This window comes from Odocoileus virginianus, chromosome 20 (genome assembly GCF_023699985.2).
Source record: "Odocoileus virginianus isolate 20LAN1187 ecotype Illinois chromosome 20, Ovbor_1.2, whole genome shotgun sequence".
Classification (NCBI taxonomy): Eukaryota; Metazoa; Chordata; class Mammalia; order Artiodactyla; family Cervidae; genus Odocoileus; species Odocoileus virginianus.
In genome coordinates, this window is record NC_069693.1 from 48,018 (window position 1) to 326,163 (window position 278,146).

Below are 278,146 nucleotides of genomic sequence, written 5' to 3' on the forward strand. Positions count from 1 at the left end.
CGAAGTTCAGACTCAGTCCCTGAGATCATAAAATGTAATCCCCAATTTCTACCTCCCAATTTTTACTTCCTATGAGCAAATTTTAGACATTTTAAGTGCATTTACCCCAACTCATCACTGCTAAAACCATTTAATATATCTATTAACTCACAGAAATATTTTTTACTGTTCTTTTATTTTGGACTGGAGTATAACCGATTAACAATGTTGTGGGCAGCAGAGGGACTCAGCCATCCATGTACATGTGTCCATTCTCCCCCAGATTCCCCTCCCATCCAGGCAGACACATAACACTGAGCAGAGTTCCCTCTGCAGTACAGTTGGAACTTGTTGGCTATCCATTTTAAATATAGTAGTGTGTACATGGTGATCCTTTATGGAGAATTGATATTTATTTTTCTTGAAAGGTTGCTGAAATTTTCCAGTTAATTCATCTACTCCAGGGATTTTTTAAATTACTTTTTTACTCTTTATTAATAGTTTTAGTTGTGTTATAATTTTTTAATTCACTCATGCTAACATCTAAGGTGTTCTGTGTTTCCAAGAATTGAATCTTTCTTTGAGGTATTCAACTCTTTGGTATAGTATCATTCATTGTAACCTGATAGAATTACTTTTTGTTCTATGTAACATGTACAGGGCTGTTGTTTTTACTTCTGATCTTACTTGCATCTCACGTCTTATTAATCTAGCTAAGGGTTTGTCAGTATTGCATACAACTGTAAAGCATATTCACTCAAAATACTAAGTAGGATCTCGGTTATTTGTTATCTTTCAGCGATATCTTCTCGTGACACCCAGGGTTTGTTCCCAAAGAAGCCGTGCATAGGAGATTCATGTGTGAGGTGCTGGGAAGTTCTGAGAGCTCTCAGCTTGGAAATCCGTACTTAATGAAAGACTGGGAAAGTCAGGGGGCCTGTGAAGGGCAAAAAGATGTTCTTTTAGATGTAACCAAATCGGGACAATTATCCATGATGAAAACATGATTGCCAAAAGAAATTGAGGATATGTGTCAAATTGGGAAAAATCCCATTTGAAGTCAATAAGTTCAGCAGAAAAATATGTTTTTGTAAGCAAGGACCCATATGATTTTAAAACAATACATATTCCGTGGTGTGAAATTTTGAAAACATGGAAAGTCATCTAGTGTATGCTACAAATAATCACTCAAATCAGCATGAATATAGGTTTGAATTAAACAGTCAGTCATACATGTCTGAAAGCCAGAGATTTGAAAATGAAGGAAGAAAATCTCACTATGATCAAGTTGAGAGATCCTTTAGAGAGGGCTCATTACTTTTCCACCAACAAACATTTTCTCCCTATTCCAATATCTGTAATGTCAATAATAATGAGAGAGTCTTTATCTGGCCACCATCATTCAATGGGTATCATAGTACAGATAATGCGGAACAACCTTCCATGTGTAATCCAACGAGTGAGGCCTTAAGCGAGAACTCCATCTTCAGTTATTACAACAGTATTTATGATGGAACCAGAATCTACCCATGCCTTGAACCTGGGAATCACTTTGACCAAGACTCAGGTCTCATGAATCATCAGAGAAATCAAGGTTCAGAGAACCATGATGAAAGGAATGAATGTAGAAATGTCTTTTATCAAAGCTCAAATCTTATTACAGATAGGAATATCCATACTGAAGAAAATAATTACAAATTTAGTGAATGTGGTCAAGTTTCCAACCAGTCATCACAACTTACTCAACATCCGAGTATTCATGCTAAGGGGGAACACTGCAAGTGGAATAAATGTGGGAAAGTCTTTCCTCAATTATCAAATCTAAATGGACACAGGAAAACCCATACTGAAGGGAAACCTAACCAATGCACAGAATGTGGCAAAACCTTTAGGAAGCCCTCAAACCTTACTCGACATCTCAGAACTCATACTGCAGAGAAGACTTACAAATGTACAGAATGTGGCAAAGCCTTTACTCGGAATTCAAACCTTAATCAACATAGGCGAATCCACACTGGGGAAAAACCATATAAATGTCAGAATTGTGGGAAAGCCTTTAACCAAAGTACGGCACTTACTCAACATCAGCGAATCCATACTGGGGAGAAGCCATATAAATGTCAGAATTGTGGGAAAGCTTTTAACCAAAGTACGGCACTTACTCGACATCAGCGAATCCATACTGGGGAGAAACCATACAAGTGTAAAGAATGTGGCAAAGCTTTTAGCAATTGCTCAAATCTTAATCGACACCAGAGAATTCATACTGGGGAGAAGCCTTATAAATGTACAGAATGTAACAAAGCCTTTAATCAGCGCTCAAACCTTATCCATCATCAGAGAATTCATACTGGGAAGAAATTATACAAATGTACAGAATGTGGCAAAGCCTTTAATCAGAGTTCAAACCTTAATACACATAGGCGAATCCATACTGGGGAGAAACCATACAAGTGTAAAGAATGTGGCAAAGCTTTTAGCAATTGCTCAAATCTTAATCGACATCAGAGAATTCATACTGGGGAGAAGCCTTATAAATGTACAGAATGTAACAAAGCCTTTAATCAGCGCTCAAACCTTATCCATCATCAGAGAATTCATACTGGGAAGAAATTATACAAATGTACAGAATGTGGCAAAGCCTTTAATCAGAGTTCAAACCTTAATAAACATAGGCGAATTCATACTGGGGAGAAACCATACAAATGTAAAGAATGAGGCAAAGCTTTTAACTGCCACTCAAACCTTACTTGCCATAAAATAATTCATAGTGCCAAGTAGTCTTACAAATATAAATAATGTGACAGAGCCTTGAAGTGAACCGTCACCTCACTCAGCATCAGAGATCGTGTGCTGGAGAGAGACCCTACAAATGTAATAAGTGATGAAAGAGGTTTGTCCTAAGTATACACATCAGAAAATGCCAGAGGGTTCATACTGGGAAGAATGTTTAATGCTGTGAGAAATGTACAAAATGAATTTAAAAACTCAGGTCTAAATAAATATCAGAGAATTCATCAAAGATAGCATTCAGTCAATAACCCTTTTCTGGTATTACTTTAAGCAGGATATTATAGGAAATAATCCATAGTTAAAACACTTAGAAAAATTATTTGTTACTTGGATCATAGGATCAAGGTGAGAGATGTTGGACAATATAATTATTATCATTGTATCCTTGTTCATATTGACATTATGTGAAAATAAAATTTAATATAACTCAACTTTCAAATTACTACAGGCTAGACCTTTGTTTCTAGTGTGTATGTGAACACACACAAAAAAGCACTAATATGCTTTTTTAAAAACTAATATTCTTGATCTTTGCTGCCTCAAAGTTAAACAAGACCCTTCTATATTAGGTGGAAACAATTTTTATCTACTTTTCTATGGACTATTAAGGATCTTGTAATGTGAAATGTATAGTGGAAGTCTAAATGAAGGTGATGACTGTCATTGTTTAAAACATCCCTCTATGTCACCATTAGGTAAGTGTTCAGAGAATAATTCTTTGTATTAAAGTAAGACAGTCTAAATTTTAAATAGGTGTGCCAATGTTTTTTTATGGATATAAAGATGGCAGTTCACTGAAATCTTGACGCATGTTTATAACTGCAATAACTAGAAGTCATGAATTTTAGTTGACATGGTAGCAATCAGGAAATCTTCACAGATACCCAAGAAAAACCTATGTAACCTTTTCCTGAAAGGTCATGTAATGAATGTACATCCTTGTTTACTAAATTACGGCTCTCTGTTTTGTAAACCATAAATATCACATTTCTCTGACCATTGTATCAGAAGAACAAGAATGTTTCCAAATGCTTGTAATCTGTATTTTGATCAAAGATTATAAACTTTGGAAAGTTTTATTTAGATTATGTGTGAACTTACTATATGTTAATTAATAAAAGTGAACGGCTTTTCATTTATTAAACTTGATGTATAATTGATGAAGTGTTCTTATCAGTAACAAGCTTCCAGGTGGTTCAGTGGTAAAGAACCTGCCTGCCAATGCAGGAGACACAGGAGATGTAGGTTTGATCCCTGGGTCAGGAAGATCCCCTGGAGAAGGAAATGGCAACCCACTCCAATATTTTTGCCATGGGAAATCCCATTGACAGAAGAGGCTGGTGGGCTCCAGTCCATGGGGTTGCAAAGAGTCAGACACAACTGAGCATGCACACATGTATTCCACCACCAATGTTAACATTGATACAAGCATTAGCATCCCCCTGGGTTTTTTTTAAGTCGTCACTAACTGATGGTGAATAGAAAGTATCTGTAACACAGTAGGAAGACATCTCATGGGGCCTCCCAGGTAGTGCTAGTGGTAAAGAATTTGTCTGCCAATGCCAGAAACATAAGAGACACTGGTTCGATCCCTGGGTCTGGAAGATCCCCTGGAAGAGGGCAGGGCAACCCATTCCAGTATTCTTGCCTGGAGAATCCCATGGACAGAGAAGTCTGGCAGGCTACAGTCCATGTGGTCACAAAGAGTTGGACACGTCTGAAGTGACTTAGGATGCATGCAGAATGACATCTCATAGTAACTCCTCTTTTTCTACTGGCCATAACCCTCAAATAACTTGAGACCATATTTTCCATAAATGGTACAGTGCATCATTTCCTCGTTTTTAACTACTGGGACATTATGATGGTTACAATATGGATTGCATAGGAGTATTGATGAGAGTTACTTACACTGACCATAATATTGCTGCCTTAGCATCATTTGTGTAGACTGGTGGCCTGCACGTGCCTTGCTTTGACACCAGTTATTCACATAAGCACACGTGCTAGATAACAGCCTGCAAATTCATAAGCAAATGTAAATTCCTCATAGGTCTTCCCTAGCAGCCCTTATAACCAGCCGTCCTCCTAAATCCCAGGTCCTTCTATTTTGATTTATTCATTCATTTATTTCCGGCTACGCTGGGTCTCTCTTGCTGTGCGGGCTTTCTCTAGGTGTGGTGCACGGGCTTCTCACTGCGGGGGCTTCTCTCGCAGTGCAGCACGGGCTCCAGGGCACACACTTCAGGGCTCCAGAGCGCAGGCTCAGTACTTGTGGGCAGGGGCTTAGCTGCTCCGCGGCCGTGGGATCTTAATGGCCGGGCATGGAACCCGTGTCCCCTGCGTTGGCAGGAGGATTCTTAGCCACAAGGAAAGTCATTAATTCTCGGTGAGAATGCTTCATGTTCTACAGGGAGCCTTGATGCTGACAGACACCTGAGAAAAGGCTCTGGGACATGAGGGAGAAATATTCTAAAGCTCTGATCTTGACCATCATCAGAATAAAAAGGGAGAAAATTTAGCAGTTGAAAACCACCTCAGTAGGCAACATCAGAAGTAGAGAATGAAAGGTTTATAAACTGTTAATGCAGGGCATTTCAGGAGGAAAAGCAGACGTAGCCTCTGACCCAGGACAGACGTTTACCCGAGAAGCGGCCATTTCCTCCTCTTTTCCTCCTGCCCTGGGTCGTTTTCTCCTCAAGGCCATGGGGAAGAATCACTCAGCGTGCTGAGATACACCTTCCAAGGCGTCAGCAGGGCGCCTTCGCCTGCTCCCCACACGCCCGCAGGCAGAAGGCGCTTGAAAAGCCGAGAAGGCCCACCTCTCCTGTCCTCGTCTCAGGAGGGACTCGGGACGATCAGCTCCTCCCGGAGACGCCCCGTCAAGCCCTCCTTTGCGTCCACACGGGTTCGCTCCCCGGATTCCGCCCGCGCGGGACCGGTGAGCGGCACCGGCGTCCGCCTCCCGACCCCGGCCCAGCAGACCCCGCCGCCCCTCCGGGCCTGGAGCTGGCGCGGAGCCCTCGCAGACGCGCCGAAGCCCCGCGTTCAGCCCGGGCCTCGCCGGGAGCCGGAAGACAGCAGCGCGGCTGCGCCCCCGGGACCAGGGGCCGGAGTTTGCGAGGAGGGGCCTCCTGGGCCCCCAGATGAGAACCGCCTCCCTGAAGATGTTCTCTGCGGCCTTAAAGTGGATACAACGCCTCCCCAGTCTAAGTTGTGAGTTGGCCGGTTTGAGGGGAAGCCGTGAGCCGGCACGCTGAACAAGCCCCTGTGGGCGCTGACGCGGCTCCTGTAACACCTGTCTTCCGTGGCTCTGAGCCGGAGCCATCGCACACGGCACCCCTGGGAGCCCTGAGCCGGTGAGGCCGCGGGGCTGGAACCTCTGAGAACGCCGGCTCCGTCCGCCTGACGCCCGGGAGGGGCTCCTCCTGGGGGCGGCCCTCCGTGGCCGCGAGCTGCGCTTGGGGAAGGGGAGGCGGAGGCGAGTGGAGGACAAAGTCACATGATGGCCTTGGCGGGGTGACGCTTGCTCTCCCAGATCTTCCAAAGTTACCCCGAGTCCTGGGTCCTGTCTCCCCCTCCCCTCCCTGGCGCCACGTGCTTTCCTTCTCAGTAGCTCAGCCGTGTCCCGCTCTTCTGCGACCCCGTGGACGAGAGCCCTCCGGGCTCCTCTGCCCTTGGGGTTTCCCAGGCAGGAATACTGGCGTGGGTTGCCATTCCCTTCTTCAGGGGATCTTCCTGACCCAGGGATCGATCCCGCGTCTCCTGGGTCTCCTACATGGCAGTCGGATTCTTTACCACTGAGCCACCTGGGAAGACCCGTGGGGCCAGAGGCATTCCCAAAATGATTTGCGTTGTGACCACCTATCCGTAGGTGAGGGGGCCTCCATCTTCAGAGACCCGGGGACGCCAAGGTATTTACATCACAGCTTTCTCTGAAAATGAACCAAAGGCAGTCACGGAGGATGGATTAAAATGGGAAGGGACCAAAGCCTTTGGACATGATGCCGTAAATGTGTATTTGATAATACACAAAGGAAGTAGTGATCAATATTAAGTGATAAGGCACATTGTAACTGAATTTGAAGATGAGAGTTTTTTTGGTGTTGCTGCCCTATTGTATGTGTGTTTCTATATTTTAAGAATTGTTTGGGGGATTTCCCTGGTGGGCGAAGGGTTAAGAATCTGCCTTGCAAAGCAGAGGAGGTGGGTTTCATCCCTGGTCAGGGAACTAGGATCCCACATGCCACAGGGCAACTAAGCCCATGCTCCCACAACTAGGACCTGACTCAATCAAATAAATAAATATTTTTTAAAAATAAAGGAATTATGTGGCTGTAGTTTGTTCTCTCCCTACTGTTTACCTGATATTTTATCACATGTATAAAGTGCATTAATTGAGGTAAAAATAAAACAAGGGAAACATATCCATTCTCTAAATATTATTTGAGAGCATTAAATCTTTTTAAAAAGATCCTATCAAGTGTGCATGCCCCAAGAACAATGTATTTTTTAAAGTTTAAAGATTTCTTTTAGAGAAGGTTTAGTTTCACAGCAAAATTCAGAGAAAGGTACAGAAATTTTCATATGCTTCTTATTCCCACATACATATAACCTCCTTCTTTATCATCCTCCTCCACCATAGGGGTACTTCTGTTACCACTGATGAATCTATAGTGACATCATAAGTATTTAGGGTCCATAGTTTACCTTATAGTTCACTTTCAGGGTTGTACCATTTGTGACACTGTAGAAACATATAGTGACATGTATCCATTGTTCATAAGCTTTGAATTTATTAATAATCAAACTTGATAAGTTTTCCATTTATTTTTGTTTACTTTTTTTTTTAAGGAAACTCCGTACTGTTCTCCACTGTGACTGTACCAGTGTACATTCTTTCTAACAGTGACATTCCCACCAAGGAGGGTTCTTTTTTCTTCAGACCCTCTTTAGCACTATTATTGGTAGACTTTTTTGATGATGGGCATTCTGTTGTAAGGTGATATCTCACTGCAGTTTCGATTTGTATTTCTCTAATAATTAGTGATCATCTAGTGAAAAGGGGGTGAGAGTCTCCAAGAGTTAAAACTAACTTTATCTGTAACAAAGATGTACATTTGGCTGTCAGGGAATTCTCCCCACCCTTGGAACCAGCATGGGAATACTAGCTCAAAAAGGAGTAATTGAAGTAGTTCTGGTTTTTTTAGGGTTTGTTTTTTTCTTTTTTCTCAGCTTGCTTCTAGGTTTAATTACCTTTGGTTACCTTTCAGACAATGGAGAAGGAAATGGCAACCCACTCCAGTATTCTTGCCTGGAGAATCCCGTGGACAGGGGAGTCTGGTGGGCTGCAGTCCATGGGGTCACACAGAGTCAGACATGACTGAAGTGACTTAGCATGCATGCATGCAATAATTCGTGATGTTGAGCATCTTTTCATGTGCCTCTTGGCCATCTGTATGTCTTCTTTGGAGAAATCTCTGTTTAGGTCTTCTGCCCATTTTTTTATTGTATTGTTTGTTTTTTTGGATACTCAGTTACATGAACTATCTGTAAATTTTGGAGACTAATTCCTTGTCAGTCACAAATATTTTCTCCCATTCTGTGGGCTTTTTGTTTTATTTGTGGTTTCCTTTGCTGTGCAAAAACTTTTGAGTTAAATTTGGTCTAACTTGTTTGTTTTTGCTTTTAGTTCCATTACTGTAGTAGATGGATTGAAAAAGATGTTGCTGAGATTTATGTCAAATAATGTTCTGCCTATGTTTTCCTCTAAGAATTTTATAGTATCCAGACTTAATAATAAGGAAACCAAAGACCCGTCTCAGTGTACCTGTCAATACTTCCAAGTTTAATGGCACACGGAGCTCAAGGGACTGAATATTTCTTGAGACACCTGGCACCCATTTTATTGACTGTTCTTTTAGAATTCAAATTCTTTGAATTAAAAAATTAACTGTTAAAAAAATAAAAGTTTTCCACAAATCGTTTTCACTGTCCAGAAAATCCTCTAGACACAGAATATTCATAGCCCCACCTCTGCCAATCCTTGGATAACACTGAAATTTTTAAAATTAATTTTTACTAGAGTATAGTTGCTTTATAAAGTTGTGTTAGACTCTACTGCACAGAAAAATAAATCAGTCATCCACATACATACACCCGCTCCGTTTTGGGCTTCGTTCTGACTCAGGTCAGCACAGAGCATTGAGTACTCTGTGCTATAGAGCACGCTCTCATCAGTTATCCATTTTATACATAGCATCAAGAGTGCATAGGTGTCAATCCCAATCTCCCAATTCATCCCCCTCACCCCCTTGATGTCCATACATTTCTTCTCTATGTCTTTGTGTCTGCTTCTACTTTGAAAATAGGATCATCTACACCTTTTTTCTAGATTCCACATACATGTATTTATACGATATCTTTTCTTTTTTTTTTAACTTACTTTAAACTCAACATTCAAAAAACTAAGATCATGACACACACTCCCATCACTTCACAGCAAATTGATGGGGGAAAAGCGGAAACGGTGATGACAGACTAGCTCGGAGAGGAGAGTGAACTGGGCAATCCGGCAGAGAAAGCTTTATTGCAGGAAGAGAGAAAGTATCTGGCTTTCAAGAGAAGCCAGTGTTCTCCCTTTACAGCCATCCCTTCTTATACCTTGTCGATGGGGAATTGCATCCCGAAGGGAGGGGGCCTTAGTGTATCTTTAGCCTGCAGCTCGGGTCTTGTTACTAGGGAGTCAAAGGGGTCTCATGGTCCGGGGATCACGTAGTCTTGAGAAACTGGTAAAACAGGACATCAGCAGGGAAAAACAGGATATCACCTTAAGAAAAGAACAGGATGCCCACGAGGGCAATTTGGTCACTGTGACTTCATCCCCTGTTTATCAGGTCACCAAAGTGGAGCATTTTTAAACTATACACTATGAGCCCCTTTTGAACCCTAGCAAGAGACAGACTTTACTTTCTTGGGCTCGAAAAACACTGTGGATGGTGACTGCAGCCACAAAATTAAAAGACGCTTGCTCTGTGGAAGAAAAGCTATGACCAACCTAGACAGCATATTAAAAAGCAGAGACATTACTTTGCCAACAAACGTCCATCTAGTCAAGGCTATGGTTTTTCCAGTAGTCATGTATGGATGTGAGAGTTGGACTATAAAGAAGGCTGAGCACTGAAGAACTGGTGCTTTCAAACTGTGGTGCTAGAGAGGACTCTTTTTTTTTTTTTTCTTTTAAAAAAAAAATTTTTTTTTCATTTATTTTTATTAGTTGGAGGCTAATTACTTCACAACATTGCAGTGGGTTTTTAGAGAGGACTCTTAACAGTCCCTTGGACAGCAAGGAGATCAAACCAGTCAATCCTAGAGGAAATCAACCCTGAATATTCACTGGAAGGACTGATGCTGAAGCTGAAGCTCCAATACTTAGGCCACCTGATATAAAGAGCTGACTCATTGGAAAAGACCCTGATGCTGGGAAAGACTGAGGGCAGGAGGAGAAGGGGGTGGCAGAGGATGACATGGTTAGATATCATCACCGATTCAATGGACATGAATTTGAGCAAACTTTTGGGGACAGTAAAGGACAGGGGAGCCTGGTGTGATGCAGTCCATGGGGTCGCAAAGAGTTGGACACAACTTAGTGACTGAACAACATGAGATTAGGTGATTATTTCATCTTTATCCAAGAAAAGGAGAGCCTGGGTACTCTGAAACCATGACTCATGAGAATGTAGGGGCTTACAGTTGGGAAGCATGCAGTAATGGGTGCAGCAGAAGTCACCAGCCACCAGCGGGGATTGTTAAAAAGAGCCAAACAAATGTGAAACATGGAGGAGACACTGTACAAAGACACAAAGATGCTCACCAGGACCAGGATGCTCTATGTAGCTCTAGATTCGGGGGAGGATCTTGAAGAGATGCTGGCCCTATGAATATATTGCATCCTTTGCTTGGGCCTGTACAAGATGAAAACCATGGAGCCACTGAACCAGATCGTGAGCACCAGACATGAAACAGCAGGAAGTAAAAACCATCCTACATTCAGTAAAACTTTGATTCTATTATGAATCACACCATAACACAATCCCAAATCTTTCTTCTTTGTGATGTTTCTGTTACTCCAATGATCTTTCACATACCTAGTAAATAGAATATTTATCAGCATGTGCACAACCCAGCAGAGGAAAATAGCAGATCCAGTGTACTTGGGAGCTTTCATTTTAAGCTGTCCCCACGTGGAGTTCCTGGGACTGATGGTGATGGCCTGGCAGACACTCAAGAGGCAGGTGCTACCAACGGACACTCCCCTGGCCTCTCTGTGGATATAACAATTTTGCATTCAGTATCACTGAGGAAATATTTCCACCCAAACACCTCCATTGTCCTTGGGGTTCCTGTAGAGAGCATGACCAAGGAGTGGTTCATAAGCAGATACTCAATGATCAGATCTGTGGATCTTAGCCTGCACCCAGCAAAGTGAAGAAAGAGATAATGGTAAAGAAGAGAGAAATTTCCCAGGATTCCAAATACATTCTGGGATAAGAAGATCAATTCTACTGCAAAATCTCTGGTGGCCATCCTTCCAGTTCTCTGTGAAGAATATTTGCCTTCTGAGCTAGAGTTTCCTGCACAGAAAAACGAGGCATTGGGCCACATGTGTTACACCAAGTGAAATTTAATCTTGTCCACTTATTATTCATTTCCACAGAGATATATTACCTTCTTGTTTTTATTTTACTAAAAGATTTCCAAGATTTTAATATATAAATTTTAAAGAGCTCTTATATATATCATATGATATCACTTATATGTGGAATCTAAAAAAAATTATACAAATGAACCTATATATGAAATAAAAATTGAATCACAGATGTAGAAAACAAACATAATTATTGAGGGGGAAGTTGGGGAGGGATAAATTGGAAAATTGGGATAGACATATACATGCTGAAGTAGTGAAAGTGTTAGTTGTTGGTCATGTCTGACACTTTGTGACCCCATGGACTGCACTCTGCCAGGCTCCTCTATCCATGGAACTCTCCAGGCAAGAGTTCTGGAGTGGGTTGCCATGCCCTTCCCCAGGAGATCTTCCTGACCCACTCTTTACCGTGTGACCACCAGGAACGTCCCACACACACACAGCTACATGTAGAACAGACAACCAGCAGGACCTCCCACACAGCACAGGAAATCTACTCAGCGCTCCATGATGGTCTGTATGGGAAAAGAGTCTGAAAGAGAGTGGAGAAATGCATTCGTATGCTGATTCACTTTGCTGTACTGCAGAAACGAATGCAACGTTATAAGTCAGTTATGCTCTGTAGAGCCTTGCCCCAAGGCCTCAGACATGGAGCCCAGAAACAAGGTCATCTCTGGAACTGTCTGAGCCCCTTGGTCATTGTTGTTCAGCCGCTCAGTTGTGTCTGACTCTTTGTGACTGCATGGACTGCAGCACACCAGCTTTCCCTGTCCTTCGGTATCTCCCAGAGTTTGCTCAACTCATATCCAGTGAGTTGGCGATGCCATCCAACCATCTCATTCTCTGTTGCCCCCTTCTCCTCCTACCCTCAATCTTTTCCAGCATCAGGGCCAGTGAATTAGCTGTTCACATCAGGTGGCCAAAGCATTGGAGCTTCAGCTTCAGAATCAGTCCTTCCAATGAATATTCAGGGTTGACTTCCTTTAGGCCTGACTGGTTTGATCTCCTTGCTATAAAGGGACTCTCAAGAGTCTTCTCTAGCCCCGGAGTTCGAAAGCATCAATTCTTCGGCACTCGGCCTTCTTTACAGTCTAACCCTCACATCCATATGTGACTGCTGGAAAAACATCACCAGCAGACTTAACCCCAAATTAGGCAAAAATGCCCATCCTGGTAGTCACTATAGTAGTGCCCTATCCAATAACCTAATGCTAGCCTTCCAGCAGGAATTTTCTTTGTCTTGAGGCTATAAAAATCAGCTACTAACCCACAAAACGCACAGTCTCTCTCCAGCCAGCTGCATTTGTAGCACCTTCATTATCTCTGCTCCCTGCTCTTAATAAATGCATCCCCTTCTGAAATACTCTGTGTCTGGAAATTCTTTTCCAACCCACGCTGAAACTGCCCTGACATACTCAAATAAAAAATTAACTTAAAATGAATAAAATAAAAGCATAAAAAAATCTGAAAAAAAGAGCTCTTATAAATGAGTGAATCACTGCTATGAAGGTCTAGACAGCATATTAAAAAGTGGAGACAACAGTTTGCTAACAAAGGCCCCTATAGTCAAAGCTATGGTTTTTCCAGTAACCATGTATGGATGTGAAAGTTGGACCCTGAAGAAGGCTGAGTGTCAAAGAATTGATGCTTTCAAACTGTGTGCTGTAGAAGACTCAGAAGAGTCCCTTGGACAGCAAGGAGATCAAAGCAGTCAATCTAAAGGAACTCAACCCTGAATAGTCATTGGAAGGACTGATGCTGAAGCTGAAGCTCCAATACTTTGGCCACCTCCTAACTGGAAAAGAACCTGATGCTGGGAAAGATTGAGGGCAGGAGGAAAAGGAGGTGACAGAGGATGAGATGGTTGGATGGCATCACTGACTCAATGAACATGAGTTGGAGCAAACTCAGGGAAACCTGAGATGACTTAGCAACTAAACCACCATAGGCAAGAAAGGACTTAAACCTGACTTGGCTGGTAACAAATCTAGCACATTTAATCACTGTGGTATCTGACAAATCCAGGTAGCTCTGTTCTCTCAGTAGTTTAAATAGATATTGAGCTCTCTTGGTAATGTGTCATTATATTTTGGGCTTCCCTGGTGGCTCAGTGGTAAAGAAACTGCCTGCCAATGCAGGAGACATGGGTTCAATCCCCAGGTCAGGAAGATCCCCTGGAGAAAGAAACGGCAACCCACTCCAGTATTCTTGCCTGGGAAATCCCAATGACAGAGGAAGCTGGTGGGCTATAGTCCATGGGGTCACAAAGAGTCAGACATGACTTACAACTAAACAACAACAACAATTGATAGTAGGATATTTTTAGATGAGTGAACGTATCATGGTATATTTGAGCCTGACTGGGGCTATCTGAAACTCATTATGTACACTTTTCTTATGTGCTGATTCCTTTTCTTCAATAGGGAAAACAGTCTCATCAATTTAACAGACCAAAGACATTTTCAGGAGGTAACAATGACTGTCTCCGTCAAGCACTTCGTATAATCAGAGCTAAAGCAAACAATTTTATACCAGGAACTGTCATCTGGGTTCACCATCTCTGCACAGGACTCAGTGACTTGTAGATTCATCTTACTCATTACTAGAAGCAGAAGGTGTCATAGGCACGCACACCTGCAATATCCCTGAAAATTTAATCTATGGTTTCAGTAAATGAGGCGGAACTTCAGACTGAGTTCAAAACTACAGTTCTTAAGGACTCCCCTGGTGGCACAGTGGATAAGAATCCACCTGCCGGTGTGGGCGACACGGGGTCAATCCTTGGTCCGGGAAGATTGCACACGTCCTCAAGCAGCTAAACCTGTGCGCCGGCAAATTTGAGCCTGCTCTCTAGAGCGGCACACCAAACTACTGAACCCACATGCTGCAGATACTGAAGGCTGAGCGCCTGGATCTGTGCTCTGCATCAAGAGAAGCCAGTGCAGTGAGAAGCCTGGGCACCACAGCAAGGAGCAGCCCCCGCTCACCCCAACTAGAGAAAGCCCACGCAGCAGTGAAGACTCAGTGCAACCAAAAATAAACAAGTAAAAGAAAAAACCCTACGGTTCTTAAGAACATTAAAAGTCTAAGCTGCATTGTCACTCGCAGTCAATGCCAGGAATCAAAGTCATTGTGGATTACACTAAATTATAAATTCAGAGCGGTCATGGATTGCTGTCGGATCTCTAGTCCTGGCCTCTCTTTACTAGTCCAGCTCAAGAGTCAGAATCCTTCTTTCCTTCTGTGTGGCTTTGGCAATGGACTAGATTGTTTCTTTTTTTCTGAAATAACCACTTACCCTGGTTCCTGATACTCTTGTCTGCAGACTCTTACTCTCAGATTGAAATAGAAAATCAGTATCTGACTCCTTTCTGTTGCCAGTACACTGTGGGAGGAGGTGTGCTGGTTTGAAAATCAGCACCTGTGTTAGATGAAGGCTGTCACACCCCTAGATATACATTTGTGATTCCGTGACCTCCCCTTCCCTCAGAATTGCGATTATCTTTTCACTTTTAGCTACAATGAGAAGGTAGGCTCATGGAACAAAAGCATACTTGTGTAAAACTTTTAATTAACTTTCTAAAAACTGTTAATTACCCTCCCCACAAAAAACTACAATCAACTTGTTATTCCCAAAGAGACCACTGCAGTGCCCTGAGAGGCTTCTTCTTTTATGCCATCTGGGGAGGCAGACAGTTTCTTATATGGAATGAGCAGGAAATGCTGAGCTGACAGCTGAGAGCCTGGCAATGAAACTCTTGTATTGTGCTGACTTCTCTGTTCCTCTGAGAAATTTTTCTACCTAACAGTGAGTTCTTTCCTGATCCCTGAGCTTCAGCATCACTTAAGTATGATCAGAGAAATAGAACCAAAGTGCCTGAGGATTTCTAAGCCCTATAATTAAAAGGAAGACCATGATAACAGAAATTTTTATGTTAAAAATTATTGTATATATTTGTCCACCTCAATGACAGTTAATTTGCAAGTCTGGGTGGTGATAAAGATGTTTTCCACTAAAATATATTTTACCAATATGGACCCATTCCCAAGTAGTTACAGAAAATCTAAATAGAAAAATACCCACAGAAAGATGGAAATTTATACATTTCTCCCTCTAAAAGTACCCCCAATAGTAAGTTTTAACAGATGCTGTCTTGTTCAGTTGCTCAGTTGTGTCTGACTCTTTGTGATACCATGGACTGCAGCACACCACGCTTCCCTGTCTATCATCAACGCCTGGAGCTTGCTTAAACTCATGTCCATCGAGTCAGTGATGCCATCCAACCATCTCATCCTCTGTCGTCCCCTTTCTCCTTTTGCCTTCAATCTTTCCCAGCATCAGGGTCTTTTCCAGTGAGTCAACTCTTTACATCAAGTAGCCAAAGTATTGGAGCTTCAGCTTCATCATCAGTCCTTTCAATGAATATTCAGGGCTGATTTCCTTTAGGACTGACTGATTTGATCTCTTTGCAGTCCAAGGGACTCTCAAGAGTCTTCTCTAGCACCACAGTTTGAAAGCATCAATTCTTTGGCACTCAGCCTTCTTTATAGTCCAACTCACATCTGTATATGACTACTGGAAAAACCATAGCTTCGACTACACAGACCTTTGTTGACAAAGTGATGCCTCCGCTTTTTAATATGCTATGTTTGTTTTGACTGTGTGGATCCCAACAAACTGTGGAAAATTCTTAAAGAGATGGGAATACCAGACCACTTTACCTGCCTCCTGAGAAATCTATATGCAGGTCAAGAGGCAACAGTTAGAACTGGACATGGAAAAACAGACTGGTTCCAAATTGGGAAAGGAGGACATTAAGGCTGTATATAGTCACCCTGTCTACTTAATTTATATGCGGAATACATCATGCAAAATGCAGGGCTGGATGAAGCACAAGCTGGAATCATGATTGCTGGGAGAAATAACAATGGTCTCAGATATGCAGATGACACCACCTTATGGCAGAAAGTGAAAAGGAACTGAAGAGCCTCTTGATGAAAGTGAAAGAGGAGAGTGAAAAAGCTGGCTTAAAACTCAACAATCAAAAAACTAAGATTGTGGCATTCAGTTCCATCACTTCATGGCAAATAGATGGGAAGCAATGGAAACAGTGACAGACTTTATTTTCTTGGACTCCAAAATCACTGCAGATGCTGACTGCAGTCATAAAATTAAAAGACGTTTGCTCCTTGGAAGAAAAACTGTGACCAATCTAGACAGCGTATTAAAAAGCAGAGACATTACTTTGCCAACAAAGGTCCGTCTAGTGAAAGCTATGGTTTTTCCAGTAGTCATGTATGGATGCGAGAGTTGGACCATAAGGAAAACTGAGTGCTGAAGAATTATTGCTTTTGAACTGTGGTGTTGGAGAGGACGCTTGAGAGTCCCTTGGACTGCAAGGAGATGCAACCAGTCCATCCTAAAGGAGATAGTCCTGGGTGTTCATTGGAAGGACTGATGCTGAAGCTGAAACTCCAATACTTTGGCCACCTGATGCAGAGATTTGACTCATTTGAAAAGACCCTGATGCTGGGAAAGACTGAAGGCAGGAGGAGAAGGGAACAACAGATGGTTGGATGGCATCACCAATTCGATGGACATGGGTTTGGGTGGACTCCAGGAGTTGGTGATGGACAGGGAGGCCTGGTGTGCTGCGGTTCATGGGGTCGCAAAGAGTCAGACACAATTGAGCGACTGAACTGAACTGATGAGGGATCTTCCCAGATCAGGGATCGAACCTGTGTATTTTGCCTTGTTTTTGTTGTTCAGTTGCTCAGTCATGTCCGACTCTTTACCACTGAGCCACCAGGGAAGCCCCTGAAGTATTTTTCTTTTAATTACAGATAATCTATCATGTACCCATCAGCTTCACTGTGTTTGTTCACTTCTTACAATTGCCTAAGCAACACGATCACTTATGAAGTTTCCAGATTTTCTCCTGATCAATTGTCACAATAAACTGTTTAACCCTGATGAAGTCAATTATAAGAAAAGAAAGAAACAATCAGAAAAAAAAGATTCTCTTAGTGTTCCTCTCAAATTAAGAAGGAAGGAATGGAATGTATTAAACAAAATCAAATTAATATGCTCATGGGGAAATTAATCTCATCTTGAAACTAATTTCTGACCTCCATGAAATTTAATAAAAGCTATTCTTAAAATCCTTCAGCAGATAAGTAAAGTTCATAAATTTTGAACTAAAAAACAAAAAAAACACCCACAAAATAGATTTTTCATAATTAACAGGCCAGCAAGCAAAACAGGATCTGCATGGAAAGAATCTCAAAACAAGGATTCATGAAATATGGGAGAAATGAATTCAATGAAAAGTAAACAAATTATATTTACTTTATGACTCTAAGGTTTTTAATTAGCAACTCATCAAAAGTTATGAAATAACCAGTTTTGATTTAACATTTCTGAATGCTGCAAAAGACATGTGTATAAACACATATACCCACACTGCTCTTCTTCTTAGGTTTCACACTCTTAAAATACACTTCATATATTTACATTTTGCATTCAGTATAGGTCAAAGCCATGAAATACTGTGTTCCATTAGTTGAGACAAAGAACATGTGCAAAGAAATATATAGCATAAAATAGTATAAATATGATTCCAGATTTTGATAAATATGGCTTTAATTATATTTTTGTGACTTTCTTAAATTTGTTAAATTCCAAATTAAATTTAACAAATTCCATTTGTTAAAAGGAATCTCCAGCAGGAATGGAGAGTCTCAGTTCAACAAAAAAGTACAATGGAAATTGATACAGATGAGTTTATTACTCAAGGTCTTGTGTGAATTAACAGCAAGCCTTGAGGGCCCCCTGAGGGAGGTCAAGGCTAGAACCAGGCAGAGAAAGCTCCAGTACTTGGGGTTCAGGCCTTTCTAAGTGACCCTGGGTGAAGTGCTGTGGGCTCCCCAGGCTGAGTGTGGATGGGTCCATTCAAACCAGAGGAGCAGGATTCTGGTGAGCTCATTGAAGGGAGGCCTGTGAAGTAGGCCCTGGGGTTCAGCAAGACTGCTGGTCTCAAGGAAGGGGGTCACCTAGAGCAGGTGCTCACAGGACTGGCTGCTGTGAGTTCAAGGACCTGCAGGCTGCCTGCTCCCCAGACAGATGCTGAGGCAGCAACAGCATGGAGCAGCTCAGGGGAGCTCTCAACAGTGCTCTGTGTGATCCTTCTTATTAGAACCGTCACAATATCCCAGCAGTTACTGAGGGTGGTGGGGAAGGTACACTGTAGAAATTATGGAAAATATGTGACATTATTTGAGGATTAAGGCCAGTAAGGAAACTAATTTCTATAGATGCCATCCCTCTGTGCTAGCAAATAGTTTATGCTCGATTTCTTCCCTGCAGCCTTAAACAAGGTGGGAGAGGTTAAAGTTGGTGGCGGGTTAACACTTCATTCCACATCAACTGTAACATTAAAAACCACTCAGTTTATTAATTAACGTATATTAATAGCACATACAATTCACATAAAACCTTTTACAGTTCACTGTGGGATCCTTGATCAAAATAATCAATTACAAGCATAGAGAAAGATATTCATTCCTTTGATAAAATGATCTGAGAAAAGTATTTCTATGGTGTACAGAACGGAGGCTAATTGTTTCATAAACAGGAACCTACATTAATCACATGACTTTTCCAGGAAGGGTGTCCAGTACTTTTCTAGGGTATCAGAGAAGATGTCATTATTTCAGCCATGTCAACTAATACTCTGTTGACATTATAAAGATGATATTACAAAGATATATCAAGATTTCAGTGAACTGTTATTGTTGATATATTTCTGTTGATATTATCGAGATACATCAAGATTTCAGTGATACTATAAAGATATACCAAGATTTCAGTGAACTGTCATTGTTTCATCCTTAAAAAACAAGTGACATAACTAGTGAAAACTTGGAAAAGACCTGTCTTACTTTAACACACAGAATCTTTCCCTGATCACTGACGTCATGGTGACCTCCAGGGATGTTTGACTTCATGACAGAACGCCTCCATTTAGATGTTCACTGTACATTTTGCATTACTGTGTCCTTAATCTTCTAATGAAGAATAAATATAAATCATACCCACCTAATACACAAGGGCTTCTCTTATCTTTGAGGCATCAACCATCAAAAACATAAGTTCATATACAGTGATTCTCCTTTAGAGTGAATGCAGAGAAGAGCAACTGATGAAATGCTTTCTAGTGCACATTCTCTGATACTTATTTAGATTTGATTACTGATTAAGAACTTTCCTACATCTGTTTTTACATCATTCACATATCTTTCTTGTATAAACACACGCTCATGTTTTCTAAAGTGTGTATTTAGGAAAAATCTCTTTTATCACTTATCACATTACTAGTGTTTCTCTCCAATTATGTGTTCTCTGATGTTGAGTGAGGTGACAGCTCTGATTAAAGCCTTTGCCACTTTCCTTATATTTAGGTTTTTAAGTTTCTCTGAAGGATGAATTCTCTGATGTTGACCAACACTTGAGCTTTGGGTAAAGGCTTTGCCACAATTTTTTTACATCTGGATGATTTCTGCAGAATGTGAATTCACTGATGTTGAGTAAGGCTTGAAATTTGGTTAGATTTTGCCACAATCCTTACATTTATGAGATTTCTCTCCAAGTATGAATTATCTGATGTCTAGAAAGACTTGACTTCTGATTAGAGGCTTTACCACATTCTGTACATTTATAAGCCTTCCTTGTAGGATGAATTTGCTCATGTTGAGTAAGGTGTGATTTACAATTAAAGGCTTTGCCACAATCTTTACATTTGTAAGGTTTCTCTCCAGTATGGATTTCGCTGATGTTGGGTAAGACTTGAGCTGTGTTTAAAAGCTTTGCCACAGTCTGTCCATTTATACTGCTTCTCCCCAGTATGAATTATCTGATGTTGAGTTAGGCTTCCATCCTGCTTAAAAGACTTGTCACATTCTGTACATTTATAAGGCTTCTTTTCAGTATAAAGTTGCTGATGTTGAATAAGATGTGAGCCACAGATAAAGGCTTTGCCACATTCTCTACATTTGTATAGAGTATCCTCAGTATGAACTCGCTGATGCATAGCGAGATATGAACACCTATTAAAGGCTTTGCCACATTCTCTACATTTGTGAGGCTTTGCTCCAGTATGAATTACCTGATGTTGAGTAAGATTTGAGCAACAGGTATAGCCTTTGCCACATTCCTTACATGTATAAGGTCTCTCCCCAGTATGGGTTTGTTGATGTTGAGTAAGACACAAGGGACAGATAGAGACTTTGCCACACTCTGTACATTTGAAAGGCTTCCTTTCTGTATGGATTTTCCTCTGGCTACTTAGATTTAATGATTTAGTGACTATTTTCCCACATGTGTTACACTTGTAATGTTTCTCCACATTCTGAATACTCTGCTGTTGAATAAGTTTACAAGACTGATAAGGAACTTTACTATATTTGCTACAATTATAAGCCTTCTTTCCAATAGCCACACTTTTATACAGAGAAACATCTGCTCTTTGATAAAAGATATTCCTACATTTATTACTTCCAGAATCATTGTCTAAAAATTGATTTCCCTGATGTTGCATGAGACTTGAGCCTTGGTCAACGTTATGTCCAGTTTCATTGAATAAATACTTTCTCACTGCATCATAAAGACTCTTGTAATTATTGCGGGTAGAGCTCTTGCGTAAAGCCTTAATCATTTTATGACACATGAAAAGTTGTCCCGCATTAACTACATCCCCATATGCATTGATCATTGATGTTTGAATAAAGTCTCTCCCATTATTATCAACATTGCAGATTTTGGAAAAGGGAAAAAATATCTGTTGTTTGAAGAATACTGAACCCTTGCTAAAGGATCCCTCAAGTTGATTACACTGGGAATCTTTTCCCTCATTTTTAAATTTCTGGTCTTCAGACATATTTGAATGTATGTTTAATTGAATACTGCATTCAGAGTGGCTTGAACGATTATCTGCAGTAGAGATTAGATGACTTTCCAGATTTTCCACAGTTCCTTTCATGGAACATGTATATGTCAAAAAATGATGTGGGTCTTTGCTGACAAACATACACTTCTCTGCAGATGTTAATGACTTAAATGGGTGTTTTTCCCAGTTTGATTCACATCCTTGATTTCTCTTGGCAGTAATGTTTACATTATGAGAAACTGTCCTAGTTTGGTTATGTTCATCATAACATCCTCTCTGCCCTTCACATGCCCTCGTATGTTCCCAGTCTTTCATTAAAGGTAAATTTACAAGGTGAAATATTTCATATAATTTTTGATTTTCTATTGGACATAAATCTTTGAAGCCTGGATTTCTTGGCATCACACACTGCGTGTGTAGAGAAGATGCAGCTGAAAGGGCAAATAACAAGTTATTCTACTTACTATTCTCAGTGAATATAGTTTACAATTTACATAAAACTGACACACCCTTAGCTAGATTAAGAATGAAACAGAGAAGAAAGGAGTCAAGATGACAGAGGATTCGGAAGACATGGAATTCATCTTTCTACACGAATGCATCAAGAATACGTCTAGAAATGGAATCATTCTCACAGAGCTCCTACTGAACACCAGCAGAGGACCATGACACCTAAAAGAACAAGGAAGATTCTGTTAGTCAGGTGGGACCAAAGAAAATGAAGGAAAGGGAAGAGGAGAGGAAGTGGGGTGGAGCCTGCAACTCTGGGGGGAGCTCACCGGGACGGAAGGGAGCCTCATTCTCTGATGGGAAGAGAAGGCAGCACCAGTCAGAGGCAGGCAGGACAGAGTGAGACCCCGGCAGACGGTCCTGACCCCAGCCCTGCTCCCCCAAGCCTGAGAGGGTGTCCACCATCGCACACAAGGGCTGGGTGCTCAAATGTGGGGTCTGGAGAGCAGACCCAGGCAGAGGACTGCGGTTGGCTGTGAGGAGACATCCTGAGGGGACGGGAGGGAGGGAGGAGCTCTGCAAATGGGATGCTTGTGGAGGAAGCCTGAACCACCAAAGAGCAGAGCAGCGTTGTTGAGTGATGCCCGAAGGGAAGAACCACCACTGCAGCCCGTCTCCTCCTAGCCAGCCCCTCCTGGCCAGGCACTAGCAGGCACTCCGACCGGGGTGGGTGATCTCACGACCCCAGCTGCCGCCTCCTCCCCATGGCCCTCCCCACCAGGGAGGACGCCTGTGCTCCACGGTAGCCCTAGGAACAGGCGCCTGTGGGGGGCCCAAGTGCACTGAGGGGCGGAAAGCACAGCTGAGCCCCAGGGTCACGCATCTAAGGAGGAAAAAGTGAAATCTCACAGCTGCACAGACCACGATTTTTCCCCCCACAATTGGCTTTGTCAACTCAGCACCTGCAGAAAGCCTGATCAGACAATAAGGACTCCCACAGTCCTGATAGGTGTAGCTGAGCAGCTGTCGGCTTTGTGAGCTTGTACTTGAGGGAGCTGGACCAGGCCAGAGTCTGAGCTGCCCCCACAGCTCCACAGCGGGTCCAGCTCCGTGAATGCAATCCTGGGCCCTGACTTCAGTGGATCTCTGCTGGTGAGCTGGTGAAAACAGCATCTGAGAGACACCAGGGCCATGTGCCAGCATGCCCATGGTTGAGGTGGGGCCAAGCGCAGTGCCAACCAGGGTCACATGAGAGCTCGCACAAGGCATGAAGGTGACGCACAGAGCACTCCCCGAGGGGAACGGCCCCAGAGCAGCAGTCCTCAGGGGCTTCTCTCCTGGGGGTGTGCTCCAATCCCACCTGCCTCCACCACAGATCAGAATCCCAGCGAAGAAACAGATCTGGGGGCTTCTACTCCACCAACCAGGGAGCAGACCCTCCACAGACAGGGCGGTGACAGCCGCAGAGCCAAGGGGAGGCTCCCCTCAATATCCAGGGCAGGCTCGGGTCACAGTAACAGCAACCCAAAGTCCATCAAGGGGGTAAGGGCGCAAGCCCCTGGACCAAACTCGCCCCTCAGGGGGCACACACCAGGAGCAAGAGGAACTATTAACACGATCCTGCAGGCTGCAGAAAGGAAACCACAAGCACAGAAAATTTCACAAAATGAGATGAAGAATGAAAAAGAAATCTGTTGTAGAGAAAGGACCCAGATAAAAAACCTACAAGAACAACTAAATTAAGAATAGATAGTTAATCTAATGATTACTTTCTGCTTTAAGTAATCTTAAATTGAGATACCAAACATTTTCACAAATACTAGGTGCCTATTAATTCTTTAACCCGAGCATATTCTATTAAATGTTTGAATCTAAAAATCATAAGCGATATTGGCATAGAAGTAATCAGAAAGTGAGGATGTATAGGATAAAGTCCTGGGATGCTTCATAACAAACAAGATAAACTTAATAGAAGTAGTAGTTCTTATGAAATTAAATAAGAAGTGAGACTTTAAAAATGTGGTAAGAATACAGCGAGCTCTATTCAGTGCTCTGTGGAGACCTAAGTGAGGAGGAAAGCTAAAGAAGTGTGTGTGTGTGTGTGTGTGTGTGTGTGTGTATTATATTTTTAAAGATTTCTTCACGTAATCTAAAAAGCTTAATAGTGAGAAACAACCAGAAAAAAATATGGTAGAAAATGTTCTAAGCTCTCCTGCCAATTTATTTTGACCTTCTTTGAGTTAAATGAATATATTAAAGTATTTTAACATTGAGGAATTGGGGCAAATACTCTTAAGATATTTAACATGAGTTCATATAAAGAAAAGAGAAACTTTGACATAAACCTGGGATTTGCATTTTCTCATTTTAGGGAGATTTGGCTTTATGCAGTGAAGAAATTATTTGTGTATGAAATTTATAAGGCCATATTTGTAGTTTCCAGTGGATTAGAAATTTTAAAGCAGAAAACAAATGTCTGTCCCCAGTATTTCTAGAACTTTAGCAGTTTGTCTACAACTCCACCCAAACACTTCTGTCTAGATGTAGAAACAAACTTTAAAAGCAGTGTGATAGAGTTACTCAGAAATGGACACAGTTTTCCTAAGATCCCCAAGAAATGAAAGAGCAGCAAGCTCATGAAGGTTGTCACAGGCCAAGGGGAGAATTTCAGTTCTCATTGAGTGAGAAAAGTAATCCCTAGAGATGAACTCAGTAATGATTAGAGAGACAGAATGGGGCAGGTGATAGCCATCTATGACAGCAACAGAAATAAACCCAGACTTCTCCAAAATCATTTCCACTGAAGCAGATCTTCCCAAACCACATGACAAAGGCTGACTTCCTCACTGATCCTTGGACCTCTCACCTGAGTCATAGGCTCCATCCATTCACACCTACCTGGGTATATGGCTGTTGTCTCCATTCTCCTTATATTCCTGGAATCCTTCATTTGCTCCAGAAAGGTGACCAGGTCTGGCTTAGAGACCACAAGACCTGTTCATCAGAGAAAGGAGATTCATCAGTTTACAACTCAATATGTACTCAGGTGAGAAGACAAGGTGTGGTAGAATATTAAGACAGCCTAGAAAAATGATTTCCCCAAATACTTTATTGAAAGCACCTATAAACACTAACAAAAACATAAAGAACAGATCCTGAGCTTCTGGTCTAGTACTATTAGGGAAAACTAAGTAGTGGAGACGAGGATACAACTATTTTATACCACTGAACTTATAAAATTCCTAGTAATATAGACAGAAGGAGGCAGATTATCTCAAGAAAGAGGAAGGTTGGAATAATAAAGAATCATCAGCAAGTCTTTCTAATCTCACAAACTCCCATTCTTTCCCTAGAAAGCAGGGATCTGAAACTCTTATTATAAGAAGCAGAAGATTCCAGGAGATATTCTAGAAATGAAGGAACCAAACCCAGTGGTGGAAAAGGGATTCTGGAAGGCAGTTATCCTCACCCAAGGAGGCCAGGTTCCCGTAGTTCTCTAACATCACATCCCTGTACAATTCCCGCTGACCGAGGTCCAGGCATTCCCACTCCTCTTGAGTGAAGTCTATGGCCACATCCTGGAATGTCAGCCGTCCCTGAAATACAAAGTACAGATGCCATGTGGCCGTGGGAAGACTTCCTTATGTGACCCAAGATGGAAACAGCAAGAGAAATGGTTTTGATTCAGGAGAATGTCTGGTGTTACACAAGAATAAAATTTTCTACACTAATATTCTCTACCATATTTCTAACTCCAGAAAAAAAGAAGATGGTGTATGATTCACAAAACCACTGTAGAGATCCTTTTCATCTGGGAGAAAAACCATGGTATGATGTGATCTATAGAGGCATGTTTACTTAGAATATTGTTCTTGTGTTATACAGGATAAATTGTCTATCAACCAAACTGGGAATAGTTTTCTCCAAACTGGGAATATTTTTAAAAAGGAGATTCTAATTCAGGAACTCTGGAGTGGGGCCAGAGTTGTTCTTCTGTAACAAGCTCATTTCTAACTAATCTCGGCTTCATGAATGCCATTGTGAGTAGCACAGAGGTAGAACAGCCAGGTAGGGCTTCCCTGGTGGCTCAGCTGGTAAAGAATCTGCCTGCAATGTGGGAGACCTGGATTCGACCCCTGGCTTGAGAAGATCCCCTGGAGCAGGGAACAGCTACCCACTTCAGTATCCTGGCCTGGAGAATTCCATGGACTGTATAGTCCATGGGATTGCAAAGACTTGAGCAGCCAGGTAAGAATTCATAGTTAATACTGAACTATACTTGTATTACAGATTTTACAGGTTTAATAGAATAGTAAACATAAAAACAGTCCTGTTGATATTTAGTGTATACCATATATCTTTCTAAAAGTTTTTACATAGTCTTGAATGAGCCACATAAATAATTTAGATCAATAATATTGCTATAACACTACAACACCAGGGCTTCCCTGGTGGCTCAGGCGGTAAAACGTCTGCCTGCAATACGGGAGACTTGGGTTCAGTCCCTGGGTCGGGAAGATCCCCTGGAGAAGGAAATGGCAACCCACTCCAGTACTCTTGCTTGGAAAATTTCATGCACTGAGAAGCCTGGTAGGCTAGAGTCCATGGGGTCGCAGAGAGTAGGACACGACTGAGTGACTTCACTTTCACTTTCACAACTTATTTTAGAATATTTTGTCAGGTATTCAGTAAATGGTAGAGCTTGGGTTTTCTTTAGTTGATGTGGACTAGAATTTATTTTAAAAAAACACATTTTTTTTTTTCTGTCTTCTAACTTTATTGAGGTTTTCAATGGCTAAGTCAAGGATCTCTCTTGGTAAATGTCACATTGCACTTGAAAACATCTTTTGATATTTGTTCTAAGACAATTCCACATTGATAAGAGAACAGACTCTATGATTTCAAAAACTTTAGACCGTGAAATTTTTGTACCTTGTTTTATGTACGGAGATATGTTCCAGTTGGAGAAGAAAATGGCAACCCACTCCAGTATTCTTGCATGCAGAATCCCACAGATAGAAGAGCTTGGTAGGCTAGAGTCCATGGGGTCACAAAGAGTCAGATACAACTGAAGTGACTTAGCACATATGTTCCAGTGTCTCCTAGTTTACAGGCTATTGGAAGTAAAATAGAATTTGTATCCTACTGTTGTGCCCAATTTATATAAATCTTAATTATGTTGAATTGGTTCATGGTGCTTTTCAGGTCTAACTGTATCCTTCTACTTTAGAAATTAAATTAAATAAGCTTTAATAAATCATAATCCATTCATTTTAGAATGAATATTCTATTAACTTTGGAGAGCTTGATATTGAAACTCCAACTAAAAATCTTAATTTATCTACTTAAAAAGACAAATGTATTATATAGTGGAACTATATGTAACTTTGTTCTGTGTTTTACATGTCTCCTGTAAATGTGTTATCACACTTTCATAGTACAAAAAAGAAAAAAATAAAAAGAACACAGAGAAATATACAGAGACAACTCTAATAAATGTGTACACAGTGTAGGTAATTGGGAAGAACATCAAGAATATACTCAAAAAATGAATCAAATAATGTTAACATTTTCAGGCACACACCTACACTAAAATGGAAACTATATACAATTTTATACATTTATATAATTGATAAAAAGTATTCAATAAAATCAAGATGATTTTTCACTGGTTAAATCTTACCATTTTTTTGTGGATGATAATCTGTATTTTTTAAATACACTAATGTGCAAACACACATACCAATATGAAATAAATTAGGACTCTAAATTAGAGTCCTTTATTTCTTTCAACATCTGTATCATTGTGTTGAGCTATATTTTAGCTCAATTTAACACAGTTGCACAAACATTAGGCATCTGATTATTGTAAGTGCTTTGGAAAATAAAAAGAGGTGATACGATTATGTCTGAGACATGAGGGTGGGGTGTGACGGAAATTAGCGGACCTGGGTAAGGAAACCTCCACTCCCAAAATCCAATATCCCTGCTAAACACAGGTGTGTTCATCAGTCAAAGCAAAGATAAACTAAGAAGGTATGGATGTCTACCATAACTGGTGGCTTACACATGTCCCTCACTAAATCATCCGAAATCTCTATTAAAGATAAAGAGAAAAAAAATGTGAACATCATAGTGCTGGAATCTCACAGTACCTGAGTGAGGTAACATGTAGTGTAATGGGATAAATGGTAGCAGTGACCTGAATTGACCCTGAAAAATGTCAGTTTCTAAAAATTTCACTTCATATATACCTCCCCTGTTCTGTATCCTATGAGTATATTTTAAGAGTGAGTCATTTTAATAATATAGACATTACACTATTATATGTTGTTTCAAAATTTTCTGAAAAATTCTAGATCACTGAGTTCACTCTACTTATAACTGCATTTTCTTTCTGTTCTGAAGAGCTGAAGTTGCATCCAGATGTAAACTCATCACTGCATTTCCTCTACTTCCCTAAGAGCCCAACACCAAACCACATCCCAGTGGGAATCTTGGATACCAGTGCCTCTCCGTGTTGATCTCTCACAAAGGGAATATATTCACCAGTTGAAAGTCACTAATTCACTTTGAGAATTCATTTTCTATAGAAAGCTGGGATACAGACAATGGAGAAAAGGCTCTGGGACATCAGGGAGAAGAGCTGGTCTTCACTATTGTAGGGAAAAGTAAATAGTTGAAAACAAACATCCCAGGCCAAAAAAATATGAGTAGAGAATTAAAGGTTTGTAGGTTCTCTCAGTCCAGGCATTTCAGGAGGAAAAGCAGACACAGCCCCAGACCTGGGACAGGACATGTACCTGAGAAGCTGAAATTTCCTCCTCTTCTTCCTCCTGCTCTGCATCTTCTCTGGGGATGTTACATAGCAAACACACCTCTGCATCTTGAGAAAATACCTTCAAAGGCATCCGCACAGCTCTTTAACCTGCAACCACCTCACCTACAGACAGAAAGGACCTTGAAAAGCTGAAAAGACCCACCTCTCCTGTCCTGTCTCAGGAGAGATTCAGGAACAATCACTTCCTACCTGGAGACCAGCCTGTGGACTTACTTCTTGATTGTTCTCTCCCCATAGAGAGCTCCTAACCCTCTGCTCACACAGACCATGTGAGCTGACTGACTTCCCTGGTCCAAATCCAGCTAGACCAATGCTGCTGCCTCTCCTCAGACTGAAGCCCGGCCTCATCTCTCAAAAATGGACCAGAAGCCACGTCCTTAACCCAGGCCTCCCCTTAGAAGTCCCTAGAGCACTTCCTACAAAACACACTGATGCTCCCACAGGACCAACAAAGAAATCCGTAGGGAGGGCACCAGGGAGGCTATCGCTTAACACTGGTCATGTGATCCTGATAGGAAACCAGGTGGAAACCACTTGGATAAAGATTCTTTCTGAGCCAGTTCAGTGTATATAATCCCTTGAGGTCAGGTCCCCACTCTAAGAAGTCATGAATTTGCAGGTCTGAAGTGGGGCCATGAAATCAGTCTTCAGCAAGTTCCCTGTTTGTTCTGATGTTTCTCCCTCACGACCCACATTCAGGAGCCCTGAGGTCGAGCCCTTAAACTCAGCACACCTGAGACTTCTCTGTGGGGTAGGATTTAGGGAAGGAATTTCTTAGGGAGGTCAAGGCAAGAGCCAGACACAGAAAGAGGCAGTAATTGGGCTTCAGACCTTTATAATTGACCCTGGGTGAAGTGCTGTGGGCTCCCCAGGCTGAGTGTGGATGGGTCCATTCAGACCAAAAGGACTAGGATTCTGTGGCTCTGTGAGGGTGGCATTGAAGGGGGCCTGTGAAGTAGACCCTGGGGTTCAGCAAGACTGCTGGTCTCAAGGAAGGGGGTCATCTAGTGCAGGTGCTCACAGGACTGGCTGGTGTGAGTTCAAGGACCTGCAGGCTGCCTGCTCCCCAGACAGATGCTGAGGCAGCAACAGCATGGAGCAGTTCAGGGGAGCTCTCAACAGTGCTCTGTATGATCCTTCTTATTAGAACCATCACAATGTCCCTGCAGCTACAGAGAGGGGGAAAAGTACAGTGTAGAAATGGTGGAAAATATATGACGTTATTAGAGATTTAAAGCCAGTAAGGAAACTAATTTCTACAGATGCCATCCCTCTGTGCTACCAAATAGTTTATTGTTATGATCGCCTCCCTGCAACCTTTAATAAGGTGGGAGAGGTTAATGTTGGTGGTGGGTTAACACTTCATTCATTAAAATCAATAATAAAAACCATTCACTTTTTATTAATTAGCATGTTAGCACACATAGTTGAAATAAAACATTTTACAATTCACTGTGTGAGCATTGATTAAAATACAAATTACAGGTGTAGAGAAAGCTATTTATTTTCCTGATATATCAGAGAATTGTGATTTCTGTGATTTACAAAACAGAAGCTAGTCAACAGACATGCACCACTTCTATGACTTCTTCGGGGTTACCCATACATTTCTAGGTTATCACAGAAGAAGTCTTTATTTCAACGTTGTCAACTAATGTTCATGACTTCTGATGATATTATCAACATAACATCAATATTTTAGTGAGCTGTCGTGTTCTCACAAATCAAGTGATACAACTATTGAAAATTTAGAACCAGTCTGTCTTACTTTAATACATGAAAAGATTCCATGATCACTCGCATCATGGTGACCTCCAAGGATATCTGACACGAATAACAAACACCTCCAGTTAGATGTTCGTTGTACATTTCACATCACGGTGTCCATCTTCTAATGGACAATAGATATAAATGGTTGCAACACAATATAGAAGGGTTTCTCTTCTCTTTGAAGCACAAACCATCAAAAACATACATTTTGTGCATACTCACTAGAAGCGAAGCATAGTATGGATTGTTTGAGTTGAATGGCATTCACTTGGTTTTCAAATAATTTCAAATTATGTCATTATAAACAAGGATACATCGCTAATCATTGTCACTTTCTAAGCATCCACTCTCCCTCTCAGGAGCCATACTAAGTCACTCAGTCACTGATTGGCTGGGAGGCAGGCCCGTGCAGTTGCTGATTGGCTGCCGGGTAGACGCTTACGTCACACGCTCAGGAGGCACGCAGCCACGATCTAGGGTGGTTTCCACACAGCCTTCCTTTTGTAGATACATAGGGCGTCGTGGGGCCTCACGGGGCCTCACGAGGCCTCACGCGGCTGCACTCGGGCTGTTGGCTCTCCTGTCAGTTGTTGAGTGGAGAACCTGCGCTGGCACTGGCCAGACTGGGCTTCCATGAGAGTCGGGCATCTCTGTCAGTCACTGTGACCTTGAGCAGTTAGGCAGCCGGAGGTGGGTGAGGCCTCCCAAGGTGGCTGTCCGGCCTGAGAGGCCCCCGAGGCCAATTCTGGATCAGGTTGGGAGGCTCCCTGAGAGCCAGCTCACCAGCTAGCCAGTCAGTTCACCGGGAGCCTGCCTCTGTATTCGTCAGCCTGCCACCAAGTGGGTCTCCCGCTCAGCCTGAAGAACAGCCAGGGGATCACCAATCACCAATAAGACCGTCAGTCTCTCTGTCAACGGAGGATCAGGCTAGTGCCCTGATGAGTCTGCAGTGAGTCCCCTCATAAATCATTTAATCGGATAATCCACCCCTTCACAGCCTACCCTGTTAATCAGTCCAATTAGGCTCCCTGTAAATCAGCTTCCTAATAAGCTAATCCCCCTACAAGGCACTCAGTCATTAGTCACACAGTTATCCTGCGTGTAAGCCAGCTAATCGGTTTTACTGTTAGTCCTTGATTTCTCTAGAAAATTCGCTTTCCAGGCTCCTAAGTAGGTCAGTCATCCAGAAGTCAGTCCCGTCCTTACCAAGTCTGGAAAGGTTGCTGCATCACTTGCACTCTGCTTTGGAAATATACAGACAGAGGTGTGCTGAGGTCAAAGAACTGCCTGGGGCCCTTGGAATGAGAGACAAAGGTAAAATTGAGAGGAGAGGTGATGGATGAGGGGAAATAGAAGGAGAGGGGGGAAAAAGAGGGTACATGAGGAGTCATTCAGCTCATCTCTAAAGACCGGCAGAGAGGAGCAAGAAGAAATCAGAGCTTGGCTGATCATTACATCTCAAACAGTCAAGCTCACTCATGTTATAGATGAAGAAATAAAAGGAGGGACTTCCCTTGTGGTTCAGTGGCTAAGACTCGTGCTCCCAATGAAGGGAGGCTCGGTTCGATCCCTGGTCAGGGAACTAGATCCCATGAGCCGCAACCAAGATGCCATGGAGTCAAATAGATAAATATAGATTTTTTAAAAAAATTTAAAAACCAGAAAGGGTAAAATAGTTGACTAAGGTTATTTAGTGATTTACTGGCCAAGCCTGGGCCAGGACCCAGACAGGGCTCATCCCAACACCCAAATGCAGTTTTAAATTGGAGAATGGAAAAAGGAATAAAAATGGCAGTGCAAAAAGGGAATGGTTGTAGGGTGTGAAGAAGAGAAAATGCTATAATTTCACCCCAGAATCTATCCTCAGTACAGTAAGGATCTCCACAGCTGCCACCCTCAGCTAAGCCATCATCACATTTTCTGGCTGGCTTCGTGGTCTCCCACTGGCCTCTGTGCTTTTGCTCTAGCCCCTGATGTGGTCCATTTTTCACACAGCAGCCAGAGGGAACACAAAACCAAATTAATCAGTTCATGGTCATGCCTCTTAATTCACTCCAATGGAATTGCATTCATATTCCTCCTTATGCCTTATAGGAGCTGAGCTCACCTGGTATCTGACCTTGTCTCATGCCAGTCTCCCCCCTCCCTCACTGACTTCAGCAGCTCACCTTATTCTCTCTTAAACATGCTAAACTCCTCAAGCATTGCAGTTGCTATTCCCTCAACCTGCAATTTTCTTCCCCCAGCTTGGCCTGGCTTTCCTTCCTCTAGGTTTCTGCGCAAATGTCACTTTCTCAAAGAAGGTTTCTTTGACCTCCCTATCTGAACTGTTTCCCCATTGTCCCCATCCCATAATTCTCTATCATGTTTTTCTGGGTTCTTTTTCTTCATTGTATTTACAGCTATCAAGTTATGCTCATGGTCAACTTCATTTTTGAGGACAGAGATTGTGTCATTCTTGCTTACTGCTAAAACCCTAAAGTAGTACCTGGCATAAAGGAGGTGCTCAAACATGCTGGTTGACTGAAAGAATGAATGAAGAGTGCCATCACAAAGGCATGTGCTTCTTGGGACTTCTCTGGTGGTCCAGTGGTTAAGACTCTGTGATTCCAATGTAGGGGACCCAGGTTTGATCCCTCCTGGGGGAACTAAGATCCCACATGCTGGCTGTGTGTCATGGCCAGAAACAAACACGGCACGTGCTTCTGGAGAAAGGTCCCTGAGAAGGGGCAGACTGCTCTTTGATGTAGAGTTTCTATAGAGTGGTAGGGGATGAGATCAGACAAGGAAAGGGAAAGGAGGGAATGGACCACATCGTGCACAACTTTGCCTTTTACTCTTGAGTGAGATGAGAACCGTTTGGGGAGTTTTGAGAAGAGAAGGGGGCAGAATGATACTGAGGTGTTGATGGAATCCCTCCAGCTGCCATGCGGGGAGTAGCGTGTATGGAACACAGATGAAGCAGCCAAGCCAATGAGAAGATCATGGCAGCCGTCTGGGGAGGAGGATGGTGGTTTGGGCCAGGGTGGCAGCAGTGCTGCTGATTAGAAGTGGCCAGACTTTGAATATATTTTGGAAAACAATACCAACAGTATTTTCTGCCATATAAAAGAGTAGTCAAAGTGGACTCTGAGGTCTTGATTCTTGATTTCTTCCTGAATGTGATTTTATTTGATTTAGAGACATTTTCCTAAATTTTAGGTGACTTTTTCCTTTTTCTGAGATGAGGGCTACATTGCTGCATGCATGCTCAGTCTTGTCCAACTCTTTTCGACCCCATGTACTGTAGCCCATCAGGCTCCTCTGTCCATGGCATTCTCTGGACAAGAATACTGAGTGGCTTGCCATTTTCTTCTCCAGTGGAGCTTCCCGATGCAAGGATCAAACCCGCATCTCCTGCATTGGCAGAAGGATTCTTTATCTCTGAGCACCTAGGAAGCCCTGAGAATAGGGCAAGGCTGTTTAAACATTTAATAGTAATTTGTACAGTACCCATGGTGCCTGTTGGACAGAGAATTTGGGGAGCTTATAATCTCTACACTCTTGAAAGTTGGTGTGGAAAAAGAGAAACAAGTTTTAAGTTCATCTCTAACTGTATTTGTTCAGTGACTCTGGGAAAGTCACTTATTTCTCTGAGTTTCCATTTTCTCCTCTATGAATGGGAAATCATAACACTTAATTCCATAGGACTTGTGGAAATAAATGAAAACCACCCATATGAGAACAAATATGCTGTTGATTCAGAGCTTGCTGTAGTGAGAGAGCCAGCCACCACCATTTGCATTCGGCAAAGACTACAAAGGCGGGCAAGGCAGTGGGAGTCCTTTAGAGTGGAAAAAAGTGAAGGAGTGTCAGCAGTGTTGGGAGATGATTTTAATCATGAGAAAGTTGGAGGGTTAGCACTTCTGTGGTTGGGTTGGAGAGCATATTTGGTTTTCTTTGGTTGGTTCTGAGCTGGAAACAGGGGTAAATGATAAGGAACCTGATACTTATGGACCAAACTCTGACTGTTCTAGGCTAACTGTCACTGCAGTAGTGGTTTGGTTTCTTGGACTAGTTGCCAGTAATTGAGGATCAGAGTCATATATGTCATACGGCTGAGACTTGAGGGTCATATATAGTCTGGCTATTGTTTCTGTGTATTCAATCTCTCCAGTTGTTGATGGGGATGTAAATGAGACTATGTGTATGTGAAATTGACAGATACATAGTAAACAATAAATACTAGTTTAAGTTAAAGGTTTTTAAAATCTCATTATGGCCTAATTAGGTGATTCTTTCTTTTTTTTTTTCCCCTGCTTACTAATCCATCTTTGCTTCCCAAGTGGCTCAGCCTGCAATGCAGGAGATGCCAGTTGGATCCCTGGTCAGGGAGCTAAGATTCTGCATGCCATGAGATGCAGCCAAAACAAAAATAAATAAATAAAACTTTTACATAAATGAAATGATCAATTTTTCATTTCTCCTCTGTCCATGGAATTCTCCAGGCAAGACTACTGGAGTGGGTTGCCATTCCCTTCTCCAGGGGATCTTCCTGACCCAGGGATCGAACCCGGTTCTCCTACATTGCTGGCAGATTCTTTACAGAACTGTATAAAAATGGTATACAAAAGAGTATGCACCTACCATTCAGCTTAAAATGTAAAACACTCACCCTTTGTACCCCTTCCCCAACCGTATCTACCACTAAAATCTGGCGATAACTGCTACCTTGAATTTAGCACACATCATTCTATGTAGTAAGGAAATTAATGGAGTTCAAAGAGAGGTCTGGCCTTTGCCCTTGGATTCCAGGAGGTATAATCTCTAAACCCTAGGAAGTCCTGCCTGATAGGAGTGTCTCTATTTGCCTGAGGTCCTGGCATCATACTGAAGAGTCTTCAACTGTGATTAAGGGCAGGAGCTGGCCACATAAGACAGTTTAACAACGTGATTTCCAGTGGGGTCTTTGGATCCTGTGGTATCAGTACCTTCAGAAGGAGCAGGAGAATAAAATCTGCCGTGAGGACAGATGCCCTCATGATGAAGGCCCAGAAAAAACTCTGGACACAGAGTTTGGGTGAGCTTCTCTGGTTGTCAGTCTTCCAGGCCTGTTGTCAGGCATTAACTCCAGAATGTTTACATTGCTTTGTCTCTGACTCCTCAGGGAGAGGAGAACAGGAAGCTGTCTGGTTGGAACTTTCCCAGACTCTGCCATCTGTGCTCCTTCTCTTGGCAGATTCTAATCTGTATCCTTTAGTTGCAAAAAAACAGTAACCTAAAACAGCTTTCAATGAATTCTGGAAGAGGATTCTTTTGTTTCCTATTTTTGGCTGAACCTTGCAGCACCTGGGATTTTAGTTCCCTGACAAGGGATCGAACCCATGCCCCCTGCATCAGAAGTGCTAAGTCTTAACCACTGGACCTCCAGGGAAGTTCCTTCTGTGAATTCTGGGAGTACTTCCAGTAAATTATCAAACTTGAAGGTAGTCCTGAGGGCCCCCAAACTTTCAAAAGATGTCAGAAATGAGGGGCTTTTAGGGACCCCTTCAATCTTCAGTTGCTTTCAGGAATGAGGCATCTTGCAGACTGTTCTCTAGTTTGCTGCTGGCATAGAAATGAAATCCACTAGAACAAATAGGACCCACTGAAGCACATCATATGGGAAAAGGAGGATATGAGGACAGGAGATGATGACTCTGATTCCTGGGTGGCCCAGGGTTACTCAAGAGTTCCTGAAATACAACTGTTCTGTAATTAGTTACAGGAGGTTAAAAGTTACCTTTTTTTTTAAATGATGGATACAACATCCAAGAAGTTGACTCACTGGATGCATAAGAAAATGCAACATAACAAGAACAAGCTAAATGCATGATCCTGGGTTATTTGTATCTTTAATAGCTAAGGTGAAAGAAAAGGAAAAGGCCAGGCTGGATCCTGACACAGAGCCCAGTTTGGGTTCTGTCCAGCCCAGGATAAAGCTGTTAGCCTCGGGCTGCTGCTACTAAAGGGAAGAGTTATGTTGAAACCACAGGGAGCACAAAACATTAAAGTGATTCACAAGAGAATGAAGAAAGATGAAGGGGAGAGTCAAAGTCCGACAGGGTGGAAATCTTTAAACAGTCCTTAAGAAATGGGATAAATAGGAACTTCCCTGGTAGTCCAATGGTTAAGAATCTGCCTGCCAGTTCAGGGGACACGGGTTCCATCCCTGGTCCAAGAAGATTCCACATGTCAGAGGGGCAACTCAGCCTGTGTGCTGTAACTACTGAAGCCCGTGGGCCTAGAGCCTGTGTTCCACGACAGAGAGAATCCACTGCAATGAGAATCCCGAGTGGTGCAACTAAAGCAAGCCCACATGCAGCAACAAGGACCCAGCCCAGCCAAAAATTAATTGATTAATTTTAAAAAAGAGTTGGGATAAAGTGGACATTGATGGGGTCAAAACGAAGGTCTCAGTGCAGCACTCTGGGAGACTGGGTAGACCAGTGGGAACCCTGGATCATCCCCCAGCACTGAAGGACCTCAGTCAAGTCTGCTCTATCTACCCTAGTTTGGGGGAATTTAAAAAGCCACAAGACAGATAAGACAATGAGGAATCTGACTGCAAATCACCTCATGGAGATGGTCCCATAACCTAATCAAGATAAAGATTGATTAAAGGGCCTGGGTTCCTTGGCCCCGCTTCCAGCGGGGCACTCAAAGCCATATGCACATTAGCAGTAAAACGGAGAAGACATGTTTCTGAGACTCCTTAACATGGGAGCCTCACACTCTGTGATTCTAAAACTTGTTTAGTCACTCAATCATGTCTGACTCTTTGTGACCCCCATGAACTGCAGCATGCCAGGCTCCCCTGTCTTTCACAATCTCTCAGAGTTTGCTCAGATTTATGACCATTGAGTCAATAATGCTATCTAACCATCTCATCCTCTGTCGTCCCCTTTCTCCTTTTGCCTTCAGTCTTTCCCAGCATCAGGGTCTTTTCCAAAGAGTCAGCTCTTTGCATCAGGTGGCCAAAGTATTGGAGTTTCAGCTTCAGTATTAGTCCTTCCAATGAATATTCAGGGTTGATTTCCTTTGGCCTTGACTAGTTTGATCTCCAAGGGACTCTCAAGAGTCCTCTCCAGCACCACAATTTGAAAGCATCAGTTCTTTGGTGCTCTGCCTTCTTTATGGTCCAACTCTCCCATCTGTACATGACTACTGGAAAAACCATAGCTTTGACTATACAGACTTTTGTCAGCAAAGTGATGTCTCTGCCTTTTTAATATGCTGTCTAGGTTTGTCATAACTTTCCTTCCAAGGGGCAAGCATCTTTTAATTTCATGACTGCAGTCACCATCTGCAATGATTTTGGAGCCCAAGAAAATAAAATCTGTCACTGCTTCCACTTTTTCTCATCCTATTTGCCATGAAATGATGGGACTGGATGCTAGTCAGTCCTAATAGGAGTTATAGTTGAATGGGGAAGCTATGGAAATTCAAGATTTGATGGGATTACTGTGGGAGTTTAGATGAAGATTGGAATGTTTAAACAGATTTCATGGAAAGTCATTGGATCTCCTCCTTTACCTCAGTGTATTAATAAATAGATACTCTGTATGACCAGGGAACATTTCCCCTTCCTAGTATTATTAAACAGGAGACTTATAAATCCTCCCTTCAACCAAAATTGATTGGACATAATAAATGGGAACCAATAAAACTGCCCAAACCCACACAGGGTTTGTTAATTTGAAAAGTACAGGGTATCTGGTGGAAAAAAGAAGTTAGAAGCCCAGTGTCTGATTGGCCTATTTGTATTTTGGAGGACACACACATATTCTACATCAGGGATTGTTGCTAGCCCCTGTCTATAAAATTACTGGAAAGAAGTCTCGTAATCCTTATGCAGGCCAGAGTTTATGGCAAAAGCCAATGAGCTCCACAGTGGCGGCTGCTGGAATATTTTACCAGAAATCAGTTGAGACCAACCCAATGTCTGAGGACATAAAATAATCCTGGAACCTGAAATACCCATGATGTCTTTGGTGATGCTTGATTAAAATGCTAATGAGGAAGGCCATGCCCAGACGTATTTCTTCATTCTGCCTCTTTCCCAGGAATTATTGCAGAATTATTGCAGAAATGGCCCAGAGAGGAAGAGGAGTTGTCTGTGTTTCCCCAATGAATCAGTGTCATAGCTGACGTAATCAGCACTCAAACCCAGGGCTCCTGCTCTGAAGTCGGTGCTTTTCAAAAAAAACAAGTGTGTGTGGGAGCAATAGTTTCAAGGAAGGTGAGATTGATGTGGACATTGTATCAGTGACTATCAAACAAGTTCATTTCTAAGCTCTGCAGAGGGCACAAAGGTCTATTTGATATAGGATTGTCAAGGTTGATATAGGCTGTCAAGAGGGAGCTGGGTGGGGGAGGGATGGATTGAGAGTACAGAATGGATAAACAACAAGGTCCTATATTCAATATCTTGTGATAAAACATAATGGAAAAGAATATACATATATATATATATATATATATATATATATATATATATATATACACACATACATATATAGGGATTCTCTCATAGCTCAGATGGTAACAAAATCTGCCTGCAATGCAGGAGACCTGGGTTCAATTCCTGGGTCAGGACGATCCCCTGGAGAAGGAAATGGCAACCATTCCAGTATTCTTGCCTGTCACAAGAGTCGGACACGACTTAGCAACTAAACCACCACCATATATATATATGTATATATATCATGTCCTTTGCTAAGTCGTGTCCAACTCTTGCGACCCCATGGACTGCAGCCTGCCAGGGTCCTCTGTCCATGGGATTCTCCAGGCAAGAATACTGGAGTGGGTTGCCATTTCCTTCTCCAGATATAAAACTGAATCTCTTTGCTGTATAGCAGAAATGAACATTAAATCAACTATACATCAATTAAAAAAAAAAAAAGATGTGCAGAGCTAGGCTGTTTAGCGTTGGCATAGCAGCTCTACAAGGCTGTCAGGGAGCTAGGCTTCTTGAATTGTTCTGCTAAAGCATCCTTAAATGAACATCACCATGAGTGGCTTTCTTCCTCATGGTTACCTCATGGTTGCCAAACTGCTGCTCCACCTTCAGTATCACATCCATATTCTAGGAGGAAGAAGAAGGAAGTGACAGGAAGGAAGAAAGGACAGTAGGAGGAAAGCAAAAACTTTCCCAAGAATCCCCAGCTCACTTCCACTAAAACAATGTCACACTGTCCCCTCTTAACTGCAAAGGAGGCCAGTAGTGCTTTAGCTGGCAATATTGCACCCCTAAACAGGTTGAATTTGTGAGTAATGAAAATAAGGGTAAGTTACTATCTGGCATCTACACAAAAACAAATCACTCTGTCATGAGGAAAAAAATCACTTCTCCAGGAAAGAACAAATAAAATTACTCGATAGGGGCTTCCCTGGTGGTCCAGTGGTTAAGGCTCTGCCTCCCAGTGCAGGCAGCACAGTTTCCATCCCTGGTCGGGAAACTAAGATCCCACCTGCTGTGGAGCAACTACATGCCCTGTAGCCAGCGTGCTGCAACTAAGACACAATGCAGCCAAATAAAAAAATTTTTTTAATCACTTGATAATTCTGGGAGGGGAGAGATTACCCACTTCTGACTGGGTGGGGCAATCAGGAAAAGCTGTGTGGAGGAAGCAGTGTTGAACTCAGCTGTGAAACTGAAGAAGGATTTGAATGTGGACAGAGGAGAGCTACAGGAGGAAAAGCTGGGAAACAGAGGAGTCCCTGATGACGGGAGAGCTATGTTTAGGGTGAAATTTGGAAAGGGGAATATCAGGGAAAAGTTGAGAAAGACACGGGGACATAAGACAAGGGCGAAGCAAACTTGTGGGGACCCTCAGTTACAACACAAGGAGGTTTGGAACTTTTCCCATCAGCAGTAGGAACCCCCATCCGGTTTTATTCCCCCCAAATGTTAAATTGGTCCCATCCTCTCCATCTCTTACAGCCTGTGCACCAGCTCCAGCCTGCCATTCTTCCCCAGTCACCAGCTCTCTCCCCTGACCACAGAGTCTGCGGTTACTCCCCCTCCAAGCCATTTTTCACCAGGGCCCCAGGGGGACATTCCGAACCCCCAGACCTGATCCTGTCTCCCTGTGGTACCCAGCTCCCTGTGCCACAACAGTTTATGTGGTACCCGTAAACTTTAGAGGAAGCCTGCAGACCTGGGACTACAGACCCTCCCAAGGGGGCTGTGGAGGGGAGTGACAGACTAGGGGGGAAGGAGATGTGACTTTGGGGCATCACAGAGGATCACGGTGGTGCTGTCCTGTCTGCAGGCCCTCAGGCATCACATCCCACAGAACTCCTGCTTCTCAGAGGGGACGCGCCTTCAGGGTGACTGAAGAGGCCGAAGTCCCCCGCTGGCTAAGAGTTCTTTCTGTTCTCCCCACTCCACAGCCTCTTCCAGTTATTCATCACATCACCCCTTCTGAACCACACAGCTCGGGTTTCGGGGCCAGCCGTGGTCAAGGCCGTGGGCCTCTCCTGTGCCGAGAACAACTGCTGCTGCTCATGGCGCCGCCAGGGCTCCACCTGGGTGAGTGGGAAGAGATGTAGCGCTGGAGGGGTCTGAGGAAGCCAAGGCTCCAGAGCCAGGCTGGGTCGGGCCGTGGTGACGTGAAACAAGAGGACTTAAGGGTTTAGGGTGGGCTTCCCTGATGGTTCAGCGGTAAAGCATCTGCCTGCAATGCAGGAGACGCAGGGTCGTTCCCTAGGTCAGGAAGACCCCCTGGAAGAGGAAATGGCAACCCACTCCAGTATTCTTGCCTAGAGAATCCTATGGACAGAGGAGCCTGGTGGGCTACAGTCCACAGGGTTGCAAAAAGTCGGACACAACCAAGTAGGCATGCAAGGGCATAGGGCACCAAGGAACCAATGTGGGTTAAGCATCTGAGGGCCAGATTCTGGCAGGAGTGGGGGGTTTGGGGAGGTGAGGGTGGGTCTGGGCCAGAGAGTAGAGTTGAGGGTGAGGGTGGGAGCTCATCAGGGGGATCTGAAGATATTTGAGCACAGGAGCCATCTGAATATTGCTAGCATGCTCCAAGTTCCAAAGTTAGTAAGTTTTTTTCAGCCTCTTTCGATAGCCCTCCATGGTCTGCTTCCCTGGATGGTAAAAATGAATAATGTGGAGGTCAGCAAGGGAAGTAGAGGAGAGGCCTGAAAATTCCTCATCCCCTCAAGTGACCCAAACAGAAAGCCCAAGATCAAGGGCAACTGTTCGGGGGGAAATGACCCCTTTCCTCCAGTAACCTCAAACAACTCCAATGACTAAGTACATGGAAATGCTAAGGACCAATTCCTCATTATTGGAGACCTTGAAGAGCATGATTATCCCTTATTAATCCACGATCCTACCGGATGGACCACGTGTCTGACCTGCTCTACGGAGAGTGAGGCAGTTTCATGGTGTTCTTACTCAGAAACCTGCATAGCAGTCTTTGCTTAAGATGAATGCTCAGTCCACGGCCACCAGGATGGGGAAGATAAAAATCTAGAGACGGGTTCTGTCACCTCAGTGAGTGGTGCTTGGCCATGCGCTGAGACAGGAACACAACAAATCTCAGGCATTCACTGTGTGCCTCTACTCTCCAGCAATGACAGTGAGATGGGCTCAGGGAGTCTCTCCGTTTTCCAGATTAGGAAAGAGCAGAGAGCGAGTGACTTGCCAGGAGCATCCAGACAGTGATGGAGGGAAAAATCTGACCACAGGTGGAGCTGGAAGGGCCAGAGCTGGGGGCGCAAGGAAGAGAGGAGCTGAGGGTGGGAAGTCTAGCCTGGGTGGGGGTGGATGAGGGATCGCAGGCAATGCAGAGCCTCAGGGGACTCCTCTACCATCGGTCTGGAAAGGTGAGTGTGCTGGTTCAGGCCAGAGGAGAAGAAAGGGTGGAGGGCAACTGGTCTGTGAGGCCTGACTCCTCCGGATGTCCAAAAAATATTTCTTTTTTTAATATAACTTTGTTCACTTATTTATCTTTGACTTTCTCTAGTTGCAGTGAGCCGGCTTCTCACTGCGGTGGCTCCTTTCAGAGCAGAGTGTCTAGGGTGCCTGGCCTTCAGTAGTTCTGGCTCATGGGCTCAGTCGCTGTGGTTCCCGGGCTCTAGAGCACAGGCCCAGTAGCTGTGGTTTAGTTCCTCCATGGCATGTGGGACCTTTCAGGACCAGCAATTGAACCTGTGTCTCCTGCACTGGCAGGCAGATTCTTTACCACTGAGCCACTGGGGAAGCCGCAGAAAGTCTCTCTGAAGTTCCTGGTTTATCACAAATAAGGGAAAGGCTGGGTCCTGGAGGAGGCAGACAGGGAGTCAGGATGCTTGCTGACTCCTGACCCTCCCTCCGCCACAGCGCCCACCAGGCTGCTTGATTCCTCCTGCTCCTTGAAGAAGACTCTGCAGTGCAGCTGTTCCTTCTGGGGGACCCCCACGCCCTCCGTGCGGTGGCGGGTGGGGGGCGCTCCCATGGTCATGAACCGCACAGGCCTTCGGGTGACTTCTGCCACACTTGGCCCCTGGGCCAACAGCACCATCCATCTGACTGAGCCGCCTGAAACAGGCATGAGCCTGCTCTGTGAGGGCAGGAACCCAGAGGGAACCCACACCCTGACCATCCTGCTGAAGTCAGGTGATGGTGGAGGGGCCCCGTGAGGGTGGGGAAGAGGGGGTGGGCCCTGGGGCCAGGGCAGGGAGCTGGGAGGTCCCTGGGGAGAACCCCATCTCACGAGCTCTCTACCTCCAGGAAGGAGTTCTTTGGTCGCCCAGACTTTCATGAAAGGGCTGGTTCGGGGTGTGTTCTACGGAGCCATCGGAGTTACACTGCTCTTCCTCTGCCTCATCCCACTCATGTGAGTACCGAGGTTAAGATTCACCGTAAGCTTAGTACAGCTTTAGGCAGCCTGTCTGTTGATGGGTGGGATGCGTTCCTGTCTTGCTCGTTGTTCGGCATGAGGTCAGGGTGGGACGGGTTGGGAGACTCGCACTGACATACGTACCCTACCGTGTGTAAAGTGTTTAGCTAATGGGAAGCTGCTGCATAGCACAGGGAGCTCAGGTCCGTGCTCTGTGATGACCTGGAGGGGTGGGATGGGGCAGGAAGGAGGGGGGCTCAAGACGGAGGGGATATAAGCATACACACAGCTGATTCACGTTGCTGTAAAGCAGAAACTATCACAACATCATAAAGCAATTATCCTCCAGTTAAAAACATTCGCCATTCAGCCTCTCCCAGAGCCTGCTACCCCCAGGCCTGTGGCTCTGGATGGACGACCCCCCCCCCACCCTTGACGAACTCAGGGTCTGGCAGCAAACAGGGGCCCCACGAGCCAGGGCCATCGGGACTATACAGAGCCACAAAACAGGCCCAAGGGACCGAGACTTTCAAAGAACTTCAAGAAAGAGAAAGTGGAGGAGGAAGTGAAACCAGCCGAGTCTCCGGGGAGCTGTCTCAAGTGGCAGCAGGGCTGAGCACTTGCTCACTTGGTGGAAAGTCATGTGCAGAGACCCCAGGAACACATCTGAGGGACTTCTGTTGTCTTTGTGCAACATCAGGTGCATTGAGAGTGACAACTAACAGTTAAAAACGAGGTTGATAAAGGTTCTTGGGGTTGGTTCATAAAGACTCCTGAGACTTGGCTAAACGTGCTGGCTGGAAGCCTGGAGTGAGAAGGGCAGAGAGGCCAGAGGCTGGGCAGAGAGCTGGGCAGAGAGCTGGGCAGGGGAGCCTCTGGTCAGTCGAGATGTCTTGGACTTAATCCTTAGTAGAGGACCATGGAGGAGTCAGCTGGGACGGAAGGTGTGAACTTGGGGGGCGGGGGGCACAGTCTGGAGAGGGAGAGGCAAGAGGCTGGTGTCGCCATCTAAGCCAGGCCTGAGCTGGGCAAGTGATGAGGGACAGAGAGACTTGGGAATAACTGTCCATCAGGGTGAGGAAGAAGAGGAGTGAGGTGGCAGGGTCAACTGGGTGGCTTTTTGGGGGGGCGGGGAGGGCATGCTGCATGGCATGTAGGATCTAGTGCCCCGACCAGGGATTGAACTGGTGACCCCTGCAGTGGGAGCGCTGAGTGTTAACCACTTGACCACCAGTGAAATCCCTGGGGGGTTATGTTTTAACCAAGTCAGCTGGACTTGAAGACCAATAAAAATCACTTAGAGTTTGCACAGCTCTTTCATAGCTGACCTCATCTGAGCCCCACAGCCTGACAAGCATGAGTCCCTGTTGTCCACAATAGGAAAGCAATCCCCAGAGAGGCTACATGGCTCACCCCCAGACAACCCAGGCTCTAAACTAGCACTTCCCAGCGAGATCAGAGCCCATATCGCGGGTGGAGAGACAGAACTGATCAAGAGCGTCTTTTCCTTAGAGTGAAACATATCAGAATGAAGCAGGCAAAGAAAATTGCAGCAATGAAGGCAGAAAAGAGTCCACCAAGGACTCAAGAAGTCTCTAAGGCCCAAGGAACCAGGAAAATCCAGAGTCACCCCGTCTCCTGAGCACTAGATATTGGTAGGTACCCCATGTGTCTGGAATCCAGCCTATCAGAGTAACAATCACAAGACCCATAAGGAGAGGCACACACAGTGTGTAAAGGCAGTATTAATACCATCCTCAATCTTATAGGACTTCTAGAATGCCAGAGCATGCTTACACATCATCTTATAGATGGTGACACTAAGACCCAGGGAGGGGAAGACAGATGAAAATTAAGAGGAGTAACTTAAAGGGTCATTAGAATCAGCAACTCATTCCCCCTACACACACATACATACATACACACACACACACACACACACACACACACACACACACACACACTGTGAGTCACCACTGAGAAGAGGATTGGGAGTACTCCTAACAGCAATTGTAGCATTGGAGTGGAAATCAAAGGGTTTGGTCTCTGAGCACTTGGCAGGCTGCAGTCAGCACAGCCTATAGGTGCCACAGGCCCAGGTCAGCCTGAAAGACTTGAAGACCAGGCCACGCCCAGGTTACCCCTTTGTTCCCCCTGTACCCCCATCCTCAGCAGGGCTTAGAGGGGTCAGCACCCGAGTAGCCGGTCTCACTGTTCTTTAGTCATTACGATTCTCTAGGGCCAGAAGTGCCCTGCTGCTCTCCTTACTCCCTGCACTGGGAGCTGGTGTCCCTTTGTGGGTAAACCAGACATCTGTTAAATTCCACCAGTATTTCCTGCAGTATCTCCTGTTCTCCATCCTGGGGTCTCAGAAATGGACCGGGCCCAGGCCCTGCCCTCAGAGCAGCCAGGCTTGTGGGGAAGGCAGCATCACAGTAACAAGGCTGGGCTGGGGTGATGGTTGCCCAGAGGGGTGAGAGACTGAACTTCCCTGGAGAACTCAGGCAGAACTTCCCAGGGGAGTCTGGGAACAGCTGGGTGACTCGTGGTGCTGAGAATACACAGGGTGGCAGGCTCCAACCATGGGGATTTTGATGAAAGGTGAAGCCAATCCCTGCTCCACACTGCCTTTAAATTCAGTGCTCAAAGAAAGGGACAGAATTCTGTCCTTTTCAGATTTGGGTACCTCACCTCTAGACCTGTTCCAACATCCTTCTTTCTTTGCCCTGCCCTGCAGGACCCATCACCCCAAACTTCCAGGAAGAGCAGGATAAACTGAAGCTGACAAAGCCTGTGAAAACAACATTCATACCTGAAGTCCCCATCACCCTTGGATTCACCAAAGTCCATAGAATCCTTAGAGACCCCAGGAACCCTGGAGTCTACAACAAACTCGGAGCCCCCAGAGCATCCTCAGCCCACGAAGCCCTCTCCAGTCCCACCTGCCCCCTCACTGGTTATCCATTGAATAGGGTTACCCGGGACCTGGTCTTTGAACCCCTGAAAGCAAACTCTGTGATATGTTGTTTGGATTAGCCAGAAGACAGGTGCTCCATCCTGGGAGCTCCTTCAAAAGAAGGAGAAATAAAGGTGAGATTGTGAAATATGTCCACCAAGAAATAGTTTTTGAGCCCGTATTATGCACCTAGTACCTGAAATATATACACAAGAGCCATCACACACAGATTGAATCCTTGCTTGAATGCTTAGTGGTTATGTCTTTGGATAAGATCTTTTGCCAACCCCACCCCCCTTCTCTTTGAACTTGAGTATCCTTACTTGAGGTGTGCCTGGGTAGAAAGTGAGTGAAAAGAGATATTGAGAGATGTAGGAAGAGAAATGACATAAAAGCCCTGAATGCCATCACAAGACATTGGGACCTTATCTGTGGGACCTTGTCCCAACTCCCTTAAATGTAAGTTCCATGAAAACAGGGATCTTGTCTGTCTTGCTTTCTACTTGTATCACCAGCACCAGAATGGTTCCTAAAATAGACTTTAAAACATGTTTGTTGAATAACTGAGTGAATGAATAAACTGTTAGAAGGTTTGAAACAAAGAAATAGAGTGACTAGATAGTGAAAGACGACCCCAGGAGTAGTTATTGAGGTGTACTTTTTTAAGCTTAATTAATTATTTTTGGCTGCACTGGGTCTTCATTGCTGCTTGAAGGCTTGTTCTAGTTGCAGTTAGTGGGGCTTCTCTTGTTGCGGAATACAGGCTCTGGAGCACAGGTTCAGTACTTGTAGTATGTGGGCTTAGTTGCTCCGAGGCATGTGGAATCTTCCGGACCAGTGCTTGAACCCATGTCCCCTGCACTGACAGGCAGAGTCTTAACCACTAGGCCACCAGGGAATGTACACCTGAGGTGTATGTAGAAGAGGTTAAGACTGGAGGCAAAGAGCCCAATTAAATGGAGGTTATTGCAATATTTCTTGACCACAAAGGAACACAAGGAATGAGAATAGGATTCTGGCATGAGAATGGACCCCAGCTGTGTGTTCCCTTCCGAATGAATGACAACTTTCTTTTTTGGAGCCAGATGCTGGTAATTTTTCAGAGGATAAGAAAAGTGCCGTCTCTTTACTGGGGCATTGTTTGTAAGTCTGAGGGTTCTCCCATCTGTCATCACCAGTGAGATGGTCATCTTGTGCTCAAGGCAGATTTGACATAAGCCACCCATGTATGCAAGCAGTTCACACATCCCACAGAAATACAGGCACCTACCACGTGCCGTACAATGAGGCAAAGAAACCAGACACTGGACCTCACGGTCTGCATAAAATTCTAGCTCAAAATGTTGACAATTGCCTGATGTCAAGCTGTTCTGGTGAAAAACTTACTTGAGCATTTAATTTACAAAAGAAGGATTGGACACACTGGCATATATAAGAAGCTATGTTTCAGGTTGAGGTCCCTTAAGCAGCATTCCAGAGGTTGTAAGAAAGAACAACTTTACACTTCTCCAGAAAGTCCTGTGACTGGATGGACTGAGATGTCCTCTGGGCCATCTTGGTGTTTACCAGAGTATGTTGCACTGTATCTATCAGAAAGTCAGCTTGTCCCCACTGTCACAGTTACCTGGGGTTCCTGGGACATCATCAGAGTCTTCTCTCTACCACATGAGAGGTTCCTGTCTGTCTTGCATTGTTTTCCTCTCTTCCGGTTACTCTGTCTCTGGGAATCCACTGCTGCAGCCAGGTAAGTGGCTTTCAGTCTTGCATCCTCTTGCTTCTTTCTCATTGTTCCCTGTTGTTTAACACTTTAAAAGCAACATCTAGTTACGAAGAGTTTATTCCAAATGCACCATTTAACTTTTGTGATTTGTTTCTTATATCTGAGGTGCTTGGCCTAATTAAGGTCTTGTTTACCATTCTCATATTTCAGGTGCTTCAGGGCCTGTATCAGTGTGGTTTCTCTTTCTAGAAATTCTGATGAATCATCATTGGGTTTTTGGTGTATATGCTAAATTTTATCTAAGCTCTTTTGGCTGGGTACTCCTTTTGAAAGACCTGCTAAGATACACTTCCTATAATGCTCTAGTCCCAGTCAGGCTCAGCAGTGGGAACTTCTACTAGATTTGCTCCTGGAGTTCCATCTGGATCCACCAGATGGAGCTGGTGCACTTCCTCTCTAGCCCTGTCAATGACCACCCTCCTTTCACTCCCTGAAAGACTCATATTCTGTCCAAGAGGCATGGTGAGTGGCAAAGACAGAAGTGAAAAGTTCAGTCATGCAGAGGGGGTCCTCTCGATAAACAGGGTTATGGTTTTTCCAATTAAACAAATATGAAGTTGAGAATAGAAACTCAGCTGGTTGACCATTTGCACTGAGACTTCCTACAGGATATCACAGCAAGGGAAACTGCCCTGCTCTAGAAGTGGCTCAGGTCCAAATGGGCTTCCTTGATGGCTCAGCAGGTAAAGAGTCTGTCTGCAATGCAGAAGATATGGGTTTGCTCCCTGGGTCGGGAAGATCCCCTGGAGAAGGGAATGCCTACCCACTCCAGTATTCTTGCCTAGGACAAGAGGAGTCTGTTGGGCTATAGTCCCTCTGGTTACAAAGAATCAGACATGACTGAATGAATGAGCATGCACACACGGAAGTGGCTCCCTATCCAAATGGGGTATGCTGTCCTGTCTTAGATGATGACACAGTACCAGGCCCCTGTGCCCCAGGGCTTAACAGAAACTTCTATCTGATCCCTATAAGTAGGAGAAACAGGAAGTTTTGACAGAAGTGAATATGTTGGCGACATGGGGGTGGTTGGGACAACTGTCAGTGCAGTCTATTCAGGCAGTGGAGGAGCCAAGTTGGCCAGAGGGGAGTTTAAGTTTTGAAAAAAATGTGTCCTCAGTCTCACTTTCTCCCTCTTTCTCTGGTAAAACAGATTTTCCCCTGGTTTTCCCTTCAGACCTCTGTACCATAAGGCAGCAGCTGTCTGACTTCTTTTCCTCCTGATACAATAGTGTAAATGCTTCTGCATATGGAATCTCATCATTTTCACTTGCTCTTTCACAAAACAATTCTAACTGCAATATCGTATAATAATGAAGTGACCCATTCAAGGACCATCACTCTCTTGATCCTAATGTATACTGGGGCCACACACTATTACAACAGAATGTCATCTCCTTCTTAGTCACAGACTCACAGCTATATTTTGTCCATTTTTAAAAAATATATGCCCCCAAAGGGCTTTCCTTAGGGACAGATGATATTTTCCCCACATTTATAAGTTAAGAAAACAACAGAACACAAAAAGCACAAGCAAATCTCAATACCAAAAGGGCAAGCAGATTCCATCATGAATGAATGCAAACAAAAGCAAACCAACCGTTCACGAGTCAAGCAGAGTTCAGCATTCCCATCTCCAGCAGAGCGCCCCAATCAAATGCAAAACCAATTGGCTTTTCCCTTAAGGAAAAGTCAGAATTGAGAAGGGAGAATGTTCCCGGCAGTACACACTGGAGCCACTTTCCCTAATGTATGGAGCCTGACGACTCTCACAGGTCCACTCCTTGCTTCAACTGTCAAGCTGGTGCTGCTTCAGGGAATTTTGAAAGGAAAATTCTCAGGCAAGTGTTCCTGGCAGCTGCTACGGTCTTACCTGAAAACTCCCCAACCAGGACCTCTGGTGACAAGCAGCAAGATACCTGGGTGGCTTGGTCAGAATTGTTGCCAAGCCCAAACTTGTTTTGCTCACCACACGGCAGGCCAACAAATCTGGAGTTGTTGGGGGAAGGGCTAAGACTTTAATTAGGAATCTATCAGACCAAGAAGATGGCAGACTAGTGCGGCAGATAAAAACATCTTCCCTCAGTCTGAATTTCAGGCTCCTTTTATAGAGGGAAAGGGGAGGGGAGGGTGCCACTGCAATTCCAACCGAAGACTGACAGGGACCCCCTAACTGGAGACTCACTAAGGTTAACGGTCGTTAACGATCGTTAGCTTGGGGGAGGAGCCCACTGCAGCGCCAACCAATGGCTGGGCGGACTACTAACGGTTGCTCACTTGGGGGGCGTGGCCTGTTGCAATGAGGACCAATGGCTGAGCAGGACCGCTACGGTCATAGTTAACGGCTGGCACTCCGGATGCGCCCCTATTACAGGAATAGGTCAGTGACGGGTTTGGGCATGAAACTGGAAAGCTGGGTCTTGCTTTGTTCACGATAGAGGCCTTGATTACAGGACAGGAAACAAGAGGGTACCAAGGTGACTTCTGATTGACCCTAAGGGGAGCACACTCTGCATTTTGATCCTTGATCAATGGCTTCCAATCTGCCCATCACCTCCTTGTCCCCATGTACCGGCTTGAAGGAAGAGTGTCCTTAAAGCTGATATTAGACCTGGTGTCTCAAGGTCTAGCAGGGGTCTACAACCCTTGCTTGAGAAAGAGGATTCTCCCAAGGGCTGCTGGAGCCCGAGGGGCCCAGTAGGGACGGTTGTTCAATTGTTTGGAGCTGGCTCAGACAGTGGAGACTCGCCTGGTTCCCCTTCGCCGCTCCTCAGGGTCCCAGCCGCTCCCACGAGCATCATCAGGCCCCAGTGGCTCGGGATGGACTTGCGCATGCTCCCTGGCACTCTTGCCGAGCAGGGCTTGGTGAGGATGGGGAGGTGGGGTGGGAATCCCTGGGGGACCTCCACAGTGATGGGGCATTGGTGAGGCTTGGGGACTTTCAGGCCGCCTGATGAGCTGGTTATAGAACAGCTAAGACTTCCTCCACGTTAGTAGTTTCTCCCAGAGTCAGTCTTTGGGTACAAGGATATCCCATTTGTCAGTTCATCTGGCTCCTTGTGGGGTGTTAAATCAACAAGTCGTCCCTCTGGAAACTAGGTCCTCCAGTCAGCGTTTCTGTAAGTCAGTCCTTCACTTGATGCTCTCAGCAAAGATCAAGGAGGCTGCTCAGTTTTCAAGGAAATAGCCAGATGGTGTTGTGCTGAGGAAGCTCCAGGCTGGAACTCTCCCAAACCCCTGACAAGGAAGTAAATTTAGAAAAGGAAATGATTGTCTAGAGGGAGGAGAAAGGTTGCTCATGGAGACAACCCATGGAAGCGTTAAAGTCCAAGGAAGGAAATGAGACTTGGACAAGATCAGAATTTTCAAGTCTGAAGGACCATTATGTGCTGGTCAATAAAACCCATGTTCACACAGTTCAGGAGGCTAGAAGTCCAAAATCAAGGTACTGGCAGGGTTGTTTCCTTCTGAGGGAGGATCTGTTCCCTGCTTCTCTTTTAGTTTATGGTGATGACTGGCAATCCTTGGAGTTCCTTGGCTTCTAGTTCCTTGGCCCTCATCTTCACATGGCCTTATCCATGTGTGTTGGATGAATGTGTCTGCATTGAAATTTCCCTCTTCTTATAAGGACACTAGTTGTGTTGGAGTGGGGCCCACCCTTAACCTGATTACACAGGTAATCTGCAAAGACCTTATTTCGAATTAGGTCACATTCACAGATATGTAGGGATAGGTCTTCAGCATATCTTCTTGGGGACATAATTCAATCCATGGCACAAGAGAAATTAGAAAGTATTTAGAATTGAATGTATTTTTAAAACATATCAAAAGCTATAAGATGCCACTAAAGCTGTGCTTAGACTAGAGAAAAAGAAACTCCTCAAATCCATGGTAACACCTGTAACTTTAAGAAAAGAAGGAGGAGGAAGGAGAGGGGGAAGGTGCAATGAGGACCTTTGCAATGAGGGAGAGGAGAAGGAGGGCAAATTAAACCTGAAACAAGCAAGAACACCGGAGTGGGTTGCCATTTCCTTTTCCAATGCATGAAAGTGAAAAGTGAAAGTGAAGTTGCTCAGTCGTGTCCGACTCTTAGCGACCCCATGGACTGCAGCCTACCAGGCTCCTCTGTCCATGGGATTTTCCAGACAAGAGTACTGGAGTGGGGTGCCATTGCCTTCTCCATCAAGGCTAATAAGGAATATATTTTTCAGAAGGGAACCTTTCTAAGCACTGGGAAAGACACAAAGATGTATCTGATGTAGAGTCTTACCTCAAGGAGCCCATTCTTAGATAGATTTCCTGGTAGGGTGTTTCATCAGTATGCCACTGAGAGGAGTAACCAAATGAAGAAGCATGTAGTAAACTATACAGGGTGGTGTAGTGGCTCCACAAGGCTGTCAGAGAACCAGGATCCCTATGCTATCATCAAGAATATCCTCAGTCTGTGGTTTTGATCTATAAGGGTTCCTCATGGTTACCAGGGGGCTGCTCCACCTCCAGCATCTCATCTATATTCCAGGGGAAAAGAGGAAAAGCAATGAGAAGAAAGTAGTGGCACTAATATAAAAAAACCAGAACTTCCCAAAAGTCTCCAGCAGATAGCCTCAGATGTTTGGTATTTCAAGCAGGCAACTCTCTCACAATATTTGCTTAACAATAAATATAACAACAGAGTCCATGGTTTTTATTTTGCATTGTCCACTTGGGAGAAGAGAGTACAATCCTACAGATAGGTATACAATCTGAGAAAACAGAGGTGTCAGTTACAACCTACTGTTACCAGAGCAAGAAATTATCAAGTAAGACAACTGGTCCAAATTCCATTTTATTTGGATATCATTTTCAGAAGTTATGTAATAATTTCTAATGTCTTTGGAGTCTCACAAGACCACTTTATTTAAATTGTTCTTCCAAGGGCGGATTTGTAACAGCCTAGAACAAGTCAGTAGCAGTCATGAATATTCATATGAAACTGTATATTGCAGAGGAGAAAAATTATGTTCTTATAAACATCCTCAGTTTTGCACAATATCAAATCAGACTCCTTGAACCCTCTTATAACACAAACAATATCTTTTGATTTATAGCTGCAGGGGCCCAGGACATCTTTAATTCTATCCTATGAATACTTATGTTTTCTTAAAACCAGGCTCTCAAATTTCATTAGTTAGTATTATGTGCAAAAAGCAGAACTTCAGAGCTCAACTATGATGGCAAAAAAAAAAAAAAATGGGGTAAATGCTGAATAGGCTTCTATTTGGTGATAATAATTCAATAGTGTTTTTCTTATACTTGGCTCATTGGCCAGAACTATATTACATGACCAGCCCTAGAAGGAGGAAGGGAAATAGGTGTTTTTATTTTTGACGTGTTAACTTCACCACCAAAACAAATTTGAAAGAGTAAGAACATATAGGACTTCCCTAGTAATCCTCTAGTTAAGAATCCACCTGCCAAGGTAGGGGACGCAGATTCGATCCCTGGTTCAGGAAGATCCCACATGCCACAGGCAACTAAGCCTGCACACCACAACTGCTGTGTGCCCTAGAGCCTCTGCTTTGCAACAAGAAAACCCACCGCAAGGGGAAGCCTGCACACCGTAACTAGAGAAAGCCCATGCTCAGCAGTGAAAATCCAACACAGCCAAAAATAAATAAAATTTAAAAATAAAACAAACACATACAGGAGGGTCAGTCAGTTCAGTTCAGTTCAGTCGCTCAGTCATGTCCAACTCTTCATGACCCCATGGACTCAGCACGCCAGGCCTCCCTGTTCATCACCAACTCCCAGAGTTTACTCAAACTCATATCCATTGAGTCGGTGATGCCATCCAACCATCTTATCCTCTGCTGTCCCCTTCTCCTCCTGCTTTCAATCTTTCCCAGCATCAGGGGCTTTTCCAATGAGTCAGTTCTTCACATCAGGTGGCCAAAGTATTGGAGTTTCAGCTTCAGCATCAGTCCTTCCAATGAATATTCAAGAGTGATTTCCTTTAGGATGGACTGGTTAGATCTCCTGCTGTCCAAGGGATGCTCAAGAGTCTTCTCCAACACCAATTCTACGGTGCTCAGCTTTCTTTATAGTCCAGCTCTCACATCCATACATGACTACTGGAAAAACCATAGCTTTGACTAGATGGACCTTTGTTGGTAAAGTAATGTCTCTGCTTGTTAATATGCTGTCTATGTTGGTCATAGTTTTTCTTCCATGGGGCAAGCGTTTTTCAATTTCATGGCTGCAATCACCATCTGCACTGATTCTGGAGCCCCCAAAAATAAAGTCAGCCACTGTTTCCACTGTTTCCGCATCTATTTGCCATGAAGTGATGGGACTGGATGCCATGATCTTAGTTTTCTGAATGTTGAGTTTTAAGCCAACTTCTTCACCCTCCTCTTTCACTTTCATCAAGAGGCTCTTTAGTTCCTCTTCATTTTCTGCCAGAAGGGTGGTGTCATCTGCATATCTGAGGTTATTGATATTTCTCCCAGCAATCTTGATTCCAGCTTGTGCTTCATCCAGCCCAGTATTTTGTTTGATGTATGCTGCTTATAAGTTAAATAAACAGGGTGACAACATACAGCCTTGACGTACTCCTTTCCCTATTTGGAACCAGTCTGTTGGTCCATGTCCAGTTATAACTGTTGCTTCTTGACCTGCATACAGATTTCTCAGGAGGCAGGTCAGGTGGTCTGGTATTCCCATCTCTTTCAGAATTTTCCACAGTTTGTTGTGATCCACACAGTCAAAGGCTTTGGCATAGTCAATAAAGCAAAAGTAGATGTTTTTCTGAAACTCTCTTGCTTTTTCTATGATCCAGCAGATGTTGGCAATTTGATCTCTGGTTCTTCTACCTTCTCGAAATCCAGCTTGAACATCTGGAGGTTCATGGTTCACGTACTGTTGAAGTCTGGCTTGGAGAATTTTGTGCATTACTTTACTAGTGTGTGAGATGAGTGCATTATGTTGTAGTTTGAACAGTCTTTGGCATTACCTTTGTGATTGGAAAGAAAACTGATCTTTTCCAGTCCTGTGGCCACTGCTGAGTTTTCCAAATTTGCTGGCATATTGAGTGCAACACTTTTACAGCATCACCTTTTAGGATTTGAAATAGCTCAGCTGGAATTCTATCACCTCCACTAGCTTTGTTCCTAGTGATGCATCCTAAGGTCCACTTGACTTCGCATTCCAGGATGTCTGGCTCTAGGTGAGTGATCACACCATCATGGTTATCTGGGTCATGAAGATTTTTTTTGTATAGTTCTTCTGTGTATTCTTGCCACCTCTTGCTAATATCTTCTGCTTCTGTTAGGTCCATGTAATTTTTGTCTTTTATTGTGCTCATATTTGCATGGAAAGTTCCCTTGGTATTTCTGGTCTTCTTGAAGAGATCTCTAGTCTTTCCCAGGAGGGTAGATAGCAGGCAACTCTGGGGTTCTGCCAGAGATGGTCCCCTAAAAGAGGTGAATATATAGAGGTGCTGAAGTCTGAAAAAGGAGACTTTTTGGGCTTGTGGGGATCCAGGAAGGCTCCCAGGAGGAAGTTACATGGGCAGAGAGGAGAGTTGCAGGAGGATGCCATGAGAAGGGAAGTGGCCCAAGGAAACATCCAGAGGTGGGACTGCATGGACTAGGTGTGCTGTATATAGATACGTAGCTGTTTCTCAAGTGTGACAGGAAGGTGGGGAGCAGAGATAGGGCAAGTGCAAGCTCAAGTCATGGACAGCCTGAATGCAAGGCAAGGGAGTTTGGAGCTTATCTTGCCAGTCATAGGAATGTCTTTTATGGCTCAAATATCTCTTAAATACACCCCATTCTCTCCATCCCCCATAGGCACAGGGCCAGCTGAGGTCACATCATCTTTCTCTTGAGTTATTACTTCCTCCTCAATGCAGACCAGAGATACTTTTTTTTTAATTGCCTGCTCCCAGGAGTTCCTTATTTACTTGTTTATTTTTGGCTGCCCTGAGTCTTTGTTGCTGTGAGCAAACTTTCTCTAGTTGCAGCGAGCAGGAGCTACTTTTTGCTGTGGTGCAAGGGTTTCTCATTGCAGTGACTTCTCTTGTTGTGGAGCACACGCTTTGGGCATGCAACTCTAGAATGCAGGCTCAGTAGTTGTGGCATACAGGCTTAGTTGCTATGAGGCATGTGGAATCTTCCCAGACCAGGAGTCGAACCCGTGTCCCCTGCATTGGCAGGCGAATTCCCCACCAGGGAAGTCCCCAGAGAGACCTTTATAGTAATAACTCCTATACCTGCCCCCTACTCCGTGGTTCAAAATCTTTCCATGATTTCCATGACTTCCCCATAGACTTGGGGAAAAGCCCAAGCTCTTCAGCCTGGCCTGTGAGACCCTTTAAAGGGCTAAGGGGCTGGGAGTGAAGACTAGAGGAAAGAAAAGAAAGCGGACGTGGTCTTGGGACTCCACAGAGAGTCATGGAGACCCTTCCCTGTCCCTTTCCTTGAAGCTGCCCAGCCTCTGGTTCCCTGAGGCCCCTAACACAATGGACAAACCTCAGGGATGATTGCAGATTCACGAGACCCTAGTAAACAGTGCATTTATACTGTGCCCCTCTCCTCATTCATTCCAGATCCTGCCCTCCAGGAGGTGTGGGTCTGAGGCCAACATTTGGCAGCATGCTAGGTCCTGATCCTCTGGTGTCTGTGTCATCCTGTTGGTGTTGATGGTACCACCACTGTTATGGCTGGGTAGGTGGAATCAGAGGCAGGGTGGGGGGTGTTTGAGAAAGCCCAGGAAGGGCTGGGGTGGGTGTGGGCGGGGGGTAGTGGAAGCTAGGCTGGACTGGGGTAAGGTGAAGAGGTGAGGACCTAAAGAATTAAGTGCATGATAAATCATACATAACAAACATCTTCCATGTGCATATTCTGGGGTTTCCACTGTGACTCACCACGTGTTCCATTTTCTCTACCCTGAGGAATTATAATCCCCATTTCACAGGTGAGGAAACAGGCTTTGGGAGACTAAGCAACTGGCCCCAAGTCACTAGAAATTTAACTAGTGGAGTATCCGCATTTTCTGACTCCTAGTTCCTTTTTTTTTTGGCCATGCAGCTTGTGGGATCTTAGTTCCCTGACCAGGGATTGAACCAGCACCCCCTGCACAGACTCTCAACCACTGGACCACCAGGGAAGTCCCACCTACTTCCATTTTAATGGTGTGCCCCAGTAACTCTAGAACCCAAATGATAAATGTATCTGTTCTCTCACCATCATCAGCTGTTCGGTGGGTGCCATTAAGTCTAATCTTAGAGGAGAGGAAAAGCGTGGCGGCCAAGTGGGTCAAGATCCCCTGAAATGGAGACTGGACTTTGCAAGTAGAAATCCTGGGTCCAGATCTGAGGCTTCTATTCTATAACTTCAGGCAGGGCCCTTACTCTCTCTGGAGCCTCAGTTTCCTCATATGTCTAGGGGAGTAGTAAAACTAATATAAGTGAAGTTGTTCAGTTGCGTCCGACTCCTTGCGACCCCACAGACTGTAGCCTACCAGGCTCCTTCATCCATGGGCTTTTCCCGGCAAGAATACTGGAGTGGGTGGCCATTTCATTCTCCAGGAGATCTTCCCAACCCAGGTCTCCTGCATTGTAGGCAGACGCTTTACCATCTGAGCCACCAGGGAAGTCTGCTACTGCTAAGTCACTTCAGTCGTGTCCGACTCTGTGCAACCCCATAGACGGCAGCCCACCAGGCTCCTCCGTCCTTGGGATTTTCCAGGCAAGAGTACTAGTGGGGTGCCATTGCCTTCTCCACTGGGGAAGTCTAGAATGGCTTAAACTGATTGCTGTGAAGGTGTTTGGAAATCTATAAAAACTTACACAGAGCGACTTGCCTGGCGGCCCAGTGGTTAGGACTTCAGGCTCCCACTGCAGGGGTCATGGGTTCTGTCCCTGTTCTAGGAACTAAGATCCCACAAGCCACACAGTGCAGCCAAAAAAAACCCAAAACAAAACAGAGAAACTTACACAGGTTGGCATCACTACCATCATTTTAGATGTCATTACTAGAAGTGGTCTCAAGAACCGTGATGTTTACCAGTCCATCCATTTTGTACATGACAGAGCAGTCACCTAGGAAACAGAGAAGGAAGGGGAAGAAATAATTGTTCAGAGAGTCAGTGGCTACGTTATAGCCTGCAATTATGACCACAGAGTTCCATGTGCCTCTGTAGCTAATATCTTTAATTCTCACAACGTTGCATTTGGTATTATTTTACCCTATTTTCTAATCAAGAAATCAAGATATAGAAATGATGCAATGTGACCAAAGATACGAGATACATTTGCTACCAAAAACAAGAGAAATTTTAAAACACAGCAGACTAGATTGGGATGGTATAGTTTGAGAATCCCCAAGACCAACCTCAGGCTCAATAACTCACAAGGTCTTACAGAATTCAGCATAACTGTTATAGTCATGGTTACAGCTTATTATAGCAAAAGGACACAGATTAAAATCAGCAGAGGTGGGGACTTCCCTAGCTAAGAGTGGTTGAGAGTCTGAGCTTCCTTTGCAGGGAGCGAGGGTTCGATCCCTGGTCAGGGAACTAGGATCCCACATGCCAAGCGGCCAAAAAAGAAAAAAAAAAAAAAGAATTTAAAAAATGTAAAAATCAGCAGAGGGCCGAGCATCTAAGGCAGGATGTAGGAGGGACCAGGAGCCAGCTTCCAGTTGTCTTCTCTGAGTGGACAGAGCTCCTCTTCTCCTTGTTGTTCAAAGTGTGGCAACAAGCAGGGTATTTCCAAGCGGGGAAACATTGAAACTTGGCATCCAGGGTTTTTACTGGGGCTCAGCATGTTAAGCATGGCTGACCATCCCCTTGGCTGACCTTCACCTCCAGCCCTGCCAGAGTTCAAGTGGATTCTGCATAGCTCAAGGCTCCCTTGTAAATCACTCTGTTAGCATAACTGTCTGGTGTGGCCCCAGGCCCCAAGTAAACCAAGACACTGGTCATCACCAGACAGAACATTATCAGGGCTCAGCGCTTTCCTTGCAGCAGCTGGGCAAGAGCCAAGTCTTCCTAGGATAAGATTGATCCTTTAATGCACAGGTAGGATACTAGAGGGGTTTCCCAGGTGGCGCTAGTGGTAAAGAATCTGCCTGCCGATGCAGGAGACATGGGTTTGATCCCTGGATGGAGGAGAGCCCCTGGAGGAGGGCATGGCAACCCTCTCCAGTATTCTTGCCTGGGAAAGCCCATGGACAGAGGAGACTGGTGGGCTACAGTCCATAGGGTCGCAAAGAACTGGACACAACTAAAGCAACTTAGCACGCACTGGAAACTAGTGGATGAGATGAGTCTACGCACTGGATACTAGTGGATGAGATGAGTCTATTTTTCAATTTGAATCTCTCCGCACAGGGTGAATTTCTCACATGTCATTGGAAGTCGAGAAGATACTGGTGGAAGAGAGCTGGTGCTCTGCCATCTCTTGCGTATTTGAATTTCGTGAAGAATCCCCAAGCAGCTCCATGACCCTGGGCACCCCACTCAGTAAAACTATCAGCTCCTCTGTAGCTACAAATCAACCCAGCGCTGCCCTCGATGGTAACACCCAGGACACACCTCACACTGTCTGGAGTTTTGAGGAGCCAGAATGTACCCATCTGACCCACAGCATATAGGACATATCCACTCTATACCAATCTAGGAGAATGCAGGAGTGCTTTCCTGAGGGACAGTATCGAGCTCCTAGTCTCAGGTGAAATTCAGTCTCATGCAGCGGATTGTTTAGAGAGAAGGAACTCCAGATCGCATCCTGGTTAGTGTGTGGTTTTTGTTTCACCTGGCGCTGGGCTTTACAAAACCTTAGGTATTTCATTCTTACAACCATCATACAACATGACAGACACAACTGATAAGACCCTCTGCTCCCCAAATAGGAATGGCAAAATGGGGGTTAGTGACTTGCCCATAGCATCCAGCCAGTAAGAGTTGGAGGCATAAATGATCATAGAGCATCATGGAAGGGGCAGAGCCTAAGGGGAGAGACGGATTGGCGGGGAGGAGACAGAGTAGGAGCTGGCCCAAAAAAGTCTAGGCTGGGAGACAGGTAAAGAATCATGTTGTTGTTGCTCAGTTGGTAAGTCGTGTCTGCGTCTTTGCAGCCCCATGGACTGCAGCATGCCGGGCTCTTCTCAGAGACAATGTAGATTCTCAGAAAATTTGCTGATCCTCAGTCTTGAAAAGTCAGGATTCTGGTTGAAAGTCTGCTACCTGAAGCAACTCTCTTCAGTTTGGTCACCTAGATACAGGTGTGCCTGCTCCGTGTGGAGAAGGGAGATACACTTATGAAAAGCCACCCAGTAATCACAATCCCAGCTTCGAGGAGGTGGTCAGATTAGGGGAGTGGAACCAAATCAGCTTCCCTGGAGGCCCAGATGGTAAAGAATCTGCCCGAAATGCAGGAGACCTGGGTTGGACCCCTAGTTTGGGAAGATCCTGGGGAGGAGGGAGTGGCTACCCATTCCAGTATTCTTGCCTGGGAAATCCCAGAGGAGCCTGGCAGGCTACAGTCCATGGGGGGGTGGCAAGGAATCAGACCCGACTGGGCAACTTGCACTTTTCACCAAATCGGCTAATGGGTGGGAAAGCGCTTTGCCAGCTGAAACACTGCATATCACTGAGGTGTCCACGAGGGCCCCTTGTCTCCAAGTCTTGGGTCTCTCTCTTCCAGACCTGACCCAGAAAGCAGAGCTCCACGTCCCAGGAACTCTGGCAGCCGGGGGACCTGCGTCCTTGGCCTGTAGCTTCAGAGGCACCTGCAAAGAAACCAAAGCCCTCTTCCTGTGCTGGAAAGGGCCCAATGTGTCCACCGGCACAGACGGCTCCAGCAACTCCTCCCCTCCCCTCTTGTGCTGCGCTTCACCCTGAAACCCAAGGACCGCCGCGCCACCCTCGGGTGCCGTCTGAACTTCCCCTCGGCTCACCTGCCCGGAAGTAGCATGGTCAGGCTCCAGGTGGCCTGTGAGTGCTGGTGGGCGAGGGACGATTCAGAGTCTGGGAGGGACGGGGACCTAAGAGAAAGACCCGCGTCCTGGGCTGGGGGACAGGAGCGGTCTGGGGAGCAATCAACCTCCCCCTAGCTCTGGAGCTGTGAGGCCAGAAGTAAGCGCTGAGCCCGAGTGTGAAGGGGATGAGAAGAGAGGATGAAAGGGGAGCTAGTCTGAGTTGCAGCCTCTCGGGGCTTCCTGGGCTCCCAGAAAGCCTTTCTGGAGCCCCATGCAAGTCACAGACAAGGAGAGGACTGTGGCCTGGAGGAGGCGGACACGGAGTCAGGATGCTCGCTGACTCCCGGCCCTCCTTCCCCGCAGCCCCGGCCAGGCTGCTCTACTTTTCCTGTTCCTGGAAGAAGACTCTGCAGTGCAGCTGCTCCTTCCGTGGGGTCCCCACGCCCTCTGTGCAATGGCTGATGGGAGGTGAGCCTGTGGATCTGAACAGCATGAATGAGAACTTCCAGGTGACTTCCAACATAGCTGCCCCTTGGGTCAACAGCACCATCAGCCTCCCCAGGGAGCCAGAAATAGTCACGGGCCTCCACTGTGAAGGGAGGAACCAATACGGAATCCATACCTCAAGCATCTTCCTGATACCCCCAGGTAAGTGTGCAGGGGTCTGGTGACTGGGCTAGAGCGACAACACCCAGGGACCAGAATGAGGCTGGGTACAGGGCTTCCCTGGTGGCCCAGATGGTAAAGAAGCTGCCCAGGTTCGATCCCTGGGTCAGGAAGATCCCCTGGAGAGGGAAGTGGCAACCCACTCCAGTATTCTTGCCTGGAGAATCCCATGGACAGAGGAGCCTGGCGGGCTACAGTCCACAGGGTTGCAAAGAGTCGGACACAACTGAACCTTTCTCACAGAGCCAGCGGAAAGAGTAGAGGCTCAGACTTTATAGCCGTAGGAGAAAACTTGCTCTCTCTTCTCTTTGATTGCAGATAAGAATTCACTTTCTAATGTGCTGACGAAAGGGCTGATCCAGGGCGTTGTGTACGGATCCATTGCAACAGCGCTATTCTTCTTCTTCCTTGTCCTCCTTGTGTGAGTATCAAATTAAAATCCACCAGCAAGCTTTCCCTAAAGTCTACTACATTTACTCACATAAATGTACTTTACAGTAAAGTACTTCCCTGGTGGCTCAGAGGTTAAAACGTCTGCCTCCAATGCGGGAGACCCAGGTTTGATCCCTGGGTCCGGAAGATCCCCTGGAGAAGGAAATGGCAACCCACTGCAGTATTCTTGCCTGGAGAATCCCATGGATGGAGGAGCCTGGTAGGCTAGAGTCCATGGGGTCGCAGAGTCGGACACACCTGAGCGACTTCACTTTCACTACATTGTAGTGCTTGCAGTACATGAAGTACCTGTAATACTATTTCACTACATTGCTACATGTAAAGTGCTACATTTACTTTATTTCCTTCCTTATGATTCTTTCAGCTTTGTCTTCCCTCTTGATACAGACCCTTACATCAGCCATCTTCTTTTCCAGTTTTCCATTTGAAGGCTCTAAACTTCCCTCTATGCATGACTTTAGCTGCATCTCACAAATTTTAATATAAAGTCTTCTATTATAATATAGTCAAATACCTCTAATTTCGGTTAAGATTTTTTTCCATCCATGAGGGTTTTTTTTAAAGACACATCAATATTTTCTAATAATCCTCTTTTCCTTATTTCTACTTAAATCCAGTAAGTTCAAAGAATATGCTATGCATGATTTCAGTTCTTTATTTCCTTGTGGCAGAATTTTTGCTTAGTATTTATAAATAAATATTCCATGTGGACTTGAATAGAATACGCATTCTACACTTGTTGAATGTAGCGTTTATATAAATACAATATTTGTACAGGTATATATATAGATGGGCTTCCCAGGTAGCTCAGTGGTAAAGAATCTGCCTGCAATGCAGGAGACGTGGGTTTGATCCCTGGGTTGGGAAGATCCTCTGGAGAGGGAAATGGCAACCACTCCAGTATTCTTGCCTGGGAAATCCTATGGACGGAGGAGCCTGGTGGGCTACAGTCCATGGGGTCACAAAACAGTCAGACCCGACTAAGCGACTAAACAATAACTATGTGTGTGTGTGTGTGTGTGTGTGAATTCTGATGGTCATAAGGCAACCAAACATGTTAAATATAAAATGCTGATGCTGAATATAAAAGTTAGTCTTGGGGAACTCTGGAGTCTTCATGTTGTTGTTTAGTGTCCAGCTCTTTTTGATGCTATCTAACCATCGCATCCTCTGCTGTCCCTTTCTCCTTTTGCTCTCAGTTTTTCCCAGCATCAGAGTCTTTTCCAGTGAGTTGGCTCTTCTCATCAGGCGGCCAAAGTATTGAAGCCTCAGCTTCAGCATTTCAGTCCTTCCAAGGAATAGTCAGGGTTGATTACCCTTAGGATTGACTGGTTCGATCTCCTTGCAGTCCAAGTTTGCTTTGGTGTCTTTTATCAATTCTATAAAAATTCTCAAACATCTTTCACAGATTGCCTCTGCCATTTCCTTTCAGATAGGGGTTCTCATTTTGTTTTGGGGTTTTAAATATATACGTATTTATTTATTTATTTGGCTGTGTTGGATCTTCGTTGCAGCATGCAGGGTTTTTCACTGAGGCATACAAACTCTCTGCCAAAACTACTGGCAGGGGCTCGACAGTTGCAGGATACGGGCTAAATTTCTCTGCGGCAAGTGGGATCTTATGTTCCCACACCAAGGATTGAATCTGCGTCCCCTGCATTGCAGAGTAAATTCCTAACCACTGGACCACCAGGGCAGTCCCAGAGTTCTCATTTGATAGTGTTAAACCTTCTTTCTCTTTCTCTCTTCCCCCCGCCCTTACCCTGTCTCTCCTGTATTCTGTAAGTAAAGTAAACAAGTGCTAGGTTAGAGAGACCTGCACAAGTAAGATACTAAGGGAACCCTGCCCCTTCAGTATCTCCTTATCCATCGGGAGGGAGCATCCACACGGCCCAGGATTCCCTCAGCTTACCCCGAGTCAGCCCTTTGTCGGTACTACAAACGATTCCCTTCCCCGTCCTAAGTTTCTTATCTCCTCCCTTCTCACTCTGAGCAGTAAGGTTTCCCTAACTTCACAGGAAAAAAGCAACTCCCCAAACCCACGACGTTATTACCATCGGCACTGATGATTTACTCCTCGCCTGTTTCAGAGAAAGGCATCTTTCTTCGTGTCCAAGGTTAGCCCTCCCTCCTCTGCCTTGGGAATCCATCTCCGGCACACTCCACTGATCATGCCTTCTGTCTCTCAAGCGCTCAGTCACTCTTCCTTCATTGGCTCTTTCTCTTAATTATGTAAGCATGTCCAAATCTCTCCCAGCTCAGCCCCACAAACTCCTTCTATGGACCATCCAGTGTTTTTCTTTTTTTTGAGAGAGAGAGACTAGCTACACCCACTTCCTGATTCTCATCACTCCCACATTCATCAGTCCACTTCAATCTGCTCTTCAGCACCACGCCACTAAAATGACATTGTCTAAGCCAACCAGTTATCCTTAGTTTCGTGACCCGAGAGCAGCTCTTCTTTTTCTTGTTCATCTTGAGGTGACATTTTGATTGGGTAGCCATTTGTGGTTGGCTTCTACCCAGCAGCTCCTTGTTAGAGAGAAGGAATACGGCAAAGCCATCTGCTGGAAATGATGTGGGTGGAAGCAGGAACCGAGGGTAGAGAATTGAGAGGAGTGATGGTGTTAGGTGTGGTTAGAACAGCCACTGAGAAGAATACTTGGGGTCTGTACAAGGACAAGGACAGCCCTTGGTAAGCAGCTGCAAAGGCCCAGAGACGACTGGAGACTATTCACTGTTATTGGCACCAGGCGCCCATTGCCCTGTGATATTTCCTCCCAGCAGTGGTCACAGGAAATAAAAAGGAGACGGCGGCATCAGTCTAGGTTTCGGTCTTTGCAGGCAGGGTGCTGTGGAGGGGAGATGGAGGGGAGAGGCCGGGGAGGCAGGGGGGCTGGAGGGAAAGAGCCCATCAAGAAGGCTGGTAAGAGGGTCCAGGCTGAGAGAATAGGAACTTGTATCCCCATGTGATGAGGGGAGGAGAGTGCCAGTTACAGAACCAGCAAACAGAGGGAAACATGGTCCTCTAAGCCCAGCCCAGGCCTCCTTCTGGGAACCAGAGGGTACTGAGCACAGCATTAACCCCAGGGCTCACTGCTCTAGAATGAAGATGCTTAAGTGGTGGGAGAAGAGTCACATTCCCAAGGCCAGTGCGGCCCTGATCCCCAAGAGACCAGAGCTGCTGGAGGAGCCAAAAACACCCCAGGAGTCTGCAGCTGAACCCTCGCCAGCTTCTGTAGCCGGTAAGACCCTGGGCTGGGCCGCTGCATTCGGAGACCTCCAGAGGGCGCTGGTTAGAAAGGAGGCCTTCCAGGACTCCCGGAGTTGGAAACCGCATCACTAGCGCTGGAGCCCAGAGGGTCTTCACTCCGGGAGCACAGGCCGGCTCATCCTGATGTGTGGCCACCAGCAAGGAGGACCAGGGCTCAGCCTTGTCTGAGCATCGGTCTGCTTCTTCAAGCCGAGGTCCCCTTCCAGCAGCTGAGCCCCCCTGTGCCACAGACAGTGATGACCCTGGAGGGTGCCAGCCCCAGCCCCGTGGAGGAGTTAGGCTCACCCCCTTGCAGCCACCGCCCTGCCAGGAAAGGACAGTACATTCTAGAAGGGGAGTGTGAGGCTGCTTGCAGTGCCAGAACAAAGCACCACAACCTGGTGAGCTTAAACAACAGGAATATTTTTTTCACCGTCTTGGAAGCTACGAGTCCAAGATCAAGGTGTGGGCAGAGCTGAGTTCTCCTGAGGCCTCTCTCCTGGCTTGCAGACAGCTATCTTCCCCCTGTGTCCTCACATGGCCGTCCCTCTGTGTATGTCGGTGTCCTAATCTCCTCTTAATGAGGACACCAGTCCTACTGGACCAGGGCCCACCCATGTGGCCTCATTTTACCTTAATTATCTCTTTAAAGGCCCTGTCTCCAAAAGCAACTCTGAGGCGCTGAGGGTTAGTGCTTCAACATACTGATCGGGGTGGAGAGAAGGAGTTCAGCCCGTGAAGGAGGCTTCAAGGAGCCACTTGGGTCCCTTTGTTTGTGGGAGGTGCTCGAGGGGGGAAGGGGCTTGCCCACAGCAGAGGGACCCCAGGATCTGGTTCTCGCACAGTCTAGGGCTCGTGAGAGAGAAAGAAGAAGACCGAGGACGCACAAACTCCAGGGCAGATGAAGACCCTGGCTCACAGCAGCTGAGGCAGCAGACCCACGGGGCGGGAGCAGCAGCTGCATCTCAGGTCCTGTGAGCAGAGGCCCCACTCTGCACTTGTGTTGACTGGACAGACATGCCCGAGGCCTCCCGTCAGGCCCTGGGGATAAGCCTTCTCCCTGCCCTGGAGGAGCGAGATCTGGGCCGGCCTCTGCCACCCAGGGGGCACCCAGGAGCACAGGTGAAACACTGGAGCCCTGGACCGTTACTGTGGCAGCAACCACAGGCCGCCCTGTGAACCGGACGGACAGTGGCCACTGCAGCCAAGTCCAGCCCCAGCTTTCTGCAGAGAAACAGAGACCCACAGAAGTGGGACCTTAAAAGTCTGTCTCTGCAGGGACACTGGGGATCCTCCCCACCCCCTACATGGCAAACAGGGAAACCGAGACTCACAGCTCCCCAGGCCACACAGCAAGACCATGCCCTGATCAGGACGCCTGGGTCCCAGGGCCCTGGGGCTCCGGAGCGGCTGTCCAAGTCACTCGTCACTTTCCCCTGAGCTAATGAGGCTCCATTGCAGAGGTGGCAAAGTCAAGGCCGCAGGAATCGGACAGGTAACAAAACAAACAGAACAAGTGCCTGGGGCCCCATGGGGCAGTGGGGGGGGGCACGTGGTGGGCAGGCAGGGGGTGACTTCGGCTAAAAGGGGCGCCTTGCAGCAGACATCTCCGCTCCATGCCTCCCCCCATCCTCCCACACAGCGAGAATGAGATCTCTATTGCCAGATCTTCTGATCGCCGCCCCCCCAAACCAAAGGAATCCCAGAGATCCAGGTTTCAGAGGGACATTTCTGGATTCTGGATCCAAACACGTTAGTAATCAAAAAAGCAGCTTGGGGACTTCCCTGGCTGTTCAGTGGTTAAGATTCTGGGCTTCCACTGCCTGAGGCACTGGTTTGATCTCTCCTTGGTGAACTAAGATCTCACATGCTACATGACCAAATAATAATCATTAATAAAATTAAATATAAGTAAATAGATTAAAAAAAAACAATGCGGGTCCAAGAGAAGCCATATGTGGGCCTCTCATTTGTCAATTTGATTAGAAGCACAGACGTGGAGTGGTGGGACTCCCTTTCTTTAAACCCACCGCCTGCCCCCAGAATGCCAACGCCTGCCAAGTGCAAACAGAAGCCCCAGGGGCCAGGAAGAGGCTCGGGGCTGGCGGGATGAGGATGGGCTTCCAGTGGAGATCCAGGAGGTCATTCACTCATGCTTCCGCAAAAGTTCCCCCCCCCCCCCGCCCCCCAGAGGCCTCCCGTGTGCCAGGCCTTGGAGTGGGGACACGGAGATGGGTCAGATTCAGGTCCTGCCACCTGACCCGGGAGAGGTGATGGCCGTCCAGGCACGGGAAGCCACAGGATCGTCATAAACGGGGCGCTGGGGGCTGGTGCGCTCCAGCAGGGGCAAGGCAAGCGGTGTGTCTTGGCAGGGGGCAGTTGACAGGGAGAAACGAGCCAGGCAAAGTGCCACCGCCTGGGCATAGGTGAGGCTCCCTGCACATAGGCCTCCACCTTCACCCAACCCACTCTTGGGAGAATCCAGAGGGGCTGACGCCTGGCTGACTCCGCCCACCCTCCAGGACCAACGAGAAGCCAGAGCTGGGGTATTGCGCTGAGCATATGCAGCTTCTGACCTGCTGAATGAGGAGGCAGAAGCTACAGACACACGGGGCTGACTGGCGGCTCGCTCAGCATCCAGCTCCCACTTTAGGGAAGGGGAGGTTTCAACATCACCCGCACCCAACGAGTAGCGGCTCAGGATTTATGGTAACTTACAGATCCCAGCCCTGAGGGGGCGCCGTTGAGCCGGGAGGGGCAGTCCCTGTCCCAGGACACCTGCAAGCCCCAGACGGCAAGGTAGGAGCGCCCATTACTCCCAAGGCGACTGGGGCCAGGTCACTAGGTCACTAACTGGTTCTGGTCCGACTCTATGTGGTTATTTTAAAAGGTGTCTGGGGAAAAACAAAGCGTGAACTTACAGCAAGCAGCCTACACTCAAGTCCTTATCTAATGTTCAGACTCCGGATGTGAGCAGGGTTATCGTACTGTAAAATGGCCAGGCGGCAGCTGGGGAAAACAAAATTGTTTTCCTCAAAAGTTGTTTTTCTCACCGTAAGAACACACGTGGCAACACCCTTGAGTTGGACCTCACAGACCCCGTACCCCACCGGTGAGGGCATCGTGGAGACACGGAGATCAAGTTCAGGAAAAGTGGGATGTCCCCATGGGTGGGCGGCATGGTGAGGAGGGCCGTAGCAGCTCCATGAATCAAGACAAGGTTGGAAAGTGGATCATCTTCCAAGAAGAGGTTACGAGGCAGACTTCTTCCTCCAGAGTCAAGGGAGAGACACGAGAGGGTGCTAAGGGGTCAGACAGACAGGGCTTCAATCCCACGCTGTGTGCCACGGGGCCAGGCACAGCCTCTCTGAACCAGGATAAGAATCAAGTGCTTCAACTTCCCTGGTGGTCCAGTGGCTAGGAATCCATACTCCCAATGCAGGGGGGACCAGGTTCAGTCCCCGGTCAGGGAACTAGATCCCACATGCTGCAACTAAAACCCTGAGCAGCCAAATAAATGTTAAAAAAAAAAAAAAAATCAGAAGCTTGAAGTGTAGTCATGAAGTTCATGGGGGGGGGGGGGGCGGCAGTGCCCACGAAGAGGGCCCCCAGGAGCCTACAGCTCACCTCTTTCTGAGCAGACATTTGCTGATGTTCACTGGGTTTCGAGATTCACTGAAAGGATTTTGCAAAGCTGTTATGGTTTATTGCAGCCAAAAGATTAAAACTAACCACAGGATAAAAGCACACAGGAAGAGTCCCAAAGAGGCAGGAGCCCCCAGTGGTCCTGTCCCAGCAGAGTCAGGAGTCTGCATGATCTCCCAGCAGCAATATGTGACAACACGCACAGAGTGTCATCAACCAGGGGCTCACCTGAGTCTTGATATCCAAGGTTTTTTTTATTGGAGGTTGGTTATGTAGCCCTTAGTTTTCAGCATCACCACCCTTCCCAGGAGGTCAAGCTGATAGCACATGACCCAAGGCATCCTCCATAAATCACACTGTTAGCATAGATTATCTGGTGTGACCTGAGGCCCCCAGATAAACAAAGACACTCCTAGCTGGACATTCCAAGGGCTTAGAGGTTCCCTCCCAGGAGCCTATAAAGAGCCAGTCCTCTGTTTGGGGTGGGCAGGGTTTGGACAACTCAGGCCTACTGAGTTAACCCTTCACTGCACACCTGTCCAGAGGCCAGCTGGGAGTGCGGGAGATGCAGGTGAGTCCAGACGGGGACTAGAGCATCTTCCTCCGAGGGATGATGGGTCTCGGTGGTTTAAGCTGTTCAGTACCCACCTCTGAGCCCTGGCCTGCCCCCACCCCAAGCCCCGGGTTAATTTGGGTCCCCGTCTGGACTGGGAGAGGCCTGTCTCATCTCCAGGTCCCTGCAGTGCTCAGCACGGAGTGTGGCACCCAGGGGGCTTGGGAAAACATTCGCTAGATGAGTGACAGAAGGAAGGACTGAGAAACAGTGAGGGAGAGACAGAAAGGGAGGAGGAGAGAGAGAGCCGGATGGTGACTGTGGTGGAGGATGACAAGGAGGCGGAGACAAGGACATAAACCAGAGACAGGAGGATGAAGGGGAGATGCCCAGAGGGAGAGGAAGAGGAGAACATGGTGAGGCAGGTTTGCATGCACTTCCTCTGTCTCTTCAGGAGGTGATGGCAGCAACTGTGACAATGACGCCAGCCAGGATGGAGTGCCTTCCACACCCTCAGCCGTCCTTCATTCAGCCCAGCAGCCCTGTGCCCCAGTCACTGCGCCCCTTTGCCAGAGGAGTGAACTGAGGATCAGAGAGGTTCAGAAGCCTCCCTGCCATCACACAGCAATCTTGTGAGATGGGAGCTGGTCCCCCACCCTTACCCTTGAGGATGAGGATGCTCAGGTTCAGAAAAGGGGAGGGTCCTTCCCAGGGGGTCACAGCCCGAGGGGCATCTGCCCTCTCCTGCCTGCCCTGGGAGTGGACCCAATCAGGATCCCTCTCTTCATCTGGAGTGCAGCCCCGCGCCCAACCCCCTCCAGCCCCACCCCCACCCCCACCCCCGCCTTAGACAAACGCTGTTCTGGTGTCTGGTGTTTCCTCCCAGAAGGATGGATCTCAACTGGGAGCCAGGTTACCCTTCTCTGGGTTGTCATGACTTCGGCAGAAGGCGTGTTACCCACATCTAGAGGGTGGGGTCCACACATGCTGCTCACCACCCTGAAACACACAGGGGGGCCCCCACCATGAAGACTCACCCAGCCCCCAAATATCAGTGATACCAAGATTAAGAGAGCCTGTATTCTAGGGACTTCCTCCTTGGTATACCAGTGGTTAAGACTTCTCCTTCCCACGCAGGGGACTCAGGTTTGATCCCTGGTCAGGGAGCTAAAATCCCACATGCCTCATGGCCCCCAAAAAAACAAAACATAAAAAAAAAAAAAGAAGCAACATTGTAACAAATTCCATGAAGACTTTTAAAAAAATGATCCACATCAAAAAAAAAAAAAAAAAACCAACTTAAAAAAAAAGCCTATTCTAGAGGAATAGGATGGACATATAAACTTGGGTGTTACATTTTTGCATTATGTACTCTGTTTCCCTTCCAGAATGCCACACAGTCTGTGTCATCAATGTCAGTCTTTTAACAGCTGCCCATCAATGCAGTAATGTATTGAACCAGCCCCTTGTGGAGTATTTAGTTTGTCCTCTGAGCACTGCAGCCAACATTACACTGATGATCCAGTCCCTTAGCTGTTGGGCGTGTACAATAATACTTTTGCAGGAGAAAATTCTGGATGTGTACTTTCAAGGTCAAGGGTCATGTACATAGTTTTCAGGGGTAATGCCACCTTGTCCTCCATAGAAAGGGGACTGATTTTACTCTGTCAACAACTGTCATTGCCAACCTGGTGCATTCCTGGGTCCTTTGAACTTTGCCCATTTGATGGATGAAAAGATGATACCTGTGGCCATCAGAATTTTTATTTCACTTGTCAGGGCTGAAATGGAGCATCTTCCATACCCCTGAGACTTCTAACCAGCATCTTCAGGGAGTTTCAGGTCTTGACTGTGAACCCCCTAGCACAACAGTGACACTCCGTGAATAATAATAAAAATCAGTAGTCAGAATGACCATCATTAAAAAAAAAAACTACAAATAATAAATGTTGAAGAGGGTGTGGAGAAAAGAGAACCCTTTCACGCTATTGGGGGGAATGTAAACTGGGGCAGCCACCATGGAAAACAGTCTGGAGTTTCCTCAAAAGAATAAAGAACAACCATGTGATCCAGCAATTCCACTCCTCAGGAAATAGCCAAAGAAAACAAAAAACACTAATCCGAAAAGATATGTGCACACAATATGGATAGTACCATATTTACAATAGTCAAGATATGGTAGCAACCTAAGAGTCCATCAACACATGAATGGATAAAGAAGATGAAGATATATATAGATTCGTGTATATGTATGTGTGCTTAATCACTCAGTCGTGTCCGACTCTTTGGATTTGCAGCCCCCCAGGATCCTCTGCCCATGGGAATTTTCAGGCAAGAATACTGGAGTGGGTTGCTGTTTCCTTCTCCAGGGCATCTTCCCGACCCAGGGATCGAACCTGAGTCTCCTGTGTCTCCTGAATTGGCAGGCAGATTCTTTACCCATTGAGCCATTGGGGAAACATATATATATATATATGACTACTACTCAGTCATAAAAAAAGAATGAAATTTTGCCTATTGCAACAACATGGATGGACCTAGAGGGTATTGCACTTAGTGAAATAAGTCAGACAGAGAAAGACAAATACTTTATGTTATCACTTATATGTGAAGCCTAAAAAATAAAACAAACAGATGAGTATAACGAAAGAGAAACAGACTCAGATACAGAGAACAAGTAGTTCTCTAGTGGTTTCTTGTGGGAAGCAGGGGAGGGAAAAGGGGAGCGGCAAGATAGGGGTGGAGGATTAAGAGACATAAACTACTATGTATAAAAGAAATAAGCTGCGAGATTATATTGTTCAGCCAGCGCAGGGAGTATAACCAATATTTTATAACTTTAAATGGAGTATAATCTATAAAAACTTTGAATCACTATGTTGTACACTTGAAACTAATATAATATTGTAAATCAACTATACCTCAATGAAACAAACAAAACCACAAAACTCTGCCTTAGCAAAGCTTACATTCTGGAAGTGGGAGACGGGAGTGGGGAGGGGAAATGACTGGAAACAAACAAATGAACACACGACATAAAGGAATGGCAAAGGCCAGGGAGAAAAACCAAACCGGTGTGGCAGAGAGCGGGTGCATTGGGAGCAGGGGTTACTTTGGATAGCAGGATCAACCAAGGCTGCTTAAGGGTGAGACCTGAATGCTAAGAAAGAGTCTTAGGCCAGTTTGATGAGAAGAGCCTTCCAGCAGAGGAAACAGCAAGTGCAAAGGCCCTGGGGTTGGAACAAGATGGGCTTGTTCAAGCAGCAGAGTGAACGGCAGAGCAGCTGGAGCTGAGCGAGCGAGTGAGGCAGGGCGGTAGCATCAGGCGGTTTGCGTGTTCCATGCTTGTTGATCTGAGGTTGGAGACAGAGGTGCAGGCCAGGAGACCGGGGCATTGGCTGCTGCCGTCAGAGCGGCCATCCAGGGGAGAGGTGACAGCCCAGAGCAGGGCAGAGTGGGGAGAAGAGGACACAGCAGAGATCCGTTCTGGAGGTCAAGCCAGCTGCTCCTGCAGACAGATTGGATGTGGGGGGGATCAGGGAGGAATAGAGGATTGGAAGGTTCCCCAGAGAAGGGAATGGCAACCCACTCCAATATTCTTGCCTGGAGAACTCCATATGTGGAGGAGCCTGGTGGGCTATAATCCATGGCGTCGCAAGGGGTTGGACACGACTGAGCGGCTTACACTTTCGCTTTTCCTGCTTTTGCGGTAAAACAGCCCCTGAGGGTGACTTCAATAACTCCTGCCTCCAAGTTCCCCAGACAGACAGTAGGCTCAGGGGAGGTTCTCTTGCCTCAGAGCCTGTAGGGGGTACAGGGACCGGAACACCTCATCTGGTGGACAGGAGAGAGGACTGCGCCTAGTAAATGGATGCATAGTGGAACCAGGAGGAAAGAACTAACTACAGGTTTTGGGGGCGCCAGGGAGAGCCGGCACCTCCCAGGATCTCTCTTGTTCTTCTCAGTAACCTTGAGATGTAGAGATGACTCCATCTCACAGGGAAGACACCGAGATTCTGGGAAAAGAAGGGACTGGTCCAAGGTCATACAGCCAAGGAAGTGAAAAAATGAGCAGTGAGGCTTTTTCATCCCTAAACCTTGAGTCACCACCTCCCAAGGTCAGGTCCCCCAGTCCCTCCCCATTCCCTTGTTATCCTGGGGATGAGGGATGGGGGGGTGTCACCGGGAACCAAAGGAAATTTCACCCCAGAGTCACTGTTATTCACGAAAGTAGACAGAGAAGCAGAACACTTTCCCACAAGAAGACGGGCATAGGGGGCTCCAATTCCTGGGTCTGGGGGCCCTGACGACTAGTGGACCAGATTCCAGGGTCTGGAGGGCCTGGGAGCCCAGACTCCTGAGGGGCTAGGGGAGAAGGGGGCTGGGGACCAGGATTCCTGGGTCTGGGTAGGGGAGGGCACTGGGGACTCCGGTTCCTGGGCCTGGGGGAGGGGAGACTGGGGCAGCAGACTCCTGGGTCTGGAGGGGTTGGGTGCCGGCACTCCTGGGGCTGGGGCCAGGATTTCTGGGTCTGGGTTGGGGGGCTCTGGTTCCTGGCCTGGGGGAGCAGTGAGGACTAAGGGACCAGATTCCAGGGTCTGGGGGGGCTGGGAGTCAGAACTCCTGGGGCTAGGGGAGAAGGGGGCTGAGGACCAGGACTCCTGGGGTGTGGGTTGGGGAAGGGACTAGGGGCTCTGGTTCCTGGGTCTGGGGGCAGCGAGGACCGGGGGAACAGTCCCCAGGGTCTGGGGGGCCGGGATTTCTGGGTCTGCGGGAGGAGGAGGCTGGGGCCTGAAGCAGGAGGAAGGTGGGCTCCAGGGAGTGTCCCGGCCCGGGGTCCTAGGGATCCGAGGCGGGGAAGCCGCGGGGACGGCCGGGGCGGGAGGGGGTAGGGGCCGGGCCGCAGTAACAAAGGCCTCTCCCTCCAACAAGCGCCCCCCCTCGGCCCCGCCTCCCCGGCCCCCCGCCTGCTCTGATTGGTCGGCCTTCCTGCCCGTCAGCGCCGCCCCCTCCCCGGGTCTGCAGCAGCTCCGGCCGCCTCGTCGCGCCCCCCCAGCCCCCTCCCCCCGCCCCCGCCGCCCCCCGGGCCGGTGCAGCCGCAGGCGGGGTCCCCCTCCCCCTCCCCCCTCTCCCCCCAGGCCTCGCGCGCCCCGGACCGGCCCCCCCTTTCCCCTCCCCCTTCGCGCCGCCGCTGCCGCGATGCCCCCCCCTGCGCCCGGGGCCCGGCTCCGGCTTCTCGCCGCCGCCGCCCTGGCCGGCCTGGCCGTCATCAGCCGAGGTACCGCAGCGCCGGGGGCGGGGGGCTCGGCCGGGACTCCAGGGTCCCGGGCGGGGATTGGGGGCGGGGGACAGAGCATCCCCGGGCGGGGAGGAGGAGGCCCCCGGACGCCGAGGTCTGGGCCCGGGGTGGGGGGTGGGGGCAGCATCCTCTGGCTGGGAGAGGGGTCCTCGGACGTCTGGCTCCATGCCCGGGGGCAGGGGTCCGCGTCCTGGGGCCCGAGCCTGGGCCTAGGGGCGGAGGTCTGCTTCTCCGGGTCGGCGAGAGGGTCGCGGACACCTGGTCCCGGCCTGGGGGCGGGAGTCTGCGGCTCGGGATCGTGGTGGGGGGGGAGGGGGGAGGAGATCAGACGCTAAGTAAGGGTCCCCGGGCAGGATCTTTGAACTGAGTTGGTGGGGGGTAGGCAGAGGGATGCCCCGTCGGGGGTCTTCATCTCTGCCTGGGAAGGTCCCCTGGGGGTCCCGGCCTGCGGGCTGGGGTCGGCGTTTCTGGGGTAAGGTTGGGGGGATGATATCTTCCCAGGTTCCCAGGGTCAGTAAGAGGTGGGGGCAGGGGTGTCCAGAGACCTCCGTCCCAGGCCGGCAAAAGAAGGGGGTGGGGCTGGTCTCTCAGCTGGGAAGGGACTGAAATTCCCCAGCTGGGTCGTCTAGGTTGGGAGAAAGTGTTAGTATTTGGAGGGTTGCATTTATGTGTAGGGGAAGATGGGGCTGAAGATCCAAGAAGTTGGGGTGCTGGGCTGGGGACTCCAGATGTGGAAAGCCTTGGCTGAATATTTGGGTTCCAGGCAGGACAGAGGTTGACTGAGGACTGCGGGAGGGGAAGGGTTAACCCAGGGTCAAAGGGTTAATGTCAGTCTTCCTAGTTGAGGAGGGGGGCTGGGGGCTGGTCTTTTGTGAAGCTGGAAGGGAAGAATGGAAGGGGAGAGGCTGGGAGGGGGGTGGTGAACTTGGCAGTCTCTGCTTCGAAAATGTGTAGCTGGACCTTGTATCTCCCAGCAGACAGGCGACCTGGGGGTGGTCCAGGAGATGACCCCCTAAGGAGGGGAGGGGAGAGCTAGGAGGCTGGAGGCAGGGGCCGGGGTTCATTAAGTGCTTCTGGAGAATCACCCCAAGGCCCTGCCCTGACCCAGAATCACAGAGGCTGGGACACACAGTCGGGAACATCCTAGAACCGCCGACAGTCTCAGCGAGACAGCGGCTCTCAGCCTCCCACCCACAGCCACATAAACACCCGTCACCCGGTCCGACCCGGAGCCACACCTGCAGACAGCCAGAGTCACACTGGAAGCTGGCGGCGAGGGCGGGGGGAGGGGATCACTCCCTTCCACCTGGCCCGTCTGAATCCCTGTCTGACTTTCTGCCTGCCTGTCTGTGTCTCTCTGTCTCTGTCGCCTGTCTCTCTCGGGCTCTCTCACGTCTCGGCCATTTCCAGAGGCTCCCTGGCTTGGGGTGACATCCCGTTGGTCTCCGTGGCTGGGTCGCCGGCTCTCCATTGCTGCTGGGCTCAGCACAATTCCACAGCTGGCCCGCTCGGCCTCTGGAACTGCTTGTCCCCGTCACACCCCGTGTGTCTCTGTCTCTTTCCAGCCCCTCACACAGTGCCTTGATCCTCACCCGCTTCTGGGAACTCACGTCCCATCCCAGGTTACTCATTCTCCTCCTTGTCCTTTGAAATGTCTCTGGCCTTCTCCTTTCCCCTCTCCATTGTCCTCTCTCTCTTCCTTTACTCTCAAGATCACTTCCCACTTGCCTTCTACTTTGACTCTTCAGAACCCTGGAAATCACTGTTGTTCACACATGTGGGGCTGGGAGCTCGGTGTTACCAGGAGGTGGTCTGTGACCTAGGTCAAGTCCATTCCCACCTCTGGGCCTTTTGTCCCCATCAGAGAACTGCGACCAGAGGGACAGAGAGCAGAGTGGCTGGCCGCTGAGCTGAGACAGGATTAGAGGGTTGGAAAGACAGCCCATCTACCCACCACCGCTTGCTTGACGGCTGAGGCTGAGAAAAAGCCAGTGGAAGTCACACCAGATTGCATCTCCTCCTCTCTTTCATTCATTTGATGGTTTCCAGATTACGGGAGGAGAGCATACCAGTGAACCATCCACTACAAGAATGCATAAAAGCAAACCCCGCCACGTCCCGCCCCCACCTTCCAGTCTCCAGAGAGAGCCAGAGTCCTCAGCCTCCCCAGTCGCCTCTCACTTGCACAGTCAGATGCCCAGAGTTCAGCGTCTGTAAAGGATTGGTTAGTCTGTTGATGTTTCTCCCAAGATAGAAACAAAGTAAAGCCATTTCTCTGCAACTGGCTTTCTTCCACTTAACTCTACTTCCCTGGCATCTGTAGATATTGCTCTGTCTTTACTTTTTTTCCTCCTAAATTCTTTATGCCAACACACACACACACATCCACACATCCACTTAGAAAAGTAGCTGCAGCTGGTGATTTGGGGGTGGTTCCTTTGCCGTATTAGATGAAGCAGGGGCAGGGTGAACACAGGCATGGGGACCCTTCTCTAGGGGGTCCCTCAAGCACCCAGTTTGTCTAGACTGTGGGCGCTGCCTTGTTAGCTCACCTAACACGTATTTACTGGGTACACAGTCGCTGTTCTAAACACTGGGAATCTATAAACACAGCAGTGGAGTCCCTGCCCTCCTGGAGCTTACATCCTAGTGGGATGGAGAGAGATCCACCAACTAAAACAAAACCTAAAAAGTAAACAGGTGATTTTAGAGAGTGATGAGCACAGAAGAAACAAGAATGACTCGGCAGGCAGACGACTTGGCCTTGGGAGCTCAGGTAACATCTGAGCCGCTGAGTGGAGTTCAGACTGAAAGGAGGGGAGGAGTCAGCCTTGGAAAGATCCCCCTGGGAACAGCAGAAGCAAAGGCCCTGCAGTGGGAAAGTGAAAGTGAAAGTCACTCAGTTGTGTCCAACTCTTTGCAACCCCATGGACTGTACAGTCCATGGAATTCTCCAGGCCAGAATACTGGACTGGGTAGCCTTTCCCTTCTCCAGGGGATCTTCCCAACCCAGAGTTTGAACCCAGGCCTCCCACATTGCAGGTGGATTCTTTACCAGCTGAGCCACAAGGGACCAGTGGAAACGAACAGCCAGCACATGGAAAGTTTCAGGGCTCTAGGCTCAGCATACAGACACTGGACATCAGTGATAAGGATTTGGAAGGTCAGCCAAGAGGGATGGGGGTCTGGGGGCTCTGCAGTGGCTGTTAGACTAGCCCTTTCTTGGGCTTCCCAGGTGGCTCAGTGGGTAAAGAGCCCACCTGCCAATGAGGGAGACTTCAGAGACACTGGTTTGATCCCTGGTTCAGGAACATTCCCTGGAGGAAGTCATTGCTGTCCATTCCAGTATTCTTGCCTGGAGAATCCCATGGACAGAGAAGCCTGGCAGGCTACAGTCCATAGGGTTGCAAAGAGTTGGACATGACTGAAGCGACCTAGCACAGCACAGCACATGAGGGTCACCCATCTGGAATGGCAGAGACCCACATAGTCCCTCCCATCACCCTGGATTCACCTCCAGGCTGGTCCCTGCACCATAACCATCCCACCAGCCAACACAAGTAGAGTTGTTTGCAGGCGCTTGACTAGCAGGAGCCATATAGAGCCTGCTTGCTTGGGAGCCTTCTTTCATCCTCTCTCCCTCAAGCCAGTGAGTGAGGCATGATGACGGTCCCCGATGGGCCCCATTTAGAGGTGGGGAAACTGAGTCCCAGGTATAGGAAGTAACTCGTGCAGCTCGGTGGCACAGCTGGGATTTGAACCTAGGCAGCCAGGCTCCCCAGTCCATTCATTTAGCAGCCTGGTTATGCTGGCTTAGTAGTAGCAGAACAGATGCTGAGTCCCGGACTCAGGGGTGGGTGCTGGGCATAGAGCAACCTACAACCCAGACCTGCCCTGCCCTTCCCCCACCCTGACCGTCACCGAACCTGGGATAACAATAGATGTTTCTTTAAAAAGAAGGTGCTGTTAAGAGCAGCAGGCATTTCTGGCTGCTAAGCGCTGAGTTAAACATTTTGCTTGCATGTCCTCATGGAATCCCTGACAAAAAACCTGCTGAGGAAAGAAATACCATTTTTCTCCTTTCTACAGTTGAGGAAACTGAGACTCAGACTGGCCAGGAGTCACCCAGTCAGGAAATGATGGGACAGACATTTGATCTATCAGTTCAGGCTCCTTAGGGCTTTCTTATCCAATCTCTAGACATATCAAGCTCCCCCACCAGCAGTTCTCTGCACTAAGTCCAACTCTGGGGGACACAACCAAGATTCAGGCCTTCGGAGAACTCCTGGTCAGGAAGGGGAGACACACCTGGATGCTGTCACAGCTGAGTCAGAGGGTACCCAGTAGAGACAGTGGGAACTGTCCACCTTGACCAGTCAGGGAAGTACTTCTGGAGGAGGGGGCATTTGAGCTGGGGTTTTGAAGAATGCATAGGAGTTCAAGAGTTGGCAAAGCATGTTGCAGGCATCTATTTACATTCACTCATTCAACAAATATTTGAATATTTGTTGGGCACTCCAGGCCCAGTGCTGGGAGATGCTGGGGACACAAACCTGAGTCAGACTCAGGCTCTGCCCTCAAGAAACTTATAGTCTGATAGGGGAGAGAGACACAGTCACCATAGTGTGATCTGAGCCCTAAGGGAGGTAGTGCAGGCATTGTGGGAAAACAAAAGAGGACTAGGAAGAGTAGGGATTCAGCGTTTTCCAAGCAGAATTCCTACAGAGGGGACCTCATGTGCACTAGCTTGTTTATTTAGGTATTAAACATGTCTTGAGGCTGCCTATGGGTCAGACTATGGATGGGGTGATGCTGCAGGTGAGGAGACCCAGGCCCCACCCTGAGAGGCTCCCATCTGGTGAGGAAGGCAGACCGAGACACAGTCCAGGTGATCGCGACTAAGAGAGAGGGGCGGTGACTGGGACTGAGACAGAGGGAGAGGGAGAGGGAGAGGCCCAGCGACAGACAGGGTGGTGGGATGGCTAACCTGACCCTCTCCTCCATTTACTGACACCCAGAGAGGGGAAGGGACTTACCAAGATCACACAGCACACAGGGTCCTCCTGAGCCTGGAGTCTGGGAAGTGCAAGAGACAGACAGGCAGACATCCAAATTTATAGACACACACACCAGGCATCCAAGACCCCCTGGAGATAACTTCATCACTCATCTCCCGAGACCGCCCTTAGCCAGGGCTCAGCTGGGCGTGCTGGGGACGCAGATGGTCTGAGCCGGGCCCTGCCCTGGAGGAGCAGGTGGGGGAGGCAGACGCCTCTGATCCATGGATCCCTGGGAAAAGAGCGAGAGAGTGTGTTGGCTTGGATGGGCCATCTCTCCTTCGAGAGGCCCCATATACCAGGTGCCTGGAGAAGGAGAAGCATTTTGATGGGGAATAGTTCGAGGGAGAGAGGGGGAAGAAAAATGGAAAATGCGGGGCTGGGTCGCACTAGGGGAGAGGAGGCAGGAGACAGCGATGTCAGGGCCCTGGATGCCAGGCTGAGGGGCGGGGACTTCGTTCTGGAGGCCGCTCTAAGTGTTGGAAAGATCCCTCTAGCAAACAGCATGTGTCTGTCTGTCCATCTGTTTCTCTGTCTCCTGGGATATGTGATTAAGATCTTGCCCTCTTTTGTGAGGTCCACACCGTACCCCAGGGCCCGAGGCTGAGCTCAGGCTCTACCCTGAGGCTTTGGGGGCACCTTGGACAGCTCCCTCTTCAAAGCCCTGCCTAGGGCAGGCCTCCTTGAACCTGGGACAGTTGCTATCAGAGGGCTGGGGAGGTGTGGGGTGTGGGGGAAGGGTGATTTTGGCTCCCAGGAGGCATCTGGCGACACCGGCATTTTTGGTTGGGGTGGGGGAGCTCCTGGCATCTGGGGGGTCAAAGCCACGGTGCTCTCAAACACTCTACACTGCACAGGACGGCCCCACGATGAAGAATCATCTGGCCCCCCGACGTCAATGGTGCCGAGATGGAGAAAGCTTGGTCTGGGATGTGTGTGACCAGGAGTGTCACAGATCTATGGGGTGTGCGTGTGCGTGTGTGTGTGTGTGCATGGCTGTGTGTGATCTGATTGTAGGTGACAGCGTGGCTGCGTGTGCCCGACTCTTGGTCCAGGGCGGTCACTTTGTATTGGAGAGCCTGTGTCGCTGTTTCAGGCTGTAGCTTCATGCACGACTCTCCGGGGTGGGGGGGGGTGGGGATGAGCATAGCCCTCCGGCTGGGAGGTCACTGTGACCGATGAAGCCTCTATGTGTGTGTGTGTATGAGAGAGTCCTCGGGCAGGGCTGTAACTGTGTGTAGACTTTGCACCTGAGTGTGTGTAACCGTGTGCATCCGTTTATGTCTGGGGGGCTGGTGGCCAACCCGCGTGCTTCTGGGAAAGAGCTCTCTCTTCTAACTGACCTTCTCCCGGGGGTGTGTCCCAGGCCGTGTGCCTCAGTCTAAGTGTGTATGCCTCTGTCCCTTAGCAGGACCTGCTTGTCCTGGGTGGGACTATTTCCTGTCCCCGGGGCTGACTCTGTGCATCTTCCCGGGCCCTGGTGACTGTGTGCGTCTGTCTGTCCATCCCCTGGCTGCCCCCTCCTCTTCCTAGGGCTGTCCTGGCGCATCCTCTCCGCCAGGCTCAGGGCAGGCGAGTCCCTTCGCACCCTCCAGGGCTCATCAAATGACCAGAGTGACTCCCGCGCGGGTGAGCCGGGGGTGAGGGCTGCGGGGCCTAGGCCCCAAACCCCAGGGCCTGGCGAGCCCACCACCCTGGCTCTGCCCCAGCCGCGTCCAGAGGGGCTGCTGATGGAGAGGGCCTCCGGGAGTCATCGGGGCGGCACGGGCAATTAATTCATCAGATTAATCAGTTCCTCATCCCGGGGCGGGGGCCAGGGCAGCCCTGCGCGGGGCCGAGCCTCCCCAGGCATCCAAGGTCACCCGGCCTCTTCCTCTCCCCCGCCCGGTGCTGTCTGCATCCGCCGCCTCCGCGGGCCCAGCCCCCACTCCCTGGCCCCGGTCCAGCCTCTGGCCATGGTCCACGGAGAGATGAATGGGTGGGGGCGGGGGTTCTGCCAGGCGCCAGGGCACTGGAGCGGGCAGGCAGGAGTGGGCATGCGCCCGCCAGAGTGTGCCCCGCTGGGCCCGGGCACATGGGGCAGTCTGTGTGCACATGGGGGTCTCTACACCACGCCAGAGGGCGTCCTGGGCGTCTGTGATAGATGTGTGTCCACGTGAATATTCGTGCACATCCATGTTTGTGTACGTGCTTGCATTTGTGTGTCTGGGTGTCTGTGTGCACACATGTGGGTGTTGAGTATCTGCCTGCAGCCTGTCTTTCCATGTATTTCTGAATTAATGTGTACATGTGTGTACCTGTCTGTTACATCTGAACATACATCTGTGTATATGAGTGTGTACTCGTAGGGCTGTGAATATGTGTATGTGCCCCCATGTATGTTTTGCATGGGTGTGTATTCTTGAATCTGTGTGTGTGCGTTCACTGTGAAGATGTATGTGTGTGCCGTGTTTACACGTTTGCGTGTGTGTGTGTGCACAGCTTTGTGTCTGTATCTGCACATGTGCACTTCTGTGTTTGAGTCTGTGCGTGTGTCTCTGTGTGTGCATGCATCTGTACACAGCATCTGTGAGTATGTATACTTGAGCTTTGATGTACGCGTGTCTGTGTGCACATACGTGTGTTTATGTGCTGTGATTGTGTTGTCTCAGTATCTCGGGAGGTGTGTAGGTTTGTGTGACCCAGCCTGTCTGGGTCAGCATGGGCTTGTGGCAAGGGACATTGCGTTTTTCTGCGGTGAGTGTCTCTGGAAACATCAATGAATGCGTGTGCCAGCGGGTGTGGGAAGTGTGTATCTGCCGTGTGTGTGTGTGTGTGTGTGTGTGTGTGTGCACATTGCACAGTCCTGCCCAGCTGAGCTGCCCTCCGTCCCACAGGGCTACTGTCTCAGAGCCTGGAGTTCGGCTCTCCTGCCGACAACTACACGGTGTGTGAAGGCGACAACGCCACGCTCAGGTAGGGGGACGCAGAAGTGCTGCCCCTTCGCCTTCCGTAGGGGGGACTGTCCTGACCCGAAGGCCCCACCCGTCCTTCCCCCCATCAGGACAGAAGCCATCAGGGCCCAGACTCTGGGCCCAGCTCCACCCTGGGCCTCAGTGTGCCCATCTGTCAAATGGGTGGAGGGACGGTGACCACCACCTGGGCTGTTGGAGGATGCAAGAGTCTGTACATACACCCCGGGGGCTTCCCTGGTGGCTTAGTGGTAAAGAACCCACCTGCCAATGCAGGAGACCTGGGTTCAATCCCTGGGCCTGGAAGATCCCCTGGAGAAGGGAATGGCAACCTGCTCCAGTATTCCTGCCTGGGAAATCCCATGGACGGAAGAGCCTGGCAGGCTGCAGTCCACGAGGTCACAAAAGAGTCGGACACAACTTAGGAACACAACCAAGCTGAGCTTAGAGAGCTTAGCACACTGTTTAATGAGAACCGGTGTTACCCTCCCCCAGCTCTCTGCTCTCCTCGTTGTGGGTCTGTCCCCCCATCTCTGCACCTCTGTCCCTCTCTCTGTGTGTCCCCCTCTTTTTGGGTCTATGACACACAGCAGTCACTCAGTAACCATCAGCTGTCATCCCATTGTGCACTTGGGCTCACAACTATCCCTCAGGCTCAGTTTACCCACCTTTAAAGTGGGCGCAGTCACACCTGCCTCCGAGGACTGCCCTGGGAACTGGAGATGCAGCGAGCCTTCCTCTCCCCACCTCCAAGCCCCCTCGATGGGGGGTGACCCTGGAGGGCCAGGCGGGGGTGGGGGAGAGAACTGCCCTCCCCTCGTCCTCCCCTCCAGCTGCTTCATTGACGAGCATGTGACCCGAGTGGCCTGGCTGAACCGCTCCAACATCCTGTACGCGGGCAACGACCGCTGGACCAGTGACCCAAGGGTGCGGCTGCTCACCAACACGCCCGAGGAGTTCTCCATCCTCATCACCCAGGTGGGGCTGGGCGACGAGGGCCTCTACACCTGCTCCTTCCAGACCCGCCACCAGCCGTACACCACTCAGGTCTACCTCATCGTCCACGGTGAGCCCTCTTTCGGGGCCCTGGCGGGGGAGGGGGGAGCCGGGGGATGGGCGCTGGGGAGAGGGGACACTCGTGTCCTCATCGATCCCAGGGACACCCGTGGGAAGACAGACCCCCTCCCTGCCCTCACGGACTCCAGCCAGGCTGAGGGAGAGAAAGTCAGAGACAACCTCCAGGGCAGGAGAGATACGGGGGGGCCAGGGGACACTTGGAGGAAGACCCCCCGTTCGTTGGCTCAGCCCTGTTTCTTGAGTTCCTGCTGCGTGCGGGCACTGCTCCACAGGCCAGGGACAGAAAGGAGCCAGGCAGGCTGGCCCTGCCTCTCTGGAGGTGTCTTTCCGAGGAGAGGCAGTTTCCCAGACATCACGTCTGAGCCGAGACCTTCAGGAAAAAGAACAGCACGTGTGGAGGCTGGATGCGCAGAGCGAGAGAGGTGGCGCTGGAGAGACCCACGGCGGGGGGCGGGAGGCTGGCATCAGAGGTGGTCTGGAGGGCAGCGAGCACGTGGAGAGACAGGAAGCCAGGGACGGCCCTTGACAAGCCCCGACCTGGGAGCCAAACCCTCCGGTTCCAACCTTGCCGCCGCCACCCAGGGGCTGAGGCACCCAAAGCGAGCCGGACGATCAGACTCCTCATCTGCAAAACGGAGATGACGCTGTCATATATCAAATTCAAGACATCATCAGTTGGAAGGGACACCTTTACTTTATTCTGTGTTGCTAGAAACCAGGTGGGAGGGTAACCTGCCAGTTAAACACTGGCGTCCTTCATAAGGCCACCCTGGTTGGAGAAATGCTCGGGGGGCGGGGTCGAGGTGGGGGACGCCCCCATGGGTTAGAATTGATTAACAGAGTAACAAATCACTTCCCCCGGTGGCTCAGTCGGTAAAGAATCCGCCTGCGATGAGGGGGACAAGAGTTCGATCTCTGGGTTGGGAAGATTCCCTGGAGGAGGGCATGGCAACCCACTCCAGTATTCTTGCCTGGACAATCCCATGGATAGAGGAGCCTGGCGGGCTACAGTCCACAGGGTCACAAAGAGTCAGACACGACTGAAATGACTGAGTGAGGATGCACGCACCCCAGAGGGGAGTAGTGAGGGTTTCATGGGTTCATTTTTGTGAAATACTTAAAACAGGGTAAGCTTACACTCAGGAAGCACCATACAAGCATTAGCTAAGCAAATTAATTTTCAAAATAATAGTACTAATCAGTAAAAATAGAGATGGGGAGGGAGGAATTCAGACCCAAAGATAGAAAATAGAAACCAAGTGAGAAGGAAGGTGGAGAGAGACCGAGGAAGAGTGAGGAAGACACAAGACCAGCAACTGGAGAAGAAGCCAGATCCAGAGGGAAAGGGAAACAGAGGAATTCTTACAGAGAGATAGGAATGTCAGCTGAACCCCTGGGTCTGAGGGGGGAGGGGCTGGGGGTCTGGACCCCTGGGTCTGAGGGAGGAGGGTCTGGGGGTCTGGACTCCTGGTCTCAGGGAGGAGGGGCTGGGGGTCTGGACTCCTGGTCTCAGGGAGGAGGGGCTGGGGGTCTGGACTCCTGGGTCTGAGGGAGGAGGGGCTGGGGGTCTGGACTCCTGGTCTCAGGGAGGAGGGACCAGGCCTAGATCCAGGGTCCTGGGAACCCACAGCGCCTCTCACTGACCTTCCCTCTGGCCTGCAGTCCCTGCCCGCATCGTGAATATCTCTTCGCCTGTGACAGTGAATGAGGGGAGCAATGTGAACCTGCTTTGCCTGGCTGTGGGGAGGCCAGAGCCCACGGTCACCTGGAGGCAGCTCCGAGGTGAGGACCCCACCCCTGGCTCAAAGCCCCTTCCCCCACTCCACAGGCTGGGCCCAAATCTCCCCATGTTCCTAGCTAGATACCCAGAATCTCCCACTCCCGCCTGTTTTGATCCTTGCCCCCCACCAAAGCCTTGTCATGACCGTATTTCCCCTTCCTACCTGGTCCTGTTATTTCACCAACGGACGCCAGAGGCTTAGAGCCTACCCACGTGCCCTCCCAGGCTGGGGCTGTTTCCTCCATCTGCCTGCTAGATCCCAGCTTGCCCCCCATCCCTAACTCCAGCAGCCCCAGTCTCTTCCCACCAGCTCACAGGATTCTCCTGGACTCAGACCCCCACCCACTAGATGGCCGGAGCCAGGTTAGACCCACAGCCCCTGCCCACGTTCCGTCTCCTGTTCACATTACTGCATCTCTGCCGGATGCCTCAGGCCAGCGGTTCTCTTAGTTTGGTCCACAGACTCACAGCAGTAGCATCACCTGGAGACTTGCCAGAAACACATGAGTCAGAACCACCCTTCCCCCCATCACCACCACAGCCTGTCCTATGTCCTAACAAGCCCTTCAAGTGATCCCGAGGTAGAGCTGAGAACTACGGCGGCCCCCAAACAGAGGGACCTGACTGGGAAATCCCATATCCTAGACATGGCGCACTGCCCCCTTTACCTGGATCTCCACCACCATTTCCCAGACCCCTAGATCCTCACTCAGTGGCTCTTGGGAGACCAAATGTGCCAATCCCTAGATCTCTTGGGACCCCAGAACACAATAACTAGGTCTCGGATCCCTGGATCCATCCCTACGGCTTCATCTGAGCCCCACAGTCCTGGTCTTGAGTTCCTGGATCCCCGAATGCTGTGAGTCCCAAAGGGTCTTCTGAGCGGGCGTACTGTTCTAAGACCCCCGATACCTGGATTGCTGATGCCAGTCACCAGATCCTGATTCCCTGGGCCCCAAGGGCTAGATCCCAGAATCCTGGATCCTCCCTCGCTGGGTCTGTGTTTTTTGGATCTTTCTGAGCCTCAGGAGCTCCTGGCACCCTCCCCACTGGGTTCTAGTTACTAAGTCCCTGCTAGCTCCCCACTCCCGGGCCCAGCCCAGCACCCCCGCCCCCACTGACCCCGGCGCCCCAGGCCCCGCGCCTGTCCGCCCCGCTGATGTCTGTCCGTGTTGTGCCCGTGTTGTCCCGTGTTAAGTGTTTGCGTCCGGCCCCGCCCCCTCCCCTCCCCTCCCCCCACAGACGGCTTCACGTCCGAAGGCGAGATCCTGGAGATTTCCGACATCCAGCGGGGCCAGGCCGGGGAATACGAGTGCGTGACTCACAACGGGGTTAACTCTGCACCGGACAGCCGCCGCGTGCTGGTCACAGTCAACTGTGAGCCCCCCACCCCCACCCCCGGGCACGGTGCACGAAAGCGGGGCGGGCCCTGGGACCCCGGGGATGAAGAGTGTTCGAGAGGAGGAAGGGGGTGGGTCTGCGGGAGGAAGGGGTCTAAGAGGAGGGCGCCAGAGGACCTGGACTCTAGGAAGAAGGAGGGGCTGGGGGTGAGACCCCTTCGTCCGCACTGGGCAAGGAAAATTCGCTGACCCTGTCCCTTGCCAGATCCTCCGACCATCACCGACGTGACCAGCGCCCGCACGGCTGTGGGCCGGGCAGCCCTCCTGCGCTGCGAAGCCATGGCGGTGCCCCCCGCGGATTTCCAGTGGTACAAGGATGACAGACTGTGAGGATGGCACTGGGGCGGGCCGTGGTGGTGGTGGTGGGGGGTGGTCTTCCGTCCTTTGCGACTCGGGGAGGGGGCAGAGGGAGCAGAGCTCCGGGTCCTGGAAACGGAGGGGGGGGCGGAGTCCGGGTTCTAGGTGTTGGGGTCCACTGGGCCCCAGGGGAACTGTGGTGGCTTACTGGAAATTTGGGTCCTGGGATAATGAATGCTGGAGCCTGGCCTCCTCCGACTATTCAGGAAGAAGGTCTGGGGTGGGGGACGATGCTGAGATTTGTCAGAGAAGCTTTAGGGTTAGGGGACCACTGGATCTGAGGTTTAGCAGGGCCTGGGAATCCCTAGAGGTTGGAGGTGAGGGTCTGGGTTGCCTGGAGAGGGGCGTCGGTGGGAGTGGTCCGGGATCTATGGGGAGTTAGAACCAGAGGCTGCGGGTCGCTGGGATGGGGGACAGAAGGTAGGGTCTCCACAGGCAGTCTTAACAGTCGGGGGGCTGGGCTTTTTTCCGGAGGGGGTCACGGGCCAGGGTCCTGCGGTCTGGTTCCTGACCCGGATCCCCGGCAGGCTGAGCAGTGGCACGGCCGAGGGCCTGAAGGTGCAGACGGAGCGCACCCGCTCGATGCTTCTCTTCGCCAACGTGAGCGCCCGGCATTACGGCAACTACACGTGCCGCGCAGCCAACCGGCTGGGAACGTCCAGCGCCTCCATGCGGCTCCTGCGTGCGTCCCCCGAGCAGCGGAAGGGGCGGGGCCGGGGCCGGGGCGGGGGCGGGGCCGAGGCCGAAGCTTAGGAAAGAGCCCAAGACCGGTGTTCACTGAGCGCCCACTAAGGGAGCGAATTGGATGCTGGGGACACGGCAAGGCACGAAAGAGGCAAGGTCAGGTGGCTCAGGCGATAAAGAATCTGCCAGCCATGCAGGAGACCTGGGTTCGATCCCTGTGTTGGGAAGATCCCCTGGAGAAGGGAATGGCTATCCACTCCAGTATTCTTGACTAAGAAATTCCAGGTACAGAGGAGCCTGGCGGGCTGCAGTCCATGGGGTCGCAAAGAGTTGGACACGACTGAACGACTAACACTTTTACTTTGTCTAGGCACTCATACAGCTAGTAGCAGTGGTAGAAAAGCAATAAAGGAAAGGAGACAAATAAAATGAAAAGTCAACAAATACATAAGCAAAAAACAATTTTGCATATCGATAAGGACTATCAAGAAAATAAACAATAGAATTGGGGATGGTAGCAGTAGACAAGCGCATCAGAGAAGGCTTCCTCGAGGAAGCAACGTTTGAAGTGGGACCTGAATGGTCAAGAGAATCCAGCCCTGTCAAGATCGACCAAAGAGCTTTGAAGCGGGGCGGGGCAGGGACAGAGATGAGCCAGATGCTTAGGTTAAAACAGAGTAGGGGAGAGCGGGGTCCCTGAGTGAAAACCCGGAAAGATCCTTAGGAGGCGGCCTCAGACAAGACCCTCAGAAACAAGACACCAGGGAGAGACACGCATGGGGTCTCCCCACTCCGGGCCTCCTCCCTTGACCCTCTCTCTTTCCCCAGGCCCAGGATCCCTGGAAAACTCGGCCCCGAGGCCCCCAGGGCCCCTGACCCTCCTCTCCGCCCTGGGCTGGCTGTGGTGGAGGATGTAGGAAGAACCCAGTGCCGCTGGAGTCCCCCTGCAAGGGGGGCCTGAGGCCGAGAGCGAGAGGAGCAGGGGGAGCAAGCGCCGTGGGTCTCGAGGGGCGGAGGAGCTCTCGGCCGCTGAGGAAGAAAAGGAAAAGGAAGAGGAGGAGGGAAGATCTATAGAGAACCCATCACTGTGAGGGATAACGCAAAATTATGCATCTTTCTACAGCCATTCTCGCCACCGTTCACCTTTCCGATTGTGACCCACCCCTGGCCACCCCCACACCCCTCTCTTAGCTCAGGCTGTCAACTGGATCGCGCGCGTGTGGTGGGTGTGAGCGTGAGCGCGTGCGTGTGTGTGCATGTGTGTGTGTGTGTATGGATGGGTGGGTGGGTGGGTGGGTGGGGAAAGGGGCTCAGCACTTTTCCCTCCTGGACACCCCCCCAACATCCACTGCCCCCATCCCCACTGTCTCTCACCTCTGGCTGGAGGTAGGTATGGGGTCTTGCTGGAAGTTGTGAGGGGAGGTTTTCCAGGCTCCCGCTTTCCCAGTGTATGCACGCACCCCGCCCCCTCCCCTCCCTGCTGAAAGGCTGTCTCCCGGGCAGGTTGGAAGTGGGAGGGGCATCAGACTTGCCTGGCAAGCTGTCACTCAACCTCTGCGAGCAGGTGCGGGATCTCCACCTTGGCTCTGGGCCTCCCTGCTGTCAACCAACCACCTGCCTGGAGCCAGAGGCCCCATCACCGGCTCAGCGGCCTGAGACCTTCCCGCTTTCCCTGTCCCTCCCCGCCCTGGACTTTCTGGCCCTCTCCCGGGCCGATCGGTGCTTCCATCCAACTGTCAGGCCGGTGCCTGCTGTCACCTGTCTGCCTCAGTGCTTTGCCCTAGCCTGCCCCCACTCCCTTCGGCCACCCGCAGCGCCCGCCAGCTGCCCTCAGTGCCCCTACGGCCGGCCCACAGGTGTGAGCTTGCTGGTCCACCACTCCCTGGCCTCTCCACCAACTGACCCTCCCACAGTCCCACAACTGACCACCCTCACACACACTCAGACACACACACACACCAGCGACTGTGACCAGCAATAGCCCCCTGGCTCCAGCTGTCCTGTAGCCGGTGACCAGCTGTGGTTCCCCCGAGATGAGCAACTGTCAGAAAGGCGCTCTGAGGCTGTAACTTCAGCTCGGAATGTAGGCATACCCCACTCTGGCACACCACATCCCACAAAGCTGGGGGGAGAGAGGGGCATCACGCAGACGTCCTCAGCCCAGACCAAGATGTTACCAACTCCTGCTCCCGGGAGACCCTCTATAAACACCCACCCCAAACTGTACCACCCAGAGCTTGCGAGGGCGAGAGAGGGCAGAGCAGGGGCAGGGGGGGCAAGGGGCAGTGACTGTACCTCAGATGGGGGCCCCATCCCACATTGTCTTCCATTCCCAGGGTCCAGGGGACAGGGAGGGGAGGGGGAGGGGTGCCAGGGAGGGGGGCGGGGGGGCCCTGGGGGCCGTGTGTTCCGATTCATGGGGAGTGTTGAGACCGCCACACCAATAAACGCCTTTTTCCAAAGTCTCCGCCTGCCAGTGTCAACGTCAGTGAGCATATGGCTGAGTGGAGCGCAGACTCCTGGTCATTGGTGGTGCCTCCCCAGCATCACTTCTGCCCTCCCCTTTCTCTTTGGTAGATTTGGAATTGACCTATTTACAGATGTGGCCCCTGATTGGCTGAAGCTACTCGGCATAGCCCGTTTCCCACTGTGACTGGTTCAGAGGTGGGCACAAGGCCCAGCCAGACTAACGAGAGAATGAACACCAGAGCAGTGTGGATTTCCCAGGAAGAGCTGCTCTTCTGTTAGGATAATGTGGCTCAATGGTATGAAGTCAAGATCTGCAGGATGTCTATTCTCCATCACATGGAGAGATCTTGGGTCTATGGGGATAGCACTGGTGGGGAAGACAATACATGGAGCCTGAGTGATAGAAACGCCATGGAATGCAGAGTGGAAAGTCTAGAGAAACTGAGTCCATGATGACATCATTTGAGCAACTGGATCAAAACTTACCTGATGCCTACCTTCACTTACATAAGCAATAAAGTTCCATGTATGTTTAAACCAACTCATGTTAGGTTTTCAATTTCTAGTGATTATAAAGGAAATGAAAATTCTCACTGACAGATGAGATGTAGAGGTTCCAGAGACTCCAGCCATCACCTTTCTGAAAAGATCCAAGGTCTCTGTTTTCCAAAGTCCTCTTTCACACCCAAATTTAGCCAGAACGGCTCACATCCTTTCCTCCCAAGATAGACAGTTGCCTATGCTTTAGTTATTTGTTTACTCTTTCATCTCTGCCCACCTTCCATGACACAGACTGAGATATTTTGTTTCCCAGCCTCCGTCACAGTGATATAGCCAGCTTTTGGTCAATGAGATTTAAGGGAAGTTTGCTATCAGGCTTCCACAAAATTTTTCCCTCATTCATGTCAGGAAAGGAACCCTGCTCCCTTCCTTTTGTCATTAGATACAGTTGTGTGAAGATGTGATGCCTGGAGCTGCAGCAGCCAGCTTGTAACTTGAGACAATATGCCAACCAACTGAAGGTGGCAAAGCAGAAGGACACAAAGAACCCAGACACTTGATGGTATCACTAAGTTGTTGAGCCACACTGAAACTACCTACCTCCATATTTCTTGCCATCATTTACTTTATTACTTATAGCCAAAATAATCTTCACTGAAGCATTCCTTACATTTCCAGTGAGAAACTCAATTGGAAAAGGAAGTCATCCTGCTGGGGAGAGCAGCAGCAAGCCCTGAACTTCACTGGCCCCAGACATTTGATCAGATGACAAATACTTATGGATGTTTTTGTGCCAAACTCTGTGTTAAGTGCTGCTGATAATGACACAGTCTCTACCTTTGTGGAACTCTCAGTTTAGAAAGGAAGTTGGAGGTTAAACAAGTAATTACATATTTACATACAAGAAGCAGGAGGTTCAGAGCCTCTAGGACCCAATTCACAGCCAAGGCAAGTTAGGGTCATGGGTTAGAGAAGGGTCCTCTAAGATGGTAACAGTTCCCTTTACACTCGAAATATTAATGATGCAGAGCAAAGAATCCTGCTCTAGGTGCAGTATACTCTAGAAGCAAAGCCTGGAGGCAAACTAAAGTATGATGAAGAAAAGCAGGGGTGAAATTTCTGTAAGGGGAGGGTAGAGCGGCCAACAGAGGTCAAACCACAAGGCTTCAAAGGTCACAATGAGGAGCTTGAACAATATCTGAAGGGCAATGGGCAGCTCTAGAAGGGATTAAAGAGAAGAGGTATGTGATCTGATTTAAGATGAAGATTCTGGGAGCTGGATGGGGCGTAGCCTGGAGGAGGCCAACATCGATATAGGAAGACCTTTCCAGAGAATGAGGCAGGGCACCCTCTCCAGCTTCCAGCCGCAGCACGCCCTGCCCAGCTGCCACAGACCCTTGCCCACTTGAAGGCTGTACAAACCACACTGTTCGGCTAGCAGGAGTCTCCCAGCCCTGGAGTCCCATCTCCTTAGTTGCATAAATACAGGGAGAGTCTTCTTGGGCGCTGAGAGAAGGAGATGGGAAGTCCCACTTTCCAGGTCCAACCGTCAATCACAGCGGGACAGGAAGTCCCTGACTGCTACGGAGGCGAAATAGGAAGTCCCGCCCCCCAAGTCCTGCACAGAGCAAGTCACATCTCTGCTCACACCTGTGTGGCTGCCCGAACGGTTTTGGGGCCCCCACCTGGAGGCACGCCAGTGGCCTAGAAGAGAGAAGAGGGACAGGGGATGACCACAAGAGTTACCCTGATGTGACCATAACTCACCCTTTCCCAGCGCTAGCTGGCACCATTCCAAAATTAACTGAGTTCCCTCCATTTGCAAGGGGGAAAAATGGTCTAGTCACCCTTGGGAGAGATAAGGCATACAACAACTCAAATTTTATGGGGAAGAGATGTTCTGTCCCACTTCAGAGAGAAAATGGAAGTTTTGCCAATTTTTATGGAAATGAATGAAGGCGTTTTGGAGAAATTGGAATTTCATGCATATATATATATATATATATATATATATATATATATATGGGATGGAAAGTCCTGTCCAACTTCTATGTATCAAAAAAAAAAAAAAAGAGGGGGAAAAATCTATCAACTTTCTGAACCAACAAAAAAAGCTGGAGAAAGAGAATTCTGACTATCTCCTCTGCCTGACTAAAACACAAAAATTTCCACCCCCATTCCAGGACCCTGGGGCACCCATACTCACTGGGTGAGCCCTGATTGGGCTAGGGTTCTCCAACGGTATTTTGAGGGGCAGAGGCTGTGGGGTCTGCACTGGGGTCACGCTCTGCACCTTCTTTTCCGGTTGGGGGGCTACAGGGGCCCATGTGCAGGGTTGCTTCTTTTTCTTATAGGCCTCTCCTGGGAAAGGGATGAGGAAGAGAAATGGGAACACTTGATTGACTGTACCCACATGCCCATTCAGTCAATGGCAAAGGAAGCTGGGTGGAAGGTGGATTGGATGAGGTAACTGTTGATTGGTTCAGAGGCTGAACCAGTGGGACTCTTTCCAGGGGTGGGCTTCCCACTTACTTCGAAAGCGGCACAGACAGCAGATGCACAGGAGGAGAAGAGCTGCCAGGAGTGCCAGGCCTAGTAGGGACCCCAGAACGATGCCAGCGATGGCCCCGGGGCCCAGGGTGGAACCTGGAAGAAACCAAGAGAAAGGGAATAAGGAGAACAGGAACCAAAGCTGGACCTGTTTCCTGAGCCTTCTACCTCAACCCTCCGCTAGTCAGAACCCAGGAATCTGAGACCCCCACACCCTCAGTCCATTAAATGTTTCTTGAATGACTGTAATGTGGCTGGCATTCTGTCAGGTGGTGAAGATCCATTGGTGAGCAAACCAAGATACCTGCTGTCCTGTGGGTTAATATTAATATTAGGGAGGAAATCAGAAATGAATGTGCAAATAGATAACATAATTACAGATTGTTTTCAGAAGAAAAAATAAATGTGCTATGATAGAAATTTGCTTTTGATGTCTCTGCTTTCAGGAGCAAAAGCAGACACATCACTTTGCTGGCAAAGGTCCCTAAGTCAAAGCTATGGTTTTTCTAGTAGTCATGTACAGATGTGAGAGTTGGACCAGAAAGAAGGCTGAGCGCCAAAGGATTGATGCTTCTAAATTGTGCTAGAGAAGACTCTTGAGAGTCCCTTGCACTTCAAGGAGATCAAACCAGTCAATCCTAAAGGAAATCAGCCCTGAATATTCATTGGAAGGACTGCTGCTGAAGCTGCAGTGCTAATACTGTGGCCACCTGATGCAAAGAGCCTACTCTTCAGGAAAGACCCTGATGCTGGAAAAGACTGAAGGCAAAAGAATGGGGTGGCAGAGGATGAGATGGATGGATGGCATCAACCAATACAGTGGACATGAACTTGAGCAAACTCCTGGGGATAGTGAAGGACGGGAGTCTGGCATGCTGCAGCCCATGCTGTTGCATCAGACATGACTTAGCCACTGAACAACAACAAATGATAGAAATAATGGAAGGGGAGGTGACATTTAGAAAAGCTGGTGAGGGAAGGGCCTCGAGGAAGTAACATTTGAACAGAGACCTGGGGAATAGGGACCCAGGCATGCTAAACAGGGGGACAAAGGTGTTCCCAGCAGAGGGAACAGGACATGCCAAGACTCAGAAGCAGGAAAGGGTTTTCTGTGTTCAATGAAGGCCAGGGTGGGTGGAGGATATAGAATGAAGGTGGAAGAGGTAAGGGTTGATGTTAGAGGGATTAATAAGGGCCAGAGCCTGGACATGAAAGGCTTTTAAGCAAGGCAGCAGCAGCCTGGTCTGATTTGCATAACTTTGGCTTCTACTTGGAGGATGGACTGTAGGAGGGCGAGAGGGGGCATAAAGAGACCAGGAAAATGGCTACTGCAGTCAAGGCAAGAGAGGACTGTAGTGTCTGACCAGAATGTAGAAGTGAAGATGGAAAGAAGCAGATGATTAAGAAAGCATTTTGGAACAGAACTTGTACCCTGCTCTTGTGTGAAAATTGTGTAAATTTTAATTATGTTGGATTGGCTCATAGTGCTCTTCAGATCTGCTATATTCTTCTACTTTTCTGTCTATACATTCTATTAATTTTTGAGTGTGATATTGAAACTCTAGCTAAATATCTTATCTACTTAAAAAATAACTGCAACATATAGTTGAACTATGTGTAACTTTGTTCTGTATTTTCCAAGTCTCCTGTAAATGTATTATCATACTTTCATAGTTTGAAAAATTGAAAATTTATTTATTTATTTAAAATAATATTTGTTCTTATTTATTTCTTTGACTGTGTTGGGTCTTAGTTGTAGCATGTGGGATCTACTTCCCTGACCAGGGATCGAACCCCAGGCCCCCTGCGTTGGGAGCATGGAGCCTTAGCCACTGGACCACCAGGGAAGTCCCTCAAAAATTTAAAACTAAAAAAAAAAAAAGCATTTTGGAAGGAAACGATGGGACTCTTGAGATATTTGGGATGTCAGAGGTGATGTCAGCATGTGGGTGGTGCCATTTTCCAGGATAGGAAGACTGAAGAGTTGACAGGAGGGGAGTGGGCAGGGTATAGTTTGGGGAAACATCAAGAGGTCTGTTTTGGACATGTAAAGTCTGAAATGTCAGATGGACATTCAAAGTGAAGATGTCAAGTAGGGAGGTGGCTCTTCAAGTCTGGAGTTCAGTGGTCTGGGCTGGAGATCAGACATTTGAGAGTCATCTGAGTATTGATGATATTTAGTCAGTGAGAAAGGAAAGGCCACACTGGTGAGAAATATAGGTGGAGAAGAGAGCTAAAGATGGACACATCCAATACTTTAGAAGCTGGGAGTACTCGCAACTACTGAAACCTGCACGCTTCACAGCTAGAGAGTCTGTGCACTGCTACGAAAGATCCTGCCTAACGCAATGAAGATCCTGTGTGTCGAAACTAAGACTAATGCAGCTAACTAAATACGTAAAAAATTTTAAAAGGAAGTTGGAGAGTGTTACTAATTGTCTCCTCCCCCAAAAGATACAGTATACCTGTGAATGTGACTTTACTTGGAAATACAGTCTTTGCAGATGTAATCAAGATGATACACAAAGACTTCATTTCCAAATAAGGTCACATTCACACATATTGAGGGTCAGGATGTCAGAATACAGTAGGTCCCCCTGCCACTTTATCTGCAGGGGATACACTCCAAGGCCCTCAGTGGATGCCTGAAGTCATGGATAGCATCAAAACCTAGGTATCTACATTTTCCCAGCATCACTACTCTGGCCCTTTGGGGTCATTAATAAGTGAAATAAGCGTTTCTTGAACACAAGCCCTGACATACTATGACAGTTGATCTGACAACCGAGACAGTTTCAAAGTAACTAACAGACAGGATATGCTGAACAAAGAGATGACTCACTTCCCAGGCGAGATGCAGTGGACAGCATGAGATCTTACCATGCTACTCAGGCATGCAATTTAAAACTTATGAATCGTTTATTTCTGAGATTTTCCATAGAATATTTTCGGACCGCAGCTGACCCCTGGTAACTGAAACCTCAGAAATCAAAACCGAGGATAAAGGGGCTACTGTATCTTTTGCATGGGGAGGCACAATTCAGCCAATCAAGTCCAGATGAGATCATGAGTGTGGGTGCACATTGGATATGACTTGTGTCCTTACAGGAAGATAGAGACACACAGGGAGGAGGGGGAGACTGTGGGAGGCTGGAAGCAAAGGCTGGAGTAATGCCAAGGACCGATGGTCACTATCAGAAGATAGAGGGCTGCCCTGGTGGCTGAGGTGGTAAAGAATCCGCCTGCAATACAGGAGACCTGGGTCTGATCCCTGGCTTGGGAAGATCCCCTGGAGAAGGGAACAGCTACCCACTCCAGTATTCTGGCCTGGAGAATTCCATGGACTATATAGTCCACGGGGTCGCAAAGAGTCAGACATGACTGAGTGACTTTCACTTTGGCTTTATCAGAAGCTAGAAGGAGGCAAGCGAGGATTCTTCCCAGAATCTCAGAGGCAGGGACTTCCCTGGGGGTCCTGAGATTAAGAATTCACCTTCCAATGCAGGGGATGTGGGTTCGCTCCCTCACTGGGGAACTAAGATACAATATGCTTTGGGACAACTAAGCCTGTGGGCTGCAATGAAGCCGCAGCACAGTAAAAATTTAAAAATTAATTAAAAAAAAGAATCTGCCTTATTCAGACGGGATGCACAGTTCGGTCCCTGGTCAGGGGACATGCCACAGGCAGCTAGGCCCTGTGGGTCACAACTAAAGAAAAGCGCACACGCTCTAGAGCCCAGGTTCCTCAAGAGAAGCCCATGTACCACAAGGAACACACAGTACAGGAAACAAAACAAAACAAAACTCGACAGTCTCAGAGGCAGCATGACCCTGCACAGACTCCCGGCTTCCAGAGTTGGCAGAGAGTACATTTCTGTTGAACATTTCTGTGTGATGCCACACAGTTCAAGGCATCTAATTACGGAAACCCCAGGAAACTAACGCAGAGAAAGAAGGAAGAGCCAACTAAAGAGACTTGAGAGGAGGAAGTCCAGGAGAAAGGCTCCAACTCACCGGCCTGGTAGATCTGGCTTTGGGAGGGCGTCCCTGGCTGGCCTCCCAGGGTGGGCAGGATACGAAAGACCCAGGTCCTAGGGTTCTGAAGAGGGAGGGGCACCACAGCTGACCGCTCCCGAGGCCCCAGGATGAGCAAGGAGACCCAGTCCTTGGAGGCGATGGCTCTGCCAGGGTCAGGGCCCTCCACCTGTGCCTGGATCCGGAAACGGCTGATCAGGGCCCCGCGTTCCACATCCCAAGTCAGCACCACTGCATCCCGGGTTCTCTGCAGCCTCCACGAGGAGATGGATGGTCCTGGGTGGCGGGGAGGGTTGGAACGGGGGGTCAAGGTGGAAACTGGATTCACTGGTCCAAGAGGGAAAGGAACGGGGTCACAGACCTGGACTCCTAAGTCCTAGAAGCAGAGGGTCTGGAGACCCCAACTCCTGGATCTGAGAAAGAAAGAGACTGGGGGCTTGGACTCTTGGGTCTGAGGGAGCAAAGGTCTGAGCGTTCCCTGGAAGAACTGACTGGGGTCCAGGATTCTGTGAGAGATCAGGGATCTGGGGGGTGGGAGTCCTAGAGTCTGGGGTTGGAGGAGGCCCAGGACCAAGATCTCTGTGTCTAAGGGAGGAGGGGCTGGGGGCCTGAAGCCCTAGGTGTGAGGGAGGAACTGGCTGGAACCTCAGTCTCCTGGGTTGGGGAGAAGAGAGGTTCTGGGAGAAAATGGGACTCACCAGTGAGGGTGACCTTGTCGCCCCCAGCACCCAGCGCCCCACTGCACAACACTGAGTAATTTCCCAGGTCCCGATCCAGGCTGAAGTTGCCGATGAGAAGTCTCCGCCCGTCCTCGGTGAGCCGCAGGCGTCCCCCGCCTCCTGGGGCTAGGGGCCGCCCTTCCCGGGCCCAGGAAGCTCGGGAAGGTGGGGGACAGCCAGACGCCAGCAGCGCTACCTCTGCCTCCCCAGACTCTGTCTCCTCCACGATCGGATGAATCAGGACCTCTTGGGGGGCCTCTGCAGGCGGAAGAAACCCGAGCAAGAAAGTCAAAGAAGGCGTCCTGTGCCCTTCGGTGAATCTAATAGGGCACCTTAGCCACTAGAGGAAGATCTTGGGAACGTGTCAGTTCTCTTGGTGGGTCCAGGAAAGAAATTTTGGACAGGCCCCTGCTTGAGGTATAGAGAAAACCTCCAAACATCTGTAGGGTTAAAAACAGGAAATCCCCCTTCCTCGGGTCCTAAAGGAGCAAAGCAGCAGCCCCTCCTCCTCGGGGGAAACAGTAAGGAAATCCCAGGGGCTCTCACCCGGGGTGACAGTGCACGTGCGCGTGGTCACCAGGTGGCGAGCAAGGCAGGTGACGGGCACGCCGCTGAGCCGGGGGTGGGCGGGGACCACTGCCTGGAGCACAGAGGACGCCAGTCCCTCCCGGACGCCTTCGGGGAGACCCTGGAACTTCAGGGAGGCGGCAGGGACCCCACCTGGCCACGAGCAGCGGAAGTGGAGGCTGCGATCCCCAGGACCCCCTTCGACGGAGCACTGAGGGGACCCAGGAGGCAGATCTGTGGAGGAAAGAGAGAGATCAAGGGGTCAGTCGACTCTGTTCCCGTTCCCCCCACCCCAGCCCCTTCACTCCTCTTCTTCACCTGACCCCGCCTTGTAGGCACTGACCCCGCCCATTCTCGTGCAAACCCCTCTCGCTTTCTGGCAACTCCGGGGCTAAGTGGACAGCCACTGGCCATCCTTGCTCCTCGCCTTCTCCCGGGCATCCCCGCCCCTCCTAGATGGCCCCGCCCCTGCTTCCTGCCCTGCATCGCTCACCAGCCACGGTGAGGTTGAGCAGAGAGCGCCGGCGGCTGCCGGTGCGCGGGTTCGTGGCAATACAGGCGTAGGCGCCGGCGTGGCCGGGCCGGACCGCGGGCAGCAGGAGGTGCGGGCCGGCGGGCACGGCGGCCTCGGCGGGGTCAGCCAGACTCCAGGTGATGTCGGCCGGTGGCCGCGAGGCGGCGGTGCAGCTCAGGGTCACGTTGCTGCCCGCGGTGACATACAGTGCGGGATTGGCATCGCGGTTCGAGGAGACAGTGATGACCGGCAGGTCCGGGCCATCTAGGCAGAGGAAGGGGGTTGAAACCGCGAAGGTCTGGGTCATCTGGGGCCACCCCAGGATTTCCAAAGGCTGGACGTCCTCCCTAGGGACTCTAGGAGCCTGAGCCCTCAGATCTGTGTCCCCGACCCGAGGCGTCCCCCCACTCACAGAAAACACTGACGTCGGCTGAGGCCTCCGAGTGGCCGAAGGGGCTGTGGACGCGGCAGGTGTACCGGGCGTGGTCGCTGCGCATCGGACGCGCGATAAGAAGCTGGTCGCCCTCTGCGCGGATCCGCGGTGGCTCGGCTCCCGCAGACTCCACTGTATCCAGGGCGCGTCCGTCCCGCATCCAGCTCAGCTCCCCGCGACCCGGTCCCCACCCCATGCAGCGCAGCCGGAGCTCCGCTGCTCCCTCCTGGGTCTCCGGAGCCTCGGGCTGCATGGACAGCTCGGGCATGGGCTCTGGGGGAGGGGGCACGGGCTCAGGACTAGGCTCTCAGTCCCTGCGGCCCTTAGGTCCGAGACCCAGTCCCTGCCACCTCTTACACCCAGGACCTGGCCCAGCTGAGTCTCGGTCTTAGCCCTCCTCTTAGCCCCAAGAATCCTCTTCTCACAGAGTCCCCAACTCTCTCCTCTCTGGGACTCAGGAGTCAGCGCCCCCAGGAGTTTTGGTCCCCAGGTCCAACTTCCCTCAAGCATCAGCCTTGTCCCCCAGCTCCTCTTCTGCCTCTTCCCAACCCAGGAGTCCTCTCCCTTGTCTGTGTCCTCTTGGGCAGGACCCATCCGCAGAACAACAGCAACCTGCCCACCAGAAGGCCCCATGGTCAGTTCTCCGAACCTCAGAGCCCACTTACCATACACACCCACCGTGAACTCCCGGATCTGCCGGGAGACCCCGGCCCGGATAACCTCTGCTGTGTAGACCCCAGCATCTTTCAGCTGAGCAGCGGTGAGCTCCAGGCGCCCTTGGGTCTGGTCAAATTGTAGGCGGTCTTGGTAAGCGGGGTCCAGGCTAGTCACAGGGGCCCCTGGCCCCAGGCCCCCCGCTGCTAACACCTTGGAACCTCGGCGCCAAACTACTAGAGGGGGTGGGGGGCCAGGGCTGGGGACTGGAACCAGCCGGAGCTGGATGGTGGTCCCCACCAAGACGGCAAGAGGCTCCCCCGCCTGCAGGGGGAAGCTTGTCCCCGCATGGGCCTCTGAGGACAATTTGGAACCCAGGCTCTGGGCAGAGAACTCAAGATCCCCATCCTTAGGGGAGTATTTTGAAGCTGAGGCCTCCACAGAGACTTTAGTATCGGGGACGTGAGCAGAAATGCTGGAAGCTGGGGTCCTAATAGACAAGGAAGGCTCCCAGCTTGGGGCAGCAACTTGTGAACCCAAGGTGTCAGGAGATACAGTGGAACTGGGGATTCCAGAGAAGGGTTCCAGATTCAGATTTTTGCTCTCAGCAGAAATATTGGACCCGAAGGAATCGTTCAAATTTAGCCCCTTGGGAGACCATTTGGAAACCGGGGTATCCGTGGAGACTTTTGAGCCTGCCGTCTGATCTGGGAATTTCCAGCTGGGGGGATGGGTGGAGGGAATTTTCGCACCCGGGCCCTGGGAAGAGCTTTCTGGGTCCAAGGAGAGACTGGTTCTCTGAATTTCAGAAGAGGCTTGGAAGGCGAGGACCTCTACTCCGGAGGCTGCAAAGGAGAGGAGGGGAGGGTATTGCTGGGCTGCAGAAAAGGGGGCAGGTGGGGAACCGGCTGAGTCGGGGGCTTACCCAGGAGCAGGAGGAGTGGCAGAGCCCGTGAGGTGTCCATGTTGCTGGCCGCACCCGCGAGGATACTGGAGCAAGACTCAGGGCCTGCACTGATCCCTCTGGGGCTGGACAAGTCTGACAGGACTGGTAGCTTCCTGGGCGGGGAAGAAAGACAGATGTAGTGGGAGGTGCCGGGATCCCCCACCCGGATCTGGTGGCTGAGCCACCAACCCCACCTTATTTGTCCTCATCAGCTGGTCCGATCTCGGGGCGGGTGCCTAACCTGACCCCTGCACTCACCACTTGCCTGGGGGTGGGGTGGGGGTGGCGGGGAAGATGGTGACAGTGGAGTCCCAGCTGGAAACTTAGTAGTGTCCCAGCTGGAAACAAGCTTGTGGAGAGGGGCAGGGGAGGCGAAGCCAGGAAGACTGCCTGGAGGAGGGTGAGACGCCCTTTCAGAGAGCCCCCGCCCACCCCCCCACCTCCCAACGTCTTAATGGCTGTGGTCTTCTTCCTCTGCAGCCTCCTGGCCTCTGGTCCACTCTGTCCTGCCAGGCCTCAAATACCCATCTGATCCTGCTCCTCCTCTGCTCTCCATTGTCCCTTTTTGCTCTCAGGGGCGTTTTGAGTGGCTGTCTTCCACCCAATCAAATCTCCTGAGACCCAGAGCTGTGTCTCCTTGACCCCTAGACCTTCACACACCCTCTGTCCCACTAAACTTAGGATCTTTCCTCTAACCCCACCCTCCAGCATTCTCCATCTCCAATCAGCTCCACCTTCTAGAGGGATGCTGGAAGCCTTCCTCCGGCCCCTCTTGCCCTCACTACTGTCAATCTCCAGATCCCATACCACCCCCTTGGTCCCCTGAATCTCTCTGCTCCATCCCTTCTTCTCTATTGGCATGATCCCAGCACAGGCCCTGACTTCTTCCTCTGCCCCCTTGCCTAGCCTCCTCCCTCCAGCCCATGGATCCCCAGATGGTCCTCAAGTCTTTCTAACCCCAGAGCTGCTCCCACCCCAGCCAACCCTCATAGCCCTCCCATGGCTCCCCAGCACCTGCCCTGAGAAGACAACCAAGTTCCTCATCCGAACATCCAGGTCCTGCATCACTTAGAGCCACCCACTCCTTTTCCCCTCCAGCACTTATTCTTTGAACACCCCACCATTCTTCAGCCCATCTCTCCCCTCCCAGCCTTGGCCCAGACAGTTTTCTCTGCCTGGAATGTTCTGGCTCACTCCCCCACCCCCTCCCACCTAGCTAAACCACAACTTGTCCTTCAAGTCTCACCTTATTAGGAACCAAAATAATAATTACCCACTTATCATGGGTCGGGTACCATGCAAAATGCTTCTTAGGCATTATCAGCCAGAGCCCCTTCTAAACGCTCTATGAGCTGAGTGTTTATGAACCAGGATACTGTGGCTCGGAGACGTCAAGGGACCTGCTGGAGGATGCCCAGGCAGGGGGAAGAGCTTAGTCTGTGACGGCCAGGCTGCTCACTCCTCCTGAGAGCTTCCCCCACCACCCCATCCTAATGATAATGGTCATAATACAGAGTGAGCATTTTCTGCACGTCAGGTATGGTTCTGAAGGTGCTATTGTAATTAACCCTTCAAAATCCCATGGGGTAGGTTTTGTAGCTTTAAAATGTCAACAAATGCCACACTTCTTCTATTAAGAAATAGGGCCTATGCCCCGTTTCCTAGGATCTGGGTGGGCTCTGGGACTGTTGTACCAAGAGGGTACAGCACAAGTGGCCCTGTGTGTTTCTGTAGGCCTTGAGAGACTGGCACTGTCCACTGTCTGTACTGTGGTGCACTCCCTCTTGGGAGCCAGCTGCCATGCTGAGAGGAAGCTCAATCACCCCCACGGAGAGGTATCATGGCTCTTGGCCAACAGCCAGCTCAAGTCAACAGCCCCAGCCAGCTTGCCAGGCACGTGACTGGGGCATCTTGGACTTCCCATTAGAGCCATCCAAAGAGATGCTGCATGGAGAAGAGGCAAGCTGTCCCTGCCGAACCCTGCCTAAACTTCAGATTTATGAGCAAAGTAATTGTAGGTAAAACTAATTATGCCATCAAGTTTTAGAGAGGTTTGTTACACTGTGATGGGTTTCCCTGGTGTCTCAGTGGCAAAGAATCTGCCTGCAATGCAGGAGACCTGGGTTCAATCCCTGGGTCGAGATCCCCTGGAGGAGGGCATGGTAACCCACTCTAGTATTATTGCCTGGGAAATCCCATGGACAGAGGAGCCTGGCAGGCTACAGTCCATGGGGTTGCAAAGAGTCAGACAATACTGAAGTGACTTAGCATGCATCTTATGCCGTGACAAACAAGCAGAAAACAGGTATCATTACTGACTCCACTTGATGGAGCAAGAAGCCCAGGCTCAGAGAATAGGAGCCTGCCAAAGGTCCTCCCAGAGCCAGGGACTGGCCAGGCTGGGAGCTGAACCTGGGTTAACCAGGCCCTTAACCACCATACCAAGCTCTTCCTGTTTCGATTGTCCACATGAGGAAACTGAACATCAGAGACAGGAAGGAAGGAACTCAAAATCTCACAACTGTTAAGTATGAGAGTGAGGCTCTAAAATCACTGTCTCTTGACTCCAGGATGCAGCTCTTCATCCCCACCCTAGGTTTGGATTATCTGTTGCTTATTTGTCTGCCCACCCAGGACCAGAGCTTCCAGCCTCATTCCCTCTTGTGTCCCAAGTCTCAGCAAAGGCCAGGCACCCATGTCTGTCCCTCCTTCAACACGGAAGTTTCTCACAGGCAAGGACCTGATATAACTCACCTGGGTCCCCAGTGTCGCTCAGCACAGGACCTGGCACATGGGAGACTTGAGTAAATGTTCATTGAATGAATGAATGGATTCCTGGGGAATGAGTTAATAGAGACAGACGTAGGAAGAGTCATGGTTTTATTGCTGGGTTTCAGAAAAGGGGCTCAGATGCGCCCAATCTCCTTCAGTTTGGCCACCAGGTCCTCTGTGGTCTCCACCTTGACGCCAGCCGTGCGCTGGGGCGGGTCTTCCACGCTAATCACGGAGATCTTGGAGGTCAGGTCCACGCCCAGGTCCCCTGCCTTGATCACCTCGATTTTCTTCTTCTTGGCTTTCTGCACTCGAGAGGCCATGGTTTCACAGGGCTGCTCCAGCCCCTGCCCACCCTCTTGCAGCCCCCTTCCATGGGTGCCACATCTGTAGAAACACTCTCACTGGCTGAACCCTTCTGGATCTGCTCACTGGCCAGGGCACAGGGCCACACTTGGTGTGGACAATTCCTGCTGGCTGGGATACCCTGGGGAGCCCTCCTATTGTGGAAGTCCCCCTTTAGTCAACCACGGTGGGAAGGCTGGAAAGGGCTGGAAAAGTCATCCTCTGGCAATAATAAATCAATGGACCTTTGGCCAAGATGACCAATTGCACTCTCCTTGCTGACTGAGATGACTCAGTGAACCCTCCCTGTTAGATGAAATGACCCACTAAAAACTCCCTATTGGCTGGGATGACATATTAAAATCCTATTGGCTGAGATGATTCACCGAACCCTCCCTATTGGCTGGGTTGACACATTAATACCTTCCTATTGGCTGAGATAACTCATTGAATTCACCTATTGGCTATGCTGACTCAATGAACCTTCCTTGTTGGATAGATGACAAACTGAATGCTCCCTATTACTTGAAATGACATGCTAAATTCTCCAGTTTGGCTGAGAAAACACAATGAACTCTCCCTATTGGCTGAGATGCTTCATTGAACGCACCCTATTGGCTGACATGGCCCACGATGTTCTTCCTATTGGCTGAGATGACACACTAAACCCTCCCTATTGGCTGAGATGATACACAGAACTCTTCCTATTGGCTGAGATGACAGAATGAACCCATTCTAGAATCTAGATGAACAGTGAATTCATCATGTTTGCCAAGAGATCCCATGAACTCTTCCTAGTTAGTCACGATGGCCTAAATGATTCTCTCCTGTTGGTAATGATTACCAGCAGAACCCTCCCTGATGAACCAAGATGATCTAACTGGCTAAGATTACACAATGAACTTTTCCCATATGTTGGAATGACGGGTAACCCTTCCTATTGTCCAGTGAAGCCTTTCTGTTGGCTGAGGTGACCAGAAAACCTGCCCTGTTCACCAAAACAACACCCTCTCCCGGAACTCTCACTACTGGCAGAAATGATTCAGTGAACCCTCTGTCAGCCAGACTCACCAGGTGGCCCCTTCCTTTGGAGATGTCCTTGGGTCTTCTCTCCTCCCACCTGACCACCAGGAAGGCATGGGGCCTGCAGCACCCACCCCTTCCCAGCCCCCAAGTGGCCCCTCTGCCAAGTACTCACCATGATATTGGGCAACGTTGCATAGCGGGGCTCGTTGAGTCGCAGGTCAGCAGTCACCACAGCAGGCAACTTCAGGCGCAGAGTCTCCAGGCCTCCATCAATCTCCCGCTCCACTTTGATCTTGTCCCCTTCCAGTGTCACCTGGGAGGCGAATGTGCCCTGGGGAGAGACAGCGTGGGGGAACACAGGGGAGGTTAACTAAGGAAGTCACAGAGAGGGATCTCAAAAATCCAGGGCAGGGTGTCTTTCTTGGGACCCAGGGTACAGTTCCTAATATCCTAAACCTACCCACTGGATCTCCCTTTCTTAATGACAATGAACATGTATTGAGTATGGGACACTGTTCCAAGTGATTGAAATGTATTAAGTCATCAGATCGTCTTAGGGACTCTACGAGGTAAGTGCTATTATCCCACTTTACAGATGAGGAAAACTGAGGCAGGGAGAGGCTCAAAAACATGTCCAGGCTGGTTCAAGGCTCATGTCATGGTCTCATTTACCCATCTTTCTGTCCCCAAGAGCCCCTTTCAGACCTCCTGACAACAGAACCTCATGTGTACCTTGATCCTCAAAACATCCTCTGGGGCCCCGCCTTCTTCACATAGCACACACCCCCTGGCCCAAGGCTCTTGGGTCCTTTGGTCCTGAATCACCATTTCCAGATGTGACCCACACCCTCTGTCTAACCAATCTGTTCTCTCTATTGTGTCACTTATTCACTAGACAAATCTTTCAGGTCTCACCCGGAATGTCCCATGAGCCTGCTCTTGAAGATACACCATGAACACAACTGATAAGGTTCTGACTTTGGGGGCATTTATCCTACAGTGAAGACCACCAGTAACCAAGTAAACACACCGTGGCCACTGGTCACATGGGGCTTCTGAGCACGTGAAATGTGGTTAGTTCCACTGAGGTGTGGATGGAATTTTTCATTTTATTTAGTTAATTTAAATTTTAAAACCAATAAGCAAGATCCATTACCATAACTGTGGTGATGGTTTCATGGGTGTATAATATATGTGTAACACATATCAAAGTTCACTTAACTGAACACTTTATATATGTGCAGTTTATTGTACAGGTCAGTTTTATCTCAATAATGCCGCTGAAAATAAGGATATCTGATGGTTATTTAAGCCTGTTTAGAACAACTTGGGCATGTGAATCTACTTTTTCAATAATAAGTTTTAGGAATCTAAATATTTCTGATAGAAACTGAGCATCTGAATTGAAATACTCTGTAAATATAAAATACACACTGGATTTTCAAAAACCTCATACCAAAAACCAAAAATGTACCCAATATTTTTTCTCTGTGACATGTTGAAATAATATTTTGATATATTATGTGAAATAAAATAAGATTGAAATAAATTTGGCCTCTTTTACTTTTTGAATGTGGCTGTGAAAAATTTTAAATAACTCCTGTCATTTGCATTTCTATTAGGCGGGAATGGGACTCATGGGGTTGGAGAGGGAGCATATCTCATAGATGGTGGGCAAGGTAGGCCTCTCTGAAGAGGTGAAACCTGAGAAACCTGGAGGTGAGTGAAAAGCCCTGAGGCGATCTGAGAGAACCTTGTTCCAGGCTGAGGGACCAGAAAGTGCAAAGGCCCTGGGGCAGGGCTGAGTTGGATGTGGCTGAGGAGTAGCAGGATGGGGAAGGGGCACGTGAAGGCCCAGAGGAGGCCTGGAGTCTTGCCTGTCGATCCCACTTCTGCCCACTGGAGCAGGTGTCCAGCTTCACACCTGCCTCCCTCCAGAAGGGCAGAGATGGGGTGGCTGTGTTCTGAGCCCCCAGGCCTTCAGCAGATGGTCCCCACTCTGGCCTTACCTGTGGCCAGTCCAGAAATCCGGCTGTCATCTGCCCTGTCTGGTTACAGTCATCATCGATGGCCTGAGTGGAGAAGAGAGAAGATTGTACAATGATGAGGTTTCTCAGGAACCATTTGGGCTTTTGTTTTGGAAAGGAGGCTGGCAGACGTTTCTATAACAGGCCAGGTAGAAAATATAAACTCTCTCACGATCACTCAGCTTTGCTCCTATAGAGCACAAACAGCCATAGATAATAGGTGTCTACATGAACAAATGTGGTAGCATTTCAGTAAAACTTTATAAAATCAGTGGTGGCCATGGACCAATTTGCTGACTCCTGGTCCAAAATGACCCCGTCCCCTCACTTAGGCCCCGAGAGAGGCAGTCACTTGTTGAGGAGCACACAAGGGGCCCTGGTATCCCTGATGCAAAGTCTTTGCCCCTTCTCTATAAATATTCCAGCGGTGTCGCTCTAGGCACACAGGTTCTGGTTGCACAGAGGAACCACATGAATGGCATCTGGGCCAGTGGGAACACCTTATCTCTGACCCCAGTGATTAGTTCAAGGATGGGCACATGACTCCAGCTGGACCAATGAAGAGTCAGCTCTGAAAGTTCTGCTGGAGTCCTTGGGATAGAGGTTCCTGTCTTTCTGCTGGGGCTCTCAGGCTGCTGGGATGTGAGCCTGCAGCTACAGAGAGTAAAGCCAAGACAGAGTTACAGAGTGTACAGCATGTGGGACCTGGATCAAGCTGTGCCTGAAGCTTCCTTACATGAACTAATAAGTTTGCTTTTTCGCCTCAGTCAGTTTGAATCATGATTCTGCCACCTACCTGCTTTCCCAGCAGCACCAGGTCCACCTTCTCCTTCTCTGCCAGCTTGGCCAGGACCCGAGCCACCTGCAGGGGCCCCAAGTGATTTGCTTCTGCAGCTGGCACCTCCACGTGGATGCCTCGGTCTGCACCCATGGCCAGAGCAGTGCGGATTGTCTCCTGCCAGGCAAAGAAGAGGCTTGACTGGGCTTCTAGCCCGTGGGGGGACCCAGGAGTGCAGACCCCCAGCCCCCTTCTCCCTCAGACCCAGGGGTCCAGGCCCCAGCCCCTCCTCCCTCAGATCCAGGACTTGGGGCTCCACCCCTCCCCAGGCCCCCAAGCACCTGGCACTGGGCAGGCCCACAGCTGACGGCAATGATCTCCTTCACAAGCTTCTTCTCCTTGAGCCGCACGGCCTCCTCCACGGCGATCTCACAGAAGGGGTTCATGGAATGCTTCACGCCATCCGTGACCACACCTGTCTTATCGGGCTTCACCCGGATCTGCTCAGCCAGGAGAGGAAGGGGCAGGGTCAGCGGGAAGCAGGTGAGGAGGCAGGGGCTGAGACACCAAGCTCCACCCAGGCTGGATGGGGATGACGTGTGTGCGTGCTAAGTCGCTTCGGTCCTGTCCAACTCTTTGCGACTCTATAGCCTGTAGCCCGCCAGGCTCCTTTGTCCGTGGGATTCTCCAGGCAAGAATACTGAAGTGGGTTGTTGTTTCCTTCTCCAGGAGATCCTCCCGATCTAGGGATTGAACCTGTGTCTCCTGTTTGGCAGGCGGATTCTTTACCCCGAGCCACCAGGGAAGCCCCCGAATGGAAGTAACTGTCCCACAGTCACGTGGTCAGTTGGCAGTGCCCTGGGCCCCAAGCACTCTAGTCTCCTTTGGTACCACCCGACGAATCCTGGAGGAGGAGTCAGGGAGCTGTGAGACAGGATGAGGGGAGCCCCGTCCAGTCTGATATTGGAGGCTATCAGGGGAGGATTCCCCGAGGCAGTGGAAGTTGAGCTGAACCTGAAGGGAACTGGCATTGAGGAGGTGAAGTGTGTGGGAAGTGTCAGGGGTGGGGGGAGCATGTGCAAAGGCCCTGGGGTTTGAGGAGCCACAGGGAGCTGGTGTGGCAAGGGGAATGCAGTGTGCTGTTGCAGGGGCTGGCAAGGGCTGGACCGGTGTGATCCTCAAGATGCCCACATCCTAACCCTTGGAACCTGTGATTGTCACCTGCACGTCGCCTGCATGTGACTGTCACCTACGTGGTAAAAGGCACTTATGCAAAAGTGCTTATGTTCAGGATTCTGAGAAAGGGAGGTTACCTGGGATGATCCAGGTGGGCCCAAATGAGTCACAAGGTTCCTTATAAGTGAAAGAGGGAGGGGAGAGAGTGTCAGGGTTCAGAAGAGAGACTGAAAATGCTATGCTGCTGACTGAAGACAGAGGAAGGGGCCGCAAGCCAAGGGATGCAGGGGGCCTCCAGGCACTCACAAAGGCAAGAGACAGATTCTCTCCTGGAGTCTCTGGAAGGCACACAGCCCTGCTGACACCTTGAACTTAATCCAGTAGACTCATGGCAGACACCTGACTTCCAGAAATGGAAGACAAGGAATCTGGGTTGTTGGGAGTCACACAAGTTTACAGTAACTAGTTACAGCAGCAACAGGAAAGGAATATGACTGTCCAGGGCCCAGTGGGCCCCACCAGGGAGCCGGGCCTTGATCCAAAGAACAGCATAAAGACGTGAGTGCGTCCAACTTAAGTTTGCACAAGGTCATTCTGGATCCTTGGTGGAGAAAACTGGAAAAATGGCAAGAGCGTTAAGTGGGGAGTAGGTGGCTGTCAGTCACTGAAATCAGCCATGACTCTGGTTTGGACAGCCGTGACAGTGGTGATGGGGAAGTGGATGTGCTGGAGGTCTTTGGAGGTGAAACTGACGGGGTGCCAGGGTCAGAGAGGGGGAGCGGTGAGAGGGAACAGTCCAGCAGGACTCTCGGGTTTCCAGTGGGTGCAGAGTGGGGGACACTGAGCTGGGCTGCAGCCTGAGACTGAGATGCCCAGAGGAGCTTGGCTTGGGAGCCTACATAACCTGGCTCAGGACCTCCCTCTCTCTTTTCCTTGAACAGAGCAGATCCGGCATGACAGCATGACCCCAGGGGGAAAATGGGACTCTCTCTCTTACTATGTCCCTGCACCGGCTTCTCTGGGCCTGGAGGTGGGGGAGGTGTGGCTGTTCCTCCCATCCACAGGACGGAACTGAGATGGGAGTGTGGGATTTGGGGAGGGGGTCTCCCCGTCTGCCTGTGCCTCAGGGACTGGTAACATTAAAAGGCGGAGGGGGAGAAAGAGAAAAAGAACAACCCTATCCCAGTTTTGGAAAAGTCATCTTGACACCAACAATAGGGCACAGACTCTAGAACTTAATCAATTCACTTTACAGAAAAAGCCATGGAGCAAACACCATGCACTGAGTCCATGTTTTGTTTTGTTTTTTTCCTACTAGAACCTCCACTGGGTGGATCACACAGGATTTCCCCAGATAGGCCCTTGGCTCCATCCCTCACCTCCTTCTGCCTTCCCTGGCCATCTTCCTCAAACTGCAACCCTCTCAGCTCTCCCTGTCTCATCTTTCTCTGTCTCTTTCCGTCACAATGCCCAACTCCCTGCCACAGGACATATGTCAGAGCTGTCTTCTCCCCAGCAAAAATCAACTCCATGAAGACAGGAATTTACGTGCGTTTTGGTCCTGACTATATCCCCTGGGCCTAGCATAGTGCCTGGCACATGGCTGGTGCATTAAAAGTATTTGACAGATGACTAAATGAGAGCCTGCTCACAAGGGCACCTGTCCGCTCATCAGTCACTTACTAAACAGCATGGAAACTAAAACACCAAAGCCCTTTCTTTCATTAAAAAAAAACAACAACAAAATTCAAGATAGGCGCTTCCCATTTATAAACAGGAAAGTGGCCCCCCTAATCAGTACAAGGCCTCACTGGGGGTAGTCAGCGGGGGCCAAGGGAGCACCCCAGCCTGTTCCAGCCCTGGCAGGATGCCCAGCCCTGCACTCCTGACTCCCAGGGAGAAAGAGATGTGAGCTCTCTGGTAGCGGGGACCCGTGCCAGCTCATCTCCAGGGAAGACCTTTGAAGCTTGAGTTGTTTCCAGGCTTCAGAAACACTGCTTACTTAAATTGCTTAAGTCAGGAAACAATGGTTGGCCTGCAAACTCAGTATGGTCTTTTCTTCTTTTTTTGAATAAAGATGTTTTTATAAACTGAGGGAGATGATTCAGTGAAGCTTCCAGGCTTTCTCTTTAAGGTGCAACAAATTAAACCTCAACAGAAACAGGCAGGCAAGCCTCCAAGGGCTTTATGAGCCTTAACTCGTTTAACCATCCAAAGAGCCCAGGAGGCTGGTTACTGCCACTGCCATCCCCACTTGCTAGAGGGGGCAACCGAGGCACAGAGAGGCCAAGCAGGTGACCACGTAAGGCCTCAGAGACTAGGTGATGCTAAGTTGAGTCTGGACAGAAGTGAGGAAGCAATGCTGGAAATACAGAGTTGGGTCAGGCCTTGCAAATCCCTCCCCCGCCCCCCCAAAAGGAGCTGTCATTCTGGGGGTGGGGGGGGGTGGACATATGGGCAAACAGAGGATCTTAATTAATCCAGTGTGGGAAGAGCTGAGACCAAGCCCAAGGGGCTGCGGGAGGGCCCAAGGACACATCAGAGTAGCCTAAAGGGATGAGGCGGTGACGTCATAGAATCCTTTAGCCCTATTGCAATCGATGAGATGGGAACTAGGCAGGACAAGGGAGGGATGAAGCAGAGGTGGGAGGGTGGAGCTGAAAAGGCACCCAGGCAGAAGGCACAGCAGGGGCAAAGGCCCAAGGCAAGCAGCAGTCTGGTCTGTCAGGAAAGTCTGAGCAGCTTGGAGCTGCGGAGGAACCAAAGAGGGGTGATGGAAGGCCAGGGGGCCAGGGCTGGACTACACAGAGGCCTGAGCATCAGGCTGAGGGACTGGGACTTTGACCTCCGGGAGCTGGGGAAAAATGGGATGATGGTGGGGGCACAGGGTCAGCCCTGGGGGTAGGAAGCCCCCTCCAACTCCAAGGCTGGGAAGGGATGAACTGGAGGGGAGAGACTGGGGAACTGGGGAGGAGACAACACTGAGCGTTCTGGTAGAAGAGGAAGCCTGAACCGCTGGAGAAGAGGGAGCAGGGCAGAGAGATGGAGAGGGCAGAAGGCACCCAGCTGAGAAATGACAGGCTGTGGAGGTGAAGGAAGGAGGCTGGGGTGGTGCCCCAGGTTTGGCCGGATGCTTAGGGAGTTGGCACTGTTTGAATCACTTTTTTTCTGAATAAGGGACATTAACAAACACATCCAGTGAGACACCCTGGGGCACTGTGGGAGGGGCGGGCAGCACCAACACTTTGGAAAAAGGACAGGAATTCATATAAGAAGGAATCCACACTTCCGCATTCAGCACAAACACCAGAGACACCCATGTGTCAGGTCCTGTGCTGGGCAATGCTGGGATCTAAGAAAACATTAGTCACTCATTCTTGTCCGATTCTTTGCAACGCCATGGACTGTAGCCTGCCAGGCTCCTCTGTCCATGGAATTCTCCAGGCAAGAATACTGGAGTGGGTAGCCATTCCCTTCTCCAGGGGATCCTCCCAACTCAGGGATCGAACCTAGGTCTCTAGCACTGCAGGCAGATTCTTCACCATCTGAGCCACCAGGAAAGCCCAAGCTGAGACCTAGAGCTGGGTCAAATGTGAGCCTGTCTGATGGGTGAGACAGGCATCTCAGGCCAGGGACTAGCACTAACACTGAGGGAGGCTATGGGAGCCCAAAGGGACAGTCAGAGTGGGGAGGACACCAGGAGAATTGGGTTGCAGGATCCTAAAACAAGCTTGCCCCCCAAATGGTGGAGGCAACTCCCTTGTCACATGGTGCCAGAGCTGTCATTAGGCCAAATGGGTGTCAGGTGGAAATGAGAGGAAGCCCTGGCTACCTTTTGATCCTGACTGCTGCTGCCCCGCTGGGTGATCCGACCACCAACAGAACCTCCATGGGCCTGTGTCCTCACCTGTACAATGGGATTCATAATATCTAGATGGTAATGAAAGGACTGAATCAGTTCATCTCCGTCAAGAACTAAGAACGCTGCCTAGTGCATAGCAAGGACCCACTTAACGTGAGCTGTCAACAATCACTGAAGTTTTCATGCGGGGACAGGCTTCCAGGCCCTGTGTTGGGCAATGCTGGGGACACAGAGGTGTACTCAAGTGTACTGATGGGGGTGGGGAGGTGGGGACAGACGTGTATGGACAGTCACTGCCTTCAGTCTGGTTCAGGCCAACTATTGAGACAAAGTGGTTTTTGTCTGAGGGAGTCTCTCTGATTTACCTCTGTCCAGATCAGCTTTTCTGGGGACAAGCCCGGTCCTCAGGGACTCTGCCCTCCACCCCTTCTGGTGGAGGTTGTAAGCATTTCCATCAGCTTGTCAGATTGGTTTTCATCTTTAGCAAACCATTCCCCTTCCGAGCTAGAGCCTCCTCGCTTGCCCTGGGGCTGGATAGCTTTTAGGTTCCCAGAGGACTTCCATTATAGCACATTGCCTGTGCCCAACAGTCCTCTGAGTGTGCAACGTAGCCGAGCGAGTGAAATCCTGGCTCGTGTTCAAAGGCACTAACTGGGGTAAGGAGTCAGCGGGACTGGCTGGGAATCCCGGCTCAGCCCCTTCTCAGCCGAGTGGGCTCTCTGTGACTGTTTCTTCGTGCGTTAGAGGCCACGGCTCTTCCAGCAGGTAAGAAACAGAGACGGTAACTCGGCCCGCACACAGTTCTCAAGACACTGAGTATAGAAATGACGGCAGGGGGACGGGGTCATGACCCCAGAAGGGCTGGGTTTAAATGAACCAGGACGGGTTCTGACAGGAAGCTCACAACCTCTCCGTTCGGTGATCTCCGCTCTCAGATGTGACTTTGACGTTTGGGAGAGCGGCAGACACGGGAGGTACCAGAAGACCCTCATACGGTGGGCGCTCGTGACCCCGGAAGTACACGACCGCAGGGTTCAGGGAGGTGGGAGAGGAGGGGGGGGCCCGGTCACCTTCACCGCGAAGTCGATGACCCTCTTGACAGCCACGAGCGCGCGCAGCTCCGCCATCTTCCCGCCGCGGCGACCCGCTGGGTCCGAACTCACCTTCCGCCTCCCTGACCGCTCGCCCCGCCCCCCTGCCCTCCTCCGCGCCTGCGCCCCGTGCAGCCAGCCAGCCAACCGCGGCGGCGCTCGCCTCCCCGCCCCGACAGAGGACCAATCGGGAGGCCGAGAGGCAGAGTCGCCAGCAGACGCGGACCAATGGGAAGCTGTCCCTGGGGAGGGAGGCGGAACCCGGAGGGGAAGGGAAAGAGCTTCTGGAAGGGGGCGTGGCCGGGAACTGGGGGAAAGGTCTTGCCCGGGAGGGAGGCGTCCCAAACTTTTTTCCCCAAAGCCCTCGAGGGTCGGCCCCCTCCCCGAGGTCCCCACCTCTTACTCTCCCTCTCTAGAGTGGTGAGAGCGGACGTGCTCATGTCCCCGAGGCTCTAAGTCCGCAGGTGTCCGCGCCCCTCCGTTCTCTCCACGCTCGTATTCCTCATCCCCTCCACAATCGCACATCTGCGTTCCCTCCGGTCCGTCCTCCCCCGCCCCCGCCTCCACTTTCCCCGCAAGTCTGCGTCCCTACCTCTTCTCCACGCACCCCTTGTCCCCTCCTGATTCCACAGCCCCCGTGTACCTGTTCCAATCAAAACCCATGTCCTTGGTCCTACCCACGTCGGAATCTCTCTGCGTCCCCCACGTCTCCACTTTCCCTGTAGGTTCGCGTCCTTACTTCCTCCCTGAGCCTCCAGGTACCCCATGCACGCATCCTCGGGTCCCCCAGAAAGTCACTTGGAGCCAGCTGGTAGTGGGATCCGTTCCTTTATTCTGCCCCCAGGCAGCTGCGGTCATAAGCACACGGGGAATCCACTGATGGCATCTGTGCTCTGCATGATCATGTCCGCCAGCAGAAAGCAGAAGCCTGGCGGGAAGGGGAACGGAGGGCGGGTGGAGCAGGGTGGGTCCTGGGGCAGATGACCAGGAGGGCCCCGGGGACTGGGGTTTGGGGCTCCAAGGGCCCAGAGTGGAGGGTGTTAGGAAGTCCCTGGGAGGGCAGCTGGGAAGTCTCTGCTAGGAGGGGGCTGGGGCCCTCGGGGAAGTCCCCTCTCCACCCTCTTCCGCTGCCCATGTTACCCGCGAGAATACAGAAGGGTAAAGCCAGCCACCCCAAAAAATAGGACCAGGAATAGAAGACATCGTCTTTCCATGCATTCTTCACTGTGTAGACTGTCAGGGCGATCAGCAGAAGCAGGCCTGGGCCCCACCCCGCAGCTAGGTGAGCTTGGCCTGAGGGCTGCACCCAGGCCCCACCCTGACCGCGCCCACCGCCCCCAGCCACGCCCTTCTCGCTCACCCTCCGGCCCCCTTCTTCCCAACCCCGCCCCTGGCCCCTCCCCCTCGAAGCCTGTCCTCCGGAGCCCCGCCCCGCTCCTGGGCTCTCTCTCCCAGGCCCACCCTGTGCCATCTCACCCGAGATAAAGAAGACGGAACACGTGGTCTGACCCCGAGAGTAGCCCTCATTGCACAGAATCCGCAGCCCCATCACGAAGCCCACGAAGCCGCAGCCCGCCGCCAGCACCATGCACCCCCCGGTCACCATCAGCCTGCCTGGGGAGAGCGGACAGCGTCAACAAGCTCCGCTGGCGCCGCTCCTGCCAATCACCCCCACCCGCCGGTTCCGGGCTGGGAGCAGAGTCAGGGGTTTGGATGGGGACTCGGAAGTTACATCATGAGGGGAGGTTAATGTTGCAACAGGGAAGCAGGTCCCAGAGTGGGGGTTCGTGGTGGCCTCTGTCAAGGAGGGGCTGAAGTGGAAAGAGCAGGGGGGTGGGGACGCTGCAGGATGTGGTGTCAGGTGAGGGGGCAGCTGCGGTCAGTGCTGGGGGCTGTCTGTTCACGGGGGGCAGGGGTCTGACAGCTGGGCCGCTGGGCCTCACTATCGCAGGGGATGTTGGAGCAGACGCCCTCGTTACACTCCTGCCAAAGGCCGCTGTGGCCCCCGGAGTAGCGGATCCAGTAGTTGGAGGCACTGGACAGAATGATGAAGAAGTTGGCCAAGAAGCCCAGCGTGGTGCCCCCGCTCTGAAGGCTCCGCTTCACCCCCATGCCGGGGCGACTGCTGCCAAGGACCACGCCTGCAAAGACTGACCCATGCCCCAGTCACCCTCAGGTCCCCGGGACCCCCTCCTGCATGTCCCTCCGTATCCCAGATAGCTACTCCTTCACCCCTGCCTGGGGCTTCTACTTCTGGGGACCCCTCTCAGCGCCCCCCGCCCCCCCCGCCCCAGACCTAAGACAGGCCACCTTCCCCTCAGGCACCACAGCTTAGGAACCTCCCCTCTGTCTGGAGACCTCTGTCCACTAATGGGTGTGCCTTCCTAACACCCCACCTCTGTGCACACCCACCTAAATGACTCACCCTCAGCTCCCTCAGGCTTCTTGGACAGGGCCCAGAGGTGTGAGAGAAGGGAGACTCTGTCTCTATGAGGCAGAATTCCAGAACCCCCCCTCTCCTAGCAGCTGTTTAAAGAGATAACCACTCACCCAGCCATACACACACATACACAGGGGCAGCTCTTCTGGCAAAGTGACAGAGTCAGTGTCAGGTGGCAAGTCCGGGGAAGCCTGAGGGCCTTGACACAGTAGCCCATGTCCTTCTAGAAACTTCCCTTCCCTTGACCTCCAGAAGCTCTCCTGGTCCCCAGCTCTTTGTGCCCTCCCAAGCCCCCAGGCAGCCTCCTGCCCCTCCTCCTCCCTCTGCTTCTCACAGCCTGTTCTCCTGGAGAACTCCAATTGCATCTTCTTACCAGGTGAGTTCCAGGGATGTCTGATGCTCTGAGAGCACCCCAAACCCAATCTCCAGTCTGGGTCCTCATCTGCTTCCTACCATCTCTCAGACCCTGACCCTCAACCACATCCCCACTGAGCTAGGCGTGCGAGCGTGCTGTGGCTCATTCATATCTGACTCTGTGACCGCGTGGACTGTAGCCCACCAGGCTCCTCTGTCCGTGGGACTTTCCAGGCAAGAATACTGGAGTGGGTTGCATTTCCTCCTCCAGGGGATCTTCCTCACCCAGGGATAGAACCAGAGTTTCCTGCATATCCTGCACTGGCAGGCAGATTTTTTTTTTTTTAAACCACTGAGCAACCTGGGAAGCCCCATTGAGCTCAGCATCTTCCACCAAATCAGGGAGGCCCCTGACATCCCACCCAGTTAGTTGGACCACACCCTTGGGCACTATCCTTGTCGCCTTCCTGCTCCTTGCCCTACAAAGCCCTTGGATCCCTGAGTCCAGTTCCTCCTGGACTTATTTACTTCTCTGTTGCACTGGGTCTCCGGTGCTGTGCTCAGGCTTTCTCTAGTTGCCGCGAGCAGGGGCTACACTTTGATGCGGTGTCCTGGCTTCTCACTGCAGTGACTTCTCTTGTAGCAGAGCACAGATTCTAAGCACACGGGCTTCAGGAGTTACAGCGTGCAGGCTCGGTAGTTGTGGCTCGTGGGCCCAGTTGCTCCAAGGCATGTGGAATCTTCCTGGACTGGGGATCGAACCTATGTCCCCTGTATTGGCAGGCAGATTCCTATCCACTTCTCCGCCAGGGAAGTCCTTCCCCCCCGCCCCGAATCTTTCTGGCTCCTCCTTTCCCTCTTGTGCCCTGGCCCCAGTGCAGCCTTGTCCTGTCTCATGTCCCTCCTGTTGGATTGCCAGTCTTTTTTCTGGCCCCTTCTGGCCCCCAGAGTGGAGGGGAGGGCGCAGAGTGGGGGCTTTCTGGCACTCCCCTCCTCCACCCTTAGCTCCCATCACCCTCAAGAGAGAGTCAACTGTGGGCTTAGAGGCACTACTTCTCACCTATCCTCACTTCCTGTCATCCCCTCACATTCGACAGTGGACCACAAAGTGCTGCTCCCCATCTTCTGAGAACTCCCAGCCTCTCCCTGCCTCTACTCGGGGGTCCCTCTGCCTGCATTACCTTCCCGTGGCCCTGGAGAAGTTCCGAAACACAGTCTCCCCAGAAAGCTCACCCCCACACCCCACCTCTCCCGCAGACATAGCCAGTCCTCCTGCCACACCGGCCCTGGGCTCTGCCTACCCCTACGGGACTTGGAGCCCCTGGCAGGCAGGGCCTGGTCTGAGTAACCTCGGCATCCACGGTGGAAGGCCCAGCGGAAAGGAAGCATCCAGGAAAAGCCAGCCGAAGGAGTGGATTTATTAATGAAATGAACAAGGACTGAGGATGAATGCCAGGGTGACTAAATCAGAGAGGGAGCCAAAAGACAAGAACTAAAAGGAGGAAGATACAAGGAAGACCTCCCTGTTGGCCTGGGGATTAAGACTCTGTGCTTCCACTCCAGGGGGAGCAGGTTCAATCCCTGGTCCAGGAAGTTTGCATGCCATGCAGCAAAAAAAAAAGACACAGGGAAGAAAAGAGATGGAAGGACAAAGAAAAGAGACAGCAAGGGCCCTGGGGCCATGCCTGAGCCTAGACTGGTCCCCACACTGGGTGGGAGCTCCTGGAGGGCAGGGCAGGTGGCAGGACTGACTCCCCTCTGCGTGCCCAGCGTCACCCACCATGGAACTGGCATATCATCGGTTTATGTCACAGCTTCATGACCCTTGGAAAAACCAGATCCCGGCAAATTTTTGTTGAATGAATGAAGCCACAAAGGAAGAAGCCTGTGGAGGCTGGGAGTCAGGGCTGGCTGGCTGGAAGGAGAGCCAGTTGTTGTTTTCAGGGTTCCTGATGATGCCTTCAGAGAACTGAGCTCTAAGGCCATCCTGTGGTTCACATAGACTCGTAGCCAGGCCGGTGGGCCGTGCAGTGAGCGCCCAGACTCAGGCCACCTGGGGTAGCAGAGAAAAGTTAGATACTTGCTCCTCTCCTGCTCCCTCAGAGCCCCCAGGCAGCCCCCCCAGGCAGCCCCCCCAGCCCCCACCCCAGCCCCAGCCAGCCCCCCTAGCCAGGCCCCCCAGCCAGCGCCCCCCGAGTCAGCCTCAGAACTCCCCAGCCAGCAATCACAATCACCTGTACAGAGAAAGAGGAGGGTTGAAACCCAGCCCAGGTAGAAGGACCATGAGAAGAAGCTCTGGACCTGGGAGTTTCCAGGCTGGTTCCACCGCTCAATGGTGTAGACCATCATGGCCACTATCAGGGACAGCGCTGGGGACGGAGACACGAGGGTCGGCTCAGCCCCCCTGCAACAGCTCACCAGGTCCCAGCACGCACACCCCTCCCCGCCCCCCAAGCCCAGCACGGAGTCCTCACCTCCAGCAAAGGCCATGAAGGTGGAGACAATGGGGCCACGTCCGGGGGCAGACAGCGAAGGGATGCAGGACATGACCAGAAAGGCCGTGGAGATCAGGCCCCACAGGACGGCCAGGATGCAGAAGCTCTGCGTCACGTGGATGTAACCTGTTCGGAGATGGGACCTCTGACTGCCTGTCCCCGCAGTCCTTTCCCCCCACCTTTCCACCCCCCTCCACCTTACCTGCTACTGAGACTTGATCGCTGCTGGGCCAGAGGCCCGAGTGAGATGAAGACTTGGGCCCCTGGGCCACAAACCAGAAATTCGTGCTCAGAGCCACTAAGAGGGACACCAGGCCCAGGGAGCTGGTGAGGAGGGCCAGGGACCGGCAGGGCTCCATGGGGGTGAAGGTTGGGTTCCTGGGTCCCGGGTGACGATGACGAGGCTGGTGACCTAGATTCCTAGGTCTCTGAGAGAGGAGGAAGCTGTTTCTCCCTCCGCCCCAAACTCCTGGGTCCTCTGGTCTCAAGAAAGAGAAACCAGCAAGCGCTAGAGGTGGCTGGGGGGTGGTCTTTGCTTCTCAACGTCAGACCCGTTCGGTCTCAGCCTGTTCCAGGCAGTTGCTGTGTCACACACCCTGCCTTCCTGGCTTGCATCAACACCCGTCCCCCCAACCCCGCCCCTCTCTGAGGTTTCCCTCGCCCTGGACGGTGGTGGCGGGGGTTGGCCCCGAAGATGTCGCATTGTCTCTGGTTTGAAACTTGTCTGTCTCCACGGAAGCCTGTCTACCTGCTGCCCTTGGGGGCCTCTGCACCAGAGGGGCTTCCTGGAAAAGGTGAGAGAGAGAGATGGGGGTTGAGGGGGTGGGGGGTGGGTAGAGGGGTGAGCAGAGGGGGCACGCGGTGAGTGAGGCTGGGGTGTGAGTTAGATGGGAGGGGGAGGTGTGACTGGAGGGAGACAGCTGGGGGAATGCATCATGCTTTCCTGTGATTCTGCAATTTTCCGTTCTGGGAGGTGGGGGGGGGGCCAATTCTGGGGTCTCCGCAAAAAGAGGGGGCAGTTGGTGAGGATGCTGGGAACTGCAGGAGGAAGGTGCCAGAAGCCTAGACTCCAGGTGCTGAGCATGCGGACACTCAGACTCCCTGCTCCTTGCTTGGAGCTTGTGCTGGGTGGGGGCAGCGGGGAGACAAACAGTGACCACAATTCTGAAAGTTTGCAGAGGGGAAGACGTGCCCGCATCCTGATACAAGTGAGTTCACAAACAGCTCGGCCGCGAGTAAGGCGTTCAGCCTGGTGGGCTTCATCACTGGGATCAGGGTTTCTGTGGTCGGGGTGGCGGGGGGGGAGGGGGGATAGTTAAAGGATGTCAGGGCAAGACTTTCCGGCCCTCCCCGCCTCAACCAGCGTCAGGCCCTGGGCCCCACCTCAGGCATAAGGGGACGGTGTCACAGCCCAGGGGGGAGGCGCAGACCCTAACCCTAACGCTGTGAAGCAGGAGTGACCCACAGGACTGCTGTCCCGAAGAGGAACTGAGCCGACAGTCCCAGGACAGCCGGCGAAGGGGAGAATAGGAGTGACTGCAGGAGGCTGGTCCTCTTCCTTAGCTGGAGACTCCAGTTTGCAGAGTTTGGCCCCCATCTAGATCCTCTCCACCTGGGCAACTGGTCACTCCTGAGAACAAGCTCAGGAGGACAGGCTCCCGGAAGGAGATCCAGGTCATGGGCAGCTGGGGCACCATCTAAAAAGCAGTGGTGGACCTGGCTCCTGTGAGGAGCAGCTGGACAGGCTTCAGGAAGTCTGGGCTGAGAGCATGTGATGATCACATGCTCAGAACCCATCTGGGATCTTCTGTTTTTCCTCTTTTTCTCCCCACCACCTCTCTCCCATTTTCTCTTTTGGCCTTACTAAATGGTTTGTGGGATCTTAGTTCCCCAATCAGGGACTGAACCTGGGCCCCTGGCAGTGAGAGCACAGAGTCCTAACCACTGGACCACCAGGGAAATGTCCTCTGTGATCTCGACCCTGTCCCAAACCCAACCTCATCCTGACTGCAACTCCAATCCCATTTTAAGCCCCTTTCCTATCCTCCAACCCCATTCTCATTCCCAAACCTAACCACAAACTCAAGTCCATCTTTTCTTTTTGGCTGCACCCGAGGCTTGCAGGATCTTAGATCCCTGACCAGGGATTGAACCCAGGTTCCAGCAGTGAAAGTGCCGAATCCTAACCACTGGACCACCAGGGAATTCCCTCAATTCATCCTTAACCCCAATTTCAATCCCAAACTTCAGCTCCAACCCCAAACTCAACCCATCTCAAACCCCAAACATAACCCCATTCTCGTTCCCAAACCCAACTCTGTACTCAGCCTGACGACCAAACACAACCCATATTAAACCCCTGAGTTTAACTCCTACCCTCTCCTCCTACCTAACCCCTTTCTTAATCCCAAACCCAACCCCATCCCCAAACCCAAATGCATCCTCACATTTAACCCTCTTCTCATTTCTATACCTACACCAGTTCCACCCCTACTTCTTCATGCCTCTCCCCAACCCCAGTAATTCCACACCCTCCGCCATTTTTACCTTCATCCTACCTCCAGGTCCAAGCCACTGGAGGACTTAGAGCAGAAGGGGGACATGATATGAATCATGTTTTAATAAAAATTCCTTTAAAAGCCTAAAAACAAAGCTGCAGAAGGTGCAGAGAAAAAGGAGCCCTCTTAAACTGTTGGCGGGAGTGTAAGTTGGTACAACCACTACGGAGAACAGTATGGGGTTCCTCAAAATACTAAAAATAGGACTTCCCTGTTGGCACAGCGAATGAGAACCCACCTCAGTGTGGGGAATGTGAGTTCAATCCCTGGTCTGGGAAGATCCCACATGCCACGGAGCAACTAAGCCCATGTGTCGCAACTACTGAGTCTGCACTCGTTTGGGGAGATGTTTGTAGGAGTAGATGTGGGGCGTGAGAGAGATCAGGAGCTCAGCTTTAGACCGATATGTGAAAATTGAGTTACTTCTTCAAGTGGGAATGTTGAGCAAGTGGTAGTCAGAGCTGTAAGTCTGAAGTTATAACATTATTGCTATTACTAGAGTCATTGTTTTTCAGTTGTTAACTCATGTCCAGCTCTTTGTGACCATGAACTGCTGCACACCAGGCCTCCCTGTCCATCAACAACTCCCGGAGTTTACTCAAACTCATGTCCATTAAGTCAGTGATGCCATCTAACCATCTCATCCACTGTTGCCCCCTTCTCCTTTTGCCCTCAATCTTTCCCAGCATCAGGATCTTTTCCAATAAATCAGCTCTTCGAATTAGGTGGCCAGAGTATTGGAGCTTCAGCTTCATCATCAGTCCTTTGAATGAATATTCAGAGTTGATTTCCTTTAGGATTGACTGGTTTGATCTTGCAGTCCAAGGGACTCTCAAACGCCTTCTCCAGCACCAGAGTTGGAAAGCATCAATTCTTCAGTGCTTAGTCTTCTTTCTGGTCCAGCTCTCACATTTGTACACAACTACTGGAAAAGCCATAGCTTTCAGCCCCTATAAATTCCTGGAGTAAGTCTCAGTAAATATTTCTACTTAAATAGGCTTCAATAAATTATAATTAAAGAAGACTTTGTGCTTGCTTTGGCAGCATATATTCTAAAGAAGAAAAGAGGAAGACTTCAATTGCTATAATTACTAGAGGAAGCCTCTATAAATACAGTATTACTGTTATTTGAGGAGGGCCTAATAAATATGTCTAGAGAGTAAGCCTCTATTAATATAACAGTTCCTAACATAGGCTGCAATAAATATTCTTATTATTGGAACTAGCTTTCTAAACAGTCTTATTGTTTTATGATAAGCATTAGTAAATCTCATGGCCGTAGGCTTGAGTTTGTTGAATGAACTAATGAATGAGTGAATGAAGAGAAGGTCAAGGTCAAGGTCATGAATGATGGATGAAGAGGCAGCTGCAGGAGGAGGTGCAGGTCAGAGTTCTAGTGTTTCTTCTTGGAGGGGCTCATCCAGGGAGGGACAGGAAGTTGGGAGAACCAACTAGAGATAGCATGAGTAGGCAAGGAAATCGTTTTTTTCACAGATTTTTTTTTTTTTTTTTTTTTGGCTATGCTATGCAGCATGTGGGATCTTAGTTCCCCCACCAGGGATCGAACTCAGGCCCCCTGCATTGGAAGCTCAGAGTCTTAACCACTGGACCACCAGGAAAGTCCTACAGATGTTTTCATTTATCCTATTATCCTCTTGTGATATTGTGATTTATAATAAATATATACTGGGTCTTTGTCCCCACTTCTGGCATCCAGAAAAAAGAGGTAAGTTCTGGTGGCTCAGATGGTAAAGAATCTGCCTGCGATGCGGGAGACCCGCGTTCAACCTCTGGGTTGGGAAGATCCCCTGGAGAAGGGAATGGCTCCCACTCCAGTATTCTTGCCTGGGAAATCCCAGGGACAGAAGAGTCTGGCGAGCTACATTCCATGGGGTCACAAAGAGTCGAACACCACTGAGCGACTAACACTTCCACTTTCACCTTTCTGGCATCCAGATCCTTAAAGTCTAAAGTTTCCTAAATTGTGAGGGCAATCAAGGTGTCTCTTGTTATATTGATGTCCTGACTTTGGGACCAGCCCTCCTTAACCAGAGGGAGGGGGCTGGTTGCCAGGGAAACCAAGTACTCTGTTAGAGGGTCCGAACAGGCAGTTCCAACACCTGACCTCCTGGGAGGAAAGAGGAGTTGGAGACTGACTCAGTCACCAGTGGCCAGTGATGTTCTCCATCATAATTGTGTAATGAAGCCTCCGTAACAACCCAAAAGGAGAGGGTTCAGAGGGCTTCTGAGGTTGGTGAACTTGTGCTTTTGGTGGGAAGAGTGACCTACTTGGAGAGAGCATGAAAGTTTCGGGCCCCTTCCCGCTTACCTTGCCCTGGGCATCCCTTCCATCTGGATGTTCTGAGTTAGATTCTTTTATAACACACTGGCGACCTAGTAAGTAGAATGTATCTCTGAGTTCTGTGAGCTGCAGCAAATGAATCGAACCCCCTCAGGGGGTCATGGGGACCTCTCCTCTGTTGCTAGTCCTCCAGAAGCACAGGTGACAAACTGGACGTGTGACTGGCATCTGCAGTGGGGGGTGGTCTTACAGGGCTGTCTTTAACCTGTGTGATCTGTCAGTTTCTTCAGGTAGATTGTATCTGAATTGAGTTAATTGCTTGGTGATGTGGGGAAAACACACATCAGAACATACAGGGACCTCCCTAGTGGTCCAGTGGCGAAGACTCCATGCTCCCAGTGCAGGGGGCCCAGGTTCCATCCCTGGTCAGGGAACTAGATCCAGCAGGCTGCAACTAAGACCTGGTGCAGCCAAATAAATCTTAAAACAAGAATTGGACTTACACACATCAGCTTCCTAGCAGCTGTGAGCTTAGGAAATTCCCTGGCAGGCATCCTGTGGTTAGAACTCCATGCTTCCACTGCAGGGGCCCTGGGTTCCATTCCTGGTTGGAGAACTAAGATCCCACAAACTGCACGCGTGCATGTGTGCTAAGTCGCTTCAGTCGTGTCCCACTCTTTTCGACCCCATGGACTGTGGCCCACCAAGCTCCTCTGTCCGTGGGATTTCCCAGGCAAGAATACTGGAGTGGGTTGCCATGCCCTCCTCCAGGGGATCTTCCTGACCCAGGGGTCAATCCTGCATCTACTAGGGCCCCTGCATTGGCAGGTGGGTTCTTTCCCACTAATGCCACCTATGAAGCTCCTACAAGCTGCATGGTGTGGCCAAAATAATAAAGAAGTGGAACCCAGTAGCAGGGGCCTGTGTGGTTTATTCTGGTGCCCACCCCTACAGGAACCGGACAGCCTGGACTGCTCTAATGCAACCACTTCTGCCCCATTCACCACAATCACCCCTCTTTCTCTCTGCCCCAAGCCCTCAGGGACCACACTTCAGTAGTTTCAACCAGTTTTATTAGACTCCAAAAAGCCGCTCTAATGGATATCCCATTTCTCTAGCAACCCCCCGGCGGGTGGGGTCGTAGGTCTTCTCAACTGCTTCCCCCAGGCCCCAGTCTTGCTCCCTTCCCCTTGGGACACAGGAGTCAGGGGTCCCCACCCAGCGTCTGGGACCAAGCCCCCTCACGCCCCCTAGGAACCAGGATTTCAGGCCTCTAGGCCCTTCCCCTCTTCAGTGACCGGACTTCTACTTCCAGGTGCAGTCGGGGCACACGTGGGTTCAGCGGGGAGTGGACAGGCGCCGACATTCATGCATCCGGTAGGCACACATGTAGAAAATTCCTGCACAAGAAGAGACCCCAATGGACCCTGCCCCCAAGCCCTCCCGCCCCTCCATCCCCCCCAGCCAGCCCAAGACCCCAACACAGTATTCCCTTTCTCCCTGATTGTCTGCAGGGCTTGGAGTCTGCCTTCTGGCTCAATGCTGGGTGCTCCGTCTGGGACTCCCCATCATTTAGGCATCCTGGGTTCTGCCGGCTGGGACACAGACACTGACCTTCCCACCCCCAAACCCAGTACCTGCAAAGAAGGTCATGAGCAGGGCTACCCAGCCCAGGATGTAGGACCAGGAAAAGCGCCAGTCCCCGAAGCGGCGACCCAGAAAGCTGACGGTGACTCCAGTGTAGATGGCCAAGGCCAGCAGGACGAAAAAGGCTGGAGAGAGAGGGCGGGGGATGGGGGTGTGCGGGAGAATAGGGCTGGGCTTAGAGATGGGGCTTCCCTGGTGACTCAGATGGTAAAGAAGGTGCCTGCCATGCAGGAGACCCAGGTTCGATTCCTGGGTCAGGAAGATCTCCCGGAGGGGAGAATGGCAACCCACTCCAGTATTCTGGCCTGGAGAACCCCATGGACAGACGAGCCTGGTGGGCTACAGTTCCACGGGGTCACAAAGAGTCAGACACAACTTTTTGCTTTTAGAGATGGGAGTTGGAATGAGGTTGAGAAGGGGGTATGGATGCAGAGAGGGATAAGGGTGAAGATGGGGGTTGAGTTGAAACTAGGAGTAAAAATGAATGGGGAGTAGGGTTAAGGGCAGGGGTGGGGTGGGTTGTCTTGTGTCATAAAGAGTCTGACTGGTCTTTCTCTCTGGTTCCTGGGAGGGAGACTCTAAATCCTTGGAACTTTCTGAGTAATAGGAGTGTCTTTGTTTCTCTTGAGCCTCTCTAATCACACCTGAATTTATGTTGACGAGCAGAGATGACTCACTGTGAGAGCTGGTCACCAGAAAGCCCAACCGTAGGATGCAGGGTTGGGACTTGGAGCTACCTGGGATCACTCCAACCTCTGGGGAGGAGAGGGGAGCTGGAGACTGAGCTCAATCAGGTGGCCCATGATGCAATCATTCACGTCCTTGTAATGAAACCAAAAGAAACGCAGGCCGCTGCTGCCCACTGGGGCTTCCTGGGTGGTGAACGTATGGGGGTGCTGGGGTTGGAGGGCAGGGTGATGAGCCCCAGCTCTGCCAGGAGAGGGCGTGGGAGCTGTGTGTTCAGGACTCTCTCCAGCTTCACCCTATGCATTTCTTTAGTTGGCTGGTCTTGAGCTGTATTCTTGGTAATAAAACTGAAATTTTTAAGTATTATGCTTTCCTGGGTTCTGTGAGTTGTTCCAGCCAATTTTTGAACCCGAGTAGATCCTGGGAACCCCTGAATCTGTAACTGATAGATCAAAAGTGCAAGTGGGCTGGGGGCCCCAACTTGCAGCTGAAGTAGGGGCAGTCTTGCTGGGAACTGTACCTTTAAGCCTGTGGGGTCTGATGCCAGCTCCAGGTGACGAGTGCCAGAATGGAATGGCAGTACACCTGGGTGGTATAGGAATCAACGAGCATTAGAAATAGTCATGAAGTTGTTGTTGGGAGTGGAGATGGGATTCCAGTGCAGGTGGAGTTGAGAGCAAGGAGCAGTGGGGAATGAAAGCGGTGCTGGGGGCGGGCATGGGTGGGGGTTGGAGCTGGGCAGGGAGTCGGGGAGACGGGTAGGTGTAGGGTGCGGTTCACTCACTGGAGGCGAAAAACATGATGCCTGCAGAGAAGGGCCGGGAGAGGCGGGTGAAGGTGGGCTGCTGAGCGAAGGCCACGATGCCCATGATGATGCCGGAGGTGGCACAGAGTGAGGACAGGATCATGAAGGCCCGGGTGGCATTCCAGTATGCTGTAAGGGTACCCCATGGTCACTGCTGTCCTGCCCCTGCCCTCAGAGTGGAGGCTGCCACCTCTGAGGGCAGGAATGCATCCCCCCTCTCCATATCCCTCACCCCACTCTTCCTTCACTGCTCTCCAAACACCCTCCTCTTCACCTGGCAAACTCCTATTCATCCTCCAAAGCCCACCTCTCAGCTCCCCTCCTCTAGGAAGCACTCCCTCACCCCTCAGGTACCATCTACACTCCCTCCTCTGGTTTGAGACTCTCTTTGTCTGTCTCCCTCTCCAGCCTGATTGCTCCCTGAGGACAAGTACCTGGTTGATTCTATATCACAAACATGCCCAGCAGAGGCTTGTTTGAACAGCAGCCTGGAGAAATGTTTGTTGGATGAAGGAATGAGTAAATGAATGAATACCAATTTCCCATATCCCCCTGCTACTCACTGTCTAGCCTCTCTCTCACTCTCCCTTTCCCTTCCTTCATACCACTTGCCCATATCTAAAAACGTCCCACTTGTTTATTTCTACCTTGTTTATGATGTCTAACTCTTTGCACTGAATTTTCAGCTCTGTGAGGACAAGGGTCTGGCTTTCTCTTTCACTGTTGTATCCCCAGCATCTAGTGCCTGGCATGCAGTAGGTGTTCAGTAAACATGTTGAATGAATGAAGATCCCTGAGAACAGTCTTCATGACTTCAACTTCCACTTGGCAACTATCAAGTATGGGCCAGGCTCTCTTTTCCTGTATGATCCTATTCCTTCCAAGAGTCCTATGTTTTAAGTGTTTTCCTGTCCATTTTGTTCAAGTGAAGGAAAGAATAGAGGCTCAGAGAGGTAAAGTGTTTTGCCCAAGGTCCCACAATAAGCAGAGGGACTAGAGTTGAAAGCCAAGCTCAAAACTCTCAGTCTTAACTACTTGGGGCCTCCTGTTGCTCATACCCAGCCGACCATGAACCCAGAGAAGACTTGCAAAACTGGATTTTTCAACAAGAGCTGCAAGTCCAGATTTTAATGTAAAATCTCCAGATTTTTTAACACTTGCGTATTATAAAGCAAAGACATCTCTTTGCCGACAAAGGTCTGTGTAGTCAAAGCTATGGTTTTTCCAGTAGTCATGTATGGATGTGAGAACTGGACCATAAAGAAGGTTGAGCGCCAAAGAATTGATGCCTTTGAATTGTGGTGTTGACTCTTTGAATTGTGGTGTGGGACTCTTGAGAGTCCCTTGGACTGCAAGGAGATTAAATCAGTCAATCCTAAAGGAAATCAACCCTGAATATTCATTGGAAGGACTGAGGCCGAAGCTGAAGCTCCTATACTTTGACCACCTGATGCGAAGAGCCTGCTCACTGGAAAAGACCCTGAGCCTGGGAAAGACTGAAGGCAAAAGGAGAAGAGGGTGGCAGAGGATGAGATGGTTAGATAGCGTCACTGACTTAGTGGACATAAATCTGAGCAAACTCCACGAGACAGTGAAAAACAAAGAAGCCCGGTGTGCTGCAGTCCATGGGGTCACAGAGTGTCGGACACGACTTAACGACTGAACGACGACAACGACTTTGGAAACTTTAAAAATGTCATGCATACACGTCTAAGGTTGGGTTTGGCCCTGGGGAAGCACGTTCAGGACTCCTGCTCTAATTTTGGTGATTGGATTACATCAGTCATACAATGGATGAACGATAAACCAGTTGTTTGGACAAATAGTGAAAAATCTATTAGGGTGAGGTTGTCCCTGAGGCCCTCAGTCTTGGGGTCGTGAAGATGTCAAATGAACTTGAAGACCCCCATCCAGCCTCCCTCTCTCCCATCCCCAGCAGAGATAAAACACAGAAGAAACTCAGAGCGCCCCAGGGTGGGGAGTGGGGGGTGGGGCGGGGTGGTTCCCAGCCTGAATCAGGAGGAAAGGTAGAAGTGTGACAGTGCATGTGGCCAGAAATGAAAAAGATACATGAGCCTGATTGGCAGATGGGGCTCTGAAACAGGTAGCCCAGGACAAGCTTTTCCACTCCCCCTGCCTCAGTTTACCGCTCTAGTGAATGGGCAGGTTTGGTGCGATGGGGTAGATGAAATTTCCTGCCACAAGCCTGTCACATCACAGGGTTCAGGGAAGGTGGGCTCCTCCTCCCAACCCCCGCCCTTGCAAAAGAATTGGTTTTTCAAGGTCATGTATCAGGTCTTATTCATAGACACAAGGGAACTGCCTTCTCAGTGTTGTTGGGACCACTATGGGAGTTAATCCAGGCAAAGTACTTAGTATAGCATGTAAGACACAGTAACAGTACATGCCAGTTATTATTATTATTACCGCTATCACTGGATACATATAATATAGAACATGTGACACATTATATATCACTGATATATTACATAACATATACTATATAATATATATGAGGTAATATAGTATATATCTCTATGTATCTCTCTCTCCAGGTGTGAGATTCCCAGGTGGCGCAGTGGTAGAGAGCCAGCCTGCCAATGCAGGAGATGCAAGAGATGCAGGTTCAATTCCTGGGTTGGGAAGATCCCCTGGAGAAGGAAATGGCAACCCACTCCAGTATTCTTGCCTGGAAGATTCCATGGACAGAGGCGCCTGGTGGGCTGCAGTCCATGGAGTCCTACAGAGTGGAACACGACTGAGCACGCATAACTTCCATATATATGTGCGTGTATACATTTGACCTTGAACAGCACATGTTTGAATTGTGCTGGTCCACTTACACGCAGATTTTTTCTGATAAATACACGCAGTACTACACGATCTGGGGATGAATTCGCGGATGCAGAATTGTGGATATGGACCCCTGGCTGTGGAATAGCTGATACGGAGTTAATTATGAGACTTGAGCATCCAGCAGTTTTTGGTATCCACTACGGGTCCTGGAACCATTCTCTGAGCATTCTAAGGGATTGAGGGATGACTGTACATATATGCAAGTATATACAGATAGGGAAAGAGGTACATAGAGACATATGTACATAATACATTACAATAATTTATATTATATAACATAGATTGCAAGTGGCTCAGATAGTAAAGAATCTGCCTGCAGTGCTTGAGATGGGGTTCAATCCCTGAGCCAGGAAGATCCCCTGGAGAAGGGAATCACTGCCTGGGAAATCCCATGGACAGAGGAGCCTGGCGGGCTATGGTCCATGGAGTCGCAAAGAGTTGGACCTGACTGAGTGACGAGCACATATGCACTTTTGTCCATAAACTGTGAGAACAATTTTATCCCCACTTGTACAATATATAGTGTGATACACACACTATATGGGCTTCCCAGGTGCCTTTAGTAAAGAACCTGCTGCCAATGCAGGAGACATAAGAAATGCAGGTTCTATCTCTGGGTAGGGAAGATCCCCTGGAGGAGGGCGTGGCAACCCAGGCCAGTATTCTTGCCTGGGAAATCCCACGGACAGAGGAGGCTGGTGGGCTATAGACCAAAGGGTCACAAAGAGTCAGACACGACTGAAATGACTTAGCAGCAACATATCCACTATATAGCTATATACACACATATATACACACACGTATACATATACATAATATGTATTACGTGACTTGGCTCACAACAAGTATTAAAAAATACCTCATCTAGTATAGCAGATTTAGGGTCTGTATTGCTTCTGCATCCTCTGAGTACCAAACAGAGTTCTTGACACGTAATAGATATTTAGAAAATGCTCTTTTGTCAGCCCCGGCCCCAGGTAACTGCTGTTACCTGACCTCTATTTCATGCCAGAAAATGTCACCTCTCTCCTTAACTTCTAAATCAGTACATCCTGTAATTGTACCAGGAAAAAAATACTGGAATCCCAGCTCTGTTCCTTCCCTGCCGAGTGACCTTGGGCTGGACCCTTTCCCTCTCTGAACCACAAGGTTCTCCACCTGCAAAACAGGGGGCCCTTCTGCTGGAAGGTTCTGCCCCGCGGGACGCTCTGCTCCCAGGCAGAGCCCGGAGCCCGCCCCGGAGCCTCACCGATGCTTTCTGTCTGCAGGTAGCACTTGGTGCCCAGGCAGTAACGCCACAGGCCCTGGTGGGCGAAGGCCCCCGACAGCCGGTACTGCATCCAGTGGTCTGTCGCCGTGGCCACCACCAGGAGGATGGTCCCCACCCAGGCACAGAAGAGGCCGCCTCCCATGAAGCTGTACATGGTGATCTGTGGGTGAGGGGAGAAATGGGGTCACGAGCTAGACTGCTGGGTCCTGGGAGAGGTGAGGGCTGGGGGATCTGAGCCCTGGTTTGAGGGAGGAAGACCTAGGGACCTGGACTTCCAAATCCTAGGGTGGGGAGAGGGGGTGGGGGCTGGGACATCAGGTCCCAGTGGGAGCAAAGAACTGGACACCTGGACCTCTGGGTCTGGGGGAGGAGAGTTTGAGGACCTAGACCTTTGGGTCCTGGGAGAGACTGAGGCTGGGGGCCCAGACATCCAGAACCTAAACTGGGACGGGGCTGGACACTCCCTGCGCCTTGGGGCACCAAGTCTCGGGGGGGAAGGAGAGGACTGGGGGCTTGGACTCCCAGATCCAAGGTAGCAGGGGGCTAGGGCTAAGACCCCACCAAGTCCCTGGGGGAGAAAGGAGACCCGGCCTCCTACATTTGCGGGGAGGAGGGGGCCACGCCTGGTCCCTACCTGAGCCGCAGATTCTGCCCTGAGCCCTCCGTCTGCCTCGGCCCCTCTGAGCAGACTGAGCCCGGCCAGGTCACTGGCCTCTCGGCTCCCCGGGTCCCCCCAAATCCCTTAAGCCTCCCCACACAATGGGCCCGCAGCCCAGCAGCTTCCAGCAGGCAGAGGCCCCCAGATGGAATTCGCTGAGGCAGGAATCCAGGCCCTGCCTCTCCGCAGCCCCTGGCCCCAGCGGCCTCTCTCCATGACCCTCCCAGCCACCCTGGAAGCCTTTCACCGGCCACGCTCCCGGCACCCACGGGGTTAGCCCGAGCTGCGTAAGCACACACAGACACAAGACATAGGGACACTCAGCCATTTATTGTGCAAGCCGGCCCCCCTCCCCCAAGGGCAGGAAATGGGGTGGGGGCCGCAGGTGCCTGGATATGTTGGGACAACAGGGTTTTCTGCAAGTGGGGTCACAGGGCATGTCACCTGGGGGGTTAGGACAGGAAGGGGGTAGAGGATGAGGCCAGGCTGGCTGGGCTCGAGGACACGGCTGCACTGAGGGCTGGAGCTTCAGTGAAATGAAGGATGAGGGTCGGGCTGGCCTTTAGGAAGAAGGGGATGAGGGAGCTGGGAACGAGGCTACGAGGGTGGGTCAGGGCAGAGATGGGAGCAGGAAGGGGGATGAATGGCTGGGTCCGTGGGGTGGGGCTGGCGGGAATGGCTCTAGGGTTAGGAAGGGGGCTGGAAATGTCCGGGGGAGCCCCGGGCATTAGGAGAGAGGCGCGGGTTGGCAGTGTAGTTAGGGATGCTGTCAGAGACGGGAAGGGGCTTGGGTTAGGGTTGCTTCCCTGACTTGGGATCCGAAGTCAGGTCCCAGTGTCACCAGCTGACTCACAGGAGCCCCTTCTGAGGCTGTGGTTTTCAGGGAAGAGGGATGGCAGTGCGATGTTCCCTGGGTATCTCTGGCAGGGCTGGGGTCACCCTGGGCTCCAAGAAAACTCTCCTGGTGACCTCCAAGGCGCCCTCCGGAATCCAGGGTGCAGGATCCTCAAGGTCTTAGTATTCGGCCTCCCAGTCCTCAGCAGGCGGTGGCTCCATGGGTGGCTCTGGACCCTGGGTGTCCTTCTTCCCCTCCTGCGCAGGCGGTGCTGGTGATGGCGGCGTCACCGGCGGGGTCCTGGGGCCAGCCCCACGGCCCCTGGCCCAGCCCCTCTCTGCCTGTTCAGCCCTCCCAAGTCCCCATCTCCGGTGGCCCCAGCCTGGCCTGCGCGGGACATCCCAGCCCCCGCGTCCCTTGGGTGACCTCTTGGCAGTGCCCGGCTGGGTGCCGCATCCCCGGGGGACACAAGGGCAGGAGGGCAAGGACTGCTGCAGCGAGTAGGCCCCCATCAGGGCGGTGTGCAGGAGGTAAGACAGGGCATCCAGGCGGATGGGGACGGTCACAGAGGCCAGGCTCTCGGGGAGCCCCAGGTGGGCTGGATCTGGGGTGCCCAGGAAAGAAGAGGGCAGAGCTGGGAAAGCTTGAGGTGGCCACGACCCAGCCCCGGGGGACGGCAGATTGTTCCTAGAACCACAAGAGGACAGGTCAGGCAGGGGATGTCCCCAGTCTGCACATGCCTTTCCTTTCCGCAGCCTCGCTGCTTCCTGCCTTCTCCCAGGCTTTCATTTCTCCTCATCCTCAGGACCGTTTGCCTCTGACTTCTAGCCCCTTCCTTTCTCTCTTTCTCTGTTCCTTCCTGTCTCTCTTTACAGACAGGCAGACAGCTCAGCTGGAGCTTCAGCGTCCCACCGAGCATGGTTCCCATTCCAGGCTGCCCTCCTCAGCCGTGTGTCTGGGCCAATCATTTTCCCCTTCCGAACCTTAAGTTTTCATACCAAGAGAGAGCTTCTGGTGGTATCAAAGGTGCCTCTGAAAGGGCTGGGTCTGGGAAGTGTTCAATACCTGGTGTCAATTATTATTATTTCTCCAGACAATTATTATTAGTATCTTCAATTCTCCCGATTCCCGCTAGAAACTTCTCTTTCTTCCATTAATATCTGCTTCCAGCTCTTTCCCTATTTCTAAGTATCTCGCTCAGCTCTGTCACTAAGATCCTCAAAGATTCTGTTTCTATGTGATGATACCAGAGGCTTTTTTTTTTCCCCCCCCGGTACCCTCTCGGGTCTGCTCAACTCTCTCTCCGATTTTCTCTGTCCCTCCTCACTCTGGGTCACTGTCCTTCCCTCGGGGAGTCTCGTGTCTCTCACCCCTCAGGCCCAGTCTCTTCCTTTTGCTGTTCCATCTTTACTGGGGTGTTTCAAGTCTTTTCTAGCACCTTCGCCTCGATTTCTCCAGCGTGCAGAAGGGAAGAGTCTGGAAGGAGGTGGGCGGGACTTTGTTGGGAGGGGGCGTGGCTTGAGGGGCGCGGCTTGCGGGGCGTGCGGGGGCGAGCCTTGCGGGCATGCGGGGCGGGGCTTGTGGGGCGGGGCGGGGCTCGTGGGGCGGGGCTTGCGGGGCCGGGGCGTGAGGGTAGTGCTGAGTCGCGTGAAAGCGTTCGGGGCTTGAGTTCTTGCCGTTCTAGTTGCTTCAACCACCCTTGTCTCAGGTCGCAGGTCCCACCTCCTCGAGACCAAAGAGCCCGGCCCCGAGCCCCCTCCTCCCTCAGACGTAGGAGTGCAGGCCCCCAGCCCTTCCTGCCTCAGGTCTAGAAGACCCTAGCCTCCTCTTTCTTCATCTGTGTTCCTGGACCGCGTCCTGGACGGAATCGGGGTGGGGCCGATGGTGTACTCTAGGACTAAAGGGGCATTTAGGAGAATCTGAACATTGGATGCTCCCGGGGGCAAAGGGGTTAGTAATTGGGTTAGGAATCTTAGAGGCTGGATTTCAGTCTAACCTCTGTCTCTGACTTCCCTTGTGAGCTTAAACCCTTCTAGTCGCTGTTTTTTGAGAAACAGGGCTATTCGCTTATAGGATTACCTTATAGGATCTCGTGAGCTTTAAAGGATATGTTGCGTGTGTAAAGTAGTCAACACACGATCTGGACTAAAATTCGCCTCAACCAATGAGCGTTTTTTATCTTGGTAGTATTTTATTGAGAAGCAATGGGATTCTTCTATGTATTTATTTAAGAAATATGATTCAGTGCCTGCAATACTCTAGGCGCCAGGTTGGGCACCAGACAAAATAAATGCACGCTTATGAAACTTACATGCTGGGTGAGCAACACACAAGGCACAAATAGTACATTTCCTACACGAAGGAGGGCTGTGGAGGTGTAAAGACAGGACAAGGGATACAAAGGCTCAGGGGGTTATTTTAGTTAAGATGGTTAGAGAAGGCTACTTGTGGGATGGAGCCAGCCGACCTGGGAGCTGAGTGTTCTGGTAAAGAGACCAGTAGGTGTAAAGGTCCTTCAGGGTGAAACAAACATAGTATTTGAGGGACTGGGAAGCAATAAGCTAGGAGATGAACAGGTCTATTTTTTAAAAAATATTTTTTTTAAATTTTGGAATACCTTCACATTTACAGAAAAATTACAAAGATAACTTTGTAACTCACCCTGTTTCCAGTCTTCTTATTTCCTTACCTGGTCGTGGAACATTTTTCCAGTTTTTACACGAACATCCTGTTTTTTTCTGTTCCAGAATCCAATGCAGTGTCTCACTGAATCATCACATCTCAGTCACCTCTGATCTGCAGCCATTTCAGTCTTTCCTTGTTTTTCACAACTTTGACAGCTGACTACTAGTCAGTTTTTTTCCTTTTAATAAAACAGAGGTCTATTTTAATTAATAATTCCAATTTATTAGTCCTCATTTCACAAAGGTTCAAATGGCCTCAGAGAGGCTAAGCAAGTTACTCAAGGTCACAGAGCAGGTAAATAGCACAACTGGGATTTGAACCCCACCTCCAGAGTCTGCTTTTAATGGAGACGCAAGTAGAAGCTAGATTGTACAATAACCTTATAGGCTGCAGTGAAGACTATGGAATTTTTAAAATTTAATTTTGGAACATTGAGATGACTTTGAACGTTTGGAGGCAGAGGTGTGACATAATTTATGTTTTAAGAAGAGCACTGTGCCTGCAGTTTGGGGAGTGGATTGTGGTGGGGCATAAGTCTGGAAGCAGGAAGCCTAGAGAGAATGCTGTCATCCTCTAGGCAAGTGGTGATGACCTCAAGGATGGTGTGGTTAATGGGGATGGGAAGATGTGAGTGCATTTATGATGTATTTTGGAAGGAGACCATCAGGATTTGCTGTAGGGCTGCTGGAGGTGAGTAATGGGGAATCAAGGATGATGCCAAGTTTTCAACCTGAGCGACGCCTTTGAATATGAATTTTCTTATAAAAGCTCACAACATCCCACTGTAAGGATGAGAAATCGAAGAGTAGCTTTCATTTTCCGAGTTCTCTTGAGCCAACTCTACACGATGCTGGGGTCTCCAAGTAGATGCTGAACCAGTAGCTGCTCTTCAAGGGCTCTCAAGGTTTGAGGCGGTGAAATCCCCGGTAGCATTCTGGGGTGATGGAAGCTGGGACACTGGGAGGGACAGGACAGTGAGAGCCAGAAGTGGGTTAAACATAGCCTGGAGGCCGGGAGGTGGAGGGTCAAGTCGGGGGCCAGGAAAACAGTTGCTCACTTGCTATGGGCTGGAGGAGAAGGTAGGGGAGGGTTTTTTTGTTTGCTTGCTTTTAAAGGAGGGGCCTTTAGACTAGGTCCAGAGTGAATGGACACTTTCACTTTTCACTTTCATGCATTGGAGAATGAAATGGCAGCCCACTCCAGTATTCATGCCTGGAGAATCCCAGGGACGGGGGAGCCTGGTGGGCTCCCGTCTAAGGGGTCACACAGAGTCGGACATGACTGAAGCGACTTAGCAGCAGCAGCAGCAGCAGCAGCAGAGTGAATGGACATAGAAAAAATGGTGCGAGCAAAGGTCAGGTGGCTGGAATAGAAAAGATTTTATCAAGAAAGCTGACTTTCTTTTCTGGCAGCTATGATTAGCATTCAGGTCTCATTAATCCAGGTACAGTCTATCCCAAAGAAGAAGTTTTTGTTGAACAGGGCTCCAAAATGACGGTTCAAATCCTCGCTTTGCTTCTTACCCGCTCTTGCCCTAGAACAAACTAAGTCTATTTTTCGCAACATAAAACTCAGTCCCAGCATAATGGCACTGCTTCTGGTTTTGTTCCGTAATGGATCCTCCTATTTCTGCGATCAGGGTCCAACCTTGTCACTTACAAGTCAGTCAGTCAGTTCATTTGCTCAGTCGTGTCCGACTCTTTGTGACTCCAAGGACCACAGCCCTCCAGGCCTCCCTATCCAGCACCAACTCCCAGAGTTTACTCAAACGCATGTCCATTGAGTCAGTGATGCCATCCAACCATCTCATCCTCTGTCGTCCCCTTCTCCCACCTTCAATCTTTTCCAGCATCAGGGTCTTTTCTAATGAGTCAGCTCTTTGCATCAGGTGGCCAAAGTACTGGAGTTTCAGCTTCACCATCAGTCCTTCCAATGAATATTTAAGACTGATTTCCTTTAGGATTGACTGGTTGGATATCCTTGCAATCCAAGGGATTCTCAAGAGTTTTCTCCAACACCATAGTTCAAAAGCATCAATTCTTCAGCACTCAGCTTTCTTTATAGTCCAAGTCTCATATCCATACATGACTACTGGAAAAACCATAGTCTTGACTAGACGGACCTTTGTTGGCAAAGTAACATCTCTGCTTTTTAATATGCTGTCTAGTTTGGTCATAACTTTTCTCCCAAGGAGTAAGCGTCTTTTAATTTCATGGCTGCAGTCACCATCTGCAGTGATTTTGGAAACCAAAAAAATTAAGTTTGCCAGTTTCCACTGTTTCTCCATCTATTTGCCATGAAGTGATGGGACTGGATGCCATGATCTTAGTTTTCTGAGTGCTGTGCTTTAAGCCAACTTTTTCACTCTCCTGTTTCACCTTCATCAAGAGGCTCTTTAATTCTTCTTCAGTTTCTGCCATAAGGGTGGTGTCATCTGCATATCTGAGGTTATCGATATTTCTCCTGGCAACCTTACCAGGTACCTGGCCCTTTAAGGCCCTCCTTCCCGAGCTAGGAGAGCGGAGGCGGGCTTTTGTGTCTCTAAGGGAAATGCGCTTCGCCCAGCTTCCAAAATTGACAGGTAAGTTCTGAAAAGTGACCAATCAACACCTGCATCTGGAGGGAAGCATGTTTCCGATTTGTTGGGAGAAGGGGCAGTCATCGGCTTGAGCTCCGCCCACTCCTTGTTACGTAGGATAGCGCGAGGCGTCATCCTCAGCTCTGATTGGCGGGTGAATTCGCATTGCTTCCGAGTCCTCTCCCTCCGGCTGTCAGATCCAGGTGGGGTTCGCAAGCAGAGCGAGGCTAGCACCCCAGGAGGCTGGCACCCTCATTCTTTGATTGGCTACGTTTCTGAGCACAAGTCTCTCTCTCTCTCTCGCTCTCTGATTGGCTGTTTCCTTTCAGCGCCAGGGCTGTAACGGAGGGTTTTGCCCGGGTCTTTAGCGGTGTCCCTTGTCCGCTTCCCGGCGCTGTGGCAGCGTAGACCAGGAGATGCTGAGCGAAGCTAGAAAGGGAGAGGGGTCTCCAGGCTGAGGGGAGGCCCATGCAGGGGTCTTCTTGGTCCTCTAGGGAAGCTCATTGGACTTTCCTGATGGCTCAGTGGGTTAAGAATCCACTTGCCAACACAGGAGCCATGGATTCAATCCCTGGCTCCAGAAGATCCCCTGGAGGAGGAAATGGCAACCCACTCCAGTATTCTTGCCTGAAAAATCCCGTGGACAGTGGAGCCTGGCGGGTGAGTGCTTGGGCTCGCAAAGAGTCGGACAGGACTGGGCAACTAAGCACACAGCCAGTCTTAACGACGAATCTCTTCCTTCCACTGCCCCCTACAGGCCTCCGACTGTCAAAGTCCCAAGGTTCGATCTTCAGGGCTTTCCTAGCCCACCGGGCTCATGGATTCCCTTAAGTTCCTTCCGTTCCTCTCCCTGCAGGAGACCTGTGGGCGCCTTCTTCTCTCCCTCCCTTGAGCCTTACCAACTCGTTCAACACCTCCAACTTAGTAGCCCTTCCGGTCTTGGGGTTTTCCTCTATCCTCAGAAATGGCCGGGATGCTTGGCAAGAGGTTACTGGAGTGAAACTGAGTTTATGGGTCAGATTTGTGGGCTGAAGTCTGTGCTGGAGTGAGTGCCCCTGAGTTTATGTGACTCTCATGATTGCTTTTTTTCCCTAATATTTTTAAATATTATTTTAAAAAAATTATTTGGCTGTGCTGGGTCTTAGTTGTGGCATTTGGGATCTTTGGTACAGCATGTGGGTTCTAGTTCCCTGACCAGGGATGGAACCTAGGCCCCTGCATTGGGAGGTGGAGGCTTAGCCACTGGACCACCAGAGAAATCTCCATGATTGCTTTTTGGACTGCTTGGTAGTCAGGGTTTGCTAGAAAAGTCTGCTGAAGTGGCAGTGGGAGTCTGGAGGTGAAGGGCCCCATAAAGGGAAATCACTGAGATATTTGCATTAAATCATTTAAATTCTCACAATCTTTTAAAAAGTGCTCAAAACATTTTGCATTTGTATTATTTACCTTCTTTCAAGTATAGTAAAATTCACTCTTTTTGGTGTGCAGTTCTGAGTTTTGACAGATGCATAGAGCTGTGTAACTGTCACTGCTAACAAGATTGTGGTTTTTTTTTCATTCCTCCAAATTCTCTTGTGCCACCTCTTTGTCATAATAACCTTTTTTAAAAAAAGTTTTCATCAGTTATTTATTGAAAATTCACTAAAAACTTAATCCCAGAATCATACTATATGTTGGGGGAGTTTATTTTATATAGGTTATAATCATGCTTACTTGAAGGGCTAGATGAACTTGACCTTATACATTTCACATAAAAGTTTAATTACTCCAAGTCCTCTTATTGTCTTTAGAAAGTTTTTTTTTTAAATTTTATTCAAGTATGGTTCATTTACAATGTTGTGTTTAATTTCTATTGTACAATAAAGTGACTCATACATATATGTATTCTTTTTCATATTTTTTCCCATATATATATAACTGAATCACTGTGATCTAACACATTGTAAACAAACTATACTGTAATTTAAAAAAAATTTTGTTTAAAGGTGCCTACCATTCCAAAAGAAGAAGCAGAAGAACCATGAAAGCAACTAAACAACAACAACAAACTTTTCCTAACTACAGGCTAGCTTTCTTAGGCTTAGCAAGGCAACGACTCCATTCAGCCTGAAATCAGTCATAGGCAATACAGAAAAAAAATGGGCATGACTGTGCTCCAATAAAGCTTTATTTAGGGACACTGAAATTTGAATCTCAAGTCATTTCCATGCATCATAAAACATCCTTCTTTTGATTTTTTTTCCCTTGAATAATTTAAAATGTAAAAAATGCTCACAGGTGCCATCAAAGCCCCAGCGGCCCAGACTTGACCCATGAGGTTGTCTGGGCGACCTCACAAACAGGATTGCCTCATCCTCTCTAAAGTCCCTCCCAGCCCTTGAGAAACTGAGACTGTGAATAATCAGCTGGGGCGGGGCCTGGGTTTCTCCCAGGAAAAGCTTTTGCTTGCTCAGAAGAGTGTATTTGGAGAAGTAAGGGCAGGAGGAGAAGGGGGCAACAGAGGATGAGATGATTGGATGGCATCACTGAGTCAAAGGACATGAGTCTGAGAAAACTCCGGGAGATGGTGAAGGACAAGGAAGCCTGGAGGGCTACAGTCCATGGCGTTGCAAAGAGTCGGACACGAATGAGTGATTGAACCACAACTCTGGAGACATTAATCAAGCTGCTCCAAAATGCTAGGGTCTGGGATGGGATGACCCATCCTTGGAGGATTAAAAGAGAGAGAGAGAGAGAGAGAGACCACCCTCTGTTCTCTTCCCAATTGCCCTGCCTCTCTCCCTGGCCTGGATCCAAGTCCTCTGGCCCAGTAGACCCTCAGTGGAACTGGATTTCAGCGTACTCTGGGTGCGTACCCTTGGGTCTCTGGGTCTCCCATGGTCTGAGGCCTGGGAAGTTGAGGACAGCGTAATGGAGCTCCTCTTGGTTGTTCTCTGCTTCTGAGGCTTGTGGGGATGACTTGGGTCCTGGACAGTTGTGGGAGACGAGATGGAGCTCCTTCTGGTTCTTTCTGGCTTCTGGGGAGTGACCATCTGGAGGAGGCTGGGAAGGACTGCTTGGTTTGGCTTTCTGTTTCTGAGCATAAGGAGGGGGGAAAAACGACCATCCTGCCTTCCTTCCTTCATGCAACAAATACTTGAGCGCCTGCCCAGTGCCAGGTACTAATTAAGGAACTGGGATCACATCAGGCAGTGAAACAAAGACTCTGCCCTCCCTGAGCTCGCCTCTTGTTTCCGGACAGGAACAAACTATAAACAGAAGTCTGTTGTTTAAGCCTCCAGCCCGTGGCTCTTTGCTATGGCCGCCCTAGCGAACTGACTAATGCAGGTAGATTGGTGTGAGACCACCACAAGACAGAAGTGCTTCTTCAACACATACATCTCCCTCCCACATCCAAAACCTCCCTTCTCATCATCCTTCCATCCCGGATCACTCACGACTACTAACCTGTCCTCTATCTCTACAATCGTAACATTGGAGAGTGTTTTACACGTGGTCACCGTGTAGGTGACCATTTGAAATTGGCTTTTTTCACTTTTTTTTTTCTCTTGGTCCCTAAGCTCTATCCAGCCGAGGTGGGGAGAAGTGGTTTGGATAGATTTGAGAAGAGATGTGCTGATGGATCAATTGTGGGAGTATAAAAAAGAGAGGAGTAAGAAGTGACTTTGAGGCTGGAGGCTTGTACTTCCGAGTAGCTCAGTTAGTAAAGAATCTGCCTGCAATTCAGGAGGCCCGGGTTCAATCCCTGGGTCAGGAAGTACCCTAGAGGAGGAAATGGCAACCCACTCCAGTACGCTTGACTGGAGAATTCCAAGGACAGAGGAGCCTGGTGGGCTACAGTCCATGAGATCACAAAGAGTGGGACATGATTGTGGGACTGACTTTAAGGCTGGAGGCTTGAGCAGTTGGGCCAATGTGGGCTCTTTGCTGAGATGCAGAGGGTGGAGGGGAAGGGAATTAAGTGGTACTTAGTCACGAGTTTGATTTTGGACAGGAAAAGTTTGAGATGACTGTTAAATATACGAATAGACGCTGCCTACAGAGTTGGCTGTGAGTCTAGAGTTGAGGAATGAGTCTGGGAAATGTAAATTTTTGAGTCATTAGCATCTACATGTTCTCTCCTGAAAATATCCAGCATTTACCCAACACTTATTAGGTACTTGGTACTCAATGTTTTATGGGTAGAAAATGAGCGTATCAAGCACCCAGAATAAGCCTACATGGTCTGTACTACTATTATCCCCTTTTTACAGTTAAATTGAGGCACGGAGAAGTTAAGTGACTCATCCCAGAACACACAGCGTACAGAGCAGGAAGGAACCCCGGCGGGCTGACTTCAGAGCCTTGCCCTTAATCATCACTAGGACATACCACCCCTCAGTGATATTAATCATTGTGACATTCATTGTACTTAGTCATGTCGTTGGTAGTGGTGATAGGGAAATAGCTGCCATCTACTAAGCAATAGCATGTGTTGTAATCCTCAAACCGGCTCTCAAGGAGGAAGCGACAGAGGCTCGCTCAGCAGGAAGGAGGGATATGGTCAAGGTCTCCTAGAAGTTATGTGCCAGAATCAGGGTTTGAGGTCAACACCCGGGCCTCTTCCACTGTGAGGAAGGTCGGGACGGGGCTGGGGAGCAGCGCATACAGGAGTCAGAGCAGGGGACCAGGAGGCAGCGACTTGGGAGCACTCACCAGAGGGCCGGCCTTAGGGATCACGTTGATGTAATCCAGGATCATGCTCCTGCGTGAGAACCTGGACCGCGGAGCCTTTCCGGGGGCGGGGGCCGGGGCCGGGGCCGGGGCCGAGGTCGCGGCTGGGACTTCTGCCTGGGTCCATTTCTTCCTCAGAGCCCTCACGCTGAGGAAACATCCAGCCGCCGCCTCTGTGTGAGCCCGGGTCCCGCCCCTTTCCTGGGGTGCCCCAGATTCCACGCCCCATCGCTTCCCCCCTCCCCCTTGTTCCTAACTCACAGGATCAGGATGAAGCAGAGGAAGAGGAAGGTGGTGACGCCAGTCCCTAGAGAGACTCCGCTGGAGAACGCTCTGGAGGCGAGTTCCTTCTCATCTGCACGGGAAACGGTCAGCCGTCTCTGAGCCGGTCCCATCCACGTGGGTCCTCATGTCCCGCCCGCCACTAGGTGCTTAGTCTTGTGGCTCCCATGCCAGAGGTTTCCCCTGCAGCCCCTTCCCATCGACTTCTTGGAAATTCCACTACACCCCATGCCCAGATGTCAGGCTTTCCGATTTAAATTTCCCCCTGCATCCCAAGGGGCCTGGTGGCTCAGACAGTGAAGAATCCACCCGCAATGCGGGAGACCTGGGTTCGATCCCTGGGTGGGGAAGATCCCCTGGAGAAGGAAATGGCAACCCACTGCAGTATTCGTGCCTGGAGAATCCCATGGACAGAGGAGCCTGGTGGGCTATACATTCCATGGGGTTGCCGAGTCGGACAGGACTGAGGGACTAACGTGCCAGGCATGTCCCCGCCCTCCCCCAGCTCCTGATCCAACCGCAAGAGCCAGCCCCGGTCCCTCTCAGCCCCCGCCTCCCCCACCCCACCCTGACCTGGGCAGCAGCAGGACAGACCCGCTCCGGGCCCCGTGGGCGTTCAGGGCCTCGCAGCTGAGTCGGAGGCCGGAGCTGAGCCCCTCGCGTAGGCTCAGGGAACTGTTGGCCCAGGGCCCGGCAGAGCTGGAGCTGACCTCGAAGGAGGCGTTGCTGAGTTCCCCCGCCAGCAGCCCCTCTCCGAGCCGCCAGCGCAGGGAGGGGGCCGGCCGGGCTCTGGAGGAGCAGCTGCAGCGCAGACCCTCATCCTCCTGGGAGCAGGACGGGCCCAGCAGCTGCGGGGGAGCTGTGGGGAGACATGGGAGGGATCAGGGGCACCTCTCCCCTCCCTGGAGCCCCGGCATCCTGTCCCCAGGGCCCCCTGTACTCACAGACCACGGAGAGGCTCAGGGAAATATTTTGGGAGCCCAGCGGGTTCTGAGCCCGGCAGGTGAACTCCCCTTCCTGCTCTGTTTGTATCTGAGGCAGCTCCAGGACCCCAGGATCTGAGGGCTGGGAGGGGCTCACAGTCCGTCCCCGGTGGGTCCAGCTCAGCTGGGCGGGGGGGTTGCCGTGAGCAACACAGAGGAGACGCAGGCTTTGGCCCTCCAGGACCTGAAGAGATGCACCGCTCTCCAAGTTTTCCAGGGCTAGGGAGAGAAGAGGCAGGATGGATGAAGAGAGGAGGGCCCAGGAACCCTCCTGCCTGCTGCTATGCTGGACGTCCGTGCCCCAGTGTGGCGCCCAGAAGCCCCAGCTCCTCTGATGCCCTTCCATACCTGTGTGGTTTGCTCGCGAGATCACCACTTTCAGGTTCTCCGGGGCATCTGAAACAGAGACGGGGCGCTTGGCTCTAAGCGCAGGGGTTTCCTTCTGGGCCAAGTGAACGTCCCCCCGGGATGAAGGGCTGGGAGGGGAGGAGGGCTGAATCACCCTCTGAGTGATTCTCTGAAGAGGAACCCAAGCGACCTGACTGGTAAGAAGGGCAGGTCCCTAAGATACAGTGCCATGTAACATAAGTAGGTCTTTGGTCTTCGTCCCTACTCCACGCACAGAGATTCTAAAACTCCTGGATTTCCTGAATGGTGAACATGATAAAGGTGCCTTGTTATTTATAACAAACCCCTTTCCACCATTCCTGAGTATTCCGTTATTGAAGTGACTTTTGGAAGTGCCCAAGGCTGAGGGCTTGTTGCTGGGGGAACCGACCACGTGATTTGAGGGTTGAAACTTCCAGTCCCACCCCCCTGGCCTCTGAGGAGGGGAAAGAAAGGGGACTGGAGATTGAGTTTAATCACCAGTGGTTGATGACTTAATCAAAGTGTCTATGTAATGGGGGCTTCCCAGGTGACTCAGTGGTGAAGAATCTGTCTGCTAATGCAGAAGACCCAGGTTCGATCCCTGGGTCGGGAAGATCCCCTGGAGGAGGAAGTGGCAACTCACCCTAGTATTCTTGCCTGGGAAATCCCATATGTAAGGAAGCCTCCATAACCACCTCCCCAAATGGGGTGAACAGATGAATATTTGGGGAAGATGGCGCCCAGGAAGAGGGCATGGAAGTTATGTGCCCCTTCCCCATACCTTGCCCTAAGCATCACTTCCATCTGGCTGTTTCTGAGTTAGAGACTGTTAGAATAAACCAGTAATCTAGTGAGCAAACTATTTCTCTGAGCGGCTCAAGCAAATTCATGGAACCCAAGGAGGAGATCATAGGAACCCCCAATCAATTATGGGTCGGTCGAAAGCACAGGTGACACCCTGGACTTGTGACTGGCAGCTGGGGTGGGAGCGGGGCCAGCCTGGTGGCCCCATCCCTTAACCTGCGGGGGTCTGATTGACGCTCTCTCCAGGTAGACAGGATCAGGAACGAGTTGAGCTGTAGGACAGCCCGCTGATGTGGGAGAGTTGCTCGGTGGTGTGGGGAAAATCCCGGCGCACCCCCCCGCTCCCCCCTCGGCACCCCACTCCCCACTTCTCCCTTCAGGGCTGGAAGCAGTATCTTTAATTCCATAGGCCTGGGGTTCCAGGTCCCTGCGGAGCCCTGGGACTCTGCCCCCAGCCCCCTTGCCTCCTCGCCGGCGCCCCAGTCTATCCCCTGCCGGTCACACTCACACCGCACTGAGAGGTCCAGGCTGCGGCTCAAGAAGCCAAGCCTGTTCTCAGCCCGGCAAGTGTAGCGACCCGCGTCCTCGGCCTTCACCCTGGGCAGCGCCAGCTCCAGAGTTGTGGAGCCCAAGGGGTGGGACCAAGAGAGGACTCTGTCCTGCAGGGTCCAGCTCAGCGTGGCCAGTGGCAAACTGTCCACGGCACAGAGCAGCTGCAGGGACTGGCCTTTCTTGACTTCCAGGTGTAGGTTCTTTCCCCTGGGCTCCAGAGCTGCAGGGAGAGAAAAAGAAACAACAAGAGAAAGACCGCGGGGGGAATTGCCACTCCCCCCCCCCCCCGCCCTCCTGACACCCCCAAGTGGCCCTCGGTACCTGGCTCATCGGTGTCGGAGATGCTGATAATCAGGTCTTTGGGGGCATCTGTTAACAGGATTAGGAGTTGGCTTTGGGGAAAGTGAAAGTCGCTCAGTCGTGTCCGACTCTTTGCGATCCCATGGACTATACAGTCCGTGGAATTCTCCAGGCCACAATACTGGAGTGGGTAGCTTTTCCCTTCTCCGGAGAATCTTCCCAACCCAGGGATCAAACCCAGGTCTCCCGCATCGCAGGTGGATTCTTTCCCAGCTGAGCCACAAGGGAAGCCCAAGAATATTGGCGTGGGTAGCCTATCTATCCCTTCTCCAGCGGATCTTCCCGATCCAGGAATCCAACCGGGGTCTCCTGCATTGCAGGTGGATTCTTTACCAGCTGAGCTATCAGGGAAACCCAGCTTTGGGGAGGAATGATACATTCCCCACTGCCAGAGAGCATCCCCTCAGGGAAAAGAAAGTGTGACAGTCCCCCAGGAAGACAAGCGACTCATGAGTGCCCAAGATGCGCTTTCGGACAGAGGACCGCATGGCAGCCCCCTTTCCCTCCTAAGGCCGAGCCCAGCATTGCGAGACTCCGCGCCTTCCTCCCCGCCGGCTGCCAAGAGCTGTCTGTCATCGCCCGGCCGCCTCTCTCCACCTCCCCATCCCCCGAGCCTGGAGCGCACCCTGACGTCCTTCCCTCCCCTGAAACTCACAGGCCACGCTAAGCCAGACGGTGTTCTGTGTGCTCACACCCTCTCCGGAGAAGTCCACTCTGCAGGTGAGCTCAGTGTTGTGGTCCTGGGGTCTGGGTGTGAAGGTGAGCTCTGAGAAGTAGGAAGTTCTTGGGCTGGCCCCGTTGGCGGAGACGGTGTTCCCGATCCAGGAGACAGCAGGGACGGGACATTCATCAAAGATCCAGTTAAATGCACAGAAGAGCGTCACCTGGTGCCCGGGCTGCAAGATCTCGGGGACATAGATCGCCGGCTTCTGTGTCAGGGCTGGGATGGACCGAGAGAGGGTGGGACGCCAGCCCCGGATTGGGGGTACTGTGGGGGGTCACCCATGGTCTGTTCTCTACAGCCCCTCCCCAGTGTGGGAAGGTGGGGGAGGGGTTCCCCCCACCTGCCCCATTCCAGCTCCAGCCAGTTCCATACCTGTCACCTGCAGATAGAACTTGTATTCCATGAAATTGTATTTCACATAATCGCCTCTCTCGAACCGGAAGAAGTACAGTGAGGTGTCCTCCAGGTGCGCCTCTCTGATGAGCAAGGAGCAGCTCTCTCTGGGATCACCAAGGAGCTGGAATCGGCCCTGGGTGTCAGTGTCCACGTCCTGACCTGGCTTGTTGGTGGCCACTGGCAGACTGGGCCTGGGACTCTGGTCTCTGAACCAGAAGCCGTAAGCTGGGGTGGTGGGACTCCATCCTCTGGAGGGGTAGAAGATGGAGCAGGGCACCACCACACACAGGCCTTCTTGCACCATCACAGACTCCTGCACCTGCAGCTTGAATAAGTCCAGAGCCTGCGACCCTATGGGAGAGACAGAGGTTCAAGCTGCAAGCCCAGCCCTGACCCCCAACCCGGGCCCTTCCTGGCCACCCCCATCCACTCACCGCCCCACAGCATGGCCAAGAACAGTGGCAGCAACATCTCAGGCACTTGGACGTTCCTGGGACACACTCATTCCCCAGACGCTTTGACAGGCAGTGGGCAAGGGCAGAAGGCGGAAGCTGAGCCCTGGGGAACTGATGCATGAAATGAGCTTCTGGTGCACAGACCCACACGACTCTTTTTCCTTTTCTGGACTCTCCCCCCACCACCTGGCGCCCATTTGAACTCACTCTTTCCTGGGGGGCTCACCTGGCGTCTGGGCTCCCTGAGCTGGTTACCTTTCCCAGTCATCTCTGCGGGAGGGGGTGGAGGGCATGTGTCCAACCTTGGGGCCTGGCTTTGGGTGGGTGGAGGCTGGGGGCTCTCCTAATGGACCCTGAGTCATTCGGGAAGCAGAAGTGAAAGTCCCCAGTAAATCCTTCCAGGGGCCCCTGGTGTCTGCAGTGGATTTCTGGGGCAGAGGGTGGTGGTGGTGCAGTGCTGGTCTTGCCAGATAAAAGGCAGAATGCCCAGTTAAAATTGGCTTTCAGATAAATAATAGTTTGTTTTAGTATAAGCATGTCTCAGAAGCATAAGCGTGAGATATTCATGCGGCGTGGTCAGTCGCTTCAGTCATGTCTGACTCTTGGCAACCTTATGGACTGTGGCCCACCAGGCTCCTCCATCCGTGGGATTTCCCAGGCAAGAACACTGGAGTGGGTTGCCATGCCCTCCTCCAGAGGATCTTCCCGACCCAGGGATCAAACCCCTATTATGTCTTCTGCATTGCAGGCAGATTCTTTACTGCTGAGCCACCGGGGAAGCCCATGCATGAGATATGCTTCTACTAAAATTATTCATTGTTTAGATCTGAAATTCAGCTTTAACTGAACACTTTGCATTTTTGTCTTGGCTACGTCTGGCAGTCCCAGGCTGGTCTGTGTCCCTACCCCTTCACCCTCCCTGATGGGCTCACTGGAGCCTGGTCCCCCAAGATCTCTGTCTGCTTCCCGATCCCCCCTTCTGTCCCACAGTTGGATGACATACATTTGTAACACCTGTTGTGATAAAAACTCAGGATCCCTGGTGGCTCAGTGGTAAAAAATCTGCCGGCAAGGCAAGAGATGTAGGTTCAATCCCTGGGTTGGGAAGATCCCCTGGAGAAGGAAATGGCAACCCACTCCAGTATTCTTGCCTGGAGAATTCCATGGACAGAGGAGCCTGGCAGGCTACAGCCCATAGGGCTGCAAGGGTCAAACACGACTTAGACTCCACCACCACCAGCAGCTAGGGTGATGCCCACGGTGGCATCTTTGGCAGTGTAAGAGGCGTGGGAGCTGTGCAGAGTCAGCGTGACTCCCCCAGGTCTTGACTGTTGTTCCCCTCGCCTTGAAATGATTTTCTGTTTTGGTCGCATAGAGACGCCATGTTTGCCCTCTTGACCTCCACGCTCTGGGACCTTGTGTGTGACAGGTGTCCTGCTGTGAATGGGGGAGGGGGAATACACGTAGGTAAATCAGACAGCGTCTGACTTCGGGGGATCCCAGCTTGGTAAACCAAGAGCCTTAGAAACAGAAACGCACTGAAGTGTTCATAAATGCCCCGCCCTACACGCTGAGACAGATGTCCCCGCCTGGCCCTGGGGAAAGGGTGTTCACTTCCTCCTGGCGAAGGCAGGAGGGGCTTCCTGGAGGAAATGACATGTAGCTATCCCTGTCTTCGGATCCACTGTGTTAATCTGCCATCATAAAACCACACAGGATGAGTGGCTTAAACAACAGAGATGTGTTTCCTCACAGTTCTGGAGGCTGCAAGTTCAAGGTCAAGGTGTCAGTAGGGTTGATTTCTTCCAAGGTCTCTTTCCTTGACTTGGAGATGGCCGTCTTCTCTCCGAGTCTTCAGCTGGTCTGGCTGTGTGCGTGTGTCCTTCACAAGGACAGCAGTCATATTGGACTGGGACTCTGCCCTGTGACTTCATTTCAACTGAATTAGCTCTTTAAAGATTCTATCTCCAAATATATATTCTGAGACACTGGGGGTTAAGGCATCAACATAGGAACTTGGAGGCTGAGGGAGCGCAATTCAGCTCATAACATCCACTGTCCTCTTCATCTGCTTCCAGGTCCCCACTGCCCCTCCTGGGCTTTCTCTCGGGGACACCCTTGTGTCCAGGGACAGAGGGGGAAGGGCCTCCCAGAGGGAGGAGTGAGAAGGAGAGAAGAAGCCTGGGTCCTCCTTGCCCTGAAGGAGCCGAGAACTGCAGTTCCCCACTCTCAAAGCTTAGATCTAGTCTTGCCCCCACCTTGGAGCATTTCCGTGCCTCTCTGAGGCTAACTGGAGCACAGGAACCAGGAGGCTGGCAACATCTCAGGCCTTCTGTGGCTTTCTCGGCACTATTCCCTGCTGCACCGTCAGCCCAAAAAGGGAGAGAGAGAGAGGGCCCAAAAGATGCCAGTCTGTGGCTCTCCTGTTCCTCCGAACCAACCCAGAGGTCTCCCATTCCCCCATCAATGAACATGGGCCACCCGCTGGCTTAGCCTTTGAACCTCAGCGCTGATACCTGAGATGTGGAGGTGAGGAGGCCTCCCGTAGCAGGCGAGGTCATCTGGGCAGCTTACATCCGTAGTCAGGTGGCCAGAGGCAGGTGGAAACTGACTGGGACCAGGGGACCCTTCAGTGACCCTGCTTACAGACCAACCCATCCCCTTCCGCAGGCAGCTGCCAAGAGGTTCCTGGAGGTGGTCCTGAGACCATCAGCTCCCCTCCTCTGCTTTCCTGGAAACCCTGAGGGTCCACTCTTCTCATCACAGGAAAAGTATTTCTGGTCACAGGACCTGTCCTTTCTTTTCTGCCCATCCTGCTTTTCCTGGTCCCATCTTGCCTCCATCCTCACATCACTCAAACTGTTCCTGTCAAGATCCCTGAAGACCTCAAATGCTTAAAAGCCCTAGGTAAATTATGGTCTCATCTCACTTGGGTGCTGCCCACCCAGCAGCGTGTGATGTGCTTGGTCGCCCCCTGCCCACCTGCTTCCTGAAGCACTGGTTCAGTCCGGCCTCTGTGTCCCCTGGAGCTGTCATCCCGAAGCACCTGCTGGAGATGGGCTGCATGTAGCACGCAGAAGACACCACTGATGTTGTGTTAGTCACTCAGTCATGATGACTCTTTGCGACCCCATGGACTGTATGCTCCTCTGTCCATGGAATTCTCCTGGCCAGAATAATGGAGTGGGGTGCCATTCCCTTCTCCAGGGGGTCTTCCCGACCCTGGGATCGAGCCCAGGTCCATACTTCCCTGGTTTTCCTTCAACCTTTCTAGACACTCTTGCTCATCTTTAATAGTTCTGCCTCTTCCCCTGACTCCTAAATCTTAGAATGCATCAGGATTGCACTCCCAAGATGTTCTATTTCCTCCATGACCTTAAAAAGCGTTGCTACGTGTGATACTGTGACTTGCAGTAAATACATATTTTGGTCTTCGTTCATGGTTCCTGGTCCACAGCTCCCCAAACCCTTGAAATTTCCTGAGTGATGAGAGCAATACGAGCATCTTTTGTTAAAAAAAAAAAAATTTTGGTCTCTTGTCCTCAATTCGTGAAAACACTTCAGAGCTAGAAATGGGTGTCTCGTTATTCTTAACAAATCCCTTTCCACCATACCAGAGTTTGTTAATGGGGCAACTTCTGGAAAGCACAAAAGGATGAGGGCTGTTTCTCAGGGAGAATGAAACCCTGTGATTAGGAGGTTAGAATTTTCCATTCAACTCCTGACCTCCCAGGAGGGGAAAGGAGCTGGAAACTGAATCAATCCCCTTGGCCAGTTATCTAATCAACCGTGCCTATGGAATGAAGCCTCCATTAAAAAACAAACAAACAAACAAAAAACAGAAGTATGCAGTTCAGAATGCTTCTAGGTCAAGGAACATGTGAAGATTTGGGGAGAATGGTACATGTCCCCAAAGAGAAGGCATGGAAGCCCTAAGCCCTCTCCTCATACTTTTCCCTGTGTTCCATCTGACTGTTCTGAGTTACATATATCCTTTCATAATAAGCCAGTAACCTCAGAAATGGCCTGCTTCTCTGAGCTCTTCTGCTTTTCAGGGGTCCAACGGTCATGGTTTCTGGTACCAATATCTGCCTATATCCTAGCATCATTCTGATGTCTTTGGCTCAGTCCCATGTACGGTCTATCTGCATGACCCATCAGTTCAACTTTTTTCAAAACATAATTTTATTTATTTTTGGCTGTGCTGGGTCTTCGTTGCTGCATGGGCTTTTCCCTAGCTGCAGTGAGCAGTTTTTGGCTGTGCTGGGTCTTCGTTGCTGCATGGGCTTTTCTCTAGCTGCAGTGAGCGGGGGCTACTCTCTAGTTGCAGCGTGCGGGCTTTTCATTGCAGTGGCTTCTCTAGATGCAGAGCACAGGCTCTAGGGCACCCAGGCTTCAGCAGTTGCAGCTCTCGGCTCTAGAGCACAGGCTCAACAGTTTGGTGCTCATTCTTCAAGGCCTGTGGGATCTTCCTGGACCAGGGATAGAACCTGTGTCTCCTGCATTGCCAAGTGAATTCTTTACCACTGAGCCAGCAGGAAAGCCCTCAACTTTTTAAATATTAAAGAAAAAATCTACTCGCTTATCTCCATCCCCACTTCCATTCATTACCCTAGTCTAAGATTTCACAATCTTGAGATAATTGACATTTCGAATCAGATAGTCCTGGTGAGTAGAAGTTGTCCTGCATGTTGTATAGAATATTGAGGAGCATTCCTGGCGTCTCTACTCACGACTTTCTACTCCCTGCCCCCGCACCCCAGGTGTGACAATAAAAACATCTCCAGGCATTGTCACCTGTCGACAAATTCACCCTTGATTGACAATGACTTTCCAGGCCCTAGTCACCATTCAATTCAGTTCAGTCGCTCAGTTGTGTCCAACTCTTTGTGACCCCATGGACCGCAGCATGCCAGGCCTCCCTGTCCATCACCAACTCCCGGAGTCCACCCAACCCATGTCCATCGAGTTGGTGATGCCATCCAACCATCTCATCCTCTGTCATCCCCTTCTCCTCCTGCCCCCAATCCCTCCCAGCATCAGGGTCTTTTCCAATGAGTCAGCTCTCCGCATCAGGTGGCCAAAGTATTGGAGTTGCAGCTTCAGCATCAGTCCCTCCAACGAACACCCAGGACTGATCTCCTTTAGGATGGACTGGTTAGACCTCCTTGCAGTCCAAGGGACTCTCAAGAGTCTTCTCCAACACCACAGTTAAAAAAGTATCAATTCTTCAACACTCAGCTTTCATTATAGTCCAACTCTCACATCCATACATGACCACTGGAAAAACCATAGCCTTGACTAGACGGACCTCTGTTGACAAAGTAATGTCTCTGCTTTTTAATATGCTGTCTAGGTTGGTCATAACTGTCCTTCCAAGGAGTAAGCGTCTTTTAATTTCATGGCTGCAATCACCATCTGCAGTGATTTTGGAGCCCAGAAAAATAAAGTCAGCCACTGTTTCCCCATCTATTTGCCATGGAGTGATGGGACCAGATGCCATGATCTTAGTTTTCTGAATGTTGAGCTTTAAGCCAATTTTTTCACTCTCCTCTTTCACTTTAATCAAGAGGCTCTTTAGTTCTTTACTTTCTGCCATAAGGGTGGTGTCATCTGCATATCTGAGGTTATTGCATTACCACTCATCTATATGACAAAAATCTATCAATGATTCTCCTTGCTTCCTTTTTTTTTAAATTATTGATGTATAGTTGATTTACAATGTGTTAGTTTCTGCTGTATGGCAAAGTGAGTCTTTTGTACACATATGCACATTCTTTTTCAGATTCTTTTCCATTATGGTTTATCACTGGATACTGACTATGGTTCTCTCCTTCCATTTTTGCTCCCTCCCTAATGCCATTTCAACACAGCAACCAGAGTTACTGTTAAAATACAGATCAGGTCAAGTCACCCTCTTACTCAAACATTTCAATGGCATTTAATTCTATTAAGGAGAAAAATCTAAACTGATCACCTCAACCCACTGAACTTGACCAGGTGTAACTCCCAATGATCCCTGCAAACTCATTTTGAATCCACTTCACTTTACTTCCTGCATTCTCTCCAGTGATACTTACCTCCTCTGTTTCTCACTTCTACCAAATTTGTTTCCACCTCAAGAACATGATGCAAGCTGTCCCCTCTTCCAGGAATGCTCTTCCTGTGACTGGCACCCTTTTTCACCGTTTTCAGCTCAGAGGCTGTCTCTTCCAAAATGTTTTTCCTGAACTTACAATGAAGTTGCCCCAACATTTCCCCACCTGTATACTTTTTCCCCCCACGCGCAAATTTCTGGTGATTCATTGGACCTCCTCTGAGCTTTCCACCTCTCCTCCGTGTGACCAGAGCACCTCCCCACTCTACTTTGCAACTGCCTTCTTATCCAAGCCTCCCTTCCCCAACCCTCGGCCAGACAGCAGACGAGGGGTTACTGGAATCTGCAAGAACCTTTTTTCAGTCATCCTTGTATCTGTCTTCTCTGCCTAAGAATGTTCAGATTGTCTCTGAGCCTATTCCTTAAAAAAACAAACAAGCAAACAAACAAAAACACTCTGAAAGTTTCTGAAACACTTCTCGAATTCAACAGATGTTGAGCAGCTGCTGCCTGCCCCTGAGCTTACAAGGGCGAAGATAGATACTGAGGGGAAGTGAGAGGGGGTGGGTGGGAAGGTATGGGGTTGGGGAGGTTGAGGAGGAAGAAGAGAGGTCGGTTGTTATGTGTGTGTACATGTAGGTAGGTGGGTAGGCAGCTCAAGATTCTGCCCTAGGAAGGATGCTGGGTGTGGGTCTGAGGACTGGACTCGGGACGGATGAATGAAAAGGATGTAGGGAAGCATTCCAGGGGTGAACGCAGAGTCCGAGTCTGGCTATGTTTGAGCCCCGGGGGTGCTGAGGAGCCTTTGTTGGGGGGAGGGGGCTATCTTAGACACCCACTGTGTGCTCGCCGCCTCAGACTCTTTGCGGCTCTGTGGACTGTAGTCCACCAGGCTCCTTGCCCATGGAATTTCCAGACAAGGATACTGAAGCGGGTTGCCATTTCCTCCTCCAGGGGATCTTGCCAACCCAGGGATGGCACCAGGGTCTCTGGCATCTCCTGCGTTGACAGGCAGGTTGTTTACCTACGGAGCCACCTGGGAAGCTGTTGTTGTGCTTAGTCACGCAGTCGGGTCCTACTCTTTGCGACCCCGTGGACTGTAGCCCGCCAGGCTGCTCTGTCCATGGGATTCTCCAGGCAAGAATACTGGACTGGGTTGCCATGCCCTCCTCCAGGGGATCTTCCCAACCCAGGGATCAAACCGAGGTCTCCCGCGCTGCAGGCAGATTCTTTACCGTCTGAGCCACCAGGAAAGCCCACCTGGGACCACCCCCTAGCTGGCATCTTGGTGTCATTCGGATACAATTCGGTGTCCTGTCTGTCTCAGTTACCAGCCATAGCGCTTGTGCTGCAGTTCATAACTCTGTCCCCAGGGGGCGCTCCACTTCCCCCGGCGCAGACTGACCCCTGTGCCCCAGTCACCAGGATCTGTACTGTCCATAGTCCTGAAGACGTGCAGTTCCCTCGGGAATGTTTCCCAGGATCTAGACACATTTGCAAATGCTGCTTGTCCAAAAAGGCTGCATTCATACTCACTGAACCTAGGAAGAAGGAGTCTGCTCCTCTCACTGTACCTCAGTACAGCCGAGTCTCTGCTGCAGGGAGCATATCAAAGCAAGCACTTAGTTACCACAACCACCCCACTGCCCTCACCCTTCCTGAAATCTAAAACACCTCAATATCTCCGCCCCCCCCCAACACACACACTTTCACAGTGTCATTCTCAAATGACTTTCGCCGAGACACATCAAACTTGTGATGTCTACACAAGAAAATGTTCCTGTGGTGTTTCAGTCTGTTCCTGCTGCTGGATCAGACGTACCAAAAGCAAGATCTGAAATCAAGAAACTCTTAGAAGAAAATATAGGCAGCACTCTCTTTGACATTGGTCTTAAAGACATCTTTTTGTCTCCTTAGGCAAGGGAAACAAAAGCAAAAATAAATCAATGGAACTCTAAGAAACTAAAATGCTTTTCCACACTGAAGGACAAAACAAAAACACAGCCTACTACATGGGAGAAGATATGTGCAAACAGTACATCCGATAAGGGGTTAATATTCAAAATATACAAAAGCCTCATGCGACTCAACATCAAAAAGAAAACACAGCACTCTGACTAAACATAGGCAGAGGACATGGGTAGACATTTTTCCAAAGAAGACAAACACACGGCCAAGAGACACAAGAAAAGATGCTCAGTATCACTCATCTTCAAGGAATGCACATCAAAAGCAGAATGAGCTCCCACCTCACACCTGTCAGAATAGCTGTTATAAAAAAAGACAACAAATAACAAAGATGTGGATAGAAGGGAGCCTTTGTGCACTGTTGTTGGAATTGTAAATTGGGGTGGCCGTTTTGGCAAACAATACAGAGTTTCCTCAAAAAATTAAAAACAGAATTGCCATATGATCCAGCAATTTCACTTTGGGGTATTTACTCAAAGAAAACAAAAACAATAAGTTGATAATATATATGCACACCAATGTTCATTGCAGCATTATTTGCAATAGTCAAGATATGAAAGCAGCCTAATGGTCCATTGATAGATGAGTGAATATATAATATACATATAATATTACTCAGAAATAAAGAGTGAAATCTTGCCATTTTTGACAACTTGGATGAATCTACAGCATATTAAGGGGGGCTTCCCTGGTGGCTCAGAGGGTAAAGAGTCTGCCTGCAATGCAGGAGACTCAGGTTTGATTCCTGAGTCAGGAAGATCCCCTGGAGTAGGGCATGGCAATTCAGTCCAGTATTCTTGCCTGGAGAATCCCATGGAAAGAGGAGCCTGGTGGGTGATGATCCATAGGACTGCAAAGAGTCGGACATGACTAAAGTGACTTAGCACACATGCATTCAGGGCATATTATGCTAAGTGTAATAAGTCAGGTACAGAAATACAACTACCATATGATCCTGTACATGGAATCTAAAAAAGAAAGCATACAAACAAAACAAAATGAAAACAGACTCACAGAAAACAATTGGGTGCAGAGAGATCAGGTAGAGAGGGAGGTGGGAGGGGAGATCAGGATGGGGAACACATGTAAATCCATGGCTGATTCATGTCAATGTATGACAAAACCCACTACAATATTGTAAAGTAATTAGCCTCCAACTAATAAAAATAAATTTAAAAAAAAGGAAAACACATGGGTGGTTTCTGGAGGGGAGGAAGTGGTGGTGATGAGGCCAAACAGGCAAAGGAGATTAAGAAGTGCAAACCACCACTTAGAAACACAGTACGCCATAGGATGCAATAGACAACATAAGGAATGTGGTCAATGAGATTGTAATAACTTTGTGTTGGGACAAGTAGTTACTAGACTTACCATGGTGATCAATTCATAATGTATGCAAATGTCAAATCACTAGGTAGTACACCTGAAACTAACACAATATTGTACATCAATGCTATTTCAATAAAAATTAAAGAGCCCTTAAAATATTGACCCAACATGCAAATAACTGCCATCAAGAAAAAGACTAGTATTACTTAAAGAAATACAAGACCATGTCATCAACCACATAAAACTGACAATGTCCAGCAATCAGTGAAAAATTACTAGACATAAAGAAGTAGGAACATGTGACACTTAATGAAAGAAAAATTACTCAATGATTCAGGGTTAAACATGACAGAGGAAACAGACCTAGCAGACAGATCCATTAAAGCATTTATTACAAATATGATCCATATACTCAAGGACATAAAGGAAAACATTAGCACAATAAAAGAAGAAATATGAGATTAAAAACTAAGGAAATAAACTTCTGGTGATGAAAATAAATGATCTGAGGTGAGAATTTCGCTCAATGAGACTAAGAGCTGATTCAACATTGTGGAAGAATAATCAGTAAACTTGAAGATATAGAACAGATCCTATTCAAACTGAAGAGTATAGAGAAAAAAGACTGGAAATGGTGAACAGATGCTCAGGGCCGATAGTGAGATAGTATTGGGCAATACCACATATGTAAACTTGGAGATGCTGAGGAGAATAGGAGAATAGAGACAGAAAGACTAGAAATATATACATATACATACATACCTACATATATATATATATATATATATATATATAAGACTAGAAATATATATATAATAAAAATATATATGTAAACATTGACTTCAATTTCAAAAATCTGATCACAAGTATAAAATTTCAGATTCAAGATACTTAACACATTCCAAGTAGGATAATCTCTGTCTCCTTCTCACTCACACACACATACATACACATTTACACATCAAGGCACATATTAATTTAATTATTTAATTTATTTTTAAACCATGACTCATAGCTTGTGGGATCTTGGTTCCCAACTAGGGATTGAACCCATGCTCTTGGCAATGAAAGTGGGGAGTCCTAACCACTGGATAGCCAGATGATTCCCTTAATCAAATTTTTTAAACCCAGTGAAAAAGAGAAAATGTTAAAACCAGCCAGAGAAAGATATAAACTACAAAGAAAGATGAAAGTAACAGCAGAATTCTCATAAGAAACTAAGCAAGCCAAAATAATTTGAACAACAGAAAGGAGGAAAATTTAACCTAGAATTCTTAATACAATAAAAGTACCTTTCCAAAACTGATGTAAATGAAAACTTTTCCAGGCAAACAATGGCTGAGAGAATTCATTACCAACACACCTACACTAAAAAAATATAGGAGAAGACCTTCAGGTAAAAGGAAAATGATACTATAGAGAAAATACTTGGTTTTTGTTTAGTTGCTAAGTTGTGTCTGACTCTTTTGTGACCCCATGAACTGTAGCCCGCCAGGCTCCTTTGTCCATGGGGATTCTTCAGGCAAGAATACTGGAGTGGGTTGCCATTTCCTTCTCCAGAGCTTCTTCCTGACCCAGGAATCGAACCCACATCTCCTGTGTCGGCAGGCGGATTCTTTGCCACTGAGCCACCTGGGAAGCCCAGAGGAACTATATTCTTGTCTTAAATTACAAATAAATCTGAGAAACGAGGCAGGGTTACCTTAAAGCGAAAGGGCAGCTTTGTTCACAAGGTTCACAAGCCAGGGATAAGAAGCCTTTGGCTGTAACCAAAAGTATGTTCCTTAGAGGTGAAGGGGTGAGGGACTTCAAAAAGCACAAACCACAGAAGCAATAGGAGGGGACTTGCCAAAAGAGACTGGATGGCCCTGGCAGACGGGCCACAAGTTCTTGCTGGCTGGCCTGTAGTTTCCGATGATGGCTGTCATCAGAGCGTGTCCTGAGTGGTTTTTCAAGTAGGAATCTTAGCACAATCAGAAATTCTTACAGTTTTTGTTTGTGGTTTTTCTAAGAAAACAGTGTACGTGACTGAACCCCATGTCGGTCATGACTGCCTGGCTCCAGTTTATTTGGGGTCCCTGTGAGCCACAGTGGGTCCATTTTCCATGTTCTCTCCACCGGGAAAGCCCCTAATGTTTACGCCTCCTTGTGTCAAAGTCTTAGTGGCTCAGTCCTGTCCAGCTGTTTGCGACCCCATGGACTGTAGCCCACCAGGCTCCTCTATCCATGGCGTTCTCCAGGTAAAAATACTGCAGTGGGTTGCTGTTCCCTTCTCCAGGGGACCTGCCTGGCCCAGGAATTGAACCCATGTCTCCTGCGTCTCCTGCACTGGCAGGCGGATTCCTTATCACTGAGCCACCTGGGAAGCCCCCTTAGGGGATGTTGCTTTTACAATAAAAGAATGAAGAGCAACTGAAATGATTCACATATATGTGTAAACATAAAATAGTTAATTTTTCTAATTAACAAAAAAAAAAACTCCTTTGGGACTTCCTTCATGGGCCAGTGGTTAAGAGTTCACTTTCCAGTGCAGGGGGTGTGGGTTGGATCCCTGGTCAGTAAGCTGAGATCTCACTTGCCTCATGGCCAAAAATCAGAAAACAGGAACAAGGGGGCTCCCCTAGTGGCTCCGTGGTAAAGAACCTGTCTGCCAATGCAGGAGACCCCGGTTCAATCCTTGGATTGGGAAGATCCCCTGGAGGAGGGAATGGCTACCCACTCCAGTATTCCTGCCTGGGAAATCCCATGGACAGAGGAGCCTGGTGGGCTATGGCCCATGTGATTGCAAAGAGTTGGACATGACTGAGCAACTACACTTTCACACACATTATATTTTTACAGGTTGCATTATGGGCATATTAAAACCACTCCATGATAAGCACACAGAAGAAAAACTATTACATGTGGCACAGTTCAATTTTGTAATAAGAACATCTGTTTCCTCCTTGTCCTCCCAACCATTCCTGTAGAATGATCAGGAAGACACTTGGAGACCAGATGTGATGAGATGTTATTCCCGGTTAGGGCTTGGGCCAGGTCTTTAGCGCCTCCTTGTCCACAGACCTCTGAAGCACCCCCAGGAGGGACCAGGCTGAGTCACACCTCCTAGCCCTCCTCCCCTGTGACCTTCTGAACCTGTAAGGGAAACACAGATCAGAAATAGGAGGTCAGTTTGTTGGTTTCTTCACCAGATGTGTTTGAGTCAGTTTCACGGAGGGTTTGCTCTGGAAAGGACAAGACAGAAGGCCACAGGAGGGGTCCCTCCCCCCCTCCCCCCAATCCAGGGACACCTTGAAAGTGCTTCTCACCTGGTGTAGAAGAGGCCACAGGTAAGGAAGAAACCAGCCCCCATCAGGGCGCCCCTCAGCAGGGTGAGGACCAGAGGCCAGGAGCCCTGACTCTCCCCAAAGTCTTGGGGGCAGAAAGAGGAGACACCTGCAGGAGGAAGGCAGAGGCGAGGTGTGAGTTCACACCATAGCCCTGCTTAGGGCCCCAGCTCTGAAAGACAGCATCCGGACGTCCCTGGTGGTTCGGTGGTTGAGAATCCGCCTGCCAATGCAGGGGACACCCATTCCATTCCACTTGCTGCAAAGCAATTACGCCCGTGTGCCACAACTACTGCGCCCAAGTGCCTAGAGCCTGTGCTCCGCAACTAGAGAACCCACCGCAATAAGAAGCCCAAGCAAAGCAACCAGAGAAAGATCTTATGCAGCAGTGAAAACCCAGTGCAGCCAGAAAGCAAAGAACTGGGGGATCATTGCTTATACTCACCCAGAACAACTAGGTTTAAGGACACACGGTCGGAGCCGCTCGGGTGCTGAGCGCTGCAGGTGACCTCTCCTCCATCCCCTAAGGCCACCTGGGGCAGCTCTAGGACCGCAGGATCCAAAGGCTGGGAGGGGCTCAGGGTCAGGCTCCCCCGGACCCAGCTTACATTGGCGGGGGGGTTGCTGTCGATGACACAGACCAGGCACAGGGACTAATCCTCCCAGACTCACAGGGAGGTGGCATTGCCCAGGATCTCAGGGACTGGGGACACAGAGAGAGCAGGAAGGGCAGGACTGAGAGGCCCTTCACCCCGCCCTTCCTCCCAGATATAGGACAGTGGCTCTGAGATTTCATCACCGGCAAGGGCAAGTAGGGGTGAGGTCGGGGCGGGGGAAGGAGAGGCAACTCAGTGAACCCAGGACACGAGGATGGATGTTAGAAGAAGAGTTGGCTATATCTCAACCTGGGAGATAATATCCCAGGAGGTGGCCTCTGATGTGTGAGCACGTGCTGGGCATGGACACTTGTGGGTCTGGCCACATGCAGGCCTGCACACAGGTGATGAAGGAGAAGGGGGACATGGAGGGAAGGAGGAGGGTCAGCTCTGGGCCTGCAGACACCCCTTTGTGGCCCCAAGTATGGCAGGCTGGACAAGGCACAGCTGGAGGCTGACAGGCCAGAGGGGAGAGTGCTCCAAGTCCAGGTGAGAGAATGCAGGCCAGAGCTGAGGCTGTGGTCGTGGAGGTGGAGGAAGGGAGGACATGAGGCATTTTCAGGAAGTCAAGCTTGCAAACTAAGTCTTGGGGAGGGTTGGGTGAGACATAGTCCAAAGGAATTTCTGAGATGTAGACTCTGATTACTCAGATCGGAGGGTCCCGACCAAGAGGAAGTGGAGGACACTCAGGACAGAGATTTGTGAGGGTCTTCAGTGCAGAGGCTAGAAAACTCCAGGGTGAATGAACTTGACCTTGCCCTCCTGAAGAAATGGGCAGGATGCTGGTGTTAGTGTGTGTTAGTCACACAGTCATGTCTGACTCTTTGAAACTCCATGGACGGTAGCCCGCCAGGCTCCTCTGCCCATGCAAGTCTCCAGGTGAGAATACTGGAGTGGGTAGCCACTCTCTTCTCCAGAGGATCTTTCTGACCCAGGGATCGAACCTGGGTCTCCTGTATTGCAGGTGGATTCTTTACCATCTGAGCTACCACGGAAGACCAGGAGTCTGGTACCCAGCTTGGGAACTCAGTCTGCTCCGGGCAGGTGGAGACGGCACAGTCAGGAAGAGACAGAGAATCAGGGAAAGGATGGCATGGGAAAGTGAGGGGTGAGGAGAGGTGGGAAGAGAGGGAACAAGGGGAGATGACAGTGAATAGTCACCTAGGAGTCCACAGTGGCCCCAGAGAGAGTCTCGCCAAGGGACAGAGTGGGGGGCAGGGGAGGGGAGACATAGGAGCTGAGAGGGGTGAGTGGTGAGGGGCCTGATTCTGTTCAGTCTTCACAGCATCCCCCCATCTGACCTCCATGCTGCCCAGGGACCTCACACCTGTGCTGTTTTACCAGAAGACCCGAATATCCAGGTTCTGCAGGGCATCTGGAAGAAGAAGGAATTAAAATCCTGCTGCATTGTGATGGGGGGTCAGGAGTAAGGGGTGAGGCAAAAGTCTCCATGTCTTCACCCCAGCTTGTCTCCAAGAAGAGTCTCAGAGTTTCCCACCAAGAACCCTGCCTCTCCCTCCCTTGGGGGAGGATCACATCCAGGACCCAGGCTCTTGGGCCCCCACTCACAGGACACATTGAGCCTGATGGTCACCTCTGTGCTCACACCAGCTCCGGGGAAGGTTACGCGACACGTGAGGTTGGTGCCGTGGTCCTGGGGCCTCGGGGTGAGGGTGAGCACTGAGGAGCGGGGACTCTCGGGGTGCAGGGAGGTGAGGGCAACCCTGGTCCAGGAGAAGGTGGGGGGCATCCCCCTGTCACAGGCCCATGGCACTGCACAGGTAAAGTTGGTGGGGTGGCCGGATGCTAGGGTCCCCTGGACGTGGATGTCAGCTGTGTCTGTCAGAGCTGGAGAGAGCAGACCCAGGACTGGAGCGGGGACCCCTGTGTGCCCCTCAGAGCAGTCTCTTCCCCAGCATCCTGTATCCCTGGGTCCCCCCGCCCCCAGGATGAGAAGGCAGGGTTCCCCTCCCACCCTGCCCTGGGGACCCTCAGGACCCCTGTATGTGTGTCCTCCCTTTGACCCCCTCCTTACCTGTCACACGAACGGAGAGCAGCTTCAATGCATAACTATATCTCACAGTAGGCCCTCTCTCCAACCTAAAGATGTATGTCCCCGTGTCCCTCCTCTGGGCATCTCTGATGTCCAGGGAGCAGTCCTTGGCCCGGGGATCTCCAAGGAGGAGGAATCGGCCCTGGGCCTCACTGACCACTGCGCTGGGTTGTTTGTGGCCACTGCCGGATCTCCATGGGAATCTACCCTTTTCCAGAACCAGTAGCTGTGAGCTGGGCCAGAGTCGTTCCAGCCTTCCCGGGGATAGGAGGCCGAGCAGGGCACGCAGACACACAGGCCCTCCTGCACCGACATGGACGGTGGCACGTCCAGCCAGTATCTCGGATTCTGAGCCAGGGACCTTGCGGGGAATCGAGGGTCAGCGGAGCCCCCGCCCCGCCGTCCACTCACCCGCCCACAGCAGCGGCAGCAGCAGCGGCAGCATGTCTGAGCCGGAGGGTGTCTGGGCGCCCTGTGTGTGAAAAGAGAAGGGGAAGGGGAGAGGGAGATAGGGCTGCGGGGAGACCCGTGGGAGGCTGGGGAGGAGCAAGAAACTCTATTCACAGAAGCAGAACTTCTCCTCCTCCTCCTCCACACACAGTGGACAGGATGCCCCTCCGCCCAGAGACCCCGGGGACCTGCCCAGAGAGGAGCAGACACGCAGGGGACCCCTGTCCTGTCCCCCATCTCGGGCTCGTCCCTCCAGCAGCAGAGCTTGGACCTGTGAGGACGCCGAGGGCTGGGACTCAGGCGGCCTCCTAAGGCTCCCCCATCGGAGCTCCGCTGTCTACACCAGCGCTGTTCAACTCCTCTCTTGACCCGGAGAGTCACAGCCTCACGGAGACCCTCGGGTGGTCATTCCTGCGAGATGTCAGGCTTTTTATGGTCTGTGGGAGTGTCTAGAGCAGAAAACAAGAAGGGGCTCCCGGGTGGACTGAAGGCATCGGCCCGTCCCCCATTCACGCATCCTCCCAGCGGTGAGCGTATCTGGGTGGTGACCTGAAGGCCAGAAGGGATCCGACTCACCTGGTCCCCGCCCGAGAGATGTCCCCCGCCCGGGGCCCTCACTTCCTCCCCTGACACACAGCGCTGCTGGCTCTAGGGCTTTGTCACTGGTGAGACTGCCATGAGTCCTGGCAGCATTCTGGGTTTTTTTTTAAGTATGATTTCTCTCACTTCAATAAAAAACTAACTTTTCCAACAGAGAAACTTGAAACTGTCAACAACAAAGCCTTATTCCTCTTTGTCCCATCTCCTGGCCACCCCAGTTCTAGTTTTCTGTCATTAGGAAATTGACACCTTTGGTACCTCGTAGATGTGGAATAATATACCATTTGGCTTTCTGTGACTGGGTTATTGAAGGTACCATAATGTCCCTAGAGTTCATCCACCTGGTGGCATGTGTCAGAGATTCCCTCCTGGATTTCCCTGGTGGCTCAGTGGTTTAGAATATGCCTGACAGTGCAGGGGACATGGGTTCGATCCTCGGCCAGGAAGCATCCTACATGCTGGAGAGCACCTAAGCCCATGCCACACAATACCTGCCTGCCTGCCCTGGAAACTGGGCCACACAAGGACAAAAGCTACAACAATGAGAAACCCATACACCACAACCAGACTGACACCCTAGCCGGCTGCAACCAGACAAAGCCCACGTACAGCAACAGAGACCCAGCAGAGGCAGAAATGAATAGACAGTCCTTCCTTTTCCAGGCCGAATAATTGTCCACGGTTTTGTTGATCCGTTCATCAGCTGAGGGGCACTTGGATTGCTTCCGTCATCTGGCTGTTGTGAACACACTACCAGAAACACAGGTGTGCTAATGTCTCCAAGAGTCCATCCTCTCAATTCTCCTTGGAGATAATCAGAGGTGGAATGGCTGGATCATGCTAATAATATATTTAATTTCTGAGGAAGTACCATTATCTTACCATCTTACTGACCTGCTGCCCCCCTGACTTAACCACAGCTGTGACCAACTTACACTAACTATATGTTTGAAGGTGTTTATCTTGGGCCCTCTCCTGATCTCCAGACATTCCTGTTCAGCTCTCTCCCTGGCATCACAGTTGCATATCTAAGGGCTTTGCAGGAAAAATGCAGCATTTCAAAGTCCTACTCTCTGAGCCCTCCATGTAACACAACTCCATTTACCCAGTTGTTCAGGAGAAACATTTCAACATCATCTTAGCTCCTCTTTTTCCCTCAGTTACCACCTCCACTAAAAAATGTCAGGTACTTCCCTGGTGGTCCAGTGGCTAAACTCCCTGCTCCCTAGACTGGGGGCCTGGGTTCGATACCCCAGTCAAGGAGCTAGATCCCACGGGCTACAACTAAGAGTCACACGCTGTCCCTGAAGATCCCACATGCAACTAAGACCTCACCGGGCAAATACATAAGTAAAGATTTTTAAAGAGAAAAGAAACTGGATCACAATAGATCTAAATATATGTTCCCTGTCTCCATGATCTCCCTGGGCCATCGCAGCATCACTTCCTGCCTGGGGTGCCCAGCACTCTTGCCACAGCTCTTTCTTGCTGCCCTGGATCTTTCTGGGGTCTCCTGGTGGTTCAGAAAGTAAAGAATCCACTTGCAATGCAGGAGACCTGGGTTCGCTCCCTGGGTGGGGAAGATCCCCTGGAGAAGGGAGCGGCACCCTGCTCCAGTATTCTTGCCTGGAGATTCCTTATGGACAGAGGGGCATGGCAGGCTACAGCCCACGGGGTCAAAAAGAGCTGGACACGACTGAGAGGCTAACACCTTAGGGCTGATTCTGTTTTAACAGCCATTGGGATTCTGCTCCTTTCCTTGTGTGATTTTCCTCCAAACATGTCAGCAGCTGATGTGGACTAATTTTATTTTTCATATATTTTTAAAAGTTCTGGTCCACATAATGACAGCCCGTGATGACAGAAGTGCTCCTCATTCCCTTTATTTCAGTAAAATATTCATAGAATAAAATTGATATTTAAGACTGCATAGGGGACACTTTGGGGAATCCCAGGTATCTCACTGGTAAAGAATTTGCCTGCCAAGCAGGAGACTCTGGGTCAGGAAGATCCCCTGAAGGAGGGCATGGCAACCCACTGCAGTATTTTTTTTTTTTTAGCAGCATTTTATTTATTTATTTTTCCCCCATTTATTTTTATTAGTTGGAGGCTAATTACTTTACAATATTGCAATGGTCTTTGCGATACATTGACATGAATCAGCCATGGACCCACATGTATTCCCCATCCTGATCCCCCCTCCCACCTCCCTCTCCACCCGATCCCCCTGGGTCCTCCCAGTGCACCAGCCCCGAGCACCCGTCTCATGCATCCAACCTGGGCTGGTGATCTGTTTCACCCTAGATGATATACATGTTTTGATGCTGTTCTCTCTAAACATCCCACCCTCGCCTTCTCCCACAGAGTTCAAAAGTCTGTTCTGTACATCTGTGTCTCTTTTTCTGTTTTGCATATAGGGTTATCGTTACCATCTTTCTAAAATCCATATATATGCATTAGTATACTGTATTGGTCTTTTATCTTTCTGGCTTACTTCACTCTGTATAATGGGCTCCAGTTTCATCCATCTCATTAGAACTAATTCAGATGAATTCTTTGTAATGGCTGAGTAATATTCCATGGTGTATATGTACCACAGCTTTCTCATCCATTCGTCTGCTGATGGACATCTAGGTTGCTTCCATGTCCTGGCTATTATAAACAGTGCTGCAATGAACATTGGGGTGCATGTGTCTCTTTCAGATCTGGTTTCCTCGGTGTGTATGCCCAAAAGTGGGATTGCTGGGTCATATGGCAGTTCTATTTCCAGTGTTTTAAGAAATCTCCACACTGTTCTCCATAGCAGCTGTACTAGTTTGCATTCCCACCAACAGTGTAAGAGGGTTCCCTTTTCTCCACACCCTCTCCAGCATTTATTGCTTGTAGGCTTTTGGATAGCAGCCATCCTGACTGGAGTGTAATGGTACCTCATTGTGGTTTTGATTTGCATTTCTCTGATAATGAGTGATGTTGAGCATCTTTTCATGTGTTTGTTAGTCATCTGTATGTCTTCTTTGGAGAAATGTCTGTTTAGTTCTTTGGCCCATTTTTTGATTGGGTCATTTATTTTTCTGGAATTGAGTTGCAGGAGTTGCTTGTATATTTTTTAGATTAATTCTTTGTCTGTTGCTTCATTTGCTATTATTTTCTCCCAATCTAAGGGCTGTCTTTTCACCTTGCTTATAGTTTCCTTTGTTGTGCAAAAGCTTTTAAGTTTCATTAGGTCCCATTTGTTTGTTTTTACTTTTATTTCCAATATTCTGGGAGGTGGGTCATAGAGGATCCTGCTGTGATTTATGTCAGAGAGTGTTTTGCCTATGTTCTCCTCTAGGAGTTTTAGAGTTTCTGGCCTTACATTTAGATCTTTAATCCATTTTATTTTTGTGTATGGTGTTAGAAAGTGTTCTAGTTTCATTCTTTTACAAGTAGTGGACCAGTTTCCCCAGCACCACTTGTTAAAGAGGTTGTCTTTTTTCCATTGTATATTCTTGCCTCCTTTGTCGAAGATAAGGTGTCCATAGGTTCGTGGATTTATCTCTGGGCTTTCTATTCTGTTCCATTGATCTATATTTCTGTCTTTGTGCCAGTACCATACTGTCTTGATGACTGTAGCTTTGTAGTATAGTCTGAAGTCAGGCAGGTTGATTCCTCCAGTTCCATTCTTCTTTCTCAAGATTACTTTGGCTACTTGAAGTTTTTTGTATTTCCATAGAAATTGTGAAATTATTTGTTCTAGTTCTGTGAAAATACCATTGGTAGCTTGATAGGGATTGCATTGAATCTATAGATTGCTTTGAGTAGTATAGTCATTTTGACAATATTGATTCTTCCAATCCATGAACACAGTATATTTCTCCATCTGTTTGTGTCCTCTTTGATTTCTTTCATCAGTGTTTTATATTTTTCTACATATAGGTCTTTTGTTTCTTTAGGTAGATATACTCCTAAGTATTTTATTCTTTTTGTTGCTATGGTGAATGGTATTGTTTCCTTAATTTCTCTTTCTGTTTTCTCATTGTTAGTGTATAGGAATGCAAGGGATTTCTGTGTGTTAATTTTATATCCTGCAACTTCAATATATTCATTGATTAGCTCTAGTAATTTTCTGGTAGAGTCTTTAGGGTTTTCTATGTAGAGGATCATGTCATCTGCAGAGAGAGTTTCACTTCTTATTTTCCTATCTGGATTCCTTTTACTTCTTTTTCTGCTCTGATTGCTGTGGCCAAAACTTCCAAAACTATCCTGAATAGTAGTGGTGAGAGTGGGCACCCTTGTCTTGTTTCTGGGGAAATGCTTTCAATTTTCACCACTGAGGGTAATGCTTGCTGTGGGTTTGTCATATATAGCTTTTATTATGATGAGGTATGTTCCTTCTATTCCTGCTTTCTGGAGAGTTTTAATCATAAATGGATTTTGAATTTTGTCAAAGGCTTTTTCTGCATCTATTGAGATAATCATATGGTTTTTATCTTTCAATTTGTTAATGTGGTGTATTACATTGAATGATTTGCGGATATTAAAAAATCCTTGCATTCCTGGGATAAAGCCCACTTGGTCATGATGTATGATTTTTTTAATATGTTGTTGGATTCTGTTTGCTAGAATTTTGTTAAGGATTTTTGCATCTATGTTCATCAGTGATATTGGCCTGTAGTTTTCTTTTTTTGTGGCATCTTTGTCTGGTTTTGGAATTAGAGTGATGGTGGCCTCATAGAATGAGTTCGGAAGTTTACCTTCTTCTGCAATTTTCTGGAAGAGTTTGAGTAAGATAGGTGTTAGCTCTTCTCTAAATTTTTGGTAGAATTCAGCTGTGAAGCCATCTGGTCCTGGGCTTTTGTTTGCTGGAAGATTTTTGATTACAGTTTCGATTTCCTTGCTTGTGATGGATCTGTTAAGGTCCCCACTGCAGTATTCTTGCCTGGAGAATCCCATGGACAGAGGAGCCTGGCAGCTACAGTCCATGGCATTGAAGAAAATGGACATGACTCAGCAACTAAATAACAACATGTTACACCTGAGTGGCAGTAAGAACATCACCATGTTAGTGCAACCATCATCTGTCGATTTCCAGAATGCTTTCATCATCCGAAACAGAAACTCTGGGTGGAGCGTCAGCAGGGAAGAGCCGGCCAGGACTTCAAATCCAGCCTGCAGTGTGGCCTCCGTCCCCTGCGTGGGGAGGAAATACAGCTGCTCCGACTGTGCGGGAAGTGGATGGAACCATCTCTGGTGAATCTTCTGACCCGAGGGCCATGTTTCCCAGCTAGAAGAAGCAGGAGGTGGGTGGGTTCAGTGACTCAGGGAAGAGATGAGGCTGCTGGTAAGACCAGGGTCAGGACCTGGAGGAGACGGGCTTCAAGATGAGCTGTGCTTAGGAGGAAGTTTGGGGAGCGTTTAGTGATTTGTTGGATCCGTAGAAGGGGTGAAGGTTGAATAAAGGACATTGTGCCCCTTCAACCAAGCCCCAACCCCCTCACCCAGCCCCACCTTCTAACAGTTCTCACACCCCTGCAGCTTCTGGCCTAAGTGATGAGGGCTGCCTTGTCATCAGTGTGGCAGGGAACCCAGTAGAGAAACGAGTTTGTGGAGGGAAACGGCAGCTGAGTTTTGGCCGCCCCGAGTGTAGCAATCCCAGGAGCCACCCCGGCGGAGGTGTGCACTGGGATGTTGGGTGGTGAGGTGCCCCATCACTCACCTGAGGGGTTAAAGGCAGATTTCCTTTGTCTCTGACACGCCCTGCCGGCTTGGCTGACGTCCTTGTGCAGCACCTCACTCTGCAGGACAGACCAGGCTCTTGCAGTCTTTTCAGATTGGGATTCAATGGGGATGCGGACTCACCCAGCCCCCAGCCGTGGTTCAAGGACAGGAGGGGTGGCCGTGGGACAGGGCGGTTGGCCCCACAGACCTCCTGGAGCACGGCAGGGACCTCCATCCCTGATAGTGGGCGGAGGTGAGGCCAGTCCCCAAGCGGAATCCTCAGGTGCCCCTGCCCACCCTCCTTCCCGTCAGCCTCCTGCCCTCCCCTCAGCCTCCTCCCCTGGGGCAGTGCTCACAGGAGGCCCAGGAGACAGAGGAGGAGGAGGAGCAGGGTCTTGACAGCCGCTTCCCAGATGGTCACCAAGACCGCGTCTGCTGGGCGTGCGGACCGCCCTGCGGGAGAGTGGACGAGGCCCGGGTCACCCGCTGATCCTCAGCCTCATCCTCCCGCTCCCTGGCGGACTGCGTACCCTGGCCTTCCAGGCTCCCCCGGATGGAGGACCCCACGTGCCCGCCTCCCCCACCCCGCCACCTGCCGGTCCAGCAGTTGTTGTCGGGGGTACTCAGGGCCTGCGGGCGGGGGTGGGCCACCGCGGGCAGCCCCTGGACACTCACGCTGCAGCGAGACCCTCAGAGAGACATGCTGGGAGCCCAGGGCGTGCTGAGCTCGGCAGGTGAACTCCCCTTCGTCTCCCATGAGCACCCGCGGCAGCTCAAGCACTTCCGGGTGGCTGGGCAGCGAGGCGCTCAGGGTCAGGCTCCCCCGGGCCCAGCTGATCCTGGCGGGGGGATTGCTGTCGACGACGCAGACCAGGCGCAGGGACTCGCCCTCCCTGACTGAAAGAGAGGATCCGTTCTCCTGGGCTTTGGATGCTAGAGAAAAGGAGACCGAGGGTCAGAGAGACCCAGAGACTGGGAGGAAGAGGAAGATATAGCTGGAGGAGGGCTGAGAGGGCGTGGCCCACAGACACTGGGAGAACCAAAGACTCTGTGAGAGGGATCCAGAGAGAGCGCGTGAGAGTGGTCACTGCTGTGTGCTCAGTCTGGGCGCCGACGGGCTCTGCCTCCTGGATCCAGCCCCCACGAGGCAAACAGGGAGGCTCTTGGCCTACACAGGACACCCGTAAGTGCTGTCAGCCCTGCCGTTAATTCCATGTGCCCTTCGCTGACCCTGAAACCTCTTGTCCCTTATTCATGGTTTCACTTGACGCCAATTTACTGATTGAACAAGCTGTCTCCAAGGAGGCTCAGGCTTCCCTGGTGGCTCAGCGGTAAAGAACCCACCAGGTAAAGAACCAGTTCAGGAGATGTGGGTTCGATCCCTGGGTTGGGAAGATCCCCTGGAGGAGGAAATGGCAACCCACTCAAGTATTCTTTCCTGGAGAATCCCATGAACAGTGGAGCCTGGTGGGCTAAAGTCCATGGGGTCACAAAAGAGTTAAGACGTGACTTAGCGATAGCAACTAAACAACAAGGAGGCTCACTCTTAGAAACAGTCTGGTGAGGAGCTCAGGCCCAGGAACAGGGGCTCACAACACCACATATTACTTATGGTGGCAGTGACGTTGGGTGACAGGAGCCCCTGAGTAAGGCAATGTGAATGCTACTGTCAGGTCCAGGAGGGCTTCCTCGAGAAGGCAGCATGTGCAGTCAAGTGTGAAAGGAAAGCAGGGATGGCAAGATGATGATGAAGGGTTGGAAGGGCATTAAAGGAAGGAGGAACAGAGCTTGCAAAGATGACCAAGGCCTGTGCAAATCGGGGAAAAGCACATAGACTTGTAAGGCTGGAGGGAAGGGGTTAGGGTGGGTGTGGGGGGGGGGGGTCTTCAGAAATGAGGCCACAGGACGAATAGTGGCATTTGTTTTTTTAAACTCAAAGTGGGAGAAGCAAATGTGATTGATAAATGTAGCTGCAGGTATGCATACATGCTAAGTTGCTTCAGTCGTGTCCAACTCTTTGAGACTCTATGGACTAGCCAACCAGGTTCTTCTGTTTGTGGGATTCTCCAGGCAAGAATACTGGAGTGGGTTGCCATACTCTTCTCCAGGGGTCTTCCCAATCCAGGGCTTGAACCCAGGTCTCCCACATTGCAGGCAGATTCCATACCATCTGAGCCACCAGGGAAGCCCAAGAATACTGGAGTGGGTAGTCTATCCATCTAAGCACTGTAAAAATCACTGCATGTGTATGCTCAGTCGCTCAGTCATGTTTGACTCTTCGCTATCCCAGGGACTGTAGCCTGCCAGGTTCCTCTGTCCATGGAGATTCTCAAGGCAAGAATACTGGAGTGGGTTGGCATGCCCTCCTCCAGGGCTTCTTCCCAACCCAGGATCGAACCCAGGTCTTCCACATTGCAGGTGGATTCTGAGCCACCAGGGAAGCCCACTATATTCAATATCCCATGACAAAGCATAATGGAAAGAATATAAAAGGATATTACAATAGTTACAAGATTACTAGTGCAGTGTTTCAGTTAGTAGAATAAAACAGACACCACAATTTCCCACTGATAGATGCACAAGAACTCAGAATCCATCTATGAGCTGGAGTACTCTACAATCCTGAAGAATAGGGATGTCTGAACTGCTGCTAACAAAGGATGTCTGAGATGCTGTAGGCAAGCAAACCAAGGCTCAGAGCAGCTCATGGACACAGGTGACTTTCCACAAGGGGACTGGGCATCTGAGGACAGACTCTGCTGAACATTTTGAATTTCTGATCATGTGAAAGACATATGACAAACCTAGACAGCATATTAAAAAGCGGAGACATCACTTTGCCAACAAAGATCCATATAGTCAAAGCTATGGTTTCTCTACTAGTCATGTACAGATGTGAGAGTTGGACCATAAAGAAGACTGAGCACCGAAGAATTGATGCTTTCGAACTGTGGTGCTAGAGAAGACTCTTGAGAATCCTTTGGACTGCAAGGAGATCAAATCAGTCAATCCTAAAGGAAACCAACCCTGAATATTCATTGGAAGGACTGATGCTGAAGCTGAAGCTCCAATACTTTGGCCACCTGATGCAAAGAGCCAATTCAATGGAAAAGACCTGGGAATGACTGAAGGCAGGAGGAGAAGGGGATGACAGAGGATGAGATGGTTGGATGGCATCACTGACTCAATAGACATAAGTTTGTGAAAACTCCAGGAGATAATGAAGGACAGGGAAGCCTGACGTGCTACAATTCATGGGGTCGCAAAGAGTTGGACACAACTGAGCGACTGAACAACAATACATAACCTGTCAAAATAGATGTAAATTACAAACTATTGGGAGAGGACTTCCCTGGTGGTCCAGCAGTGAAGAATCCACCTGCCAATGCAGGAAGCGTGAGTTTGATACCTGATCCGGGAGGATCCCACATGCTGCAGGGCAACTAAGCCCGTGTGCTACAACTACTGAGCCTGTGCTCTAGAGCCCAGGAGCCGCAACTACTGAGCTCACGTTCTGCAGCTACTGCAGCCTACACACGTAGAATCAGTGCTCTGCAACAAGAGGAGCCAGCACAGTGAGAAGCCCTACACCAAAAGCAGAGAGTAGCCCCTGCTCGCCACAAGTAGAGAAAAGGCTGTGCAGCAACGAAGACCCAGTGCAGCCAAAAATAAAATTTAAAATGTAAAACTATTTAAATAAAAAAAATTTTTTAATGTAAAACTATTGGGAGAAAATAATCAGCAGAGCTGGAGGAGTCAGGTGGTGGATGGTGAGGCGCTTTGAGGGGTGGACTCTGCGCTGGGGATGCCGCCCTGCTCTTGGGAAGCAGAAGAGGAAGTGGACAAGGCCACGGGAGTGAGGGGCCAGTGGAGACAGCTGGGCAGAGTGGCCATGGGGGCAGGGGAGGGGCAGGGACCACTGGGCTCACCCACTGGGGGGCTCCGGTCACTGGGGTTGGTCCAGAGTGAGGCAGGGACCAGCAGAGCCCAGCCCAGCCCTGAGCCGGAAGCAGACTCACCCCCGACAGCCCAGGAGGGGCCCTCCCTCATACCTGTGCTGTTTCCTTGAAAGACAGTCACCGCCAAGTTCTGTGGTGGGTCTGGGACAGAGAGACATGGCGGATCCACGTCAGTGGTGAGGCCTTGGTGGACATGGGCCCAGTGTCCCCAGGAGCTGCAGAAATGGGGAAAGGGTGGGGGGGGGCGGGCGTCCTCCTGACCCCCTCCCAGCCTGGATTCCAGAGTCTGATGTCTGAGGCCCTGGTGCCCCCTTCCCCTCTGCCCTCCGGACCCCGTCAGGGACCCAGGCATCCTGGCCCAGCACTCACAGGACACATTGAGGCGGACGACCCTCGTTGTGGTCACTTCCGCTCCAGGCAAGGTCACCTGACAGGTGAGCGTGGTGCCGTGGTCCTGGGGCCGTGGAGTGAGAGTGAGCACCGAGGAGAGGGCTGTTGTGAGAACGTGGGAAGAGACGGTCGCTCCCTTCCAGGAGAAGATGGGGGGCGTGCCCCGCTCACAGGCCCAGGGCACAGAGCAGGTCAGATTCCCGGGGTGGCCGGACACCAGGGTCCCCGAAATGAGGATGGCAGGTGTGTGGTTGAGGGCTGGTGAGAAGAGGGGGGACACAGGGGATCGGGAGGAGGGTTTGAGGTGCAGCCCCCAGAGAAGCCTCAGGCTTCGGTCCAGCCTCTCCCCCTGGGCTGCCACTTGACCCCAGAGCCCATCCCAGGAGGGGCTCCCATCCCAACCCTGCCCTGGGACACTCCCTGCGACCTCTCCTGGACCTCCCCCCACAGCCCGCCTTACGTGTCACATGCAAGGAGAGCTGGTTAGACCTGTAATTGTTTTCCACACTTCCTCGTTCCATCCGAAAAAAGTAGGAACCGTTGTCCCTCCTCCTGGCGTCTCTGATCTCCAAGGAGCAGTTGTAGGCCCGGGTGTCCCCGAGGAGATGGAATCGCCCCTGGGTCTCCTCCTGCACTTCTCGGTCTGGGTTGTTTGTAGCCACGGGAGCATCCTTGGACGTCGCAGCCCCTTCCCGAAACCAGTAGCCCAGAGTTGAGGTAAAGATGCCCCAGACATTCCAGGGGTAGGAGAAGGAGCAGGGCACGTGGACGCACAGGCCCTCCTCCACTGTCACCAGCTCCGGCAGCTGCAGCTTGTAATTCTCCCCAGGCCCCATCTGGCCCCTGGCTGCCTCCCTCTGCCAGAGCAGGGCCACCAGCAGCGGCAGTAGCAGCATATCTGTGGTTGGCGGTGGCAGATTGCCTCAGGGCAAGCCTCTTTCTCAAGGTTCCTTTCGCAGGAAATGGAAGTGAAAGTTGCGAGATCTAGAGGAGGCAACAGCAGGAAGACGAGGATGAGGTCAGAAGGAACCTCTGTCAGAAGAGGAACTTCACGTGAGAGAACGTTGGCAGAGCTTCCTCTGCCCTGAGGGATCCACCACCCACCCACCACCTCATGTCCATTCCTGGGGACGCTGGGCCAAGGAAGGTGAGAGACTTGCACAGATTCACATCCCATGCTGGGCCAGAGCCCCACCTCCCACCTCTCTGTCAATGTCCTTCCCCTCGGGGGTCATTTTCTGCAAAGCAACAAAGAGTCCCTTCTGGCCAGACCCCCTGAGTCACAGCTAGTAGGTGTTTGTGAAGATGGGTCCAGCCAGGGTGGGACCTGAGGACATGGGAGGTGGGGGGCGAGGAGGTCCACTGTCCACCCTCCCTCAGTGCCCACGTGGTGAGGTCACACACCCTTGAGGCACCGTCCAGTGGAGACACAGTAAGTGTCCCAGCATTCGGAGCTCCCTGTGAAGAGGAACTGTAATTCTGTGAATGTTTGTTTTATGTATTTTGAGGCTCCATTTATAGATGCATACATGTTTAGAATTTTATATTTGAGGGGGACAGTGAATTAAACCTTTGCTCTTTATGAAGTGCTCCTTCTTAATGCCACTGGCATCAAAAACTCACCCAGGGAATTCCCTGGTGGTCCAGTGGTTAGGATTATCCCTGCCCAGGGCTAGGGTTCAAATCCCTAGTTGGGAAACTAAGATCCCTGCAAGCTGCACAGCATGGCTAAAACAAAACAAATGAACGACAACCGTGAAAAACCTTCTCCAGCTTACGTTAGGATAACGACATCAGCGTTTCATGCTTAGTACTTGCACCATGTATCTTCTGACATCTCATTTCAGACTTTCTGAATCCTTAAGTTCTAGTCATGTTTCTTGTCAATATGGGGAGACAGATTTCCTTCATTTGCCCTGTCCTTCGTTCCTCTGAAAGCACAGGGATGTATAGTGAAGAGAGCAAGGTGAACGTGACATACCAAGACTTTCTCCTCACCCTCTGGCAGGGAGCTGGGCGAGGCATCGGGAAATGAAATCTAGGGGTTGGCAGGAGGGGTGTGACCAGGAGCCTCAGGGTGGGGGGGTCACCAGAAGTAAGTAGGAGAGTGTGCTTAACCCAGAATGTCTAGAATATGGTGAGCACTCGGAGGCAGCTGTTATTTTTTTGTGGGTTGGGGTTGTAGGGTTACCACAGTTGCCCTCATGGCCTCCATGACTGGTTGCCACACAGCCCTTCCCCCTTTCCCCAGAGTTACTTCCTCTCACTGTTCCAGTACATGACAGGCTCTGCCCTGCATCTCCGGCTTTGCTCATGCAAAAGTGGGGGCTGGGGGGCTTTGGTGCTCAGGACACAAAGAATTAGGATGACCAGACTGGGAACCATCCACCACTGGGAACCATCAGGATTTGCTGGGCGAGAGTCTTGCTCCTGAATATGGGGAAGGATGTTCCTCTTGTGAATCTTGTGGGTGGGAAGTGATGGGAAAGTAGGACGGGCATTGAAGAGGAGGCTCATTAAATGGGCTTATTGTCGGTTTTCATAATGTCTTAGGACATTCCCATTGTTTGCTTTCTTTATTTTTCTGAGACATGTTGCTTTGTCTTCTCTTGAGTTTATAATGCACAATCCTTTCCTTAGATACCGAGTCTTTTATCCCCTCTGCCATTTTCCTAGATGCTTCTCTATTCCCTTCTCCCCAAGCCAACTGTACTCCTTTCCATGAACTGCTCTTCTTAACTACAATGCAAAGAGTGAAAACAGAATGAAAGACATCTCATTCAATCCTCACGAAAGTATGCTGGGTCTGAAGAACACACTAAAGCATTCCTCTTCAATACTCAAAGTATCTGTGGTCCCCTTTCTAGGGCCTGGGACTTTGTAACACCAAGGGCACCTACAAATGAGAGGATTGTGTAAAATTGTGTTAAGCTCCTTCCCAGCTCTAATGACCTATGATGCAATATATTCCATGTACAATTTAGAATCCAACACATCAAGTTCTACCAAAGCTCTCACTCAGAATTTGAGATTGCACTGAATTTATCCATCTGATCTCCTAGCAATATTGTCTTCCAATCCATGAACATGGTACATAGCTCCATTTATTTAGGTCTTCTTTCATTTCTTTAAGCATGTGCTCAATATACAGGACTTATATACATTTCAGTTCATTTTACATTTCATGTAACTGTAAACTGCATCTTTAAAAAAATATTCAATTTCTAATTGCCTTTGGCCAATACATAGAATTACAAAGGAACTTTGCAATTTGAATAAGTACCTTACCATCTGGCTGAACTCTATCCGGGCTTCCCAGGTGGCTCAGTGGCAAAGAATCTGCCTGCCAATGCACGAGACGCAGGTTTGATCCCTGGGTTGATAAGATCCCCTGGAGAAGGAAATGGCAACCCACTTCTTGCCTGGGAGATCCCATGGACGGAGGAGCCTGGCGGGCTACAGTCGATCAGGACACAAACGAGTCAGACACAACTTAGCAACTAAACAAAAACAAACTCTATGCTTGGTCTTAGCAGTTTCTTTGTGGATAACTTTAGAATTTCTAGGCACACAGTTACTATATCATCTGTAAATAAGGACTGTTTTACTTCTTTTATGAATCGGATAGCTCTTACTTCTGCTTCTTGCATTTATTGCACTGGAGAGAATCTATAATATATTGCTTAATAGAAGTTGTAAGAGCAGCCATCATTGCCTGATTTCCAGTTCTGTGACTTCTGGGACTGGCCCCTCCAAGCCTTAGGAGAAGTTGTCAGCAAAAAGTTTATGTGTTTGGAGTCCACAAAAAGCTCTGTGTCACGATCCTCATTACCTGTTTTCTGTGTATACTTTCATTGCTCTCTCACAACAGTCTAGCTAGACAGGAATGGTTTCCCTGCTCACACAACAGCAAAGTGAGGCATAGAGGGATAAAGTGACTCATTCGATGAGTTACATAAATGAATCTGAACTCAGTTCTTTTGGTCACAGCCCTCCACTCCTGGGCAGCAGATTGGACGGAGGTCCGTCTAGTCAAAGCTGTGGTTTTCCCACCAGTCATGTACAGATGTGACAATTGGACCATAATGAAGGCAGAGCACCGAAGAATTAATGCTTTTTGAACTGTGGTGCTGGAGAAGACTCTTGAGAGTCCCTTGGACAGCAAGGAGATCAATTCAGTCAATCCTAAAGGAAATCAACCCTGAATATTCATTGGAAAGACTGAGGCTGAAGCTGAAGCTCCAATACTTTGGTCACCTGATGCAAAAAGCTGACTCAATGGACAAGACCCTGATGCTGAGAAAGAGTGAGGGCAGGAGGAGATGGGGATGACAGAGGATGAGATGGTTGGGTGGCGTCAACAACTCAATGGACATGAGTTTGAGCAAGCTCAAGAAGATGGTTAGGGAAGATAGCCAGGGAAGCCTGGTGTGCTGCAGCTCATGAGACTGCAAACAGTTGGACATGATTTTAGGAGCCGAACAACAACAACTTTTGGTCACAAGTCCTATGGTCCTCCACCCATACCAGGGAACTCTGACCACTGCCAAGAAGGCCATTTGTTTTTAAATGATTGGAGGCTGAGTGTTACAGACTGAAAATTCGTGTTCTTATAACAAGAATGAATTGGGACACAGAAACACACAGCGGGGAGACCGTGTGAGGACACGGGGAGAAGACAACTGTCTCCAAGCCAAGGAGAGAGGGTTCAAAGGGAACCAAGCCTGCCGACACCTTGATCTCAGACTTCCAGGCTCCAGACCATGAGAAAAGAATTCCTCACTTATGTATCTTGATCTCTGAGTATTCAGTGTGAGTGCCTTCCTGTTTCTGAGGCTTCAGCTTGTGAAATCGGAGGAAAGCATAGTGAGGCTCTTGCTCATTTCTTGAGATGGGGCCAGCCCCAGCGGGGGCAGGGTGGTCTGCAGGGGGTGTCTGTCCAGAACTGGGGCTGGCATTCCTGAGAGGAAGGAGGAGAAGAAAGGATTCAGATCCAGGCAACAGGGTCTGGGAGAACTATGGAGTCAAAGACAATGGAATGGAATTGGACTGATAGAATTTTTATTACTTGCCCATTCATTTGTTCAAACATAGTTAATTCAGATTGACCAGCCCTTCGTGAGTATTTACATGGATCACATTATATTCTTTAAAAATGCTAGGAGAGAATACTATTGTCATATGTGTCTTAGAAATAGTAAAACTAGGGCTAAGAGAGATTATACACATTGTTTTCCTGAAGACACACACCTATAGATGCATCCCTGAGCCAGGACTCGAAACCAGTTCTTTCCAACTACGGTGCTGTCCTTTGTTCAGGCTGTGTGTGTAGGAGGTGCTGTGTGTGGAGTGATGGAAAAAGCAGACATAGTCCCTCATATTATGCAGTGTGTGGTTTTATGTGGTTTTTTTTTCTTTTGAGGGGGTGGTTTTGTTTGTTTTAGCCAAACCACACAGCTTGCAAAATCTTAGTTCCCTGACCAAGGATCAAACAGATGCCTCCTGCCATGGAAGCTTGGAGTCTTAAGCATTGGACCACAGGGAAATCCTGCTTATGGTTTTCTAGGAGAGGCAGTTAATAGACAAATATATCTCAAGATCTAAATTTGATAGGAGATATTTTGAAATATAAAGCAAGGGCAGGGGTAGGCAGGTTCTAGAAGACAGAGTAGAGATCAGATCCTGCAATAAAAATGGTAACCAGATACCCTCACTCATATTTGCTGCCTGCCTGCAACACCCTCAGGCTAACAGTTCAGTTCAGTTCAGTCACTCAGTCATGTCCGACTCTTTGCGGCAAGCGGGAAATAGAAACCCTGAAACAGTAGTGAAGAGAGGCAGACAGATCGTCCTCGGATTAGGAGAAAATGGTTGCTGTTGTTGTTTAGTCACTAAGTCTTGACTCTTTTGTGACCCTATGAACTGTAGCCCACCAGGCTTCTCTGTCCATGGGATTTTCCAGGCAAGAAGAGTGGAGTGGATTGCCCCTTCCTCCTCCAGGGAATCTTCCTGACCTAGGCATTGAACCTGCATCTCCTGCAATCGCAGGCAGATTCTCTACCACTGAGCCACCTAGGAAAGTGAAAGTCGCTCAGTTGTGTCCAACTCTTTGCGACCCCATGGACTATAATCCATGGAATTCTCCAGGCTGGAATACCAGAGTGGGTAGCCGTTCCCTTCTCCAGGGGATCTTCCCAACCCGGGGATTGAACCCAAGTCTCCCACATTGCAGGTGGATTCTTTACCAGCTGAGCCACCTGAAAAGTCCGAGAAAATGGTTATTTTACTTTATTTTTTTGGCCACGCCACACAGCTTGCAGGATTTTAGTTTCTGACCAGGAGTCAAACCCAGGCTCCCCTGCAGTGAAAGTGCCAAATCCTAACCACTGAACCACTAGGGAATTCCCCTGAAAATGGCTATTTTAGAAGATAGAGAGAAGGCTGACCATATTAAGGGAAAGCAAGGTGAAAATAAGTAAGTTAATAGTTTAAATCTACTATAGCCAAAACACAGAAAGGAAAAAAACGTGTCTGTTAATAACTATGACTGAAGTATTTGTATATGGATGAACCTCACCAATCAAAAGACAGAGACAGAGAATTTTATTAGCAAATGAGATTCAGCAACATGGTGAATCAATGATTTATTCCAGAAATATTGTGCATCTACTGTGAGTTACAAGCTAGGCATTCCTCTAGGCGTTGGGAAGACAATAGAGAAGAAAGTGATAACAACAGCAACAAACTGCCTTTGGGACTTACTCGAGGAGGGAAATGTTCTGATCGGTTATCAGGAGGACTTGCTTCATCCATGCCAGAGACTCTTCTAATCATGCCTCATAACTACTCTGAGCTTCCCTAGTGGCTCAGATGGTGTAGAATTGCATGCAGTGAGGGAGATCTGGGTGTGATTCCTGGGTCAGGAAGATCCCCTGGAGAAGCAAATGGCTACCCACTCCAGTATTCTTGCCTTGTTACAATAAGTCTTAACCACTGGACCACTAGGGAAGTCCCAATATTAATAATATTCCTATGTCACAGAAAATAAATAGAGGTCAGAGAGAGCACATCATTTGTCCAAGGTCACACACCTTGTAAATAAGATAGGATTTGAATGCAAGCAGTCCAGTTCCAGAGTACATGTTTTGAACCATGATACTATACTGACTCAAAGAGACACTCATTAAAAAAAGATAAAAAGAAGGTTACTGAAAATTTGAAAGTAACATAACAGAAAAGATGTCTCATGATTTCTGACAAGATGGGGATTGAACACACACTAAGGATTCCATTACCCAAGATCAACCAAGAAGAAACTGCAGGGGGAAATACGTAAATTAAATTTAAAACCTGATTTTCTGTCTTCTAGTTCTGCCAGTTCCTGAGAGAGGAGTTTTGAGATAATCAACTCTAACTGTGGATGTGCCTATTTCTCCTTGCAGCTCTGTGTTTGTTGATTTATTTTGAGAGACAATGCTCCATTATTGGGGGCATCTACACTTAGGATTTTACATCTTTTAATAAAACACTAGAGGCCATATATAGAGAGTGGGCATCACATGAGTCCATTTATATGACATTCAAGAATGGACAAAATGAATCAATAATGGTAGAAATCAGTGATTGCTGGAAAGGGGTGGGGGTGAATGAGAAGGGGAATAAAAGAATTTGGGGCCCTGATGGAAGTGTTCCCTATCTTGACTGGGGACATGGTTACAGGAGGTATGTGTTTGTCAAAGTTTGTTTAACTTCATACTTAAACTGTGTAAATACCTCAGTATGGGCTTCCCTGGTGACTCAGTGGTAAAGAATCTGCCTGCCATTGCAGGGGACATGGGTTCGATCCCTGGGTGGGGAAGATCCGCTGGAGAGGGAAATGGCAACCCACCCCAGTATTCTTGCCTGGGAGAATCCCATGGACAGAGGAGCCTGGTGAACTACGGTCCATGGGGTCGCAAAAGAGTCGGACACGACTTTGTGACTACACAACAACAACATCTCATTAAAGTTGATAGTAAATAACAGGGTGGTAGATTTGAAAGATACAGATCAGGAGTGATAAGTTGTGACGCTAGGATGCCTCAAGCTCTCTATCCTACTTCCTTGTCCTCATTGAGTCTGACACAGACTAGGTTTGGACCAATTCTCTTCCCCATAATCAATGTAAGAAGAAAAGGCTAAAGCCCTAGGAGAATATGATAATCTGATATACCAAGCAAAAATACCCCAGAACCAACCAACTAAACTATCTACATATTTCATCAGGAGCAGCCGTGCTAGAGCAGTTGAATCAGTAGTTTTAAACAACCCCATGTGGAATTCCAGGGAGTGATGGATGTTAGCAGGGAAATGCCAAGGGCTCGGACCAGGGGTACCGCCCACAAGGGGTAAGCTGAATGGGACCGCCCACCCCATTACTCACCCTGGAGCCGGAGCCCACGGCGTGGTTTGTGTCATCCATGCTTTGCACCGGCTGGGTCTTTCTGCGGGTCTTCACTCTAAGGGAACAGCCCCAGGCATTTCAGCCTGCTAATCTGGGGCACGGGGTAGGCAGACCATCCCCTCTATGAAGAGCATGGAATGAGAGAGGTGGTGGCAGCGGACCCAGCACCCAGGTGCTCCCACATGGACAACCCAGGAGCTGGACTGGGGCTGGGGAAGAAATCCCCAGGCTTGGTCCAGTTGCTTACGGGCTGATTCATGCCATCACTCAGCCTTCCTTCTCCGCCTGGGGGCTTTCCAACCAGTCCCCGGTCCTCCGGCTCAGGTCTTCTGAGATTCCAGGACCCTGAGCCCTTCCCACCCTGGGCTTCTACCCCCACCCTGGAGCCCCCCCCCCCCCACCTGAAGAGGAGATACAGGCAGAGAGAAAGCAGGACCGTGACACTAGCTCCCCCGACTGCTCCCAGGACCTTGCCGGCCCTGGGCTGTGGTTTACCTGCAGACAATTTGAATCTTGTTTCAACTCCAACTCCATTACATGGCATCTTCCCAACAGGCCACCCCTCTCTGTGTTCTGTTAGTGTACCCACCTGCCCCTTCCTTGACTTCCCATCCAAGACTCGGTCACTGGACGTTCCCATCGCTCTGTAGACCCTGGGGCCGGCCCCTTCCCCTGGACTCAGGACTGAGAATCTTCCACCACCAGCCACGCCAGCTGGGGCCCCGGGGTACCCCTTCTTCGAGCTCCATCCCTCTGGGGCTGTTCGAGTTGACTTGTGTTTCCCTCCCCCAAGTTCATATGTTGAAGTCCCCTCATCCCTAGTCACTCAGAATGTCACCTTATTTGGAGAGGAGATCTTTACTGAGGTAATTAAATTAAAATGAAGGCCCAGCAGGGCCTCCCGGTGGCTCAGTGGGAAGGAGTCTGCCAGTCAATGCGGGAGACACAGGTTCGATCCCTGGTCTGGGAAGATCTCACATGCCTCAGAGCAGCTAAGCCCCTGCGCCACAACTATTGAGTCTGTCCTCTAGAGCCCGAGAGCTGTAACGACTGAAGAAGCCCTTGTTCCCTAGAGCCTGTGCTCTGCAACTAGAGAAGCCACCACAATGAGCACCACAACTCAAGAGCAGCCCCCGCTCTCCACAATTAGACAAAGCCCCCGTAGCAACGAAGACCCAGCACAGCCAGAGATAAATTGTTTAATTAAAAAACATGAGATCAGCAGGGACTAATCCAATATGACTGATATCCTAAAAAGGGGAAATTTGGACACAGACGCATGCAGGCTTTTATGTTCTATGTAAACATAAAAGTGAGGATGGGGAGGCTTCCCAGATGGCATTAATGAAAAAGAACCTACCCCTCAATGCAGGATACCCTCATCCTCCTGGGAGCAGGAGCGGGATCCAGCAGCTGCGGGGGTGGGGTGGGGTGGGGGTGGGTGCTGTGGGTTCGATCCCTGGGTTAGGAAGATTCCGCTGGAGGAGGGTATGGCAACACACCCCAGTATTCTTGCCTGGAGAATCCCGTGGACAGGGGAGCCTGGAGGGCTGCAGTCCATGGGGTCACAAAGAGTCGGACACAACTGAAGTGACTGAGCACTCACAGCCACAAACATGAAAGCAGAGATGGGGGTGATGCTCCTACGAGCCAAGGAACACCAAAGGTTGCCAGCAAAACTGCCAGAAGCCACAGGGAGAGTCCTGGAACAATTCTCACAGCCTGGGATGGAGTCAACCCTGCTGACACCTTGATCCCAGGCTTCCAGCTGCCAGCACCGGAGGTGTATCTGCTTAAGCCCCCAGTTGGAGGTGGTTTGTTCTGGCTGCCCTAGCAGACTCATACAAGGATCCAGGCTCCTCTTCTCTCGGGCATCAGCCCTCGGCAGACCCCTGACCTGGCAGCAGCAGGACAGACCCGCTCCGGGCCCCGTGGGCACTCAGGGCCTCGCCGCTGAGGCGTTGCTGAAGTTCCCCTCCAGCGGCCCCTCGCCCAGCCGCCAGCGCAGGGGGGGCGCCGGCCGGGCTCTGGAGGAGCAGCTGCAGCGCAGACCCTCGCCCTCCTGGGAGCAGGAGGGGCCCAGCAGCTGCAGCGGGGGTAGCTGTGGGGAGACATGGGAGGGATCAGGGGCACCTCTCTCCCCCCTGGAACCCTGGGATCCTGTCCCCAGGGGCCCCCACACTCACAGACCACGGAGAGGCTCAGGGAGATATTTTGGGAGCCCAGCGGGTTCTGAGCCCGGCAGGTGAACACTTCTTCTGCTGCCCCTACACGAGGCAGCTCCAGGACCCCAGTGCTGGAGATGGGGGTGACCTCCAGGGCGGGAGACCCCCGGAACCAGCTCAGCTGTGCGGGGGGGTTGCTGTCAGCAACACAGCAGCCGCAGCACCTGGCCCTCCTGGACGGGAAGGGATGAGGTGTTCTGCAGAATCTTGAGGGCTTCGGGGGAAGAGAAGGGCAGAGAGACAGAGAGATGGGCTGGGCAAAGCTGGCACCTCTCTCCTCCTGTGATGTCCACACTAGCTCTGGGGAGGGGACTGGCAGAGTCTGAACCACAGGCATTCAGAAGAAGCCCCAGCAGTTTCCCTGGAGCTGCCCAGACTGTCCATCAGATGGGGCACAGAGGGCACAGGACAAGGATGTGTATGCTTGAGACAGTCAGTCGTGCTCAACCCTTTGTGACCCCATGGACTGTAGCCCTCCAGGCAAGAATACTGGAGTGGGTTGCCGTGCCCTCCTCCAGGGACTCTTCCTGACCCAGGGATCGGACCCGGGTCTCCCGCATTGTGGGCAGGTTCTTTACCACTGAGCCACCAGGGAAGACCTGGTGGACAAGGATACAGTGAGCAAACGTAGTTATGGGCCAAAGAAGAGAAAGCAGCAGGCGATAAAACATCAGAGAGGGATTTCCTTGGTGGTCCAGTGGTTAGGACTCCACACTTCCACTGCAGGGGACACGGGTTCCATCCCTGGTTAGGGAACTAAGATCCTGCATGCTGCATTGTGTGGCTAACTGCTGACACCCACCCACTCCCCCTCCCCCCAAAAAAACAAACATCAGAGAGAAAGCAAAAGGAATGTGACAGCTTCCTTTGAATTTAGCCAAAGAAAGCTGTGGGTGAGCTGAAGGTTAACTTCTGGGAGCTGAGCTTTCGGGATTCCACTCCCCATCTCTGCCCACCCCACCCCCCCACTCTCCCTGTGTCTGACCTCAATAGCTGGGCCCTCAAATATGTTCCAGTTAGTCCTCTGAGGGGGCTTCCCAGGTGGCACTAGTGGTAAAGAATCCGCCTGTCAATGCAGGAGACGCAGGAGTCATGGGTTTGATCCCTGGGTGGGGAAGATCCCCTGGAGAAGGAAATGGCAACCTACTCCAAGATTCTTGCCTGCAAAATCTCATGGACAGAGGAGCCTGGCGGGCTACAGTCCATGGGGTCGCAAAGAGTCTAACAAGACTGAGCAAAAAGTCCTCTGAGGTCCAACGAAACTCTGTCCTGGCAGAGACCTGGGTTCCATCCCCACTCTGGAGGGGAGAGGTTTCTTCCTACCTGTCCTGTTTCCTTGGAAGATGCTGATGGCCACGTGCTGTGGAGCATCTGTGACAGAAGGTTAAGCAGGATCAACATTTGTGGCAGGGATTGGGCGGGCACTGGTGCCATGGAAACAACCGTGAGCTGCAAGACCTGGATGTCAGGCCCCACCCCAGCTCCCCCTGCCCGCACACCCTCAGGCCCCCGGGCGTCCTCACCCCTCACTCACAGGTGACATTGAGCAGGATGGTCCGCTCCACCATCGCCCCGCTTCTGGGGAACTTCACCTAGCAGGTGAGCCTGGTGCCGTGGTCCTGGGGCCGTGGGGTGAGGGTGAGCACCGACGAGAAGGGGGTCCTGGGGCCCAGGGAGCTGGGGGCAGCTGACGTCCAGGAGAAGATGGGGGGCGTGGCCCGCTCGCAGGCCCAGGGCACAGAGCAGTTCAGGTTCCCGGGGCGGCCGGCCTCCAGGGCCCCGGGGCTGAGGACGTGGGGCTGGTGGGTGAGCGCTGGTGAGGGCAGAGAGAAGGATGGGGCCCCCTTGGCATGTTGTTAGCCTGCCCCAGGGTCCCCACCCCAGCCCTGGTTTCCAGTGCCCCTTTCTTTCCCTGAGGCCCCCCTACCATACCTGTCACGTTCAGAAAGAACATCTTGTTTAGATATGGGAATTTTCTGAAGTGTGTCTCGACTCGAAAGAAGTATGTCCCGCTGTCCCCTGCGTTGACATCAGTGATGCTCAGGCTGCAGTTTCTGGCCTGGGGCTCTCCGGGGAGGGAGAATCGCCCCTGGGTCCCCTCACGCAGCTTCTGTTCCGGCTTGTTCGTGGCCACCAGGGGATCGCGTTTTGTATCTGCCCCTTCCCGGAGCCAAAACATGTAGATCTTTCCAAAGGAAACCTGGGGATGGGGAAAGGTGCAGGGTAGGAGGATGCACAGGCCCTCCAGCACAGTCACATTCTGCTGCAGTTCCAGGTGCTGAGCTAGGGATGCTGGGCAGAGGGAGAAAGTCAGCCTGGAGCTCCAGTGCCTCGCCCCAGTGTGTGTGTGTGTGTGTGTGTGTGTCGGCGGGGGTGGGGGGGGGTTCCCCGTGCCCTTTGGCTCACTCACCTCCCCACAGCACGAGCAGCAGCAGCAGCCGCATCCCTTCCTGATGTCCCCTGGGGCAGGATCCACCTTCCGGATCCTTCTGAAAGAGAAGGCCAAGCTGCAGATAACGGGAGGGCGGAGGAAGCTCAGACAGGAAGCTGCGGTGAGATAACCAGGCCACAAGCCCCTAAGAGGAAACTTCAGGCTTAGAGAGTCAGCAGTGGTTGGCCCCGCCAAGATCATTCTGCCATTTCTGCATATTGGAAGGTGACCCCTGAGGACCAGAGGGGGCAAGGGGCTTGCCTGAGTGAGGCAGGAAGGAAGGACGGGAGCCCCGGAGTCCTGCCTCCTGGGCTCCTGCCCCGTTTTCTGCCCTGGATAAGGGGGCTCCCCTATGCAGCTCCCCGAGAGTCATGGCCTGGGGAATCCTCGTGGAGGCGGCCTGTTCGGGATGGAACTGGAGATATCCTATATGGGCACCAGGGGCAGGAGAAGGTGTGGGTGAGGCAAGAGAAGCAACACATGCCTTTACTTGATTCATTCATTCATTCATTCACAAACTAACATAGAACAGGACAGATTTGGCGACTTCCCTGGTGGTCTGGTGGTTAAGAATCCACCTTGCACCACAGGGGATGTGGCTTTGGTCCCTGTTTGGGGAACTAAGATCCCACAGGCCTGGGGCAGCCGAGCCCACGTGCCGCAACTACTGAAGCCTGTGCACTCTGGAGCCTGTGTGCCCCAACTAGAGAGAAGCCCGTGCGCCACACGAAAGAGCCTGTGTGCCGCTGCTAAGACCCAACATGGCCAAAATGGTTTTTTCCTAAACAAAAAAGACAGGTTTGAATCAGTCCTCACCCTTGACTAGCTCAAACAGTGGGGGAAGACAAACAAACCTGAGCTTTATTTAAGGGCAACCGGGAGCCACAGAAGGTTCTTGAGCAGAAGCTGGACAGAGTCATAGAGGTATCACATGATCTGGCTGAAGCCAGTGTAGGGAACAGCTGGAAGGGAGAGGCTGGAGGCCAAGAGGAAGCTTCTGTGATTGGGAAGAAGAGAACCATGCCTACGGGGAGACAGCAGCCTGGGTGATGGAAGAGAGACGCCACTGAAGACATTTTGAGGAAGTGAGATTTGAGGGGAGGCGTGGGGGACCGGGGGGAGAGAGAGACGTCTAGAGTGACTCTGTGAGTGCTGACTCCAGCTACTGGGGGGCGGGGGATGGAAGTGCCACCGCCAGGAGCAGGATAAATGTGCAGGTCTAGGCTGGGCAGACAGGGGCTGAGAAGGTAGCAGAGCGGCCCCTGGAGGTGGACACATAGACACACTCAGGGAGCGGGGGCAGAGGGCCCTGGGCGGGGCAGTGGGAACCGGCATGCCCGCATGTCCCCGATTAAGCTTACCTGTGGGATGTAGGGAGAGCTGGTAGTGGTGATTGAGATGGCCTGTTCGGGAAGAGAACAGGTGGTTACTGGTGACCCAGGTGAGAGTTTTGCCAGGGAGGGGAGAGAGGGGGTGGCAGCCAGACAGCAGGGAGCAGAGGTGAGGCGAATGCGGGCTGGGGTGGGGCGGGCGATGTGGAATCCCACTGACCGCCTTTGCTACTGCTGCTGCTAAGTTGCTTCAGTCGTGTCCGACTCTGTGCGACCCCATAGTTGGCAGCCCACCAGGCTCCGTCGTCCCTGGGATTCTCCAGGCAAGAACACCGGGAGTGGGTTGCCATTTCCTTCTCCAGTGCAGGAAAGTGAAAAGTGAAAGTGAAGCCGCTCAGTCATGTCCTACTCTTCGTGACCCCACAGACTGCAGCCCACCAGGCTCCTCCGTCCATGGGATTTTCCAGGCAAGAGTACTGGAGTGGGGTGCCATGGCCTTCTCCAACTGACCGCCTTTAGCCCTCTCCCCTTTAAGCTTGAAGACCCCACTTCTGCCCTGAGCAGTAGGAAGCCCCCTCCATCACTGCCCCAGAGGAGCGCTTCCTTCCTACCTGTACCATTTCCATGGGTGGGGCCAATAGCCCAGGTTCTTGGAGCATTTGGAATGGAGATTAGAAGGTATTTTCTCCTTCAATCTTGGGGAGGGATGGTGACTTTAACTCTGGCTGGATCTGCAGAAGGGTGTCGAGGCAAGAATACCGGAGTGGGTTGCCATGCCCTCTTCCAGGGGATCTTCCTGACCCAGGGATCGAACCTGCATCTCTTACGTCTCCTGCGTGGTAAGGGGGGACTGTTGTGTTTTCTTATCCCTTCTCGGGCCAGGCTTCTGGCCAAGCATCACATCCTACAGGCGCTGTGACTGGGCCCCTCCTCAGGGACCCAGGTGTCCTGACAAACACCGAGAAGGTATGCTGAACCTGACTAGGGCCAGGAGCTCAGCCAATTGGGGAGAGACTGCCTGAGCTGCTAGCGTCAGAGGGAGCTGCTTAGAGCAGTTGAGTCAAAATGAAAGTAACAATTAAGCCTTTCATCGCCTACTGTGATGATAGAAGCAACAGTCTAAATGGAAAAAGCAGTGCCTCCCCCCTGTTCTGGAATGGTTGCAGAGGTGTTAAACAAAAATATGTGATTCTAATTGTTAAGGGAAAAAATTATTCCTGGCACTTCTTATTTTCATTTTTATTTTATTTTCTTTATTGGAGTATAGTTGTTTTACACTTCTGTGTCTGTTTCTGCTGCCTAGCAAAGTGGATGAACCATATGTACACATATGTCCCCTCTTTTTGAATTTCCTTCCCATTTAGGTCACCAAAGAGCAGAAAGTAGAGTTCCCTGTGCTGTACAATAAATTCTCCTTAGTTATTTGTTTTATACACTGTTGTTGTTCAGGTGCTCAATCCCATCCGATTCTCTGCGACCCCATGGACCCCACCAGGCTCCTCTGTCCATGGGATTCTCCAGGCAACAATACCAGAGTGGGTGGCCATGCCCTCTCTCCAGGGGATCTTCCTAACCCAAAAATCAAACCTGCATCTCTTACATCTCCTGCGTTGGCAGGTGTGTTCTTTACCACTAGTGCCACCAGGAAGCCTGACACATTGTAGTATATACAGGTGAATCCCAATCTCCCAATTCATCCCACCACCCACCCTTCACCCCTTGGCAACCACACATTTGTTCCTTCTGTTTGTGTCTTTGTTTCTGCTCATGACACTTGAAGCAGACTTCATTCAGGACCGTTGTCATAGGTTCAGGGACCCCCGCAATGGGGTTTGCTGCAGGGGAAAAGAGACCAGGCTCAGCTCTGACAATGATGAGGAAGACTGGGGATTTATTGCCAAAGAGGAGGGTGAGGGATCAGCAGATGGAAAATTACTGAAAGGAAACATCGAGGGAAAGGGGGCTTCTGGCTAAACTGACCCACCAGGCTTCTTGGTGAAGGCAGGACAGGGTCACCAGACAGCAGCTCGGGGGTGCTGGAGGATGAGGAAGCCCATCAGATATGGAGGGTAAGGGACGTGGGTTACACTGACTTCCCTGGTGGCGCAGTGGGTAAGAATCCACACGCCAGTGCAGGGGACACGTGTTTGATCCCTGGTCCCGGAAGATTACACGTGCTGCAGGGCAATGAAAGCCCGTGCACCCCAGCTACCGAGCCTGGACTCTGGAGCCCGCGAGCCACAACTGCTGAGGCCTTGTGCTGCGGCTCCTGAAGCCAGCGTGCCTGGTGCCTGTGCTCATGACAAGAGAAGCCACAGTGAGAGCCGGTGCACCGCAACAAAGAGAAACCCCGCTCTCTGCAAACAGAGGAAGCCTTCACGCGGCAACGAAGAACCAGTGCAACCAAAAATAAATCAATTTTTTAAATGTTTTTGATTACATTTATTTTTTTTTTCATTTTTATTAGTTGGAGGCTAATTCTTTAAAAAAAGAACTTGAAGAGCCTGGCTAGAGTTGAGCCAAGGGGAGAACCTTTGTCAAGGGGTCTGATGGGCCAGCACAGACACGGGGGTCACTTCACATACCAGGGACCCAGAACAAGAAGCTGTAGTGGATCTATGGATCCTGGGTTGGGGCCTGGGGGTGGGACTAGAAAAGTACCGAGTCCTGAATCACAGTGGGGCAAAGTGTCTTCAAGTTTTCCTCCTCCTCCCCCCGCATTAGGAGGCCTGAAGAGGTCTAATTAAGAGGTGCCTGAAGACCTCTGCCCAAGGCTTCAGATAAAGAGACCAAGAATGAAATACTCTGAGCTCAAGAATGCAAAAACGTGAAGAGTGTGACAGGCCAGAGCAGTCCAAGTCCTTCACCGCAACTCCTTTCAGAGGCTGCAGTGCACAGACATGCCCATGAAGCCAGCCGAGGAAAGCTTTCGAGTTTGCCTATGATCAGGTCTGAAAAACCACCTGTAGGTTTGTAGCCATGAGCTGAACTCCTCAGATGGCTCTGTGCATAGACCTTTCACCTCCTGTCCTTCCCAGGTGGCTCAGTCATAAGGAATCCGCCTGCAGTGCAGGAGCCACAGGAGATGTGGGTTCGATCCCTGGGCCAGGAAGATCCCCTGGAGAAGGAAGCAGCAACACACTCCAGTATTCCTGCCTGGGAAAATCCCATGGATAGAGGAGCTATCCCTGTGGGCTACATACAGTTCTGCTGCTGCTGCTGCTACTGCTAAGTCGCTTCAGTCGTGTCCGACTCTGTGTGACCCCATAGATGGCAACCCACCAGCCTCCACCATCCCTGGGACTCTCCAGGCAAGAACACTGGAGTGGGTTGCCATTTCCTTCTCCAATGCATGAAAGTGAAAAGTGAAAGTGAAGTCGCTCAGTCGTGTCCAACTCTTTGCAACCCCATGGACTGCCGCCTACCAGGCTCCTCCGTCCATGGGATTTTCCAGGCAAGGGTACTGGAGTGGGGTGCCATTGCCTTCTCCGACATACAGTCCATGGGGTCGCAAAAGAGTCGAACACAACATAGCAACTAAACAGCAGCATCTATCACCTCCTAGGAAGGTCACCTGAAAACGTAGGGCCGGTGTCATGGTCTCTTCTTTAAAATTTATTATTTTTAATATATCATTGGAGTATAGTTCATTTACAATGTTGTTTTAAGTTTCAGGCATACAGCAAAGTGAATCAGTTGTATATATGTATGTTATATATATGTATGTGTATATCCTGGGTGAATAATAAGGAATGGGGAGCCTTGGGTCCCATGGAGGAGGGAAGTATCTTCCTACTGGACTTTGAGCTGTTTAGACTCTAAGACAGTTGGGATATTCTGGTATAAGCTGGAGAGAAGATTCAGACCTCAAAAAGGAGATCCTGAGAGTCCACCTCCGCTTCCCCTGGGATCGTGAACACTTCTCCCCACCTCTCAGATTAGAAGCACCTGTGTTCCTGTCTCTGGGGTCCTCTCTGGGGCATCCTTGGCTACTTGTCACATTCAGATATATAAGGAGTCGTGCGTGCATGCTCAGTCACTCAGTTGTGCCTGACTCTTTGAGACCTTTGTAGCCCTTTAAAGTACACTGTCCATGGGATTTCGCACTTAAGAATACCGGAGCGGGTTGCCATTTCCTACTCCAGGGGAATCTTCCCTACCCAGAGATCAATCCCGTGTCTCCTGCATTGGCAGGTGGATTCTTTATCACTGGGCCGCCTGGGAAGCCCCATATTGGGAGTCATTTTTCACATGATATTTCTCTAACTGAAAGCATTCTCACTTCCCTGCATCTTGGCAAATCTAATGCCTAGAGAGCAACTGTGGGCCCCTGGACCCCACAGAAGGTTGGACTGGCCCCAGAGAGTTTCTTCCAGATTTCGATGGGGGTCTGCAGGTGGAAGGGGATTGCAGTGTCTGCCGGACACCTCTGGGATCTGAAGGTGGATGCTGAGTGGGCTAAAGTCAGTCCAGAAAACCCAAGGGTTGAAGTGAACAGGGTGGGAAGCATGGCCCTGCTTCACCACCCTCAGTGAAGGTTACAGAACGCACCTGCACCACCCTCCGGGGGCCGCTGCAGGGAGCAGCCTCTGACTGCAGCCCCGCCCGGAAAGCTCCTCCTCACGTCTGCTGCCCTCCCAGCTGCAGCCACAGTGGCAGCAACATCTCTGGGCCCCAGAGGCTAATCCGGATTCACCTGACACCATCTGATTGGTCTCTCCTAGCTTAGAGGTGGGGGCGACCGTGGGGTGGCAAGAGAGCTGGGGACACTTTTTGGGTTGAAGTGTATGACTTCTGACCAGTCTCTCTTCAGCAGAAATACCCCTCTCTCCCTTGAGCCACCGGGGTGGGGAAGTGAAAGCCGAGCTCTTCTCTCTTGGGGCCACAGCTATCTCGTACCCTGAAACCCTGACTTTCACCCCCTGAAGACCAACTCCCACTTCCCTTAAGCGAGATGTGGAGTTTCGGGGTCTATTTTCCCCACATAGGTTTCTCGAAGCCTGGTTAGAACCTAGACAGGGAGGCCTTTATCCTGTTCATTACCAGTCCCCAAGCCCGTCCCACTTCTTCCCGTCAGAACGTACCCACAGCGGGATCGCTCTGTCCAGCGAAGACAGCATGCGGTGGCCAGAAGCGGGTGTGGCGCTGTCCGTGGTGCTGAAGCGGGGTCGGGTCTTGAGTTTGGGAATCAGCGGATTATGCAGAAGGGTCTGACTAGACAGATCTGGACCTCAGGCCGGGAAAGCAGCTGAGTCAGAAGGGTTGGGCCTTCCGAGGAAGGAGAAGATCAGGGAGGGGCCGAGCCTCTGGTCTTGGGGCTTGTCTTCCCCGGAGCCTCTATTTCTTCCTTCTTCTTTGCACTCCAAAATCCTCTGGGTTCTGCCAGGCCACTGGATTAAAGTCAGCTGCAGCTCCCACTCCCTCACCTCCCACTTCTTGTTTTGGGGAAAAAATAAAGCCCTATGTGTTAAGATTCCTGAAAGTCAGATTTTTTTTAACTTAGAGTGAAATGCATTTCTAATTGATACAGTCTGTGGAGATGACTCCTCCAATTCCATTTAAAGCCAACATGACATTTTCCAAAAGTGCCCTACTCACAGGAGAGTGCGTGGTATGCCTGACTTTTTTTTCACTTTTGCTAATTCAAGAGTAGAGAAACAGTATGATATCTTTTCTCTGCATTGATGTGATTATACATAACCTTTCTCATCTTTTTAAATTAACTGTAACGCTTATCTGTGAATTATCTATTCAAAGGGGGACTTCCCTGGTGGCGCAGCGGATAAGAATTCACCAGCCAATGCAGGGGACATGGGTCCCTGGTCCAGGAAGATTACACATGCCTCAGAGCAGCTGAGCCCTTGCGTCACAGCTACTGAGCGCACGTGCTGCAACGACTAAAGCCTGCACACCTAGAGCTTGTGCTCCGCAACAAGAGAAGGCACTGCCGCGAGACGCCCGCGCTCCACAACAAGGCACCTAGACAAAGCCTGAGCAAAGCAACCAAGATTCAGTGCAGCCAAAAATTTAAGACATAATAAAAAATTTAAAAAATCTACCCAAAGGGTTTACACAGAAGGACCATGGAGTTTTCCTAATCAGCCTCTCTAGAGACTCTGATCTCATCCCTATTAGTAACCTTGTATGCTGTGCTAAGTTGCTTCAGTTGTGTCCAACTCTATGCAATGCTCTGGACTGTACCCACGAGGCTCCTGTGTCCATGGAATTCTTCAGGCAAGAATACTAGGGTGGGTTGCCATGCCCTCCCCCAGGGGATCCTCCCAGGAATTGAACCCGCCTCTCTTGTGTCTCCTGCATTGGCAGGTGGGTTCTTTACCACTAGCCCCACCTGGAAAGCCCATTATTAACCTTAGAGGATAATATGTTTACCAATGAAATACACATCCCTTAATTTCAAAGTTACAGTTTTATAAATACTGTTTTTAATGTTTATGTGATTGGCATCCTACAGGACACATTTTTTTTTCCTGGCTACTTCCACTTGATATCAGCTGAAAAATTTTTTATGGTAAAGTGTATAATGTTCACAAGATGAATGGGTAAGTGTGCACTGCATTGCACTGCAATGCAGTCAGTTCACAAAATATCTCCAGTTCAAAATACCAACTATGGCCAGCTCCCCAAATAGCTCAACAGTCTACACTCCCACCATAGAGCATGAGGTTCCTATTTGCTCACATCTCTGTGACACTTGCTGTTTCTGCCTTTTGGGTTTTCCAGTCTGATGTGTGTAGAGCAGTATCTGGTTTCCGCGTGGTGTTTTTCCATTACCAGTGTGTTTGAGCATCTCAATGTGGATTTGTTTTCCATTCATATTTCCACAGTTCTGAAATAAATATTCATGTCCTTTGCTATTTTTATATTGGCTTGTTTTTCTTCTTGCTGATTTGTGGAAGTTTTGGTGCATTCTAAATAATTAAAAAGCTCTTGTGAGCTTAAATGAAGGAAATAATTGCTCCCATTCTGCCATTTCTCGATTAAATTTATCTCTGTTGTCTTTCATTTTGATGTGATCAAATCTATGTGTTGCTAGTCACAGCACCGTGGGATGCAACATTGTGTACACCTTCTAAAAATACCCATGATCTTGGCTTTTACATTAACCATTTCCATGTTTTCTTTATAGTTTTATCACCAATGTATCCCTAGAAAGTACAGTTCACATAAACCTATTTTTGAACTTTTTATAAGTACAATCGTATTATATGTCATTGCCTGTGTCTTGCTTCATTTTCTTATTGTGGTATAATTTACATATAATAAATATATATTTAGGCACATTTGTAAATAATGGAGTTATACCCAACAAATAGTTTCTTATTATTTATTTATTTATTTTCCATTTATTTTTATTAGTTGGAGGCTAATTACTCTACAATATTGTAGTGGTTTTTGCCATACATTGACATGAATCAGCCATGGATTTATGTGTTCCCCATCCCAATCCCCCCTCCCACCTTCCTCTCCATCCCATCCCTCTGGGTCTTCCCAGTGCACCAGGCCCTGAGCACTTGTCTCATGCATCCAACCTGGGCTGGTGATCTGTTTCACCCTTGATAGTATACTTGTTTCAATGCTATTCTCTCAGAACATCCCACCCTTGCCTTCTCCCACAGAGTCTAAAAGTCTGTTCTGTACATCTGTGTCTCTTTTTCTGTTTTGCATATAGGGTTATCGTTACCATCTTTCTAAAATCCATATATATGCATTAGTATACTGTATTGGTCTTTATCTTTCTGGCTTACTTCACTCTGTATAATGGGCTCCAGTTTCATCTATCTCATTAGAACTGATTCAAATGAATTCTTTTTAATGGCTGAGTAATATTCCATGGTGTATATGTACCACAGCTTCCTCATCCATTCGTCTGCTGATGGGCATCTAGGTTGCTTCCATGTTCTGGCTATTATAAGCAGTGCTGCGATGAACATTGGGGTGCATGTGTCTCTTTCAGATCTGGTTTCCTCGGTGTGTATGCCCAGGAATGGGATTGCTGGTATACCCAACAAATAATTTTTTAAATAAGCAATAGACTTTATTTTTTTGGACAGTTTTAGGTTTACAGAAAATTGAGCAGATACTACAGAGAGCTCCCGTATGTACCTCAGCCCCCTCACATTCTTCCATCCTGCATTAGTGTAGAGTATTTGTTACAGTTAATGAACCAATACTGACACATTACCTTTAACTGAAGTCCATAGTTTCCACTGAAGTTCTCTCTTTGTGTTATCCAGTTCTATGGGTTTTGACAAAAGCATAATGTCATATCCACCATTACAGTATCTTACATATTTTATCACATATGATATATGCTTACATGTACATATATATACACATATACATATATACACATATATGTACACATACACACGTATGTACACACATACACATATATACACATATACATATATACACACATATATGATATACACATATATAACATACAGATTTATATATATAATAAATAATTTTATATTATGTATTTATGTGTAGTACACATGTTTTAATGAGTTTTGACAAATGGATACATCCACCCCAACCAAGATGTGGAATATTTCCATCACTGCTCAAATTTTCCTTATACTACCCCTCGTCTGTGACAGCCTTCCTATCACCATAGCTTAGTTCTGGCCATATAAGAACTTTAGAGAAATGGAATCGTACCTGCGTACTCTTTCCTGGCTGGCTTCTTGGGATTCTTACATGAGGTTGGTCCCTGCATTGGCAGTTCACTTCACTTCATTGCTGAGTAGACTCTCCAGAACAGGAGGTCCAGAATCATCTGCTTCCCGTGCCTGCCCTCAAGTTCTGGAGAACAGTCCCTGGGGTGGGAGTTGCTCCTGCTTATTTCACATGCTCCATCGAAGACCTGGGGCCTCTGGGGCAAACTCACATCAGCAGGCAAGCCCCCTCTGGGCTTCTGCTCTGACAACTCCAGGAGCCCAAAGATGGTGGGCATCAGAGCCGCAGGAGAGAGCGGGGCTGGGCTGGGGAGGAGGATCCTGTAGCCTCGACAATGTGGCCTGACCCAGGGGCACTGCACAGGCACCAAGAAGCCCTTGAAAGGCAGTGACCACATGGCCACTCATCCACCAGTGTCTCTACATCAATTTCTGGGGACCCCTGGAGAAGGGCACGGGGCCAGGCCCTGACGGTAGACAAAGATCAGGAAAACTGAACAGCAATAAAACATAAAACCCACAAGAGATTTGGACTACACTTAATGAACCTTAATCACAGCTCTGCCACCTTACAACTGTGAGAATATGAAGCTATGACTTTAGTTTTATTTTCCAAAATGTGGAGGAAGATACTAATCACAGGTGTGAAAGTGACATTCGATGAGGCTTCTGAAGCCCTGAGCACCTGCTTCGCACTTGACAAACACTGGACCCTAAATAATCCCCAATTTGGGGTTTCAAGTAACTCATCCCAACAAGAAGCCATCATCAATCTGCTCAACAGCCCATCACTGGCCCTTACCATGTCCTAAGGGACCCAAGGAGATGCCAACACTGACCCACTCATCCATTCACAAAGGACCTCAACTCTCACGCCCAAGGTCTCTAGTTGAGTGGCTCCCATATGCTTCCCTTAGTCCCCCATTTTACTGATTTTATAGGTCCTCAATCACTGGCACCCTGAATGTATTACAATGTGAACTTCAAAGCCCTCTGATTCCTGAAGCTCCCGCTCCCAATCATTCGGTCCCCTAAGCAGTGGATCACTTCCTCAACTGTCCCCCGGCCCCAGGGTTGGCTCTCAAGAACCAGGGGACAGACACAGGAGGGGAAGATCTGGATTCCCTGTCCCTGAGACAAGCTGCATCCTCCTGCTGAGAGCAAACCACAAGGGGCCTTCTTTCCTTGTCCACAGGCCTCCGTATTATCAAGGAAACCATGGTGTGGCTGAGGAAGTGTGTGTCTGTTAGAAGAGATGTGCTGGGGAGACTGACGGGGAATCTGTGGGATGAGTTATTGGGGGTGGGTCCAGGGTGAGTGATGGAGGAGATTCACAGTGGGTGATAGGGGGTGGGGTCTTTGAGGAGAGTGATCTCTTCCAGGCCACTGGGGAGGGGGGTGAATGATGGGGGCTGTGTAAGGTGAGTGATGAGAGGGTCTTTGGGCTGAGTGACAGGGAGTCTGTGGGGGTGAATGATGAGTTTCTGAGTGTTGGGGGCAAGTTGGATGTATGGTTCATGAAGTTTCACCCTCTCCTTTTGTTTTTCTGTATGTATGTACATCAGTACTTTTGTAACCATTAAACTCCAAGTGTAGTTTTACTGTTGGGTTTACTGTTGGGTTCATGAGACCTGCTCATTTGAGGACAGTGGACACGCATCTGAGGAGGGACTTGAGTTTTGAAACTTACAGGAGATGAAGCTGGTTGAGCCCTTAGCACCTGCCTGGCGCGTAGTAAACAGTGAATAAAATAAAAGTCAGGTATCAGGTACCATGGTTAATTTCCACATAATCCTGTCAGCTAAATATTATGTTCATTATTATACCCATTCTGTGGATGAGGAAATGGAGGCTGAGTGCTGTTACCTAACTTGCCTTAAGGCCAAAAAGGAAGTAAAAGGATATACAGGGAATCAGTCCAACATCTGCCTCATTCTAAACTGCACACAATCACCACTATCCCATGGGGTTCCCACATGATCACCATTTCCATTTCCTGTTGCCTTCAGACAGTTTAAGTTTTGGAGTGGCCATGTCTATTGCACCTACTCTGAGCTACTGGACATTTCACTGCCTATCCAGGACACCCTACTTAGCCCAGCCTTTCCAACAAAGAGAAAAGTTAAACTCACCATACCCAACCTCGCACCATGACCTGGAAAACCCACAGATCTCTATCATATCAGGACACTGAATCACTGATTATCTCCTGTCTGGAGATAAGGATGCCAGAGGATCCTGAAATGCCCCTGAGTCACAGACATGGCCCAAGCTCTGAAAATCATTATCTATCTCAGTTTCGGTTCAGTTCAGTCGCTCAGTCATGTCCGACTCTTTGCGACCCCATGAGCTGCCAGCAATGCCAGGCCTCCCTGTCCAACACCAACTCCCGGAGCCTACCCAAACTCATGTCCATTAAGTTGGTGATGCCATCCAACCATCTCATCCTCTGTCGTCCCCTTCTCCTCCTGCCTTCAATCTTTCCCAGCATCAGGGTTTTTTCAAATGAGTCAGCTCTTCGCATCAGGTGGCCAAAGTATTGGAGTTTCAGCTTCATCATCGGTCCTTCCAATGAACACCCAGGACTGATCTCCTTTAGATCCAACTGATCTCCAGTTGGATCTCCTTGCTGTCCAAGGAACTCTCAAGAGTCTTCTCCAACACTACATTTGAAAAGCATAAATTCTGCACTCAGCCCTCTTTATAGTCCAACTCTCACATTCATACATGACCACTGGAAAAACCACAGCCTTGACTAGACAGACCTCTGTTGACAAAGTAATGTCTCTGCTTTTTAATATGCTAGGTTAGTCATACCTTTCCTTCCAAGGATGCTACTAATTTCACAAATCTCCAAATAATCCCCAACACAAGGCTCAAAATATGGCACTCCAATGGAAACCCATCAAGAATCTGTTCAACTGCCAGTCACTGACTTTTACCACATTCACTGGGACCCAAAGAAGAGCCAACAATGCCCGTTTCCCCAAAGACTGTCGACACTCACCATCCAGAAGCAATGCAGTCACAAACTCCCATCACTGTCTCCTACACCTCCAGTCAACTGGCCTCAACATGCTCACAATTTCAGCTATCCGCAGCACCCCATGCTACAAACTCATTACCACTCACTGCCCCCCAAGTGTGCTACAACATGACCCTCAAGTCCTGCAGTCCCTGAAGCTCCCAGACTCTCAGTCAATTCCCAAACCCTACAGTCTTCCGAGCCATGAATCACTTCCCCACATGTCCTCCAATACCATCCACTAAGGCAGAAGGAGAAGGGTACGACAGAGGATGAGATGGCTGGACGGCATCACTGACTCAATGGATATGAGTTTGAGTAAGCTCCGGGAGTTGGTGATGGATGGGGAAGCCTGACATGCTGCAGTCCATGGGGTCACAAAAAGTCGGACATGACTGGGCAACTGAACTGAACTAAACTGAAGGTCCTCTTAAGATACATGTTCACTGTCCTCAAATGAACAAGCCCCTAGGAAAAGACAAAATAAAAGCTGATATTAAGGCACATTTGGAATTTTAAAATTACAAAAACACCATATATGACAATTACCAAAAGTACATAAATAAAATATACAAGGTTGAAAAGTAATAAACTTATCATCCAATTTAAATTATAAAAAACACCCCCTTCACACACCTCACCGATCCTCCATCATTCATCCTGCAGATGACCTCAGTTGACCTCCTATCACTTCCCCACAGAACTCCCATCACTCACTCTAGAGACGCACCCATTATTCAACTCTCAGATCTCTTCCCCATTATTCTCCCCACAGAATTGTCACCACTTGCTGCAAACAGACATCCCATCAATGAGCCCACAAAAGTCCACAAAAAACCACACCATATCACCTCAGCTTCCCTCAAGCACTGTGTGGGTGAAAAATCTGTGGCAACATCAGCGAAACCGTCTCTCTAGGCCACTTCCAGTTTGTGTCAAAGTCCCAGCTTAACCTCTCTGACCCCAGCTATCAAAACACATGTTCACTAGCATTTCTGAAGGTACTCGCTGCCAGTAGCTATCGTGGCGCATGACAGGGTTTCTCTATTTCCTTTGTTCACGTTTATTCAATAGTTTCATCAGGCAAACAACTTGATCCCACCCATTTGAACTAGTTATTGGAGGCTGCCATCTTCAAAGTGTTATTCCCTACAGCCAGGGGAGGAGTTTGGGGTCTCACAGAGGATGCAGTCTTGGGGATTCTTTATTTAACTTCTACGTAGAGTATATCAAGAGAAATGCTGGGCTGGATGCATCATAAGCTGGAATCAAGATCGCAGGAAGGAATATCAACAACCTCAGATATGCAGGTGATACCACTCTAATGGCAGAAAGCCAAGAGGAACTAAAGAGCCTCCTGCTGAGGGTGAAAGAGGAGAGTGAAAAAGCTGGCTTAAAACTCAACATTCAAAAAACGTAGATCATGGCATCCATTCCCATCACTTCATGGCAAATAGATGGGGAAAAAATGGAAATTTGAGAAACTTTATTTTCTTGGGCTCCAGAATCACTGTAGATGGGGACTGCAGCCATGAAATTAAAAGATACTTGCTCTTTGGAATAAAAGCTATGACAAACCTAGACAGTGTATTAAAAAGTAAAGACATCACTTTGCCAACAAAGGTCCATATAGTCAAAGCTGGTCTTTCCAGTAGTCATATATGGATGTGACAGCTGGACCATCAAGAACACCTAAGAATTGATGCTTTTGAACTGTGGTGTTGGAGAAGACTCTTGAGAGTCCTTTGGACTGCCAGGAGATCCAACCAGTCAACCCTAAAGGAAATCAGTCCTGAATATTCATTAGAAGGACTGATGCTGAAGCTGAAGCTCCAATACTTTGGCCACCTGCTATGAAGAGCCAACTCACTGGAAAAGACCCTGATGCTGGGAAAAGCTGAGGGTGGGAGGAGAAGGGGGCAACAGAGGATGAGATGGTTGGATGGCATCATCAACTCAATGAGTTTGCAAAAACTCCAGGAGATAGTGAAGGACAGGGAAGCCTGGCGTGCTGCAGTCCACGGGGTTGCAAAGTTGTACATGAATTAGCAACCGAACAATAACAACAAAGAGGAAAATACAGTTACTTGGGAAAATGCCAGCAAGTCCAGTTGAGCAGAACTTTCAGGTGATTTTTCCATCATCAGAAGCGTAACCTAGAAAAGTGGACAATAGTGGCCCTAAAGTCACAATGAGGCAGATTACAGGAAATGGAGAGTGGGTCAGAGTGAGGATCTGAAGCAAAGAGTCTGAAATGAGCCTCCCCATTTATGCTAACATGAAGCATTTCATGGTCATGGCAAGGACAGGAGTTAAAAAGGAACTGCAAGGAGCAGGAATAACACAAAAATAACATCGAAATAACTCAGATCTACAAATTGATGATTGCACAAGGAAACACATTTCAGACTAAGGGAGAATGTGGATGCTTGGGAAGAGAAACAAGAATGAAAGATCTGGGATGAACCCCAAGATTGGTAAGGAGGCAGGAGATAAATAGACCCCTAGATGAGCAGCTGGAGTTTGTCTCCTGTGAATAGATACTCCAAAACCACAACACATCTTCTGTCTTGGGAGAAGCTCAGAGGTGGGGTGCAGTCACTGCCAGAGAGGTTGCACAATGCAAAGAGAGGGGAAGAAATAAATTTTTTTTATTGGATTTTACATTTTCTTCCTTGATGTATTTTTTAAAGAGAAAACAGGATGGTTTAACTTGTAGAGCCTAGTTATTTGTTCTTGATTACAGCATTCAACATGTAAATTCAAGTCACCTCTTGGTACAGAAATGGCCCTCTTCTACTTTCCTGGGACACTTAATCCAAAATATATGGAACGTTTCATGAATTTGTGTGTCATTCTTGCACGGGGCCATGCTATTCTTCTCTGTATCATTCTAATTTTAATATCCATGCTGCTGAATCATGAGCACTTCTTCCTTGATTTTAATCTCCAGCATTTGATTAACTGAACCTAGTGGGAGGCTAGCTAATAAAATTTCTGGAAAATGTAGCATGTAGGGGTAAATCCCACTAGGTCAGAGCAGTGTAGGGGAGGGACCAGGACACTAGCCAAGGACTGATCTGTACATCCACCCATCCTCTCCCATGGGTCCAGTTCAGGAGACCAGACATGAAATTGGACAGAGGTTATTTCTGGCTGAGAAAAGTCAGCAAGTATGACCTGATGCACAGACATGAGCTGTGGTGACAGAAGTGCCTAGGAGACAGAGACTCTGTCCCTCTGAGCTTCTGTGTTCTGCCTCTCACCATGTCCAGAAGAGAGAGAGTGTTTCAGTCCACAAACTCAACCATGCAACTCTTGCTGTTCAGTGGCTCAGTCATGTACAACTCTTTGTGACCCCATGGGCAGTGGCATGTCAGGCTTCCCTGTCCTTCAATATTTCCTGGAATTTTTGCAAACTCATGTTTACTGAGTTGGTGATGCCATCCAACCATCTCATCCTCTGTCATCCCCTTCTCCTCCTGCCTTCAGTCGTTCCCAGGTCTTTTCCAATGAGTCAGCTCTTCACATCAGGTGGCCAAAGTATTGGAGCTTCAGCTTCAGCATCAGTCCTTCCAATGAATATTTAGGGTTGATTTCCTTTAGGATTGACTGGTTTGATCTTCTTGCTCTCCAAGGAACTCTCAAGAGTCTTCTCCAACACCACAGTTCTAAAGTCTCAATTCTTCGGTGCTCAGCCTTCTTTATGGTCCAAAGCTCACATCTGTACATGACTACTGGAAAAACCATAGCTTTGACTACAGCTCCTCCGGGACCCTCCAATTCTGTGGAGAATTGTAAGAGGAGGTTATGGGCTAGGACTACAGAGAATTCACCCTGGGGAAGACAGACAAGGCCAGCCTCCCTTGGGATTTGGGGGCTTAGGTGTCGATCATCTGAGTAAGAGTTTGCTCACCTAGATTCAGATGATCCACAGGTGAGTATAAAGGCCCCAAGAGGATCCCTTTAAGCAGAGTCAAACCAGGGGCTATAAAACACCTTGCTCTATAGATATAATAGTCATCTGAGCAAGAAGAGAGAATAAATTGAAGAAACAACTGTGTCGAGAAGTGGCCTTGGATTTTCAAGGCATAGACAATAATCCTAAAAGGCAAAAGGAAAGGGGTGGGTATGGAAGTGTGGAGGGCAGAGGTGAACAGAGGAAACCTTGGCAAGATTACATGTAAATATAAATCCAATTAAATATAAACATAAATATAATTGTGTTTGTGTGCATATGTGTATACATTATAATACATACATCATCAATTTAAATAAACCTAGGAAGCAATGAGCGAGCAGAAAGCCCTTATTTGGGATCAAAGACTTGCAATTTGGGGCACACAAATTCAAGGAGCAACCAAACCATGTCCCACATGGGAGTAAAAGTCAGGGGGTTTTGAAAGCAAAGAAGGGAGATTTGAATTACAAAGAATTTTCACTAGAGTTGGAGGCAGGATCTAGTGTTGGCTGAACATGCTTGAATGCTAAGGCTATAACCAGAGCGTGGAAAAAGTTCGTTGCTGTGACAAGTCGCAGGTGTTCTTGCAGAGTTCTTGAAATATCTGTGGTTTGGCCTAGTTGATAAGTTCAAGTTTCCACCTGGTTGGGGATGTATGTAAGGTCCACCCCCTTAATGGCCTCCTAGCTCCATTAAGGAAAAAAATACCCTTGACACAAGTGACTCCATTTTATTTCACATTTCACAACATCATATATATTCTCAGAGTTGGAAATGCCAGAGTGATAAGCCAATAGTTAAAAGCTCTCAAGCTTTAAAGACATAAGTTCAACTTTATTTATATAAGTAAACAAATTTATTTATACATTTAAATTTATTTTTTATATTTATATGAACTATATTTATACAGTTCAACTATATAAAACAAAAAAAAAACCTTTACCTTGGATAGCAAATCCAAGGTAAATGAAATCAGAAGACAAGGACAAGCCAGGAGAATATATTCATAATCCTACTATAGACTAATGATTGTAGTTTCTATATAAAAGAATTTATCCAAATTTTTAAGAAAAGAAATATACACTAATAATGATGAGACATTGAAAGGCAGAATGGCAGAGAAGATTGTTGTTGCTCAGTCATGTCCGACTCTTTGTGATCCCATGAACTACAGCATGCCAGGCTTTTCTGTTCTTCACTATCTCCCACAGTTTACTCATACTCATGTCCATTGAGTCAGTGATGCCACCCAACTATCTCATCCTCTGTCATTCCCTTCTCCTCCTCCCCTCAATATTTCCCAGCATCAGGGTCTTGTCCAATGAATAGGCTCTTCATATCAGGTGGCCAAAATATTGGAACTTCAGCTTCAGCATCAGTACTTCCAATGAATATTCAGCGTTGGCAGACAGATTCGAATGGAAAGTAGTAATCATTATGAAACCTACTTAGAAATACTTCATTTTCATGTCTATAATGAGAAATTCTAGTTAAAACTATAATGGGTACATTTTTCATTGGTAAGATAGAAAGATCCAAATCAGTGCTAATGCACACTGCTGCTGAGGTTGGAGAGAAGCAGAGATGAATCACATTATAGGGGATGGTGATGCAAATTGGCACAACCTCCTGGAGAGTCATTTGGCCATACTGTGTCTATCAACACTGGTAATGTATGTGCCCTCTGACTGAGGAATTCAAATTCACACAGACATTTTAGCAGACAGGCATACCTTGGGGATAGTTCAGGTTCACAATAAAGCAAATGCCTCAATAAAGTGAAGCAAATAATATTTTTTTTTATTTTCCAATGCATAAAAGTTATGTTTACACTATATTTTCACATTACATGGTTCAGTGACTGTGCAATATGTCTCTTAAAAAAAAATGTACAGGGTGTCCCTGGTGGCATGGTGGTGAAGAATCTTCCTGCCAATGCAGGAAATGTGGGTTCTATCCCTAGTCCAGGAAGACCCCACATGTCACAGAGCAACAAAGCCTGAGCACCGTAACTACCATATCTGTGCTCTAGAGCCTGGCAGCTGCAATTACTAAGCCCATGTGCCACAACTACTTAAGTCCACACACCAAGAGCCCATGCTCTGCAACAAGAGAGGCCATTGCAATGAGAGAAGCCCAAACACCATGCTGAGAGAGTAGCCCTTGCTCATCTCAACACCTCAAGGGCTGTTGCGGCAGTCCTTGCAGTAGTGTCAAAAATAAATGAAAATAAATATTTTCTAATATACAAAGCTTAATTCAAAAATACTTTTTTGCTAAAATATGCTAACCATCATCTGAGCCTTCGGAGAGTTGTAATCTTCTTAGTAGTAACATCAAAGATCACTATCACAGATCACCATGAAAATATAATAATAAAAAATTTGAAATACTGCAGGAAATACCAAAATGTGACACAGAGACATGAAGTGAGCAAATGCTGTCGGGGAAATGGCACTAACAGACTTGCTCTACACTGGGCTGTCCCAAATCTTCAGTTCAGTTTAGTTCAGTCACTCAGTTGTGTCCGACTCATCGTGACCCCATGAACTGCAGCACGCCAGGCCTCCCTGTCCATCACCAACTCCTGGAGTCCACCCAAACCCATGTCCATCAAGTCGGTGATGCCATCCAACCATCTCATCCTCTGTCGTCCCTTTCCCCTCCTGCCCTCAATCTTTCCCAGCATCAGGGTCTTTTCCAATGAGTCAGTTCTTTGTGTCAGGTGGCCAAAGTATTGGAGTTTCAGCTTCAACATCACTCCTTCCAATGAACATTCAGGACTGATTTCCTTTAGGGTGGACTGGTTGTATCTCCTTGCAGTCCAAGGGACTCTCAAGAGTCTTCTCCAACACCACAGTTCAAAAGCATCAATTCTTCTGCACTCAGCTTTCTTTTTAATATTTTAGTTTTTAAATTAAAAAAATTTTAGTAAGTGTCATAAGGAAGGAATAGGTGACATAAGATGGGCTTTTCATGATCACATATCCTCCAGACAGCAGGCATACAGGAAAGGTCACCTGGTCCTCTAATCCATAGAGCAGAGCCTCCAAATACTTACCAAGGTCTGTGTTGTCATTCACCTTGCATCCTTGATTCTATGCACTGTGCAGTTTTCTACAATAAATCAAATTTCTGCTTAAATTGGTTGCTAATGACTTCTGTTGTTTACCACCAAGATACTGCATGCAGCCGATACAGTCTGATGGGCCTTAAGACGGTGTCCATCGACAATCAGGGTGATACAGTGAACCGGTGCTGCTCTCGCTGTTTGTCGGGTCAGTCCTGGGTCATTCCGGGATGTTCAGGAAACTCCTGAAGGCCTGCCATCTTCTCTTTGGCCCCTACAGCCATCAGCTTGCCTTACACTGACTGGGTGCAAACCCTGGAGAGCAAGAGCCTCCCGCCTACCTGCTGCACCGGGGGACAGAGCCAGCAAGAGGGGCTTTGGGGCCACGGAGCTCGAGGCCAGGGGTGGGGAGGACTAAGCCAGCTTCGTGGTGCTGGGTCTCAGCTTTCTATATAGTCCGACTCTCATATCCATACATGACCACTGGAAAAACCATAGCCTTGACTAGATGGACCTTTGTTGGCAAAGTAATGTCTCTGCTTTTTAATATGCTGTCTAGGTTGGTCATAACTTTCCTTCCAAGGAGTAAGCGTCTTTTAATTTCATGGCTGCAATCACCATCTGCAGTGATTTTGGAGCCCATAAAAATAAAGTCAGCCACTGTTTCCCCCTCTATTTGCCATGAAGTGATGGGACTGGATGCCATAATCTTAGTTTTCTGAATGTTGCGCTTTAAGCCAACTTTTTCACTCTCCTCTTTCACTTTCATCAAGAGGCTCTTTAGTTCTTCACTTTTTGCCATAGGGGTGGTGTCATCTGCATATCTGAGGTTATTGATATTTCTCCCGGCAATCTTGATTCCAGCTTGTGCTTCCTCCAGCCCAGAGGTTCTCATGATGTACTCTGCATATAAGTTAAATAAGTAGGGTGACAATATACAGCCTTGACGTACTCCTTTTCCTATTTGGAGCCAGTCTGTTGTTCCATGTCCAGTTCTAACTGTTGCTTCCTGACCTGCATACAGATTTCTTAGGAGGCAGGTCAGGTGACCTAGTATTCTCATCTCTTTAAAAACAGCGGGGTGGAGGGTGCAATATCTGTGAGGCACAAATGAAGTCAAGAACAGTAAAATGAGAAATGCCTTAGTCCTCTCAAAAATCATCTCACTAACGTCACGAAAGATTCTTTAAAGGCTCTCATTACTAAGGAAATCACGAAGCTTTTAGGAGTTCTCTGCCAAGTTCTGCACCTTTGGGCTCCCGATAGATCTTTGCCTCTCTGGACAGTCTTGACAGGGAAGAAGAGACTATATAGTGAGAATGGGGCTTTAAATCACTGTGAAAAGTACAGAGAAAGGATATTTTTCAGAATATGCAAAGATATTTTTCTCCTAGAACTATATCTACACACGTATTTTTTTTTTCTTTTTTCATTCAAAAATAAGTCTTTTTACACACGTATTTAATTGGTCCCTCACCAATAGGAAACAACACCAAGACTTCTATGAAGATTGCCCAGTGAGTTCCCTGGCTGTACGGAATGGAGTCTTTGAAAATGGCGTCCTCCTTAATATAATCCTTCTGGGCGCGGCCATGTTGTTCTCCCGATACAGTCCCTGAAGGAAAATGAACCGCGGAATAGACCGACGGACTTGATACGCCATGATAACTATTGGCAGACAGTGGCTTCCAAGGTGTTAGTGAGCATGAGCAACGTTCAAACACAGCCTCCCAAATCCTGACAGGAATTCGAATCGGAAGTGGCCCAGAGCGGCCATTTCGCTTCTGTGGTCAACTCCTCTAACCTGTGAATCGCCTGTGGGATGCTGAGGTGATTTGGAACATTAGCAGTGGGGAATCTGCAGGGTCGATGAGGGAGAATCCGTTTGGTGTGAGTGATGTTGGGAATTGGGGTCCGAGTGTTGGGGGTCTGTGGAATGAGTGGTTTCGGGTCTGCGGAGTGAGTGGTGGGGTTCTTAGTGATGGGAGCTATAGGTTAAGTGCGGTTTTCTAATTTAATGCTTGGCTCGTTGATTTTCGCTCTTTCTTGCGTTATTTCTATATGTATAGAAGTATTTTTGTAACTTGAATTCCAAGTGTACTTTAATGTAAAATTTTATATTGTCGGCCCATGAAATTTGTTTATATAATAGTGAACATGGGTCTTGAGAGGGCTTTGGTTTGGTACTGGGAACCATTTGGGGATGTGATCCACTGCTTGGGGGACTGTAGGAGGCAATGATTGACTGGGAGCAGGAGCTTTGAGGGTCACATTGTAACACACTCAAGGGAGACAGTGATTGAGGGAGGATTTGTGAAATCAGTAAAGTGTTTGGGATGCCAAGGGCAGCATTTGGGAACCAGCTGATGGGAGACCTAGTGGGCCAGTGATGGGTTTGTGAAGCTGACTGATTTGCTTTCTGGGTAGTGAGTGTTGTCCTTTGGAAATGAATGAGTGTGTCAGTGTTGGTGTCAACTTGGCTTTCTGTGGACATGGCTAAGGATAAGTGCTTGGGTGTTGAGCGAATCAATGATAGTTTCCTCCTGGGGTGCATTATTTGGAACCGTATGTTGGGGGTTATCTAATGGTGATTGGGAGTCCTAGTACATGTCTGCAGGTTTTCCAAGTGAAGGTGGGGTTCCATACATTGAATTTGAGCTTTGTCAGAAAAGGTTGAGCTGTCTGTATTATGGATGGGCACTGAAATGTCCAGAACCTCAGTTCCAGACATGGGCTACCTGAAGCCTAAACTCTCTGAAGGCAACAGGAAGTGTAAATGGTGTTTCTGGAAACTGACTACGTAGAAGACCACACGGAACAGTGGCAACTGTGTGCAGTTTAAAGTGAGGCAGGCCTGGGCCGCCTCAGAATCCCTCAGCTTCCCTTTGGAGACTAAGTGACCTTAAGGCAATCTAGGTAACAGCAGTTAGCTTCAGTTTTCCTCATCCATGAGGAAAGCCATGGGTATGAAAGTGAAAGTTGCTCAGTCTGACTCTTTGAGACCCCATGAACTGTATAGTCCATGGAATTCTCTAGGCCAGAATACTGGAGTGGGTAGCCTTTCCCTTCTCCAGGGATCTTCCAACCCAGGAATCGAACCAGGGTCTCCTGCATTGCAGGCAGATTCTTTACCAACTGAGCTATCAGGGAAGTCCTCAAATGAGTATAATAATGATAATTAGCTGACAGGGTGGTATGAGAAGTACTCAAGGTATCTGATACCTGACTCAGCAACTTGCTGATTTTTATTCAGCAAGTAATAAATAAAATAATTTTTATTTTTTATTGTTTATCATGTGCCAGGTTCTGAGGTTCTGAGGACTTGACAAACCTCATCTCATGGAAGTTTCTCAATGCCTATGATAATACCTTCCTTTTCATTTTGGAAACTGCCACTAAAATAATATCTTTCTCTTCTCGTAGTTAAAAAGGTGTGTCAGAGCTGCAATTAAATCTTCATGAACTTTAGTCCAAATCTCTTCATCTTTTCTTATTTTTTACCCCAATAGATAGATTCCTGAGTTTTGTTTACCCTCATGTTGTGAACACAGTGACTTTCACCTAGTGGCCCTCAGAAATTCCTGTGGAGTGGATATTAAATGAGTAGTGATGTGGTTACTGCCTTTCCAGGATTTCCGGTGTCCCTCCAGAGCCCCTGGGTCAGGCCACATCACGGAGACTGCAGGATCTCCCTACACAGCTCAGGTTGACTCCTCCCAGCAGCTCTGACTGGAGCCTTCTGATGCCCACCCAGCTGCAGGCTCCTGGGAAGAGTGGAGTTGTCAGCAAAAGAGACCAAGAATTGAAGCCCAGAAGGGACATGATTGCTGACGCAAATCTGCCCCAAAGGCCCCAGTTCTTGGGTTCAGAGGAGCAGGATGGATCGTGTGAGGTAAGCAGGAGCCATCCCCACCCCAGTGGCAGTTCTCCGGAACTTGAGGGCAGACACAGGAAGCAGCAGACTCCGGACTCCCTGCGTCCAATCTGGATTCTCCTGCAGAGAGCAGAGCACTGATAGCTAACGTTTCCTCATCCACAGGCACTGTCTTGTAGAGGAAACTGAACTGACCGATGCAGGAGGATGTGTAGGAGAAGAGGGTTGGCCCTGGGGAAAAGGAAGAAGAAAAGGTAGCTGCAGCCACAGGCCAGGAAATGCTGACTCCTTCCTGCTCAGCACAGGCATCCTTCACGCATGTGTTCATCCTCCATCCACTGCTGGGTCTTTGCATTGTTTCAGCTGATCCCCACCTGACTCCTCACTGGAGATTGGCTGGTTTCTCCTCTGTCCTCAGAATTTACAGTCACAGGATACTAGAGCAAGAACTGGCTTTTCAGGACTGTGAGGTTTTTCCTCTTTTAAAAGATAAAATAAAAGTGCCCAGGAATAATGCAGATATTAATATTTGATATTTTGGAATGAGGAAGCAGGGTTCGTGGTTATACTCTTCCTGAAATTCTAAGTTGTTCTGTGTATTTCATGACCTTTCGTGTGTTTTTAAAATAAAATTGACCCACTCTAAGGACCTCATTTTAACTTTGTTACCACTTTAAATACTGTATATCTCCAAATACAGGCACATTTTGAGGTTCTGGGGGTTAGGATTTCAGCATGTGAATCAGTGTGGAGGCGGGGGGTGGGGGGTATCACAATTCAGCCCACAATAGTGGCAAACACTGCCTTGTAGAAAAATGTATTTCATTTTGTGTTGGAGTTGGCTGAATTTTAAGAGCACTTCATGTACAGTTAAGGTGTTAAGATGCATGATATTAGGTTGGCCAAAAAGTTTGTTCAGGAACATATAGAAACCATAGACATTTTGGCCAACCTAATCCTTATTAGCTTTTTTCTTATTTTAATATTAAATAAGATATTAATATCTTAATAAGATATTAAATAAGATAAGAAAACAATAAAAATATTGTTTTCTTGCCCTGATTCTGATTTCATACAATATGAAACAGGTAGTTAGTGGGAAGCCATATATAGCATGGTGAAGTCATTAAAAACACACCCTTGTATATAAGTTCACCAGTGATGACTAATTCTCATTGAGCTGGGGTATGTTGTTATAGGGGTTAGTGTCTTTTGAGGATGTGACCATGGACTTCAGCAGGGAGGAGTGGCAGCAGCTGGACCCTGCACAGAGACACCTGTATCAGGATGTGATGCTGGAGATCTACAGCCACTTTTTCTCCGTGGGTGAGCACACCTGACATGGGACTCTTGGACGGGCCTCCATGAGATGTCCTTCCTTCTTGTGGCATGTAGTGGGACATCTGAAGAATGTAATCAGTTTGTCCTGGGCTTGTCCCAAATTGTTCATTCCTCTTGGGAATCTTTGAATGTTACCTTGTTCCTAATGAAAGATGTGTCAATGAAAGAAAGCTTCATTGAATGGCCTCTGAAGCTCAATGTACATCTGCACGCTAAGTCACTTCAGTTGTGTCCGACTCTTTTCAACCCCATGGACTGTAGCCCATCAGGCTCCTTTGTCCATGGGATTCTCCAGGCAGCATACTGGAGTGGGTTGCCATGCTCTTCTCTGAAGCCCAATACCACATCCTAATGCAATATCCTTTCTTATTCACAGGGTATCACATTCCCAACCCAGAGATCATTTTTAGGATTGAAGAAGGAAAGGAGCCATGGGTGAGAGAAACTGAACTCCCATGTCAGAGGTATCATGGTGAGTGACTGTCAAGTCATGTAGATCCATGAGGGGCCATTATTCAACCTACCACCCTTATCCATTCCCCCAGTGGTGGACACATGTTATCTCCTACTCCTTAAAACAAATGCTGCCATACATTATTTTGTAATGTGGCATTAAGGCTAATGCTGCCATACATTATTTTGTAAATGTTCCGTGAAGTGAAGTCGCTCCGTCGTGTCCGACTCTGCGACCCCATGAACTGTAGCCCACCATGCTCTTCCGTCCATGGGATTCTCCAGGCAAGAATACTGGAGTGGGTTGCCATTTCCTTCTCCAGGGGATCTTCCCGACCCAGGGATCGAACCCAGGTCTCCCATATTGCAGGCAGACGCTTTAACCTCTGAGCCACCAGGGAAGCCCCAAATGAGAAAATGAAAGTCACTCAGTCGTGTCCAACTCTTTGCCACCCCATGGTCTATACAGTCCATGGGATTCTCCAGGCCAGAATACTGGAGTGGGCAGCCTTTCCCTTCTCCACAGGATTTTCCCAACCCAGGGATCAAACCCAGGTCTCTCACATTGTAGGCAGATTCTTTACCAGCAGAATGTTCTGTAGGGGCCAACATAAGAATTTCTCAGAGGTGAATAGTCAAGGGGGATTGCCTGATCACTGGATGTGACTACACTTAATCTGGCTAAGTAAATCATTTTTACATCTTGCTTGCCAATATATATAATATTTATCAAATTTCTTATTTATGGCCCATATTATGATAGGGCTGTTTTCATTTTTCTAGGAATAGAGCATTTCATCATATCTGTTATCTGATTGGATTTTCCATCTGTATGTTGCTTTTGTCGTCTCATTTTATCCCTTTGTGGAATTTCCTGAAGGCCTTTTTATTTGTCCTCTGAACTCATTTTTTTTCTGCACTGAATCCTTCTTCTTTATCCCTAATTGTGGTGCCTCCAACTTGGGCCCCTGTACTTCCCTCTGGTCATCCCTTCATAGAGGAATTACTTTGAAGGACTCTTCTATTCTCAACACTTAAGCCTAAAATTTTTTTTCCTGATGATCCCTTATCAGTGCCTCCAGTCCCCATGCCTAAACCATGTTCTCATTTAGCTTCATGGTGGACAGTTCCTGTGGGATGTCTCATTTCCTTTATTTTGAGGAAATCAGAAATTGGAATCATTATGCACAGCAAACTGGAGAAGGGAATGGCAATCCACTCAAGTATTCTTGCCTGGAGAATCCCATGGACAGAGGAGTCTGGCGGGCCACAGTCCATGTGGTCAGAAAGAGTTGGACATGACTGAGCGATTAACGCTACTACTACTACTATGCATATCAAAGGTGGCAGAGGAATAGGACGGGGAGACCACTTTCTCCCCTACAAATTCATCAAAAGAACATTAGAACGCTGAGCAAACTCCACAAAACAACTTCTGATCACTAGCAGAGGACATCAGGTGCCCAGAAAAGCAGCCCATTGTCTTCGAAAGGAGGTAGGACAAAATATAAAAGATAAAAAGAGAGACAAAAGAGCTAGGGACAGAGACCCATCCCGGGAAGGGAATTGTAATAGAGGAAGTTTCCAAACTCCAGGAAACTACAACTATGCATATCAGAAATTCTTCTCGCCTTATACGTTTTGTCCAGAAGATTCTTCTGTTTCTTGGCTCTCCCATCTTAGTCTTCTAACTTGTTATTTTAGAAATTCTACTATATTTTCTTTCTAAAAGCAGTTAAGTTGACTCTTTTTCTTAATTCCAGGGGTATCACCATAAACCAGCTATTTTCTCATGCTTGGGTTATTTTGTTCCTAATGGGATTTGTGGATTCCCAGTCATCATGAGTTCAGTCAAGATGACATTGATAAATTACCCCAAAGATTGATTTCTTTTTCTCAGATTTTAATGCTATATATAAATAGTAAAAATAGTAAGATAAGAAATAAAATTATTACTAAATTATTACTAAAAATAGTAAAAATAAAGATCATTCTCATTTTTTAAAAAGTGATAGATGACTGAGGTTTGGGAACAGGACAAGGGTCTAGGATAGTTTATCCAAGTGATTGAAAGAGAAAGGAAAACAAGACATGATGGTCTTAACCATACTCAGTGTTTAAATCTCTGATAGGATAAAGTAATAGTAAAATTCAGCCATCTTTTTTTAAAGACTGTTTTGTCTTATGTTCTTACTAGTAAACTAGATGATCAGTGACTTTTGTTCTTAACAAAAAAAATGGTATATTGAGTAGCATTAGGCTGAAAGTTATAACAAAGAGACCAAGATCCAGTATAATAATTTCCAGAATAATTTTCTCCCTATAAAACACTTATAAAAGTCAGGTCAGCAGGAAGCCTTACATTTTGTATTCATTCAGGTGTTGAAGTTTTTCTCTTGTCATTGTAGTACCATCTTTTATGATGCTGTCAATCTTCAGGATTGAGTGCATTGCAACCAAAGCCAGGTTCTACTAGGCAGAAAAGGGGTGGAGGGTACTGAGAAGTTGTGATGTATTACTCTGGCTAGAAGCAGTGCATAATGCTGTATGCCCATTCTGTTAGCAAGAACAGTCTCACCGTCACACATCACTGCAAAGGAAATTGTGAGTCATTACGTGGCTTGGCTGCCATGTGCCTGGCCACAGTTAACCTCTGTGGAAGAGGGTGTTACAGATTCTAGGGGACCGCATGCTTGTCCAGTCTTCCAGTTTTCCCTTCTTGGGATATGTACATTCCTAAGTTCAGGGAAACAAACTTCAGTTTCATAGAATTGTGAGTTTGAGTATAGGTATTCTTTCACTGCTTGGCCATGTCAGGATTGATGCTTTAATAGTCTATCAGAGGATATCTAGGGCTGAATGATTTTGGTATTGTTTCCAATGAGTAGGAGGAAGCTGGGAGATTAATCACAATGTAGATCTTTAACAAAAACCTATACAGATGGTCCCTGACTTGTGATGGTTCAATTTACGATTTTTCAACTTTATAGTGCTGTGAAAGTCATACACATTTAGTACAAACTATACTTTGAATTGTAAATTTTGATCTTTTCCCAGGCTAGTGATACATGGTACTATACTCTCATGATGCCAGGCTCCCAGTCAGCCATATGATCATAAAGGGAAACAACCAATACACTTACTACCTTTCTGTACCCAGATAACCACTCTATTTTTCACTTTCAGTACAATATTCGATAAATTGTGTGAAATATTCAATACTTTATTATAAAACAGGTCTTTTGTTAGATGCTTTTGCTGAACCTTAGGGTAACATAAAAGATGCTTTTGCTGAACCTTAGGGTAACATAAGTCTTCTAAGCACATTTAAAGTAGGCTGGGTTAAGCTTTGTTCAGTAGGTTAGGTGTATTCAGTTCACTTCTGATTTATGATATTTTAAACTTACGATGGACTTATCAGGACATAACCCCATTGTAAGTCGAGAGAGAGCTCTGCACTCTGAACCCCTCCTTCAAGCTGTGGCTATGCACAGATGCTGCCCTATGACACTCTTGTCTCTTTTATCCTGTAGTCATTCTACTAGGTCTGGGTATCTAGATCACCTGCATGAGTGGAGTCGGGTTGCCTTTGTTAAAATCTTAACTTTCCCCGTGGCTGAGCAAAGTGATTTTGGCTAATTATTTAACCATTCTATTTCCTTTGCTTCATGTAGAAAGCCAGGATAATAAGTAGTTACCTCCTGGGATGGTTGTGAGGATTGAATGAGCTTACGTGTGCATCACATAGAACACTGCCTAGCAAATGCTAAGTGTTATACAGATACGTGCTTGACATATAGTAAGGGCTGTGTGACTGTTTTCTCTCATGATCACCATCAGCACTACCACTGGTATATGACTCAGCAGTTTCCCCATGCACAATCTCAATCAGCTCCATGTGACTTCTCTTCTATCCTTTGCTAATTGTTCACTGAATCTATTTCATCTTGTTCTCCTTCTAGAAGGGGAGTTTGGGCTTGAAACCCGACAACGGGAGATTTCTGAAGAAGCTTCATTTCACAATGAGATGATGGGTGGAGTCACAAGAGATGGTTCATGGTGTTGCATTTTAGAAGAACTGTGGGAACAAGCTGACCCAACAGAGGGAGATCTGAAAAATCAAAATAAACCTTCACATCAGGGAGTTTTCTTCAATAAGAAAACACTGAACACAGAGAGGGACTGTGACTACAAGGACCCTGGAAAAGTCATCCAGGCAAGGCCCCACCTTGCTTCTTCACAAAAGGAACCTCATAAATGTTGCTCATTTGCAAAAACGTTGAAGCCTAACCTAGAAGCAACTCATCAAAATCAAAGCAGTACCACAAAACACGTTGATGATATGGTTGGATCTGGTCAGTCAGTCACCCATAGCTCTTCCAGTGCCAGCTGCAAGAATACTCACACAGGAGAGAACTTCCGTGAAGGTAATACATGTACAAAAGCCTTCAGCCAGAAACAGTTACTCACACAACATCAAGTTCATACTCAGGAAAAACCAGATAAGTGTACTGAATGTGGGAGGGACTTCACCCACAAGTCACACCTCCTTGAGCAACAGAGATTCCATAGTGTTTACCTCCAGGAATGTAGTAAATGCGGGAAAGCCTTCACCTCACAACCAAAACTTGGGGTCTGTGTGACAGATCATATAGGTAACATACCATATATATGTAAGGAATGTGGAAAAGTCTTCATTCAGAGGCCAGAATTGGTTACACACCAGAAAACTCATACTAGAAAGAAGCCCCATAAATGCCATGAATGTGGAAAAACTTTCTTCCAGATGTTATCTCTCTTCAGACATCAGAGAACCCATACGAGAGAAAAACTCTATGAATGCAGTGAATGTGGGAAAGGCTTCTCCCAGAATTCAACTCTCAGTATACATCAGAAAATCCACACTGGTGAGCGACAGTATGTATGCAGTGAATGTGGGAAGGCCTTCACCCAGAAGTCAACACTCAGCTTGCACCAGAGAATCCATTCAGGGGAGAAGTCTTATGTGTGTATTGAATGTGGCCAGGCCTTTATCCAGAAGGCACACCTGATTGTACATCAGAGAAGTCACACTGGAGAGAAGCCTTATCAGTGTCACAGCTGCGGGAAATCCTTCATTTCCAAGTCACAACTTGATATACATCATCGAATCCACACTGGGGAGAAACCTTATGAATGCAGTGACTGTGGGAAGACCTTCACCCAAAAGTCACACCTCAACATACACCAGAAAATTCACACTGGAGAAAGACACCACGTGTGCAGTGAATGCGGGAAGGCCTTCAACCAGAAATCAATCCTCAGCATGCATCAGCGAATTCACACCGGAGAGAAGCCTTACAAATGCAGTGACTGTGGGAAGGCCTTTACTTCCAAGTCACAGTTCAGAGAGCATCAGCGGATCCACACGGGAGAGAAACCCTACGTATGCACTGCATGTGGGAAGGCTTTCAATGGTAGGTCAAATTTCCATAAACATCAGATGACTCACAATAGAGAGAGAACCTTTGCCTGTTACAAGTGTGGGAACACCTTCGTTGAGAAATCAGAGTTAATCAAACATCAGAGAACGCATATTGGAGAGAAACCTTATGAATGCTGTGACTGCGGGAAATCCTTCAGTAGGAAACCACAACTCAAAGTGCATCAACGAATTCACACAGGAGAGAGGCCTTATGTGTGTTCCAAGTGTGGGAAGAGCTTCAACAACAGATCAAATTTTAATAAACATCAGACAACTCACACCAGAGATAAATCTTACAAAAGCAGTTAATCTGTGCAAGGCTTTACCCAGAAGTCAATTCCTAGTATGCATAAACATCATAAACATCAGTGAAACTAACTGAATTTCTTGAAGGAAAAACATGAGGCAGATATAATCATATATTATAGAATTCTTGCTTCAGAAAAGCTCTAGGGATGCACTGCATGTCTCCAAGTTACACATATTTTACATGAAGGAAATTACTCAGGAAAGAACTTTTAAGAATGAGTGGAAATGTCTATATTTGTACTAGCTTCATTAAAAGTTATAAAATTCATTTGAGGACAAAACCCTAATACTTTGAGAAAAGAGTTTCTATAGAGTAAGACAGATTGTTACCAGATTATTTACAGGAAAACTTGTGGGAATTTATATTAATGATAACCCTGTTTAATGTGGAATATCATTATTTTTAGGCTGCCAGCAAACTAAATGATGACTTGGCAATATTATGTGTATGTGTGTGTATCTGTATACTTACGTATGTATGTGTATTTATATATGCAGGTTAGCATACACACACACACACACACACATACTCAATTCTGTAGTTTTTGCTACAGAATTCACTGTGTAACCAGAGGTGTTGATTATATATTTTTAAAAAGAACCTAACAATTGTTTAAACATTTACTCCTTATTGAATTTACATCCTGAGGTTGCTCAGTCAATAATTATTAATTTCTTTGTGTACACAGATGAATGTACTTTTTTTGGTAAATGCATAAATGTGATTCTGATATTCATAGTGTAGTTTTTGTCTTCTTTCATGATGAGCTCAGCTCTACTACCCCCTTTCCACCTCCACCATTTATGGTGAACCTTTTAGTATGAAGTCTTTTATATGTTTATACAGGCTCCGAATCATCTGTCAGGAGTCAGCAAACTGGCCATCAGCCACATCTGGTTGGCCACACGTTTTTTAAATGAAGTTTTATTGGAACACAGCCATGTTCATTTGTTTGTGTGATGTCTGTGGCTGCTTTTGTGCTCCAGTGGCAGAGCTGAGTAGTTGTGGCAAAGGCCATATGGCTTGCAAACTGAAAGTATTTACCCTCCGGCTCACAGAGAAGTCTGCCAACACTTGTTATTCCCATACATTCCTAAGCGTACACCTATATAGGTACTCTTCCCTCTTTGTTTTGTAAATGTTGAATCATATCACATACCTTGTGCACTTGTTCTTTTCAGTCTACAACACAGCTGTTCAGTGACTGCATCAGTATTCTATCAGTAAGAGGACATGCTGTGATTTATTCAACTACCCTCATTTTTTGGTGTGGCCACACCCAGGACCTTAGTTCCCTGACTAGGGATCAAACCCGTATCCTCAGGATTGGGAACTCAGAGTCTTAACCGCTGGACTGCCAGGGAAGTCTCCATGTATTTTGTTATTCTTTCCCACTCCCCCCACCCTTTTTTTTTCTGCTGTAAGAAAGAAGTAGAACAGCATAATTTGTAAGTAGACAGGCCCAGGAGCCAGGTTCCTGTGCATCAGTGCCTGCTCAGTCATGTCTGCCTCTTTGCAACCCCATGGACTGTAGCCCATCAGGCTCTTCTGTCCATGGGATTTCTCAAGCAAGAACACTGGAGTGGGTTGCCATTTCCTCCTGACCCAGGGCTCAAACCTGCATCTCCTGTGTCTCCTGCATTGGTAGGTGGATTCTTTTTTAATTTACTTATAATTTAAGGGGAATTGCTTTGCGATATTGTGCTGGTTTCTGCCATACATCAACATGAACCGGCTATAGGTATACACATGTCCATTCCCTCTTGAATCTCTCTCACCCCCTCCCACTGCTCTAGGTTGTCACAGAGCACCGGTTTGAGCTCCCGGAGTCATAGAGCAAATTCCCACTGGCCATCTATTTTACATATGGTAATGAACATGTTTCCATGCTCTCTCTCCATTTGTCCCACCCACTCCTTCCCCCACTGTGTCCACAAGTATGTTTACATCTGCATCTTCATTGCTGCCCTGCAAATGGCTTCATCAGTACCATCTTTCTAGATTTCATATATATGCATTAATGTACAAAATTTGTTTTTCTCTTTCTTACTTCACTCTGTGTAATAGGCTGTAGGTTCACCCACCTCGTTAGAACAGACTCAAATGCATTCCTTTTTATGGATGAACAATGTTCCATTGTATATATGAACTACAGCTTTTCTTTATCCATTCATCTGTTGATAGACATCTAGGTTGCTCCCATATCCTAACTATTGTAAATAGTGCTGCAATGAACATTAGGATACATGTATCTTTTTCAATTATGGTATTCTCAGCATATATGCCCAGTAGTGGGATTGTTGGGTCATGTGGTAGTTTCATTCCTAGTTTTTTGTGTTTTTTTAAGGAATCTCCATACTGTCTTCCATAGTGGCTGTAGCAATTTACATTCTGGCAGGTGGATTCTTTACCACTAAGCCACCTGGGAAGCCCTTGGGTTCCTGTACTTGATTCCATATCAATCAAGCAAGATATTTATCTGCCCCCGGTTTTCTTTTTTTTCTTTTTCTTTGTCTTGCCCCCGGTTTTCAAAAGGAAGATGACAGTAGTGCTACCCCACAAGTCTTTGTGAGAAACAGGTGAATAAGCATTAAGCACTTTAACTGTATGGAAAGAACCAGAGGTGGTCAATTTGAGTGAGGCCCTGTGTGACCAAATGAATGGCAATGAAAGGATGGGGGTCAGGGATGGCAGAGAGAAGCCAGTAAAATAGTCTCCTTTAACAAGAAACTAGGTGGGATGGTTGAGGGGCTGCCCTGCAGCCCTGGTCTCAGGGATTCTATCCGGGCTCCAGATACCCCTCAGCCTGGGGGCTCCTGGGAGTAAGGGGCCGATGTCCATGGTGAGGTTGTTATAGAGGGGCTGCAGCTCCTTGGAGAGCAGCCTGTATCCCAGTGAGTTTGTGGCATCATGTCACCACTTCCAGCGGATCTGGGCCAGAAGGCCAGGACTGGAGGGACTGAGCGGGCAGCCATACAAGCTGAGGGCTTGGGAACAGGCCCAGGATGGGCCACCCCCACCCCACAACCTGACTCATCTCTGGGAGCTCTGCTTGAGGCTAGGGTCCTGCCCCTCCTCCAGCATGTGGTAGCGGCCAAAGAGCAGATGAAGCCGTAAGAGGAGCATCCTGCCACGCTGCAGCCTTACAGGGGGGAAGGCATGAGGCTAGACGCCCGTCTCCTTTGACAGGGACCCCATCCACACCGGCCCCTCAGGCCAGAGTGGCTTGTGTCTCCCGCAATCCAACACAGCTCACATTCCCACTCAGTGTCAGGCACCCTGTGGCCCCCGCACCATGGAGGGGCCTGCTGCCCCTGAGCGAGGCTCCCCACCCCTACCTGGCAGTGACGTCACTGTCCTCCTGATCCCAGCCCCAGCTGGTGCTGGGGAAGCCACTGATCCTCAGGTAGTGAATGGGGCACAGGGCAAACACCCCTCCACGGTAGCCTTGGTAGGGCAGCCTGCAGAGGCAGGGAGAGTTGGAAGCACAGGGCATTTCAGGCAACCGGCCCTGGCCCTTTGCTGGCCAGGAGCACAAGGTTTATTTCTGGGTTAGCCTTTCCCCACTCTCTCCCTTGGTAACCTCTCCCCGACCCCCAGGGTGTCCCCGTGCCTGATCCTGGGGCAGCCCTGCCCCTTGAGATGACCCCTCACATAACCCTGGGAAATCCCCTCCCTGAATCATCTTGGGACCCCATCAATGGTCCCTCCTATTATAAGTTCTCCTCTGACCTCTGTTACAACTTCTCTGCCTACCACTTTATTAAATGCATCCTGACTCCCCCACTGATAACTAATCCCACTCTCATTTGATACCCACATCCAGGAGGAAGGTTTTCCCCATCTACAAGGCCTTTCCCCAGGCCTCTTCCTCCTCCCCATCATCAGCCCCAGGGATCAGGGCCTGGACTGTTCAGATGGGCAGGGCCTGGCCAAGAGTCCCCCACAGGAGGTCCCCTCCCTCCACCTACTTGTAGTTGAACTTGTCGATGGCCATGGAACAGGGGCAGGAAGATGTCGCAGATGTAGAGGTTGTGGTCATCCTCTGGGAGCAGGTTCACATCATGGAAAAAGACACAGTCCCAGTCCTCCTCCTGCATGGCCTCCCAGAACCCCACATTGCACAGCTTGCCCGGGTTGAAGGCGGTGTTGTTCACCTGGGGTGGACAGAGATACTCCCCACAGGTAGTGGTGTCCCTGCCACTTGCCAGGCCCATCCTCTCTCACCTTTCCGAGTGCCATTCTCCTGCCTAGAACCCCTTCTTATTCCCAGACTTGTCCAGGAAGGCTCAATTCAAAGGTTACCTCCTCTAGGAAACTTTCCTTGAATCCCCACCCCCATCCTCGGCAGACAGCATCTTCAGTTTCTCAGCTCTCCCTTCTTGGCCATTTTCAAGGTTCTCAAAGATCGTCACCTTCAAGGGGTCGTCTGAGGGAGGCAGAGGTAAGGAGACTGGGGACCACCTGTGTTTCTCTTTCTGCTCCTGCCAGACAAAGACTAGGTGTGATGCTCAGGATAAGATCTGCCTCTCCTCCTTGTCCTCCTCTATCATCATCTTCTTCATCACCATCTTAACCATAACCATCATCACTTATCATTACCATGATATTCATCATCGGCATCACCACCATTATCACTATCACTGTCTTCATTATCTTCAACATCATTAGCAGTCACCAAACCTCCACCATCATTATTACCAACATCATGACCATCATCACCATCAAAACCATCACCACCACCACCACCATCACCATCATCACTGTCACTTATTAAGCACCTACTATGTGCCAGGCACTGGCCTCATTGCTTTACACTCATTATCTCAATGAACCTTTGATTCATGAGAAAACAGTAGCACAGAGCCCAGATTCCCCAAGTCTATACATAGTCATACTGAGGAACAGTGCGTTGAATGGATGGATGGATGGATGGAGAGATGAAGACTGGTCCCAACCTCAGACCACATAAGTAGTAATAGGCAAGGCAAAGATTCAAACAGGCATCCCACAGACCTCAGACCCAGCACTTTACTTTACCCCTGGGGTTGCTGCCCAATCCAACAGGCCTTGGTCTCAGAGACCCAGACTCAGTGGGATGAGCCCTTCCCTTAGTCAGCTACTCAAGCAGATCCCAGCCTAAGCCAGTCTGGACCAAACGTATAGCCCTTGGTTCTGGTCTCCCCCAGTTCAAGTTCTTCTTGACGCATCAATCCTGCCCCCTGGACACTCTCTGGCACAGACACTCTCAGCTCAGACACTGAAGACTCCAGCCCCGACTCGCCGAGGCCAGGCTCAGACCCCTCTGCCCTCTTGCTCCTGTGCCTCCTCATTCCTGCTGCACCTGGCTCACCAAGTAGAGGGCACAGTGCAGTCGCTGGCACTGGAGGAAGGGGTGCAGGTGGGAGAGCAGGTGCTGGGCCTGCCCACAGTAGGGCACCACCCCTGCCACGCAGGGCCCGGCAGGGACCTATCCCAGAAACCCCCACTACCCCGGTGTACTGGGTTAAATCATGTCCCCCCACAAATTCACACCCACCTGGAACTTCAGTAGGTGATCTTGTTTGGAAATAGGGGTTTTGCAGATGTCATTGGTTAAAATGCAGGAAGAAGGTGAGGCTGCAGCCGTGGTGGTTCTGGTAGAGGAATGCCCCCACCAGCAGCAACTGCACCCCCAGAAATAACAGCAGCGTCCCCCTCTGCTGTACCATTCTAGGGAGGAAAACAAAAGGTCATTCCTCCTGTCTTGTAAACCCTTCACGTCAGCCCTGCGGGGCTCCATCCCCGTCTCCTGCTCCCATCTTTCCCCACCTGGCACTGCACACAGCACAGAGGGAGACCGAGAGAGAGACTTGCCGAGGCCACTCAAGGCCAGGCCACCTGCTCTGAGGACCTGCCGGGCACACATCTCCAGCCTCATCACTCTACCTTCTGGGTACACTGGACGCTGGCTAGGTGCTCCCCTGGCTAAGTGACTAATCTCTCTTGGGCTCGATGTCCTTGTCTGTAAAAAGGGGCTTACGGTTTGTTGTCTGAGGACCCGCAGTGTGCATAAATCAAGGGGTTGGACTGGACTCAGTATTTTCCCAGGACAGGGCCAGGTTCTCTAACATCTCCAGCATCCTGAAAGGAAGGGACCTACTCCACTCTTGCTCATTCTGGGTGAGGCCTCTCCCCTCTGCCACCACAAGCACCAAGTAGCCCCTTGTGGCTTCCGTAGCCCCTGTTATCCCCCTCATCCACCATCTGATCATCATGGATTGTGACTGTCCGTGTCAGCCGCCCCCATCAGACGAGGGCCTTGCTAACAGCAGGTTTAGGTCTGACTCAGTTCTAGGTGCCCGGCATTTCTGCACACAGGAGGCCCCAGGAAGCGAATCAATCAGATGCGATTCTCCACCTGGTAAACTTCTGCTCATGTTTCACGTGCTCTGCATCCAGGTACTCTACTCTGAATCCCTCACTCCTGTCCACTCTTGTCAGGACTCCCCTGGTCCCTGGCATCTCTGCTGCCACAGCTCTGGTCGGTAGACTGGACTGATCCAAATCCACTCTCTCCTCCTTGCCAGCCTGGGAGCCCTGGGAGGGTGGCCCTGGGCATGACTCATCTCTGGGCCCCAGCATCGCCCATTGTCCTGGTCACTAAACAGGCGAGTATATTTTTATATGAACCAGGAAATGATCTCAGTACAGACACGCTCCAGGCCGACTCTCAAAGGCGGGACAAGACAGAATGTGATGGGGGATAGAAAATCCTTCAACGTTGGAGCATTAAGGAAACAAGAATCCAATTTCTGTAGCAAAGTGGGCCAGGCATAAGGTGGAATTTCTCGCAGCCTTTCAGCTGGAAAGCAGCTTTTAAAGGAGCATTGTGGACTTCCCTGGTGGTGCAGTGGGCAAGAATCCTCCTGCCAATGCAGGGAGGGGAACAGGTCCGATCCTGCTCTGGGGAGATCCCACATGCTGCAGAGCAATGAAAGCCCATGCACCGTAACTACTGAAGCCTGTGCTCCGCAAGAGAAGCCGCTGCAATAAGCCCAGCATCCCAACTAGAGAGCAGCACCCGCTCACCGCAACCAGGGAAGAGGCCACTTGCAGCAACGAAGACTCAGCACAGCCAAAAATAAGTAAAGGAGCACTGTTTCAGAGAATACCACCCAGGCTCAGAGTGGCACAGCTAGATTTAGACACCCCTCTTTTAAGCAAAATGAGAACTAAGACCCCATAGGTATGGGGGAAATACATCCCGTTCACACACAGAAGAGATTCAACACTCGAGAAGAAGCATTAGTCACTCAGTCGTGTCTTACTCTTTGGGACCCCATGGACCGCAGCCTGCCAGGCTCCTCCATCCATGGGATTCTCCAGGTAAGAATACTGGAGTGGGTTGCCATGCCCTTCTCCATCAGTAGGCAAGAACATTGCAGGAACTTCAGCTGGATTTGGTGCTGTCCTTTGGGGACCAAGACCAGTCTTTGCAATGCCCTGGTCGAGTTGGCCCAGCAGCAATTTATGGATGCATTTGCTGGGATGAAATAGCAGGGCTCATCATAATCCCTGTTTCCCAGATGGGAATGCTGTGGGTGCAGACCACACCTGAGTCATGTCTTGGGGGCCTGTGTCCAGCTGTTCTGTGAACAGGAGGTGCCAACAAAGCCTCGATGGTGATATTTCCTGTTCTAAGGCAGGGAGTTGGTGAGGCTGGAGGAGTGAAGAGTCTCAGGTGGGGTGTGGCCTCTCAGGAGCATACTTCATGCAGGAGTCGGATGCATCAGGTGGTTGCTGGGGAGCCATCAACAGAGCAAGTGTGTTAGTTACACGTCATATCGATTACACATCACACTGGTTACAGAGTTCAGACGCCCAGACTCATTCCCATCCTCCTCGTGCTGGGACAGGAAAGGCAACTGCTATTCGAGTAATTTGTCTCTCAGAAAATCTGATAAAAATGACCCTTCAGATTCCACAGGATACTTGGGAGGCAAGTATTTTAGAGCCTTAGAGTTTTGTAGATCTCAAGCGATTGTTTTCTTACTCCTATTTTACAATTAATCTCTACTGTACCCACAGCTTTTGTGATTTAGTGCTACATACTACTACTGTATCTGGGGCTGCTACTGCTGCTGCTAAGTCGCTTCAGTCGTGTCTGACTCTGTGCGACCCCATAGACAGCAGCCCATCAGGCTCCCCCGTCCCTGGGATTCTCCAGGCAAGAACACTGGAGTGGGTTGCCATTTCCTTCTCCAATGCATAAAAGTGCAAAGTGAAAGTGAAGTCGCTCAGTCGTGTCCGACTCTTCGCGACCCCATGGGGTGCAGCCTACCAAGCTCCTCCGTCCATGGGATTTTCCAGGCAAGAGTACTGGAGTGGGGTGCCATTGCCTTCTCCGGTATTTGGGGCCCATGAAGGCCAAAGTTTAACTATAAACAATTTTTAAAAAGAATTTGGCAGTATCATTGTGACTATAAGTATGGAAGCATAAAGGTGTGTTATTGTTACTTCCGCAGAAAATATCAAACTTTGACCTTGGACTTCTGGCCTCCAACATTATGAAGAAATAAATTTCTGTTGTTTCATCTAAAAGAAAAAGTGCACCTCCATTTCATTGCTGATGAATAAATTGATTTTATGTTTTCTCAAAGTCATGTAAGCCTTCATGAAAAAATCCCTGATTTTTCATGTAAGATTTCGTGAAAAAATTCTGATGTCTTAAACTAGCAGCAATGCTCATTCACTTTACATGCTTCAAATTAGGAGTATATACCCATGTTTCACAAGTGACGTAGTACAGCTTGCTCTAATAATAATGTTGTATTAGCCAAGAGGGAATGTGTGGAAAGCAGACCATTGAGAAACTCCCCTTTCCAAAGAAAATCTCACATGAGAACTATTAGTGTATCTTAAGGATGAAAACCCATTTTTTTTTTAAATCAGGAAAAAATTTTATATATATATGTGGGATCTTAGTTCCCCACCCAGGGGTTGAATCTTCAACCCTTGTAGTGGAAGTTCGGAGACCTACCCACTGACCTCCAGGAAATTCCCAGGAGAATATCTTTCTGGCTACATTTGTTAGGCTCAGAAGTCCATGCCCAAAATCAGATTGTGCTTTTTGGTCTAAGGCCATCCCTAAACTTCCTGACTTCCAAGGAGGTAAGAAATGTCTTTGAGGATACAGAAGCTGTTCTATCTAACAAGGCAGAGGTCTTCCAAGTGGGGTGTGTACACAAAACTCCCTGCATGGTGAGGTGTTCTATTCCTCTTGGTGAAGGTGAAGCTTGGCTCATGTTGGGATGTTCTGTTTTCAGAACCAAAAGCATTTCAATTTAGTGAAGCTAATTAAAAGAAAATTAACTGGAATGTTTCCAAGGACAAAATTCTCAAGTTACACTGAATATAATATCCAGGTAACTGGTTAGAATTGGTCCACATTCTTCATTAAGATAATTAAAACCTATCTGAGTCATGTAATGAAATAATTATTCCATGAACAGCCTACCCTCATGTCACCTTATAACATATACAGTTTCTACCAGTGAATAACATAAATGTCTTCACGTTGAAAAATTTCAGGTGTTGACTTAAAATGAGTGAGGTAGTGGTACAAAGCTTTTCAAAATGATTTGGGAGTCTCCCAAACAAAAGTGTTTTAAGATGACTATAATATATGCCTATACCTAAAGGGCCTTTTGATTAAAGTGAAAGAGGAGAGTGAAAAAGTTGGCTTAAAGCTCAACATTCAGAAAACTAAGATCATGGCATCCAACCCCATCACTTCATGGCATCCAACCCCATCACTTCATGGCAAATAGATGGGGAAACAGTGGAAACAGTGGCTGACTTTATTTTTCTGGGCTCCAAAATCACTGCAGATGGTGATTGCAGCCATGAAATTAAAAGACGCTTACTCCTTGGAAGGAAAGTTATGACCGACTTAGACAGCATATTGAAAAGCAGAGACATTACTTTGTCAACAAAGGTCCATCTAGTCAAGGCTATGGTTTTTCCAGTGGTCATGTATGGATGTGAGAATTGGACTATAAAGAAAGCTGAGGACAGAAAAATTGATGCTTTTGAAGTGTGGTGTTGGAGGAGACTCTTTCGAGTCCCTTGGACTGCAAGGAGATCCAACCAGTCCATCCTAAAGGAGATCAGCCCTGGGTATTCATTGGAAGGACTAATGGTGAAGCTGAAACTCCAATACTTTGGCCACCTGATGCGATGAGCTGACTCATTGGAAAAGACCCTGATGCTGGGAAAGATTGAGGGCAGGAGGGGAAAGGGACAACAGAGGATGAGATGGTTGGATGGCATCACCGACTCAATGGACATGGGTTTGGGTGGACTTTGGGAGTTGGTGATGGACAGGGAGGCCTGGCGTGCTGTGGTTCATGGGGTTGCAGAGTTGGAGACGACTGAGCAACTGAACTGATACCCACACGTACACAGACAACTCAGACTTCTTTTGTCTTAGTTTCAAGATTTATGAAGAGCTGTTTTAGCCATTTCCTAAATCACAAAGTGAAAGTTGCTCAGCTGTGTCTAACTCTTTGCAACCCCATAGACTATACAGTCCATGGAATTCTCCAGACCAGAATACGGGAGTGGGTAGCTGTTCCCTTGTCCTAGGGATCTTCCCAACCCAGGAATGAAACCCAGGTCTCCCGAGTTGTAGGTGGCTTCTTCACCAGCTGAGCCACAAGGGAAGCCCTCCTACATCATAAAATAGAGGCTAATGGGAAAAATTCATTTATTAGATCAGAAGTACACATATTAAGCTTCTTGGTTAAGGTCCCTTGTCCTTGGGAGTAGAGTGACTTTGCTATTTGCTGAGACTCACTTGTGGGTCTCTAAGTATTCTAATCTATTTTTACCTTTACAGCACAGCTCAATTCAGACTATCCACAGTTCAGGTGCTCACTAGCCACATGGCTGGTGGGTACCATTCTGAACAGCCACACCTCAGACATCTGTACATAATCTACATGTGCCTGGCAAAAACCTATATTCTCACATCATTGGGTTCCATTTCAGTCGCTGAGTGCAAGCTTGTGAGTGGTCATGTTCAATTTTTCCATAGCTTTAATGCTGTCAATTAATTAATGAGAGATGCAGTAAAATGTCACTCACGGTTCTTCTGAAATGTGTCAGTTTCTTCTTGTCCTCCTGTTAACTTTAGTTTTCTTTTGGGATTATGTTGTTAGGTGCACCTGAGTTTAGAACTGTTTCATCATCCTGGTTATTTCTCTTTCATTTGTGATGACATTTATTACTGAGTGCTCTTTGACTCAAAATGTTTGGTGGCTCACGTGGCTAAAAGGTTTCTTGAGTTAAATCCCTAGTGTATCTTTCCCCAGTCTTTTGTTTTCATTTTCTGAGTCTTTGTTCATTATAAGTGGGTCTCGTGAACATAGCATATAACATCTTTTTTCTTAACTTTCCCTGTGCTACAGATAATTTTGCTTGTTCCTATTTTTTCTGCAGTAAAACATACTTAAAAAGCATATTATTTCTTAACAATTTCCCTCAATCCAAACCACCACTAAGCCTTTAGGTTTTATTGACTCTGTATTCCACAATGGGAGTCCTGACATTAATCAAACACTTGCCTGGTGCTGGTCCATTTCATCCTCGAAGCCATCCTTTGGTTTCATAGAAAGGGATACTGAGGCTCAAAGTTATTCAGGTGTGGAAAGAGAGCATGAGTTTGAGTCCAGGTTTGTATGCGTTACTCAAGACACTGCCCGACTGAAGGTGTGTATTGGGGGGGGACAATGGGGGTAGAGGTCAGGGAAGGCTTCCCCAAAGAGGTAACATCTGGGTAAGTCTTGAAGGATAAGTAGGCATCTACAGTGAAGTCGTTCAGTCGTGTCCGACTCTTTGCGACCCCATGGAGTGTAGCCTACCAAGCTTCTCCGTCCATGGGATTTTCCAGGCAAGGGTACTGAAGTGGGTTGCCATTTCCTTCTCCAAAGTAGGCATCTAAGCCCCAATCAAAAGCGGGGAAAGGGTATTCTGGGCAGAGAGGTGGAGGCAACAGGGAGCTTGGTGTATGCAGTCACAGAGCATACTGAGTCACTTCAGTCCTATCTGACTCTTTGCAACCCTATGAACTGTAGCCTCCTCTGTCCATGGGATTCTCCAGGCTGGAATACTGGAGTGGGTTGCTATGCCCTCCCCTCTGGGGGATCTTCCTGACCCAGGGATCGAACCCAAATCTCTTGTGTCTCCTGCATTGGCAGGCAGGCTCTTTACCACTAGCGCCACCATGGTAATGGTAGCTAACTATCTCGAGTGCTTTCTGTGGCTCCAGAGCTGTTCTAAGCACTCAGCATGTACCTCTTCTCAATCTTAGCACTACTGACATTTTGGGTAAGCTAGTTCTTCGCCATTGAGGCTGACCTGTGTGTCAGAGATTTAGTAACACTGCTGGTCTCTGCCTACTGGATGCCACTACTCCAACCCCAGTTGTGGGTCAAAATCATCCCAAATTGAGAACCACTGCTCTACTCCTATGAAGGCTGGACTATTTCATCCCCTACAGGTGAGGAAATGTAACCTAGCCACATTCACACAACCAGATCCCAGCATCTGAACCAGGCTGCCTCTGTCCTTAACCACCACGTTCCAAGGCAGCAATTTCCTGCCTGAGCCCAGCGTTCCCTGGAGTGTAGATAAAAGGAGGAGGCAAGGAAGGAGAGGCAGGCCAGGAGCAGCTCAGGACGGGCTATGAATACCTTGCCTGCTCTGTTCCAGGCCTTCTGCACGGCGACGCTACAGACCCAGATGCAAACCCAACCAAACCCTTCTCTCAGAAAGCAGCCAACCCAAAGGGACAGTGAAACGGAGACAGCCACAACCCAAGGGGACAGGGCCTCTGACTAAGCAAGGGACCAAGGGCCATGGGAGCCCAGAGGTGGCTTGTTAAACCAGGGCAGGGGAGGAGGGGTCCCGTGAGCTTCCTGGGGGAAGTACACCCACATGGCCATCTGGATGAGAAAGAGGAATCAGGGTGTTGGGGGAGGAGGGGTGCAGGACAGAGAGTTTTCAGAAGAAGAGACAGCGTGTGTAGACACCTGGTAGAAAAAGTTCCTCCTCCGGAAAATATGGGGGCCTGCCAGAGATGCAGGGTGAGAGGTGAGGCTGAGAAGTCCAGGGGCCAGGTCACTAACACCAGGCTGAGGGACTCGATCTTTACGCTGCAACAATGAGAAGCTGCAGCCACTCTCCAGAAGCCCCCTGACACCAACTCAGTCTTCCCCTTCAGAAACAAAGTTAATGAATAATGAACTGAGGCCCCGGAAAGAGACATAAGGAGCAGACACTGCCCTCTGCTCTTTTCATAGCACTTAACGAAGCACCAGGCATGGTTCAGGGTGCTCTGAAACTATGAAATCATCTAGTTCCTCCAACAGCTGCTATTTTATCATCCCCACTGAATACAGGAAGCCCAGAAAGGTCAAGTCACTCACTCAAGGTCACACAAACTAAGCAAGGGGCACATGGAGTCACCCTGGCAGGCCAGCTTTCACATCCACTTTCTTTTTTTCAGTGGCACCCAGTTTAAGACAAACTTTGTTTTTGTTTTTTTTTTTTTCATTTATTTTTATTAGTTGGAGGCTAATTACTTTACAACATTGCAGTGGTTTTTGTCATACATTGACATGAATTAGCCATGGATTTACATGTATTCCCCATCCTGGTCCCCCCTCCCACCTCCCTCTCCATCCGATCCCTCTGGGTCTTCCCAGTGCACCAGGCCCGAGCACTTAAGACAAACTTTGTTTTTAACTAACTTCTTACTCAAAAGTATATGAGTGGTGTGGAGAGCCACCAAAATACTTAAAGAAACTTTCAAAGCCAGAGACTAAAATCAACACAGGAACACCTGAATGTGCATCCTGCTTTGGGGGTTGAAAACCAAAGCACAGCAGAATACCACTTAAGCCAGGGCCCCTTGGCCTCAGCATTACTGTTATGTAGGGCCGGATGATTCTGCGCTGTGGAGGCCATCCTGTGCAGCATGTGTTTACCAGCAACTCTGGCCTCTTCCTGCCAGGCACCGGCCACACTCTGACCCTTGCATCACAGTTGCAACAATTAAAAATGTCTCCAGACATCACCAAATGTTCTCTTGGGGATAAACTCACCCTCAACTGAGAACTGCCGTAGACTCTCTGGATTGTCTGAGGTTTTGAAATGCCCAACTCAAGACTTCCTTTAAAAGAAATTTTAGACATGTTCCAGAAATGGGAGCCATGCCGTTATGAGAAGTGAAAGAAAAAACCAAAAAAAGTGTTGTCTTTTTTTCCCCAGTAAACACTTCCCTACTAACTCATTTATTTTCACACACACTGTGACGCACGTACCACTATTATCATCCCCATTTTACTGACCAGGAACTGGAGATGGTGATAGGCAAGTGCAGGGGATGGGTGTCTGGCACACTGCTGATTTCTTATTAAGTCCAGTGCGGCTCCCTTACCCCCACCCCATACCCTGGTTAGCAGCACCTGTCACCTCTGGACCCCTGTAGCCCCGGTCATCTGCCTCCTCCACATCAAGCTTTGCCATCCTTATCTCTCCAGGCAGGCCTGGTACGCCCAGAGGATAGGACCTGGCATGCAGGAAGCCCTAGGAAATGACTGACGAATGAACCCGATGACCACGCTTCAGCTAATAGGTTCAGACACTCAAACATCCCCCATCCCCACCGTCTCAAGGGTCTCACAGGGGTAGAGATAAGAGGATGTCAGACTATAACAGGCAGGAAAGGGGCAGTTTGGGGGCTGGAAAGAGGCTGAGGGCCTGGACCTTGGGTGCAGGGCTCCGGGTGATTCTTGGGAAGGTGCTCCGGCTTTTGATTCGAGGACCTTCCGTCTCACCTGCCCTCCATCCGGAGCTCGGCCCTCACCAGGCGGGCGCGTACTGCTCACCGCATTCCTGACTTGAGCCCGGTGCACGCGTGTAAGAACCGCAAACCGCTATATTTCTGCTCCGCATAAGCGTTAACACCGCCGGTGCGCACCGCGGCGGCCTGGGCCGGGGCGCACCCTCACTCCCACGTCTGCTGGCGCGCGCGCAAGAACCCAAACTGTAAGCCAGAACCTTGGAATCGGTACGGCGCCCTCGCTACCTCTCCCTTTCGCACCCCGTCCCCATCATCCCCAACTCCGACGCCTCTCCACCCCCACCACAAATTCCACCATGCTCCCACAAGAGCACAAAACCTGAAAAGCATCCACCTTTGGATTAAACCACACACGGCTAACAACGCCCTGAAGCGCAAAAACCACAAAACCCACAGGCGTACCCACCCGTACGCAGGCGCAAGAGGGGCTCCCTCTGGCCCGGAAGCATGGAGCACTCTGGGAGCTGTGGGCGGAGCTAGAGACGTCGCCGCGAGGACCGCCGGGAGTTGTAGGCCCAGCTCGTCCGAGGGCAGTAAGCACCACCGACTCAACCGCCGCATGGGTACCTGGGAGATATCGGCGGGTAGACCCAAAGCCTTCTGGAAGTCGTAGTTCTATTTGCTTCCGCGCTTTCTCGGAGCCTGGACCTTCCCGCATGGGTTCTATTCAGGTGAGTGCCTCCTCCCGGCCGATCCCGGCCCTTTGTAGCTCTGCAGTGGAGGAGTCTTTGTATCTCTGTATCTCTCCCACTCACTCGGTAGGCATTCCTGGTGAGACAGCACTCCCCTCCATAAACCCCCAAAGGCAGTCTCCTGACGGCCCTCCAGGCTGGAGTGTCCTAAACAGCTGGCGTTCCTGATTTGAACTCTGCCGGCCGGGTCTGACTCGTTTCCACCCCACCCCACTCCCGCCCCAAGCTTGGTGCGGTGCGAGCGCACCCTCTTCTGTCCTGATTACAACCTAGAGTGGTCAGGGCTGGCCTGGGCGGGGGGGAAAAGGGGGAATTAGGTGGCCGTGGAAGCCTGGAGGAAGCGGCACACCCAGCTCAGGGTTCTGAAAAGACTTCCAGAGCAAAGAACCTCAAATCTACCACGCCCAAACTCACCCCTCTCACAGTATTTCCCCATTCTTCCCCAACCCCCACCTCCTCTCTACTAAATGGTCCCACTACCTTCCAAGTGCTCAAGTCAAAACAAAACTTGAGGTTGTCCTGAGTCCTGTATCTTTCACCCACTGCCCTCCCCTGAGGCTTGTAAAAGTCCCATCTGCCCTGTTTCCAAAACAGATCCAGAATCTGACCACTTCTCTCCAATCCCACTGTTTCCACTCTGCTCCGAGCTACCAGTGTTGCTTACCTGGATCACTGCAGGAACCTCCTCACTGGTCTGCCCATGTCGGCCCTTTCCAGGCTCCACCCTGTATTCATTCACACGCAGTCCAAGGGATCCTGTTAAAATAAAAATTAGATTCTGTCACTAGAGCTTAAAATCGTCCAGCCGTTCCTGTTTCTCTCAGAATAAAGTCCAAGCTCCTTGCCCTGCCAACCTCCAAGCCCCTGGAACCTTTCCCGCCTTTAACCACAACAAACTTGAACACGAACAGGACCTATCCTTTGCATTTGTTGTTAACTCTTATCAGGAAAATCCTTCCCACTGATCAAATGCCTGACTCCTCCTTCTGACCTCAGCTTAGAGGGTAATTCCCTCATATTATTACTTCTCATATCTGGAAAGTATCTTGAGTCAGCTCTTCCACTAGAACTTAGTGTCTGCAACCTTTCCTGTTTTGCTCATTGCTGTGTCCCCAATTACTAGAGAACGTTGGGCACCTTGAAGGCACTGAGTGGATATTTGCTGAATGAAAGAATGAATGAGTGATTGAAAGGTTAAGATGAGACTTGAAGATGCCAGGCCTGCACAGTGCTGCAGGAAAGAGTGTTACAATGGTTTTACTCTGGGCACTATCCAGGCAGCCTCCCGGCAGGCAAGCAATGACCCCCGCAACCCGGAATCCACGTGTAACCTGCCTCCCCTCTCCACCCATCCAGGAGAAGCCGACCCTCCCGCCTCTCCAGGACCCCACGATGCCCGTCCGCAGTGCGCCTCTTGCCACAAGGCGCGCGCCGCCCTCCGCCGTCCGCGCTCGGGCCAGGCGTTGTGCGGCGCCTGCTTCTGCGCCGTCTTCGAGGCCGAGGTGCTGCACACGGTGGTCGCGGGCCGCCTGCTGCCGCCCGGCGCCGTGGTGGCCGTAGGCGCTTCGGGCGGCAAGGACTCCACGGTGCTGGCGCACGTGCTGCACGAGCTGGCCCCGAGCCTGGGCATCTTTCTACACCTCGTGGCGGTGGACGAGGGCATCGGCGGCTACCGGGACGCGGTGCTGGCGGCCGTGCGGCGGCAGGCGGCGCGCTGGGAGCTCCCGCTCACGTCGTGGCCTACGCGGATCTCTTCGGGGGCTGGACGATGGACGCCGTGGCCCTAGCACGGCCGGCTCCGGCCGCAGCCGCGCCTGTTGCACCTTCTGCGGGGTGCTACGGCGCAGCGCGCTGTAGGAAGGGGCGCGCCTCGTGGGAGCCACGCACGTCGTGACCGGTGAGCGCAGGCACGGCCCAGAGGGGGCGTGGTGGGAGGGGGGCATGCGCGGGAGAAGGTCAGGCGTCGTAAGGGCGCTGGAGTGCATGCCCAAGTGGTAGTGGCGACTTCGTATGTCTTAACTGGAGAATCTAAATAGCAAGAAGGGGATATGCACGCTCCCTAAAGGTTCATAGACATAGTATGTGCACGTCCTTAGGATGGGCATGACACGCTTTTGAGTCACTGCCATTATCTGGTACACATTCATGCATGCCAAGTCGCTTCAGTCGTCTCTGACTCTTTGCAACCCTATGGACTGTAGCCGACAACAGCCAGGCTCCTTTGTGCGTGGGATTCTCCAGGCAAGAATACTGGAGTGGGTTGCCATGCCCTCCTCCAGGGGGTCTTCCCACCTCAGGGATAGATCCTGCGTCTCCTGCAGCTTCTGCATTGCAGTTGGATGCTTTACTGCTGAGACACTGGGGAAGCCCTATCTGGTACACACATGCTGGCAAGTAGAGGGGTGGAAGGGTACTCTCTGGGGCTAGGGCTGTGGTTTTCTGCACTGGTTTTTTTTTTTTTTAAATGACATTCTCTGTGTCCCTTTTCATAAAAGGAGGGGCATGGAGGGGTATCGCCCCTCAGAAGCCATCTATAGTCTGAAACGCAACCATGTCTTTTAACTCCTTTTGTCTTTCAGCTTCTTTCTGATAACTTTTTCTCTGTCCCAGTCATTGCTTCAACAAATTATTATTGACCATTTATTTTGTACACGTGCAAGCTGCGTACCGGCGGAGAACAAACTACCTAACCTCGGTTTCCTCTCCTATGTAACAGGGCTATTAATATTATCCAGATCCTAGACTTACTGGGACTTAGATGAATTATGTATTAAACACTCAGACAAAAGACTGAGAAACAGTAAACTATTTGCTGTTATGATGATGTGCAAGCCAGTGGCTGATCCTGTCCATTTCTCACATACATAATTATAACCTGATAAGTGCAGCTAAGGAAAGTGATGCAGAAGGACCTAGTGAAGGGAGAAAGGAAGAGTATCCTGAGTAATCAGAGACCTGAAGGTTGAGTGGGTCCTTACATGAAGGACCAAAAGGGGACTGGGAGAGATTCTGAGCAGAGGAAACAACAAAGGCCCTCAGGAGGGCAAGTATGGCTGAATTGAGAAGCCCTAAGACCCTTGTTTTACTATAGACTTACACAGAAGCGCCTGGAGGGCTACAGTCCATGGGATCGCAAAGAGTCGGACACGACTGAGCGACTTTCACACACACACAAGTATAAGATGACAAGTTGCAGAATAAATTTAGCTTCCATTTTACGGTGACTGTTGTGTAAATGCGCACTTACTTCCTCCCTGGTCCTCTAAACACCATGATCTGCATTCCCAGAGGCACTTGTGTCAACAGCCCACTTGAGAGTCTCCATCAAAGGCCATTTGGACGTCTGTGCAGTCTGAAGTACACTTTTCACTGAGATTGAAATGAGATTTGTTGCGTAAAGCACTTTTACTCGATACATGAAAGGCACCTAGCAGAGGGCCTGGTCTGCGATAAGTGGGGGGTAAGTGAGGCACCCGGGCTGCTCCACGGGAGCCTGGGTGCGTCGCCCTCTCGTTTCTCGCCGGGTCCCCCCGCAGCCTCCCCCAGGCCGCCCCGCGGTGCCCCGGGGTCTCCTCCTGCGGCCCCCTCCTCACGGCTCCCGTCCCCCCCCAGGACACAGCGCGGACGACATGGCGGAGACGGTGCTCATGAACTTCCTGCGGGGCGACGCGGGCCGGCTGGCGCGGGGCGGGGGCCTGGGCTCCCCGGGCGAGGGGGGCGCCCTGCCGCCCTGCCGCCCGCTGCAGCTGGCGTCGCAGAAGGAGGTGGTGCTGTACGCGCACTTCCGCCGCCTCGACTACTTCTCCGAGGAGTGCGTGTACGCGCCCGAGGCCTTCCGCGGCCACGCGCGCGACCTGCTCAAGATGCTGGAGGCGGCGCGGCCGTCGGCGGTGCTGGACTTGGTGCACTCGGCCGAGCGCCTGGCGCTGGCCCCGGCCGCGCGGCCCCCGCCGCCCGGCGCCTGCTCCCGCTGCGGGGCGCTGGCCAGCCGCACGCTCTGCCAGGCCTGCGCGCTCCTGGACGGCCTGAACCGCGGCCGGCCCCGCCTGGCCATCGGCAAGGGCCGCCGGGGGCTGGACGAGGAGGGGCCGCCGCGGGAGCCGCAGCCGTCCCGACCGCTGACTTCCCAGTCGGTCCCCGACTTCTAGAGACTCCAGTTCCCTGCCAGGATCCGGCGCCATGGGGGCGCGGGGCCGCGTGTAAATGCCACGGAATGAACCCGAGTTACCTGAGCCCGGCCTTCGTGTGCAGCTGGGAGAGAGACGGAACCCATTACCTGAGATCCTGCAGACGCTGGGGCTCTGGGCTCCTGGGGCTGGGGGCCGGGGACTCCTGGGTCTCAGAGAGGGGAGCACTAAACGACCTTCCATTCCTGAGCGAGTGGGAATTAGGGGGCTGCTTGCCTGTACCTCTGTGGGATCTGAGCATGCTCAGATAGTCCTAACCCTTCTCGATTGCCTACTGCCTGCCTGTTGTTCGTGTTTGCCTGCAGTAGGAAAAGCACAACCACGCACCTGGATGGACATGTCAGTTACAGCACTCATGGTGTTTCTGTGTGAGCGCTGTGTGTACTGCAGGCGCTGGGCCATCTCTTTTCACCCGCACCACGATCTCATTGGCTGTAGCCTGAGGCCCATAACTGGCCCGAGGTCACCTCTCTGGAGCCCCACCTGGGGGCTCTCACCCAGGTCCTCCTGGGGCTCTTCAAGACGGTGGAATTAGTCCTTATTCCCACTACCACCTGAATCTCTGATGGATGAGGAGCAACTGGGCGGCTCTCCAGACTTCAGATTCTAGAGGCAGAGCTGGGTGAACTTGGGTCAGTGACTCAACCTCTCGGATCTTCCATTTGCTCCGCTGAAAATGGAATTAAGACCTTCCACCAAAGCACTGTTGAGAATGTTTCATAACGTGCTCAATAAATGTGTCAGACTTGGCTGTTCACACTAAGGTTTGGCCACCAGGGGGCGCTCGATTTCGGGGTTGCGCCCTGCCGATCCAGACAGGCGAGAGGCGCAGAAACTGCCTGCCTGACTTCTGGGCAGTCTTGGTGTTCTCAGCCCCACCTCCAAACTTTGCTGGGCTGCTCCTTTTTTAGAAATGCCCTCCTTTCCCATCTTCCTGCTCACATCCTCCAGGAGCCTCCTGGAAGCGTCCCTGAATCTCTCCTCCCACCCTGCCCAGCCCAGGACATTGGGACTCTTCCAAACCCCAGCAGCTGGGTCCTGTCCTTACCATGTGGCCATTCAGCCCTTTGGGGTCTTGTTCTCCCTAACTGAACTGAACTTTGGGGACAGAAACCAGATCTGTGTTTACACTGGATAACAAAACATCATTCTTCCTACATTTATGGAGCCCTTGATGTCTGCAAGGGCATCTAGACATTGGTGGGAGAGAAAAGTAAAAAAAAAAAATTAAAACCATGTGATCTCGGAGTTTACAATCTTGTGGGAGAGAGGTAATAGACAAATATGAAATATGAAGTCATAATGATGGGTGCTATGAATAGGAAACAAAACAACATAAGGGGAAAGGGAGTGAAGAGTCCTATTTTAGTTTTGAGAGGCCAAGACCTCTTTGAGAAGGTGACTTTTGAGCAAAGACCAAAATAAAGCAAATGAGGGACTTCCCTGGTAGTCCAGTGGATAATACTCAGCACTCCCAATGCAGGGGGCCTGGGTTCGATCTATAGTCAGAGAACTATATCCCACATACCACAAGGAAAGATTCCATGTGCTGTCAGACTTGGTGCTGCCAAATCTTTAAAACAATGCCAAATAAAGCAAACAAGGTTTCCAACCTTAATGGAATATCTCATGTCAGAGAAACACTTCCACTAAGACCAACTAGGAACACACACACAAACATGCTATTTAAATACATCAAACAGCTACCAAGGCAGCTAAGATCCCAGAAAAAAAGAGAAGCTCACTCAGCAGGAGGGGCCAGAAGGCAGAGAAAGCATAAGCTAAGCTGAGTTGAACTTTCAGTAGCTGGAGTCAGGAATGGAGTATGGGGCCACCGAGGCAGGCAGGACTGGAGGGGCCAGAATCCTGGGCAGAAGGGAAGAGCATTGAGACCAGCCCATTGTGAGGAATGATTGTGACAAGAGACACTCCCTTGCCAGTTGTTGGGTGTCCTACCCCCTCACCAGACCCTAGCATGGGGTTCAGGATCTCCTTGTGCCTTGACTCCCGGGTCGCCAGGATGCAAATGTCAAGTATTAGGGTCAGCACCGAGGAGGGACAGAGAGAACCAGAGCTCAAAAAGTATGACAGTAATCAGAGGCTGAAACTGAGAAGTGAGGGCTGGCTCCAGCCCCAGAATTAGATGTGGTGTTTGCAGGTTTCTGGGGTCAATTTGAGTTCAGAAAGCCACTGGATTTGTAGGTGGCTCTCAGTCGAGTCTCAGGTCTCCCATGAGTCCTGCGATCACACCTTGAGAATGCGTTCTAACCTCTTATCAATTCCTCCAGTCCCAGAAAACCTTCCCTCTTTAGAGCATCTATTGAATCTTCCTCTCCTTACCCCAATACTACTTTTTCCTGACCTTGCCTGGCTTTCTCTGCTTTTCATAATTATCTGTGTGGTGGTCCATTGAGGCCCCAAGATCCTTTCCCCACTCTGAATATTTACCGTTCATGTAGAATGAAGGAAAACTTAGAATTTACTTTTGTGACCTATCAATTAAACCAGATTTCCGAGACGTCATTCCTTTATTTAGGCTGAATTCAGGACTTGGCAGAGCACCAGGCATAGAAAATGATGATAACCATGTTCTCTATCACCCAGAGCCCCGTGGCAGTATGACAAAGGGATTAAAAACAAGTGCAGAATATCAACCTACTGGAAAGTGAGGGGAGAAAGAGGAGACACAGAAGATTTTCTGCAAAGGGTGAGGGTAGTCTGAGGGGAAGGGAACTCATTGGCCTGTGAGAAATGCATTGTGTCTTTGAAGCTAAGTCCTCTACCCGCCTGGATGAGGAGGTTTTCAGGGGAGACCGAGGAGGAGCTTGGCTGTCCCCTGCCCAGCACCTCTGTCCTAAGAGACAGAAGGTCACCAGTCCCATTTCCCAGCCCTCTTTCCTCTGCATTTGAGACTAGTCGAGGATCTGCCCCCAGGGGGCACTCCAGTCACCTTGCCAGCCCCCCTGAGGGCCTCGCTGAAGGGTTGTCGCTGTCCATGGTCCTGGAGCGTAGCTGGGGCCCCAGTAATGGATTCTAGGAATCCATGTCCTCTTAGCACCACGCTAGAACTATTAACTTCTTTCCTCACAGTCACTTGATAAAGTTTAGGAAATAACTTATCCTTGTTTAGGTGATTGTTTTTGTGTTGTGGGAGGTATTCGCTGAGGCCCACACTACTTGGTGAAAGTGCAAGTTGCTCAGTCGTGTCCAACTCTTTGCTACTCCATGGACTATACAGTCCATGGAATTCTCCAGGCCAGAATACTGGAGTGGGTAGCCTTCTCCTTCTCCAGGGGATCTTCCAAACCCAGGTATCGAACCCAGTTCAGTTCAATCGCTCAGTTGTGTCCAACTCTTTGCCACCCCATGAACCACAGCACGCCAGGCCTCCCTGTCCATCACCAACTCCCGAAGTCTATCCAAACTCATGTCCATTGAGTCGGTGATGCCATCCAACCATCTCATCCTCTGTCATCCCCTTTTCTTCCTGCCCTCAATCTTTCCCAGCATCAGGGTCTTTTCCAATGAGTTAGCTCTTTGTCAGGTGGCCAAAGTACTGGAGTTTCAGCTTCAATACCACTGCTTCCGATGAATACCCAGGACTGATCTCCTTTAGGATGGACTGGTTGGATCTCCTTGCAGTCCAAGGGACTCTCAAGAGTCTCCTTGAACACCACACTTCAAAAGCATCAATTTTTCTGTCCTCAGCTTTCTTTATAGTCCAACTCTCACATCCATACATGACCACTGGAAAAACCATAGCCTTGACTAGACAGACCTTTGTTGGCAAAGTAATGTCTCTGCTTTTCAATATGCTGTCTAAGTTGGTCATAACTTTCCTTCCAAGGAGTAAGCATCTTTTAATTTCATGGCTGCAATCACCATCTGCAGTGATTTTGGAGCCCAGAAAAATAAAGTCAGCCACTGTTTCCACTGTTTCCCCATCTATTTGCCATGAAGTGATGGGACTGGATGCCATGATCTTAGTTTTCTGAATGTTGAGCTTTAAGCCAACTTTTTCACTCTCTTCTTTCACTTTCATCAAGAGGCTTTTTAGTTCTTCTTCACTTTCTGCCATTAAGGTGGTGTCATCTGTGTATCTGAGGTTATTGATATTTCTCCCGGCAATCTTGATTCCAACTTGTGCTTCATCCAGCCCAGTGTTTCTCATGATGTACTCTGCATATAAGTTAAATAAGCAGGGTGACAATATACAGCCTTGATGGAACCCAGGTCTCTCGCATTGCAGAAAGATTCTTTACCAGCTGAGCTACCAGGGAAGCCCTTGGTGCCAGCCCCTAAAGAGATTCCTCAACCAGAGTCAATGTTGTAGATGGGCTGGCCCCTGTTCCTATTATGACTGCAAGATACACTTCAGCAGAAACTATCAGGAAACATTGAAAAAAGCAAGGCTTACTGCTCACGAGTCCTGGAGGATACACAGCACACCCAAGGGCCAGGTGAAGGAGGTGGGAGAGTGCATGGATCCTTGGCTCTGCTTTTATTGGGGTACATGGTGGGATCCCTAGGGTATTGTGGATTCACTTTTATTGGTGAATTTAAAACAGGAACTAGAATTAGGGTGTAAGAAGGGAAAAACAGGGTCACACAAGAGTCAGTTATCTAGTTCACCCAGAGCTTTCTAAAGCTGGGTGAAAACTCCCTGGGAACTTCAGGGACTTCTCTGGTGGTCCAGTGGTTAAAGCTTCTCCTTCCAATGCAGGGTGGAGGGTGTGTGGGGGTTCAATCCCTGGTGAGGGAGCTAAGATCCCACATGCTTTGTGGCCAAAAACCAAAATATAAAACAGAAGCAATGTTGTAACAAATTCAATAAAGACTTTTAAAATTGTCCCCATCAAAAAAAAAAAATCTTTAAAAGGGAACTTCATGGGTGGGGCCACCTGGCTCTTTAAAGTCATAGCTGTCAATATGTTTATTCGAGATGAATTATTTGGGCTGGATGTCTCTGAAATGGATGCCTGGGCAATCAAAAGTTTAACATCAGGCATTTATATTCAAAAAAGCTTAAGCTTTTTGTTAGGCACTCACACTACACAGGTGCTGGTGAAATTTTTGCATTAGTGCTTTTTCCTTTAAAAATTAATTCAATTTTAGAGGAGGGGGAGTATGAGCTTTTTCTTCACTGAAGATCCAAATCTGTCCATGAACTCAGGTTTGAAGGATGAGATGGTGGAAATGGATGAAAGCCAGGCAGCATGACCTCCAGGAAAGAGATCTCAAATTGCAAAGACATTTGTATGAACCAGCCTGGAAGGCATAAGGAAGAATGAACCAAGAGGAGAGGGTGGGTGAGTAGATAGCAGTGAGGCTGTCAGTCAGTCAGTCAATTCAGTTGCTCAGTCACGTCCGACTCTTTGCGACCCCGTGGACTGCAGCATGCCAGGCTTCCCTGTCCATCACCAACTCCCAGAGTTTGCTTAAACTCATGTCCATTGAGTTGGTGATGCCATCCAACCATCTCATCCTCTGTCATCCTCTTCTCTTTCCGCCTTCAATCTTTTCCAGCATCACGGTCTTTTCCAATGAGTCAGTTCTTCACATCAGGTGGCCAAAGTATTGTAGTTTCATCTTAAGCATCAGTCCTTTCAGTGAACACCCAGGACTGATCTCATTTAGGATGGGCTGGTTGTATCTCCTTGCAGTCCAAGGGACTCTCAAGAGTCTTCTCCAACACCACAGTTCAAAAGCATCAATTCTTTGGTGCTCAGCTTTCTTTATAATCCAACTCTCTATAGACAGTTCTAGCATGGTGCTAAGAAGGGAATAGGTTTGTTCAGGAGAGTTGGGGTCAGCTCTCTGGCTGTTGGAAAAATCCCTCTAGGGTCTATAAATGAAATAGGGAAGGGACTGGAGGTCAGTGGGTGAGGAAATATGCTGTAAGAATTGACGGATAAACGTGAGGCAAGGAGATAACCCCAGAGAGATTATAAGATGCTGTATTATGAACTGAATGCCAGGCTGAGGGACTAGTCTTTCCCTGGGGAGACTCCAAAGAGTTCTGGGATGGAGAATGACATCAATAAGTTGCCACTCTGTCCTCTGTTCCTGGTGTAAAAAATGAATAAACGGAAGCCTCAGAGTCCAGAAGGGGAAGCTCTCACTGGCTGTGATGATGCCAGAGCCCAACAGGAAGAAGGAAGACGCCCTCCTTCCTGGAAAGGACTCAGCCAATGAATAGCCATGGACTCACTGTTTCCGCTAGCCCTCCACTTCCTCTGCCCCTCTATAAAAGCGGTCTCCTTCCCTCCTTGAATTGGAACTTGCTCATGGCTCTGCATTGTTGCAGACCCCAAGCTGCAATTCTGGGCTAATGCCAAATTAAACCCACCTTTGCTGAGAAATAGCTGGCTGTCTACTTGTTTCGCATCAACACTAGTCACCCTCAGAAGAACTTGATGGAGAACCTTTCTGTTCAGGAAGAGGAAGCAGCAGACACTACACACACGCCATGTGATGGGACCTCTGTTCGTTGCTTTTAATAGGTTCTTCCTTTTTTTCCTTTGAGGTTTTTCCCCTTTATTCTTTTGATATGATCTTTTTTTAATGTTCACCAACTGGGAGGTAAGACACATGATCTCTGACTTACAGAACAGAAAACCCGAGACAGCGAGGTGGACCGAGTCGCTTGATGACGATGCCTCAGGAAGTGCTGGAGCCTGCCTGTGAGCCTAAGTGTCTCTAATCCCGTCACCTGTCTTCTTCCTGCTCTACCTGGGGACACTCATACAGTAGTTAGATATTGCCACCAAGGCTTCATCAGCTAGTCCCTGACCTCTCCTTGTCCCCACAGGGGCTGTGGCTCCCCCAGCTGGGACCGAGGTCTGGATGCGTCCTCATTAGCTCGTTTTGATCTCGGAGTACTCGGTGCTGGTGGCCTCCTGGTCCTGAGGCTCCCGAGATGTCATCTCATGAAAGCTGAGGGAGGCATAATGGAGCTCTTCCTGTTCCCCTGGGGGTGGGTCGTCCTCTGCAGGGGACAGCACTGTCTGGTCGGGGGGGCTGTCTGAGCGAGGTTTTTGCCTGGAACCCTGAGTAAAAGGGAGAAAAAGGAGTCAGAGAAGGAGTAAGCAGATATGATTCCCTAAGGAAAGTTCAGCAGATAGGACATTGATTCATTCATCTTCTTATTCCTCACATGCTTCTTGTGAACTCAAATACTCACTCATTCGTTTACAATTTTGTCAAGACTGACTGGGCCATATTGCGGGCTTATGAATCCTATTTAACCTTCACAGAAACCCAGTAGGAGTGATATTCTTATTATTCCCATTTTACAGGTAGGAAAATTGAGGTGGGGGAGAGGTGAAGTAACTTGCCCAAGGTCACTCGTAGAGTGGATGGCAGAGCCAGGATTCAAACCCAGGCCTGCTGTTTTCTTGACAGTGTACCCTGTACCAAGTCCTGGGTGAGAGGCCAAAGGAGCAGTGTGAGAAAACAGACATAGACCCTGACCTCAGGCAGCTTGCAGTCGGCGAGGAGGACTGGATTAGAGACAAGTAAACACAGCTAATTTCTAACTCCGGTGTGACTTAATGAACTAGCTTGTGCAGAAACCAGAAGAGACAGCAATTCTGGATCTTGGACCTAGGTTCCATAAAACAAAAATGAAAATAAAGCAGGACCCAAGTCTCCCAAAAGAGAGGGTACCCAGACATTGGTGTGCCATTCTCTTTTCTCTAAGTCTGTCCACACACACCTACACCATCATGCTATAGACAAGTGTGTTGACAGAAACATTAGCCTTCAAATAGTAGCTTATAAAGAAAACAAAAAAGAATTCCAGGTTAGGAAAAAATGGTTCCACAACCTCAGAAAAAAAATAGCATATCTAGACAGAACTGTCCATATTAGGCATGAGCAAGATGAAATGACAAAACAGCTAGGTGTATTGGCCCTTCTATAGCCAAAGCGGGAGAAATAAGAACATATGTCTGTTAATAGCCTTACCATATATCAAAAGGGGATTGAATTGATCCTCAGAAGATAACATGGGCTTCCCAGTTCATGCTAGTAAGTAAAGAATCCGCCTGCCAGTGCAAGAGACACAGATTCCATCCCTGGTCAGGAAGATCCCCTGCAGTAGGAAATGGCAACCTGCTCCAGTATTCTGGCCTGGGAAATACCATGGGCAGAAGAGCCTGGTGGGCTACAGTCCGTGGGGTTGCAAAGAATCAGACACGATTAGGTGGCTGAGCACACATAAGACAAGATGCAGCTCAGATGGATAAACAAGAGAAAGCACTATGTTCATTCCTTCATCCAGCACCCTTTTGCTGAGTGCTGGTTATGAGCTAGGTGCCACTAAGTGGTGTTCTTTCAAATGAGGACATATGGGGAAGTGAAACTGCTCCAAATACCTGCCTGCATGCCCAGTTCCTCATTAGAGAGGGGAATAGTAACATTAGGTAAGAGTGGTAAGCAATTTCCCATGACCTAGGCATATTTCTAAGCACTTCTTGTCACAACCCAATGAAACAGGTACCAGCATAGCGACAGTCTCATTTCCAGAAGAGAAAATGCAGAAGCAGAGAGGTTAACTAACTTGTCCAAAGTCACACAGCTTGGAGGTGGTTGAATCCAGAACTTGGACACAGGAGGATGAACTCCAGGGACCATGCAGCTCATTGCTTTACTATTCTGCCTACAGTATCAAAGTTACAGAAAGGTTGAGAGAGCTGACTTATCGAGAAGAAAACCCTGATGCTGTGAAAGATTGAAGCCAAAAGGAGAAGTCGGGGGAGAGAATGAGACAGTTAGATAACACCACTGAGTCAATGGACATGAATTTGAGCAGACTCCGGGAAACTGGAGGACAGGCCATGGCGTGCTGCGGTTAATGCGGCTGCAAAGAGCCTGACCCGACTTCGCAGCTGAGCAGCGACAACAACATAATGGGGAAAACAAAGCTCTATCAGGGTTCCTGTCGAGATAGTGAATTCACACGTACCACTGGCTCTGCTCACCAAGATCCAACAATCAAAAACTATAGATGGAACTACAGGATGACAAAATTTTATAAATCAACTGTCAATGGATTCATTAATCAGTTGATCACCCTGAGGTTCCTGGGGGGAAGTAAAAGCTAATTTGAACACATGGGGCCTGGGAAGTGACATGCTATAGCCCAGGGCTAGGGAAGCTGGCTTGTTGAAGAGAGGAAGAACAGGTTCCCTCAGATGTGCTTCAATTCTGCTCCCTTCTCTCCTCCACCCTCGCCTTGGGACAGTCATTGTCTGCAGAATTCGGAGAGCGTGGACCAGACGGCGATGTGCAAGCGAGCAGAGGTGAGAGCTGGGTGAGCACCGAGGGCTCCCTGGGGTGAAGACAAGGAGAGCCGCCGTGGAGCCTCACTGGCCTTTGGGACTCTTGTCCTCCCTTTCTTCTTGGCAAACTCCAGAGTCTGGTGGATCAAATCCACAGAGGTTTTGGATCAAAACCCAAAGCTCCTTCTCCTGGAGGTTGAAGGCAAAGGGGTGACTTACACTGCCTTTTCAGGGGTGGGGGGGACAGGAAGTGGGACTGATGGAGAGTGGTCTTGGTGCTCGGGGCACTCCACGCTGCAACTGGTCCCCGTCGCTCCTTTGAGCCTACATAGGCCAGCATCTGCCCTTCACCTTCACCCAATCAATGGTCCAGACCAGAAAGCTAACATCCCAGGGGAAGATGCCCCTCCCAGGTCAGAGGGCTGAGCACCTAGAAAGTGTAAATGCCCTGGAAGAAAAACCAAGCAAAGGAGGCTGGGAATGTCATGGACCTTCAAAGAACAAGTATTAGAACACTTTGATCAAGAGTTTTAAACTAAGCATGATAAATGCACTAAGAGGAGTAAGTGCTGACGTTACATCGTGAACGTGAGAATAAGAAATTACGCTGCTCTCTCAATTCCTCCCAACCTCTCCTTCGCCAGCAGTGTCCACGAGTCTGTTCTCTCTATGTATTATCATATGTAAGCTAGATAGCAAATGGGAAGTTGTTGTATAACCCAGGGAGCTCAACCTGGTGCTCTGAGACCACCTAGAGGGGTGGGATGGGGTGGGGGGGGGGTGGCAGGAAGCTTCAAGAGGAAGGGGACACATGTACACTTGTGGCTGATTTACGTTGTTAAATGGCAGAAACCAACACAACATAGTAAAGCAATTATCCTCCAAATAAAAAAAAAGCAACAGGAAAAGAAATTATGTACATCACTCAGTAACGATGTAATATTTCCAAATGGTGACATATTGTAACTAGACAGCATGGTGATCATTTTGAAACAGAAATATCCAATCACTTATACTTCAAAAATGAAGAAACAAGCAAACAAGAAAAAGAGATCAGATATGTGGTTACCAGAGGCAGAAGGTGGGGCTGGGGAAACTGAATGAAGGTGGTCAAAAGGTACAACCTGCCAGTTATAAGATAAATAAGTACTAGAGAGGTAATTTAGAATGCAATCATTAGAATTAACCCTGCTGTATGTTATATATGAAAGTTATTCAGAGTAAATCCTAACTGTTCTCATCGCAAGGAAAATATTTTTTTCTATTTCTTTAATTTTTTATCTGTATGAGATGATGGATGTTCACTAAACTTACTGGGCTAGTCATTTCATGATGTATGTAAATCAAATCATTATTCTGTACACCTTAAACTTATACAATGCTATATGTCCAATATATCTCAGTAAGACTGGGAGGAAGAAAAGAAAATTATACACATCAGTAATTATGTACATAAAATGTAGAACAAGAAGTTATGTAATCATGTAAGTTACATAAAAAGGAAATGTGTGTACAGTTCCATAAAACGTGGAAATATGATGTCTGAGATATAAAAATAGGAAGAATCCAATGGTGGGATGAAGAATAGAATGAATACAACTGAAGTACATCAGGGAGCTAGAAGAACGTTTGAAGTCTCCCACAGAAAGAAGCAGGGGAGGATGAAGAACAGAACACACGAAAATAAAAGTTATGAATGGCGAAGGAAATAGAAAATCTCAACATTCAGATTGTAATAGTCCCCAAATGACATACTTTTTGGGGGGGCCACACCACCAACATGTGGGACCTTAGTTCCCTGACCAGAGATCAAACCTGTGCCTCTACACTGGGAGCATGGAGTCTTAACCACTGACCCACCAGGGAAGCCCCAGGAGTCCCCAGATGAGATAAAAATGAAACCCAAAGAGGAAGAGATATTTGGACAAAAATAGTGGTGATAAAATTGTCAGAATCACAGAAAAACTGAACCACGTCAGCACAAAGTACCTCGCAAACACAAGAAAAAAGACAAGGAAAGGCCCACAACCAAAGAAAGTACAGTTCATCTTAAGACTGTCAAAACCAAGGAGAAACATGCAAATGTTTTCAAGGAGAATGAGTGGATTACCTGCCAATGTGTGAGACCTGAGACCTCTAACAGGGATACCGGGCACAGGAAACAGTGAATCAAGTGTTCAGAGTATCAAAAGAAAACCACCTTGATCCTGGGACTGAGAGGCTACCAAATGAAATTCAACTGTGGGGGCATAAAAATATTTCAGATACAAGCCTCAATACAGGAAATCCCAAGCTACAAACACGTTAGGAGACAGAACTCAAATATAAAAAATGCAAATAAAAGTAAGAAAACTGAAAAACCACACGCGATGAATATAAGATACCAACGTGATCAGATTACCTCAGTAAAATGTGTAGCTGTGTATTTTTTTTAAAAAATGACCAGAGAATAGAAAAATGGTGAGTGTGTTCATAATCATGCAGAATGAAAACTGGAGATCTAGAGAAAGAACCAGCATGGCCGTAAAAGGTTAATGGAGGGGACACCAAACGATATGAAAGCACTCGAGTTCCTTTTGTTAGGTGTAAGACAGAGATGTTACATTTTTTTTTAATAAGAGACGAGAATATGAAATGTTGAAAAAAAAAATGGAACCAAGCAAAAGGAGAAGTTAAAATAGCACAAAGAAATCCACGTATATCAAGAACCACAATAAATACAAATAGCGTGAACTCGACCGAGGATGTCAAATTGGATTTTCAAATACCTTGTTATAGGGCTTCCCTGGTGGCTCAGGGGTAAAGAATCTGCTTACCAATGTAGGAGACACGGGTTCGATCCCTGAGTCCAGGCAGATCCCACATGCCTTGTGGCAAATAAACCCATGCGCCAGAATTACTGAGCCTGTGCTCTAGAGGCCAAGATTCACAACAAGAGAACCCATCGCAATGAGAAGCCTGTGCACCACAACGAGAGAGGAGCCCTTGCTGGCCACAGCTAGAGAAAAGCTTGTGCAGAGCGAAGGCCCAGCACAGCCAAAATAATAAATAAAATTAAGAAAAAACAAATCTAGTCAACTATTCAAAAGAATCATTGCTAAAGCATTTTAAAAAAAAAGTGTTAGAGGTGGGTGGGGAGAGGAAAGGATGGAAAAATACCAGATATCTAACTAACCAAGGACCAAGTGGTGTGTCTATCTTAAGATCTATCCAAACAGATTTGAAACAAAAAGTATTAGTAGGGACAGAGACAATCACAGGTGTGGTTAAATGTGAGAAGATATGCTACTTCTGAACGCTACACTTTAAATTTAAAAGTACATCATCTGTAAGAAATAAATTTGATAGACCTCCAGGAGAAAATTGACAAGTAAACTATCATAAGAGTTCAAATAATGATAGTTCAGGAAGACCTATTAGTAAAGATTTGGATTTGAACAATACAATGAACACACACTGGCCTATTGACCTTAGTTGGAATTTATGAAATGAAAATATGTATTTTTCTTAAGCATATAGGAACTATTTACAGAAATTCTTCACATAACCAGGTCACAGATAAAGTCTCAACAAAGTTAAAAAGTAGGTGTCATCAAAACAATGTACTCTGACAAAACTCAATTTAATTAGAATTTAAGGATGGAAAGATGTTTTAAAATTCCCATACATTTGGATTTTTTTTGTATTAAAATTTTTTTTTGATTTATTTATTTGGCTGCACTGGGTCCTAGCTGCAGCATGTAGGATCTAATTCCCTGACCAAGGATCAAACCTGGGCCCCCTTCATTGGGAGCTCAGAGTCTTAGCCACTGGACCACCAGGGAAGTCCCCTACATTTGAATTTTTTTAAATCCCCAATAATTTAAGATTCCAAAAGAAATCACAATAGGGTTTTAGCAATGTTTAGAACTGAAGGATACTAAAATAACACATTTCAAAATGTGTGAGGTGAAATTAAAGTGGTGTTTTGAGAGAAATTTATCCATAAACATTTTTATAGTGAAAGAAGAATGCTATATATTAACAAGCTAAGTTGTTGTTGCTTAGTTGCTAAGTCCTATCTGACAAACTCTTTTGCCAGAGTTCAATGGAGTATAGCCATACCAGACTCCTCTGTCACATGGGATTTCCCAGGCAAGAATACTGGAGTGGGGTTCCATTTCCTTCTCCAGGGGATCTTCCCAACCCAGGGATCAAACCCGGGTCTCCCGCATCTCAGGCAGATTCTTTACCACCTGTGTCACCAGGGAAGCTCCCAAAGGGGAATTAATCCTAATTAAACAGTATGCAATTAAGAGAATACTACTCATAACCTTTTGTCAACAAATTATAAAACTTAGATGAAATGAACAAACTGTTATCTCACTAACGGACACACAAAATGACTGAGTTAGAAAAAGCACATATAAAGACAAGGGCAGACCCAGGTGGGTTATACAAGTGATGCTTACTAATCATTCAAGAAACAGATCATTTCAATTTTATACACCCTCTTTCAGATAATATTAATAGAAAAAAATGGGAAGATTCTACAATTCCTCAATATTATCTTGGTACCCAAACAAGGAAACAACAAGAGGAGAAAGGAAGACAGAAGTCCATTTTACTCTTGCATACAGACGCAAAAGTGCTCAACAAAACATTAGCCCCTGCTCAATGGTGGTATCAAATACTGTTACATTAGAACAAGCTACTGTGCAGGATCTGCACATCTAGGTGGGGAGATGCAGATGGGATGGGGAGGGAGGTGGGAGGGGGGATCAGGATGGGGAATACATGTAAATCCATGGCTGATTCATGTCAGTGTATGGCAAAAACCACTACAATATTGTAAAGTAGTTAGCCTCCAACTAATAAAAATAAATGAAAAAAAAAAATTAGCAAACTGAATCTACTAGAGTTTTAGAAAAAGAAAAAAAACACTCACTGTGAACAATTTCATCTTTTCTCAGGAATGCTAGTTTCAAAATAGAAAATGTTGAACTGTTTTTCTCACCACTGGAAACGGATTATGGGGAAAATCATATCAGTAGATGTATCTGAAAAGTTCAACTGAGATTTATGATATAAACTTAAAGTTATTTAGTGATAGAAAAGAACTTCCTTACCCTGATGAAGACTGTCTATACAAGCCATGACAGTTAAAAGCAAGAATATCACAAATTTTTCAGATGGTAACTTTATCTCTGAAAAAGGAGGGTTACAAGTAAGATATAAGAATTTTCCAGCTACCCAAGCAACAAGATTCTAAATGACACTCAAGACCAATTTGAGATTTTTTAAAATTACAAAAATAAACCCTCACACTTAAAAATTTTTTTTTCTCATTCTGCATACAGCAATGAGCAGTCAGAAAATGCATGTATAGTAGTAACAATAACTAGTATTTAGGAAGAAAAAAAAATAGCAAAAGATGACCAAGATCTGTGTGAAGGAATTCTCCATCTTTCTTGAAAACATTTTTTAAAAAGACTTAAATGAATAGAGATAATCTGTCCTCTTGGATTAGAAGACTTGAATTCACAAACAAATACACTCTTCCTGGATTGACCTATAGGTTCAATGCAATTCCAATCAAAATTCCAACAGGAGTATTTTGGGGAACTTGACATACTGATTTTAACATTTAAATAGAATGGCAGAGGTCCAAGAATAGTCAAGACAACTTTGAAAGAAGGTTCAGGAGAAGGCCTTGCTCTATCAGATACCAGGACTTATTTTTGAGCCTATAGACTCTGTTGAATGTAGACACAGTTCTGACTCAAGGACAAGAAAATTGATCATTGGAATAGGAGAGGTCACAGAAAGAGGACCACCCACATGTGGAATTTTGATGAACGGCAGATCCACAGGGGAGGAAGTGAAGGACTATTTTGCAAAAAAAGAAGGAACATATATAGGTCAACATTGTACACCACACAGAAAAATCAACTTCCTGTAGATGAAGTCTTTAAATGTCAAAAGGAAAACAGAAAACTTTTAGTAGAAACTATCCTTGAATATCTTTCTACATCTTAAGATGGGAAACAATTTCTTTAACCCCAAAGTTCTTATTACAATTAAGAACTTATCATCATCAAACGTCACCTTTAAAAAGGTAAAGTACAAGATACTCACTGGGAGAAGATATTTACAATGTACATAATCTTTTAAAAGCATAAAAATGTATAAAGCTCTCAAACAAATTTAATAAGAAAAAGACAAACATTCAGTAGGAAAATGGGCTGTCAGTGGGAACAGGCATTTTATAGAAAAGATGTTCATATGCCACTGAAGCTGTTGAGAGATTTTCATCTTCATTGGTAACTAAGGAAATGCAAATCAACACCATAGTGAGAATGTGAGATGACCGGAAAAAAAAAAATTGAGAAAACCAAGTGTTTTAGAGATTGTAGATTAAGAGAATCTGATAGGCATAGATGACAGTATGAGTGAACACAGTTGCTTTGGAAAATATTTGTCATGATCTTCTAAAAAGGAACTTAATTAAATTCCTAAGTAACACTAAAGGAAAACTCTCACATGTGAATACAAAGAGACACGAATAAAGAATGTTCGTAATTGCAACACCAGGAAACAACTCCAGTGTCCATCAATAGGAGCTTGGATAATAGACATAATCATAAAACGCATCATTATACAATGGGAAACTGCAACTTTGTGCAAAAACATGAATGAGTCTTTGCTATGTAAGAATGTATCTACAAAGCAAGTCCAAGAAGAGTACCTGGCACATGGCACCCTTTGTAGGTTCAGAAGCAATTAAACTGAAGAGTGTATATTTTGGGTAAACATATATGTGGTAACACCAGCAACAAAAGGTTCAGAGCAGTGGTTACTGGGGGCGGGTCAGAGTAGAAGGAAGATGAAAGTTATCATCAGTGTTTTAAGTCTCAGGTTGGGTGGCAGGTTTACACGTGTTTATCATATCATGTGTAACGATGAGTAAGTAAAAGTGAATACTGCTTGTTCCATTGATACTAGCTCAGTGATGAACAAAGCATTTTGGATAAATCCATTTAGGGCAACACACGCCCAATTTTTAAAAAGGGAACAGAGGTCTTGCTGGACAGGGATGGGAGTGAGAGAAAAAATTACAGCCCTCGTTCTCAAGGACTTTACAAATACGATGAGAAGGTGGAGACAGGTCAATGCAGTGACGTTCTGTGATGTTGTGTCAGGGATGGACACAGGACTCAGTGGGTGGAGAGAAGGAAGGGATGGACCCTGACAGGAAGGGAGAAGACAAAGGTTCCCAGAGTAAGAGATGTTGACCTTGCAGCTGGCAGGAGGCGGCGGGGTGGATGGTTGAACTGGGAAAGGGAGGGCAGCTCAGGTAGTGAAGGGAAAGTTGCTCAGTCGTGTCCGACTCTTTGCAGCCCCATGGACTGAATACTGGAGTGGGTAGCCATTCTCTTCTCCAGGAGATCTTCCCAACCCAGGGATCGAATCCAGGTTTCCCGCATTGCAGGTGGATTCTTTACCATCTGAGCTACCAAGGAAGCCTAGTTCAGGTAGAAGGAACTGTATAATTCAAAGGCTCCAAATCATAGGGGAATGGATCTCTCTGGACACAGGGAGAAGGCCAGTGTAGCTAGACCCTAGGGCAGGACCAGTGGCTGGAGCAGCCGTCAGGGGAGACCCCAGGAAAGACATCATGTATCAGACCAACGATTATGACTTGATTCTCTAAGTAGTGGGAGCAAACAAGAGCTTTGAGACTCCAGAATGGCTGGAAAGTACTGGTTTAGGGGGAGGTAGTTCTAGCAGCCTGTATCCAGTAAAGAAGTGAATAGGCTCAGTGGTCAGCAGAGGATCCCTGGGCCTGGGAGATGAAGCGGAAGAACAGAAGGGAAGCCAGCTCCCAGGTGTCTGCCTGGGGGAGCAGGCAGGAGCAGGAACTACCAACAGACTTAGCCTGAATCTGCCGAATGGACATGCCTGGGGCCCCCACGGCCGGAGAAGACGCCCGCATCACTCACCCAGGCGACGGTACCCATGACAGGGTCTTCATCATCCACACCCTCCGGTCTCGTGGCTGCCTGCTTTCTGCAGGCTTTCACTCTAAGAGAAGAAACCGGTGCACTGCAGTCAGGGCGGCTCAGACAAAGGTGGGCAAGCTGCCCCCCACCGCCCCCAGTACGACGGCTCGGGCACCCAGACCCTGAAACACCTTCAGAGGCCTTCCTGATGCGGAAGTAAGCGCTTTATCTTCTTGGATGACCAGGACTGTGGCCAAGACTGAATTTCCATCACTAGAGACTCGACTTACAAACTTGTCCATGAATGTCATTATTATTGACACATGGTGGCCAAGACGTGGAAACAATCCAAATGTCCATCAATGGATGAATGGATGAGTAGCATGTGCTCCACTCATCCAAGGGAGCATTTTTTTAAGATAAAAAAGAATGAAGGAGACGTCCCTGGTGGTGCAGGGGATGAGAATTCCCCTGCCAATGCAAAGGACACAGGTTCGATCCCGTGGTCTGGGAAGATTCCATGTGGCTCTGAGCACCTAAGCCGATGGGCCACAGCTACTGAGCCTGCGCTCTAGAGCCCTCGAGCTGCAATTCTGGAAGCCCGCACACCTTAGAGCCTGCGCTCTGCAATAAGAGAAGCCAGGGCAATGAGAAGTCTGTGCACCGCAACCAAGACCCAGCACGGCCAAAAATTAATGAACTATTTTTTTTAAAAAAAGGAGTGAAGGACTGCCATGCATGAACCTTGAAAACATCACGCAAAGTGAGAGAAGTCGGTCACATGGGACCACACATTTTATGATTGCGCTTACTCGAAATGTCCAAACCAGACAACTCTAGAGAGACGGGAAACAGCCTAGGGCAGAGGGTGGAACAGAGAGGATGACCAGGGATGCGGATTCCCTTTTGGTTTCCCTTTCATTTGGGGCTAATGCAAAAATTCTGTCAAAATCATTGTCATAGACATGCAGCTCTGAATAGACTAAAAACCAATGAACTGTACACTTTAATGCATGGGAATTACATCTCGCTCAGGCTGTAACCCCCCTCTGAATCCAGTCTGCGCTTCTCCGCATTTCTGGGATTAAGGGACGGCTTTCCACACTCCCTACCACACCCCTCCGTATACGTCCCCAGAACACAGACTTACATGAAAAACAAAAGGAGACACAAGCATGTGGACAGCAGGGCCCCTGCACCAGCGCCTCCAAGAGCCCCAAGAACCAGGAATGCAGGTCTCCCTGGGGGAAGATGGCCAGGAGATGACCGCGCTCCCAAGATTCAGGCTCTTGCCCTCCCGCCTCCTTGCAGAACTTTCTGGAGAGCCTCTTCAGGCCTGAGAGGGAGCCCCCTGTCCTAGCAAGCACACTCTGTCCCAACTCCAGCCCCTCTCCCCCAGGCATCATCTTCTAGGATCATAACTCCTGCTCCTGCCCCTCTAAGCCTCTCCCCCGGACAGACCCCTGACCTGGCAGCAGCAGGACAGACCCGCTCCGGACCCCATAGACGTTCAGGGCCTCACAGCTGAGGCTGAGGCCGGAGCTGAGCCCCTCGCGGAGGCTCAGGGAGCCATTGGCCCAGGGCCCGGCGGAGCTGGAGCTGACCTCGAAGGAGGCGTTGCTGAAGTTCCCCTCCAGCAGCCCCTCGCCCAGCCGCCAGCGCAGGGAGGGGGCCGGCCGGGCTCTGGAGGAGCAGCTGCAGCGCAGACCCTCGTCCTCCTGGGAGCAGGAGGGGCCCAGCAGCTGCGGGGGAGCTGTGGGGAGACATGGGAGGGATCAGGGGTGCCTCTCCCCTCCCTGGAACCCCGGCATCCTGTCCCCAGGGGCCCCCACACTCACAGACCATGATGAGGCTCAGGGAGGTATTTTGGGAGCCCAGCCGGTTATGAGCCTGGCAGGTGAACTCTGTCTCTGCACTTCCTAAATAAGGCAGCGCCAGGACCCCGGTGCTGGAGATGGGGGCGGCCTCCAGGGCTGGGGACGTCTGGAACAAGCTCAGCTGTGCAGGGGGGTTGCTGTCAGCGACACACAGCAGCCGCAGCGCCTGGCTCTCTGAGATGAGAAAAGACGAGGTGTCCTGCAGAATCTTGAGTGCTTTGGGGGAAAGCACAGCGGGAGAGCTGGGGGAGGCAGAGGTCTCCTCCTCCCTCCTTCCCAGGATCTCCTGGCCTCACTCTCTCCTCCCCATCCAGCCAGCTGGGTTCCCTGTGGTCCCAGGGCTGAACCTTCCCACCCTAAGCAGGCTGAGCCAACATGTCTGGGCCTCCTATCTTCAGGGGAGGCTTGGTGTATCAATGCAACAGGCCTGGGCTGTTTGGTGGAAAGAAAACCCAGAGCCTCAAGGCTTGAGAAGTTGATTCAGTGAAGGCAGCAGGAGATGAGAGTAAGGAGGCTTTTGTGGAAGAAAACCACATAATAGAACTGTGGTGAAGGGAAATGGGCTTTGAACAGGGTGTGTGAGTGTGTAAATGTGTGGGGTGTATGTGTGTGTGACTGTGTGTATGTGTGCATGAGTGCACATGTGTATGCCCATGTGTCTATGTGTTCGTGATGGGTGCCTGAGCTGTGGGTATATCTCTGTGTATATGTGTGAATGTGTGATGTGTATGTGCCTGTGTGTATGGGCGTTTCTGTGTGTGTCTCAGTGTATGTTCATGCGTATGTACTGTATGTGTGTGTGCCTGTGTGTGTGAGTCTATGTGTGTATTGCATGTGTGTGTGGTCTAGTGCATGGGAGGTGGGGCGGGGTGGTGGTTGTCTCCTTGCTCTTCACACATCTGATCACACTCAAGCTCACCCCGCCACCCCTTGGAGGCGGTCCCAGGGGCAGGACCCAGCCCTGGAGAGGAGAGGTCCTGTCTTACCTGTGACATTTCTGAAGGAGAGGCTGATGCGGACGTTCCTCGGAGCATCTGGGGCAGAAAGACATGGGCTCGCTGCAGAGGGAGGAGTGGGGTGCAAACTGACCAGCACCCAGGAGGGAAAGCAGGAAGGGGGTGGTGTCCTTCACGGCCCTCCCCACCTCAGCTCCCAGGGCTCAGACCTATGGAAGAGCAGGCTGGCCTTCCCTCTGCACACACACATGCACACACACACGCACACACACACACACACGCATGCACACCGCCCCCCGGGACCCCGCCGGCCCTCCGCACTCACAGGAGACGTTGAGCCGCACGGTTGTCTCCAGGGTCACCTGCGCTCCCTGCAGTGTCACCTGACAGGTGAGGTTGGAGCCGTGGTCCTGGGGCCTGGGGGTGAGCATGAGCTCCGAGGAGTGGAGGGTCCCTGGGTCCATCTCATCAAGGGCGTCCCCCGCCCAGGAGAACAGGAAAGGGTGTCCCCGAGCACAGGCTACTGACAGGCTGCAGGTCAGCTGTGTGGGGCGGCCAGACTCCAGAGGCTCCACAAACTGGATGTTGGGTTTCTCTGTTGGGACAAGGGGGTGACAGAGGCAGATGCATGGACGCAGGGGTATGGGCACCCAGAGGGGGACCCTCAGAGGGACCAGTGCCTCACGGCCACAGCTCAGCCCCGGTCCTGGGTCTCTCCTGAACCCTCAAACCCCAGAACCTGGAGCAGCAAGGGCTCCTATACCCTGTTCCTCTTCTAACACAGGCGCCTCCACGTGCCAGGGTCCTCTCCTGGGCCCCCTCTCATACCTGTCACCTGCAAATTCAGCTTCTTATCAAGGTAACTATATTTCTCATTAGGTCCTCTCTCCACTCGCAAGTAGTAGGCTCCTGAGTCGCTCAGCCTGGCCTCTTTGATGCTCAGGGAGCAGTCCCTGCTCCTGGGGTCACCGACGAGGAGGAATCGGCCCCAGGTCTCTGGCTTCACTGGTTTATTTCGGTCGTTTGTGGCCACAGCAACATTCTGTGGCTTGTCTCCTTCCCGGAACCAGTAGATGAAGGGCTCAGCAGACCAATACCCCGAACTCCAGGGGTGGGAGAAGGAGCAGGACACGCGGACGTCCATGCACGCCTGCACTGTCACGGATTCCTGCACTCGGAGCTCGAACCCTGGAAGCTCCTGCAGGGACCCTGGGGGACACAGAGGCTCAGCGGCAGCTCCACCCCCCCCCACCAAGCGTGCCCCCCTCCCCCAGCCGTGCCCCCGTCCCCCACCCCTCCCCCACTCACCCCCCCACAGCAGGGACAGCAGCAGCAGCAGGGGCACCATGTCGGCATCCGCCAGCACAGAGCCGCTTCGGGTCCCTCTGCTGGGGAGGGAAGCGCCCCGAATGTGGGGAGGGAACGAGGAAGCCCCAACAGGAAGCCAGAGGGTGACGGAGACAGAGCCGAGGGCAGGCACAGAAGGGGAACTTGGAGGCCCAAGGCCGTGGAGGAGGGGCGTCCCTGGGAAATCAGGAGGTCCCACCCCACACCCCGTACCCCTCCCGCAGGGGGAGATCCTGAGGCCCCCAGAGGCCGAGAGGCTTCACCGCACGTGGCTCTGACATGCCCACCCGTCCAGTGATGCTCGGGCCACGGTGGGACCGCCCAGCGGCCGGCGCAACCAGAAAAGACAAACGGGGTCCAGCCCTGGTCCTCGGGTGGGACCGATCCTGCAAGAGAGAAACGCTGGACTTTCTGGAAAAGAATATTGAAAAATTTCTCAAAACCGTTCATACTTGGGCTGGAAGAGTCACACACGGTGGAGGGTGGAACCCAGGAAGGAAAGCTGAGGGTGAAAAGCTCCTTTGCCCAGAGGGGTTTTCAGAACAGGGCACACGGGCTGAGGGTCTTCATGGATCTGAGGTTCTGTGGGACCAGCCGACCGGGACACAGGCCCACGCCAAATGGGGTGGTAAAGGAAGAATTTTGCCCCATTCAGCTGGGACCCTGAAGTCTAGACCTCACACAGAAACACCGTTCATGACCCCTCACTCTGGATGGCCTTCTTTTCAAAGCCACATGAAGGCTTAAGTCATGTGTGGAAACAACCTGTGAACTTACTGCTCTTTCGGGAAAAAATTCTTTAAGTTTCGCAAGTTTGACTACGAGCGTAAACGTTTAGACCCTTTCAGGGACAAGCTCTGGGACTGACGGAAAGTGTCTTTTATAGTTAGATAGAAATGTTAATGTATTGTTTACTTTCTTAAACTACAGAAACAGAGATGTCCATCAATCAACTATGCCAGGCAAAATACTGTATCTTCTTTCTATTCTATTTTAGATATAATACGATTAATCTTATTTCTTCATATAATGGGTTTCCCTGCTAGCTCAGATGGTAAAGAATCTGCCCTCAGTGCAGGAGACGAGGGTTCAATCCCTGGGTCAGGAAGATCCCCTGGAGAAGGGAATGGCATGCACTCCAGTATCCTTGCTTGGAGAATCCCATGAACAGAGGACCCTTGCAGGCTACAGTCTATGGGATTGCAAAGTCAGACAGGGCTGACTAACACTTTATTAGTATAACACTCATGTTAATTAATATACATGACTATTCTCCTAAAAAGAGGCAATCAAAGAGGATCAGGCCAAAAGTGTGGGGAACAGGTGCTATGCAGGTGTAATACGGGTACCTGGCTCCTGAGAAAAATGGTATGGTGGCCCAGTGCTTAGGACTCTGCACTCTCACTGCCTCTGGCCCAACTTCAATCCCTGGTCTGGGAACTAAGACCCCACAAGGCCTAGGTCATGGCTGAAAAAAAAAAAGGAAGAAAGAAAAATAGTCTGCAATAAATGTCTTATCTTTTGGTTTTCAGCATTTTATGTTTTGTGATTGATTACATAGGTTTCTCATTTCGAAAGAAACTCGGATGTGAGGTGCCTGTGATATTGAGACTTTTAGGAAATATATATTTGGCCTTCATCCACAGTTCCTGGCTCACAGATTCATGAATTGTTGGAATTCTCTGATTGATAGCAGATATGGCAGCTTCTTTGTTCACACATTTGCTTTGTTCTCAGTCCCTGAAAACACTTCAGGGCCACCCGGACCTGGGGGTCACATTGTGTATTTGGGAGCCATGTCTGTACTGTATTCAGTGACACCACTGTTTTGCCGAAGGAGGCATCTGAACGCTTGAGTCAATGTCAGGCTCCACAGAACCCAGGACCGGCCCTGCCCAGGGTCCAGGTGAACAAGCGGGGACGGGCTCTCCCCCTCGCTCCTCGGCTGTTGCGGGAACATTGCTGGACAAGCAGGCGCTGGAGAAGGCCGGGATCCGAGGGCCGTGCGGCACACCTCACAGCGGCCGGCGTCTAGCAAAGGCCAAGCTGGGACGGTCAAGGAACAAGAAACAAGCGTGTTGCTGAGGACGTGGGGTAAAGGGCCGCTTGGGCACTGCTGGTGGGAATTGAATTGGTGCGGCCACTATGGGAACGCTCTGCAGGTTCCTCAAAACTGAAATAGAACCTCAAGCACTTTCACTTTTGGGCCTTTAAAGAAAATGAAAACAGCAAATTTTTTTGTTCTTGGAAGTGTTATGTACAGTAGCAAAGACATGGAAACAACTTCCATATCCAATGATGAGTGAATGAATAAAGAAACCGCGGTGTGTGCATACTCGTGATCATTCTTCAGCTATAAAAGAGAAAGAAATCCTGCTTTTACAATACATGGATGGTATGCCAGGGCATTAGGGTAATGAACTATGTTAGACAGAGGAAGAAAAAGACTGTATGATCTCACAGGTAGGTGAAACTGAAAAAAAAAAACAAACACTATAAGGTCATAGATACAGAGAAATAACTGGTGGTTCTCAGAGATAGAGAGCGGGGTCATTGGCAAAAATGGGCAAAAATGATCAGAAGGTACACATACCCAGGAATAAAATAAATAAGTCATGGACATGTACTGTACATCATGGTGACTATATTTGAAATATTAAGGACACTAATACAGTTAACAATACTGTACTGTATATTTGAAAGTTGCTAAAAGATTAGATCTTAAAATTTCTCATCACAAGAAAAATATTTTAGCCTTATAGACATAAATGTTAATTAGGCATATTTGGTGATCATTTTGCAATATGTACATATATTAAATCATTATATTATACACCTGAAACTAACACAATGTTATACCTGTATCTCAAAGAAAATATGTATCTATATATGTAAAAGATTTGAAAAATATCAAGTTGGGAGCTTATATTAGAGTGGTCCAAAACTAAGAGAGTGTTCCCTGTTTGACAGGCTTTACTGGCCTTTCAGCACCTGCATAATCAATTACTTAGGTTACGTTTCCTCTGTGGAAATACACAATATGTGGCGTGGCTACTGTCCCTGATTTACTAATTAAATCTCTAGAGATGAAAAAATGAACACTGGGTGATTTCAAATGCCTTTGTGATAAAATTCACAGTGCATTGGAAATAAAAGAGAAATTCCCTAAAACGATGAAGGGTGTCTTTAGAAAACATCATACTTAATGGAGTAGCATAGGTTCCACCCCAGCAAGTCAATAAATATTGGTAAAAGATATAACAATTGAGGGGAAAAAACAAAGTGATCTCTCTTCATAAAAGTTCTGCATGTAGAAAAATTCAAGAGTTTATACAGATACATTTAGAGGTTTAACAAGAGACCACGATGACTTGAGACAAATTCCAATTTTAAAACTCCATTGCAGACTTCCCTGTGGTCCAGGGATCAAGCATCTGCCTGCCAAGGCAAGGGATGGGGGTTTGATCCTTGGTAAGGGAACCAAGATCACACATGCCTTGCAACTCGGCCAAAAAAGATCAATTACTTTCTCATATCAATTACTTTCTCATAAAACTGTATGAGAGCCATTGACAGTTGCATCAAAAATTAGGGTATACCTGGAATCTATCTGACATTTAGAAAGGTATACAACAAAAGGATATACAAGACCTCAGTGGAAAAAATTATAAATCGGTCTTGAAGGACATTAAAGATATAAATAAATGGGAAAATACACCACACTAGGGGTTTGAAAAAAGAATATAAATATCCATTCTACTCAAAATAATGTGCAGAATGAAAACGTATGTCACCACATCCAGGGTGGACATCTGGGGAACTCAATAACGCCACTGTAAAATGTATAATGAAGCAGACATTTCAAGGATGGCAAGGGTACCTTGTAAAAGAACAGTGTGTGAGGCCTAGCTCTGCAAGTTGTGAAGATATAAAAACGGCCTGCCTGCTTGCTTAGTTGCTCAGTCGTGTCTGACTCTTTGCCACCCATGGACTGTAGCCCACCAGATCCTCTGTCCATGGGATTCTCCAGGCAAGAATACTGGATTGGGTTGCCATTCTCTTCTCCAGGGTACATTAGAGCATAGTAGAACAAAATTTTTGGACTGAAAGAGAGATGGTCCAGCAGACTAGTGGAACAGAATAGGGAACCTAAAAATAAAGCCCTAACCACAGGAAGCATCATGTGTAATAGAAAAGGTGATAGAAAGAAGTGACAAAGAGATAGGCATTTCAATCACTCTGTGGTCAACAGGGGATCTGAACCCAGTCAACTGAAACTGCACCCCTAGCTCATATGGGAACCAAAATCAAGAGCAGATGGGCTGAAGACCTATTTAGAGAGACAAACAGCAGAGCTGCTGCAAGATACTGGAGCAGGTGTCTCCATGAACGGTGGTGGGGAAGGATTCCTAACGAACACCATGTCTAAGAGAGACGCTGAAATCTCGAGCTGTATTAGAATGAAGAACTCTTCATAAGAGATATCCCTGGGAGTGCTGAATTGAAAGCCATCAGGTGGGAGAGGATACGGATGACACGGATAACCATCAGAGTAACAGTAGCCAAAATATGAGTTTCTAGAATGCCTAAGTTAAAAGAAATATACAGAAATGGACCCAAATAAGCAGGAATTTCATCAAGGACCACATACAAGGAGACCGTCAAGGAATGGAAAACTGCCCCACATCACTGCACTCAGGAACCTGCACATTAAAACAATAATAGGGTATGACTGTATGTGCTCCAAGGAGCCACCTATTAAAGTCTCTCAAAACACCAACTGCTGGGGAAAGTGTGGAGTAGTGGTTGTTGAAATGTAAGTTGGCCCACACATGTGAGAGGAAAACAGCTTCATACAACAAGCCAAGCATGTTCTTACATGAGGACCCCAAATTTCCACTCCTTGGATGCGTGTTCTAGAGGTGGCCTGACTAATGGTGGCCAGTCCCCACATGTGCCAATTGAGGGGTTTAAGGATGGTTATAAGAACAGGTGTTAGGAGGGGCCACGTGAGGTGCTCTAACTTAAAATGACACTGGCTTTCCAGATTTAGTATAAGAAAATGGATGTAGGTGATTCTGGGCCCAAGTCCAATGTGTCTATCAGTTCGACCACATCACCCACAAGCAATTCTGAGACACCAGCAGTGCATCCCAGATTTCAACTCAACTCAATCCAACTCAATGTTGACACTGTCTACCTGTAAATAGCATCACATCCTATAAGACTTCAGTGCTTCCAGGCTGCCCCTCCAGTTTCAGATGCCTGTTTCACCTCCATGTTGTCACATGTACATCTGACTGCTGGTTACACATGATTCAGTTCAGTTCAGTCACTCTGTCATGTCAGATTCTTTGAGATCCCATGAACTGCTGCACGCCAGGCCTCCCTGTCCATCACTAACTCCAGGAGGTTACTCAAACTCATGTCCATTGAGTTGGTGATGCCATCCAACCATCTCATCCTCTGTCGTCCCCTTCTCCTCCCACCTTCAATCTTTCCCAGCATCAGGGGCTTTTCCAATGAGTTGACTCCTTGCATCCGGTGGTCAAAGTATTGGAGTTTCAGCTTCAGCACCAGTGCTTTCAATTAATATTGAGGACTGATTTCCTTTAGGATGGACTGGCTGGATCTTGCAGTCCAAGAACTCTCAAGAGTCTTCTCCAAGACCACAATACAAAAGCATCAATTCTTCAGCAGTCAGCTTTCTTTATGGTCCAACTCTCACAACCATACATGACTACTGGAAAAAACATGGCTTTGACTAGACAGACCTTTATCGGCAAAGTAATGTCTCTGCTTTTTAGTATGCTGTCTAGGCTGCTCATAACTTTCCTGCCAAGGAGTAAGCGTCTTTTAATTTCATGGCAGCAATCACCATCTGCAGTGGTTTTGGAGCCCGAAAAACAATGTCTGCCACTCTTTCTACTGTTGCCCCATCTGTTTGCCATGAAGTGATGGGACTGGATGCCATGATCTTAGTTTTCTGAATGTTGAGTTTTAAGCCAGCTTTTTCACTCTCCTCTTTCACTTTCATCAAGAGGCTCTTTAGTTCTTCTTCACTTTCTGCCATAAGGGTGGTGTCATCTGCATATCTGAGGTTATTGATATTTCCCCCGGCAATCTTGATTCCAGCTTGTGCTTCATCCAGTCCAGCACTTCTCATGATATACTCGCCATATAAGTTAAATAAGCAGGTGACAATATACAGCCTTGATGTATTCCTTTCCCGATTTGGAAGCAGTCTGTTGTTCCATGTCCAGTTCTAACTGTTGCTTGCTGATCTGCAGACAGATTTCTCAAGAGGCAGGTCAGGTGGTCTGGTATTCCCATCCATCTCTTTAAGAATGTTCCAAAGTTTGTTGTGATCCACACAGTCAAAGGCTTTGGCATAGTCCATAAAACAGCAGTAAATGTTTTTCTGGAATTCTCTTGCTTTCTTGATGATCCAACAGATGTTGGCAATTTGATCTCTGGTTCCTATGCCTTTTCTAAATCCAGCTTGAACATCTGGAAGTTCACAGTTCACATATTGCTGAAGCCTGGCTTGGAGAATTTTGAGCATTACTTTACTAGCGTGTGAGATGAGTGCAACTGTGTAGTACTTTGAGCATTCTTTGGCATTGCCTTTCTTTGGGATTGAAGTGAATACTGACATTTTCCAGTCCCGTGGCCACTGCTGAGTTTTCCAACTTTGCTGGCATATTGAGTGCAGCACTTCCACAGCATCATAATTTAGGAATTGAAATAGCTCTACTGGAATTCCATCACCTCCACTAATTTTGTTCATAGTGATGTTTCCTAAGGCCCACTTGACTTTGCATTGCAGGATGTCTGGCTCTAGGAGAGTGATCATGCCATCGTGATTATCTGGGTCATGAAGATCTTTTTTGTATAGTTCTTCTGTATATTCTTGCCACCTCTTTAATATCTTCTGCTTCTGTTAGGTCCATACCATTTCTGTTCTTTATTGTGCCCATCTTTGCATGAAAATTTCCCTTGGTACCTCTAATTTTCCTGAAGAGATCTCTAGTCTTACCCACTCTATTGTTTTCCTCTATTTCTTTGCATTGATTACTGAGGAAGGTTTTCCTACCTCTCTTTGCTGTTCTTTGGAACTCTGCATTCAGATAGGTATATCCTTCCTTTTCTCCTTTGCCTTTCACTTCTCTTTTCTTCTGAGCTATTTGTAAGGCCTCCTCAGACAACCATTTTGCATTTTTGCATTTCTTTTTTGGGGGATTGTCTTGATCACTGCCTCCTGTACAATGTCACGAACCTCCATAGTCCATAGTTCATCAGGCACTCTGTCTATCAGATCTAATTCCTTAAATCTATTTGTCACCTCCACTGTATAATCGTGAGGGATTTGACTTAGTTCATACCTGAGTGGTCAAGTGGTTTTCCCTTACGTTCTTCAATTTCAGTCTGAATTTGGCAATAAGGAGTTCATGATCTGAGCCATAGTCAGCTCCCGGTCTTGCTTTTGCTGACTGTATAGAGTTTCTCCACCTTTGGTTGCAAAGAATATAATCAATCTGATTTCGGTATTGACCATCTGGTGATATCCATGTGTAATCTTCTCTTCTATTGTTGGAAGCGTGTGTTTGCTATGACCAGTGCGTTCTCTAGGCAAAACTCTATGAGACTTTGCCCTGCTTCATTCTGTACTGCAAGGCCAAATTTGCCTGTTACTCCAGGTGTTTCTTGACTTCCTACTTTTGCATTCCAGTGCCCTATAATGAAAAGGACATCATTCTTGGGTGTTAGTTCTAGAAGGTCTTGTAGGTCTTCATAGAACTGATAAACCTCAGCTTCTTCAGCATTCCTGGTTGGAGCACAGACTTGGATTAATGTAATGGTTTGCCTTGGAAATGAACAGAGATCATTCTGTCATTTTTGAGATTGTATGCAAGTACTGCATTTCAGACTCTTTTATTGACCATGATGGCTACTCCATTTCTTCTAAGGGATTTTTGCCCACAGTAGTAGATACAATGGTCATCTGAGTTAAGTTCACCCATTCCAGTCCATTTTAGTTCACTGATTCCTGAAATGTCAATGTTCACTCTTGCCATTTCCTATTGACCACTTCCAATTTACCTTGATTCACGGACCTAACATCCAGGTTCCTATGCGGTATTGTTCTTTACAGCATTGGACTGTACTTCCATCACCAGCCACATCCACAACTGGGTGTTGTTTTTGCTTTGCCTCTGGCTCTTCATTCTTTCTGGAGTTATTTCTCCACTGATCTCCAGTAGCATATTGGGCACCTACCGACCTGGGGAGTTCATCTTTCAGTGTCCTATCTTTTTGCCCTTTCATACTGTTCATGGGGTTCTCAAGGCAACACTGAAGCGGTTTGCCATTCCTTTCTCCAGTGGATCACGTTTTGTCAGAACTCTCCACCATGACCCATCCGTCTTGGGTGGCCCTACATGGCATGGCTCATAGCTTCATTGAGTTAGACAAGGCTGTGGTTCATGTGATTGGATTGGTTAGTTATCTCCCACTGAAACGTGAAGCTGAGTTATGCTCCCGGAACCAAGGAATGAATTCCGCAAACTCAAAAACACTCACTCAGGCAAAGTTTATTTTAAGAGACAGAGATGCAAAGTTCTCAGCATAGGCAATGAGAGGGTGTGACATAACCACAAAGATGGGAATAACAGCAGATGTGTGTCTTTATTAGAATTGATCTGTTCTTATCTGGTTGACTTGGGGCCAGAGCTGTGTTGTTTCTGACCAATCAGTTTCAATGTCCCCATACCCAGCGTGTCATTGCATGCCTTTCTTGGATCCCCCAGTTTCTCAGTATCTCCAGACATTGCACTGCCATCCATCAACCCTTTCTCAAGACCCCACATCCATTATTTAGGGACCAAATGCATCTTAAGTGGTAATGCCCATCCTAATAGCAAATAAAATAACCCAAACAATTGAGTGGGGGACATGAAGCAACCTTTCTTACATTCCAAAAGAGTTACAACTTCCTGTCAGTGAAAAATGTATATATTATACTTTTTAAAAGACTTATGCATTTATTTACTTATGTTTGGCTGTCCTGAGTCATAGTTGCAGGGAGCAGGGTCTACACTCCAGTTGTGGTGCTCAGGCTTCCCAATGGGGTGGCTTCGCGTGTTGTGGAGGACAGACTCTGGGCCCACAGGCTTCAATAGTTTGCACTGTGGGCTCAGTTGCTCTGTTGTGGTTCTCGGACTTAGTTGCTCAAGGACGTGTGGAATCTTCCCAGACCAGGGATCAAACCTGCGTCCCTTGCATTGGCATGTGCATTGTTAACCACTGGACCACCACGGAAGTCCCATGCATAGAGTTTTCAAAAACAAATCAATAGTAATATTTTATTGAGGTGGTATTCACTTGACAACGAAATACTAATGATAGTTTTGGATGTGTAAACTTTAAAAAGATGAGATGAAGAGGAAACTAAATGACCTTGGATGATAAAGTAATGTGGCCCAGGAGCCTCCCTCTTGTGGGAGAGAGAGGAAGTGCTGTTGACAGTTCTAGACCCCAGGACAGTGGGAGGAGGACTGCGGAGATAACTCTGGCCCCACCAGCGTGGGTACCAGACAGACACCCAGGTAAAGCCCTTCTCTGGTGAGAATGAAGGGTGAGTTTTTGCAACATGATACCTAGTATCTGATTGAAGCTATTTCCTGTCTTCAAGGACCATTTTCTCCTGCTGTCCCCAATACATTAACCAAAAAAAATTGTATGCAGTGCTGGGGAAATGCAGGAAGATATCTACCAGAAAGAAAATCTTTGAAAACATTCCCATGGACAATTGCATCAAACGAATAAAATACCCAGGAATAAATTTCATCAAAGAGAAAAGAGATCAGACATTGATAAAGAAACTGAAGAAGACACAAGGAAATTGAAAGACATACCATACTCACAGATTGGAAAAATGAATGCTGGAAAAAGTCCACTGTAGCCTTGCAATACAGATTCAATTCAATCCTTAGCTAAAATACCCATGGCATTTTGAAAAAGGCTAGACCAAATAATCGTCAGATTTTATTGAAGCCATCAAAGACATCAAATAGTCAAAACAATCTTGAGAAAGAAGAACAAACCTGGGAAGCTGGAGGCATGACACTCTCTGATGTCAACTCTACTACAAAGTTATAGTAATTGAATACAGTCATTAACACTGTATATTCTGTCAGCTGGTAACTAGGTCCTGTCAAGGTGACCATTTTGTAATATATTTTATGTGGGGCATTCTGTTGTACACCTGAAACTAACATCAATTTATATATAATCTATACTTTAATTTTAAAAAGATATTGAGATATGCAAAGATTCCATAATTGGACAGCCAGCACACAGCATACAAATGAAAAGACTGAGAGGATTTCATAAAATAATTTTTAGACTTCTGCACAGCAAAGAAGAGAAAGAGTTAAGGGGAAAGAAAGTCACAAGTCAAAAGACTCACGTTGTAAAGGGTAAATTAGAAGTTTGGAATTACCATGTACTCATTACTATACATAAAGTAGATAACCAACAGGTACCAAATATATCACACAGGGAACATTACACAGCATCTCATAGTAAGCTACGATAGAAAACAACCTGAAAAGAATATATATGTTACATATATTATACACATGGAAAACAACCTGAACAGAATATACATGTATATATGTATATGTGTGTGTGTGTGTATCCAAATCACTTTGCTGCACTGTGAAACTAACACAACATTATAAATCCATTAACTACAATTTTTAAAAATAAACATACAGAAAAGTGAAAGTGAAGCCGCTCAGTCATGTCCGACCCTCTGGGACCCCATGGACTATAGCCCACCAGGCTCCTCTATCCATGGGATTCTCCAGGCAAGAATACTGGAGTGGGTTGCCATTTCCTTCTCCAGGGGATCTTCCCAACCCAGGGATCGAACCCAGGTCTCTCGCATTGCAGACAGGCGCTTTAACTTCTGAGCCACCAGGGAAGCCCCAACATAAAGAACTCAAATCTTTTTTTTTTCTTCAAAACAGGCTGCCAAATTTTTATTATTAAATGAACAAGAAACCAAACAGGGATTTCACAAAAGGAAAGTCAAATGGTTCAACATCATTGTGAACGGTTGTTGTGCTGAGCCATGAAAGACACCAGGATTCTTGACTTCCAGAGGAGAGGAATTCAATCTTGGGCAAGGCTTGATCCCACAGAGCTTTTGTATAATAAAGTTTTATTAAAGTATAAAAGAGATAAAGAAAGCTCATGACATAGACATCAGAAGGGGCCAGAAAGAGTGCCCCCTGCTAGTCTTTAGCTGGATGTCACATAGCTACTAGCAGGCTGCTAATTGGAGAAAGGAAATGTCTCAAAACTCAGAGATTGGCACCAGGCCCCTCACCCACAACATGCATTTTGAGATAACATTGGCACAAGGTGAGTTGTCCCGGGCCATAAAATGATTGACATGAATCTTGAAGAAAGGCAGGTTTCCAAGCAAATACAGTCTCATTGACATAGCTTAAGAGAACATTTGCATGAGTAAAACATACTGGTTTGTCAAGTCAGTTCTGAGTTTTAGGCAGAACCAACTTGAAGACAGAAGTGAAGTGAAAGTTGCTCAGTCATGTCTGACTCTTTGTGACCCCAGGGACTATACAGTCCATGGAATTCTCCAGGCCAGAATACTGGAGTGGGTAGCCTTTCCCTTCTCCAGGGGATCTTCACACCCCAGTGATGGAACCCAGGTCTCCCACATTGCAGGTGGATTCTTTACCCACTGAACTATGAGGCAAGCCCATAGCCTGGAGACAATGATTTGAAGAGCTGACTCATTTGAAGAGACCCTGATGCTGGGAAAGATTGAAGGTGGGAGGAGAAGGGGCTGACAGAGGGTGAGATGGGTGGATGGCATCACTGACTCAATGGACATGAGTTTGAGTAAACTCCTGGAGTTGGTGATGGACAGGGAGGCCTGGCATGCTGCGGTCCATGGGGTCACAAAGAGTGGGACATGACTGAGCAACTGAACTGAACTGAACATAGTTCATTAACATAGCTTAAGACAAACATTTCCATAAGAAAAATACATTGGTTAGTTCAAGGTTTGAGAAAAGTTAAGTTCAGGTGGAACCAGGTGTCATCATGGCAACAAAGAATTTTAAAAGAAACCTCTTTTTAAATTTGTGTAAATAAGGGGGAAAAAATCTAACACTTGCAGTTTGTTTCCTCTTGCTGCTTAAGGGAGAGATAAAAAATGTCTGAAACTTGCAGCCTACTTCCCCCATTTGGTGACCCCTGGCCTTCCTGCCTTTTACCCTGTCAATTGCACCAAAGGGAAATACATGAAAAGGCCAACGAGGTACTACCAAGTGGAGAGCAGCGCTGAAAACTGACCCTGCAGGTAACACAAGTGCAGCTGAGGATGAAGAAAGCTCAGAACTCGCATATATGATGCTGGGATGGAGATTCAGGTGGCTGATCAAGACAACTCTTGGAGGCTACCTTCTAGAATTAAATCAATGCCGGCCTTATGGCAAAACACGTCCATCCCCACCAGGAAAGAAGAGCTGTGCTGCTGTGCTTATTCCCTCAGTCAGGTCCTACACTTTGCGACCCCGTGGACTGTAGCCCGCCAGGCTCCTCTGCCCGTGGGGATTCTCCAGGCAAGCATACTGGAAGTCAGCTGCCATGCCCTTCTCCAGGGGACCTCCCCAACCCAGGGATCAAACCCCAGTCTCCCCCATTGCAGGTGGACTCTTTACCAGCTGAGTCACAAGGGAAGCCCAAGAACACTGGAGCGGGTGGTCTATCCCTTCTCCAGGGGAACTTCCTGACCCGGGAGTTGAACCAGGTCTCCAGCACTGCAGGCAGATTCTTTACTGACTGTGTGGATCACAACAAACTGTGGGAAATTCTTCAAGGGATGAGAATAACCTGTTTGCAGGTCAAGAAGCAACAGTTAGAACCAGACACGGAACAAGAGACTCATTCAAAATTGGGGAAGGAGTACATCAAGACTGCATATTGTCACCTTGCTTTTTTAACTTCTATGCAGAGTACATCATGAGAAATCATGGGCTGGACAAAGCACTAGCTGGAATCAAGATTGCTGGGAGAAATATCAATAACCTCAGATATGCAGGTGATACCACCCTTATGGTGGAAAGTGAGAAGGAAACTAAACAGCCTCTGCATGAAGGTGAAATAGGAGAGTGAAAAAGCTGGCTTAAAATCCAACATTCAAAAAACTAAATTCAAGGCATCTTGTCCCATCGCTTCAAGGCAAATAGATGGGGAAACAATGACAGCCTTTATTTGGGGGGCTCTAAAATCACTGCAGATGGTGACTGCAGCCATGAAATTAAAACATGCCTGGTCCTTGGAAGAAAAGCTATATTTTCTTCGAAAGCTAGACAGCATATTGAAAAGCAGAGACATTACTTTGTTGATAAAATTCTGTATAGTCAAAACTATGGTTTTTTCAGTAGTCATGTATGAATGTGAGAGCTGGCCTATAAAGAAAGCTGAGTGCCAAAGAACTGATGCTTTTGAACTGTGATGTTGGAGAAGATTCTTGAAAGTCCCCTGGACTGCAAGGAGATCCAACCAGTCCATGCTAAAGGAAATCAATCCTGACTATTCATTGGAAGTGTTGCAGGAAGGGGACCCATTCCAGGGCCCGAAACTGGGCTCTTGTCTAACACTCAGAAATGAATTGTCCGAGGACACACCTGTGCTGAAAAAGCAACAGATTTTATCGGGAAAGGGCACCCGGGTGGAGAGCAGGAGGGTGTGGGAACCCAGGAGAACTGCTCTGTCACATGGCTCGCAGTCTTGGGTTTTATGGTGATGGGGTTAGTTTCCGGGTTGTCTTTAGCCAATCATTCTGACTCAGAGTCCTTCCTGGTGGTGCACGCCTTGTTCAGCCAAGATGGATGCCAGAGAGAAGGATTCTGGGAGGTGGTCGGACACGTGGTATCTGCATTTGACCTTTCCTGAACTCTTCTGGTCGGTGGAGGCTTATTAGTTCCCTGTTCCTTACCAGGACCTCCAGACGTAGAACAACTCAGGCAAATGGTTACTATGGTGCCTGGCCAGGGTGGGCGGTTTCTATCAGTGTGTTTCCCATAACAGAAAGAATGATGCTGCAGCTGAAGTTCCAATACTTTGGCCACCTGGTGTGAAGAGCCAACTCATTAGAAAAGGCCCTGCTGCTGGAAAAATTGAAGGCAGAGGAGAAGGGGACAAGAGAGGATGAGATGGTTGGATGGCATCATGGCTAAATGAAAAAGAGTTTGAGCCAGCTCCGGGAGATTGTGAAGGACATGGAAGCCTGGCCTGCTGCCCTGCAAAGAGTCGGACATGACTAAGCAACTGAACAGCAACAACAAGCCTTGTCTCTCCAGTGGAAACTCAAAGAAAGGCTTCCCCCACTCTCCTGCTCCTTGAGCACAACCTGGTGCTGTCCCCTGGGCCCTGCCCTGATGAGGCACCATGTATCCTTGGAAAAAGAAACAAAAGTCTCTTTTCAAAGGAATTTACTCTTTGGAGCATCACACAGTCACCTCCACAAATTAAAAGGTTAAAACCTTTGGGTGGAAATGAGACAGATTTAGAGTCAAGAATTTCCAGGGAGAAGCAGACAGTGATGTCCCCACGTCTGTCCTCTGGAAATGTGCTGGGAGAAGAGAGGGTTCTGAGCTCGCCAGATGAACTCTCTTTCTGCAGGTCCTAATCCCTGCATCTCCAGGATCTCAGTGCTGGAGTTGGGGGCAGCGTCCAGGGAGGGAGACCCTGGACACAAGCTCAGCTGTGCAGGGGAGTTGCTGTCAGCAACACAGAGCAGCTGGGGCACCTGGCTCTCTGAGACGAGAAGGGACGAGGTGTTCTGCAGAATCGAGGGTTTTGGGGAAAAACGCAGCGGGAGGGCTGGGGGAGGCTGAGGTCTCACCCTCCGGCCTTCCCAGGATCTATTAAATCTGTGCATATGTCTTTGTGTGTATTGCAGATGTGTGTGGTCTAGTGAATGGAGGTGGGGCGGGGTGGTGATTGTCTCCTTGCTCTTCCCATATCTGATCACACTCAAGTCCACACCTCACTCCTTGGAGGTGGTCCCAGGAACAGGACCCAGGCCTGGAGGGGAGAAGTCCTGTCCTACCTGTGACATTTCTGAAGGAGAGGCTGATGCGGACGTTCCTCGGAGCATCTGGGGCAGAAAGACATGGGCTCGCTGCAGAGGGAGGAGTGGGGTGCAAACTGACCAGCACCCAGGAGGGAAACCAGGAAGGGGGTGGTGTCCTTCACAGCCCCTCCCCACCTCAGCTCCCAGGGCTCAGACCCATGGAAGAGCAGGCTGGCCTTCTCCCTACACACACACAGACACACCACTGCCCTCAGGGACTCAGGCACCCCTCCACACTCACAGGAGGCATTGAGCTGGATGGTTCTCTCCATGGTCACCTGAGATCCTTGGAGATTCACCCAACAGGTGAGGTCGGTGCTGTGGTCCTGGGTCTTGGGGTGGGGGTGAGCTGCAAGGAGTGGAGTCTCTGGGTGCAGCAGCAGCGGTGCCATATCCACATCCTCCTGCCCAGGTCCAGGTGCCTCCGCCAGGGAGGAAGTGCCCCGAATGTGGGGAAGGAAGGAGGAAGCCCCAGCAGGAAGCCAGGAAGGCAGCAGGTGATGAAGATTGGCTGATGAAGAAGGGGAAGGTGGACTCCTTAGGCGGGGCTGGGGGATTCGAAGAGAAGTCTCGCTGTTTCACATTCTCCCTCCAACCCTTCCCCGCTCCGCCCTGCCGCAGGCTGCAGGGGAGAGAACGAAGTCCCCAGAGCTGGCGAGTTTTCACCAGATGTGACGCTGAAATGTTGTTAACTCACCATGTTGTGTCCGACTCTGCGACCCCAGGGACTGTAGCCTGCCGGGCTTCTCAACCCAGGAATTTCCCAGGCAAGAATACTGGAGTGGGTTGCCATTCCCTTCTGCAGGGGATCTTCCCAAGCTAGGTACTGAACCCGCGTCTTCTGCATTGCAGGCTGACTCTTTACCACCGAGATACCAGGGAAGCCCAGATGTGACATGATCACCTTCCGAATGATGTTCATGTTCACCATGGGATTGCCCCATGAGCAGCGCAACCAGAAAAAGAGAAACGGGGTCCAGCTCCAGTCATCCGGCGGGACCCACCTGCAGCTGTAAAACACAGAACGTTCTGGAAAAGAATATTGAAAGTTTTCTCAAAACCATTGCACTTCAGGCAGGAAAAAAGTTCCCAGACCCAAAAACAGTGGAGGATGGTGCCCAGGAAGAAAACTTGAGCATTAAAGCTCCTTTGCCCAGAAGGGTTCTCAGAACATGGCACAGGCCTACGGGTCTTGTGGACCTGAGGGTCTGTCGGACCAGCCCCTGGGCACAGGCCCACGCAAAATGAGGTGGCTGAAGTGAGAGCCTTGCCCCACTCACTGCGGACCCCAGAAGCCTGGACTTCACAAGAATGGCCTTCAGGCCCCCTCACACGGCAAAGCCACATGAAGGCTCAAGCCATGTGTGGAAATAACCTGTGATCTCGATGCTCTTTAGGATTGATATTTCATAAAGGTTTCCTAAATTTGACAGTGCCCCTAAACATTTCACACCCTCCCATTAACTAGTTCTGGAAACAAACAAACAAAAAGCTTTCTTTAATATTTATTTAGAAATACTCTGTTTACATTTGTTACTTTCTTAAGGTATAAATTTCATAAAATTTCTTCAGAGAGAGGAAGGATCAATTGGGAGATTGGGATTGATAAATACACACTACTGTATCTAAAATAGATAACCAACAAGGACCAACAGTACAGCCCAGGGAACTATGCCCTCAATCTTTTAAAAAACTCTAATGGGAAGGAATCCGAGGAGAATATTCCTATATAACCGAATCACTTTGCTGTGCTGTGAAACTCACACAACATTATAAATCAATTCTATTTTAATTTTTAAAAAGTCACATCCAGAATAAAGAACTCAAATTAATAAGAAAAAGACTGCCCAATTTTTATTTTTCAGTGGGCAAAGATCCAAACAGGAATTTCACTAAAGAAGATATTCAAATGGCTCAACATCATTGCACATGAGGGAAATAAACTAAAAAGGCAAGGAGATACTGCCACAGTGGAGTGCAGTGCTGAAAGCTGAGCATGTAGGTAATACAAGTGCTGCTGAGGGTGTAGAAAGCTCAGAGCCCTCATGTATGACCATGAGATGTAAACTCATCTAACAAGTCAA

At 48.9% G+C, this 278,146-nt stretch overlaps 17 protein-coding genes, 4 long non-coding RNA genes, 1 other non-coding gene and 2 pseudogenes across 49 annotated transcripts in view; 8 read left to right on the forward strand and 16 right to left on the reverse strand.

The window, feature by feature from the left end:
• Positions 1 to 1,208: 1,208 nt before the first annotated feature.
• LOC110148896 (zinc finger protein 678-like) lies at positions 1,209 to 3,760 on the forward strand. The gene has a single exon (XM_020911135.2). The coding sequence runs from the start codon at positions 1,213 to 1,215 to the stop codon at positions 2,695 to 2,697; it is 1,485 nt and encodes a 494-aa protein (XP_020766794.2). The 5' UTR covers positions 1,209 to 1,212; the 3' UTR covers positions 2,698 to 3,760.
• Positions 3,761 to 18,890: 15,130 nt separating this feature from the next.
• LOC139029630 (zinc finger protein ZFP2-like) lies at positions 18,891 to 22,223 on the reverse strand. Its single transcript, XM_070451549.1, is given in 3 exon segments — positions 18,891 to 20,306; positions 20,308 to 21,879; positions 22,203 to 22,223. Coding segments are annotated over 3 exon segments (1,791 nt in total). The 3' UTR covers positions 18,891 to 20,108.
• Positions 22,224 to 24,071: 1,848 nt separating this feature from the next.
• LOC110141380 (KRAB domain-containing protein 5-like) lies at positions 24,072 to 28,044 on the reverse strand. The gene is made up of 3 exons (XM_070451551.1): positions 28,029 to 28,044; positions 25,343 to 25,513; positions 24,072 to 24,867 (listed from the first exon to the last, which is right to left on the reverse strand). The coding sequence occupies exons 1-3, from the start codon at positions 28,042 to 28,044 to the stop codon at positions 24,665 to 24,667; spliced, it is 390 nt and encodes a 129-aa protein (XP_070307652.1). The 3' UTR covers positions 24,072 to 24,664.
• Positions 28,045 to 30,976: 2,932 nt separating this feature from the next.
• LOC110141379 (SIGLEC family-like protein 1) lies at positions 30,977 to 46,448 on the forward strand. 2 transcript variants are annotated; one of them, XM_070450247.1, is made up of 6 exons: positions 30,977 to 31,433; positions 40,901 to 41,039; positions 42,846 to 43,121; positions 43,236 to 43,341; positions 44,857 to 44,999; positions 46,082 to 46,448. In XM_070450247.1, exons 2-5 carry the CDS (start codon positions 41,015 to 41,017, stop codon positions 44,984 to 44,986), a joined length of 537 nt encoding a protein of 178 aa, XP_070306348.1. In that variant the 5' UTR covers positions 30,977 to 31,433; positions 40,901 to 41,014; the 3' UTR covers positions 44,987 to 44,999; positions 46,082 to 46,448. The 2 variants fall into 2 exon arrangements, 1 of the variants encoding a protein (XP_070306348.1); XR_011481968.1 differs by lacking the exon at positions 42,846 to 43,121 and having other exon boundaries at positions 30,982 to 31,433.
• A 3,910-nt stretch (positions 46,449 to 50,358) lies between these two features.
• On the forward strand, positions 50,359 to 67,522 carry LOC139029780 (SIGLEC family-like protein 1). Of its 9 annotated transcripts, XR_011481967.1 has the most exons (10): positions 50,359 to 50,460; positions 56,668 to 56,785; positions 59,454 to 59,853; positions 60,769 to 61,058; positions 61,406 to 61,690; positions 62,027 to 62,129; positions 64,180 to 64,278; positions 65,267 to 65,406; positions 66,265 to 66,909; positions 67,057 to 67,522. XR_011481967.1 is itself a non-coding variant. In XM_070450239.1 (9 exons), the coding sequence occupies exons 4-9, from the start codon at positions 61,037 to 61,039 to the stop codon at positions 66,390 to 66,392; spliced, it is 777 nt and encodes a 258-aa protein (XP_070306340.1). In that variant the 5' UTR covers positions 50,359 to 50,460; positions 56,668 to 56,785; positions 59,454 to 59,853; positions 60,769 to 61,036; the 3' UTR covers positions 66,393 to 67,522. The 9 variants fall into 9 exon arrangements, 8 of the variants coding, with proteins under 8 accessions (XP_070306340.1, XP_070306343.1, XP_070306342.1 ...); XM_070450239.1 differs by having other exon boundaries at positions 66,265 to 67,522; XM_070450242.1 differs by having other exon boundaries at positions 59,454 to 59,639; positions 66,265 to 67,522.
• Positions 67,523 to 74,651: 7,129 nt separating this feature from the next.
• Positions 74,652 to 90,679, forward strand: IGLON5 (IgLON family member 5). Its single transcript, XM_070450250.1, has 8 exons — positions 74,652 to 74,890; positions 82,845 to 82,923; positions 83,753 to 83,985; positions 85,659 to 85,778; positions 87,019 to 87,153; positions 87,382 to 87,502; positions 88,061 to 88,215; positions 89,046 to 90,679. Exons 1-8 carry the CDS (start codon positions 74,812 to 74,814, stop codon positions 89,132 to 89,134), a joined length of 1,011 nt encoding a protein of 336 aa, XP_070306351.1. The 5' UTR covers positions 74,652 to 74,811; the 3' UTR covers positions 89,135 to 90,679.
• Positions 90,680 to 91,794: 1,115 nt separating this feature from the next.
• Positions 91,795 to 104,481, reverse strand: VSIG10L (V-set and immunoglobulin domain containing 10 like). The gene is made up of 11 exons (XM_020900281.2): positions 104,360 to 104,481; positions 101,585 to 101,718; positions 100,671 to 101,504; positions 99,985 to 100,278; positions 99,552 to 99,836; positions 99,038 to 99,292; positions 98,471 to 98,749; positions 97,752 to 98,048; positions 93,720 to 93,833; positions 93,394 to 93,548; positions 91,795 to 92,891 (listed from the first exon to the last, which is right to left on the reverse strand). The coding sequence occupies exons 1-11, from the start codon at positions 104,479 to 104,481 to the stop codon at positions 92,832 to 92,834; spliced, it is 2,829 nt and encodes a 942-aa protein (XP_020755940.2). The 3' UTR covers positions 91,795 to 92,831.
• ETFB (electron transfer flavoprotein subunit beta) lies at positions 104,469 to 114,773 on the reverse strand. Its single transcript, XM_020900280.2, has 6 exons — positions 114,662 to 114,773; positions 108,895 to 109,053; positions 108,572 to 108,730; positions 107,758 to 107,820; positions 105,921 to 106,079; positions 104,469 to 104,682 (listed from the first exon to the last, which is right to left on the reverse strand). The coding sequence occupies exons 1-6, from the start codon at positions 114,716 to 114,718 to the stop codon at positions 104,512 to 104,514; spliced, it is 768 nt and encodes a 255-aa protein (XP_020755939.1). The 5' UTR covers positions 114,719 to 114,773; the 3' UTR covers positions 104,469 to 104,511.
• Positions 114,774 to 115,494: 721 nt separating this feature from the next.
• CLDND2 (claudin domain containing 2) lies at positions 115,495 to 118,695 on the reverse strand. Of its 4 annotated transcripts, XM_020900276.2 has the most exons (5): positions 117,108 to 117,454; positions 116,626 to 116,832; positions 116,159 to 116,296; positions 115,823 to 115,942; positions 115,495 to 115,610 (listed from the first exon to the last, which is right to left on the reverse strand). In XM_020900276.2, the coding sequence occupies exons 2-5, from the start codon at positions 116,792 to 116,794 to the stop codon at positions 115,537 to 115,539; spliced, it is 501 nt and encodes a 166-aa protein (XP_020755935.2). In that variant the 5' UTR covers positions 116,795 to 116,832; positions 117,108 to 117,454; the 3' UTR covers positions 115,495 to 115,536. The 4 variants fall into 4 exon arrangements, with proteins under 4 accessions (XP_020755935.2, XP_070306354.1, XP_070306353.1 ...); XM_070450253.1 differs by lacking the exon at positions 117,108 to 117,454 and adding an exon at positions 117,496 to 118,695 and having other exon boundaries at positions 115,495 to 115,942; XM_070450252.1 differs by having other exon boundaries at positions 115,495 to 115,942; positions 117,095 to 117,464.
• Positions 118,696 to 119,369: 674 nt separating this feature from the next.
• Positions 119,370 to 120,330, reverse strand: NKG7 (natural killer cell granule protein 7). The gene is made up of 4 exons (XM_020900275.2): positions 120,174 to 120,330; positions 119,951 to 120,097; positions 119,711 to 119,845; positions 119,370 to 119,529 (listed from the first exon to the last, which is right to left on the reverse strand). Exons 1-4 carry the CDS (start codon positions 120,328 to 120,330, stop codon positions 119,471 to 119,473), a joined length of 498 nt encoding a protein of 165 aa, XP_020755934.1. The 3' UTR covers positions 119,370 to 119,470.
• A 258-nt stretch (positions 120,331 to 120,588) lies between these two features.
• On the forward strand, positions 120,589 to 146,058 carry LOC139029782 (uncharacterized). Of its 3 annotated transcripts, XR_011481974.1 has the most exons (4): positions 120,589 to 120,765; positions 130,526 to 130,594; positions 132,095 to 132,262; positions 143,829 to 146,058. It is a non-coding gene; the product is annotated as an uncharacterized lncRNA (long non-coding RNA). The 3 variants fall into 3 exon arrangements; XR_011481972.1 differs by lacking the exon at positions 130,526 to 130,594; XR_011481973.1 differs by lacking the exons at positions 120,589 to 120,765; positions 130,526 to 130,594; positions 132,095 to 132,262 and adding an exon at positions 138,965 to 139,055.
• Positions 126,090 to 132,253, reverse strand: LIM2 (lens intrinsic membrane protein 2). The gene is made up of 4 exons (XM_020900271.2): positions 131,941 to 132,253; positions 127,950 to 128,099; positions 126,469 to 126,603; positions 126,090 to 126,231 (listed from the first exon to the last, which is right to left on the reverse strand). The coding sequence occupies exons 1-4, from the start codon at positions 132,248 to 132,250 to the stop codon at positions 126,170 to 126,172; spliced, it is 657 nt and encodes a 218-aa protein (XP_020755930.1). The 5' UTR covers positions 132,251 to 132,253; the 3' UTR covers positions 126,090 to 126,169.
• Positions 133,066 to 135,065, reverse strand: C20H19orf84 (chromosome 20 C19orf84 homolog). Its single transcript, XM_020900273.2, has 2 exons — positions 134,960 to 135,065; positions 133,066 to 134,276 (listed from the first exon to the last, which is right to left on the reverse strand). Exons 1-2 carry the CDS (start codon positions 134,992 to 134,994, stop codon positions 133,769 to 133,771), a joined length of 543 nt encoding a protein of 180 aa, XP_020755932.1. The 5' UTR covers positions 134,995 to 135,065; the 3' UTR covers positions 133,066 to 133,768.
• On the forward strand, positions 139,062 to 142,377 carry LOC139029783 (uncharacterized). The gene is made up of 2 exons (XR_011481975.1): positions 139,062 to 139,512; positions 139,610 to 142,377. It is a non-coding gene; the product is annotated as an uncharacterized lncRNA (long non-coding RNA).
• Positions 141,002 to 148,559, reverse strand: SIGLEC10 (sialic acid binding Ig like lectin 10). Of its 2 annotated transcripts, none has more exons than XM_070450249.1 (11): positions 148,470 to 148,559; positions 148,012 to 148,386; positions 147,571 to 147,855; positions 146,877 to 146,924; positions 146,512 to 146,775; positions 145,179 to 145,226; positions 144,792 to 145,049; positions 144,424 to 144,706; positions 143,827 to 143,922; positions 143,548 to 143,713; positions 141,002 to 141,894 (listed from the first exon to the last, which is right to left on the reverse strand). In XM_070450249.1, the coding sequence occupies exons 1-11, from the start codon at positions 148,504 to 148,506 to the stop codon at positions 141,670 to 141,672; spliced, it is 2,085 nt and encodes a 694-aa protein (XP_070306350.1). In that variant the 5' UTR covers positions 148,507 to 148,559; the 3' UTR covers positions 141,002 to 141,669. The 2 variants fall into 2 exon arrangements, with proteins under 2 accessions (XP_070306350.1, XP_070306349.1); XM_070450248.1 differs by having other exon boundaries at positions 141,002 to 141,927.
• A 10,310-nt stretch (positions 148,560 to 158,869) lies between these two features.
• LOC110141361 (sialic acid-binding Ig-like lectin 8) lies at positions 158,870 to 164,234 on the reverse strand (annotated as a pseudogene).
• Positions 164,235 to 167,202: 2,968 nt separating this feature from the next.
• Positions 167,203 to 171,135, reverse strand: LOC139029781 (uncharacterized). Of its 3 annotated transcripts, none has more exons than XR_011481971.1 (3): positions 171,023 to 171,135; positions 170,665 to 170,743; positions 167,203 to 170,232 (listed from the first exon to the last, which is right to left on the reverse strand). It is a non-coding gene; the product is annotated as an uncharacterized lncRNA (long non-coding RNA). The 3 variants fall into 3 exon arrangements; XR_011481970.1 differs by having other exon boundaries at positions 167,203 to 170,334; XR_011481969.1 differs by having other exon boundaries at positions 167,203 to 170,339.
• A 30-nt stretch (positions 171,136 to 171,165) lies between these two features.
• On the reverse strand, positions 171,166 to 188,127 carry LOC110141360 (uncharacterized). Its single transcript, XM_070451552.1, is given in 12 exon segments — positions 171,166 to 171,599; positions 174,719 to 174,766; positions 174,995 to 175,273; positions 175,476 to 175,937; positions 177,014 to 177,053; positions 183,438 to 183,513; positions 185,356 to 185,829; positions 185,831 to 185,897; positions 187,007 to 187,054; positions 187,218 to 187,496; positions 187,616 to 187,975; positions 188,094 to 188,127. Coding segments are annotated over 12 exon segments (2,601 nt in total).
• Positions 188,128 to 203,993: 15,866 nt separating this feature from the next.
• On the reverse strand, positions 203,994 to 204,101 carry LOC139030072 (U6 spliceosomal RNA). Its single transcript, XR_011482391.1, has one exon. It is a non-coding gene; the product is annotated as a U6 spliceosomal RNA (small nuclear RNA).
• A 5,779-nt stretch (positions 204,102 to 209,880) lies between these two features.
• On the forward strand, positions 209,881 to 220,582 carry ZNF175 (zinc finger protein 175). 3 transcript variants are annotated; one of them, XM_070451589.1, is made up of 5 exons: positions 209,881 to 210,093; positions 211,834 to 212,095; positions 213,277 to 213,403; positions 213,795 to 213,890; positions 217,834 to 220,582. In XM_070451589.1, the coding sequence occupies exons 2-5, from the start codon at positions 211,946 to 211,948 to the stop codon at positions 219,642 to 219,644; spliced, it is 2,184 nt and encodes a 727-aa protein (XP_070307690.1). In that variant the 5' UTR covers positions 209,881 to 210,093; positions 211,834 to 211,945; the 3' UTR covers positions 219,645 to 220,582. The 3 variants fall into 3 exon arrangements, with proteins under 3 accessions (XP_070307690.1, XP_020755928.2, XP_070307691.1); XM_020900269.2 differs by having other exon boundaries at positions 209,881 to 210,033; XM_070451590.1 differs by lacking the exon at positions 209,881 to 210,093 and adding an exon at positions 212,243 to 212,331 and having other exon boundaries at positions 212,007 to 212,095.
• Positions 217,894 to 235,565, reverse strand: LOC110141369 (uncharacterized). The gene is made up of 6 exons (XR_011482328.1): positions 233,796 to 235,565; positions 226,956 to 227,427; positions 225,185 to 225,357; positions 223,617 to 223,802; positions 222,984 to 223,106; positions 217,894 to 217,982 (listed from the first exon to the last, which is right to left on the reverse strand). It is a non-coding gene; the product is annotated as an uncharacterized lncRNA (long non-coding RNA).
• Positions 235,566 to 236,447: 882 nt separating this feature from the next.
• LOC110141359 (cytoplasmic tRNA 2-thiolation protein 1-like) lies at positions 236,448 to 240,198 on the forward strand (annotated as a pseudogene).
• A 5,709-nt stretch (positions 240,199 to 245,907) lies between these two features.
• On the reverse strand, positions 245,908 to 260,999 carry SIGLEC5 (sialic acid binding Ig like lectin 5). Of its 2 annotated transcripts, none has more exons than XM_070451619.1 (9): positions 260,843 to 260,999; positions 260,363 to 260,743; positions 259,860 to 260,129; positions 259,565 to 259,612; positions 258,540 to 258,752; positions 258,170 to 258,454; positions 257,852 to 257,942; positions 256,702 to 256,783; positions 245,908 to 246,484 (listed from the first exon to the last, which is right to left on the reverse strand). In XM_070451619.1, exons 1-9 carry the CDS (start codon positions 260,880 to 260,882, stop codon positions 246,293 to 246,295), a joined length of 1,602 nt encoding a protein of 533 aa, XP_070307720.1. In that variant the 5' UTR covers positions 260,883 to 260,999; the 3' UTR covers positions 245,908 to 246,292. The 2 variants fall into 2 exon arrangements, with proteins under 2 accessions (XP_070307720.1, XP_070307719.1); XM_070451618.1 differs by having other exon boundaries at positions 258,540 to 258,794; positions 260,843 to 260,998.
• A 15,034-nt stretch (positions 261,000 to 276,033) lies between these two features.
• The window catches only part of LOC110141367 (sialic acid-binding Ig-like lectin 14), a 5,704-nt gene continuing 3,591 nt past the window's right edge, over positions 276,034 to 278,146 (reverse strand). For 4 of the 8 annotated variants that reach the window (XM_070451636.1, XM_070451633.1, XM_070451632.1 and 1 more), the window contains one exon: positions 277,556 to 278,146. This exon is cut by the window's right edge and continues 536 nt beyond it. Coding sequence is in view for 1 of the 8 variants with exons in the window: in XM_070451634.1 (XP_070307735.1) it covers positions 277,049 to 277,091 (43 nt within the window). In the remaining 7 variants the exon portion in view is untranslated. The other 4 variants (XR_011482322.1, XR_011482321.1, XR_011482320.1 and 1 more) reach the window with 4 other exon arrangements.

Excerpts from the sequence above, each read along its gene's own strand:
- LIM2 (XM_020900271.2), bottom strand. The coding sequence starts at position 132,250 with ATGTACAGCTTCATGGGAGGCGGCCTCTTCTGTGCCTGGGTGGGGACC. Across the intron at positions 128,100-131,940 it reads GGGAAAGGGTCCAGCCCAAG|CATACTGGAATGCCACCCGG; the intron begins GTCACTCGGCAG and ends GTACCCTTACAG. Across the intron at positions 126,232-126,468 it reads GCTCATGACCTTCTTTGCAG|GAATTTTCTACATGTGTGCC; the intron begins GTACTGGGTTTG and ends CTTCTTGTGCAG.
- C20H19orf84 (XM_020900273.2), bottom strand. The coding sequence starts at position 134,994 with ATGGAACAGCAAAAGGAAGAGACTGGGCCTGAGGG. Across the intron at positions 134,277-134,959 it reads GAAGAGACTGGGCCTGAGGG|GAACAATCTGCCGTCCCCCG; the intron begins GTGAGAGACACG and ends TTGTGGTTCTAG.
- CLDND2 (XM_070450253.1), bottom strand. The coding sequence starts at position 116,794 with ATGGGGGTGAAGCGGAGCCTTCAGAGCGGGGGCACCACGCTGGGCTTC. Across the intron at positions 116,297-116,625 it reads CTCCAACATCCCCTGCGATA|GCAGGCTGATGGTGACCGGG; the intron begins GTGAGGCCCAGC and ends CGCTCTCCCCAG. Across the intron at positions 115,943-116,158 it reads TTCCGTCTTCTTTATCTCGG|GCCTGCTTCTGCTGATCGCC; the intron begins GTGAGATGGCAC and ends GGTGGGGCCCAG.
- IGLON5 (XM_070450250.1), top strand. The coding sequence starts at position 74,812 with ATGCCCCCCCCTGCGCCCGGGGCCCGGCTCCGGCTTCTCGCCGCCGCC. Across the intron at positions 74,891-82,844 it reads CCTGGCCGTCATCAGCCGAG|GGCTACTGTCTCAGAGCCTG; the intron begins GTACCGCAGCGC and ends TCCGTCCCACAG. Across the intron at positions 83,986-85,658 it reads GGTCTACCTCATCGTCCACG|TCCCTGCCCGCATCGTGAAT; the intron begins GTGAGCCCTCTT and ends TCTGGCCTGCAG.
- VSIG10L (XM_020900281.2), bottom strand. The coding sequence starts at position 104,481 with ATGACTCTTCCTACGTCTGTCTCTATTAACTCATTCCCCAGGAATCCA. Across the intron at positions 98,049-98,470 it reads CGACAAGGTCACCCTCACTG|GACCATCCATCTCCTCGTGG; the intron begins GTGAGTCCCATT and ends CCCGCCACCCAG. Across the intron at positions 92,892-93,393 it reads GCCCAATCAGGGCTCACCCA|GCCACTGGCGTGCCTCCAGG; the intron begins GTGAGTATGGGT and ends TCTCTCTTCTAG.
- ETFB (XM_020900280.2), bottom strand. The coding sequence starts at position 114,718 with ATGGCGGAGCTGCGCGCGCTCGTGGCTGTCAAGAGGGTCATCGACTTC. Across the intron at positions 108,731-108,894 it reads GTGGGCCTGCCCAGTGCCAG|GAGACAATCCGCACTGCTCT; the intron begins GTGCTTGGGGGC and ends TTTGCCTGGCAG. Across the intron at positions 107,821-108,571 it reads TGGTGCTGCTGGGAAAGCAG|GCCATCGATGATGACTGTAA; the intron begins GTAGGTGGCAGA and ends TTCTCCACTCAG.
- ZNF175 (XM_020900269.2), top strand. Across the intron at positions 212,096-213,276 it reads AGCAGGATGGATCGTGTGAG|GGGTTAGTGTCTTTTGAGGA; the intron begins GTAAGCAGGAGC and ends ATGTTGTTATAG. Across the intron at positions 213,891-217,833 it reads CCCATGTCAGAGGTATCATG|AAGGGGAGTTTGGGCTTGAA; the intron begins GTGAGTGACTGT and ends TTCTCCTTCTAG.
- LOC110148896 (XM_020911135.2), top strand. The coding sequence starts at position 1,213 with ATGTCTGAAAGCCAGAGATTTGAAAATGAAGGAAGAAAATCTCACTAT.
- LOC110141379 (XM_070450247.1), top strand. The coding sequence starts at position 41,015 with ATGGCGCCGCCAGGGCTCCACCTGG. Across the intron at positions 41,040-42,845 it reads GCCGCCAGGGCTCCACCTGG|CGCCCACCAGGCTGCTTGAT; the intron begins GTGAGTGGGAAG and ends CCTCCGCCACAG. Across the intron at positions 43,342-44,856 it reads CTCTGCCTCATCCCACTCAT|AGTGAAACATATCAGAATGA; the intron begins GTGAGTACCGAG and ends TCTTTTCCTTAG.
- SIGLEC5 (XM_070451618.1), bottom strand. The coding sequence starts at position 260,882 with ATGGTGCCCCTGCTGCTGCTGCTGTCCCTGCTGTGGGGGG. Across the intron at positions 259,613-259,859 it reads CGTGCGGCTCAACGTCTCCT|ATGCTCCGAGGAACGTCCGC; the intron begins GTGAGTGCGGAG and ends TTTCTGCCCCAG. Across the intron at positions 256,784-257,851 it reads TGTCTCCTTTTGTTTTTCAT|AGTGAAAGCCTGCAGAAAGC; the intron begins GTAAGTCTGTGT and ends TTCTTCTCTTAG.
- SIGLEC10 (XM_070450248.1), bottom strand. The coding sequence starts at position 148,506 with ATGTTGCTGCCACTGTTCTTGGCCATGCTGTGGGGCG. Across the intron at positions 145,227-146,511 it reads CCTGGACCTCTCAGTGCGGT|ATGCCCCGGAGAACCTGAAA; the intron begins GTGAGTGTGACC and ends TCTCTGTTTCAG. Across the intron at positions 143,714-143,826 it reads CTCTGCTTCATCCTGATCCT|CGTGAGGGCTCTGAGGAAGA; the intron begins GTGAGTTAGGAA and ends ATGTTTCCTCAG.
- LOC110141380 (XM_070451551.1), bottom strand. Across the intron at positions 24,868-25,342 it reads CGGGAACCTGGCCTCCTTGG|GTCTTGTGGTCTCTAAGCCA; the intron begins GTGAGGATAACT and ends TCTGATGAACAG.
- LOC139029780 (XM_070450239.1), top strand. The coding sequence starts at position 61,037 with ATGGTCAGGCTCCAGGTGGCCT. Across the intron at positions 64,279-65,266 it reads CATCTTTCTTCGTGTCCAAG|AATGAAGATGCTTAAGTGGT; the intron begins GTTAGCCCTCCC and ends TCACTGCTCTAG. Across the intron at positions 65,407-66,264 it reads CTCGCCAGCTTCTGTAGCCG|GGCTCGTGAGAGAGAAAGAA; the intron begins GTAAGACCCTGG and ends CGCACAGTCTAG.
- NKG7 (XM_020900275.2), bottom strand. The coding sequence starts at position 120,330 with ATGGAGCCCTGCCGGTCCCTGGCCCTCCTCACCAGCTCCCTGGGCCTG. Across the intron at positions 120,098-120,173 it reads CGATCAAGTCTCAGTAGCAG|GTTACATCCACGTGACGCAG; the intron begins GTAAGGTGGAGG and ends ATCTCCGAACAG. Across the intron at positions 119,530-119,710 it reads CCTCCTCTTTCTCTGTACAG|GTGGCCTGAGTCTGGGCGCT; the intron begins GTGATTGTGATT and ends CTGCTACCCCAG.